This window comes from Oncorhynchus mykiss, chromosome 9 (assembly GCF_013265735.2).
Source record: "Oncorhynchus mykiss isolate Arlee chromosome 9, USDA_OmykA_1.1, whole genome shotgun sequence".
Classification (NCBI taxonomy): domain Eukaryota; kingdom Metazoa; phylum Chordata; class Actinopteri; order Salmoniformes; family Salmonidae; genus Oncorhynchus; species Oncorhynchus mykiss.
The window spans coordinates 29236016-29524373 of NC_048573.1; the positions used below are offsets into that span (position 1 = coordinate 29236016).

The following is a 288358-nucleotide window of genomic DNA, read 5'->3' on the forward strand; positions in this document are numbered from 1 at the left end:
CTTTTTATGCCTGTTTGTGTCCATCTGAAGGTCTGTCTGAAAGTCTCTGTCTGAAAGTCAGAAATCTTCACCTCCTCTCTTTCTCTGTATGATTCTCTATCTGACTGTCTGTCCAGCTGTTTCAGGAGGTTTCAACACAACATATTCCACACAAATCCCTGGGATGTTAGCCGAGATGCACTCCAAGAATCTGCTGAATAACCTAGTCCACTTTTACTTGTTTGATCGTCTTGTTTCTTTCCTCACATTCAGTCTCCCAAAGCTCCAACCACAGATAAAATACTCTCTCATAATGATTCATCATGTCTTAGAACATAACATAATTCCCCCTCCTCATTAATAGGGCTATTTCAGCTTGGCAATCCAAATTATTTCGAGATGATTCCACTCTTCCAAAAGTCTCACATTCTCCTCAGTGCTCCCTTCAAACGAGCCAGTCCTGTCTTTGAGTGACAAATATATGAACATATCAAAGTGATATGAGCTGACAAACCCGTTATGCAGTAGTTCATGATCACATGTCACAGCCCATCTTGTTGTGATCACAACATGACAAAGTCCGGTCTGGTCGGGAGCAAGACGGAGGTTGGCGAACATACACCAATCTGTCTCTTGGCAGTAGACGCTCAGGCAGTCAAGTGAGGCGATTTCTAGATGAGGCGCTCATGAGTCCTAATTGCTTGAATTGGTGGCTTACGTTCCCTTTATTAAGCTCGAGAGACGGTCTCTGTCCATTGAAAATGATAATTTTATACCTGACGAGAGCGAGAGAGAGAGGGAGAGAGAGAGGGGCGAGGAAAGACAGAGAGAGAGAGATTGTGTCGACAGAGAAAGTCTGCTAAATGATTGATGTCGCTTGATTTAAAATCAAATATGCTGATTTGCTTTGTTAGCGTTTCATTTGAATTTTTATCACATTGCTTCGGTTGTGAGCTCACACAGATGAATTTTCCAAAGCTCTCGGAATGATGATGTGGATGTCGAAATGCAACGGACAGAGACATGAGGATTACAAGGTAGGCCCTGAAAGGAAACGTTATGTCTGAAAGTATTCATAAGAATACGAATACAGTGAGAGGTTAGAGGTCAACTTGTTAAACAAAAGTGAACATGTCAACAAGCATCGATAGCAATAGCTTGATTCCATCGCTTTTTTTCTATCTCTCTCTCTCTCACTCTTTTTTTTCTCTCCCTCGTAACGTACTTGCACTTGTGTATTATTTTTTACTGTGTTCAGCTGTAAAGCATTCTGGGAAACATTACGCTTCCTATATTCAATGCTGGACTAGCTGGAGGTCCTCGGCTGATCATTAAAATAAAGAAAGAACGGAAAAACTGATGGGGGGGCTGGTCCTCGTCTCTGTGTCTTCATAGTGTGGGCGTTGAGCCAGTCACACTCTCATGCTAAATCTCAGCTGCGTCAATTCTCTCTCTTTATCTCTCTCTCTATTTTCCTCACACTCTCACACTCTGACTCCCTTGTCTTTCTTGCTCTCTCTTTCTCGTTTCCTCTCTCTCCCTATCTCTGACACCCCCCTCTTTCTCACTCTCTCTTGCCCTCCTTCACTGACTCCCTTTTCGTTCTATCTTCCTCTCTCACTATCTCTCTCTCTCCTCCCCCACTCTCTCTCTAGCAGACCTGCAAAGGGCCAATAAAAATGATTTATGCTGCTGAAGGATATGAACGTGTGGATTCATATGGTGTGCGCTAGGATAGATAGCATCTGGTGCACTATAGAGAAGAAGTAGGTATATGGATTAAGGTTGTGGGATCACGTTCCCGCTGTGAGCCGGTTGAGATAAATCGTAGCCAGAGTTATTTAGTCAGTGTATCAAGGTGTCTGACACCAATGTCACATAGAATTTGAGTTAAAAAAAAAACAAACACAGTATCTGTATACCAGTTGAGGCTGCTGAGAGGAGGACGGCTCATGATAATGGCTAGAACGGAGTAAATGGAGTGGCATCAAACACGTGGAAACCATGTGTTTGATGTATATGGTTCCACTCATTCCGCTCCAGTCATTACCACAAGCCCCAATTAAGGTGCCACCAACCTCCTGTGCTGTATACAGATACAAAATGTTCACCTAAAACAAATTCCATGTGAAAACAATAAAAGCAACACACACAGGGGCAAGGCAGGCTGTTGTCAGCCCCACCTATTAAGCATCCTTCAGTCTTTGAAGTTGAATTTAAGTACAAAAAGACCTAACCTTGGAGAGGACAAAAAGCCCGAAGACATTCAAACAGCACAACTGGTGTAGAGACCTACATGAAGGTGCTTATGGCCTGCTGCCCCATTAGATATGCAGGAATGTGCTGACATTTTTGGGAAACTCTGTAACAACCTCTTTTTAGTGCTTTAGAGATGTTCACAAACATGACAAAAACCCACTCCTACATGTCAGAGAGAGAGAGAGAGAGAGAGAGAGAGAGAGAGAGACAGAGAGTGAGAGAGAGAGAGAGAGAGAGAGAGAGAGAGAGAGAGAGAGGGAGAGAGAGAGAGAGAGAGAGACAGAGAGAGAGAGAGAGAGAGAGAGAGAGAGAGAGAGAGAGAGAGAGAGGGAGAGAGAGGGAGAGAGAGAGACCAGAGCACCAGGACAGCAACACAATTAGAGCTAACCAAATAATGAGAAAACAAAATGAGGTGGAAACTGAGCTAACCTCCTGCCAAATGTATGACCATATTAGAGACACATAGTTCCCTCAGATTACACAGACCCACAAAGAATTGGCAACAAATCAAATTTTGATAAACTCTCTTCTCTTTGTACTTCAGCTATTTGCACCTTGTTAAAACACTGTACATAGCCATAATATGACATTTGAAATGTCTATATTCTTTTGCAACTTTTGTGAGAAATGTTCACTGTTTATTTATGATTGTTTATTTCACATTTGTTGCTTTAGGCAATATAGACATACATTATGCCTCCCATTCCAATAGAGAGAGAGAGAGAGAGAGAGAATGCCCTCACAAGCTCATCTCATTTCAGAGTTTGATAGATAATGTGCTTTTTAAGCCAGACCCAGATCTACTGTATTGGGGCAGCCTGGTCTCATAGGCTAAATGTAACATAGTAAATGTAAATTCGGGACAAATAAGTATGATATGTTACGTTTGGTATGGTTATATAAGGAGGATGGTTACTTAAGGCAAAAAGTAGAGTGGTTGGTACCTAAAATCACAAATTCCTACAAATTACTGTGTCAAATAACACTAATATGTGAGAACCATATTTTTTTGTCGTTATAATAAGGTTGGTAGCAATATGGGAAAATCGTTGTGGAAAACTGTTGCAGCTCAAGTCACCAACAAAACCCACAACCGAATATTATTTTATGGGCTGGATGGCTAGCTAGCTAACTAGCAAACACCAAAAAAAAACAATATCAGCATGTGACTTAGCTAGTTAGCTGTAAAATCACCTAAACCAACTGCAGTATCAATTTAGTAGTCTACAATCTCACCATGTTCAACCTGCAGATCTATGTGCCTCGCAGAGTGGATTCTGACATTCGCAACGGCACCCTGGACTGAAAAGCCAGACAAATAGGAGAAATGTGCAAGACCCTCTGTTAAATTACAAATTTCTCGAGGTAGGAACATTGCAAAAATATGATGAATGGCTAATTCGGGAGAAGGCAACCTTTGGCGTTATGACATTGGCCAGTATTGAAATCTGACATGTGTGACAGACGTTTTCGCAACCTATTAACTTCCAGTGTAGTGAGAGCGGCTTTATGGCAATGCTACGTCATACCTGCCGAATCTCTGCCTGCTTGAATGGCAATAGCTCAGATACACATGGAAACATGAAACTACCACCAGAATCAATAGAACATCGATCAGAGATGCACAAAAACAATAATGGGTGAATCTTTACCTTAACAACTGATTTATTACACTCAGGGGCGACCCGTCATTCAGGGCAAGTGGGCAGAACATTTTTTAGCAAAAATAATAATAATTTAAAAATATATATATATATATTATAATTTTTTTGGGGGGGGGGGCTTGCCTGTTTTGCATGTTATTTTGGCATTAATACGTGTCACATATCAGTTTACAAACAGTGTAAAAACATAGATAATTTAGTTAATAAAGCTACACACGTACATTGTTTTCTTGATTAAGGCAGCTCCAAAATGCAGGTGTTTCAGCCTAGCGCAATGCTTTCTGTGGTGGTGGGGCGAGCCAGCAGAAAATAGGAGCATTGCACCGTGATTGGCTCAGAGTTCTGTCACTCATGGGGACAGTACGTCATCGCCAAGTTTAAGTCCTTAGTAATGGTAGACAGCCAAAATTCCAGCCCTTTAGGTGCTGCCGTAGAGTTATATTGCAAGTGCGTATCCAAGAAAGCTCAATGTCATTGGCCACAGCTAAAAAAACATCAAATCACATTAGATTTATTTATTTCACCTTTATTTCCCAGGTAGGCTAGTTGAGAACAAGTTCTCATTTACAACTGCGGCCTGGCCAAGATAACGCAAAGCAGTGCGACACAAACAACAAGACAGAGTTACACAATGAATAAACAAACATACCGTCAATAATACAATAGAAAAAAGTATATATACAGTGTGTACAAATTAAGTAAGATTAGGGAGGTAAGGCAATAAATAGGCCATAGTGGCGAAATAATTACAATGTAGCAATTAAACACTGGAGTGATAAGATGTGCAGAAGATGAGTGTGCAAGTAGAGATAATGGGGTGCAAAGGAGCAAAATAACAGTATGGGGATGAGGTAGTTGGATGGGCTGTTTACAGATGGGTTCTGTACAGGTGCAGTGATCTGTGAGCTGCTCTGACAGCTGGTGCTTGAAGCTAGTGAGGGAGATATGAGTTTCCAGCTTCAGCGATTTTTGAAGTTCGTTCCAGTCATTGACAGCAGAGAACTGGAAGGAAAGGTGGCCAAAACAGGAATTGGCTATGGGTGTGACTAGTGAAATATACCTTCTGGAGTGCGTGCTATGGGTGGGTGCTGCTATGGTGACCAGTGAGCTGAGATAAGTCGGGGCTTTACCTAGTAAAGACTTATAGATGACCTGGAGCCAGTGGGTTTGGCAACGAATATGAAGCAAGGGCCAGCCAACGAGAGCATACAGGTCGCAGTGGTGGGTAGTATATGAGGCTTTGGTGACAAAACGGGTGGCACTGTGATAGACTGCATCCAATTTGTTGAGTAGAGTGTTGGAGGCTATTTTATAAATGACATCGCCAAAGTCAAGGATCGGTAGGATAGTCAGTTTTACGAGGGTATGTTTGGTAGCATGGGTGAAGGATGCTTTGTTGCAAAATAGGAAGCCGATTCTAGATTTAATTTTGAATTGGAGATGCTTAACGTGAGTCTGGAAGGAGAGTTTACAGTCTAACCAGGCACCTAGGTATTTGTAGTTGTCCACATATTCTAAGTCAGAACCGTCCAGAGTAGTGATGCTGGACGGGCTGGCAGGTGTTTGCAGCAATCGGTTGAAGAGCATGCATTTAGTTTTACTTGCATTTAAGAGCAGTTGGAGGCCATGGAAGGAGAGTTGTATGGCATTGAAGCTCGTTTGGAGGTTAGTTAACACAGTGTCCAAAGAAGGGCCAGAAGTATACAGAATGGTGTCGTCTGCGTAGAGGTGGATCAGAGAGTCACCAGCAGCAAGAGCGACATCATTGATGTATACAGAGAAAAGAGTCGGCCCGAGAATTGAACCCTGTGACGCCCCCATAGACAGCCAGAGGTCCGTACAACAGGCCCTCTGATTTGACACATTGATCTCTATCTGAGAAGTAGTTGGTGAACCAGGCGAGGCAGTCATTTGAGAAACCAAGGCTGTTGAGTCTGCCGATAAGAATGTGGTGATTGACAGAGTCGAAAGCCTTGGACAGGTCGATGAATACTGCTACACAGTATTGTCTCTTATCGATGGCAGTTATGATATAATTTAGGGCATTGAGCGTGGCTGAGGTGCAACCATGACCAGCTCGGAAATCAGATTGCATAGCGGAGAAGGTACGGTGGTATTCGAAATGGTCGGTGATCTGTTTGTTAACTTGGCTTTCGAAGACCTTAGAAAGGCAGGGTAGGATAGATATAGGTCTGTAGCAGTTTGGGACTAGAGTGTCTCCCCCTTTGAAGAGGGCGATGACCACAGCAGTTTTCCAATCCTTGGGGATCTCAGACGACACGAAAGAGAGGTTGAACAGGCTAGTAATAGGGGTTGCAACAATTTTGGCAGATAATTTTAGGAAGATAGGGTCCAAATTGTCGAGCCCGGCTGATTTGTAGGGGTCCCGATTTTGCAGCTCTTTCAGAACATCAGCTATCTGGATTTGGGTGAAGGAGAAATGGGGAGGCTTGTGCAAGTTGCTGTGGGGGGTGCAGGGCTGTTGACCAGGGTAGGGGTAGCCAGGTGGAAAGCATGGCCAGCAGTAGAATAATGCTTATTCAAATTCTCATTATCGTGGATTTATCGGTGGTGACAGTGTTTCCTAGCCTCATTGCAGTGGGCAGCTGGGAGGAAGTGCTATTTTTCTCCATGGACTTTACAGTGTCCCAAGACATTTTGGAGTTTGTGCTACAGGATGCAAATTTCTATTTGAAAAAGTTAGTCTTTGCTTTCCTAACTGCCTGTGTATATCGGTTCCTAACTTCCCTGAAAAGTTGCATATCGTTCCTATTCGATGCTAATGCAGTACGCCACAGGATGTTTTTGTGCTGGTCAAGGGCAGTCAGGTCTGGAGTGAACCAAGGGCTGTATCTGTTCCTGGCTCTACATTTTTTGAATGGGACCTGCTTATTTAAGATGGTGAGGAAAGCACTTTCAAAGAATAACCAGGCATCCTCTACTGACGGAATGAGATCAATATCCTTCCAGGATACCCGTGCCAGGACGATTAGAAAGGCTTGCTCGCTATAATGTTTCAGGGAGCGTTTGACAGTGATGAGGGGTAGTCGTTTAACCGCAGACCCATTACGGACACAGGCAATGAGGCAGTGATTGCTGAGATCCTGGTTAAAGACAGCAGAGGTGTATTTGGAGGGCAAGCTGGTTAGGATGATATCTTTGAAGGTGCCCGTGTTGACGGATTTGGGGTTGTACCTGGTAGGTTCATTGATAAATTTGTGTGAGATTGAGGGCATCAAGCTTAGATTGTAGGATGGCCGGGGTGTTAAGCATGTCCCAGTTTAGGTCACCTAACAGCAAGAGCTTTGAAGATAGATGGGGGGCAATCAATTCACATATGGTGTCCAGGGCACAGATGTGCCGTGGTGTCACGGTGATCTTCGTGGGCTATACTCGGCCGTTTCTCAGGATGGTAAGTAGGTGGTTGAAAAAATCCCTCTAGTGGTGTTGGGGCTGTGCTTAAGGCAAAGTTTGGCCCTGTCCGGGGATATTGTCAGACGGGGCCACAGTGTCTCCTGACCCCTCCTGTCTCAGCCTCCAGTATTTATGCTGCAGTAGTTTATTTGTCGGGGGGCTAGGGTCAGTCTGTTATATCTGGAGTATTTCTCCTGTCTTATCCGGTGTTCTGTGTGAATTTAAGTATGCTCTCTCTAATTCTCTCTTTCTTTCTCTCTCTCGGAGGACCTGAGCCCTAGGACCATGCCTCAGGACCACCTGGCCTGATGACTCCTTGCTGTCCCCAGTCCACCTGGCCGTGCTGCTGATCCAGTTTCAACTGTTCTGCCTGCGGCTATGGAAGTCTGACCTGTTCACCGGACGTGCTACCTGTCCCAGACCTGCTGTTTTCAACTCTCTAGAGACAGCAGGAGTGGTAGAGTTACTCTGAGTGATCGGCTATGAAAAGCCAACTGACATTTACTCCTGAGATGCTGACCTGTTGCACCCTCGACAACCACTGTGATTATTAATATTTGACACTGGTGGTCATCTATGAACAATTGAACATCTTGGCCATGTTCTGTTTTTATCTCCACCCGGCACAGCCAGAAAAGGACTGGCCACCCCTCATAGCCTTGTTCCTCTGTAGGTTTCTTCCTAGGTTCTGGCCTTTCTAGGGAGTTTTTCCTAGCCACTGTGCTTCTACACCTGCATTGTTTGCTGTTTGGGGTTTTAGGCTGGGTTTCTGTACAGCACTTTGTGACATCAGCTGATGTAAGAAGGGCTTGTAATGAAGTGAAATAAGGAAGAGAAATTATAGATAAAACGTATCGGTGCTCATCGGCCATTGGACATAAAGATTACAACAAGTTGGAAATCGGAAATTCAACAATGAGTCGTTTGGAAGGAATCAGTGGCTAACTGCAAGCATTGCAAAGTAACCACTAACATTAGCCTGCTATTCAATGGAGTGGATGAGTCTTTTTTTCTCTGAGTTCCCACCATAAATCTAGAGAATGCCAGATTTTGATGACAAAATTTGCCCACAAAGGACCGCCGCGCCACTTTCACAAGGAGAGTCCAAGAATACCCTAGCTAAGAAAGTAATACTAAGTGTATGTTGTGTAGTAAACTGTTAGTAGCCCATGTGCCTCACCCTAATAATTTGGTCTATTTTCACCAACGCGGTATTTGTACAGCTTTGACAGTGCTACTGATAGTAGTGGTGGCGCTTGTCTTGCACGTGCAAATTCAGCACACACAACATTCTATAATAGAATTGTGTTATTTGATGTGTTAAATGAAAAGCTTTTTTAACGCATCAAATAGTGTTATATGAAGTGTATCTTTTTGACACACAAAGACCCTAACGGCATTCAATGTGCCTCACCCTTTCACCTCATAATTTCGCCTACTGTTCTAACTTGGTGGTGCACATGTAGCCTATAACCTGTTTTAGAGAAATGCAATTATTGAAGATTGTAAGAGCTTTCATTGTCTGTTTATATTCCCCCTTTATTTATCCTATGGTTCTGACGTGGTGTACAGGGAGAACACTGTAAGAATGGCCCATGTTCTGAATTCTGTCGTTGTACATTTCAAAAGTGCTGAACAAATAGTTATTTTCAGTTGAAGTAGGAAGTTTACATACTCTTAGGTTGGAGTTATTAAAACTTGTTTTTCAACCACTCCACAAATGTCTTGTTAACAAACTATTATTTTGGCAAGTCGGTTAGGACATCTACTTTGTGCATGAAAGTAATTTTTCCAACACTTGTTTACAGACAGATTATTTAACTTATAATTCACTGTATCACAATTCCTGTGGGTCAGAAGTTTACGTACACTGAGTTGACTGTGCCTTTAAACAGCTTGGAAAAGTCCAGAAAATTATGTCATGGCTTTAGAAGCTTCTGATAGGTTAATTGACATAATTTGAGTCAATTGAAGGTGTACCTGTGAATGTATTTCAAGGCCTACCTTCAAACTCAGTGCCTCTTTGCTTGACATCATGGGAAAAAAATCAAAAGAAATCAAAAGTCTGATTCATCCTTGGGAGCAATTTACAAACGCCTGAAGGTGCCACGTTCATCTGTACAAACAATTGTACGCAAGTATAAACACCATGGGACCACGCAGCCGTCATACCGCTCAGGAAGGAGATGTGTTCTGTCTCTTCGAGATGGATGTAGTTTGGTGCAAAAAGTGCAAATCAACCCCAGAACAACAGTTGGAGGAAACAGATACAAACGTATCTATATCCACAGTAAAACAAGTCCGATATCGACATAACCTGAAAGGCCGCTCAGCAAGGAAGAAGCCACTGCTCCAAAACCGCCATTAAAAAATGCCAGACTACGGATTGCAACTGCTGTCGTGGCAGAATCAGAATTAATTAGGTAACATTTATAAATAAAATGTTTTATTTATTTTATTTCATGCTTATGTGAGATGTCATTAGAATGTCTAATTTTGGATAATACTGTTGGCTGGTTGCAGTTATCTGTTCTCTGTCAGGGTTCAGTTACTTGGGCTGCAGAGAGGGGAGAGGTCAAGCTTGTCTTCATATGTAAACATATCTTTTAAACCATGTGAATGGATCGATTGAGGGGGAACCAATTATCTCTTGGCTCCACAATGTCTGTGTGCCAGTCACTGTGTCTCTGTGAGCTTGTCCAGAATGGGAGTGTCTAAAATGACAATTGATAAATATCCTAATGTCTTGGTACTATGTGCCAAGAACGAGAAGTAGAACCTTGTTTTAGGAGAGCAAACTGAACGATAATTTATAGCTAATGCTGTCTGGCTATGGAATACTCCTCTCTCAAGTAAAGTCTTCTTTTGTAATGTTCCTAAGATCTGTTATTCGTCATGTGAGTTGAGATGGGTGTGTCTTGGCTATAAATGATACTAAGAACTGTTTTGTAAGGACTCTCAGAGAATTATTTTATAGACACTGAATTGATCTGAGAGTCACAGGGTTGTGATGGAGCTCATAATTAAAGATGTACTTTATGATAACTCTGACTTGTGTGTGTGGTTTGCTCTCATGATTTGGTAAATACAGGACATTTCCACTACACTGCACATGGGGACAAAGATCATACTTTTTTCTGGTCTGATGAAACAAAAATCGAACTGTTTGGCCATAATGACCATCGTTATTTATCATTGGTTAAAGGGGGAGGCTTGCAAGCCGAATAACATCATCCCAACCGTGAAGCACGGGCTGCCAGCATCATGTTGTGGGGGTGCTTTGCTGCAGGAGGGACTGGTGCGCTTCACAAAATAGATAGCATCATGAGGTGGGACAATTATGTGGATATATTGAAGCAACATCTCAAGACATCAGTTAGGAAGTTAAAGCATGGTCGCAAATGGGTCTTCCAAATGGACAATGACCCCAAGCATACTTCCAAAGTTGTGGCAAAATGCCTTGGGCCACAAAGTCAAGGTATTGGAGTGGCCATCACAAAGCACTGACCTCAATCCCATAAATTTGTGGGCAGAAATGAAAAAGCGTGTGCGAGCAAGGAGGCCTACAAACCTGACTCAGTTACACCAGCTTTGTCAGGAGGAATGGGCTACCTGAAATGTTCCACCCAAGTTAAACAATTTAAAGGCAATACTACCAAATACTAATTGAGTGTATGTAAACTTCTGACCCACTGGGAATGTGATGAAAGAAATAAAAGCTGAAATAAATCTCTTATTCTGACATTTCACATTCTTAAAATAAAGTGGTGAACCTAACTGACCTAAGACAGAGCATTTTTTACAAGGATTAAATGTCAGTAATTGTGAAACTGAGTTTAAATGTATTTGGCTACGGTGTATGTAAACTTCCGACTTCAACTGTATCGTTGCTTGCTCACTAATGTCTTAATCAAAATTACGGATTGCCTCTTACCTGCTTGTTGTCCCCTTATGCCATAGTTTTGTACATCTCAATCATCAGAAATCAGTAGAAACCATATTTGTTTAAGCAAGGTAGCAATTTTTCAGGTTTTTTTAAAAGGCAGTAAATGAGGCTGAATGTACTGTTTCAATGTCAGACAAGGCTCTGCTGAAAGCCAGGTGTAGCAGTGGTTGGGCGTTGGAACGACTGTTGGAACAGCTTTATGTAGGTCCTAACAGTTTGTGGGCACCGTTTGTCACCGTTATAGTATAATTAATGTATTGTTTAGTGTTGTGTAGTGGCTTTGCTGGCATGCATCCCATATTTTTGTTGTTGCCCCACCAAGATTTACATGCTAAAATCGCCACTGATTTGACCATGACATCTGATCTTTAGGACCTATTTTAGTGGCATATAGTACCTTACCTAACCTTGCTTTAGAGAAAGGAATCTCTGCACAGTCAGACTATGCACAGCCAGTTTTGTCTGAAATCTTTCAGCTGGTTGAAATGAATGTTTCAGACATCCAAGAGACACAGAGACTCAATACATTCGAAATAATCTTGTGTGGGCCTGGGAAAATGCAGGCTTCCTCACAACATTGTGCAGAATTCCGTGCCAAACTATGTTCAGATCAGTGCTGTAATTTATCACCCGGTAAACACGTGGGAATACTATTTCAGCCCATAAAATAAGCAACTCTACTCCGCGCACATCTCGCGATAGGACGATGCTGCCTCCATGCTTGTCTATGGTGAGAGTTTTCCTGGTATCGCGTGATGTCTAAAGTTTCCCACGCCTGTTGTTGTGGCGTCTGCCCTTTTCTCTCACTCTCTCTAGCAACCTGCCGCCTCCCCCTCTTTTCTGTACTCCTCTCCCGCCCCGTTTCTCTCCGTCTCCCTAGCCCCTCCACGCCAGTCTGCTTCTGTTGTCTCGGCGGATTGTTGGTCTGGGGAGAAAGGATATCGCGAGTGTTGGAGTTTTGGTGAGAGTTTGTGGAAGATGGCGCCTGTTGTGACAGGGTAAGTCTGAGATTCAGGGCTGGTGGTTGTAGCTATTGGAGTTAAAGTGAATTTAAGTTTTTTTGAAAGATAATTGGTCGCTTCTGTTCGAGCATATATAGCCGAGCAAATGTGGATGTTTGTGGCCATTTGTTTTCAGTCTGGGAAAGCATTTTCTTTGTCTGAATGTATTGTGTGTTTTCCTTTGACTACTTCACTGTACTGACTGTTGCTGCACTGCCGTGCAGTGTTCTGGGGGTCGAGCTAGCTCGCTACTGCTAGCTTTCAGAGGTCCTTTTTCAACACCAGACAACGATACGAGTACAATCAGTATGGGCTGGGAAAAAATTAAACTATCGTTTTTTTTTGTCTATGTTTAGGTCATATTATTCAACTATATATATCCCACGATATGTATGTGTTCGCCTTATAACCATGTTGCAATGTAATCTACAGTTCCACAGTCTGAAACACGTTGTGGCTTCGCCTTTGTCAAGCAAGGCATCGTTCGATTACGTTCGACTCGTCTCTGTGGTGTTAGCTGGCTAACGTTAACTGATTGGATATTTCTCGATCGATTGTTGGTTAATACACTTGCAGACGTCTGAGAACTGTAAGCATATATTTTGCCATGCGTAAATGTACTCATATAAAGTGGTGTTGACGAAACAGCCCCGAGCTCCTCCGTCCGTGTTGCAGACACATTATACTAAGGACATGTAATTTATCTAATTCTACCTGCTATAACCCTCTAAAAACGAACTCAAATCTATAAAAAAAAGCATGACGTTGTGAGGATTCGTATACATGTCATTTTTGCTATATTTTATGTCTAAGCGTCAGATAAACGTCAGATAGCCAGCGCGAGCCACTGAAATCCAAAACGCTACAAAAATATACGTGAAATGAGATGCCTCTGTCCAAGGTTGATAAGCTACTTGATGAAATAGAGATTGTTTAGCAAGTTACTGTTGATAATTCACTAGGTTGAAGCTACTCACATTAATGAAAGGCAATCCTAAAAAAGGCAGCCAACTAATCTGTTTAAATACCCTTTATTTTGCTGCTGGAGGCAACGAGCTAAATTATCCCTCAGACTTTCTATCTTCCTAAATATTCGTCAGTTCCATGGGCTTAGCCCAATTTCTTTGATTGTAGCTAATTGTGCAATTGGGAGATAAGAGACGTGTGGTAATTATTTGAAATATAGGCTAAATGAAGCCCATTTAATTTATCTGTCACTAGACTTTAGAATTGCCTGGGAAGTAGTAACGTCATCAAAGCTTGCCTAATGCCTACTATTCTATAGCCACATTTTCCAAGTTTTCAATGCTCTTATGATGCAGTAAGTAGTATTGTTACTTTTATGTATTGTAAACTAGTAGCAGCATAGCATTTGCATTATCTATCCGGTCTATGGATATTTCTCCAATTCCCAAAACAGTCCTATAATTTCGATGGTGTGCGTGCACATTAGCCAAACAAGTTTTTTGGGGGGGTAATCTGGAGTTAGTAGTCCCCACAGATAGCTCAGTGGGGGACAGACATTAGCTGGTCTTTTTGGAGGAGAAGTGCGTGTGGAGGGAGGGTGGCTGTCGAGGGTAGGTAATGTGTGTGCTCATTTGGGGCTTTCCAGCAGACCTGAGCTGATTTCTGTTTGGAGAGAGAGAGAGAGAGAGGGCAGGTGGGTCGGGTCTGGGTGGCTGGCCACCTGTCCAGATGATATCTACCCGAGCTGTGTGCTTTTTCTTCTGCCAGGATAGAGGGAGGAGGGGGAGTGAGACTAGCGGTTTAAACAGAATTAGAGTGCCATAAGGGATCTTTATTAGCATGTGGCCGGGCACGACCGCGTCAATGGCTGGAGGCTAGGGAGAGAGATAGAGGGAGCCCACATCCCACCCGGCCTGTCCACAGCCCAGTGCCCCCACAACCCCACTCAGGGTCAGGTCTGACAGCCATGGCCCCCTCTGAGAGTTGGCTGGGAGTTGTGGTTGAGGCAGGGCGCACTGGTGCAGAGCTGAGAGGGCAGTACTCTGAACTCGGTAGTAGGGCACACCGTAGCATAACGTTTTGCAATGAGAAAGAAAAAAATCTGTGTTCCTATAGGACAAATTCAAGCAGTATCTGTTTGAGTTTGTGAGCAATTATAAATGTGTAAAACATGAGCACATTCTAGAGGTTTGCTGAAAATGCTTGATAAGATTGACCGTCTGTTTCTGGCTTAAGTATGTTAAGATGGTTTGTATGTCTGAGCTCTTTCTTGCCCTTTCAGCTTAGTTTAGCCTAAATAGTGTAATGTGGCATTTTACGTGATCTCTTGTTTTTGTAAGAGAAATAGTGGAGCATTTACTCAATGGATGTCTCTTCAGTGCAAAAAAAAAAATCCCAAGGAAAAGGACCATAGTTTTGTCTAACATAATAAATATAAAAAACAGCTGGAATTCATATTTGAGCTGTGTCACAGAGCAGTGATAAGACTAGCCAACCTGCAGCCTACCATATCTCCTCAACACAGCTCTCTGAATGTTAGAAAAACAGGAATGAGATAGTGTTGCTGTATAATCTTTCTTTCCCCCTCAGAAAGTGTGCCTGATACCAGTGAGCCTAGCAGCCCTAGCTGAAAGAAAACTACTGTTCACGGGTAGACAATCTGGGCATCACCTGGGATGATAAAAGCATGAATCACTTATTTCAACACAATGCTGCCTCTACATGGCCCCTGGGTAAAGCTATTGGATATAACAAAAAAAATAAAAAATGTTATGCCCTCCCACTTTTACCCAAAGGTGTACAGCGGGACGACTCAGTCGAGACAGAGCCGGGCCTCTTTTCGTCCGTGTAATTACACCATTAAGCCTGCTTGTGAGGGACAGAGGCGTGTGAGCCACTGTGTGTGTGTGTGTGTACCCTTGAGCACTTAACCATAATTGCGCCTGTAAGTTGCTCTGGATAAGAGTGTCTTCCAAATGCACATACATTTACATTTTAGTCATTTGGTGTGTGTGAGTTCCCTGGAAACACGAGTGTGTCAGGGCCAGGACGATACCAGTTTGGCGATACTCATTAGTATCGTGGCAAGGAAACAAAACATGAAGCGGATTTAACTTCTTTAGGCAAACAGCCTTAATGTTGGAAAAAAACATGTTTTTAGTGCTGCATGATTAACCAAAATGTTCGGTTCAATTATTTGAAGTGCATTTTGTTAGTTTTTCTTCTTCTGTGAATGCAGTTTCGGTAGAGATAAATCAGATCAAGCCTGAACTGTGTGATGTCGTAGGGAGTTGTAGTTTCCAACAGGTGCAGAAAATGTGTTAATTAACTACAATGACCATAATCCATTTTGCACCTGTTTAAACTTGTGTGGAGCAAACACGGAGACTGAGAGATGAGAGAATGCATGATCGAGAGGGATAGAAAGCAGTTGCTTCGCGAGCCTGAAAATACATGAGCTAAGTGATTGATGGTTGATATTCAGCAGTTGTAAAAGTATGCCTTTTTTTACTTTTGAAGAACTACTAAAATTGTGATTTTTGTCAGACAACATAGGCAGCAGCTCTATAGAGATGAGCTGATGGCTTGGAATGAAATAATAGTCATCAAATAAAACATATTTTTTAAAGTAATGTGAATAAATGATAAGCTGTAATGGGCACACTCTACCATCATTAGACTTGATTTTAGTCTGTGTTACAGCGTTCAACCCGCGTAGTGCATTTAATGTATAAAAAAACGTATCTAAGAAAAAAAAACTTTTTTTTTATCTAACTGAAACCAAACCGACCTCAAAATTGCATTAGTCACATGCGCTGAATACAACAGGTGTAGTAGACCTTACAGTGAAATGCTTTTTTACGGGCCCCTAACCGACAGTGCAGTTTTGCTCAGCACTATTATGTTATCATTCAACCCAGAGTCACATGCATTTATTTTCCAAGCTATAGCACACAATATTTTACATACAGCAGGTTTTTAAAGGACCAAATAGTTTGGTCTGCTTCGAATTTTCATTTTTGCCATGATACCGATACCACAATATTTTTTCCATCACAGCCCTAGAGTGTGTGTGTTTTCTGTGTGTAGAGGGGAAGCAGTCCCCAGGGTCCTCTTCTCCCTTCCCCCATTATGAGAGAGAGAGGAGCAGATGTGGAAGCAGTGACCTTTTTGGTGGCAGAGGGCTGGGGTAGAGTTAAAAGGGTCTGCCGATTTCATTCCCCCCGACACACACACACACACACACACACACACACTCCCCGCCTCACCTCCTCCTTGTACCTGAGCCGGGGCATTGACAGATAGGTTAATGAGGGAGGAGATACAAGCTCGTAAAACCCAGATCTGTGTGTCACCTCAGGACCTGAGAGCTATTGTGTTACTGAAGAGACGTGCCCCACATTCAGACACAGTAAAACATCTTCAAAGTTGGGGTAAGATTATTGAATATGGAAGCCAATGTAGAACGTGCAGTTTGCTTCACTTGTAGGGTTCACGCCGTCAAAGTTGATAGGTTGATTTGAAAAGGGGCTGTGACTTAATTTCAGTGCGATGTTCCCTGAAGCCTATTTGCCACCATGGACCACTTGTTGGATGGCGTTGTGACATGCTTTCCTACTACGCTACCTATTTAAAAAAAAAAAATCTTTATCTGACTGTCTCAACCTCTCTCCCGCTCTCAACTTCCCTCTCTGAACTACAGCGGATGAAAAGGCCATTTTTTTTGTAATTTGGCTTGGCACTCCCCAGATTTGGTCCTCCGCCACATGCTAGTGGAAGAGGAAAGCCACGGAATATCACAATTTTACATAAGGGGTTTTCTTTATTGGTCATGTATTTTAATAAACTTTTCTAGTTGGCGGTGCATTTCCTAATTCCCAAAAGCCTGAGGGGGCCAGAGTTACAATGTTATTCCCTCACCGTCACCAGGCAATGATTGGATTCTTTATACGAAAGAGCCCCGTCTCTAAACCCAAGTGAGAACGCATTATTTGCTTCATGAGCTTGGAATGTATTCCAAATAACCTTTCACTTTATCTGTAGGGCTAAGACGTGTTATTATTGTTTCAAGAAGGATGAGACAGAAGAATTCTCGATGCAAATAAGCCAGTGTGGTTTTGAAAACACCATCATATCGAAGCCCAAGTTCCCTGTGTTGTTGTTGGCCTTGGCATTCAACTTTTCTTCTGGATCAGAAAAAGGGCTTAGGTGGTGAGCGTGGCAGGGGACGTGGTAATGGGCACGGTCGGCCCGTCACCACGGCTGAATTTTAGAGACATTTTAAGAGGCCCCCATCTGGGTGGTGTAGAGACATTAAAAAAAATATTTAAGCAAAGTTTTAACTCAAAATTCCTGCAATTCTACACATTTTGCCATTTCCTGCGATTCTACATATTCTGCCATGGAGTTGAGAGAACATTTTTCTGTTTTAAAGTACATTTCCTGCAATTCTATGCTTTTTTTTTGACATTGCTAATGCTGTGCTCTTTTGCTCAAACATAATAACAAAGTCAATACTGCTAAATTCATTGGGTCCATCTTGCGAACATAAGCAACCATTTATATTTAAACAGGTTCTCCGGCACAAAATGCGTGTCTGCCAACTTCCACGTGCCAGAACTCTAAATTGTAGTTTGTCCCATCAGATAACATGGCATATGTTAGCCCCATGCTAACCTCAACAGGTGGCACTGATTTATATTCTGGCACATTCTTCCACAGCCTATCAAAGATCTTAGACTATATATATCCACCAACCATTGGCATTTCTAATGTTAGATAAAATTTTCATGTTTTTGCATATAACAATCAATTTTTTTGTTGATCTGTTTTACATACATCCATATGCTTTTATAGAAAAAAATAAGAACTTGGGATAAAAAAGAAAATAAATGGATTTGTCAAACAGCAGTCAGGTAGGCTATCATCGCTTCAAGGTGGCACACACTGCTGAAGCGGTTGACTCAAAATTGATGGTGCACTTTAACCGTGAGTTCGAGCCCCCCTCGCATCAAGCTTTTTTGTTGAGGAAAAAACTGTTCATTGCCTGTCCTTGATACTTGATTCAAAACGCATGTCACGAAGTGGATGATTATAATAATGCATAGCCTATTAAACGTTGTAAGCCTGCATGTAAGTGTAGGCCTTCATAAGAACATACTAATAGAGTACCACAGTCATTAATATCCATAAATCCTAGTAGTCAAAAAGGGAAATTTATTTTTAATGGTTAATCCAAACCTCATTCCAGGGTAAGCCTACACGAAACACAGCCCTTATTTTAAGTGTTTCTAAAATCCCCTATGGGAGAAATTAATGGTGGAAAAACGATTGGAACCATTTCCCTGTTTGACCGCTAGGTTTTATGGGTATTATGAGACCCACTGTGGAGCTCTGTGACAGCCAAGTGTCTTCCTACAATAAGACTGTCGATTCCAGTCCTCCATACTTGCAATTAAACTTCTTTAAAATAACTGCAATTCTGTCATCTGTAGGGTGATAACGAGAGTGCAAACTATAATCCTACTCTACACTTTAATGCTCGTCCTTCTCAAGAAAAAATAAAGGGAAAAGGGGATACCTTGTCAGTTGTACCACTGAATGCATTCAACTGAAATGTGTCTTCCGCATTTAACCCAATCCCTCTGAATCAGAGAGGTGTGGGGGCTGCCTTAATCGACATCCAAGTCATCGGTGAACAGTGGAAATAACACGCATGACTAAGCAGATGGTTATAAAAAAGTCTTAACTCTGTAGGCCTATGTTTATGTGTACACGTCTATGTAATATAGCCTATGCAATATGATTAATAGGCAATAGTAGTGAGTTTTGTTTGCAAGGCTGAAGAAAGTGGTAACTCCTTATTCATTTAATTCATAATCTTCATTTTCAAGATGTTGGCTGAAGGCGTCCCTTTTCAACACACTAACACAATACATGTAATTTCACTTTTCAAAGGGGGGACTCTTGAGATTCGAACCCTTGCCACAATCTGCAACAATTATGTGCACTAGGCATTTGCACAGAGCACAATTTGACCAGTCAGTGAAATACATGTAATTGGCTGATATGCATTTTGTGTAGGAGAACCTGTTTTTAAATTTAAATGGTTGCTTATGTTCGCAAGTATGGACCAACTGTCTAGCTTTTATTTTGGTGATATGTTAGTTCTCAAAGATGATATTATAAAAAGATAAGTAAAGTTGAAGTCGGAAGTTTACATACACTCCACAAATTTCTTGTTAACAAACTATCATTTTTGCAAGTCGATTACTACATATACTTTGTGCATGACACAAGTCATTTTCCAACAATTGTTTACAGACAGATTATTTATCTTATTATTCACTGTATTACAATTCCAGTGGGTCAAAAGTTTACATACATTAAGTTGACTCGCTTTAAACAGCTTGGAAAATTGCAGAAAAGTATGTCATGGCTTTAGAAGCTTCTGATAGGCTAATTGACATCATTTGAGTCAATTAAAGGTGTACCTGTGAATGTATTTCAAGGCCTACCTTCAAACTCAGTACCTCCTTGCTTGACATCATGGGAAAATCAAAAGAAATCAGCCAAGACCTCAGAAAAAAAATTATAGACCTCCACAAGTCCACAATTTCCAAACACCTGAAGGTACCACGTTCATCTGTACGCAAGTATAAACACCATAAGACCACGCAGCCGTCATACCGCTCAGGAAGGAGACACGTTCTGTCTCCTAGAGATGAACGTACTTTGGTGCGAAAAGTGCAAAACAATCCCAGAATAACAGCAAAGGACCTTGTGAAGATGCTGGAGGAAACAGGTACAAACGTATCTATATCCACAGTAAAACGAGTCCTATATCGACTTAACCTGAAAGGTCGCTCAGCAAGGAAGAAAACTGCCAAAACCGCCATAAAAAAGCCAGACTACAGTTTGCAACTGCACATGGGGACAAAGATTTTGGAGAAATGTCCTCTGGTCTGATGAAACGAAAATAGAACGGTTTGGCCATAATGACCATTGCTATGTTTTGGAGGAAAAAGGGGGAGGCTTGCAAGCCGAAGAATACCAACTCAACCGTGAAGCACAAGGGCTGCCAGCATCATGTTGTGGCGGTGCTTTGGTGAAGGAGGGACTAGTGCACTTCACAAAATAGATGGTGTCATGAGGAGGGAAATTTATGTGGATATATTGAAGCAACATCTCAAGACATCAGTCAGGAAGTTAAAGCTTGGCCGCGAATGGGTCTTCCAAATGGACAATGACTCCAAGCATGCTTCCAAAGTTGTGGCAAAATGGCTTAAGGACAACAAAGTCAAGGTATTGGAGTGGCCATCACAAAGCCCTGACCTCAATCCTATAGGAAATGTGTGGGCAGAACTGAAAAAGCGTGTGTGAGCAAGGAGGCCTACAAACCTGACTCAGTTACACCAGCTCTGTCAGGAGGATTGGGCCAAAATTCACCTAACTTATTGTGGGAATCTTGTGGAAGGCTACTTGAAACATTTGACCCAAGTTAACCAATTTAAGGCAATGCTACTAAATACTAATTGAGTGTATGTAAACTTCTGCCATCTGGAATGTGATGAAATAAATAAAAACTGAAAGAAATCATTCTCTACCATTATTCTGACATTTCACGTTCTTAAAATAGTGGTGATCCTAACTGACCTAAGACAGGGATTTTTTTACTAAGATTAAATGTCCGGAATTGTGAAACTGAGTTTAAATGTACTTGGCTAAGGTGTATGTAAACTTCCGAATTCAACTGTAGGTCAATTATCTTTTCTTCATACTTTTTATGTCTGGTTTTAGTCGTTTTTAAGTTTACACTAAACGCATTTTTACAACCCCAAAAATGGCCTACCAAGGAGTTCAATGGCAGACAAATCCCTTGCATTGATAATCTACTCTCCGAGAGCGAGGGAAAGAGAGAGCACAGAAAGTACTGTTTTGCAGTGCCCTCTCTCTCTCCTCTTAGCCTAGCGAGTTTCCTCCACCCTCCCCTCCTGGTCCTGTTGCTGTTGGTAGCAATTACAGCATTGCCAAGGGAACCAGACGTGTTTCTACCGGCGTCAGCGTTTTCCGACCCACCGTCACGTTTCAGGATGTTTCATTCAGAAAACACGTAGTGATCCCCTGTCTGTCTGCATGCTTGGTTTAATTTAACCTCTTCTCCAACCATCCCAGAATCATGCCATGTTTTGCAATCTTTTACAGCACACAGCGAGAGAAAAACCGGGTTGAATTCAACTTGAATGATATTGACTGTTTTTGGTATTTTGTTGTGCTCTTTGCTCCAGTGTGTTTCTTGTGAAATGAGTGGGGGCAGGAATCCCCAGGATGAGAAAAGTGGATTTGTTTTTTGGACAAATATTATTTTAATAGGGGGGAAATAGTTCTGCCATGTGCTGGTTTATGAGACATTAATAATTGCTTGAAGCTACCAAGAGACCCTAGCAGGAGAGTGTCTGTTTAGAAAGAAATGCTTCGTTCTCTGATGCTTTTGGCCTCGGATAAAAGGCTTCTTGTTTTTGTTTGTATGTGTTCTTTTTGGACCTCAAAGGATTTTAGATTGTGATTGATAGTTTACTAACCACCAGTTTGTCAAAAGTCTGCGTCTTCTCGGACTGGTGTTTTTGAATCTGAAGAGATAGCCTTTGGGAGTTGGTTTCCTTTCCTAGGTGTTAGAGTTCACATTAGGGTTGGTTTGGATAGGAGTGTTGCATACCAGCCTGCATCCCACTGCTGGCTTGCCTCTGAAGCTAAGCAGGGTTGGTCATGGTCGGTCCCTCGATGGGAGACCAGATGCTGCTAGAATTGGTTTTGGAGGGCCAGTAGGAGGCACTCTTTCCTCTGGACTAATTATACTTTTTTTGAATGCCCCAGGGCAGTGAATGGGACAATTTCCCTGTGTAGGGTGACGTCTTTCGGATGGGAAGTTAAACGGGTTTCCTGACTCTGTGGTCACTAAAAAGGGGGAAAGCCCCATCACCGTCATCATCCCCAACTGCCATGCTCGCCCATCTGAAGAACAAGGAGTGGCAATTGGCAAGAAACCACCTCCTAGTGACAGATGAACCATATCAGAGACACATTGGTATAGCCTACACCATGCCATTATTATACAAACCATGATATGATGCTAGTACTGCCACAAAATTAGCAAGACAATTTTGATGTCTGCAACACAACCGTGGCTAGGAGGAGATTGAGAACCTGCTACTACAGCCACCTAGTTAACGATTCTCTTTCACTAGTCCTGCTTTTCACATTCACTGCTCCCTCTGTCACCCTTTTCTGTCTGAGAAGCTAATATTAGACTGTGGCATCATGGCGAGTGGCAAGGGCCAGACACACGCACAGACAGACACACACACACATTGTGTTACCCCAAGGGCTCGTGTGTGTGTGTGTGTGTGAGAGAGAGAGAGTAGTTGAAGCCCCTTGGAGTCAGAGATGGCACCAGCAACATACAGAGTTGATCTTTAGAAAGCAGGGTCCCTCACCTTATTTTCCAGTTAACAACACCACATCAGTCCAGACTAAAGAGGAAAGACAGAGACTTGATAAAGGGGAACTGGGTAGCAAGAACGAAACCTTATTATTTTTCCTCCTACCATGACAATAACAACAATGAAACCAGACAGTGGGCCGGAGGTGACAAACTCAGTGCCAGGCGCCGCATCGCTAACATACACACAGCAGCCTGCAGATAAACACACATGTGGGCTAAAGGTTGCTAAGGTTTCTCATCATTTCTGACTTCTCTCTCTTGTACTTCTGTTTCTGTCACACAGACACACACACAGACTTGTACAGCTAACCTTGTGGGGGAACAGAATTCAGTGCCATTCAAAATCCTATTTTTCCTATCCCCTAACCTGTACTTTAACCCTAACCTTAACCAAAGAACCTAACCCTCCCTACCTCTTAATGTAATTCTAACCTTAACCCTAAACCCCCTAGAAATAGCATCTGACCTCGTGGGGACTAATAAAATGTCCCCAGTTGGTAAAATGTTTGTTTAATATTCTTGTGGGGACTTCTGGTCGTACTCATTCTAGGGTTTTTGATGATAGCTTTGTACACTCTTGGCATTCTCTCAACCAGCTTCATGAGGTAGTGCCCTGGAATTAATTTAAATTAACAGGTGTGTCTTTTTAAAAGTTCATTTGTGGAATTTCTTTCCTTCTTATTGTGTTTTAGCCAATCAGTTGTGTTGTGACAAGGTAGTGGTGCTACACAGAAGATGGCCCTATTTGGTAGAATGCCAAGTCCATATTATGGCAAGAACAGCTCAAATAAGCAAAGAGACTTTGGCTTCTGGGTTAAGTGGGCAGTGTGGCTTGGCTGGGTCGTGTTTCGTGGGGACGCACAGCTCTCGACCTTCTCCTCTCCCGAGTCCTTACGGGAGTTGCAGTGACGGGGCAAGACTGTAACTACCAATTGGATACCATGAAATTGGGGAGAAAAAGGGGTAAAAAAATATATATATATATATATATATATTTTTATTTATTTATACAGTGCCTTGCGAAAGTATTCGGCCCCCTTGAACTTTGCGACCTTTTGCCACATTTCAGGCTTCAAACATAAAGATATAAAACTGTATTGTTTTGTGAAGAATCAACAACAAGTGGGACACAATCATGAAGTGGAACGACATTTCTTGGATATTTCAACCTTTTTAACAAATCGAAAACTGAAAAATTGGGCGTGCAAAATGATTCAGCCCCCTTAAGTTAATACTTTGTAGCGCCACCTTTTGCTGCGATTACAGCTGTAAGTCGCTTGGGGTATGTCTCTATCAGTTTTGCACATCGAGAGACTGACATTTTTTCCCATTCCTCCTTGCAAAACAGCTCGAGCTCAGTGAGGTTGGATGGAGAGCATTTGTGAACAGCAGTTTTCAGTTCTTTCCACAGATTCTCGATTGGATTCAGGTCTGGACTTTGATTTGGCCATTCTAACACCTGGATATGTTTATTTTTGAACCATTCCATTGTAGATTTTGCTTTATGTTTTGGATCATTGTCTTGTTGGAAGACAAATCTCCGTCCCAGTCTCAGGTCTTTTGCAGACTCCATCGGGTTCTTTTCCAGAATGGTCCTGTATTTGGCTCCATCCATCTTCCCATCAATTTTAACCATCTTCCCTGTCCCTGCTGAAGTAAAGCAGGCCCAAACCATGATGTTGCCACCACCATGTTTGACAGTGGGGATGGTGTGTTCAGGGTGATGAGCTGTGTTGCTTTTACGCCAAACATAACGTTTTGCATTGTTGCCAAAAAGTTCAATTTTGGTTTGATCTGACCAGAGCACCTTCTTCCACATGTTTGGTGTGTCTCCCAGGTAGCTTGTGGCAAACTTTAAACAACACTTATCTTTAAACGACACATATCTTTAAGAAATGTCTTTCTTCTTGCCACTCTTCCATAAAGGCCAGATTTGTGCAATATACGACTGATTGTTGTCCTATGGACAGAGTCTCCCACCTCAGCTGTAGATCTCTGCAGTTCATCCAGAGTGATCATGGGCCTCTTGGCTGCATCTCTGATCAGTCTTCTCGTTGTATGAGCTGAAAGTTTAGAGGGACGGCCAGGTCTTGGTAGATTTGCAGTGGTCTGATACTCCTTCCATTTCAATATTATCGCTTGCACAGTGCTCCTTGGGATGTTTAAAGCTTGGGAAATCTTTTTGTATCCAAATCCGGCTTTAAACTTCTTCACAACAGTATCTCGGACCTGCCTGGTGTGTTCCTTGTTCTTCATGATGCTCTCTGCGCTTTTAACGGACCTCTGAGACTATCACAGTGCAGGTGCATTCATACTGAGACTTGATTACACACAGGTGGATTGGATTTATCATCATTAGTCATTTAGGTCAACATTGGATCATTCAGAGATCCTCACTGAACTTCTGGAGAGAGTTTGCTGCACTGAAAGTAAAGGGGCTGAATAATTTTGCACGCCCAATTTTTCAGTTTTTGATTTGTTAAAAAAGTTTGAAATATCCAATAAATGTCGTTCCACTTCATGATTGTGTCCCACTTGTTGTTGATTCTTCACAAAAAAATACAGTTTTATATCTTCATGTTTGAAGCCTGAAATGTGGCAAAAGGTCGCAAAGTTCAAGGGGGCCGAATACTTTCGCAAGGCACTGTACATATGAAATGAGTAAAACCGTATGGAAAACTAAATGTTTTCAACTGAAATGTGTCTTCCGCATTTAACCCAACCCCTTTGAATCAGAGAGGTGCTTGGGGGCTGCCTTAATCAACATCCACGTCTTCGGCGCCCGGTAATCTTCTGGTTACTGGCCCAACGCTCTAACCACTAGGCACCTGCCGCCCACTGTAAATATTATTAAAGTGACCAGTGTTCCATTATTAAAGTGACTTGTGATTCCATGTCTATGTACATAGGGCAGCAGCCTCTAAGGTGCAGGGTTGAGTAACCGGATGGTAGCCGGCTAGTGACAGTGACTAAGTTCAATGGTGCATCTGTACAAATTTGTGAGGGTCTCCTGAGGTTGAAGAGACGCTGTTGCGCATTCTTCACCACAATGTCTGAGTGGGTAAACTATTTCAGGTTGGCAGTGATGTGTACGCCGATATGGATTGGGGCATTAATTCAGGAGACAGCAGAGGGAGCCTGCTGTCTCCTGAAGTCCACGATCAGCAGTGGTTAGTTGAGGTTATTAATGACCAGAGGGTTGCTCTTTTCTGGTCTGGTTCAGACCATAGCTTTCAATTGGTTCACTGAATACTTGACTATCTTTTACATAGGAACATAGCTGATTTAATTATGATGATTCACAACAGTCCCACAATCTAAAACAGTCACAGCCAGGGTCCTAAAGGGGTTGGTTGGGATTGTAGTGTTGTTCTATACACTCTGACCCCCGTTTCCCTTTATACCCCCGTTTCTCTCCTTTTGTCATTGAGTCATCAGAGAAGGGGAGAGATGGAGAGCAAAAGAGAGGGGAATGGCGATAGAAAGAGAGAAGGTCATTGAGTTTGCAGGGAAAAGCAGAACATCAACTATTTGCTCTATGGATGGCCCCATCCTCTCTTTCTCTCTTCCTGACAGCTACCACTGAGCAGAGCACTTCTGTCACACAACCCAAACTGTTAAAGAGGCCCATTTTAGTTGTGTGTATGTGTGTGCGCGCGCGGGTTGAGTTTGTCATTGCACGTACGTCCCAGAAAGGGAAGTGACTCAAGTGAAGGCGGTGGACAATGATGGTAGACAATGATGGACAGGGTGAGTGAGATGGCGAGAGAGAGAAAAAGTCTCTCTTTGAGAAATGACATGCATACTCTGCTACTCTGTTTATTGTAGCCCTGTAACCTACATTTGTATACATTTCACAAGGACAACTTCCAAGTATTCTGTGGTTCTCATCCTACTAGCTGGTAGGCCCTAGTATTCTGTGGTTCTCATCATACTAGCTAGTTGGACCTATTATTGTTTAGGGTTGTGCACAGCTACTAGAGCTAGTTGAAGTGTTAGAATATAAACCCTGTGAGGAGTCCACTCATGAGGATGAGTCACACATGGCCTTAACACAAATACACAGGCCGCAGCACTGATTCGGACCAGTGGCCGACATATGGGACAGAAAACATATGGGAAAAATCCTCTCTCCATTTTCCTAACCAAGAGCCCCTATAGTCCACCCATGGACACTGACTTGGCGGCAGAAAAAACTGCCGCAGTTCAGGATAAAATATTATCAGTGAATCCTCCTCAGAGACCTTGCCACTTCACTCTGAATAGATTGTCTAAACTTTCCTACTTTATACTCTCAGACATCAGACTCCAGCCCACTCTGTCTGGGAGGTTGTCTGCAAGGATGATGCATTTTATAAAAAGAAAGAATATAAAAAGGGGAGAATCAAAGCGATGTGATTCAGAGATGGGACCCCAGTAGAGTAGGGAGCATCGCAGCGTGGTGAGGCTGTGCTTGCAGCTCAAGCGTGACTGAGAGTGTCTCCACTTCCAGAGAAACACACATGCAGAGATTCAGACATATACACAACAGGGTTTCCGTTAAGAAAATGTGGCGTCGGACGGCAGCGTTTTAATAAGAAATTTCCGGACCCATGTGCATTGGGTGCGTAACCTAATTAGGGCTTCCACCCAGGGTGCTCAGAATGACAGAAATCACATTTTAGATTATGGTAATTCATGTTAACAGAACAATGCAGTGGCGTGAGTCCTTCTTACCGAATTCTTATGCACACTTTGAAGATGGTAAAATAACCGTCCACATATACTTTTCCTCAGCCGACAAGACGAGTAACAAACAGCAAAATCACTCGATCGTGTCAGTCAACTTTCCCCCATAGTAGAAAAGTTATATTGGTCAGCTTGTCGTTCTGTGCGAGAAATAAATAACCTATTCCAAACAGACTCTGTGACAGTTGTGGGAAGATGGATCTCAAATTCATATAACCAGTAGGGCTACATCAAAATATCCTTTAAAAAGCATTGAGATAAGAATGTTTAGCTTAAAATGTTGAAAAACGATTATTTCTTCATTTATAAGCGCAAAAATGCACACACGACAATATTATGCGCAAATGTTCCATCCATAATGCAATTAGCGGGGAAAAACTGTTGTCAAAAGCGCACAGTGCATGGGAGTGGTTTCATGTGACAGAAATGAAAATAGATCAGGATGTAAACGCGGCTGAAATGTAGTCATGAAGCTGCGAGAAAGTCTAGCATTTTTTAACCTCCCTCTCTAGGGACGCTAACGTCCCACCTGACCAACATCCAGTGAAATTGCAGGGCGCCAAATTCAAAACAGAAATCTCATAATTAAAATTTCTCAAACATACATGTATTATACACCATTTTAAAGATAAACTTGTTTATCCCACCACAGTGTCCGATTTCAAAAAGGCTTTACGACGAAAGCACACCATGCGATTATGTTAGGTCAGTACAAAGTCACAAAAAAACAGCCATTTTCCAGCCAAAGAGAGGAGTCGCAGAAATAGAGAGAAAATGAATCACTAACTTTTTGTTGATCTTCTTCAGATGGCACTCATAGTACTTCATGTTACACAATACATGTATGTTTTGTTCGATAAAGTTAAAAAACACGCCAATGTAAACAAAGATTATGTTTTGCCTCCAAAACATCTGGTCAAAGTGCAGAGAGCTACTAAAATTTACAGAAATACTCATCATAAATGTTGATGAAAATACAACTGTTATGCATGGAATTAAAGATATACTTCTCCTTAACTTCTCTAGGGTAGGGGGCAGCATTCGGAATTTTGGATGAAAAGCATGCCCAAATTAAACGGCCTGCTACTCGGGCCCAGAAGATATGATATGCATAGAACTGGTAGATTTGGATAGAAAACACTCTAAAGTTTCCAAAACTGTTAAAATAGTGTCTGTGAGTATAAGAGGCGAAAACCTGAGAAAAATCCATTCAGGAAGTATTATTATTATTTTTTTTGTAATTATCCATTCAATGCCATTACAGTATCCATTGACTTAGGACTCAATTTGCAGTTCCTATGCCTTCCACTAGATGTCAACAGTCTTTAGAAATTGTTTCAGGCTTGTATTCTGATAAATGAGTCACAGAGCTTTTTCATGTGCAATCCCGAGAGAGTGCATTTCTTCTTTACCTTTTATATTGACAACGTTATTGTCCGGTTGAAATATTATGGATCATTTAGGCTAAAAACAACCTGAGGATTGAATATAAACATTGTTTGACATGTTTCTATGAACTTTACGGATACAATTAGGATTTTTTTTGTCTGCCTGTTTTGACTGCGTTTGAGCCTGTGGATTCCTGAAGAAAAGGTGTGAACAAAACTGAGGTTTTTGGATATAAAGAGACTTCATCGAACAAAAGGAACATTTATTGAGTAAATGAATGTCTTCCGAGTGCACCCATATGAAGATCATCAAACGTAAAGGATTAATTTGATCTCTATTTCTGAGTTTTGTAACTCTTCTGCTTGGCTGGTTACTGTTTGTAATGATTTGTCTACTGGGCTATGTTCTTAAAGCGTTAAAAAAAATCTGCCACCGTGGTTGGATTCACAAGAAGTTAATCTTTAAGCCTATATCCTGTTTGGATTTTTTTCTCAGGTCTTTGCCTGCCATATGAGTTCTGTTATACTCACAGACATCATTCAAACAGTTTTAGAAACTTCAGAGTGTTTTCTACCCAAATATTCTACCCAAATATTCTACCCAAATAATATGCATATCCTAGCATCTGGGCCTGAGTAGCAGGCAGTTTACTCTGGGCACGCTTTTTATCCGGACGTGAAAATGCCACCCCCTTCCACAAAGAAGTTAGAGCCACAATCAGCAGTGGAAACAATAACAAAGCATCTCTGGTTTGGTAAAAGGCTGAGAGATGGGCCGGAGAAATGCAACCACTCTCAAATTCATAGACCGAGCTATGGATGCAAGGACTGACCATCCATGATATAAACATTATAGTTTTAACCATGTTTTGAGGTTATAGTATATGGTGTTTGTTTACATTTTCTTTGTTTTACTCCAACACTTGTAAACAAAGTTATATTTTGGTTTCTGATGGGTTTGAACAGTTGAACTAAGCTCATGAGGCATTTCTAAGTTATATTCTTAAAGAATCAACGGGTACATATCATTAATTTATAAGTCCCCAAAATTATGTAGAATCTGTTGGTTGCCCCTCCCTGATTGTCTAGCTTTTGTTTTTGTGATTGTTAGTTCTCAAAGATTATACACTGCTCAAAAAAATAAAGGGAACACTTAAACAACACAATGTAACTCAAAGTCAATCACACTTCTGTGAAATCAAACTGTCCACTTAGGAAGCAACACTGATTGACAATAAATTTCACATGCTGTTGTGCAAATGGAATAGACAACAGGTGAAAATTATAGGCAATTACCAAGACACCCCCAATAAAGGAGTGGTTCTGCAGGTGGTGACCACAGACCACTTCTCAGTTCCTATGCTTCCTGGCTGATGTTTTGGTCACTTTTGAATGCTGGCGGTGCTTTCACTCTAGTGGTATCTTGAGTCGGAGTCTACAACCCACACAAGTGGCTCAGGTAGTGCAGCTCATCCAGGATGGCACATCAATGCGAGCTGTGGCAAGAAGGTTTTCTGTGTCTGTCAGCGTAGTGTCCAAAGCATGGAGGAGCTACCAGGAGACAGGCCAGTACATCAGGAGACGTGGAGGAGGCCGTAGGAGGGCAACAACCCAGCAGCAGGACCGCTACCTCCGCCTTTGTGCAAGGAGGAGCAGGAGGAGCACTGCCAGAGCCCTGCAAAATGACCTCCTGCAGGCCACAAATGTGCATGTGTCTGCTCAAACGGTCAGAAACAGATTCCATGAGGGTGGTATGAGGGCCCGATGTCCACAGGTGGGGGTTGTGCTTACAGCCCAACACCGTGCAGGACGTTTGGCATTTGCCAGAGAACACCAAGATAGGCAAATTCGCCACTGGTGCCCTGTGCTCTTCACAGATGAAAGCAGGTTCACACCGAGCACATGTGACAGACGTGACAGAGTCTGGAGACGCCGTGGAGAACGTTCTGCTGCCTGCAACATCCTCCGGCATGACCGGTTTGGCGGTGGGTCAGTCCTCCATGTGCACAGCCCTCCATGTGCTCGCCAGAGGTAGCCTGACTGCCATTAGGTACCGAGAATAGATCCTCAGACCCCTTGTGAGACCATATGCTGGTGCGGTTGGCCCTGGGTTCCTCCTAATGCAAGACAATGCTAGACCTCATGTGGCTGGAGTGTGTCAGCAGTTCCTGCAAGAGGAAGGCATTGATGCTATGGACTGGCCCGCCCGTTCCCCAGACCTGAATACAATTGAGCACATCTGGGACATCATGTCTCGCTCCATCCACCAACGCCACGTTGCACCACAGACTGTCCAGGAGTTGGCGGATGCTTTAGTCCAGGTCTGGGAGGAGATCCCTTAGGAGACCATCCGCCACCTCATCAGGAGCATGTCCAGGCGTTGTAGGGAGGTCATACAGGCACGTGGAGGCCACACACACTACTGAGCCTCATTTTGACTTGTTTTAAGGACATTACATCAAAGTTGGATCAGCCTGTAGTGTGGTTTTCCACTTTAATTTTGAGTGTGACTCCAAATCCAGACCTCAATTGGTTGATAAATTTGATTTCCATTGATCATTTTTGTGTGATTTTGTTGTCAGCACATTCAACTATGTAAAGAAAAAAGTATTTAATAAAATTGTTTCATTATTTTAGTGTTCCCTTTATTTTTTTGAGCAGTGTATTTTTCAATTCATCTTTTCTGCATACTTTGTCTTGTTTTAGTCTTGTTTAATCTGGAAGCGTTTTTCCATCCCGATTTTTATTATTTTCATTAAAAAAATAAAATACTAAAAATATACAGTTTGGCCTTCAGCGACCCCAAAAAACGCTTAGGTGGCCCGCCCAAGGATTTCATTGGCTGAAAAATCCCTGAAGTCCCTCAGTAGAGCAGTGCATTTCAAACACAGATTCAACCACAAAGACCCTCAAGATTTTCCAATGCCTCGCAAAGAAGGGATCCTATTGGTATATGAGTAAAAATAAAAAGCAGACATTGACTATCTCTTTGAACATGGTTAAGTTATTAAATACACTTTGGATGGTATATCAATACACCAAGAAATATACTTTTTGTTCTGAATAGAAAGTGTTACTGAGTACTACGCTCCATATTTTCAAGCATAGTGGTAGCTGCATCATGTAATGGGTATGCTTGTAATCGTTAAGGACTGGGGAGTTTTCAGGTTAACAAAAATAAACGGAATGGAGTTTAATACAGACAAAATCCTAGAGGAAACCCTGGTTCAGTCTGCTTTCCAACAGACACTGGGAGATGAGTTGCTTTCCAAGAAGACAGTGAATGTTCCTGAGTGGACGAGTTACAGTTTTGACTTAAATCTGCTTGAAAATCTATTGCAAGACCTGAAAATGGTTCTCTAGCAATGATCATCAACCAATTTGATATAACGTGTTGTACAATTAATGTGTGGAAAGCTCTTAGAGACTTACCCAGAAAGACTGACAGCTGTAATCGCTGCTGAAGGTGATTCTAGCGTGTATTGAACATATTACATTTTCAATACGTTTGCAACAATGTCAAAAACATGTTTTCACTTCATTATGAGGTATTGTGTGTGGATTATGGCTGAGCGAGAACCTCCTATTTTAATAAATTTTGAATTCAGGATGTGACACAACAAAGTGTGGAATAAGTCGAGCGGTATACAGTGCCTTGCGAAAGTATTCGGCCCCCTTGAACTTTGCGACCTTTTGCCACATTTCAGGCTTCAAACATAAAGATATAAAACTGTATTTTTTTGTGAAGAATCAACAACAAGTGGGACACAATCATGATGTGGAACGACATTTATTGGATATTTCAAACTTTTTTAACAAATCAAAAACTGAAAAATTGGGCGTGCAAAATTATTCAGCCCCTTTACTTTCAGTGCAGCAAACTCTCTCCAGAAGTTCAGTGAGGATCTCTGAATGATCCAATGTTGACCTGAATGACTAATGATGATAAATACAATCCACCTGTGTGTAATCAAGTCTCCGTATAAATGCACCTGCACTGTGATAGTCTCAGAGGTCAGTTAAAAGCGCAGAGAGCATCATGAAGAACAAGGAACACACCAGGCAGGTCCGAGATACTGTTGTGAAGAAGTTTAAAGCCGGATTTGGATTCAAAAAGATTTCCCAAGCTTTAAACATCCCAAGGAGCACTGTGCAAGCGATAATATTGAAATGGAAGGAGTATCAGACCACTGCAAATCTACCAAGACCTGGCCATCCCTCTAAACTTTCAGCTCATACAAGGAGAATACTGATCAGAGATGCAGCCAAGAGACCCATGATCACTCTGGATGAACTGCAGAGATCTACAGCTGAGGTGGGAGACTCTGTCCATAGGACAACAATCAGTCGTATATTGCACAAATCTGGCCTTTATGGAAGAGTGGCAAGAAGAAAGCCATTTCCTAAAGATATCCATAAGTGTTGTTTAAAGTTTGCCACAAGCCACCTGGGAGACACACCAAACATGTGGAAGAAGGTGCTCTGGTCAGATGAAACAAAAATTGAACTTTTTGGCAACAATGCAAAACGTTATGTTTGGCGTAAAAGCAACACAGCTGAACACACCATCCCCACTGTCAAACATGGTGGTGGCAGCATCATGGTTTGGGCCTGCTTTTCTTCAGCAGGGACAGGGAAGATGGTTAAAATTGATGGGAAGATGGATGGAGCCAAATACAGGACCATTCTGGAAAAGAACCTGATGGAGTCTGCAAAAGACCTGAGACTGGGACGGAGATTTGTCTTCCAACAAGACAAAGATCCAAAACATAAAGCAAAATCTACAATGGAATGGTTCAAAAATAAACATATCCAGGTGTTAGAATGGCCAAGTCAAAGTCCAGACCTGAATCCAATCGAGAATCTGTGGAAAGAACTGAAAACTGCTATTCACAAATGCTCTCCATCCAACCTCACTGAGCTCGAGCTGTTTTGCAAGGAGGAATGGGAAAAAATTTCAGTCTCTCGATGTGCAAAACTGATAGAGACATACCCCAAGCGACTTACAGCTGTAATCGCAGCAAAAGGTGGCGCTACAAAGTATTAACTTAAGGGGGCTGAATAATTTTGCACGCCCAATTTTTCAGTTTTGATTTGTTAAAAAAGTTTGAAATATCCAATAAATGTCGTTCCACTTCATGATTGTGTCCCACTTGTTGTTGATTCTTCACAAAAAATACAGTTTTATATCTTTATGTTTGAAGCCTGAAATGTGGCAAAAGGTCGCAAAGGTCGCAAAGTTCAAGGGGGCCAAATACTTTCGCAAGGCACTGTAAATACTTTCTGAAGACAGTTTACACACCACTTCACTGGTGGTGGAGGAATGCTCTTCTGTACTTTCTGTTTGGGGAGATGGTTCTTTTCAAAGCTGCTCTGTAGACTGTGCTGCTTTGAACTGATGCTTTTTTTTTACCGCATGGATTTTAACTGGCTTCTTGGTTTTAGGCAGTGTGTGTGCGCTTGCTTGAGTGTGTGTCTCTGTGCTTGTGTGCTTTCAGTGACCGTGTGTGTGCATGTCTGTGTGTGTTTTGGCTGATTATTCTGGCATGAGGCCAACAGTTAAAGGTCTCTCGAGAGCTCCACATGGAGCAGTGACGGCCCTGCTTGATGTTTGAAGCGGTCAGAGTGGAAGAAGGGAACGAAATAAAGAGAGAGAAGTAAAGAGCGAGGGGGAGAGCGAGTGATGGAGACTTTTTTTCCCCCTCAGGTTTCCTCTCTCTGTCATTAAACTCTCCCATGTCAAAGACTGATCTGGTGCTGTCTGGACCCAGCCAGAGCCGACCGTGTGTGTGTGCTCGCAGTGCCTCTTCTCATGGTACCCAACTGAGCCCAACCAGAACCACACACACCTCTCTGCCTAACCCTGTCTGTTATACCTAGAGGGGCAGCCACCAGCCATCTGGGCCCAGTCAGACAGTGAGGACCAAGTTCAACTCTCCTACCCTGCCTCTTTTAAGCAAAAGGCAAAAGTTCCCCCTTCTTTTGTTCTAACCTCATCCCCAGGTTAATGTGCATTTGGGCACAAGATTGATTTTCAGGCTTGTCTGCACAATAGTAATCTCCCTTTCTCTCTCTTTCTACCAATCAATCAATCAACCAAGTAACATATTTGTATTTAACAAGAAATACAATTGTATTTTGTATAGTGCTTTAGGGGATTCCTCTCAAAGCACACCAACATTTATTTTTCTTTGCCTCCTTTTATCTCTCTCTTTATCCTCCTTTCCTCAGTCTCTCTCTCCCCTGTGGTAGTGTTTAATCCAGATTTCCTTAGGGATTGTGGCTAACAGGAAAGGTTTTGGGAATGTTTGTGTTGAGTCTGCCCTGAGCTTGCTCCTCGGGCAGTGAGGCCCTAGAGCTGTGTGCCCATGGCAGCCCGAGGAAATGGGTTTCAGTTTAACTTCACACACAGTTTTCTCAATTATGAAATGTGTGTTAGAAAGATGAGTTCATATATTACCCCGAGCCCAGATGACACACTTGCATCAAGTTGTTGATTTTGGGATAGTGGTGTGTGTGTGTGTGTGCACGCACACTCATGTTTGAGTTCGGTGTGAAATCAGGATGCTGGTATTTCTCAATAGGCTGCAGGGGTATATGTAGCCATTGCGGTCAGCTTCTTCTAAATCTCTGCTCTCTCCCCCCGCTGCCTTTGTGGGCAACACACGCACACAAGCTGCACACACATACTTGTGGTTACTCATGCTTACTCATACACTTGCTCAATTAGACAAATTACTAGCACTCAAAGATTTTCCATCTCTCCCTCTCTTATGCATGACATGACGAACCACTCACACAAGAAGCATTGTTATCCAGAGCGACTTTACAATTAAGTGCATTATACATCTTAAAATGATAAAATAACCACGTTACAACCATCCTTTAGGAAAACCTAGTTTCCTAGAAGTCCCTAAGCCGTCTCTCACAAGAGTCCATAATAGGTCTAGCTGTAGATTTCCCCTACCACCCTGGCCTACACAAAGGTTTGAGTGAGAGCTATGAGTGAGCGTTAGGGTAATTACAGGGTTGTATGTCGAGAGAGGGACAGAGCAAGAAAGATCTGTGATATCTCCTATCAGCCCTCAGGCATTGAAATCAGACACCTTCTCTAATCCCCCTCTGTGGTTCTCCCCTGTACCACCCCTCCAGGCCTCACCCACCCACACCCACACAAACACACAGAGGGGCCCCGGAGAGAGCAATGTGTCCCACCCTGTTGTGTAACACAGTGCCACAGTGAGTTCATGGAAAAATAAGAATTGGCCATCTCTGCTCTGCACTGGGGCCCAGGTTAACCCCTCTGCCCTTCACTACATTCATCTCTCTGCTTTGTCAAACGTCATTGTGTGTGTGTGCATATTCAGTAGAGCAAGATGTGTCTTTCAGCCAGCTGTCAAAGTCATGCATATCATTGAATGATGATCAGTCATCTTCTAGCTTCAATTTCAGCTATACACAAGCTGTTCGCCCCCATCACACACACTTAAGTTGACCTCCGAGGTCACACTTTGACTCTTGACCCTGAGCATATGAATTACCATGTCAGACTCAGTCCTCTGTGGATTTGGTATTGTTCGTCTAAGCGGGAGAGGGCCTTTGGGGAACAGAGAACAGAGCGTGTAAGCAGACGTGTGTGTATTTAATGTGCGGATGGCGTGTGTATAAAGGGGTGGTTGGGGGGGGGGGGCGTCATCTTGGGGTGTGTATTAGGGACAGGACTGACCCCATTTAGTCGACTGGTCGATAGGCTGTTGGTCTCTTGTACAAATAGCCTACAGCTTTATCTGTCCCAAGCTCGTAATCGTATCTGTAAATTGACAGTTGATAGTCAGATCGGATGATACTCACGATCAGAAAAAAGTTGTTTTAATATGCTTAAGTAGATGACAAAATACTTCCGTGCACATTCTCACTGCAAAAAAGCTGCACATTAGGAGCAGTGCACGGAGGGGTGTGTGTCTCTGTGTCAACTTGCAGCGGGCAGCCAAGTTTGCTTTCACTCAGTCAGAATGGCATCAGCGTTTACATTTCAATTTTTCTACTCTACTCCCTTTTGTTAGATACATGTAATATCCACATTGATAGCTTGATAGCAAACGTCCTCTCCGTATGATTTATCATAGTATCAGGCAGCAGCAATCTAAATGTTTAGACTGAAAACATGCGACGGAAAACTGATGTGGTGAAATTATGAAGCGATTGGGTGGGGAAATGCAGCTTCACTCTATCCAATCAGAGCAGCAGGATCAACTTACAGCCTGCCATTCTCTTTACGGACAACCAGTTGAGTTATTTAGACCATGTAGAAGCTCTCATATGACTGACTGACATGAGAAAGATGCATGCTGGCACCTGGAAATGTCATTTTTTCCCGATCACGGATAATTACAAAAAATACTCTGATCATAATCGGATCCAGGAAATTGCTCATACCTGTTACCATACTTGTTTTGTCCGACTACTCGGCACACTCCTACTCTGAGGGCCCAGAGTATTTTACCAGGTTGCAAGTTTGCTAGCGTGAGCTTCGGGCCGGACATAGGTGTTAGTTGGTTGATGCAATGTTTCAAGTTTGTTGTGGACAGGCCATGCATAGCCAATGTGATTTATAGGATACTTATTTTTATCAGGATATTTTTTGCCTGCAGGCTGCAATGTGTTTATTTGTTGGCTTTATGTAGGCAATTTATTACTTACATGGCAATATAAGTTACTTTAATATTTGTATAATTTTAATTTAGAATTAGATTAACCAGATGACAGCGCTTTTGAGATACAAAGACTATTATAAATTAAATTAAACTGTTCCACGAAAAATGTGCACATGAAAATCATAACTGGCAAGCAGATCGGTAGAAATTGTAAGATAAATTGGCATTCCAAATGGGAAAGGTTATCGACACCTAGTGTAACCTATTATTGGCAACTTCAGGAGCATAATGGTAGAACCTGCAAAGGCCAGCTGCAGCGGGAGGAGGAGGGTCGGAAACAGTTTTTTTTCTTCTGATTAGACTATCTTGATCTCTGGCTCCCTCTTGAGTCATTTGTATGTGTTAATTATTTAATCAAACAGTGTGCTTAAAGCATCAGCCGAGCAGTACATATAGTAGATTTTATTAAAACACATAGTGTGTGACTATGTATGGGAAAATAGAATCAATCGATTGGTCCAAGGTTTTTTTTTTTTGTCGGGGATAGCACTAGGGATGTTAATCGGTTAGCCGGCAAATATACTTTTAACCTGTCATACTCATTGGTCTATAGGTACATTTTTATAGTTTATTGGAATTAAATTCACATGTTAGTTGTCATGTATCTTCTTTATCACACGCGCACAATTTACAGAGCCTAGTTTGAGGAGCGGAATGGCCTATCACCTGTCAGGCAGCGTGAGAGCAGCTTCTCAAAAATCTGATACTGGAGTGAAATGTTATTTTATAAGCCCAGTCATTTCGTAAAAAAATAACAATTCTAAATGCAATCGCGTGTTAAATTGTTTTGACAATTTAAAAATCATATTTTTTTTCATTCTCAATCTCAACTCGTAATTAAAGCACGCCTCCCATTCGGTAGCATAGGCTATAGTTTGTAAAGCAGGTTATTAGTGCGTCACCCATCACTTTCCAATATAAGATTGAGGCAGTATAATTGTTTGAAACCTGACAATTTTACTTTACTTCAGATAATGAGGAATGTCTTCAAAGTAGCCTAGCCAAAATCCAACCATAGAACTGCGGAGGAATTGTATTTTTTTTATAACGATTTCCTCATGCCATTAACCAGCATTTCTCTCCTGTTCTATTTGTTTTTATATCATCTTTCTTTCGTTGTCCAGAAGCCAAAGGCACAATCCTAGTCATATTAGCAGCCCATCCCAGTTGTTGCTATTAGATTCCCCCTCTTTCTAAGTTTCTAACAGCTATTTTCATCTCTGTCACATGTGGAACCGCTCACGTAAGGTGCACTGAACGGTGTTTTCCCGCGAATTGCATTTTGGCAAATGTTTTTACACTTACGTTTTATTAGCTGCTTCATGACAGCAGTTACATGTTCAATATTAGGCTATAGCCTTTTGACTGTACAATAGGCTTGCTATTGTTGCATGTTTTCATTAAGCTCTTAATGAGAAATGTTTGTCCCTTGTATGCACGCATAGTATTTTTCTTTTGGTCTTGTCATTTTACTGTTTGGGAAAAATGTAACCGTTTGTTGACCGGTTAATGAGGGTAGGTTAGTCAGCACCAAAATGTATCTTAATTAGCATCTTGGTGTGTATTCTGGTCTCTCTTGAACCCCTAACTGTTGTGTTTTTTTTCCAGTTTGGCTGTTAGAGCCGTCTGTCAGAGCTGTCAAACACGCCCTGGTATGAATGGCAGGCTGGGTTCACACTAACTCATCTCCATCTGTCTGTCTGCCTTGCCAGCCTGTGTGGTTTTCAGTTACTGCTGCTCTATACATAAATGCTGGCTGTGTCGAAAAAGGCACCCTTATGCGCTACTTTTGAGCAGGGCCCTTTGAGTGAATAGGGTGCCATTTTGGACTCAGCCACTGTCACCTCTCTCATCGACCACCAATACATTATATGTCATATCACCTTTCAAACACCGTGCCTAAAGTTTCCCCTAGTTATTAGTGTGACAAGGCAGGCCTCCTAGTTGAGGCATTTGGCTTCAGTGGGTTTCAATTGAACACTTATGTCATCCTACCGGTGCCACCAAATGTAGCAAACAGTTGCTTTGGGAGGTTTTTCTGTGCAACAAATGAAATTGGTAATTAAATTGGTAGACAGTGACCCTCCCCAGCCGTCACGACCCCTGGCTGGCTGACAGACTTCACCTCTGACCCTGGGGGGCCTGGCTGGTCTATATGAAGCCCTTGTCTATCACCAGAGTCTACCACAACCTCACGCACCCTGGCGGTTTGGGGGTATGTCTGGGGGTGTGTGAGGGTTGAGGAGAAGGGGGTGCGGAGGAGAGGACGTCAGGGTCGCTGACGAGGTCAGAGGTGAGAGGCCAGGGCTCGGGCTGTTTTTAACGATGAGACGGCTACACAATTAGGACGGCCTTTGATTGGGAGTTTTCAGCCTTAGACCGAGTCCTTGGGATGTAGACTAGGCCAACGCAGTTGCTCTGTAAACTGTATTTCATCTGATGTGTTATACAATACAATACCAGCAGTAGTAATACATTTGGTGTGTACATGTGCTGGAAATAACTGAGGGAGTGTTTTTTTTTCTCTTCAACATCTGATTATTTTCCTAAGAGATTGGCAGGTACTGTCATCAGAGCTGGTTAGGACTTGGATAGAGTAGAGGCTTCATTGTCACATATATAAAGCAATGTTGTTGAATTATATTTTTACTCTTATGGTCACCCCACCATTCTACCAGTCACAGAAAATAGCCTATTTCTGTCTCAGCTAGATACCTGCTGGAGATGGGACTTGATGTTCAATTATCTGGGCAAAGTGTTGCTCTGAAGAGGCCTTAAGCAGGATTCCATACAGTGTGTGTACACTTCTCTCAACTTTCTCCTACTCTGTCTGATGGCTCTGTGTGTGTGTGTGTGTGTGTGTGTGTGTGTGTTGTCTGTTTTTAATGAGGACCGTAGCTTGTCTTTTCAGTGTCTGTCTGCTCCCCATTCAACCCCTAAAAGCATGAGGAAGTTCTCATACTAAACCCAGCGTTGACCTTGTGTGTGAGCATTTCATGTGTGTGCCTGCGAGTTGTTTTTCAGAAGAAATGTGTATTTATTTATTTTGTGTGCATGTATGGTTTATCAGGTGCATGCCTGGCTGCCAGTGTTTATGCATACAGTCGTATGAAAAAGTTTGGGCACCCCTGAGGCTGCATAATAATTTAATCTGTCGTCAACAGAAAATGATCACAGTGGCATGCCATTCATTTTCTAATAAAAGCTGAGTACTGGGGTATTGTCCAGACAAATATTTTTTATGTAGCAATATTAAGTTGTATGTAAAATAGGCTATGCAAAAATGTGGGCACCCTTGTCATTCTGTTGATTTGAATACCTGTAACTACTTAGCACTGATTAATTGGAACACACAATTGGTTTGGTGAGCTCATTAAGACTTGAACTTCATAGACAAGTGCATCCAATCATGAGAAAAGGTATTTAAGGTGGCCAATTGCAAGTTGTTGTTCTCTTTGACTCTCCTCTGAAGAGTGGCAACATGGGGGCCTCAAAACAACTCTCAAAGGACCTGAAAACAAAGATTGTTCAACGTTATGGTTTATAAGAAGGCTACAAAAAGCTATCGCAGAGATTTAAGCTGTCAGTGTCCACTGTGAGGAACATAGTGAGGAAATGGAAGACCACAGTTCTTGTTGAGGCCAGAAGTGGCAGGCCAAGTAAAATATCGGAGAGGCAAAGGATGGTGAGAACGGTCAAAAACAGCCCACAGACCACCTCCAAAGACCTACAACATCATCTTGCTGCAGATGGTGTCACTGTGCATCGTTCAACAATTCAGCGCACTTTGCACAAGGAGAAGCTGTATGGGAGATTGATGCGGAAAAGAAGCCTTTTCTGCACACACAGAGTCGCGTGAGGCATGCAAATGCACATTTGGACAAGCCAGCTTCATTTTGGAATAAGGTGCTGTGTACTGATGAAACAAAGATTGAGTTATTTGGTCATAACAAGGGACGTTATGCATGGTGGCAAAGAGCACAGTTTTCCAAGAAAAACACTTGCGTCCCGCAGTAAAATTGGGTGGTGGGGATTCCATCATGCTGTGTGGCCAGTGCCGGTACTGGGAATCTTGTTAAAGTTGAGGGTCGCATGGATTCCACTCAATATCAGCAGATTCTTGGGAATAATGTTGAAGAATCAGTCACAAAGTTGAAGTTACGCCGGGGCCGTATATTTCAAAAAGACAACAACCCAAAACCCTGCTCAAAATCTACCCAAGCATTTATGCAGAGGAACAAGTACAATGTTCTGGAATGGCCATCCCAGTCCCCAGACCTGAATATCATTGAGAATCTGTGGGATGATTTGAAGCGGGCTGTCCATGCTCGGCAAACATCAAACTTAACTGAACTGAAAATGTTTTGTAAGGAGGAATTGTCCAAAATACCCTCATCCAGAATCCAGGCACGCTTTAGAGGCTATGGGAAGCATCTAGAGGCTCTTATTTTAGCAAAAGGAGGCTCTACTAAATATTGATGTGATTTTTCTATTGGGGTGCCCACAATTTATGCACCTGTCTAATTTTGTTTTGATGCATATTGAACATTTTCTGTTAATCCAATAAACCTCATTTCACTACTGAAATATTACTGTGTCCATTAGTTATTTGATCGATCAAAATGAAATCATGGAAATTGTCAGGGGTGCCCAAACCTTTTCATACGACTGTATGTGTTTTTTCATTCAGCCTGTCATGCACTCTTAGAGGCGGGGGAAGTACAGCCATACCAGTCATAACACAGTGACACTAGTGACTTATTGACCTTCTTTACATAAATTAATGTCATCTTCCTCATCCGGCAACCTTAGGGCTGCTTGGCGGACAGAAAAGATCATCCATACACTCCCTAGTACAGTAGAAAGCAATATTCATTAATATCCTTACTAGGTTCAGGTGGAATTTTGGCCGGCAAAACGGTGGTGACTTCACTCTCACTTCCCGTTGGAGGAGAAAGTCAGGATTTCCTCTTATAGGCCTAAATATTTTTATATGGAACTACTGTTTGACTTGGGCAGTAGTGTTAAAATGGCAGCATATAGGCCTAGTGACCACAATGGGCTGAGTCTATTGGTGGTCCACTCACTCAATGTCATTACATTTTAAGGATATATAAAGTATGAAACACACTGAGAATCTCACTGTCGATAGACTGCCGAAAGGGACTTATCACAGTGGGAGGCCGTTCCTTCTTTTGAATTTTTGTTTTAAATAAAGGTAAAAGGTTAACTAGGCTAATCAGTAAAGCACAAATTCTTATTTTCAATGACAGCCTCAGCACATGTACAAGCCAAATGTATTACATACTGCTGGTGGTATTGTATTGTATTGTATTGTATTGTATAACACATCAGATACCAGTTTACAGAGCAACTGTAAACTGGTATCTCAAGGACTCGGTCTAACTAGGTTAACTGCCTTGCTCAGGGGCAGAATGACAGATTTTTACCTTGTCAGCTCTGGGATTCGAGCTAGCTAGCTAGTGGATATGCTAAAATTCGCTAGCAAAGATTTGACTATGGGCTGGCACTGGCAGTATGGGATTATGGAGAGTGGATTCACTATTTTTTTTTCATCTTGTTAGGTAGTTATCTAGCTGTGGCCATCTGGCTAGTGTAAACAATGTCTTTCTAGCAACATTAGCGCAGCTAGCTAGCGAACATTGGAATCTAGACCATAAACTAACACTAAGCAACACACACGGACCTGCATTGCCAAGCAATGCTACTGCCACCTTCCGGTTTGGAGTATTTTAACAAGGCTGAGTGGCTGATGACTTTTTAAGGACTTTGCTGTGTGAAAACAAAAGATATTGACTGCCGACAATCTGTTCAGAGGTGCTAGCTAATTTCCCCCCAACATTGGACACCCCCTCGTTAGCTAACATTTTTACGACACCAATAATCATAAAGCATTGATGTCTTGATCAGACACTCTAGCGTTTGGAGGATTAAATCACCTCGAGCTCAACATTTAAATGGCCTGGAAAATAACAGTACGTTTTGCAACTAAAGACACCTTTCTAGCTAGCTGACCACCGATTTTCATTGCGGTTTATTTAAGCTAAGTTAGGTTTTGAGAGTTTTCAAAAAAGTTATACACATTTTGTGGGACACGCTGTATATTGTAAAATTCGGCTGAGCGACAAACCACGTCATGTAATATCACATTTTTACCTAAATTATTCATACTAATTTATAAGTTAGTATTAAACCATTATCTACTTTCTCAAAAACAAAATAATAATCTTTAAATGAAATAATGAGACATTTGGTTATGACACTGAAGATGTTGGTGAAGAATCATTTCTAAGAGTCTACAGGAGGGTGCACCGGGCTACGCAATGAAAAGTTGACAGGCAATTCATTTTTTTTTTTTTTACTGGAAGGCTAGCCTACTTCCTAGTAAACACTTTGGATACAAGGTTGGTGTCTCTTTTTTGAACAAAATAGAAAGGTTGCCAATAACTGGGGACCGTATGCCGATAATATTGGCCGTATTTTTTTGCTAAACCGCTTATCAAAAAGCTGATAGTAGTATTTCCACTGAAATGTCAAACATGCTAATTGCTAACCCTTTAGCTAACATTTTTACAACACCAATAATCATAAAACATTGATGGCTTGATCACAAGATAACACTTGAAGGTAATCTATTTCTTAAACGCTGTTGAACATGCTGATTTATTACAGGGTGCTACGCTAAGTACTGTCGAACAAGCATATGCTTGACAATCATACCTGGCTGGGCGGCATGGACAAAATATATTTTTCACATTTTTGGCGGAATGATGGTATTTGACAGTGTATTGGGTTTTTGAATAATGAAGGTTCTAAATATGCTTTCTGAGTATTCATGACCCTAGGGTGTCAACACGTACAGTTGAAGTCGGAAGCTTACATACACTTAGGTTGGAGTCATTAAATCCCGTTTTCAACCACTCCACAAATTTCTTGTTAACAAACTACAATTTTGGCTAGTCGGTTAGGACATCTACTTTGTGCATGGCAAGTAATATTTCCAACAATTGTTTACCGGCAGATTATTTCACTTATAATTCACTGTATCACAATTCCAGTGGGCCAGATGTTTACATACACTAAGTTGACTGTGCCTTTTTAAACAGCTTGGAAAATTCCAGAAAATTATGTCATGGCTTTAGAAGCTTCTGATTGACTCACATGATGTCAATTAGCCTATTGGAGGTGTACCTGTGGATGTATTTCAAGGCCTACCTTCAAACTCAGTGCCTGTTTGCTTGACATCATGGGAAAATCAAAAGAAATCAGCCAAGACTTCAGAAAATAAATTGTAGACCTATGCAAGTCTGGTTCATCCTTGGGAGCAATTTACAAATGCCTGAAGGTACCGCGTTCATCTGTACAAACAATAATACGCAAGTATAAACACCATGGGACCACGCAGCCATCATACCTCTCAGGAATGAGACGCGTTCTGTCTCCTAGAGATGAACGTACTTTGGTGCGAAAAGCGCAAATCAATCCCAGAACAACAGCAAAGGACCTTGTGAAGATGCTGGAGGAAACAGGTATAAAGTATTTATATCCACATTAAAACGAATCCTATATCGACATAACCTGAAAGGCCGCTCAGGAAGGAAGAAGCCACTGCACCAAAACCTCCATAAAAAAGCCAGACTGCGGTTTGCAACTGCACATGGGGACAAAGATTGTACTTTTTGGAGAAATGTAATCTGGTCTGATGAAACAAAAATGGAACTGTTTGGCCGTAATGACCATCGTTATGTTTGGTGGAAAAAGGGGGAGGCTTGCAAGCCGAAGAACCCCATCCCAACCGTGAAGCATGGGGGTGGCAGCATCATGTTGTGGGGGTGCTTTGCTGCAGGAGGGACTGGTGCACTTCACAAAATAAATGGTATCATGATTGAGGAAAATTATGTGGATATATTGAAGAAACATCTCAAGACATCAGTTAAAGTTAAAGCTTGGTCGCAAATGGGTCTTCCAAATGGACAATGGCCCCAAGCATACTTCCAAAGTTGTGGCAAAATGGCTTAAGGACAACAAAGTCAAGGTATTGGAGTGGCCATCACAAAGCCCTGAAATCAATCCTATAGAAAATGTGTGGGCAGAAAAAGCGTGTGCGAGCAAGGAGGCCTACAACCTGACTCAGTTACACCAGCTCTGTCAGGAGGAATGGGCCAAAATTCACCCAACTTATTGTGGGAAGCTTGTGGATGGCTACCCGGAATGTTTGACCCAAGTTAAACAATTTAAGGCAATGCTTCCAAATACTAATTGAGTGTATGTAAACTTCTGACCCACTGGGAATGTGCTGAATGAAATAAAAGCTGAAATAAATAATTATCTCTTCTATTATTCTGACATTCCATATTGTTAAAATAAAGTGGTGATCCTAACTGACCTAAGACACGGTAGTTTTACTAGGATTAAATTTCAGGAATTGTGAAAAACTGAGTTTAAATGTATTTGGCTAAGGTGTATGTAAACTTCAGACTTCAACTGTTAATTACAAGTCATTTCAAAGGGGCTTTCTCCATTTATACGTTTCAATCCAACTCCAAACTCATTGTGTTCATCCATTCCTGCACTTTTATTTTAATTTCCACTAGGGATGCACAGTATATCGGGAAGCATATGGGAATCGGCCGATATTGGCTAAAATTCCAACATCGTCATCGGCCAGATGTCTAGTTTAACGCCGATGTGCAAAACTGATGTCAAAGCTGACGTGCATACCTATATAACGTAGGTAGATGACATAATGACGCCACGAAAAATACTGCGCAACACGTGCAACACAGCATTCCTAACCTAGCCCACAATGTCTGCTGTGTGGATATATTTTGAAGTTTCATAGGAAGATAACAAAAAGGCCATATGCAACGTTTGTGCTGCTATTATTTCCCGAGGAGTGGAGAAAGTGAAATCTTTCAATACCACAAAACTAACGACTCATTTGAAAGTGCATCACCTCTAGACATTCAGCGACTAGCTAGCTAGCTAACATATTCATGCTTTGCCAATTCCTCTTTAATAAGACACCATTGCACAAACATGCTTATCTAGGCCTACACCAGCACTGGTACAGGCGGAATTAGCTAACTAGCTACATTTGCTCAGCCTCTTAGTACATTTAACAAGCTAACTAACTAATGATTAGCATTAGCGGCAAACACAAATAATTTTAGTAATAACTTGCTAAGAATAGACAAACTAGCAGACAGTAAGATACATAAATAAGTAAATAATAAATAAGTAATTATATAATACTTGTGGAAAGAAATATGTTACCAGCATTGTTGCATCCATCTGACCATGCGGAGTGAAGGTCAAGAAAGTGCTCGTGACTCTGGACGAGCAACTGTTCTCTCCTTGAGTGACACGGAGATTGCTTGGAGTGGTTAGCAGCATTTAGGAAAGGGAGAAAGATGACTCAAGGAGCAAACTATAAAAACTGACATTATACGCGCCGGAGTTGAGTATCACATTTAATAAACCAAACATTGAAATACCGTTACAGCGGTTAAGTAAAAACTCAAACCGGTCCGTACATCAATACCGGTGTATATAGTCAAATACGGTATACTGCCCAGTCCTATATGCCAGTGTGTCCGAGTTTAACACACTCACTAGGGCTTTGAATTGCCAGGGACCCCACAATACAATAGTATTGTGATACAGTGCCTTGCGAAAGTATTCGGCCCCCTTGAACTTTGCGACCTTTTGCCACATTTCAGGCTTCAAACATAAAGATATAAAACTGTATTTTTTTGTGAAGAATCAACAGCAAGTGGGACACAATCATGAAGTGGAACGACAATTATTGGATATTTCAAACTTTTTTAACAAATCAAAAACTGAAAAATTGGGCGTGCAAAATTAAATATTTTTTATCCATTTTGAATTCAAGCTGTAACAACAAAATGTGGAATACTATAAGTCAAAGGGTATGAATACTTTCTGAAGCCACTGTACCAACCTCAATTACCTCGTACCCCGGCACATCGACTCAGTACTGGTTGCCCTTTGTATATAGCCAAGTTGTGCATCTGTTATTACTTTTATGCATTTTTCTTTCTTTCTCTCTGCATTGTTGGGAAGAGCCCGTAAGGAAACTTTCCACTGTTAGTCACACATGTTGTTTCTGAAGCACGTGACGAATAAAATGTGATTTGATTTAGAGTGGAGTCTACAGCATTTGACACACATTTTAACTGACTTGATGGAGAGGCTTCTTGGAGTTTCCAGAACACCCCTTGCCTGGTTCCACTCTTACATATCTGACAGACTACAGTTTGTCTCCCTTGGCAAATGCAGGTCTGCCCCTGCATCACAAGCTGTCCCACAAGGTGCAGTGTTAGGACCATTATTGTTAAGTATTTACATGCTACCTCTTGTTCAGATCACCCATTAATTTGGACTCAGATTCCACACAAAACCCAACTACACCTCTGTTGACTGTCTCCGTGAAGTGGAAACGTGGATGAGCAATAACTTTGTAAAACTAAACGACGATAAAACAGAGATAATGCTTATGGGTCCCAACTCCCTTATCAACTGGTTCAACTCAACATGACAATCGACGGCTGCACCATCCACTCCAACTGTGTTTTCCACTAGTGCCGGCTGTCGGCTATACAGCACACTCATGTTCAGGTAATTTTTTCACTTAAAATAACTACGCTACTTTTTTAATAATTTGCGAGTCAGAAAAAAGTCAGCCGAGCCCTGTCCCGTTAAAATGAACGATATGCATCTTCTAGTGATCTATTTATAGGACAGGCACGTCAGTCAAAGTGAAAACTGACAGGGAAACACTGCTGGTTTGAACTACTGCTGTCTGTCCCGCCTCCCGGTACCTGGGTGTGTGTGTTGTTTACATGGAGGGAGAAAGCATGATGCTACTTCATCGTTTATGTGAGTCAATTTGTACATCCCATATCCTCACATCCCACATCCTCACTACAGTGCCTTGCGATAGTATTCGGCCCCCTTGAACTTTGCGACCTTTTGCCACATTTCAGGCTTCAAACATAAAGATATAAAACTGTATTTTTTGTGAAGAATCAACAACAAGTGGGACACAATCATGAAGTGGAACGACATTTATTGGATATTTCAAACTTTTTTAACAAATCAAAAACTGAAAAATTGGGCGTGCAAAATTATTCAGCCCCCTTAAGTTAATACTTTGTAGCGCCACCTTTTGCTGCGATTACAGCTGTAAGTCGCTTGGGGTATGTCTCTATCAGTTTTGCACATCGAGAGACTGACATTTTTTTCCCATTCCTCCTTGCAAAACAGCTCGAGCTCGGTGAGGTTGGATGGAGAGCATTTGTGAACAGCAGTTTTCAGTTCTTTCCACAGATTCTCGATTGGATTCAGGTCTGGACTTTGACTTGGCCATTCTAACACCTGGATATGTTTATTTTTGAACCATTCCATTGTAGATTTTGCTTTATGTTTTGGATCATTGTCTTGTTGGAAGACAAATCTCCGTCCCAGTCTCAGGTCTTTTGCAGACTCCATCAGGTTTTCTTCCAAAATGGTCCTGTATTTGGCTACATCCATCTTCCCATCAATTTTAATCATCTTCCCTGTCCCTGCTGAAGAAAAGCAGGCCCAAACCATGATGCTGCCACCACCATGTTTGACAGTGGGGATGGTGTGTTCAGCTGTGTTGCTTTTACGCAAAACATAACGTTTTGCATTGTTGCCAAAAAGTTCAATTTTGGTTTCATCTGACCAGAGCACCTTCTTCCACATGTTTGGTGTGTCTCCCAGGTGGCTTGTGGCAAACTTTAAACGACACTTTTTATGGATATCTTTAAGAAATGGCTTTCTTCTTGCCACTCTTCCATAGAAGGCCAGATTTGTGCAATATACGACTGATTGTTGTCCTATGGACAGAGTCTCCCACCTCAGCTGTAGATCTCTGCAGTTCATCCAGAGTGATCATGGGCCTCTTGGCTGCATCTCTGATCAGTCTTCTCCTTGTATGAGCTGAAAGTTTAGAGGGACGGCCAGGTCTTGGTAGATTTGCAGTGGTCTGATACTCCTTCCATTTCAGTGTTATCGCTTGCACAGTGCTCCTTGGGATGTTTAAAGCTTGGGAAATCTTTTTGTATCCAAATCCGGCTTTAAACTTCTTCACAACAGTATCTCGGACCTGCCTGGTGTGTTCCTTGTTCTTCATGATGCTCTCTGCGCTTTTAACGGACCTCTGAGACTATCACAGTGCAGGTGCATTTATACGGAGACTTGATTACACGCAGGTGGATTGTAATTTATCATCATTAGTCATTTAGGTCAACATTGGATCATTCAGAGATCCTCACTGAACTTCTGGAGAGAGTTTGCTGCACTGAAAGTAAAGGGGCTGAATAATTTTGCACGCCCAATTTTTCAGTTTTTGATTTGTTAAAAAAGTTTGAAATATCCAATAAATGTCGTTCCACTTCATGATTGTGTCCCACTTGTTGTTGATTCTTCACAAAAAAATACAGTTTTATATCTTTATGTTTGAAGCCTGAAATGTGGCAAAAGGTCGCAAAGTTCAAGGGGGCCGAATACTTTCGCAAGGCACTGTACTTAAGTGCTGATACGCTATCACAATTCTATATATATTGCGATTCAATACTGCAAATTTATTTCGATTTGATGTTCCAAGCATATTGCTCACTATGTCTGCTGCAGAGAGATGCAAGAGAAAATGCAAGAGCATGAGAAAATTAATTTTTAACAGTCATTAAAACATGTTGGCTCACTATTTAAAAAGATGACAGAACAATATATTATTTTGTAATAATCTTTTATCAATACTTGGAGTCAAAGTATCGATATAATATTGTCCTGAATAATATTGCGATATGTAACTATCTTTAAAAAAATATATATATATATTATTTTATTTCTCCTCCTTGCTGACACGTACACATACACACGCACACAGTCAGAATCTTTTGGTTCTTCTATGAGAAGTTACATTGATTGCTGCATCCCCAGCGAAGACCATATACTTTATACGGCTGTACTTTATACAATATGCATTGTCTCGAGCTGTATATATTGTAACACTTCAGTGTTGTATTTCTCTGTCTTAATTAACTCTAGCTGTTGTCTAGACTAAAGAACATCAACACTGTCTAGCTGTGCATTATCGGTGTAAATTAACTCCCAAAAGCAGAATGTACTGCAGACTGAACCAGTTGTAGTGATACTGCAGAGGAGGAGGAAGAGTTGGAGCGAGAAACAGATTAAAGCCCAGTTCTGACAGAGCTTCCTTTTCAGAGAGGCCAATAGAGGAAGAGGGGGAAATGTCACCAACGGACCACACATATTTTCTCCCTCGCTTCCTGTCTTCCCTCTCTATTCCTCCCTCCATTCAGCGTCCACCATCCGGGATTAGCCCATTTTGCTGCCCTCATCCAGACAGAAAAAATAAATGACATTTTCTGTCTGGTTTCATCTATTTACCAAAACCACAAAGTCAAAATTGGCTATCGTAAAAATTAATGAGAACTTTTAGTTGAGTCTTATTTTAAGGTTAGGGTTGGGCATAAGGTTAGCAGTGTGGTTAGGGTTAAAATCAGATTTTAAGAAAATAAATTGTAGAAATAGGTGGAGTTTGACTTTGTAGCTGTGGTAACAGCTGGCTGAAGGAAGGACAGACAGACTTTGCTCTCTTTGTGAATGAGATATGAATTAGACCTAAAGGCCTCAGCATGCTTCAGTTTTGCTGGTGCCTAGCTTGGCGAACTGAACGAGTATGCTCGCATACTACCTTAAAAGACCTTCGCTTGAAAAGCAAGAAAAAAGCGGCAGTAGTATTGTTTGTCCATTTTGAGACTCTAGCCAGTATAAACTTCCTCAAAATAGTCACAATTAATTTAAGTAACTCAAAAAATCTGTCATTAATTTTGACGAGGACGTCTTAGTCGCTCAATTTTTTACATCTAAAGTAAGATGTTTTGTGCAGTATTTCTCAATGGAAAAATGTTCATGATAACGAGTTGAATGACAGACTTTATTGAAGAATCCCTACTCAAATAAAATAACATTTTGTTGGTGCGTATACATATTTATCAGATGTTATTGCGGGTGTAGCGAAATGCTTGTTCCCAGATCCAACAGTAGTATCTAACAATTCACAACAATACATACATCTAAAAGAATGGAATTAAGAAATATAGACATATTAGGACGAGCAATGTCAGTGGCATTGCCTAGACTACAGTCTGAACATATGAAATGAGTAAAATGGTATGTAAACATTATGAAAGTGACCAGTGATAGCATGTCTACGTACATAGAGCAGCATCCTCTACTGTTGACCCTTCACCAACAAAGGGGCTACTGACTTCGGCTACCGACTTTGGCTTGCCTCCAGAAAAAAAGTTATGTGCCCGAACAGCTGAAAAACCCCTCAAACTAACAACAGAATGTCATCATAATATATGCACAAACTCTTCCTAACTGTTTCGGCTGGGAAGCATGTAGACCCCTTAACGCAGTGGTATTCAAAGTCTAGTTCAGGACCCCCAATAGGGTCACGGGGAACTGCAGTGGGGTTATTGTATTATACAATATACAAACATTTTTTGAGAAAGATGCTTTGAAAAATACAATTTTCTTGATTTAAATGTAGTTACTGGTTTCTTTTCATCTCTCTTCAAAATGATGATGCAATGAATTCAATGTTATTTGTTGATGTAAAGATCTAATAAAAAAGATTAAGGTTGTGCCATTAGATTTTGGGTGGGGGTTCACTAGAAATTCCCAGAAATTATAGTGGGAAAAATGGGGTACCCGCTGAAAGAGAATTAATACCTCTGGTCCAAACGACTGTCAGAAGAGAGAGGGAATGATACCTCTGCTCCACTGGCCTAAATTGGGTTTGGACCCCTCATTTGCAGATGGTGTGGTCCCCTTCCTTGTTCTATTCTCTCGCTCCCTTGGCTTGTGTTTGCTGAGATTCACTCGGCATATGTGAAGATTGAGACAAAAAATACAACAACAAATGTTGTCGGACTATGTGTGTGCCAGACCTGGGATAACTATAGTTTTAACTATGTTTTGTGGAAAGCAACTCATTTTTTCCCCAGGGGAACAAATAATTACTTTGGAGGTGACTTCAACTATTTGAATACAGATCCCAAAAAATGGCTACTTTTCAAATCTATTTGAATACAGATCTCTGGAAGTGACTACTTTTCCGAAACTATTGCATTGGCTACCTTCAACTAATTGCAGGGCTGTATCTGGAACTAGATGTGGAAGATAGATATGAATAGAGCACATATCCAACCAAATATATTTTACCAACAAATTCCAAGAATCCTTAAATAATAGAAAGTCAACTTGGAAAATGATCAATATACTGTTGAATAAGAAAAATATATCTACAACTATTCCATTGCAATTTATTGTTGGAAATAAGACCTGTAGTGATCTTGATGTTATTTCATGTGAATTTAATAACTTTTTTGTGAATGTGGGTTCCCCTCTGTCAAAGAACATGTAGAAAACTGATGGAAATCCCTTGGATTACATGAAGGGACATTTCCCTTCTCTGCTTCAGTTGCCTCTTTGGTGAAATCAGTGTCTTCCTTGATTACTGAGCCTCTAATGTATATCTCGACCAAATCTATGCAAACTGGTAAATCTGTGGATCCAAGATATTTCACAAATTATTGCCCAATATCTCTACTACCATGTTTTCCTAAAATCCTGGAAAAAAAGGTCTATAAAAGAATGTTGGAACATTTTAAATCAACACAGTATTCTACATGATGACCAATATGGTTTTTGTAAAACCTACTTCTCAGATGGCTCTTTTGCATCTTGTAGATAAAATCTTTACAGCCCATAACAACAATGAATACGCTCTTGGCGTCTTTTTAGATTTACCCAAAGCGTTTGACACAGTTTATCATTAAATATTACTTTCTAAATTGCTTTATCACAGTTTTCATAATCATACATATAGTTGGTTATATAGTTATGTTTATGATATAGAATAATTTCTTTATGCAAACGGCTGTGCATCTACCAGGGCCAAGATATCTTGTGGTGTGCCACAGGGTTTGATAATTGGACCTTTGTTATTCGTAAACTTTATCAATGACCTTGCGGCTGTGAATGCTACCGTACTTCCCATTGTCTTTGCTGATGATACCAATTTGATTTTATCACAGAAACGTTTTGATTCACTAATTAATGAAGCCAACTCGGGTATGGCCAAATTTTCTGAACGCTTCCAGATAAACAAATTCAATTTAAATGTTTAAAAATATCCTACTTTATTGTATTCACTTGTAAGAATAAGAAATATACAGAACCAGTCAAAAGTTTGGACACACCTAGTAATTTGAGGGGTTTTCTTTATTTTGACAATTTTCTTCATTGTAGAATAATAGTGAAGATATCAAAACTATGAAATAACACATATGGAATCATGTAGTAACCAAAAAAGTGTTAAACAAATCAAAATATATTTTATATTTGAGATTCTTCAAAGTAGCCACCCTTTGCCTTGATGACATCTTTGCATGCTCTTGGCATTCTCTCAACCAGCTTCATTAGGAATGCACTCACACATCTGAGCTATCTGTGTTACAGGTGCATGGTAACAATGAAATAACATTAAAGAAAATAGAAACCCACACGCTGCATTTGCTAATTCACTGTTCTTTATTAAGCTTTACGTAGCTACCTTGAGGAAGATATGTAAAGAATAGTGATACTAGCAAGAGCAGTGTGCAGGTTTCTCTTTTTCTTTCATGTTATTTCATTGTTACATTGGAAATTGCTTTATAATTGCATAACAATGGAGTTATTAGGTAAGTGGAATAAGGAACAGTTACTGTTCCTCGTGTACAGTAGTTATTCAGCTCAGTATTATATAACAATGTGATAATAAAATGTTGCTCTAAAGGTAATTTGTTTAATTACAGTTACTGTATTACCTTGTCTCATTATGAAAATATATTTGTTAGTAATTTTGAAGCTATAAAAGTGCTCTACTCCAATGTTGAGGAGATTCCATTTCCCTCATGTATTTCATTATAGGCTATAGGCCCCTCAAACTCAACTCGAGGCCTCGAAGCCAGTTCCACTGCTTTTTTTTCTTCATTGTTCCCTCTAATCACCGACTGATTTTGACCTGAGACACCAGGTGGGTGTAATTAAGGATCATCTAGAACAGGAAACCAGCAGGATCTGGACCTCGTAGGGTAAAAGTTGAATAACCCTGCTGTAGGCTATATTAAGATTAATATCTAAGAGACCTCTCAGACCATGTGCTTGTGATCATATACACTGCATGACCAAAAGTATGTGGACACCTGCTTGTCAAACATCTCATTCCAAAATCATGACCGTCAATATGGAGTTGGTCCCCACTCTTCTGCAAAGGATTTCCACTAGATGTTGGAACATTGCAGCAGGGACTTGCTTCCATTTAGCCACAAGCATTAGTGAGGTCTGGCACTGATGTTTGGCAATTGCAGTCGGCGTTCCAATTCATCCAAAAGGTGTTTGATGGGGTTGAGGTCAGGGCTCTGTGCAGGCCAGTCAAGTTCTTCCACACCAATCTCGACAAACCATATCTGTATGGACCTCACTTTGTGCACAGGGGCATTGTCATGCTGAAACAGGAAAGGGCCTTCCCCATACTGTTGCCACAAAGTTGGAAGCACAGAGTCGTCCAGAATGTCATTGTTTGCTGTAGCGTTACGATTTCCCTTCAGTGGAACTAAGGGGCCTCCCCCGAACCATGAAAAACAGCCCCAGACCATTATTCCTACTCCACAAAACTTTACAGTTGCCACTATGCATTCGGACAGGTAGCATTCTCCTTCCATCCGCCAAACTCAGCTTTGTCCATCGGACTGCCATATGGTGAAGAGTGATTCATCACTCCAGAGAACCCATTTTCACTGCTCCAGAGTCCAGTGGCGGCGAGCTTTACACCACTCCAGCCGACGCTTGACATTGTGCATGGTGATTTTAGGCTTGTGTGCGTGTGGCTGCTCGGCCATGAAAACCCATTTCATAAAGCTCCCGACGAACAGTTCTCTTGCTGACGTTGCTTACAGTGGCAGTTTGGAACTCAGTAGTGATTAGGATTGCAAAGGGTTGTAAACTTTCCAGTAAACTTTAATAATTTTTCTGGAAATTTTCCATGGGAAGTTAAGCCCCGGAATGTTGCTTAAATTCATCAAAAAAGTTATCTGATGACAGTGAACCTGTTTTGTGGGATACACAAGGCAATTCTAGGTCTTGTGGCATATTTTTGTTAAACTGTCCCCAATTCAATGGAATTGCAACCCTCTGCATGCACAGTGCACTCTTTCATCACATGTACAGCTGATTCTCAAGATCTTGCCCACTAATGAGATCCTATTGAGTTCTCACAACTACACTGTCTGAGCCAAGGACTACATGTTTCTGGTAAGTTTTGATTACAATACTGGGTGGGGTTAATATATTTTATGACACAATGCTTTTTTTGTTAACTAATAAATAGTAGCCTACAGCAAAGTGTGTTTAACCTGTTGCGACGAGCAATCCCGTATCCGGGAGCGTAATTATAGCCTCAAGCTCATTACCATAACGCAACGTTAACTATTCATGAAAATCGCAAATGAAATTAAATAAATATATTGGCTCACAAGCTTAGCCTTTTGTTAACAACACTGTCATCTCATATTTTCAAAAAATGCTTTTCAACCATAGCTACACAAGCATTTGTGTAAGAGTATTGATAGCTAGCATAGCATTAAGCCTAGCATTCAGCAGGCAACATTTTCACAAAAACAAGAAAAACATTCAAATAAAATAATTTACCTTTGAAGAACTTTGGATGTTTTCAATGAGGAGACTCTCAGTTAGATAGCAAATGCTCAGTTTTTCCAAAAATATTATTTGTGTAGGAGAAATTGCTCCGTTTTGTTCATCACGTTTGGCTAAGAAAAAACCCTGAAAATTCAGTCATTATAACGCCAAACTTTTTTCCAAATTAACTCCATAATATCGACAGAAACATGGCAAACGTTGTTTAGAATCAATCCTCAAGGTGTTTTTCACATATCTATTCGATGATAAATCACTCGTGGTAGTTTGGTTTCTCCTCTGAACAAAATGGAAAAATGCACGCACCTGGAGATTACGCAATAGTTTCGACGGAGGACACCGAGCGGACACCTGGTAAATGTAGTCTCTTATGGTCAATTTTCCAATGATATGCCTACAAATACGTCACAATGCTGCAGACACCTTGGGGAAACGACAGAAAGTGTAGGCTCATTCCTTGCGCATTCACAGCCATATAAGGAGACATTGGAACACAGCAAAATCTGGCTCACTTCCTGTATGAAATTTCATCTTGGTTTCGCCTGTAGCATTAGTTCTGTGGCACTCACAGACAATATCTTTGCAGTTTTGGAAACATCAGTGTTTTCTTTCCAAAGCTGTCAATTATATGCACAGTCGAGCATCTTTTCGTTACAAAATATCTTGTTTAAAACGGGAATGTTTTTCATCCAAAAATGAAATACTGCCCCCAGAGGTTCAAGAGGTTAAATCATTTTTAACTTGTTAACAATTTCGGCTAGTTATTTTTTGCCACCATGTGGGTTTGTAGCTTGCTTTAGCATGCTAACTGAGTGTTAATTCACCTGTTTCCATACATGTTTCATTTTAAAACATTTGTCTTACAAAGGAGTTGTTTAAGCTAACTGCTTAACTATTTATCTGTATATGGAATTGTATTTGCTTTTTTAATGTTTTTTTCTTCTAATCTTTACAGGAAATTGCCACGGGCACTATCTGATGTGTGGAGACATTTCACTTTAGCTAATGTAGAAGGAAAAGCTGTGTACATTTTCAAATTACTGTGCCAAATCATATGTAAAGAAAGCAACAAAGATACAGAATCATCTGGCCAAGTGCATAAAGTTCCCTCAGCGCTGACAACAAGCAACCTCTCACAAAAGTCCCTCTACTTCTATTCGAGGTGAAAATTATGAATCAGACGCCTTATCGAAAGCAACAGCTCATGGTCCTACTGGAATAAGAAGTTTTGTTGACTCAATGCTGATGAATGTCTTGCTCGAGCTGTGTTTGCAACTGGTTCACCTCTGATGCTCACAGGCAATGTGTATTGGAAGAGATTTCTGAACGTTCTTTGCCCAGCATACACCCCTCCAACCAGACATGCTTTATCTACTCATTTGCTGGATACAGAGTTAAAATGTGGTCAAACAAATCATAAAGAAAGCAGACTGTATTGCTATCATCTCTGATGGGTGGTCGAATGTTCGTGGGCAAGGAATAATGAACTACATCTCCACCCCCAACCGGTTTTCTACAGACACAAGGGACAACAGACACACCGGTCTCTACATTGCAGATGAGCTGAAGGCAGTCATCAATGATCTTGGACCACAGAAGTTATTTGCACTGGCGACAGACAATGCTGCGAACATGAAGGCTGCTTGGTCTAAAGTGGAGGAGTCCTACCCTCACATCACACCCCTTGGCTGTGCTGCTCATGCATTAAATCTGCTCATCAAGGACATCATGGCACTGAAAACAATGGACACACTCTACAAGAGAACCAAAGAAATGGTTAGGTATGCAAAGGATCATGAAGTTATAGCAGCAATCTAAGTGAGAAGAATAAGAGCACCACATTGAAGCTGCACAGCAACACACGTTGGGGTGGTGTTGTCATCATCGAGTCTCTCCAAGAAATGGCCATATCACAGTATGCCGATATGGACAGCCAATCAAGAGGATCCTCCTGTATGATGTATTTTGGGAGAGAGTGGTAAGCAGCCTGAAACTGCTGAAACCTATAGCAGTAGCCATTGCACGGATTGAGGGAGACAATGCCATCCTGTCTGATGTTCAGACTCTGCTTGCAGATGTAAGAAGTTGGGCTTTTTGAGCCTCTCAACAAGGCTGGAAAGTGACATTGAAGATGAGGCCTCAGAGTTTGATGTTCAAGAGGTGTACATTGAGGAGGTCCAGGGAGATGACATGGAAGTCTGAGAGGAAGACAACCAAAGTTTTAGTTTCTAGTCTATCATTTTACAGATGTACTGTATGTTGAAAATGTTTTTGGGAGATGTGATGGATCAGTGGGGATCATTCAATATTCCCTTTCTTTTGTTGTTCAGTGAAACCATCCCATGTGAAGAGTAAACTAATTTAATTAAAGTTCAATTCGTAACTAAATTAAATGTTTTTTATTTCAATTGGAAGGATTTAATCATTTGCAATTATGTCTACTTATGATAAGGTAAAATGTTTATGTTTCTGTCTCTATTTGATATAGTAAATATATCCAAATACATTTAAATGGTATTTATATTAATTTGCATATATTCCCATTAATTCCCACGGAAAGTTTCCACCTCTGAGTATTCCCCAAAATGTACAACCCTAGTTAGCAGTGAGTGTTCTAATCAAGGACAAACGACCCCATTCTGTGAGATCGTCTGTCCTTCAACACTCAGCGGTCCTGTTCTGTGAGCTTGTGTAGCCTACCACTTCGCAGCTGAGACGTTGTTACTCCTAAACATTTCCACTTCACAATAACAGCTGTTATTCATCAAATATTTCGCAGCTATCATATATATATATATATATATATATATATATATATATATATATATATATATATATATATATATATATATATATATATATATATATATATATATATATATATATATATATATATATATATATATATATATATATATATATTTTGTGCATATTTTCAAATGCCTTCAAATATTCTTTGGTTTTCTGAGAGGTATTCAAAATACTTTCTGATACCTGTATTTGGATATAAAAGAAAATAGTTGCCTTCTAGTTAACTCGATATAAACTATATCCGATTACCTCAAGGAATTAATAAGTTGGTCTTTTATTTATTTATTTTTACAAAATGCAGCTATTTCTGCCCAGTTCTGGTGTGTGAATGTGTGCACCTGTATTCTTGTGTGTGTTTGCACTTTGGAGTCAGCACATAGATGTGTGACACGACGCCAGTGGAAGTCGGTTTTCACACTTAGCACTCAAGTGTGACGTCCAAAGACACCATCTCTAATAGTACCTTCTGCTACACTTATTCTGCAATGTTATCTTGAAATCAAATTTTATTTGTCATATACACATGGTTAGCAGATGTTAATGCCTGTGTAGCGAAATGCTTGTGCTTCTTGTTCCGACAGTGCAGTAATATCTAACAAGTAATCTAACAGTTCCACAAAAACTACCTTGTATACACAAATGTAAAGGGATGGAATAGGAGGAATATGTACTAATAAATAAATGGATGAGCGATGGCCGAGCGGCATAGGCAAGATGGAATAAAATACATTACTCATCTCATATACTGTAAGATATGTAAACATGATTAAAGTGCCATTATTTAAAGTGACGTCACGTCGCCCACGGAGAGGGAAAGGGGGGGCCCGCAGTCCTTGGTACTGTATTATCCTCAAAGGGTGCAAAGAAGGTGCTTAGTTTCTCTGGAAGCAAGATGTCGGTGTCCGTGACATGGCTGGTTTTCTTTTTGTAGTCCGTAATTGCCTGTAGACCTTGCCACATATGCCTCGTGTCTGAGCCATTGAATTACGACTCTACTTTCTCCCTATTCTGACATTTCACTTGTTTGATTGCCTTGCGGAGGGAATAACTACACTGTTTATATTCGGCCATATTTCCAGACATCTTTCCATAGTTGAATGTGGTGGTTCGCGCTTTCAGTTTTGCGCGAATGCCGCCAACTATCCACGGTTTCTGGTTAGGTAGGTTTTAATAGGCACAGTGGGTACAACATCTCCAATGCACTTCCTTATAAACTTACTCACCGTGTTATTCTTTGAGGCTTCCCGGAACATATCCCAGTCCGTGTGATCGAAACAATCTTGAAGTCGGCATTTGATAGTGAGGAATTCTAGGTCGGGTGAGTAGAAGGACTTGAGTTCCTGTATGTTGGTATGATTACACCATGAGTCGTTAATCATGAAGCATACACCCCCACCCATCTTCTTACAAGAGAGATGTACCAACTCCGACAACATATCCCAAGAGAGCCATGTTTCCGTGAAACAGAGAATGTTACAATCTCTGATGTCTCTCTGAAAGGCAACTCATGGCCTAATTTTGCCCACCTTGTCTGGAGACTGGACATTGGCGAGTAGTGTTCTCGGAAGAGGTGGGTGGTGTGCACGCCTACGAAGTCTGACCAGGAGACCGCTCCGTCTAACTCTCCTGGGTCTGCCTTTGGGATTAGATCCAATGTCCTTGGTGGTGGTCCGAACAAATCATCCGCTTCGGGAAAGTCATATTCCTCATCGTTATGTTGGCAAGTTGACGTCGCTCTTATATCCAATAGTTCTTCACTTCAGATTTTCTGGGCTAACATTGTGAGAAATAATACATAAAAAAACTAATTACTGCATATTTCCTAAGGACTCTAAGCGAGACGACCATCTTTGCCGGCGCCAAAAGGGGACCTTTGTCACGTCTCGACCGCTACCTCCGGAGGTCGTAGATGACACTCGCCCGACAGTTGCCCCCATCTAAGCAGGGCAGTGTAAACAGAATTGTCTCGTTGAGCCAACACTCTTACAGTAAATGTTTTAATAGCATAGCAATGTTTTTGTAATGTACAGATATTTTCCTTATTTTGTCCCACTTGTTTTTTTAAATTGTTGCCTAAAATTGTAGTAACAGCCTGTTACATTATGAAATTGTCACCGTAGCTTTAAAATCAAGAGTACATATATTTTTTTTGCTTGACAGCACTGAACCATCGAGGTCCAGGCAAGTTTTCAGTCACAATTTGCTTTTACCTCGTATTATGACTTTCATGATATTTATAAATATTAATCCTGGTTTATTAGAAGGTCACTTTAATATGGTAGCTAGTGTAAGCGTATGAGCTCCTATCTAGCTGTGGTTCAGCTAAGCGTCAGCATTCAGCTACAGCCAGCACGTTTATTTAGTTTAGTTAGCTCTGTAGCCTATTTTATAATATGAATGACACTGTATGGTAATGTTACTGTGCTTTTATGGGAGGTGTAAACATTCATTATTGATCTGTTTATTAACAATACTTGATCATGAAGCATGTTCTTAGCTAGCTAGCTAGCAAGTAGGAGTTAGCTGTGTATTGTCAGCTAATTGAATGAATGAAAATGAATCCTTTAATTGTCTGCAATGCTGGTGGATTGTTGCATTATTCAAGAGTGTAACATGTTTTAGAAGAAAGGTTGCTTGGATTGTTAAATCGTTTGTACTTACTGCTTTGTGGCTACTGTGATATTTACAGTCAATTTTAGCTGCAGACCAATAGTGTCGCGTTGCCAGCTACAACGGGCAGGGATGTAATGTGAATTGAAAAGTAGATATCTCTTTTGCCACTCCACTCCTTAGACACACCTTTTTATGTTTTATTTAACCTTTATTTAACTAGGAAAGTCAGTTAAGAACAAATTCTTATTTTACAATGATGACCAACCCCGGCCAAACTCTCCCCTAACCTGGACAATGCTGGGCCAATTGTGTGCCACCCTTTGGGACTCCCGGTCATGGCCGGTTGTGAAACAGCCCGGAATCGAACCAGGGTCTGTAATGATGCCTCTAAAACAAATCTGAAATCTCTTCCACGTTTGATATTCACTTTTTCTGTGCCTTTTTGACTAAGTGTTTCCCTTGTGTTTTTCAAATCAATTTTGTACTTCAGAAGTTGATAATAGATTCATACTCTCAAAATTATGCTAGCACTTTATTATGAAGTTATATAATCTCATTGCCTGATATTGACTTACCCTTGTTGGAAAGTGTGTGTGTGTGATATCTACAGTGCTAACACCAGTAGCTGGCCTGAGCATATGGTGATATGTAGTGTTTTTGTGTTGATGATTGTAGCACAGTCTGGCCTTAGTGTTTTGACCATGTTATTAACCAAGCCAGCAGTGGGTCTTTGCCAGGTTCTTTCTCCTTTTCTATCCTTCTCCTGCTTGTTTTCTGTCTATCTAACTCCTTTCTTCTCTCTTCTTTCAAATACCTATCTTGCAAATATCTCCTCCCTTTTATACACTGAGTGTACAAAACATTGGGAACAACTTCCAAATATTGAGTTGCACCACCTTTTGCCCTCAGAACAGCCTTAATTTGTAGGGGCATGGACTCTACAAGGTGTTGAAAGTGTTCCACAGTGATGCTGGCACATGTTGACTCCAATCCTTCCCACAGTTGTGTCAAGTTGGCTGGATATTCTTTGTGTTGTGGACCATTCTTGATGAACAAGGGAAACTGTTGCGTGTGAAAAACCCAGCAGCGTTGCAGTTCTTGACGCACTCAAACCGGTGCGCCTGGCACCTACTACCTTACACCGTTCAAAGGCACTTCATTTTTTTCTCTTGTCCATTCACTCTCTGAATGACACACATGCACAATCAATGTCTCAGTTGTCTCAAGGTTTTAAAATCCTTCTTTAGCCTGTCTCCTTCCTTCTACAGTGAATGAAGTGGATTTAACAGGTGACATCAATAAGGGATCATAGCTTTCACCTGGTCAGTCTGTCATGGAAAAAAGCATGTTTTGTACACTCAGTGTATATAGTCTGTATAGAATGTGTTCCCCCCCTCCCTCTCTTACCTCCCTTCTCTTTCGGATGGTAAGACAGTGTGATCCCAGGACTGAGGGGAGGAGAAAGGAAAGAAGGAGAGGATTGAGGAGGGGAAGAGAGAGCTGACTGCCTGGAATCCATTACCCAGTGAGGCCTCAGCGTTTCACTGTGGGAACCTTATTGATCTGCCTCCTCTATAATTATTCCACTTACACAATCCCCCCTCTCTCGCTTCATCTCTCTTTCTCGTGTCACTCCCTCCCTTTATCCGCCTCCTCCTTTAGCTACTTTCACTGGATCCCTTTCTCCCTCCAGCTTTCTTTACTTTTTATCTGTCTTGTTTTCACTCTTCACTCCCTATTTTTCTCCTCTCTTAAAATGAAAAAGTTGTTTTACTCTTTCTGTATGCATGTAGCAGCCAGAAACTGGCGTTGGTGCACTGATGTGCTAAGGTTGAGCCTTGCATAACACAGAGCCTATGATATCAAACAACCAAGTACCAAAATTGACACCTCTCACTGTGTGTGTCTGAGAGAGCAAGTGAGCAAATATTGTGTTTGAGGTGAAAGCTGTGTATATGTCAAATCAAATACTCCACCCAAAGCATGACTGTGACATCCTCTCACACCTCAGGAAGCCCAACACACACACTCACACAGCGTGAGTGTGTTTCTCAAGCAGCCAGTGTGTTAAGACCAGCCCCAGAGCAGGGTCTTACAGTATGCGGAGGAGAGAGAGATGGAAGGGGGAGCTCTGTAAGCATTGATTTTTCTATTTTAGCCTCCTCACTGCTCCCATCCCAACTCCCCCTTGGCCTGCCTCTGTGTGTGTGTGTGTGTACACGTTTGTGCACGCGCTTCTCCATGCTTCAAGGTTGCCTGTCTGTCTGTCTGTGGGGTGTGTTTAGCTCTGGGGAACAAGTTGTCCTTGGAGTGCAGGTTAGAGCATCACACCACTAACACTTCTTTTTACTGCAAGTTTCCCCCCTGTGACGCCCAGTAGCCTGACAAGAAAAAAGGGGTCTTGGTGGGAATTTGATGTTGTGTTTTCCGTGATGTCATTTGTTGTGAAGGAAATGGGTCTCTTTTGCTGGTATGACTATAGCTGTGCCGTCACTCATAAAAGGTGGTTTTCAGAGATGACTTACGTCAAATGTTTTGCGTCTCATGTTTTCAGATATGACTAGGCCCATGTGCTGGCACGAGGATACTGTTTTCATGACAAAGAACAGGTTTTGTTTGTAGCTAGGCTACGTGGCGGATGGGGAGTTGTATGAATAGGCCTTGGTGTGAGCTGTGAATGAGTTGAAACGCCTGATTTAGCGACGCTCTCTTTCTCTCTCTGGTGATAAGGCGTCCCTCCTCGCCACCTGCCTGTGTTTGGACACTGTGTCACATGGTCTCACACTGCCAAGGCCACTAGGACAGCAGCTGCCTCAAACACTCAGCCTCTCTGTGTGTGTGTGTGTGTGTGTGTGTGTGTGTGTGTGTGTGTGTGTGTGTGTGTGTGTGAGTAACCAGGTGTTCTTTCTCGTCTCCTACCTGAGACATGTGTCTCTTTGTTTATGTGTAGACTGTGTATTGTTGCACGGTATACCGGTTTCCCCGGTAATATCCCGGTACCAAAACTTGATACCTATGATACCAACATTTTAGAAAACCGTAGTATTGTTTCATATGATGCTACCAACATTTTCAGTCCTACTGATGTAAAGATCCTGCTGGCTCATACCAAATAAAGGCCAGTTTGGTTCATAATTTCAGTTGAATTTAAGCAACAGCAATCCTGTATGTGCAGGTCCTTTAAAATCCACTTCACGTTCATGCGCATATGCATATCACATGTGGCAGCTGTAATCAGCCAGCAGCATCCCTTACCAGGCCTCACTCACCTGCTTCTTTCCGTCCGCTCTTCATGCGCAACTATTCCTCCATCAGTTAAAAAAAATATTGAATTTAGCAATGATGGCGAGCGGGGGGTGCAGACCCTGATGAGTCTTCTGTTAGATTTATACATTTGTTCCATTGGAGCCTGTTATAACCAAGAGCACAGGCCAGTTTGAGAATACTTTTTTTCAAGTTCACTGTCATACAGCCTCTGAGTGTCAGAAAGAGAAAATAGACATGCATGCTTTACAGCAAAGAAAGCATCTCGCCTCTAGCCTAAACAGTTAAGAAAATATGTCCCATATTACCAGAGATGCCTTTTTATATAATTTCACAAACCATGTTGAGGGCCATTATAAAGTAATCCTGGATAATTATTAGTTTGATAACAGACAACGTCGTTCCAGGGGTGGGCCTGGGTGGACACAGCCCACCAACTTGGGAGCCAGGCACTACCAGGCCCACCCAATCAGATAAAAACAAACAAAAATGACAACCAAAATACTCCTCTCTAGTGTTCTATGACAGTAAACACTGAACAGTGTGAAGTAAAATTCAATGTGTTGTATTGAGTAGAAGTGTGTATTTCAGTGAGAGGTTTTTTGCGTAGCACAGAAAACAGGAACAAGCATCCGGGGAACCGGACGAACAGGACACCAGGCCACAGATTTTTTTTTCCCCCCTCCCCGCCGTGGCATCGTGAAACTACTCGTTATCATGAGACAGTACTTGGCCTGGTATTGTATCGTTAGTAACATTTTGGTATTGTGACAACACTAAAACTGTGTGTTTGTGTGCGAATGTTTTATGCTGTGTGTGTTTAGCGGTTGATAAGTGGCTTACTTAGTTCTCTCTTTTCTCTGCTTGCAGGAAGTTTGAGGAGCGCCCTCAACCACAGCGCTTAACAAGGTGAGTGAGCGCACCTACTCATACACACACTTCACACACACTCCCCACCTCCATTTCCCGTCTTCAGATAATTCATTACTATGAGCTTGGCCTATGAGCTATGGATCATTTCCATGTAAAAGGACCCTTGAGCACAAACATGAAGTTCATAGGAGCATATCGAATTGGGTGTCAAATGAAAGGTAATATGAAGTCTATATGAAGGCATATATACATTTTTCAACCATTTTCCATCTTAGAAATTAGGCATGATTTCCGTTCAAACAGGTGGGAAAGGGATCTTAGAAAACATCTACCAGAAAAAAGTCTTACGGTATTAGAAATGCATCAAAACACAATCATTTTGAAGTAAAGACCCGTGCCAATATCACCACTTATATTTCGTTTTCGAGAAAGGATTTGGCTTCTGTGAGTTAAAAAACCCCATTGCCTTGTAATTCTGTTACCAAAAACCAACATGTCTTGTAAGATATTTTCTAATTTCTCTTCCTCATGAAGAGAAAGGATAATGAAAGTTCACAGAAGTAACAACTAAAGGTAGACCTACCAATTCTGTTACCAAATCGGTAGCGGAATTACCAAAACATCAGTAACAGAATTACTGTAATTGAATTGGTTACAATGGAAAATCATAGTAGTCACACACCACAGTTAGGTCACCTGCTACTGTCCTCCCTTCTACTGGCATACTGTTGTATTATTTAATTTCTCATGTCTAGTGGTCAAAGTGAGAGTGTGTAAACAGTCTGAACATCCTCTCTCTGTCTCTCTGTCTCTCTGTCTCTCTGTCTCTCTGTCTCTCTGTCTCTCTGTCTCTCTCTGTCTCACTGTCTCTCTGTCTCTCTGTCTCTCTGTCTCTCTGTCTCTCTGTCTCTCTCTCTCTCTCTGTCTCTCTCTCTCTCTCTGTCTCTCTCTCTCTGTCTCTCTGTCTCTCTCTGTCTCTCTCTGTCTCTCTCTGTCTCTCTCTGTCTCTGTCTCTCTCACTGACAGCTACCCATTTAGCCCCCTCTCTTTCCATTTACTGTAATCAGCATCCTCGCACCACTGAGCACCGACTTACACCGGACGTTGAAAAGTAGTTGAAATTTGGGCAGTCCGCCCTAGCCTAGATTTCAACGTCCACAGATATAGATCTTTGGTCCGGACCGGCCTTGAATTGGTCAAAACATAGACGTTCACGATTGGTGACCGGACCAAATCTGAACCAATAATAGACGTCTATGTTTTACAAGTTTGGACAGAACAGAACAGTGAAGCACTGTAGGGATGTGTTATTCAAATATCCGAACGGACATTAGTATTCAAATAAAAATATAGGTTCAAAAATAAACATATCCAGGTGTTAGAATGGCCAAGTCAAAGTCCAGACCTGAATCCAATCGAGAATCTGTGGAAAGAACTGAAAACTGCTGTTCACAAATGCTCTCCATCCAACCTCACTGAGCTCGAGCTGTTTTGCAAGGAGGAATGGGAAAAAAATTCAGTCTCTCGATGTGCAAAACTGATAGAGACATACCCCAAGCGACTTACAGCTGTAATCGCAGCAAAAGGTGGCGCTACAAAGTATTAACTTAAGGGGGCTGAATAATTTTGCATGCCCAATTTTTCAGTTTTTGATTTGTTAAAAAAGTTTGAAATATCCAATAAATGTTGTTCCACTTCATGATTGTGCACCACTTGTTGTTGATTCTTAACAAAAAAATACAGTTTTATATCTTTATGTTTGAAGTCTGAAATGTGGCAAAATGTCGCAAAGTTCAAGGGGGCCGAATACTTTCGCAAGGCACTGTATATTAAGTTTGTATGTGAAAACTATAAGATGGATACTTATCACTTGCACATGAGGGAAGCTTATGCTAACCGATTAAGCTGTTTACATGTTCTAATAATTTGAAAGATTATTCAGAAAAGCAGATGTTTTAATTGGCATATGCATTATTCAATAATGGCCTTACACCAATTAAGATAAGCAGAGTAAGATGTTTACATGACTAATGCTATACTCAGCCTTCTGCCATAATGTTATATATCAAATCTAATTATTAGTGTGCATATAAACATAATCATTGTGGGCTACTACAAGTTAGCTACTTTTGGCTGTAGCCTAGTTGCCTTGGCATCTCTGTCTCTCACTCGGTCTGCTTGCTCCCAACACTGCCTCCTCTGCAGCGGCAGCAATAGAGCGCCAGGCCCTCCCTCACGCAGCAGTGCTCAGGTTAAAAACATAAGTACAAAATTAAATGTATTTCAATTATCTTGATAGCTGACACGTATTATTTCAAACCCCCTTCCCTAAAACACAGTAAAGTACAATAAAGTAAAAAATTATAATTGCATTGTAAAGTAGACTACTGTATTGTACTCTTTACTCTCTCTCTACTCTTGTACCGAACTCTGATAGTTGGGATACATTTTTTAATGTAACAGAACAGATGCTCAATTAAGTTCTGTGTCCATACGTGTTAAGAGAAGAGTTGGCAACTCGCTTTGTGAATTGCAGTATGTCATAAAAATACATTTAAAAAAACATGTTTATCATGAAAGAGATCATTGACTTTCAACATGACATCGTCATAGCATGCCACTTTTCCAACAAGTCAGTTCATCAAATTTCTGTCCTGCTAGAACTGCCCTGGTCAACTGTAAGTGCTGTTATTGTGAAGTGGAAACGTCTAGGAACAACAACAGCTCAGCTGCGAACAGCTGAGGACTGAAGCACGTAGCGCGTAAAAATCATCTGTCCTTCGTTGTAAAACTCACTACCGAGTTCCAAATTGCCTCTGGAAGCAACGTCAGCACATTAACTGTTCGTCTGGAGCTTTGTGAAATGGGTTTTCATGGCCGAGCAGCCACACACAAGTCTAAGATAACCATGTGCAATGCCAAGCGTCGGCTGAAGTGGTGTAAAGTTCGCAGCCATTGGACTCTGGAGCAGTGGATATGCGTTCTCTGGAGTGATGAATCATGCTTCACCATCTGGCAGTCCGACGGACAAAGTTGGGTTTGGCGGATTCCAGGAGAAAGCTACCTGCCCAAGTGCATTGTGCCAACTGTGAAGTTTGGTGGAGGAGGGATAATGGTGTGGGGCTGTTTTTCATGGTTCGGGCTAGGCCTCTTAGATCAAGTGAAGGCAGATCGTAACGCTACAGCATCAATGAAATTCTAGACGATTCTGTGCATCCAACATTGTGGCTACAGTTTGGGGAAGGCCCTTTACAAAGCAAGATCCATACAGAAATGGTTTGTCGAGATCAGTGTGGAAGAACTTGTCTGTCCTGCACAGAGGCCTGACCTCAACCCCATCGAACCATTTTGGGATGAATTGGAACACCGACTGCGAGCCAGGCCTACTCGCCCAACATCAGAGCCCGACCTCACTAATGCTCTTGTGGCTGAATGGAAACAAGTCCCGGCAGCAATGTTCCATCATCTAGTGGAAAGCCTTCCCAGAAGAATGGTGCTTGTTGTTGCAGCAAACGATGGACCAACTTCTTTTTAATGCCCATGATTTTGGAATGAGATGTACCGCGAGCAGGTGTCCACATACTTGTGTTCATGTAGTGTAAATATCATTAGCTTCTATAACTTTTCTGTTTTCTTTTGTCATATTTTGGACCAGAGAGAGGCTATCGCTCTACTAGCCAACATATTTTTCCTGCAGTGAGGAGGATTCACCATCTTCGTTGAATGTTTTCATATTTTATCTGCAGTAATTGCCAATAAGCCTACCAGTATGCACATTAGTTAGCCAAATGAACAGGTCTCTTACTGATCTGATTCAGTAGGCTACTGATGAGTCACTCACTTTAATGTCGCTGTCTGCCAAGACCTGATGTACTTTTTATCGGAAATACAAACAAGATCTTTAGTTTACTTGTCCCGATGCGATACCATGGACATATAACTATGTTTTATGATTTATGAATGGCAAGGATGTATGAGATCGACTTTATTCAGTCAGTTTGACACCATTTATAAACTAGTCCAGCTCGCTGTTCATCAATCAAATCACAGTAATCCAATGTGCCAGCACTTTGTGGCTTCATATGAAACATGCAAAAGAAAATATATATATGGGATGTACAAATTGACTCACATAAACGATGAAGTAGCATCATGCTTTCTCCCTCCATGTAAACAACACACACACCCAGGTACCGGGAGGCGGGACAGACGGCAGTAGTTCAAACCAGCAGTGTTTCCCTGTCAGTTTTCACTTTGACTGACGTGCCTGTCCTATAAATAGATCACTAGAAGATGCATATCCTTCATTTTAACGGGACAGGGCTCGGCTGACTTTTTTCTGACTCGCAAATTATTAAAAAAGTAGCGTAGTTATTTTAAGTGAAAAAATTACCTGAACATGAGTGTGCTGTATAGCCGACAGCCGGCACTAGTGGAAAACACAGTTGGAGTGGATGTTGCAGCCGTCGATTGTCATGTTGAGTTGACCCAGTTGATGAGGGAGTTGGGACCCATAAGCATTATCTCTGTTTTATCGTCGTTTAGTTTTACAAAGTTATTGCTCATCCACGTTTCCACTTCACGGAGACAGTCAACAGAGGTGTAGTTGGGTTTTGTGTGGAATCTGAGTCCAAATTAATGGGTGATCTGAACAAGAGGTAGCATGTAAATACTTAACAATAATGGTCCTAACACTGCACCTTGTGGGACAGCTTGTGATGCAGGGGCAGACCTGCATTTGCCAAGGGAGACAAACTGTAGTCTGTCAGATATGTAAGAGTGGAACCAGGCAAGGGGTGTTCTGGAAACTCCAAGAAGCCTCTCCATGAAGTCAGTTAAAATGTGTGTCAAATGCTGTAGACTCCACTCTAAATCAAATCACATTTTATTCGTCACGTGCTTCAGAAACAACATGTGTGACTAACAGTGGAAAGTTTCCTTACGGGCTCTTCCCAACAATGCAGAGAGAAAGAAAGAAAAATGCATAAAAGTAATAACAGATGCACGACTTGGCTATATACAAAGGGCAACCAGTACTGAGTCGATGTACAGGGGTACGAGGTAATTGAGGTTGGTACAGTGGCTTCAGAAAGTATTCATACCCTTTGACTTATAGTATTCCACATTTTGTTGTTACAGCCTGAATTCAAAATGGATAAAAAATATTTAAAAAGGCTCACCCATCTACACACAATGACAAAATGTGTTTTTGGACATTTTTGCACATTCATTGAAAATAAAATACAGAAATATAAAATTTACATAGGTATTCACACCCCTGAGTCAGTACTTTGTAGAAGCACGTTTTACAGCTGTGAGTTTTTCTGGGTAAGTCTCTAAAAGCTTTCACACCTGGATTATACAACAATTGCCCAACAATTTGCCTTGTGTTTTGGGTTATTGTCCTGCTGAAAGGCGAGTTCATGTCCCAGTGTCTAGTGGGATGTTTTTGCCTATGCTTAGCTCCATTTCTGTTTATTTTTTTATCCTGAAAACGGTCCGTAACAATTACAAGCATAACCATAACATGATACAGCCACCACTATGCTTAAAAATATAGAGAGTAATTTGCCACAAACATAAACTATGTATTCAGGACAAAAATGTAATTGCTTTGCCACATGTTTTACAGTATTACTTTAGTGCCTTGTTGCAAACAGGATGCATGTTTTAGATTTTTTTAAATTCCGTATAGGCTGCCTTCTTTTCACTCTGTCAATTAGGTTAGTATTGTGGATTGTTGAACTGTTGTTGATCCAATGTCAGTTTTCTCCTATCACAGCCAAACAACTTTATAACGGTTTTAAGGTAACCATTGACATGGTTAAATCCCTGAGCGGTTTCCTTCCACTCTGGCAACTGCGTTAGGAAGTACGCATGTATCTTTGTAGTAACTGGGTGTATTGATACACCATCCAAAGTGTACTTAATAACTTCACCATGCTCAAAGGGATATTTAATGTCTGATTTTTAAGTGTTTAACTATTGACGAATAGGTGCCCTTCTTTGCGAGGCATTAGAAAACATCTGTGGTCTTTGTGGTTGAATCTGTTTGAAATTCACTTCTCAACTGAGGGACCTTACAGAAAGTTGTATGTGTACAGTGCAGAGATGAGGTTGTCATTCAAAAATCAGGTTGAACACTATTATCGCACACAGTGATTCCATGCACCTTTATTATGTGCAAGTGTTTACTCCTGAACATATTTAAGCTTGCCATACATAACCAAGGAGTTGAATACTTATTGACTCAATACATTTCAGCTTTTGATTTTTAATTCATTTGTAAAGATTTAGAAAAAACGTAATTCCACTTTGACATTATGGGGTGTGAGTAAGTATTAGCTAGGTAGCCACTTGTTGTTCACCTATTGAAATTGAACTTCAGTTCATGAAAATAAATGACTAGCCAGTTACTTAACTCTGTTGCCCAAAGTTAACGTGATAAGCCGCAAGCTAGCTTCATCTGGCTAGTAAGGCTGGGTTATGGACCGGGTTATGTGTTGTGAAGCTAGCCACAAAAAGGATTCGGCACAATAGTGGAATTTGCAGTGTTCCTTCAAAATAAAGGACCAATTTGACAGTTATGCAGAAGGTTACAATTGATGGAATCATGCCATGTTTAGACTAGATAATGTTAAACAAGGTTGGAATGTGAAGCAATGAAATGGGGTATCAGTCTACTCGGTGACACCCACAGAACACATTTGTGTAGCTCTTTATCACGGGACTGTTGTGTATTGACATTCACATTGCAGTGTACAGCTTTACCAGGATTGGGGATCAATGAAATGGGGTAACAGTCTACTCAATCCCCCATGATATTTTTTCGCAACGTCCTCCTCAGAGTTATCAGACTCAAACATCCACGCAGTGTTGTTTTTCCTCTGGAATAGTGTTCAATACACATCGTTTGACATTAAATGTGGCTCAATTCACAGTTGTTTCAGAGTCCCGCAATAAGAGCTACAATGCTAATGTTCTCTGGGTGTCACTGAGTAGACTGATACTCCATGTCATTGATCCACAATCCATAGGTAATGCTGTGCAGTGAAATAAGTATGCCCCCAATGCAATTCTAAAGTATAATACATCCAGTGTGATTTCAAAAGATTTGTCAAATTAACAAATTGTCTTTTGTTGATTTTTATATAACATTCCAACCTCGTTTAGCATGATTATGGCATAATTCTACTATTTGCATAGGTTTGCATCACTGTCACTGACATACTTTTATTTTGAAGGCTAACCGCCAAGTCCACTATTGTGGCTAATCCTTATTTTGGCTAGCTTCACATAGATTGGTCCGACCACCATTAATCAAATAAGAACTGTCTTATAAATTAGGGTTATTTTATATGATGACACCTAGCTATATAGTTTGCTAGCTAACTATAGTTACTGAAACCGATTGGCGTTTTGCTATGTTTCTGGGGAAGAACATTGTTTGCATCCATGAGCTAGCTAGCTTTTTTTATGACCAGCACTGTAGGTGCGCGAGACAACTTTACTAGCATTATGGCATACGTATCGATGAATCTTTGTGACATATGAAATACGAGTGATTGTGTAATAACTATGTAAAAAATGTATGAACGTGTTAAATTATTATGTGGCGTGCAGTCATATTCCGGTCCTGATTGTTCAACAAGCTTATTTGACTCTTCAAATAGTGTTATTTGGCCTCCCAGGTGGCGCAGTGGGGTAAGGCACTGCAATGTAAAAAAATATTCTTAGTCTAATTGATAAATAACACACATGCTGTCAATAAATCTCCCCTGAAACTTGAATATTTTAGCCTTACAAGGTTATAGATAAACATGTTGTTAGTTACCTTCCTTTGAAGTAGCCTACTTTATCAGTTTGATCCCTGATTAATTGAATTAAGGAATTATTTTATAAAGACAAAGGTTTTGGTTGTAATTGTAGTGTTGCACTATTTTAAAGTCTACGAAGGGTGGCCAACCATCCCCCAGGAGAACTTGTGTTTCAAGACAGGCTTGATTATGCAATGAAGCTAATAGGCAGAGTGTAGCCATGTTGGTCTGATTCTCTTCCTCTCTTATCATCACCCAGTGCCTGGGCTTACCTCCGTTGTACCCGCACCCCACCATACCCCTGTCTGCGCATTATGCCCTGAATATATTCTACCATGCCCAGAAATCTGCTCCTGTCATTCTTTGTCCCCAACGCTCTAGGCGACCAGTTTTGATAGCCTTTAGCCGCACCCTCACACTACTCCTCCTCTGTTCCGCGGGTGATGTGGAGGTAAACCCAGGCCCTGCATGTCCCCAGGCACCCTCATTTGTTGACTTCTGTGATCGAAAAAGCCTTGGTTTCATACATGTCAACATCAGAAGCCTCCTCCCTAAGTTTGTTTTACTCACTGCTTTAGCACACTCTGCTAACCCCGATGTCCTTGCCGTGTCTGTATCCTGGCTCAGGAAGGCCACCAAAAATTCTGAGATTTACATCCCCAACTATAACATTTTCCGTCAAGATAGAACTGCCAAAGGGGGAGGAGTTGCAGTCTACTGCAGAGAGCGCCTGCAAAGTAATGTCATACTTTCCAGGTCCATACCCAAACAGTTCGAACTACTAATTTTAAAAATTACTCTCTCCAGAAATAAGTCTCTCATTGTTGCCGCCTGCTACCGACCCCCCTCAGCTCCCAGCTGTGCCCTGGACACCATTTGTGAATTGATCGCCCCACATCTAGCTTCAGAGTTTGTTCTGTTAGGTGACCTAAACTGGGATATGCTTAACACCCCGGCAGTCCTACAATCTAAGCTAGATGCCCTCAATCTCACACAAATCATCAAGGAACCCACCAGGTACAACCCTAAATCTGTAAACAAGGGCACCCTCATAGACGTCATCCTGACCAACTGGCCCTCCAAATACACCTCTGCTGTCTTCAACCAGGATCTCAGCGATCACTGCCTCATTGCCTGTATCCGCTACGGATCCGCAGTCAAACGACCACCCCTCATCACTGTCAAACGCTCCCTAAAACACTTCTGTGAGCAGGCCTTTCTAATCGACCTGGCCCGGGTATCCTGGAAGGATATTGACCTCATCCCGTCAGTTGAGGATGCCTGGTCATTCTTTAAAAGTAACTTCCTCACCATTTTAGATAAGCATGCTCCGTTCAAAAAATGCAGAACTAAGAACAGATATAGCACTTGGTTCACTCCAGACCTGACTGCCCTCGACCAGCACAAAAACATCCTGTGGCGGACTGCAATAGCATCGAATAGTCCCCGCGATATGCAACTGTTCAGGGAAGTCAGGAACCAGTCAGGAAAGCAAAGGCCAGCTTCTTCAGGCAGAAATTTGCATCCTGTAGCTCTAACTCCAAAAAGTTCTGGGACACTGTAAAGTCCATGGAGAACAAGAGCACCTCCTCCCAGCTGCCCACTTCACTGAGGCTAGGTAACACGGTCACCACCGATAAATCCATGATTATCGAAAACTTCAACAAGCATTTCTCAACGGCTGGCCATGCCTTCCTCCTGGCTACTCCAACCTCGGCCAACAGCTCCGCCCCCTGCGCAGCTACTCGCCCAAGCCTCTCCAGGTTCTCCTTTACCCAAATCCATATAGCAGATGTTCTGAAAGAGCTGCAAAACCTGGACCCGTACAAATCAGCTGGGCTTGACAATCTGGACCCTCTATTTCTGAAACTATCCGCCGCCATTGTCGCTATTACCAGCCTGTTCAACCTCTTTCATATCATCTGAGATACCCAAGGATTGGAAAACTGCCGCAGTCATCCCCCTCTTCAAAGGGGGAGACACCCTGGACCCAAACTGTTACAGACCTATATCCATCCTGCCCTGCCTATCTAAGGTCTTCGAAAGCCAAGTCAACAAACAGGTCACTGACCATCTCGAATCCCACCGTACCTTCTCCGCTGTGCAATCTGGTTTCCGATCCGGTCACGGGTGCACCTCAGCCACGCTCAAGGTACTAAACGATATCATAACCGCCATTGATAAAAGACAGTACTGTGCAGCCGTCTTCATCGACCTTGCCAAGGCTTTCGACTCTGTCAATCACCATATTCTTATCGGCAGACTCAGTAGCCTCGGTTTTTCTGATGACAGTCTTGCCTGGTTCACCAACTACTTTGCAGACAGAGTTCATTGTGTCAAATCTGAGGGCATGCTGTCCGGTCCTCTGGCAGTCTCTGTGGGGGTGCCACAGGGTTAAATTCTCGGGCCGACTCTTTTCTCTGTATATATCAATAATGTTGCTCTTGCTGCGGGCGATTCCCTGATCCACCTCTACCATTCTGTATACTTCCGGCCCGTCCTTGGACACTGTGCTATCTAACCTCCAAACGAGCTTCAATGCCATACAACACTCCTTCCGTGGCCTCCAACTGCTCTTAAATGCTAGTAAAACCAAATGCATGCTTTTCAACCATTCGCTGCCTGCACCCGCACGCCCGACTAGCATCACCACCCTGGATGGTTCCGACCTAGAATATGTGGACATCTATAAGTACCTAGGTGTCTGGCTAGACTGTAAACTCTCCTTCCAGACTCATATCAAACATCTCAAATCTAAAATCAAATATTTCGCAACAAAGCCTCCTTCACTCACGCCGCCAAACCTACCCTTGTAAAACTGACTATCCTAACGATCCTCGACTTCGGCGATGTCATCTACAAAATAGCTTCCAATACTCTACTCAGCAAACTGGATGCAGTTTATCACAGTGCCATCCGTTTTGTTATATTTGTCACCTTATACCACCCACCACTGCGACCTGTATGCTCTAGTTGGCTGGCCCTCGCTACATATTCGTCGCCAAACCCACTGGCTCCAGGTCATCTACAAGTCCATGCTAGATAAAGCTCCGCCTTATCTCAGTTCACTGGTCACGATGGCAACACCCACCCGTAGCACGCGCTCCAGCAGGTGTATCTCACTGATCATCCCTAAAGCCAACACCTCATTTGTCTGCCTTTCGTTCCAGTTCTCTGCTGCCTGTGACTGGAACGAATTGCAAAAATCGCTGAAGTTGGAGACTTTTATCTCCCTCACGAACTTCAAACATCTGCTATCTGAGTAGCTAACTGATCGCTGCAGCTGTACATAGTCTATCGGTAAATAGCCCACCCTATTTTACCTACCTCATCCCCATACTGTTTATATTTATTTAGTTTTCTGCTCTTTTGCACACCAATATCTCTACCTGTACATGACCATCTGATCATTTATCACTCCAGTGTTAATCTGCAACATTGTAATTATCCGCCTACCTCCTCATGCCTTTTGCACTCAATGTATATAGACTCTATTTTTTTCTACTGTGTTATTGACTTGTTAATTGTTTACTCCATGTGTAACTCTGTGTTGTCTGTTCACACTGCTACGCTTTATCTTGGCCAGGTCGCAGTTGCAAATGAGAACTTGTTCTCAACTAGCCTACCTGGTTAAATAAAGGTGAAATAAAAATATTTAAAAAATATGGGGGGACGGGACAAGTGACTTGAGCTTTCGGTCCTACTTGCTCTGAGGATGCATCACCATGAAGAAAATTACATATCAGGTACCCATGATGTAATTTTGTTGGTTCAATACAATAACCAAAATAGATTTTTTGTTTCAAACTCAAGGTGTCGTGATAGCTGACACCGAATTTGACACCCAAAGTTTTTTGGAAAACGTGGTCGCATAATTTTTGAAAAATATATTTGACTCTAATTCTGTTTCCAAAACTTTGTATCTTCAGTTCTTCCAGTAGATGTGTTTTTGTGAAATTTTCAGTGTAAAGTTGACTTGTTAAACTTTGAAAAACAAATGGTATTTGTTTGGCATACATTTTAAAGTAAGCAATCTGAGTCTCAGCGTAATGCCGTTGCTGTGGAATTGCCACTATAATACTAACTATCATAATAGTAATGAGAACCATCTAAGCTTATCATTTCTTCACTGAGATAAAAGTAACAAGTCTTGAATGAAATCAAAGATTCGATGTTTAAAAGAAGATATCAGACACATTTCAGTGTAATTGTTTTTATTGACTGCATAGACTGCTCACAGTTCAACAGGGGTTGTCATGCATGGTAATGATTAGGGATGGGATGTTGTTAAAGTGAGCTGTTTTCCATCCCTCTCTTGGATGTCTGTAGCGGTCAGGCTAGTTAGTGTGTATGAAAATAAAATAAAGGGTTGAGGACAGGATACTGAGGTCACAGCAGGGGTTTAGTCCAATGGTCCTTTTGCTCTGTTGGTCAGCCAGCCTGCAGAGAGAGTGGAGGATTGCCTGACCATGACCGCCCTCTCCAGTCCATGGTTTTAGGGAGGGGTGTGTGTGTGTGTGTGTGTGTGCACCTTGCCATTCCTGACTGTCTCTATTGCTGAGCCTTTGGAGCTCCCTGAAGAGCACGTGAGTGTTTTTTAAAAATGTTTGTTTACGCGTGCCGCTCCAAGGGGGAAATGAGGGGTTGTGCATTCACTGGAACACACAAGCGTCGTATTGGAGAGGACCTTTTTGATCTCTTTCCCTCTCCATTCATGTGCTGCCAGTCCCCTGGATTTCATTGGCCTCTCCATTTGTCCAGGCCTTATGAGTGCCCAGATAAAAATGACATGCACAAAACACATGTTACTGACGATCGGGAACACGCAGAAAGACGCTGGTTATTTCAGAGTGTGTGTGTGTGTGTTTGTGTAGCCGAGGTTGTGTTGCAGTTAACCCCGAGTGTGGCCCTGTTGATTTTTAGTTTGGCAGTGACGAGGACAGCTAAAAGCCCGGGTCCTCCACGAGCTGCTAAAGACAGCTACGTTTTGGGTCCTTTAGGGCCCCACTGTCAGCCAGGCTGTCCTGCTGTTCAGATGGAAAATACAAGGCAGTACACAGCTGGAAAAGCTGCCTGGTTTAGTTGCTTTGGAGAAGGCTTATGTTTCGGGGGAAATGCCTTCGACAATTGGGCTCATTCTGAAAATCAGAAGCTGTGATATAAATGCTGTAAGATATGAATCCATCTTAGACTTACAAGTAGGCTATATGAATGTAGGGATCATTTATTATATTTGACATTTTAGCAGACACTCTTATCCAGGGGCAATTAGGGTTTAGTGCCTTGATCAAGGGCAAATCAATAGATTTTTCACCTAGCCTGCTCGGGGGATTTCTGAACATTTATTTGTTGTTGTGATTTTAATTGACATCATCACAAATGAAGTTCACATCGGGGGGGAAATTAAAATTCTTTAACAGCCTATTCTCAGCACACAGTGTCTTAAAATCAATAGAAGGGGATATGCAGACTGAAGTGAGAAACTGTCAATGTTTTCATTTAACCCAAGCTCCTGGGTTGAGAACGCGCGTAATGTCCCCTTTGTGATCCAAAGGGTTGCGCACTAATGGGGGTCTAATACTCTAAATTGAGCTGTGTGTGTGTGTGTGTGTGTGTAAGCGTGCCTCTCCCCTAGCTGCAGATCCACAGGGGGTCTGGGTGAGACGCTGTGACAGATGTACTGGACAGATGCCTGTCTGCTCTACTTTGCCCTGCTGCAGCTGTAGCCCGGCTTAACCTAACACACACACAATTACTGACCCCCACTTTGCCCTTTGTGTTATCTGTATAGCTCCCTCGCTCTCTCCATCAGTGGTACACAAAGTAATATCCCTATTGCTTGTTGGTTTTCCTGTCATATAGCTCACTGTTGCTTGATGAGTCTGTGACTGTTGGATTGTTTAAACACCATGCCTTGTTTTCATTGCGTGCCTAGTTTTGCTGTCCAGTATTCTCCTATTCAGTTCTCCTTTTGACGTGCTATCTAGTGTAGTTGTGTGCCTCACGTCTTGTTGCATGCCTCTTTTGTTTGTGTGTTGTTGTGCTGCGTGTCTTGGTCATCTCTCATCGCGTGTGTGTTTTTGCGTTTGTTTTATAGAGTAGCCTGTGTGAGAAGCCTGTGTGTACTGTGTCTCACTGGGGCACATATCTGTCACTTCCTCTCTCAAATCAGATGACTCAGGTCATGTAGTCCCCCCACCCCTCTCGTTCTTCCTCTGTGTGTGTGTGTGTGTGTGTGTGTGTGTGTCCATCACACAGTTTTTTTAAATAGCGTGTTTGTGTGTGTGACCTTGTGCGTGTGTATAGGAAGTTTAGTTGGAGCTGTACCCTGGCCAGTGTGGCCGCTCTGTATTCGGGATACTCTCATTTCTCCTTACAACTGTTAGCTGCTCTTCTCAGGAAACATGGCCCAGACAGACAGAGGCTGATGTGTAATTAACTACTCAACAGTTCTCCAATAAAGGGGAGCAGGGAAATACACAAAGTGTGTGTGTGAGAGAGAGAGAGAGAGGGTGAACATTGTGTGTGTGTGAACGCTGGGTGAACTTGGCCCTGTGCCGCCTGGCCCCCTTCAGGAGTGTGAGAGATGAATGGTGCCTACCCCACACACAGAGTACTGAACGCCCTACGACGGCAACCACATCTCAACCATCACCCCTCATCCAGGACGGCTGCTGCGAACTTGGACCACTTCTGAACCAAGAACATTTTTAAACATGGGACAGCTTTCTATCTATAGGACCAGCCATTTGTAACCAGGTTTGAAATGCATTCAAACAGTTCATTGGTTTTTGACCAATGCTACTCCCAAGCAAAGAGACTTCGAAATGAATAAGGATCTCTCTGTGAAGATCTGTTTTTGGAATAACCCAGGGCCTTTTCTTGCTTTAACTTTAACTCTCTCTCTGTCTCTCTGTCTCTCTGTCTCTGTGTGTGTTAGAAAATAGCCTGTTTTTAACGTTTGGATGCAGGGATGTGTTAGTGGTTTTCTGTCAGCATACATGCTGCAGCAATCTCTATCTTTTCCTTTTTCTTCTCTGTCTCTCTCTCTGTCTCTGTGTGTCACATGAGTTTCACAGGGCAGCAGCCATATTGGTGAGGTGGCAACAACATACTCCATGACCCACACACCTCATGAAAATTCCAATTTAACCCACACACTTCCTCAAAAGTGAAATCTGAAACATTCATTTCCTCCTTGCCCCGGCAAGTCAAGGTACTAGGTACAAACACATCCGACCAACAAGCAAAACTGGCTTCACCGATATGGCCGCTCAAGTCTTTATACCTCTATTCTCCTAGAATTTGTCGCTTAGGCACAGATCCAGGATCAGCCTACCCTCCACATATCCTAACCGGGACCATTAAGTGGAGAAGTGTGAAACTGACCTCTACATTTAAAGTATGCTCATGAGCTGGCCCTCTCTGAGCTGGATTTGTCTGAGCTGACTTGAGTGGGTGGTGTATGTAGGCATCTGTCCTAAGCCATAAGGGAAAGTGGTATCTACCATCCCACTATCAGATAAGAGGGGCAATGTTTGCTTTTTGTCCCCCCCTCACTTTTGATTTGAAATCACTATCGCCCACTAATGCGTTTGTACTTTTAGCAGATTCAATGTGTTTGAGCTAGTAATGTATCAATATTTATTTAAAAATAATTGCTATGACATAGCCAGTGAATATATGTATGTATGTATGTACAGTGCCTTGCGAAAGTATTCGGCCCCCTTGAACTTTGCGACCTTTTGCCACATTTCAGGCTTCAAACATAAAGATATATAACTGTATTTTTTTGTGAAGAATCAACAACAAGTGGGACACAATCATGAAGTGGAACGACATTTATTGGATATTTCAATTTTTTTAACAAATCAAAGACTGAAAAATTGGGCGTGCAAAATTATTCAGCCCCCTTAAGTTAATACTTTGTAGCGCCACCTTTTGCTGCGATTACAGCTGTAAGTCGCTTGGGGTATGTCTCTATCAGTTTTGCACATCGAGAGACTGAATTTTTTTCCCATTCCTCCTTGCAAAACAGCTCGAGCTCAGTGAGGTTGGATGGAGAGCATTTGTGAACAGCAGTTTTCAGTTCTTTCCACAGATTCTCGATTGGATTCAGGTCTGGACTTTGACTTGGCCATTCTAACACCTGGATATGTTTATGTTTGAACCATTCCATTGTAGATTTTGCTTTATGTTTTGGATCATTGTCTTGTTGGAAGACAAATCTCCGTCCCAGTCTCAGGTCTTTTGCAGACTCCATCAGGTTTTCTTCCAGAATGGTCCTGTATTTGGCTCCATCCATCTTCCCATCAATTTTAACCATCTTCCCTGTCCCTGCTGAAGAAAAGCAGGCCCAAACCATGATGCTGCCACCACCATGTTTGACAGTGGGGATGGTGTGTTCAAGGTGATGAGCTGTGTTGCTTTTACGCCAAACATAACGTTTTGCAATGTTGCCAAAAAGTTCAATTTTGGTTTCATCTGACCAGAGCACCTTCTTCCACATGTTTGGTGTCTCCCAGGTGGCTTGTGGCAAACTTTAAACGACACTTTTTATGAATATCTTTAAGAAATGGCTTTCTTCTTGCCACTCCTCCATAAAGGCCAGATTTGTGCAATATACGACTGATTGTTGTCCTATGGACAGAGTCTCCCACCTCAGCTGTAGATCTCTGCAGTTCATCCAGAGTGATCATGGGCCTCTTGGCTGCATCTCTGATCAGTCTTCTCCTTGTATGAGCTGAAAGTTTAGAGGGACGGCCAGGTCTTGATAGATTTGCAGTGGTCTGATACTCCTTCCATTTCAATATTATCGCTTTCACAGTGCTCCTTGGGATGTTTAAAGCTTGGGAAATCTTTTTGTATCCAAATCCGGCTTTAAACTTCTTCACAACAGTATCTCGGACCTGCCTGGTGTGTTCCTTGTTCTTCATGATGCTCTCTGCGCTTTTAACGGACCTCTGAGACTATCGCAGTGCAGGTGCATTTATACGGAGACTTGATTACACACAGGTGGATTGTATTTATCATCATTAGTCATTTAGGTCAACATTGGATCATTCAGAGATCCTCACTGAACTTCTTCTGGAGAGAGTTTGCTGCACTGAAAGTAAAGGGGCTGAATAATTTTGCACGCCCAATTTTTCAGTTTTTGATTTGTTAAACATTTTTGAAATATCCAATAAATGTCATTCCACTTCATGATTGTGTCCCACTTGTTGTTGATTCTTCACAAAAAAATAGTTTTATATCTTTATGTTTGAAGCCTGAAATGTGGCAAAAGGTCGCAAAGTTCAAGGGGGCCGAATACTTTCGCAAGGCACTGTACATATAAGAAGTAAGAAAATTTCAGCGAGACAACTCAAAGGTGAAATCCATTAATGCCAAGGTAATGGAATTCATTGCCTTTGGCAATCAACTGTTCTCTGTCGTGGATGATGTTGGCTTTCGCCGACTGGTCGAGCACCCCGAGCCCCGGTACACACCAAGTAAGCTCTATTTTTAAGACGTTGCCCTACCGGAGTTACACAGTATTGTTGAAACGCACATCCATGAGCTTCTTGCTAGGGGCATCACTGCTATTAGCTTCACGACTGACAATTGGACCAGCAGTGTCAGCTCCATGAGCATGCTGAGTCTGACAGCGGAAGTCGTACTGAGGAAAGCCGTATAGCATGCTCAAGAATGTGCTGGTTCTCATACCGTTGCTGCCATTTCAATAGCATTTGAGAACATGTTTGAAACTTGGACACACTCCTAGCTCCATTTGAACAACTGACTTGAGAAATACGCTCATCAACTGCGTCTGCAGCAGAAGTGATACCCTGTGTCATGGCATTGAAACACCTGCTCAACAAAACTGCCAACACAGACCGTGGGGTTAAAACTCACAAAAGTACTCTACTCGAGGCTGTGAACAAGTGATTCGGTGGCATTCTCTCTGAGCCTCTTTACTGTGTTGCGACCATGCTCGACGCTAGGTAGAAGGACCGCTACTTCGATGCAGACAGGGTTTACGTGAAATGTTGACAGTTGGATAAGATGGAAACGGACACAGTGAACAGTGCACACTGATGAAGAGGACCCACGACAGAGGAGGCCACGGACAGACAGCTGAAACTTCACTGCTTGCCGTGTATGATGAAATCCTGGTTGAGAATGAAATGACTGAAGAAATGAACAACGAAACAGCACAGCGAGTAAGTGAAAGAAATAGGTTTTGATATTACTTAACTGTTTTACTGGTAATGGAGACATACATATATGCCAACAAAATGACTTTTTTTGCGTGTGTGTGTTTCAACTATTTAACTTTACTAGAATGCTTAAAAGGCCGCTAAAATGTTTCGTATCGGGTTTTTTTTGGCAAGGAAAATTCCTGAGTATCGGCCAAAAATATCATATCGATGCATCCCTAATTTAGACCGTTTGGAAGTTTTATTTTCCTCTGCTTCGAAGTGCAGTGTGGGTAGAAAAAGTGATTGTTGTCCTCATGAAATTATCAACTTTTCTCTGTATATCTTACAATGGCCATACACACTAATTGTTTAGAGCAAAACTAGTGCTGATTGTGAACCTGAACAATCAAAATAAAATCTAGCCTAAGCCCTGATCAGCTGGTAGGTATAGCCAGATGAGTCCTGTCTCAGGCAGTTGCTTAGGTGACTTTATTTTGGTAATAAACAAATCAAATCTAATATTGGCCAGCCATTTTACAAACATTTGAATGCTGACGCTGAACACGGCCTGCGGTGGTCAGCGTGCGAAGCAACACAGTGTTTGACTAGGCTGCTGATATCGACTGGGTTGTTAAGCATGCAAAATGACTTGTTGATCAGTGAAACGGTGACATGCTTAGTTCGACACTGAAGGAGAGGACGCAGCAGTTGTCACAAAATATATAAGTCTTTTCGGGAAAGTAGATTGAAAGTAATATTTGCAAAACATTTGAGTGAACCGGTGATTCGTAATATTTTAGTCGTTTTTAATAACCGATCATGCATGCTACGTTTGGATTGGTTTGGGGTCCCACGGACCGACGCATTCGCGTCCAAAACAGGGACCGATGTGTATCGGTGAATCGCTCCATCCCTACTGTAAGCATGACATCATCATGTGAGGCACTGAGCGAGCGTGTTCCTCTGTAATCAGTCAGGGCTGTGGGCTCCAGGGTGGGCCAGGGGTCAGGAAGTGTGTGTATGTGCGTGTGTGTGAGGGCACGCCCAATGCCCAGTCTAGAAATATCAGTGAAGGGGATCACCATAGCATCAGATGATTATAGGCGCTGCTGAGTAGTATCCATTTTGAACTCATTAAAAGAAAGGAAAATAATTTGAATCAAATGCTGCTGGATTTAGACTTGGCTTTGCTTTGGACTATGTTCTCTCTCTGAACTTCTTTCTCTCCTTTCTATCCCTCTCTCTCTCTCTCTCTCTGGCCTAGCCCTTTCCACTATGGTTTCGTGAAGTGCAGTAACCTGTGGTTCCACCCCCTTGTTCTCGCTCTCTCGCTCCCTCCCTCCTTCGCTCCCTCCCTCTCTCGTGTCTCAATGGGGCCCTTTGCTTTCCATAACAAAGGCTTCATTCTGTAGCTAGAGGACTCCTGATATCTCCAGTAGTGATAAGTATATTTTTTGTCCTAATCTGTTGTGGTCTAGTACTGTCTTTTTGTTAGCGAGGGTCATCTACTTTAAGTGCTGCCTGTTTTCCCAGTAGCCTACTTGGTGTGTGAACTGCTGACTGCTCATAACTTGCAGATGATCGCTCCATCCCTACTAAGCGTTGACACATCAACCGGGATTAAGGGACAGGGCAATTTAATACTCGCTATGGACTTTCTTCCCTCCTTACTAGCACTGACTTTGTTGGGAAAGAATGTACTTACTGTGATATGTGGTTGTCCCAACTAGCTATCTTTAGATGAATGCACTAACTGTAAGTTGCTCTGGATAAGAGTCTTCTAAATGTCCAAAAAATGTAAATGGGAAGGCCTGTCCAACCCATGCGTGTGGCAGAGTGGAGCAGAATGTAGAAGTGTGTGTGTGTGTGTGTGTGTTCCACGGAGCACCCGGGCATGTCAGGTGTCACTGACATCTGTGCAAATGGGTCCGTTCTTTAGCTGTGTGCTTCTCAGCTAGTACACACACACCCACTCTTGTCACAAAATGTTGCCACTATGTTGAGCAAGCTCTCACACACAGGGGGTGGATTATTGCGATTGCGGGGTTAACGTAAGGACTTAACATTCCAAAAATATTGAACTTTTTTTTTTTTTTGTGTGTGTGGGGGGCCGGCATGAGAATGTTTTTGCTTAGTTGACAAAAGTAATTGGAGCACGGACCTTGCAACATTTTGACACAAGATGTGGATTCTTTGGTGGTGAGCTCAGGGCTTTAGTGTTTTTTCTTTTTCCCTCTCCTCTCCTCTCTTTCTTTCCTCTCTCTCTCCTCTCCTTCCCCCTCATTAAGCACTATCCCTCTGTGCCTCCCCCCTCCCGCCCCCAACTCAGCCCAGCTGGAGAGAACATAGCTTGTTGCCCAAAGTGTGCGTGTGTGCGCGTGTGTGTGTGTGTGTGTGTGTGTGTGTAAGCAACATATCCTTCAGCACACCAGAGAATTGGCTAGTCAAAGTGGAACTTGTACGCTTTTCTTCCTCATCCCATGTTCCTACCTCTCTATGTTTCAGGTGTTAGTTTTAGTGACCCCAAGTTTTCATATGTTCCAGTTTTTTAGTCTCATCTATTTTATCTTTGTCGCGTCTGTCATTAACTTTTTATGTGAATGGATGAATAACAAACCTCTTTCTCTCGCTCTTCTCTCCTTCTTTCCGTCTCTCTCTTTCTCTCTCCTCCCCTCTCTTTCTCTCGCTTCTCCTCTCAGGGAAGCGATGCGGAATTACCTGAAGGAGCGAGGCGACCAAACTGTCCTGATCCTGCATGCAAAAGTTGCACAGAAATCTTATGGCAATGAAAAAAGGTAACCAACCACCACTTAGCCTACACACCGCTTTCCATACTCTCCCGATTTCCCACATACCTCACACATTCCATACCTAGAAAGGCATGTTGAAGAGTTCCCGGTTTCAATTTAATTTGTGGGTTAATAGTATGGACTAAAAGGCAGTAGAGAAAAAAGCAAAGCCACATTCCAATGTGTCTGTGTGTGACGTTAGTGTTTTGGCCTCTCAGGCTTTCCATTTCCCGCCGCGGGTCAGACGGGGAAGTGAGCATTTAAGTTCTCTGCAGGGCACATTCAGGTGAAGGCCATAGAGACACAGGGGTTAGGGGTGTAGGGCATAGGGAATAAGAGGTTAAAGTGTAGATGGCAAGGGGATGGTAAGGTTAGGCAGGTAGGGCACATTCTTGCCCCCCAGACATGTAGGGTTAAAGGGTTGGGGAGCACACTGAGGTAAGTAAAGGGTAATGAATTGAGAGAAGTGGGTAAGATGTTGCCTAGTCGTTGTAGGTTGGGTTAGAATGGTGGAGTGTGTGTGTGTGTGTGTGTAGAGAGTAATTCAGCTGTACTTAATATGGTCATCCTGGGTGAAGTAAATAAATAGATATAGGGAGTTAGACAGACTGAAAGGGTTTGAGCTCTGGTTGCCATTACACCAGGACTATCTCTTAGTAAATCAGGAGCTCTCAGCCAACACTGAGACACCTCCGAGGTTTGGAGCACGAGAGAGGAGGAGCAGGTGTGTGTGTGTGTGTATTAAATAGAGGAATTCCTCCACTCTCCGTGCTCCTCTCTGGTTAAAGTTGCACTGACTGGGGCCCCGGGGTCGAGATGTGAGCGAGGCCCATTTTGGGGTCTGACCCGTTGTAGCAATGCACCCAGGGATACATCAGACCTCCAGTCATTCCAGTTTTCATAATCGGTCACAAAGCCTAATATACAGGACATTTTACCACTTATTCATGAACTATTGGAGTTATTTACTTAGTCTCTACAGTTTGACTCAACTGTAATGCATCTGTTTAGTCCCTGTGGTTCACTCACTGGAACAGGTCCAACTTCCAACATGAGAAGTGTATGCTGGTGTTGCGTGGATGATCACTGTTACACAATCATATAGTCACACACACACATTTGTGAGTTAGGGTTTGATTCTCAACAGACCAAACCGATTTTTGGGGTCAGCTCACTGGGTGTGTGTGTGTCCCTCTGTATAAGGAAGACCTGTCCAATACATGGCATAGCTGTGTGTGTTCACAGTGTGTGTGTTGATACACAAAGGAGCTCTGAGCATGAAGGAGTTGCGTGTGTGTATTTTGCCTGCGTGCTTGTATTCACAGGGGTTTTCCTCCGAAAGCTCCATCTCCTTTTTTCTCTTCTCTGTTGTAGGAGTTGAAAGTAGACATCACTCTCACACAGACTTGTGTTATGTGTCACTCACCTCATCAGACGAGACACACAGTCTCATTTGACAAAGTCATATCGAGAGCAACATAGGCTGCCGACTTTCCTCTTTTCCTCACAAGCTCCTACAAATAAAGCACTTTGGTTTGGTTGAAGAGTCATCTAAACTAAGTATGGGGGATTTCTTTAAAATAAAATAGGGGAATTTATTATAATTTTTTTCTGAAGTGACATGACTTTATAAGATGCCGCCGAGGACCACTTTGAAAACGAGCGTTGTAATTAATACTTTCAAGTGATATCCTCTGGGTCCACATTGTACATTTTGTTTTATATGTCTGTTACCCAAAATAAATTAAATTCAATAGCAAACTAGTAAAAGTGTTGTTTTTGGCATCTCTATTTTTCTCCTGACCTGTCTTGCTGATAGGCTGAGGTACTGGCTAAAATGCAAGTTCTTGTCAGATTACAGCTCGCCAAATGGGTTATTGTAATAACATTTCACCTCCCCCCCCCCCCCCCCCCCCCCCTTGAATTAAACAAAGTTTTACAGGATTTAAGTAGATGTTTTGCCAAGTTGTCTGTCACGCAAAGAAATCGACTGACACTTTATTCCCAGTGCAATGCACTGTATTTTGATACCACAGCGCCATCTAGTGGCAGAAAGTGAAACATGGAAAAAAATGTCTAGGCTGTTCCGTTATGTCTGCGTAAAGTCATCATATTAATAATTTGGTGTGTGTGTGAAGCCTGGGCAGTGGTGTGTAGTTCAATTATACTGATGGTTTTGTGTGCGTGCAGGTTCTTCTGTCCTCCCCCGTGTGTGTACCTGATGGGCTCTGGCTGGAAGAAAAAGAAGGAGCAAATGGAGAGAGACGGCTGCTCGGAGCAGGAGTCTCAGCCCTGTGCATTCATAGGTATAGGAAACTCTGACCAAGAGATGCAGCAACTCAACCTAGAGGGAAAGGTAGGGTGCAGCACACACAATTCTTTCCTTCACTTTTACTCTCTCACTTCCTTCCTCTCAACCTCTCACCCCCCCTCTCTCGTTCACATGCTCACACACATGACACTATTACTCTTTGTTTCTCACCTTCTGTCTATAATTATTTCATAATAATAACAAATAGTATCTATGTCACACACACACTCAAATAGACACACGCTCAAAACAGTGCCTCGCACTATCTGACAACCGTTGCTTAATCTCACACACACACACACACACACACACACACACACACACACACACACACACACCAAAGCAAATACTAACCGGTGCCTGCCATTCCTAAATAAGCCCATCTTTCTACTCCCTCTCCATCCCTCCCCCTCAGAACTATTGCACAGCCAAAACCTTGTACATATCAGACTCCGACAAGAGAAAGCACTTCATGCTGTCCGTCAAGATGTTTTACGGCAACAGCACAGACATTGGCGTCTTCCTCAGCAAGAGAATCAAAGTAATCTCCAAGCCCTCCAAAAAGAAGCAGTCCCTGAAGAATGCAGATCGTGAGTCACACACAACACACAGGCGGACGCACACACACACTACACTTTACGAACCAGGGCTGGGTTCAAATACTATTTAGAGTATTTAAATGACTTTCAAAGACATTTCTTTGGAAACATGTATATTAGAACGTATTTGGAAATACACTTGGAAAGTATTGGCATTTATTTGAAAATAATCAAAAACACAGACAAGTGTATTATCAAATACACATATTGAAATACTCCCATGCATTTGAACCCAGGTCTGTTTGGAATTTGAAATAGTGCATTTTAGGAATAAGTATTTGAAAATATACTGAACAAAAATATAAATGCAACAATTTCAAAGATTTTACTGAGTTACAGTTCATATAATGAATTTAGTCAACTGAGATAAATAAATTAGGCCCTAATCTATGGATTTCACATGACTGGGCAGGGGTACAGCCATGGGTGGGCCTGGGAGGGAATAGGCCCACCTACTTGGCAGCCAGTACCACCCACTGGGGAGGCAGGCCCAGCCAATCAGAATTATTTTCTCCCCACAAAAGTGCTTTATTACAGACAGAAATACTCCTCAGCACTTGCATTTATATTTCTGTTCACTGTACAGTCGTGGCCAAAACTTTTGAAAATGACACAAATATAAATTATCACAAAGTCTGCTGCCTCAGTTTGTATGATGGCAATTTGCATATACTCCAGAATGTAATGAAGAGGGATCAGATTAATTGCAAATCAGTCCCTCTTTGCCATGCAAATGAACTGAATCCCCCAAAAACATATCCACTGCATTTCAGCCCTGCCACAAAAGGACCAGCTGACATCATGTCAGTGATTCTCTCGTTAACACAGATCACTCTGTCATGCTGATTGAGTTTGAATAACAGACTGGAAGCTTCAAAGTGAGGGTGGTGCTTGGAATCATTGTTCTTCCTCTGTCAACCATGGTTACCTGCAAGGAAACACGTGCCGTCATCATTGCTTTGCACAAAAAGGGCTTCACAGGCAAGGATATTGCTGCCAGTAAGATTGCACCTAAATCAACCATTTATCGGATCATCAAGAACTGCAAGGAGAGCAGTTCAATTGTTGTGAAGAAGGCTTCAGGGCGCCCAAGAATGTCCAGCAAGCGCCAGGACCGTCTCCTAAAGTTGATTCAGCTGCGGGATCGGGGCACCACCAGTACAGAGCTCGCTCAGGAATGGCAGCAGGCAGGTGTGAGTGCATCTGCACGCACAGTGAGGCAAAGACTTTTGTAGGATGGCCTGGTGTCATGAAGGGCATCAAAGAAGCCACTTCTCTCCAGGAAAAGCGCTACCATCAGTCCTGTGTCATGCCAACAGTAAAGCATCCTGAGACCATTCATGTGTAGAGTTGCTTCTCAGCCAAGGGAGTGGGCTCACTCACAATTTTACACATCCTCCGAGAGCAACTTCTCCCAACCATCCAGGAACAGTTTGGTGATGATCAATGCCTTTTCCAGCGTGATGGAGCACCTTGTCATAAGGCAAAAGTGACAACTAAGTGGCTCGGGGAACAAAACATTGATATTTTGGGTACATGGCCAGGAAACTCCCCAGACCTTAATCCCATTGAGAACTTGTGGTCAATCCTCAAGAGGCAGGTGGACAAACAAAAACCCACAAATTCTGCAAGAATGGGCTGCCATCAGTCAGGATGTGGCCCAGAAGTTAATTGACAGCATGCCAGGGTGGATTGCAGAGGTCTTGAAAAAGAAGGGTCAGCACTGCAAATATTGACTCTTTGTATCAACTTCATGTAATTGTCAATAAAAGCCTTTGATACTTATGAAATGCTTGTAATTATACTTCAGTATTCCATAGTAACATTTGACAAAAATATCTAAAGACACTGAAGCAGCAAACTTTGGAAATTAATATTTGTCATTCTCAAAACGTTTGGCCACGACTGTAGTTTTAAATAGCAGGCTATATATAGGAAATTATTAGGAAATACTTTCATATAAAATTTGGGAAACATTTGAAAATACTCATATGCCGGTAATACTTATTTAAATAACAAAAAATCAAATACGCAGGTCTGCTATACAAACACAATCTACATGTCAATATCACTCATAAGGCCCTGCTCAAATGCTTTGAAAAGGCATCCTTCCCTCCTCCCCTCATTGAGGTTACCATTAATCTAACATGACTCTGTTAGGTGAAATTGAGGGTTCCAATATACATCGTTCACTATCTTATCATTGTACATTAGTGATTACGTCAAGGGAGGAAGGAAGGAGGCATCTTTTGAAGTACTCTAACAAATGCTGATCTCTACCCTTCACAATGCCGTTATTGCTCTTCAGAGGGCGCAACAGAAAAAGGAGAAAAAAAAAACAGATGACAACCGAGGCATGAAAATGACCCAATGTTCAATATTGTCAAATACCTGTAGTGTTTGTTTTGCGGCCGTTTTCTGCCCTCTAATCACACTTCTTATCGCCCAGTCATTTCGTCTTGCGGTGATGGGGACATGTTTTGGGGTTGTTCCATTTTAGTGTGGTCTCTTTATCTCTCTCTCTGTGTGTCTCTCCTACTGCAGTGTGTATTGCATCGGGGACCAAGGTGGCCCTGTTCAACCGGTTGCGGTCCCAGACGGTCAGCACGCGCTACCTACATGTGGAGGGGGGAAACTTTCATGCCAGCTCCCAGCAATGGGGTGCCTTCTACATCCACCTGTGTGAGTCTCATACACACACGCGCAAGCACGCGCCCATACCTGTATTCTCACATTTCTCACACACACACCCACTCAATTCTTAATCAATCCTATACGCTCTCTCATATACACACATACATTTACCGTAGCCTGAATGAAATGTTGTGTGACCTTATCTCATGGGTTGTGTTTCCCAGTGGATGACGAGGAGTCTGAAGGAGAGGAGTTCACTGTGAGAGATGGCTATATCCACTACGGACAGACGGTCAAACTGGTCTGCTCTGTCACCGGGATGGCCCTGCCACGACTGGTACTACACACCACTTTTTTACTTTGGTTTCTCGCCCCCCCCCCCCCCACCTCTTTCAATTCATGTCACATAACTCTTTTTTGTTGTTGTTGTATTTTATATATTTTGTCTTTATGCATGTCAAATTATCTCTCTTTCTGTCGTTATTACTGACAAACACACACACACCCGCACATGAACTAAAGTTGCCAGTTAATGTCTTGATGTGATTTGTACGCTTCTGCCTCGACAACTAAACACCATCCTCTCTGTGTGGGTCAGATCATCCGTAAAGTGGACAAGCAGACGGCCCTGCTGGATGCAGACGACCCCGTCTCCCAGCTCCACAAGTGTGCCTTCTACCTGAAGGACACAGAGCGCATGTACCTGTGCCTTTCCCAAGAGAGGATCATCCAGTTTCAAGTGAGTGAGACACTTCCTCCCAATACCTTCTACTCAAACTACATATCTACCATTCGCCATAATTTTGACCACATACTTGCTGTTAAACAATCAGAATTACCTTTTTAGGAAACGTCTTCCTGGATAGTGACCATTTAGTTAATTTCTATGATAATGACAGATTTGCAATCTTCAAATTGAACATTTGTTAGTCAGATCCCACCTAGAAATGGAGGACAAAGCTTGTCGGTGCTCTGTGCTGGTTCCCGTTGCTTGAATAGGTCACAGCCTTGGTTTTTCTACGATTTTTATTGCCTTGTGATTCCATCTTGGGGAGATGACCGATTTAGAGTGATCCTCATCCTCTAACTGAGTTAATATAATGTTAAGGTGACACGTAATATGTCCCTCGCTTAGGTGTTCTCTCTCAATCTAACTCTACATCAGAGATCACCATAGAGACAACAACTTACCCAGGATACAGCGACAGTCATAACAAACACATCTATATTCATCTACTTATCTACATCTTACGATCAAGCGCTACTGGCTCCCTTTGACGTGTATGTGTGTGTGTGTGTCTGCCTCCCCCCAGGCCACTCCATGCCCAAAGGAACCAAACAAAGAGATGATCAACGACGGAGCGTCCTGGACAATCATCAGCACGGACAAGGCTGAGTACACCTTCTACGAGGGCATGGGCCCCGTCCACTCGCCTGTCACCCCCGTGCCTGTGGTCGAGAGTTTACAGGTTAGAAAGGGACACACACACACATAGACAGACAGACACACACACGGTTGCACACACACTCCATTCCTATCATAAACAACTATTCGTTCCTCTCGCAGTGCTCCAAAAATATTTGTACACACACGTCCTTTAGACCCTTTACGCCATTCCATCTCCATCTCTTCCTCCGCCAACAAGACATAAACATTTAGACTTGTTGTATTTGTGTGTTTGTGAAGCTAAACGGTGGTGGGGACGTGGCCATGCTGGAGCTGACGGGACAGAACTTCACTCCAAACCTGAGGGTCTGGTTTGGAGACGTCGAGGCAGAGACCATGTACAGGTACCGACACACCTCCCTGCTCCTTTCAAGTTTGGGCTATCTCAATACTAGGGTTGCAAAATTCCGGTAACTTTCTCCAAATGTCCAGCTTTTCCAGCCAACCGGGATTTCAGAAACACTTCAAATGAAGTCCAACTGAAGATGCTAAGGATGGCGCCGACAAAGATGGTCGCCTCGCTTCGAGTCCTTAGGAAACTATGCAGTATATACATTTGAGACAAGGCTACCTAAATTATATCAGCATATTGATTGCACTATGTGTGGGGTAATACACTCGACCACTGCTACTCTAACTTCTGCGATGCATACAAAGCCCTCCCCCACCCCCCCTTTGGCAAATCCGACCACGACGCCATCTTGCACAAACCGTCTTCTAGGTAGAAACTCAAACAGGATGTACCAGTGACTAGAACCATTCAACGCTGGTCTGACCATTTGGAATCCACGCTTCAAGATTGTTTTGATCACATGGACTGGGAAATGTTCCAGGCAGCCTAAGAGAATAACATCGACCTATACGCTGACTTGGTGAGTGAATTTATAAGGAAGTGCATTGGAGATGTACCCACTGTGACTATTAAAACCTACTCTAACCAGAAACCATGGATGGAAGGCGGCATTCTGAACTGAAAGCGCAAACCACTGCATTTAACCATGGAAAGATGTCTGGGAACGCGGCTGAATATGAACAGTGTAGTTATTCCCTCCGCAAGGCAATCAAACAAGCAAAATGCCGGTACAGGGACAAAGCGGAGTCGCAATTCAACGGCTCAGACACGAGACATATGTGGCAGGGTCTACAGGAAATCACAGACTACAAAAAGAAAACCAGCCACGTCACGGACACCGACGTCTTGCTTCCAGACAAACTAAACACCTTCTTTGCACCCTTTGAAGATAATAGAGTGCCACTGTCGTGGCCCGCTAACAAGAACTGCGCCTTCTCCATGGCCGACGTGAGTAAAACATTTAAACGTGTTAACCCTCGCAAGGCTGCTGGCCCAGACGGCATCCCTAGCCACGTCCTCAGAGCATGCGCATACCAGCTGGTTGGTGTGCATACGGACATATTCAATCGCTCCCTATCCCAGTTTGCTGTCCCCACTGTTAAGTTCTTGTTTTATGTATCCCTATATTTATGTTATTACGGGGCTATCGCTCAGTCAAGAGTGCGCATGCGCAGGAAGTCTAGTCGTTGATGGACCTGGCCTTGAGTGTAATGGCTACCTTTGTGGGTGTTCATACGGTATAGTGAACTTTGTTAAACTGGAACCTTGTCGTTGTGTCATTTCGAGTTAACATTGGTAGCAGAGGATGGATAATAACTACAATGTGCCACCTCGCTTCGACGAGAAGAGGTTGTACGAAAGTTTGAAAAATGAACTTGGAATCTGGACACGCGTTTCTAATCTGGACGCGAAAAAGCAAGCACTTGCAGTGGTTTTGTCGCTGGAGGGAAGAGCGAGAGATACAGCACTGGATATAGCCGTTGAGGATTTGAACAAGGATGATGGAATGGGAACTTTGATCAGAGCACTGGATTCTGTATTTCTTAAAGAAGAGAAAGGCCGTGCCTACGGGGCATATTCAAACTTTGACAGTGTTACGAGAAATATTTTGGTTGCAATGGCGGACTACATCATTGATTTCGAACAGAGGTACAATAAGATGCGCAAGTACGACATGGTTCTCCCGGATGCAGTGTTAGCTTTCAAGTTGCTAGATACTGTCTGTCTGGATGGTAGAGACATGGTTCTCCCGGATGCAGTGTTAGCCTTCAAGTTGCTAGATACTGTCTGTCTGGATGGTAGAGACATGGTTCTCCCGGATGCAGTGTTAGCCTTCAAGTTGCTAGATACTGTCTGTCTGGATGGTAGAGACATGGTTCTCCCGGATGCAGTGTTAGCCTTCAAGTTGCTAGATACTGCGTGTCTAGATGGTAGGGAGAAACAGTTGGCTTTGACTGCTTGTACTGTGCTGACTTTTGCATCTAAGTCGGCGCTAAAAATAATATTTGGTGAAAAGACGTCTGTCGCACCAATAACATATGGAATGCAAGTGAGTGACGCAGCATATTACACTGAGCAGCAGAGAAAAGGTGCCAACAATTCACATTCTCAAGACAACCAGAAGAGGGCGCCATTTCCCGGCACAAATCCACTGGACAAATATGAAAGGAGATCAAAATGTGCTATTTGTCAAAGCACTTACCATTGGGTTAAAGACTGTCCTCATAAAAATGAACAAGTTAAACTAACAGAGGAAAATGCAAACACGGAGATAAAGCAGTGTAATATTACACTGTTTTAAAATGAATCTGCTTCTGATACTGAGATGTTTATAGTTGAATCCTTAGGATCTGCTGTGATTGATACTGCATGCACACGGACAGTGTGTGGTGCAAAATGGCTTGATAGCTATGTCAGTGAACTAAATATGAAAGAAGTACACAATATGATTGACACACCAAGCAACAGAGCTTTCACATTTGGAGATGGGAGAATTGTCCATTCTACCAAGAGATAAGATACCAGCAAACATTGGTCAGACTGTCACATTGAAACAGAGGTGGTCCCTACAGATATCCCCTTACTATTAAGCGAAGCTTCCCTCAAGAAGGCAGGGGCTGTACTAGACATACAAAATGACAAGGCAGTGATGTTTAAACAACCAGTGACTCTTGAACTTACTACCTCAGGCCACTATTGTGTAAACATTTTGGACAAAGACATCAGAGTCCATGCAAAAATGAGATTCTGACTGACACGGAGCACGGAGATTCTGACAGTCACCGAGAACATGAACACAAAAGAAAAACACAAAGTATTGTTAAAGCTTCACAAACAGTTCGGACATGCTACAGTTGACAGACTTCAGAAGTTACTCAGCAGTTCAGGGAATAATGATGATGAGAACTACGAAACTGGAAGCGATGTGTACTACAAACGAGTTGACTATCAAGAGTGGAAAGGACCGGGAGTAGTCATTGGTCAAAATGGTGTGGTGATATTTGTGAGGCACGGAGGCATCATTGTCAGGGTGCATCACTCAAGATTGCAAGAAAAACAGAATGCCATTCAAAATGATGATGTACTTGTAGCCTAGTGGTTAGAGCGTTGGACTAGTAACCGGGAGGTTGCAAGTTCAAATCCCCAAGGTACAAGGTACAAATCTGTCGTTCTGCCCCTGTTCCTAGGCCGTCATTGAAAATAAGAATTTGTTCTTAACTGACTTGCCTAGTTAAATAAAGGTCAAATAAATAAAATCAATTTGACTCAGCTAAACTAGATGAGCTCATTAATTGGAGGAAAAATGGAGTGTTTGAGGAAGTCAAAGACATTGGTCAAAAATGTGTCTCAACAAGGTGGGTGTGTACCCTTAAAGAATCCTTAACTGGAATAGTGCCTAAAGCACGTCTAGTGGCTAGAGGTTTTGAGGAGCTGTCTGCTAAAGAACTCCCAAAAGACTCACCGACATGCGCCTCAGAGTCATTGATCTGCCAGAAAAAAATGGAAACTTAATTCCATAGACATCAAATCTGCATTTTTGCAGGGAACAGAGCTGTCAAGGGACATCCACATCTGACCTCCGTGTGTGTATGGACTGGCAGATGCATCACTCTACTGGTACAACAAAGTCAAGGTTACAATTCTGAATACAGGTGGAAAAATATCACAAGTGGATCCTGCAGTCTTCTATTGGCTTGATCAAGACTGCAATGTGACTGGAGTACGTGCCTGTCATGTTACTGACTATCTGGGGTGGCTCACAGACCTTTGCTACAACTGTGATTCCACACCTCAAAACTGTTTTCTAGGTCGGCCGAGAGGAGCATGATCATTTTTGTTATGTTGGCATAGAGTTAATTACAGTTGCTGGAACAGTACTGATGCAACAGGAGAGCTATATCAAGACTCTTCAACCCATCCACATGGATCCTTCAAGAGCCGTACAAAGGAATTCCCCTCTCTGTGGAATTGAAGCTGATCAATTGATGTCAAAGATCGGACACATTTTATGGGTTGATAGACAGAGTAGACCTGATGTAATGTTTGATGGTTGCAACTTGGCATCTAACACAAAACACGGCACTGTAAAAAACATCCATGAGGCGAACAAAGTTGTTCGTAAACTGAAATGACAAGTGACTTTAAAGTTTCAGCATGTTGGAAAAGATGACTCTTTGAAACTAGTTGTCTTCAGTGATGCTTCGCTAGGGAACCTTACAGATGGAGGCACACAAGGTGGACATCTAATTGTGTTAATGGGTGAAGGAGGAAGATTCTCACCTATCTGTTGGCAGTCAAAAAGGATCAGAAGGGTTGTCCGAAGCGGACTTGCTGGAGAAACCCTTATTCTTGGGGATGGAATTGACAATGCCAACTTTCTTGCAACTCTGTTCTCAGAGCTTACCACTGGTGAGACAAAACGACACGTTCTACCTGTAGTTTGTGTCACTTACAACTACTTATTAGTTGATGCTGTGAAGTCAACCAAGTCTGTCACAGAGAAAAGACTCTGCATCAAGGAACTTATTCAAGCACAGAGAATCCAGCGAATTCTGTGGTCAACCACAAAGGAACAGCTTGCTTGACTGTCTGACTTAAAATGAGCATCCAGTGCCCCTACAGGCTCTCGGTAATGGAAAATGGCAGCTTGAGTAATACAAATAAAAACTGACACACAACCCATTTGTAGTAAGGAATTTGATTAATACTTGGACATTTAAATATGTTGTTGATGTTTTATTTGTCTTTAAAGAAAAGGGGGAGACTGTTAAGTTCTTGTTTTATGTATCCCTATATTTCTGTTATTATGGGGCTATCGCTCAGTCAAGGAAGCAGGAAGTCTAGTCTTTGATGGACCTGGCCTTGAGTGTAATGGCTACCTTTGTGGGTGTTCATACGGTATAGTAAACTTTGTTAAACTGGAACCTTGTCTTTGTGTCATTTTGAGTTAACACCCACATGCTTCAAGATGGCTACCATGGTTCCTATGCCCAAAAAGGCAAAGATAACTGAACTGAATGACTATCACCCCATTCTGTCATCATGAAGTGCTTTGAGAGACTAGTCAAGGATCATATCACCTCCACCTTACCTGTCACCCTAGACCCACTTCAGTTTGCATTCCGCCCTAACAGGTCCACAGACGATGCAATCGCCATCACATTGCACACTGCCCTATCCCATCTGGACAAGAAGAATACCTATGTAAGAATGCTGTTCATTGAGTACAGCTCAGCATTCAACACCATAGTGCCCTCCAAGCTCATCATCAAAGTGGAGGCCTCAACCCCGCCTGTGCAATTTGGTCCTGGACTTTCTGACGGGCTGCCCCCAGGTGGTGAAGGTAGGAAACAACATCTCCACCTCTGACCCCCAACACTGGGGCCCCACAAGGGTGCATGCTCAGCCCCCTCCTGTACTCCCTTTTCACCCATGACTGAGTGGCCATGCACGCCTCCAACTCAATCATCAAGTTTTCAGATGACAACAGTCGTTGGCTTGATTACCAACAACGATGAGACAGGCTGCAATGAGGAGGTGAGGGCACTCGGAGTGTGGTTTCAGGAAAACAACCTCTCACTCAACGTCAATAAAACAAAGGAGATGATCTTGGACTATCGCACCTCCCTATTCACATCAAAGGGACAGCAGTGGAGAAAATGGAAATAGGCTGTATCACCGCCTGGTACGGCAACTGCTCCGCCCTCAACCGCAAGGCTCTCAAGAGGGTGGTGCGGTCTGGACAGCGCATCACCGGGGGCAAACTACCTGCCCTCCATGACACCTATAGCACTCGATGTCACAGGAAGGAAAAAAAGGTAACCAAAGACAACAACCACCCGAGCCACTGCCTGTTCACACCGCTACCATCCAGAAGGCGAGGTCAGAACAGGTGCATCAAAGCTGGGACCGAAAGACTGAAGAACAGCTTCTATCTCAAGGCCATCAGACTGCTAACAGCAATCACAAACTCAGAGGCTGCTGCCTACATGGAAACCCAATCACTGGCAACTTTAACAAATGGATCACGAGTCACTAAACAATGCCACTTTATATAATGCCACTTGAATAATGTTTACATGTCCGACATTACTCATATCATATGTATATACTGTATTTTATACCATCTTATGCACCTTGCCTATGCCACTCTGCAATCGCTCATCCATATATTTATATCTTCATATTCTCATTCACCCTTTTAGATTTGTGTGCATTAGGTAGTTGTTGGGGAATTGTTAGATCACTTGTTAGATATTACTGCACTGTCAGAACCAGAAGCACAAGCATTTCGCTACTCTTGCATTAACATCTGCTAACCATGTGACCAATACAATTTGAACTGAAACTGCTACAAACGTTTAATGAGCCTTATCCATGAGATATATGTTTCTGAAAAGGGAACGAGGATGTCCCGATTCAGTCTGACCTCATTAGCCATTATAAACTGTAAAAGACTACCGCTTTGACAAACCAGGGGACAGCTTACATAGTAATTGGCTAGTTTATACAATAATGCCATCTTACATTGGTGTGCTTTGATCCAAGTCAAAGCAATGTTCTGAGCCAATTTGTACTAACAGAACAAAATTGAATTTAATTTAGGCTCAGATATTGGCAGTTTCAAAGTACACCCTTCCCGCGATGCCAAACATCCCCGAAGGTACTTTTTCCTTTTCGTGTAGAATTTTATAGATTAATTGGCGACCCAGTGCTTATGGCTGCTCCCATGAAGGAAGAGTCTTTAGAACAGATGAAAGAGCTCTATGGTTACCCTGTGATAAACAATGACTATCAGTGTGCCATTCATCCTGGTTGTAAAACGCTACTGGGAGATGCTGTGAGTGAAATGTTGAGGTGGCTGTCGGCTGCAGGGTGGTGTGTAAGTGGTCCCAATGTACACTGAGAACGCCACGGTCTCCATTTGACCCATTTGTGTGTGATGTGTGTATCATGGGAGGTTTTACAGGGCTGTTTTTGTACAGGATCTAAGGCACAGCACAGACACTGTGTAAGGTATGAGGGAATATATGGGCCTCCCATAGTGCTTGATGGAAGCATGTTAACCATTGGTATACTTAAGTCGTTTTGTTCTAATCCGTCCCGAAGGACCATGAAAGATAATACTCAACCGACATGTTAATTGTCAACTGACATGTGGTCATTGCGTTACCTACCTTTTGCCTTTGGTCTACACTGAGGGTATCACAGAGTGAGGGAGTCAACCCAAATAAATATAATTAAATCTAGAGAGCTGAAACCCTCTCTGACTCTTTCTCTCTCTACCTCCGCCCGCAGGTGTGCAGAGAGCATGCTGTGCGTGGTGCCCGACATCTCTGCCTTCCGTGAGGGCTGGCGCTGGGTGCGGCAGCCGGTGCAGGTGCCCGTCACGCTGGTGCGAAATGACGGGATCATCTACTCCACCACACTCACCTTCACCTACACGCCGGAGCCTGGGCCGCGGCCGCACTGCAACGCCGCCGGAGCCATCCTGCGGGCGGGCAGCGACCGCCTGCTCACGGCTAGCAGCAACATCGCTAACAACAGCGACGCTAACAACACCTACGGCCCCAACGGCTCCAACGCAGGAGTCACGTCCTCTTCCACGGCCGCCACCGTGGTGTCCTAACACACACACACACACACACACACTTATACACACAATATGCCTTGAGAGCAAAACGTACCACATGGTAAGAAAAGACTACAAAGTAAACGGACTCTCTAAAAGTGCTGCATATTGATTTTGGATACAAGAAAAGAAGCTGAAATAGGAAATTGGTCGGACAAAAGGGAGGAAGAGGAGGAATTCGAAGGAAAGAACGATGTCAAAAGTTGTCAACCAACGGAAATAAGAGAAACTGTGCGGAACTCCTCACCGCTACCATCTTGTCTCTGGTGTTGGAGCTGTGGAATAAGTTCCTATTGGCTCAGAGTACCAGCGCCTTTGTCGGCCGTGAGAAAATCGATACCACAACAGCGATGCATCTGCCACATGTATAAAATGTTAACATAAAAGGATAGTTTTTGTGCTCCCCTCCCTCCGATCATTTTTTTCCTCCTTTGTTTTTATATGTTGCGTTAGTTTGTGTATGTTTCTGTAAAGGGGGCGAGATGTATCGTTGTTGGAGGGAGAGCGAGGATTGGGTATAGAGGGACACATATAAAAACGTGATGATGATAACAGTTTTTATGGACCAAGGATCTCGTATAAGCTTTAGTAAAGGTACATTTTCTCCATACCTTTTTTTGTATGAAATATATAGTACACTTTTGTTACCAAATAGTTTCTATTCTCACCCTCCTAGCTTTGGCCTTTTTTTGGGGGGGGGGGGGGCAAATCCCGACCTGGCTTGTGTATTATAGCTACCCTTATCTCCGTCAAACGCCTGCTCCTCCCCCCCCCCGGTCTTTTGGACGGAACGTTAAATTTTTGATACTTTGCTCTTAAAAAAAAATGACTAAAGTCTGGGGATTTCTTTTTGTTTTGTTTACCTAACCGAAGGTTCGGTTTGTGTTATGAAGTGACCTCAGAAGGCCTAATTTTGGATTCTCCATTGGTTTTTATGAAGTCTTTAAAAAGAAAAGCTTTAAGCAATGCCTCTGCCTTGTCTGCAATACTCTCTGTGTGCTACTCGCTACGTTTCCTTCGGAAATTACATGTCTGTACATCACACAAGGAGCCATAACGAAGTCTGCAGAATTCTTCCATTGTATTTCAAACTTTAAAAAACTCGACTTCCACTACCAGTTACAAAATAGTTTCTCATTTCCACATACATTTTATGATTCTAGTCATCAAATTGAAAAGGTAGCCTTAGAACTGTATATTATTACTGTGCACACAGTCAGAAGATATCGTGTCATATATCCCATGTTGAGATCATGCCGATGTATTGGTCGCCACAGAAGTATCTGACGACGTCTTGAAATCTGTCAGTCCGTATACTGTCTCACCAGGCCTTGGTGTCTTCCTGTGTATAGTTCTCGTGGTATTTAAAACTTCCATTGTTTTGAGAAAACAGAAAAGACAGACCAATTTGATGTGGCCTTACCGCTAACTTAAATGTCAAAGAGAACCGATACCCTTCCAACGACCTGCCCTTTCCATTTACGTAACTTCCAAGAACCTGTGTGATGCAAAAACAGTCTGTCTGTCTTATCACCACTTGTTAAGTTGTTTCATTGGACTATATTACCCATAATGCAATCCATCTGCCACTGCTCCAAAACCACATTGTCAGCCTTCTGGAAGATTTGTGGACCTTTTTAAGAATAATATTAACTCTGTTCAGTGTACAAGTACAATACTTATATAAATGATGTACTTTATTATCACAGTGCCCTGCTTTCTCCATTTTGGCATGGATACATTGTCTTGTGAGGGCTTTGAGCTCCTCTGTTTGGCCTCCTGAAAGCCTTTTAACTAACGTCCTGTGGTTTTTGACCTTACACAACAATTACATGTACATTGTAAAACTCGCTTTCTGAAAGTAGCCACACTCACCGGCTGTATTTATGGTGATCAAGTCTCCTGTTAGAATTAATAAGGCCTTCTAGATGTGTGTCTGTGTAATTGAATATGTGTATTTGGAAAAACGTACAGCAATATTGTACAGGTCATGTCGTCGTGTCTCTTGGGGTTTGTCTGCCTGACCACTAGTTCACCAGCCTGTGTGTGTGTGTGTGTGTGTGTGTGTGTGTGTGGTGGTGGGGGGGGTTGTGTGTGTGTGAGAGTGAGTGTGTGTGTGAGAGCGAGTGTGTGTTTGGCTCCTCTGTGTAGTCTAACAATGGAACAGTGAGTGAGACTCGCTCCATTTCAAAATGTGGTTGGGTGGGTGGGTGCGTGGATGCGTACACCGTTTTATGTTCCAAACAATCAATGCTCTTGTAAAGATGGACTTTGAAGATTGTTTGGGTCCCGCGCCGTCTTCCGACTTGATCCAAATATAAAACAAGTGATTGTTTCTCTCTCATTGTTGGAAATAATATGTGGATCAACACAATTAAAAAAAGAAAAAGGCAATACTTTGATCATAGTATTACAGTGGAACTGTATATACTTCCGGGAAGAACTATGATGCTTTAACTTGAATGTCTGCTTATTAATTAAGAAGTATTTCTGGCCAATGTCATTCATGTACCCATTTAACAGTCATATCCCTTTAATAATGGGGAACAAAAAAGTGCTCTATTTCTCCCCCCCCCCCCCCCCCAAAAAAAATGCAAACTTAAGGGATGCTTTTTTTCCCCCTCCCTATTTAGATTATTACCCCCCCCCCCCCCCCCCCCCCCCTCTATTTTTCCAGCCATTGATGTTAATGTAAACAGTGTAATATTGATATTATTTTAAATTATTGGTATAAAGTTTCCCCCCTTGTCTTATTTTATGTCAAAGAAATAAGTGCATTATTGCCCTTGCTGCCTAGTTTGGCCTGGGTTGTCAATTTACAAAAGGTCGGTCCAGCAACAGTTGTACTTTTTCTAATGAATTAAAGCATGGGTGTATCAACCTAAATTGAACATTTTGTAGCATCAAACCAACATGAGCTTTGTCACTAATCACCTTAATATGGACTCTTTTTTTTTTTACACAACAAAGAGAAATGCTACTGGCCTTTCTTAACCCTTTACTCTATTGTGATATGTCAATAAGGTGGTCACCAAATATGTTTGGGTTTTGCGCAGTGTTTTCATTGTGCCCGTTTCAGCTGGTAGAGGCGAGCTTATCTCTTAGATATCAAAGTGAGTTTGGGAACGCCTCTCTAATGCCTAAGGCGTCCTCCAGTCAGTCGATCTGTCATTCTGCTTGTGTTATTATATTTCTGTTTCGATACTTTCTGTTGTCTCTCTGGGCTCCACCCTGCCTGCTCCTTACGTTTCTCACTGATGCCCGGGTGAGTTTGGAAGGAAGTGGCATTGCGCTGCATCTCTTAAACAGTGGAAGGGTCGTGCGTATTCTCATATCTCTCTTTGATCCTCTTTGCTGGGTCATGTTCAGTAGGCGGGAAATGGAATGAAACGTTTGCAACGGTGTGCCCTAATGAACATGACACTGGTTGAACGGTTTACATGTGCTCTATAGAACAGTGGAGGCATGGAGGATTGGAGCAGGAGGAGAGGGTGGGTCCAGAGAACCAACTATTATGGTCAAGAAGCGCATCAGTGCTCCCCTTCCTCAGGTTTCACTCAACAAGGGGAAGGCAGCTCTCCCCCCTACAGGGGGTGGAATGTTGTTACGTGGCTTTTTATTATCTGAGCAAACTTTAGCAACATGGTAACAAAAGGTCACCCAGCAAAATACAAAATATTCTCCAACTTGTGTGATGCTTTTTGAAAATACTGTATACACACCGGTTTTCATTTTTCGGTCAGTCCATATGGTTTGTTTTGTTCTTCCAAAAGCAGCTGTTGTTTTTTGTTGTTGTAACGAGCTCTGAACAATGTATGTATGTATGTATCCTCTAATATACCAAATGTCTTTTTATAACGTAGATTTCTCATGCACTGCTAAACGAAACAGGACAGACCGAGAGGCAGCTGTAAATAAATGAAAAGGCGTGTTGGAGCAGCCTTTCCTCTGTTGCACTCGGCCTGACATTCTCCCCAAGACTATTGGCTGGCTGCACTATGAAGTGCTTTACGCTTCTCTCTTTCTTTCCGTCTCTCCTCTGTCTGTGTACGTACATTTTGACTTACCCTCTCATCCCTTTACACTCTTAGCTCTGTACGCTTGGCTTTGCTGCAGTCTCTTTCCCCCCTCACACGTCCATTCTCACACACTCTCTCTCCTTTCTCACACTCTCTCTCTCTCTCTGTGTAATGTTGTAGTAATGTTAAGCAGAGTGTCAGTCTGTCAGTGTGGTAGTATACTCAGTGCTTAAAGGGTTGCCGATGGTAGAAACCTGTGCAGTTTGTAACATTTTAGCAATAACGTGAAAACAAGGGGACTGTTTGTTTCAGTTTTTTGTACATATTTCAGTTCCAGTTCATGCTCAAATCCATATGTCATTAAAAAAAAATGTTACTTGCAATATTGGCATAAAAAAAAATCAAGAAATAAAAAGTGACAGAATTATGTGTGAAATTAAATGTGTCGTTAACTATATGTATTTTTATGTTCGAGGACCTCAAGTATGCAAAAAAAAAAAAACCATGGTAATATCCTCAAAGGGCTGACTTAAACAGGCAGTTTGAACAGTAACTAAGCAGACACACCGCCACTGATTTGGTAAACATCTCAGGGATGGGAAATGTAACCATGCTTTTGAGGCCATAGTGTTTTTTTAATTATATTTTTTACAGTTGCATTGTTTACAAACAAAGGAGCAAAACAAGTTTATATTTTGGGTTCTGATGGCGTACGACAGTTGAACTCAGCTCGTGAGGCATCTACAAGTTATATTCTTCAAGAATCAATGGGTGTATCATTCATTTAAATGTCTAAAACTGGATGGAGCAACTGCAGATTGTCCCCTTTTAAGCACAGCAAATAGTCCGTCTGTGAAGTAACACCACTCTGCATTTGTTTGTACAACCTGTGCCTCTGAACCAGCTCAGAGGTGAGTGTTTGTTTATGCTTCTCATGAGCTGCGTCTCCAAGAACCGCTGGCCCTTGCAGTGTAAGTAAGTGCAATCCATCGGCACCTTCTTACTCAGGGATTTGAAAGGGCCTCACCAGACGCTATATACTTTTAATATTCTATTTCCTTTTTCGGGTTATGTATTCCAATGCAAGTCTGATAGCAATTTACCTTAGAGAGCAATGCTAAAACTATACAATTAAAATGGACTTAATGCTACAAGACAACAAGGTAAAAAAAAACAACAACGACACAGTATGTTACATTTGCGCTGCAGTATATTTTACAACCCAAGTCAACAGAGACCAGGTGGGGTGTGATTGACAGGTAGCGCCGGGAAACATCTCTTTGATGTAGGGGGACAGACAGGTGCACAGTCCCACACCTCGATAAGGCGACGAGTCATGTCACCCACAGTACTACATGTGGCACAACGATGAAAAAGCACGCTGACTGGGTCAAGAAAGAGAAAACACGACTGTTTTGTACGCTAATGACTTGTTTTAGAGCGTGGCACTGTGCTACAAGGCTAGGACGCAAAATAATGCGCAACTGCCTGGAATGGCAGTGATTTAAGTCAGGAAGTGTTTACACATTTGTTGCACTGCCTGTAAAAGGAGGTCACAGAGGTATGGGAAGTTTTAAATGTCTTGGGGGAACGTGGTGTCATCATTGGGCTGTGGTTTGAAGTCCTTGACAAGAATGTATCCGAAGACAATTTTATGCAGAGTGGAGCAGAACACACACACGGGGTTATGAAGTACATCCAAGGGCATTCCGCTTTGAATGCACATGGGGGAGATGGAGAGGTTCTGTAAAGGGGGACTGTGACGATTGTACTCATTGGGTGGGGGGGGTGGGGGGGGGCAGTACTGAACGTAATCCTCTTTGCCGTAGACATGACCTAGCCATGTTCTCTCACGGTCCCTGTGAATGCAGCATGTAGGGTGGTACTGTATACGTCAGAGTTTTAATCAGGTGCCACCGTTCCTCAGTCTTTTATAGTTTGTTTACCGTTAGTTCTTTTAAAGTCGTATGATCATCTCCTTGTTAAAAACTCTGGCTGATTTTCTCGGTCTCATGAAGTCAACATGCTTATGGTTAGATGATCCTGTCTTCGCAATGGCGCCAATATTATCATCGACTCTTTCACTGGGATCCTCTCAGTACATACACGGGGTGTAAAAAAAAAGATGAGGATAACCTTCCTAATATTGGGTTGCACCCACATCTCCACTCAGGACAGCCTCAATTTGTCGGGGCATGGACTCTACAAGGTGTCGAAAGCGTTCCCAAGGGATGCTTCCCACAGTTGTGTGAAGTTGGCTGGATGTCCTTTTGGTGGTGGACCAGTCTTTATACACAAGGGAAACTGTTGAACATGAAACTACCATGCCCCATTCAAAGGACTGTAACCTTTTATTTAACTAGTCAAGTCAGTTAAGAACAAATTCTTATTTACAATGACGGCCTAACCCTTCCAAACTCGGAGGACGCTCGGCCAATTATGCGCCGCCCTATGGACTCCGGATGTGATACTGCCACAATCCATGTCTCAAGGCTTAAAAATGATTCTTTAACCTGCCTTGTCCTCTTCATCTACACTGATTGGAGTAGATTTAACAGGTGACATTGAATAAGGGATCATAGCTTTCACCTGGGTCATGGAATGGTTTGTATACTCAGTGTACATGTCCACTCTCACAGGCACGGGGACTTTGAAGTGGAAAGAAGGCATGACCTTAACAGAGACCAAAATATCATGGTACAGTGGGTGGGAGGGGGCACACTTTGGACAGGCCACCCCGTCTTCATGACCACTACCTACTTCTGACTGGTCGATGATGGCAAAGGAAGCTAAGCCTGAGCGGAGCCACGGATACTACTGTATGTGAAGCGCGTGCTATTACCACTGGATGGCGTGTGCCCGTTCTCTCCGCTCCTCATCCCTCCTCTTCCTCCCCCTCTCCCCGTTCCCGTCCCGATCCTACTCCCAGCCCCCCTCCTGACCCCACCGCCCTTGGGGCAGCTACAGCAGGTGAAGGTGGACAGAATCCCTTGGCGGAAACGGTTATTCATGAAACAGTATATAATGGGGTTGACACAAGCCGAGGTGTACGACAACAGGTGGATGAAGGATATCGGCGCCCCCGAGAGGAGCTTGTCGGCAGAGCGGCGGTCAAAGGCCCTCCAGGCATTAGCGGCAAACACGGGTGTCCAGCAGAGCAAGAAGAGACAGACGATGACCAGGAGCATGCGGATCACGCGCTTCTTAGCCATCAGGTTAGAGGTGGAGCTGTTGCTGCACACACGGCTCAGCGTGGACTTAGTGCTGCCCGTGCTGTCTCTGATTTTGATGGTCACGTTAGGGCTGTGGGTCGACAGAGGGCTCTGGAGGTGGGCAAGCTCGCCCTTCTTGGCAGGCTGGAGGTAGCAGCCGTCGTTGTCGCTGGGTTTGATGCTGCCCGTGCTGCACTGTCTGTCTGTGATGGATCATAACAGCAGATATGAATACAAATGAACATGAACGAAAATGGTATTTCCCTAAATAACAATTACAAATGATAAAGCTGGATATAATAATGATAAGGAAATCATCTCTGCGAGAGATATTAAACATAGACATGAATAATGTCCCTGTACAAATTGGATTTACCAAAAATTAGCCAATTGTACATGATTGCCAATAAGGTTGCCACAAAATGTAGATGACATGATGGCCAGAGTTGCATGTTTTCAAGAGGCCAGTTGAGGTAAACGTACCTCTGCTGGACTTCCTGTTGGTCATCTCAAACTTAATGCCCCTGTAGAGCTCAAGGGAGATGAGCCCGTAGGCTGTCATCATCACGATCCCAGGGACCAGGAAGAGGAGCAGCAGCAGGGACACGTACCTGGGAGGAACAACAGGTCCATGGGGTCACCAGATTGGTCAAAAGCAGGTAAGTGTGCGTTCAGTATATCAAAGTGTTCCGACCTGACAGAGAACAGCTTTCTGAGCTCAACAATGACCTACCTCCTCATTGCTAAGTATATATCTAACAGATCAACAACATCACTGAATTAGATACTTCAACCCCCAAAAAGTAATAGACATGAATTTAATTTAATCTTTTGAGCAGACTTCTCCATTATTTACAGAGAAAATCACCTAACGGCTGAAACCTCTCTTTGTGATGGTGGGCAGACGAAAAAAGTATCTCATCTCTAAAGTATCTCTCCTCTCACCAGGACTGCTGGATGACATCACTGGGCCAGACCAGGCGGCACATGTTGCCTGTGCTGTTGTTAACCCGGGTGAAGGGCACCAGAGTGCTGGAGATGGGGTAGGGCAGCATGAGCAGGAAGCTCACCACCCAGGTGGCAGAGATGACCTTGGCAGCGTGGGACTTGGTTTGCCAGGTACGGGAGGTCAAGGGGTTGCAGATTGCACTGTAGCGCTCCAGAGAAATGGCCACCAGGTTGAAGGTAGAGACACTCACCGAGATACCTGGAGGGATGACAACGAATAACGGTCCTTGATACCACGCGAGTATAGATTCTGATTAATAGATCGATTACAAACAAGCATGTAGCCTACATTAGCATGTTGTACTGCAATTATTTTGTACAACTAAATATTTTACAGTGTACAGTGTAGTAAATATGTATGTAAAATGTTAGTTATTAATATAGAAATATGTAACAGTGTCGTAGATATGTAGAATCTCAATGTAGCCTCGTGTGATTGTGATTTGGAGGCTTGCCAGACCAGGTTAAGGTCACAATTCAAGGGATAATCTGTAGTTCAAACAACAGCAAGGCAGACACCCTGCCGCTGTTTCGGTAAACAGCTGAGGAATAGGGCTGGAGAAATGTAACCAATCTCAAATTCATAGACAGAGTTATGGATGACCATCCATGATAGCCACATAATAATGTAAACTGTGTTTTAAGGCTATAAAGTGTTTGTTTACAATTACATTGTTTACAAACAATGGAATTAAACAAGTTTATATTTTGGGTTATGTTGGAATCCGACAGAACTAAGCTAATGAGGAATTTCTAAATTATATTCTTCAAGTATCAGGGTAGAAACAGTACCCTCCATAATTATTGGGATGGGCAAGTTTTTTTTTCTTATTTTGTCTCTATACTCCAAAAGTTTGGATTTTAAATCAAATAATGAGTATGAGGTTAAGTGCAAACTGCCAGCTTTAATTTGAGGGTATTTTCATCCATATTGGATGAACCATTTAGAAATGACAGCACTTTTTGTACATAGTCCCCCTATTTTAGGGGAGGAAAGGTATTGGGACAAATTCACTTATGTATATTAAAGTAGTAAAAAGTTAAGTATTTGGTCCCATATTCATAACATGCAATGACTACATCAAGCTTGTGACTACAAATTTGTTTGATGCATTAGCTCTTTGTTTTGGTTGTTTTTCAGACTATTTTCTGCCCAATAGAAATGAATGGTAAACAATGTACTGTGTCATTTTGGAGTCACTTTTATTGTAAATAAGATTAGAATATGTTTCTAAACATTTCTACAATGTGGATGCTGCCTAGATTATAGATAATCCTGAATGAATTGTGAATAATGACCGCAGACGTGGAAGGTCGACATAGGCGGATATAATGGTTTGAGACGCAGCCCGTGCCAAAACAATCGTACATTTATGGATTTTCATGGGGATTTTTTACATTTATTGTTACTTAGATTGACGCACGAGTGCATCAATAGACTCTTCAGGATTAACCAGTGGAAGTTAACAAACTTACAGAGTAATAGTAACAACGGCACATCTAAATAAATGCACATTACCGTGGATGTACCGGTGTATTTCACGTTAAACTCTGTGACAGATGAGTTATTCATCTCTACTGACGTGGCCGTGATCTCACCGCACACGGATCCCCGAACAAACAGTGTGAACTATCTAACTACTAACAAATACCACGATAGAAAATGTTCCCGAAAGGCAATAACGAAAAATAAATCCAGCTACTACAAATGCATATACCTAGGATTTATCCATACAATATCTAGGCAGGAAATATTGTTGAAAAACATTGGAACTACAAGAGCACTTGAAGATACAGCTATGCATCGAGCTACTGTATCTGGAACCTATATATCCATACAACATCCAGACATAAAGTTAAATGGAATGTTTTCAACAAGATATGAACCATGAGAACAGTACAGCCTCGACTTTAAATGCCTCTAGAGAATGGATCCTCAACTATATATCTTTATTGATATTTCTATGCCTGAGTGTCTAAAGTTATTGTTTTTTGACAAGTGTCTCAAACATCACTCTTCTCCCATGTTATTTTTCTTCCTCTTATTGCCTTGTGACCTGGACCTTTTCTGCTCAGAATAAATGGCTCCTTAAATCAGGAGGCAGGGCCAGTACGTTCACAGCCTGGGTGGCGGTAAGGCAACGCAGCCGCGGCTATAGCCATCAAATTACTTTATTTGGTGTCTCTTCACACCAGGCACCAGGTCAGAGCCTAAATGGAGGTGGTATTGGCTCAATGGATTCTGGCATCTGCTTCGTTGTTGATTCTCCATTATTAGCCTTCAGCCCACTCCAGTGTGTTCATGGTAGGTCGGTGAGTGAGTGGCTGAAGCTGAAAGGAATCTTCTGTATGTGGCTATGTGGACAGAACCTACTGTACTCACTCCCCTTACTTGACCCTTTGAAATGAGTGACAGCAGTGTAGTAGACAATAACAAGATAAGACCACGATTAACTATTTAGCACAGAAGATGACAAGCGTATGTAAACACATCCTATTGCAATAACACAGAAATCCCTAACAGACAAACACACTACATGGTCATGGAGACCTGGGCCCGTATCCACAAAGCATCTCAGAGTAGGAGTGCTGATCTAGGATCTATCCATAGAATCGTATTCTTTATGATCTATTAGGTAAAACTGTTCCTAGGTCAGCACTCCTACTCTGAGACGCTTTGTGGATACGGGCCCAGGTCAGGACCTGTGTACAGTACACCGACAGGACTCACCCATGAAGTACATGGCCACCTTGCAGATGCCTGAGCCGAACACAAAGTCCCTCATGAGGTTGGGGATGAGGGTGAAGGGCATGCAGAAGAGGCAGAGCATCAGGTCGCTGGCGGCCAGGGAGAGCAGGAACAGGTTGGTGACTGTGCGCATGTGGCGGTTCCTCACCAGCACAGCGATGATCAGGCTGTTACCCAGCACGCTGACTAGGAAGATGAGGCAGTAGAGGAAGATGCGCACCGTCTGGTTCAAATCTATAGGGAGGAGAGAAAGACAGTCAGCATCATTGTTCTTATAATTGCCATTATCATCAGACGTCATCATCAACCAAGACCATCAGCTTCATCATTGTTTTCATTGTCATTGTCAATGTTATCGTTATTATCAACATCTTCTTAATCATTATCATCAATATTATCAGACAATAATTATCATAAACATTATCATTATTATTAAGATCATCATCACCATCATTATCCATATTATCATTACCTTCAAATAATCAATTTGTTAGGTCAATCTGTTTTCAATGACATGGCCCTAGTTGTGTAAAGAGGGTGAAATTAATTTATCCTAATTCGATTATAAAATATTCTATTATACAGTTGAAGTCAGAAGTTTACATACACCTTAGCCAAATACATTTAAACTGTTTTTCACCATTCCTGACATTTAATCCTAGTAAAAATTCCATGTCTCAGGTCAGTTAGGATCACCACTTTATTTTAAGAATGTGAAATATCAGAATAGTAGTAGAGATTATGATTTTTTTCAGCTTTTATTTCTTTCATCACATTCCCAGTGGGTCAGAAGTTCACATACACTCAATTAGTATTTGGTAGCATTGCCTTTAAATTGTTTAACTTGGGTCAAACATTTTGGGTAGCCTTCCACAAGCTTCCCACAATAAGTTGGGTGAATTTTGACCCATTCCTCCTGACAGAGCTGGTGTAACTGAGTCAGGTTTGTAGGCCTCCTTGCTTGCACATGTTTTTTAGTTCTCTCCACAAATGTCCTATATGATTGAGGTCAGGGCTTTGTGATGGCCACTGCAATACCTTGACTTTGTTGTCCAACTTTGGAAGCCACAACTTTGGAAGCATGCTTGGGGTCATTGTCCATTTGGAAGACCCATTTGCAACCAAGCTTTAACTTCCTGACTGATGTCTTGAGATGTTGCTTCAATATATCCACATCATTTTCTTGCCTCATGTTGCCATCTATTTTGTGAAGTGCACCAGTCCCTCCCGCAGCAAAGCACCCCAAAAACATGATGCTGCCACCCCCGTGCTTCACGGTTGGGATGGTGTTCTTCAGCTTGCAGTCCTCCTCCTTTTTCCTACAAACATAACGATGGTCATTATGGCCAAACAGTTCTATTTTTGTTTCATCCGACCAGATGACATTTCTCCAAAAAGTACAATCTTTGTCCCCATGTGCAGTTGCAAACCGTTATGGCGGTTTTGGAGCAGTGGCTTCTTCCTTGCTGAGCGGCCTTTCAGGCTATGTCGATATAAGACTCGTTTTACTGTGGATATAGATACTTTTGTACCTGCTTCCTCCGGCATCTCCAAAAGGTCCTTTGCTGTTGTTCTGGGATTGATTTGCACTTTTCGCACCAAAGTACGTTAATCTCTAGGAGACCGAACGCGTCTCCTTCCTGAGCGGCATGATGGCTGTGTGGTCCCATGGTGTTTATACTTGCGTACTATTGCTTGTACAGATGAACGTGGTACCTTCAGGAGTTTGGAAATTGCTCCCAAGGATGAACCAGACTTGTGGAGGTCTACAATTGGTTTCTGAGGTCTTAGCTGATTTCTTTTGATTTTCCCATGATGTCAAGCAAAGAGGCACTGAGTTTGAAGGTAGGCCTTGAAATACATCCACAGATACACCTCCAATTGACTCAAATGATGTCAATTAGCCTATCAGAAGCTTCTAAAGCCATGACATAATTTTCAGGAATTTTCCAAGCTGTTTAAAGGCACAGTCAACTTAGTGTATGTAAACCTCTGACCCACTGGAATTGTGATACAGTGAATTCTAAGTGAAATAATCTGTCTGTAAACAGTGGTTGGAAAAATTACTTGTGTCATGCACACAGTAGATGTCCTAACCGACTTTCCACACATTTCTTGTTAACAAACTATAGTTTTGGCGTGGTTGAAAAAACGAGTTTTACTGACTACAACCTAAGTGTATGTAAACTTCCGACTTCAACTGTACATTTTTTCTCAATCATGTACAATCATTTTTTTGAATAATGTTGCTGATTTTCAAAACAGAGTCCACAAGACACAGAACTCTGTGGCCTTTTGCAACAAAGTAAATGGCTTCTCAAAACATAAATACAATCATCAAAACTATAGTTTACTGTCAAAATGGCAAATACATTCATCAAAAGAACACAAGTGTCTGCAAATAGATTAATGCAATCATACTTATCTCTTGAATCCAAGCAGACAAAACAAAATGTTTTCTTTGCTGTCAATAAATCATGATGATCAAAATTGGAAGTACAACTATCCAAAGGTACAGAGTTATGGGCAATTACTCTCCTTTCATGCACATTTCACCAAACAATTTCATACACATCAAATCAAATATTACTGATAAAATAAATTACCTGAAAAATAAGCACATTGTGTGCATGATTCATTAATCGGTCCAATCACAATTGCATGTATTCAATACGTAGGCTCGTTTGCTCATAGTTTTTGTTGACTTTCCATTGGCACACAGAAACACAATACACAGTAGAAATAAGGCAAGGCGAATACAATGGAGGAAAGACACAACTGATATGAATATATAGGCCTCAATGCACACTAAAGCAAAGCTCTAAGGTGGAAGGGCACAATGTCGGAGATGATGACTTCGGAGTATAGCAAAGTTTCTTAGAAGTAACCCAACTTCATTCTCTGCATACCTGCAATATTGTGAAATAAAATAATTAGACAGCCCCACTGCCTAGATCTTTCCCTATATTGTACATGGTATGACACTGATGAGATGATTGTAAGCATGTTGTGCAGTAGCATTTACTGATGAACACTATTGAACACATTCTCTTGTGATGAAAACAATGTGTTAATATTCTGTGACCTAAACACAGGCTTAAAAGTGAGTTTTTAAAAATGTAAATCCACTGATGACATTTGTATTTAAAGTTCTGCAGAATGTGGTCTAAGATATGCAAGTCAGGTACAAAGGAAAGAAAATTACCAGAAGTTCTGTAAATGTAGGCTATTAGCATTTGGTCATTGCTGTACTACAGGCCAATATATAGATAGGTTACGTTTCAACACAGATCCCAAAATAGCTTTTACACAATTGAGAAAAACTTTAAATATAAATGCTTGTTCCTTACTCATCCAGGATTATTTTAGAACTACCGTTAGTAGGCTAAAGGCAATTAATATGTAATTCAGTTGGAGTCCGTTCTGGTTGGCTGCATTACTCAGGGGAAGAATGTGTGCAAATGTGGGGTTTGAATTAGCAAAATATTGGATTCATAGTATAGCCTATCAGCTCCGCCTAATTTCAATGAGAATTCAGAGATCATTTCAGTCAATGTAACACTAAGACCTACTGTAGCCTATCAGACAACTACGTGTTGACCTGATACTAAGTTGTAATCGTGTGTTAATTAATTAATGTCAAAAATTAAATAATGATATTCACTCCATCCAAGCAGAAGAGCCGAAAGAACGCATGCTATTTCAACCGCGCGTAAATGCATAATTTGGGGTGTCCAAAGGGTCGCTCTCAATGCGCAGGTTCGCATAATAATAACAATAAAAAGATTACTAACATTTTGTCATATGGATGATTTGGGACAAAATGCATTTTCGCAGGTTTGTGTAACAGACGGGGGGGAGTGTTATGACTTTAAAATAAAACGGTTTCATGACTTAAAAATAAAACATGCTACATTTTTAACACTTTGCATCAATATCTCCACTAAAAACATGTTTATTTTGATTTAAAATATATACATAATATACATATACAATTAGACAATGACTTTTTGTCAATTTAACTTCCCCCACATGCATGATTATCATTTGGATTTGGTTACCTTTCGGTTCCGGCCGCGTCTGGCTTTCATCGTCGCACTCCGACACATTCTTGATTCCAAAGTCACATAATATCTTATAAAGATTAGTGGAGTTTTTGAGCATATCATGCAATGTAAATGTCTCCATTTCAGCTTTTCTATGTTATTTTGTCTGATGCATAAACTGAAATGAGGTTATGCAAAGGAACCCATTCCGTACAAACTTGATATTATGTCTGCAAATCACTCCCCAAATGTCATGTTCATATTCTCCAGAAGTTTGCATGACCCCATTTGTTTGATGCAAAATTATTATCCAGCTTTCAACGAAATTGACGGGTATCAGTCAGTGAGCAAAAATTATTGACTTCAAGCGTCTGCTGCATGCACATTTTGTTGTGCTCCAGCACTTCAATGTTGGATATGAGAAATATAACAGTATGGATGGGTGGATAGAGAACTCCGGTCTAAGAGAGCCCGCCTCTCGAGCCCATGGTCATGCAAGTGAAACAGCAGCCGCAACAATTTTAAAGGGTTTTTGTAGGCTTACAGTGATTTTGTTTTAGTCTGTTGTATAGACTATTTAAGTGACATATTTTAAGAATACCACGTCTAGGTTTTCACCAAAAATAAAATAGTTTTAGATTTGTTATGAACAAAAAAAAATCTGTGAGATGTGATTTATTGCTCACATGTGAGAGATAATAGGCTGTCATTATGGTACTGGACAGAGGCTCACCTGATGATGGTGATCCATCACAACATGACAACTCCACATGCATGTTTTGCTTAAAAACCTATGTTCTGCTCTCGGGAATTGTATCACTTTGACTAGATCGACCTAAGATGCTAGCCTGGTCCCAGATCTGTTTGTGCTTTTGCCTACTCCATTGTCATTGTCAAGCCAAACACAGGCCTATCATATTCCAAAAATGCCCCTCCCAAATTTAACCCTCAGCCATGGTAGCCTATATAGGCACCAATAACCTTTTAAACTGTTTTCTTTACCTTTGAATGCAGGTGACAAAGTCCTAGCAAAGTCATAGCAAGCAAGTCTTATTACAGGCCTGGCTTACTCAAATGACCTTTCTGACTTTTATAGGCTATGTAATGCGATTGATGATCCGATGTTGTTGGATACAGCACTACAAATACATAGATAATCTAGACAATCTGACTCCAAACAATATCTTATATTTGTTTATGCAAAGAACATAGCCTATATTATGGATTTTTCATCAAGAAAGAGAGATAGAGCTTGCAGGCTATTCACAATGAGCACACTGAAAATGCAATAAATAACTATCAAGCTAGGAACTAATTTTGCGTATTTTTTGTTTCCTCTACATCCATAGTCCGTAGTTGCTAAGTAACCACTGCAGAGGCCAAAGGCTGCATCACCGGATACCAAATGGATTCTAAAAGTCTAATTGCCTTATCGTAGTGTAGATAAACCAAAACGAGCATTGAAAATGATGGATGAGGGAACGGAGTTATCACTGACAATTGCGCAAATTGTCCAGCGACTGAAAGCAACCCATTTACACTCTCAAATAGAGAGACAGGCCAAAGTGAGTAGCTAGCTAGCTGCTCTGCAGAACCGAAGGCATTGACCGAAAGGCTTGTGCAACAACGAATGTTGTCCTCCCTGTCTGCTGCTGTGAGATTTTACAGCTGCCAAGGCTATACAAATAGTTGCCTTATCTAGCAATACTATTGATTTTACGACCAGTAACTAACTGCTTGACATACCAACATATCTAGCTACTTAGAGAATATGCTTAACTATTTTCTTATTCTATTTAGGAGTGTTTGCATAGACCCGAGATACAATTAGAATCTCTAAAAGAGGACGTTCGTAATTTTCTCAAAGCATCAGGTAAGCAGCGCCTGATGCAGAACAAATATTTGTGTGGGTAATAGCTAGCTAGATGTCATGGACTGGACCTACATTGAATATCATGCATGTCATGTTGCAAATTAATACCTTTTATTTTGTGTTGCAGGTTGGGAGAGAAAGCTACAGAATGCAGTATACAGAGAGTTGCACGTGTAAGTGTTTTTTTTTTCAAGAAACAAAATGTATTTTGTATAAGCATATCAAATGCATAACATGTACATGGGCACACAGATAGACAGAGAGAGAGATTGAGAGAGACCAGGCGGGGGGGGGGGGGGGGGGGGGGGGGGGGGGGTGTCTAATGGTGTGTTCCCTTACTGAAGTTTGGTTCTAACTGTTTTTATATAACATTTATGAGAGTGAATCACCTGAAATGTTCAGCCAATGCTCGTTTAAAACAGACTCCAGTAAAAGTGATTTGGGGCTTTAGTCTTGGCCAAGAACCACACTCCAGACCAGATCCCAAAACTGGCACCAACGCTCCAACCATCATCCAATGCCAGGAGGTCTCAGGCTTTTATTCTTCTGTTTTGTTTGTCTGTCTAGACCTACTGTGTTTGTATTAGATATGGACAGACAGACGCATGTTCCTTGCATTGCTAACATTTTATTTTTAAACAGACAGCACTTTTTCAGCTTCTCTGTTTGTATGATCAAATCGTGAGTTGTTATTCAGTTTGAGCAAATGTAAGCCCGAGTCACCTTAAGTCACTTAAGAGTACCATGGTGTCTTACTGCCGTGAGATGAAAACAAAATTCACGATCCAGCTGCCTGAACTTGAGGCTGTCCAGTTTCGCACTACAACGTAAAGAGTTGAATTATGCCTTCCTCTCTTGAACATGAATCATCTGTGTATGTCCTCGTTGAGGTGACGTGTTTAGATAAAGATGAGTGTTTTACAGTGCCTTGCAAAAGTATTCATCCCCCATGGCGTTTTTTTTACTATTTTGTTGCATTACAACTTATCATTTAAGTTGATTTTTATTTGGATTTCATGTAATGGACTTACACAAAATAGTCCAAATTGGTGAAGTGAAATGAAAAAAATAACATGTTTCTAAAAAATTAACGGAAAAGTGGTGTGCGCATATGTATTCACCCCCTTTGCTATGAAGCACCTAAATAAGATCTGGTGCATCCAATTACCTCCAGAAGTCACATAATTAGTTAGTTAATTAGTTGCACCCAGGTGGACTATATTTAAGTGTCACATGATCTGTCACATGATCTCAGTATATATACACACCTGTTCTGGAAGGCCCCAGGGTTTGCAACACCACTAAGTAAGTGGCACCATGAAGACCAAGGAGCTCTCCAAACAGGTCAGGGACAAAGTTGTGGAGAAGTACAGATCGGGTTTGGGTTAAAAAACATATACAAAACTTTGAACATCCCACAGAGCACCATTAAATCCATTATTAAAAAATGGAAAGAATATGGCACCACAACAAACCTGACAAGAGAGGAACGCCCACCAAAACTCACAGACCAGGCAAGTAGGGCATTAATCAGAGGCAACAAAGAGACCAAAGATAACCCTGAAGGAGCTGCAAAGCTCCACAGCGGATATTGGAGTATCTGTCCATAGGACTTCTTTAAGCCGTACAGTCCACAGAGCTGGGCTTTATAGAAGAGTGGCCACAAAAAAATCCATTGCTTAAAGAAAAAAATAAGCAAACACGTTTGGTGTTTACCAAAAGGCATGTGGGAGACTCTCCAAACATATGGAAGAAGGTACTCTGGTTAGATGAGACTAAAATGTTGCTTTTTTGTTTTTCATCGGCAGGGACTGGGACACTGGTCAGAATTGAAGGAATGATGGATGGTGCTAAATACAGGGAAATTCTTGAGGGAAACCTGTTTGTCTTCCAGAGATTTGAGACTGGGACGGAGGTTCACCTTCCAGCAGGACAATGACCCTAAGCATACTTCTAAAGAAACACTTGAGTGGTTAAGGGGAAACATTTAAATGTCTTGGAATGGCCTTGTCAAAGCCCAGACCTCAATCCAATTGAGAATCTGTGATATGACTTAAATATTTCTGTACACCAGCAGAACCCATCCAACTTGAAGGAGCTGGAGCAGTTTTGCCTTGAAGATTGGGAAAAAAATCCCAGTGGCTAGATGTGCTAAATTTAAGTAAGGCAACCAAATAAAAATAATGCCAAGGGGGGTGAATGCTTTCGCAAGCCATTGTATAACACAAGGGCTGTCTGAAATGGGCTCGATCCTGTTTTTGTCCTCCAGACGGCCAGAGTCATTTGTTTAGGTTGAATGATGGACAAAGGCAGGAGGTGGATCTGGTGGCGGAACCTAGACCTTCTCCTTCAACTAGAGCGATAGCCTTCAGTTTGTCTTAGTCGATTGTTCTTTTCCCCCCAGTTTGATTGCATAAATAAAAAATAAAATATGTTGCTTATAGTAGAGGATCCTACTGCCTTTACGGGTTGTTTGTCATGCATTTTTTTGAAGAAATTAGTCTTATTCATTCTCACTTTCTCTTTCCTTTTTCCCCCTCTCTCTTTTCCCTCCCCCCCCCCCCCTCTCTCTCTCTTTCACTTTCTATCTCTCCTACTCACTCTTTCTCTCTCTAGTCAGCCGCTCCCCAGCCACCCTGCAGCTCCCCCAGAGCACGCCAAGGAGCCTCTGGCGTACATGCGCAAGGCCCAGGTGGGTCTGTTGCTTCCTCTCGCCATCCATCTCTCCTTCTCTTCCTTTCTTCATCACTCCATTTCATCATCTCTTTTGTGGTTCTGTCTCTCAGATTTGTCTGGTGACTTACTGTAGAAGATATGCTTTAGTTAAGCAGATATGTTTTAGTGAAGAAGGGATTCTTACAATTCTTGGGTGGGCTGCCTAACAGTGTAAAAAAAAAAAAAATGTCCTCTCAGCTGCATGGCAAAAATGTGTAGAATTGCAGGGAATTAGCTTTAATATTCCAAAGAATTCTCTCAGCTCCATGGAAACATTCGTAAATTTGCAGGAAATTGGCTTTGAAATGCACAAATATATCTACATCGCCAAGATGGGGACCTATAAAATGCCCACCACGCCCCCTGCCACGCCCCTGCCACGCCCACTGCCGCGCCCACCACCGAAGCTTCAGGAAAAACTATGCTCAGAGTTGTCTTTGTAATGTCGTTAAGTTAACTGTTTGTGTGTGTGTGCGCGCACTTATGTGTGTGTGCGTGTGTCTAAGCTTGTGTGTGTCTTCCCCCACAGGTAAACTGGGAGAAGCGTATCCTCAAAAGCCTGAACAGCATGTGCACAGAGCTGGGTGTACCCTTGGCTCGTAAGGTAAACCGTGTAAAGTAGTTTATGACAGCATGTAAAAGGGTACTCAACCTAAGATGAGGTCTTCAAGAATATTCGCAGAGGGCCCTGTGTGTCAGTATATATTTGTGTTAATGTCTTCAGTCTATTAACAAACTACTTTATTGACAATTCTTAATTTTCCGTTTTGTAGAGGCCAGCTGTGGAACAGAAGGAGTTGACCAACAAGTGGAACGAGATGGGGACAGACGAACCAGGTCTTTACCTTCAAACTCCATGTTGATGATACTGTTTATAAGTGTGGATTAACTGGGGTTATTTTAACATTGCAGGAGGATGTAACCCATGCCATTGTAATTAAGGCTGTGTGTGTGTGTGTTTGTGCGTGCGCGTGTGCATGTGCCATTTATACTTATATACCTCTTGCATTACCTTAAGTTAACTCTGCTTGTGCACAGTACTCCGTGTAACAACAGTCTCCTAACAATGCTATCTGAGAATGGGGTATGGTAACATTTACAAGTGTGTGCCGGGCCTTGGCATAAACAGCAGGCCTTGTGAATCCAGAGGATAACCAGACTCCTGGGCCTTGCCTCGCTCCGATAGCGAGTGGAACTCCCCTTCCAACCTTAACATGCTCTCTTTATTGACTGACCATGCATTTGACTTAGACTGACGATGAAAACTTCTAACTGCCTGACTTTGCTGGGAATTCTCTTTCCAGCGAAGACATTATACCATTTTTCTCCATTGGAGATGACCAAAAATGAATGTCTAATTTGCCAACACTTACTATGGATGGTTGCATCATCAGGTTAACTTTAATGACCATTGAATGGATATTATCCACCCAGCATCTGTGCTATGTTGTAATCACATTGTTATATCTATGTTATAACTACAATATTTTTATTAGCAACTTAAACTTTAATGCTCCTTTGACTTTGTCCTTTTGTACAGATCTAAGTCGTTTCAGGCCTGTCTATGCTCCCAAAGACTTTCTGGAGGTAAATGGACTTCATCTCAATCAATATGTTCTGATCGACGACTTAATACTCCAAGTTACTCCATTTCCCATGATTCCCAGGTGCTGATCAGCCTACGGAACCCAAACCATGACAGCAGTGAGGAGGCCAGCGCAAAGAGTCACTGGGGCCTCATCCAGGTGCCCCTCCACGACAGAGACATACCTCAGATGGTAGGGGAAATACTGTGTGTTTGTCTGTGGTGTGCGTGCGTGTCTGTCTGTGTCTGTGTGTCGCTCCACAGGTGGTAGGAGAAACACTTGACCTGACCCATCTGTGTGTGTCGAAACACTGGGTGTGTGTTTACACATTTATACTTCAGGGCACGTGTCAAACACATTCCACGGAGGGCAGTGTGTCTGCGGGTTTTCGCTCCTCCCTTGTACTTGATGGATGACATTAGTTCACTAATTAGTAAGGAACTCCCCTCCCCTGGTTGTCTATGTCTTAATTGAAAGGTAAACCCAAAAACCGGTCAGATACTTGGCCCTCCATGGAATGAGTTTGACAGCTCTTTAGGAGAACAGGAACTGTTTGTCTGCGTGTGTGTAACCTACTCATAGTAAATCCCAGATGATTTGTGTTTATTGACGATTCAACGGTGTTTACTGCGGTTTGTATGTTTTGTCCCCTCAGAGAGAGGCCTATTCAGAGTTGAGCCTGACCACGGGGCAGCTGGGTATTGACGACCATACACACGTACCCCCAGGTAAAACTCGATTAATATGCACTGAGCTTGCGTTCTGTGTCCTGATAAAAATACTCATACTTTCCGGCCTATAAACAAAGCTTTGAAATGGAGAATAATGGATCATTTAGCGGTAATTCCTCTTCCACATCAAGTTGGAAGAACTTCTAGGTCTACAGTAAAATCATTCAGAATCATCAGAGAAAAACATGTTTACCTAGCAAATACAGAAATAAATCGGGATGAATAAAGAACATTTCAGTTGATATCTTATCAGTTTGTGTAAATGTTTCTCATGCCATTCGGCCGTCTGGCATCTCTCAGACAATATCTGTGTGTCTAAGAAGGATGTAAATATCATTGTTTTCATAGCCTTTTGTTTGTAAATCCAACTGATACAGTAGTCCGTTCTGGAAACGGATCCACTTCAGGCTGACAACTGATATATTTTTGTTGTCCCTCTTTTTCATATCGCCGGGCAGATTTGTTTGAAAGCGAGCATACTCGCATCGGGAAGAAAGGTAAGATAATAGATAGATGGCTGGTTCATTTGAGATCCTATTTATTTAATAGTGTGTATCTCTCTTTTTGTATCATAGCCAGTTGGTCCTCTCTGGAATATGTCTTCCTGACATTAAAGTGGGACATTTGGTACTGCATGCACTCATGCGCACACACACACACACACACTAGGGCTGGGCGATATGGCCCAAATATATCACAATATTTTTCAATTTTATGTTTTGGAATAATATAAAAGTTCTAAATATGAGTTGTGCATGACCGTAGGGCGGCAAAACATACTGTACATTTTAAGTGATTTCAGTGCGTCCAACCAGCCTCACAACCGCAGACCACGTATATGGCGTCATATGGGCAAGCGGTTTGCTGATGTCAACGTTGTGAACAGAGTGCCCCATGGTGACGGTGGGGTTATTGTATGAGCAGGCATAAGCTACGGACAATGAACACTATTGCATTTTATCAATGGCAATTTTAATGCATAGATATACTGTGAAGAGATCCAGAGGCCCGTTGTGAGGCCCATTTCTTTTAAGGTATCTGTGACCAACAGATGCATATCTGTATTCCCGGTCAGGTGAAATAGATTAGGGCCTAATTAATTCATTTCAATTGACTGATTTCCTCATATGAACTGTAACTCAGTAAAATATTAGAAATTGTTGCAAGCTGTATTTATATTTTTCTTCAGTATAGATAGAATCATGGGAAAATAATAATAATAATAATATTATTCTATAGTTAGAATGTAATCGTGGACACTTTGAATACAGTGTTGTTTGACATGACAACGAATGAAAAAGCCAGGGAGGCGTTCATAGAATTAGGAATTAGAATCTCTATGGAGGTGTTATTGTGACAGGGTAGAAACCAAAGTTTTGGTCAGTGTTTCTCAGGGGAGTGGGACCCTATACTCTTTGGTTACATTAAATGTTTTCTCTCAATAAAGGTTACATATATATTTTTTTTTTATTAGCTGGCCAGCTAACTAGCAATTAGCATTAGCGGCTAACACAATTTAGTTTAGCCACATCTTGGTAAGAAAATACAAACTTGCTGTTTGCAGACAGTAAGATACACAGACTAATATTGCAATTATCGAATGCTTTTGGCTTTATATTAAGAAGCAAAGTGGAAATCGTAATCGTTGTCATCAACATATTGTATCTGCTGCATTGTCCATGAAGATTGAAGTCAAGAGTGAACGGTTGGCAAATGATAGTGGTCGAGCAACAACAACTGCGCTCCTTGAGTGACAAGAAGGGGTGGGGAGAGAGATGACTCAAGTAGCGGAGTAAACTATAAAAACGGAGTGGTGTACCACATTTAAAAAGCCAAACGTTGTAATAGTGTTATACTGCCCGCGCATCAATACCAGTATATAGTCACATACGGTTTACCGCCCAGCCCTAACACACACACACACACACACTTGTTGTTCTATGGATTTCCATTCAAAATCTTACTTTCCCTAACCCTTACCTTAACCCTAACCTTCACTCAAGATTTAAATATAATTTTCCTTGTTATACTATCCTTTGGGGACTTTGGGAGATTTCAGGTCTCGACGAGGATAGAAGAACAAGACCACACACGCACCTCTCACCCCCTCCCATAGGAAACCCCTATAGGTAGCTCCTGTCATAACTAATCCTCTCCTTCACCCTCTCAAGTGGCCTAGTCTCCCTTACACTTTTGCACTCTACCCTGTCCCTGTATGCTGAGCCTAATGTAAACATTAGCGGGGACGCCTCTTATAGGGCTGAATCAGAGTCCAGGCCTGGCCCGGGGGACACACACAATAATACAAGGACTAATTTTGTGTACGTCTCCTTAGTGCCCTCACAATGTGTTCTACATGGGTAGGAATGTGTTTTAACACCCCGATGGCCAAGGGGACAGTGGACCAAGTGAGGATAGCACTCTAAATGCCGATTTAAAGAGGAACAAGAGGGCAGAATGTTTATGTTGGAGTGTGTTATTGGCTCTCCGACACCTGGAGTAAGTGGAGTCAAGGGCCATGTGTGTTTGGGACCTGTCGGAGTGGAAGGAGCAAGATGGAAGGTTCAGATTCAGATAGGGTCTGGTCTGATCGTTTGCAGTCTGTTTGTTTTAATTGTGTGTTCAACAGAAGGGGAAAGTCGTGTTGCTATAATGACAGTGAGACATTTCGCTATGGTCCTGGTATGTTTACTGTGGTGTGAGTCAGTGGCGTGTGATATATTTATTTTCATTGTAAATTCAAGTATTTAAATGTACACAAAGGAGATCTCTCTCGGTTGTGCTACAATGTAACCACTGCTATTATATTGTTGTGTTATGAGTGTGTCCTCTGTGTGTCGTTCCAGTGGTAAATGAGCAAGACAGTGCAGCAGCCCAGCAGTACAGTAGACAGGGCTGTCCCACTGGCCTACGAGCTGACCTCTGGGCCCTCATCCTCAACTCCACCAATGAGCCTGAGGTAATGCACACACAGACACACACTACGCTGCCTGGTTAAGTGGTTACCGATCTTTTGTAGATGAATGTATCATTAGGTTAATGTTAAAGACCATGGTGTTGAACCTGCTACTCTGGGTTTTCTGCCTGTGTTTGTTATGAAACTGCCAGGCACACACAGCCGTTGCGGTTCCCAAGGCCCATTTATTTTTTTCTAGGGCTTGAAGTTGCTCACCTCTTCCTGAACCTTTTCTTTCCCTCTCTGAACCCTCTCCAGTGTTAATGGTTGACATGACCTATCTCCATCATTCACACTGGAAGAGAGGAACTGTTAAGGAGTCTTTTTGTTAGAAAGGAAACTCGGGTCATATTTACCTGTGTTGACTATCATATTTACCTACGTTGGCTGTATGTTAGTGTGGGGGCACGTATGTTTATCCTAATTTATATTTATGAGTATCTATGGGTGTTACCACCTGCGTAGCTTCAAATAAGTTTTCCAATAAAGAGAGGTTGAATGCGATTAGATTTAGCAAGCATTACAGTTGATTGAACCGTCAAATCTAGCAAAAAATATCATCTTTCCATAGGCATTAGACATTGTCCTCAAGGAATTCACTTATTTTACATGTAGATACGTATTTTATAGACTGAATGCCTGGTTCTTAGTACAGGTTCATGCAGCTGGAGACGATCCTCGGGCTATAAATTAGTGGCGCTCGTGTTTATGCCATCCTGCCGTAACTCATCCCAGGGCACTGTGACCGCCAACGTAATCAAACTGGTTGCGATTTAGCAAAGTTAGCTCAAACAAGAGGGCCTGCTCCCTGTGTGGCAAATGGCCGTGCCTCTCCGCATTTGTATAACCCAGGGAACGGACCCCCGCCTCGTCGCGGGCCGATTAAACAATGCCCCTGCCGTGGGAAGATTGATCCCCCTAGGAGAGTTACAGGGATCCAGCGGAGGTCTGTAGAGCATTACCTTCACCAGGTTCGACTGTAGGACAAACAGAGTTGCGTTCAGGACAGGAGAGAGGACTGTCCACTATCCGTAATCTGTGTGCCACTAGCTCTAGCGTATATGACATGGTGGTATTGTATGACATATCAGGACACTCAGGATATTGTGTAAATGCACAGAGATTTATGTTATTGCAGTATAACCTAAACATCTTCAAGGATGACCTCCAGGTTGTATTAACCAATCACCACCATCCTTTTAAACAGAACATGTCCACTATGTCCCAGATAACCACCGTCACCCACCACCCATCAACTCTCCTATGACGTAGCCCGCATCCCACAATCCCTCATGTTAATAAGGGTAAGGGCTCTCCAGCGCAGACAGGCTAATAGATGGGCGGAGGCCTTTAAGGGCCTCACCCAGGAGACAGGGCTTCCCCCGGGGAGATGAACAGAGGTGGTGGGCGGCCATTCCTCACCCACTATGTATGGCATAGACTCCTTATGTACAGCCACTTACAGCTGCCCTGTGGCACAGAAGCAGTTGTGTACACAATGCCCTCAAGGTACTGTAAGTCAAAGCACGGCAAAGCAGTTAAGTTGAATTCTCAAGGGTTGAAACGTCAATCCGAAAGTATTGTTGTGGAGATACAGTACTCGCCTTCTCATCCATAGGACAGGGAGGAAAGTTCATGTGAATGACAAGTTTAAGTTCGATATTCATTCAAATCTTATTTTCGTTTGTGATTGAGAGCCTCAGTCAACACAAACACTGCTTGGGGCTGTTTTCAAATAAAAGGGTCTGATTCATTTAAACAATACATGGATTTGGGTATCCCTTATACGTCCTGTGTCGTCTTCTAGTTCTATAAAATGTATGACATCTTACCCTGATCACTTGTTACTGTGGTAATATTTGATACATATGATATTATAACTACCTCACAAGCGACCCATAATAAGACTAAGCGATTATCCCATTAAAGGAAATGTCCGACTCCAGATAAATATCAATGTGCAAGAGACTATAGTTAAACCAAGTGCAATCAAGTATTATGCATTTAGCTGACTGAGATCAAGGAATGGTCACGCGGAGCGAATATCAAAGCAAGTATTATTTAATAACTTATTAATGGAGTCATGAAGCATTAACAAGCACTACAAGGCACTGCTCAAGGCATGGCCCATAGCTAATGAGAGAGAGATCTACTTCCCTTGCTTTGGCAATGTGAACACATGTTTCCCATGCCAATAAAGCCCCTTGAATTGAATTGAATTGAGAGAGTTTATCATCTATTTCACTTGCTTTGGCAATGTGAACACATGTTTCCCATGCCAATACAGCACATTGAATTGAGAGAGAGAGAGATTCTCACCACGGGAGGGAGGGAGGGAGAGAGGGAGAAAGAAAGAAAGAAAGAGAGAGATATAATCTAAGACCCTTTTATATCATCTGAGTTGTTTGGATTCAAAATCTGAGTTTGTGACTAATCGCATTACTGTAAAATTAACAAATCAGTTATCAGACCTACATGATCACAACATAACCTCTGCTTCTCAGAGGTGGGACAATGGGGGTTGGCAAGGGCAACACAGATAGTGCTTACATGCAGTTCATAAGAAGAGCTGTTGATGCAAGTACTGACCATCCATGATATCAAAATTATCAATGTCTTGAGGCTATACAGTTTTTGTTTACAATTACATTGTTTTACAAACATTGTAATAAAACCAGCTTATATTTTAGGTTCTGGTGGGTTACGACAGTTGAACTAAGCTAAGGAGGCTTTTATAAGTTATATTCTTCAAGAATCAATGAGTGTATGTCATTAAGTTAAAAGTCAAAACATTTGAAGTGTCTTCGGAAAGTATTTAGACCCCTTGACTTTTTCCACATTTTGTTACGTTACAGCCTTGTTATAAAATGTAGTAAAGTGGATTTTTTCCTCATCCATCTACACACAATACCCCATAATGACAAAGCACAAACAGGTTTTTAGAAATGTTTGCTCATTTATCAAATACAAAAAAATATATATATATCACATTTACATAAGTATTCAGACCCTTTTATTCAGTACTTTGTTAAAGCACCGTTGGCAGCGATTACAGCATTGAGTCTTCTTGGGTGTGATGCTACAAGCTTAGGAAACCTGTATTTGGGGAGTTTCTCCCATTCTTCTCTGCAGATCCACTCAAGCTCTGTCAGCTTGGATGAGGAACGTTGCTGCACAGCTATTTTCAGGTCTCTCCAGAGATGTTCGATCGGGTTCAAGTCCGGGCTCTGGCTGGGTCACTCAAGGACATTCAGAGACTTGTCCCAAAGCGTTGTCTTGGCTGTGTGCTTAGGGTTGTTGTCCTGTTGAAAGGTGAACCTTCGCCCCAGTCTGAGGTCTTGAACGCTCTGTAGCAGGTTTTCATCAAGGAACTCTCTGTGCTTTGCTCTGTTCATCTTTCCCTCAATCCTGACTAGTCTCTTAGTACCTGCTCCTGAAAAACATCCCCACAGCATGATGCTGCCACCACCATGCTTCACCGAAGAGATGGTGCCAGGTTTCTTCTAGACGTGACGCTTGGCATTCAGGCCAAAGAGTTCAATATTGGTTACATCAGACCAGAGAATCTTGTTTCTCATGGTCTGAGAGTCTTTAGGTGCCAAACTGCAAGTGGGCTGTCATGTGCTTTTTACTGAGGAGTGGCCTCCGTCTGGCCACTCTACCATAATGACCTGATTGGTGAAGTGCTGCAGAGATGGTTGTCCTTCTGGAAGGTTCTCCCATCTCCATAGAGGAACTCTAGAGCTCTGTCAGAGTGGTACCCTTCCCCAGACCTGTGCCTCGACACAATCCTGCCTCGGAGCTCAACGGACAATTCCTTCGACCTCGGCTTGGTTTTTGCTCTGACATGCACTGTCAACTGTGGGACCTAATAAAGACAAGATTGTGTGTGCTTTTCCAAATAATGTCCAATCAATTGAATTTGCAACAGGTGGACTCCAATCAAGTTGTAGAAACTTCTCAAGGATGATCAATGGAAACAGAATGCACCGGAGCTCAATTTCGAGTCTCGTAGCAAAAGATCTGAATGCTTATGTAAATAAGGTATTTCTGTTTTTTTATTTTTAAAACATTTGAAAAAATGTGTAAACTGTTTTCGCTTCGTCATTATGGGGTATTGTGTGTAGATTGCTGAGGGAAAAATATTTGTATACATTTTAGAATAAGGCTGTAACGTAACAAAATGTGGAAAACGTCCAGGGGTCTGAATACTTTCCGAAGGCACTGTATGGAGCAATCGTAGATTGCCCCTTTAACGTTTTAAAGGGAATTTTAATGTCTCAAATTGACGATATCCATTTTGGGTGTTTTGAATATGTCTGGGAAGCCCTACCTCTTGACATGGACAAGCAGCTTGAACTTCATCTCTCTTTTTCTCCCCACCAGTCTCTGATTGCCAAAGTGCTTGAAGTCTGTCAGAGTTTTGGTTTTATTCCTCTTTTCCTCCCTGTCCTCTGTAACTTTGTTCTTTTATGATAGGTTTTATCAGACCGGAGACATTCTGATGTTAACTATGTGGTGTGAAGTGTTGAAGTACTTCCCATAACATTAACCTTGCCTCTTCGTCTGACTAAATCATGGTCATGTCAATGTCAACGAGCACATAAATTTGACAAAATACACAAGGTGGTTTAAGGACATCAGATAGTAGTAGTACTTCAATTCAAATAGATTACTGTAGTAGAAGGAGGGCAAACCGAATGAATGCTGCGGTCTTTAGTTTCTTTAGTTTAGGCCCACTTTCTGGATTGGATTGAATGGTCAATCATTTGAATAAATGATTGTCCCATATTATTTGTACGTACTGTGGAGGTTGTATCTTTTAGCTTGATGTTATTTGTAATTGACTGACTGATGTTTTGTTGGACAGGATGTGATGCATTATGAGCAGCTGAAGGCTGGAGTCATACACCATGACCTGCTGGTGGATAACCTCATCTACAAGGTAGGCTTTGGCGTGCCAATACAAGCAGGGAAACACTAACACCACAGCACATGCAAACACGTGTGGTTGTTGAGAACCTTGGTTTTGGTTTATTTTCCCGCCTGCTATGTTCTTTACAAACTAGTAGTGATGTGTCAGGTATTTATTTCTTATATCTTTGTTTTGCTGTCAATTATCCCCACTTTGTTTTCTCCAGGATGTGAAACTGACTGCGAGTAATGATGACTACTACTTTGTGTTTGAAGATTTCCTGTATCAGGTGAGTGTGACTCATTTTCCCCTCATCCATTTCTCTCTTTCCATCTCCATCTCTCTTTCACTCTCTTTCTTTCTCTCTGCCTCTCTCTCTCTCTCTCTCTCTCTCTCTCTCTCACTCTCTCTCTCACTCTCTCTCTCACTCTCTCTCTCACTCAAGCATCTACTCAGCAGTCTCCTTCCGTTCTATTAGCCTGTCCTTTTAACACTAGACATTAATGCATACATATATACAGAAGACTGAGTGTTATCTATGTAGGTTGTGTTAGGTTAGAGCGTGTACACAGAGGGGAGATAATGGTGGTCAAAATGACACGGACCCCAGACTGTATAGAATACCACTAGACTAAACTACTCTCACTCCTACATACACAATATTCCATTCTAACAGATATAGTTACACACACAATTATACGCTCTTTAAAAAAAAAAAGGGTTCCACAACGGTTATTTGCAGAGGGATAGGGTTCTACCAAGAACCGTTTTGATCAGAAGAACCCTTTTTGGAAGACGAGGGTTCTTTGTAAGTCAAAGTGTTCTACCTAGAACCTTTAACAACCTAAGAACCATTTTTGGAAGGAAGGGTTCTTTACTGATTCTTTGGGAGGCAAGAAGGATTCTTTGGAAGGCAAGAACGGTTCTACATAGAACCATATATGATGTTTCTCAGCATGCTCTATTGCAGGGAGATTTTCAGAATTGTTTGTTTTACTTTAACATCTGTGTTTTTGCATGTACATTGATTGGTTGAGAAAGGTTATGCTACACAAAGATAAATAGCATACATTTTTCTAAACTAATCCAATCTGTTAGTAATTGGATTTATTGCACCCGTTACTGAGATGGTTGTTCCAGTTTAGATGATTGAGGTAGTCTCTATTCAATCTTTTCTACCCTGGCAGTCGTTCTGCATGCAGGTTGTGGGTGATTAACAGTTCCACTTGTTGGATATTCTAACTCTGGCTGGACTCCAATAGGAATTACATATCACTTTGCAAGCAAGCATATTGTGACTTGTAGGCCTGATATAAGATTCCTAACTCCTCTGTTAGGGTATAACTAGGTCCTCAAAGAAAGGCATAATATATGTAATGTATTGTCATAAATAAATACATTTTAAAGGCTAATAAGGCTGGTGGATTCTACCCGTTCATAGAGGGTTCTTGGAAGAACCTTTAGATGATAAAATGGTTATTGGTAGAACCCTTCATAGAGGGTTCTAGGCATACACCTTCATAGAGGGTCCTAGGTAGAACCATATACAGGGAGTTCTTTGAAGAACCCAACGTAGAGGGTTCTTTATAGAACCCTCTGCTAAGGGTTCCACCCAGCACTAAAAAGGGTTCTCCTATGTGTACAAACTGAAGAACCCTGTATGGTTCTACTTAGTACCCTTTTTCCCTAAGAGTGTATATAATATAGAGGCTCCCCTATCATGGTTTTGAATACCCCTTTCAACCAAAATACTTGGAGCAAGTGCTCATTCAAGTGCTCATTCAAGTGCTCATTCATATGTCCACCAATACTTGCATCAGACAACACTATAGTGACAGATGAATTTCTCCAGTCTGGCTTTGCCGGTTTATTTGTTTACGTGTTTAAGTGAAAGATAGTAACTATTTAGCTGAATGCTGGGAGCGGTTTAGTGAATGGTGGTGGCACAACAGGTGGCTTACCCGCTTGGCACTGACAAATCATCAATATGGACTGTTCCTGAACTCGCTATGCAGTCGTAGAATTCTCTCAATATACGGCTCAGGTTTAGGTTGAGAGAGACTAATCTATAATCGCAAATATAAAAAAGAGAGAGTGCATCAGAGACTGGGCTCAGTTCCATTGTAAAGAGATTCTCTGGTAATTCTGAATACTTTTTAGCCACTAGTTCTGAATATTGTGCTAACAAGCCAAAAGGGGTCCCCAAAAATTGCCTAGTACGTTACATATTGTATGTGCAGACACAGTCGCTAGTGAAAGTCAACACACCCCTTGCACATTCAGTCATTCTGAAAACAGCCATTCTGAAAATACTTTTTCTCTCATGGCTAACTACCATGAAGTTTGAAAAGACAGGCTGATTGGGTGGGGAAATTATATTAATGAGCTCGCCTTGACTGACAGCTCTTTGAAACATCTTTGTCAAGCAACTTGGATGCAGTGTTGCAGGCTCCCCTATCATGGTTTTGAATACCCCTTTCAACCAAAATACTTGGAGCAAGTGCTCATTCAAGTGCTCATTCAAGTGCTCATTCATATGTCCACCAATACTTGCATCAGACAACACTATAGTGACAGATGACCAAGCAAAGTTGGTGGTACACAAGGAAACTCAAACAACATTGAAATTGCATGAATGATATACAGTATATAGGGTACCAGTCAAAAGTTTGGACACACCAACTCATTCAAGGGTTTTTCTTTATTTTGACATTTTTCTACATTGTAGAATAATAGCGAAGACATCAAAACTATGAAATAACACATATGGAATCATGTAGTAACTAAAAAAGTGTTAAACAAATCAAAACATATTTTACATTTGAGATTCTTCAAAGGAGCCACTCTTTTGCCTTGATGATTCCAGATTCCAGCTTCACCTGGAATACTTTTCCAACAGTCTTGAAGGAGTTCCCACATATGCTGAGCACTTGTTGGCTGCTTTTCTTTCACTCTGCGGTCCAACTCAACCCAAACCATCTCAAGTTGGTTGAGGTCGGGTGATTTGTGGAGGCCAGGTCATCTGAAGCAGCACTCCATCACTCTCCTTCTTGGTCAAATAGCCCTTACACAGCCTGAAGGTGTGTTGAGTCATTGTCCTGTTGAAAAACAAATGATAGTGGGACTAAGTGCAAACCATATGGGATGACGTATCTCTGAAAAATGCTGTGGTAGCCATGCTGGTTAAGTGTGCCTTGAATTCAAAATAAATCACAGACGGTGTCACCAGCAAAGCACCATCACACCACCACATCCATGCTTCACGGTGGTAACCACACATGTGGAGATCATCCGTTCACCAACTCTGCATCTTACAAAGACACGGCAGTTGGATCCAAAAATCTCACATTTTGATTCATCAGACCAAAGGACCAATTTCCACCGGTCTAATGTCCATTGCTTATGTTTCCTGGCCCAAGCAAGCACCCATTACTGAGGTGGTTGTTCCAGTTTAGATGGTTTAGGTAGTCTTGTTTGTCAAGTCCTTCACCATAGCAGTCATTCTGAATGTAGGTTTTGGGTGATAAAATATTACAATTGTTGGATTTCCTCCCTCTAGCTCTGATTGGAATCACTAATCACTTCACAAACCAGCTTATTGTGAATTGCAGGTCTGATGTGGCCCACCAGACAAGATTTTCAGACCACAATGTAGAGGATAACTAAAGTCCTTATTAAATGTATAATATAAGGTCTTAAAGGGTTTACTTTGAATTCAAACATATGCACTTGGCAGTCACTTGGTGAAGGCTTCAAGACCAGGAGTTATTGCATGCAACACACATGTCTATCACTAACAAACACAGTCATGGGTGGGTATCTCTCGCATTCACTTGAAAGGCATGGTGGGAAATATGCAAATAAGGCTTTACAACCTACAATGTTAAAACCCCTAAAATACTGTTACACTACATGTGTTATTCCTAACACAAAAAGGATAACAGCATCAACTCTAATAAAGTGTTAATTTAAGTTGGAATTTGCCACACACATGGTGTTAGGGACCAACACTCTAGGGGTGTTAGTTTGTGAACACTTTGAAAAGTGTTAGTTTAATACTATTTCAGTGGGTCACATATCATTTCCAAGAAAGTGTTACATTTAACATTGTGGGTGTTAAAATACTGATATCAAATTTACTTACAATTTGTGTAATTGCCTCGTGGAAAAATAATTCAGTTTTCAGAAGACTGAGTCGGGTTTTCCTTTAACATTTTACCTGGGCTATTTCTTTTGATCCTAACAAACTCCCTCAGACCCTGCCGATGACAAGCTTATCCATAACATGATGCTGCCACCACAATATTTGAAAATACAAAAGGATCAACAACATTGCATTCACTCCACATTACTGGCCTGTATGACAAAGTGAAAAGAAGGATGCCTGTATAAAAAAGAATCTACTCCAAATCAGTAAGTAATAAGTAATACTCCAAATTACCTAAATTAAACCACAGATTTGGGTCAAATCCAATATTACACAGAACAGACGGAAAACCTCTGTACTTTCCAGTATTGTGGTGGCAGCATAATGTTATGTGTCTGCTTGTCATTGGCAGAGACTTGGGAGTTTGTCAGGATCAAAAGAAATATGAAAGGAGCAAAGCCCAGGTAAAAAGTTAAAGGAAAACCTAACCCTGGGATAGTTTTGTTTTTCAACAAGACAATTAAAACAATTTTATGCCAAAGACACACCAGAATTGATTTCCAAGAAGTGTTTAGTGTTCCTGAGTGGTGTAGTCTCAGTCCTGACTTAAATTTGCTTGATAATCAGAGACGAGGTTTGAATATTGCTGTCGATCAATGATTCCCAACTAAATATACTGAGCTTGAGCCATTTTGACAAAAACAATGGACATTTGTGGCCCTAAGTGTTGTGCAAAGTTGGTAGAATATAATTCAAAATCATTCACAGATGTAATGGCTGCCAAAGCTGCTTCTACCAACTATTATCTTCGGGGGAAAAAATAATATTTGGAAAATGTTCTATAACTTTTTCAAAAATTGAATTGAATTCCTCTTTAGATTTGAGGCAACAAAATATGAAGACTGTGCAAGGGTGTGTAGACTTCCACTAGGCACTTTGTTCCCCACGTCATTGCTCTCTCTCTCTCGCTCTGCTGTGTGTGCATGTTGGTACCTGTCATTCAAGTGGCGAGGGGCTGAAGCTCATTGGATGGAACCCAAATTACTAGGGGGCTGGCCCATGTGGGGGAAAATGTAGGGCAAATGGCACAGCACAACTTCCAGAAAAAGTTGTTTTCCAACTAGGGATTTCGTGGCTAATTGAGGTAAACCAGTAATTCTGCTTATAGATTATGCATGTATGAACTACACATTGACACATCCAGCCCAAAGCGAGAGGTTTAAAAAATACTTAGTAGTCAAAGTTCTGGAGCATGTCTTTAAGTCCAATCCGTTCAAGAGTTAAACTGCACTCCTCTGGGGAAAATCCCATGCCCGATTCACCCCACTGGGCAAAAACGGGTCAAATCAGCATTGTTTGCACGTCATTTCAACCAAACAAATCAATGTGATGACGTTGCACCAACGTGGAAAACTGATTGGATTTGCACAAAGTAATCAGCGTAAAGGCATTGTTTTTTCACCCAACTTTTACCCTAAATCCAATCACATGGTGATATTTTTAGTTGATTTCACCTTGAATTCACATTAGTTGAAAACTCAACCAAATGTAAATCAAAACTAGACATTGAACTGACGTCTGTGGAATTGACCCCAGCTCTGCACTTCAATACACAGTCCCCATCTGCTGTGACGCAATGACCTTAACCAATGAAATCAGTTGATTAAAACATAATTCAGTTGATTGAGGGGCCATATCATTTCCTGAAGATAATGCCACACAAGTGGGGCAGAGTCATTGAAATGTATTCCCAATCAGAAGAGAAGATGAGATTACCATCACATTTTGGGGGTCTTTGTCTGACACCACCTGGTATATTTTTATTTCACCTTTATTTAACCAAGTTGAGAACAAGTTCTCATTTACAATTGCGACTTGGCCAAGACAAAGCAAAGCAGTTTGACACATACAACAACACAGTTACACATGGAGTAAAACAAACATACAGTCAATAATACAGTAGGAAAATAAGTCTATATACAATGTGAGCAAATGAGGTGAGATAAGGGAGGTAAAGGCAAAAAAAAGGCCATGGTGGCGAAGTAAATACAATATAGCAAGTAAAACACTAGAATGGTAGATTTGCAGTGGAAGAATGTACAAAGTAGAGATAGAAATAATGGGGTGCAAAGGAGCTAAATAAATAATTAAATACAGTAGGGGGACAGGTAGTTGTTTGGGCTAAATTATAGATGGGCTATGTACAGGTGCAGTAATCTGTGCGCTGCTCTGACAGCTGGTGCTTAAAGCTAGTGAGGTCCTGGATGTCAGGAAGCTTGGCCCCAGTGATGTACTGGGCCGTATGCACTACCCTCTTTAGCGCCTTACGGTCAGATGTCGAGCAGTTGCCATACCAACCGGTGATGCAACTGGTCATGATGCTCTCGATGGTGAAGTTGTAGAACTTATTGAGGATCTGTGGACCCATGCCAAATCTATTCAGTCTCCGAAGGGGGAAAAGGTGTTGCCCTCTTCATAACTGTCTTGGTGTGGTTGGACTATGATAGTTCATTGGTGATGTGGACACCAAGGAACTTGAAACTCTAGTCCACGATCAGCTCCTTTATCTTGCTCACATTGATGGAGAGGTTGTTGTCCTGGCGTCTCTGACCTCGCTATAGGCCGTCTCATCATTGTCGGTGATCAGGCCTACCACTGTTGTCTCGTCAGCAAACTCAATGATGGTGTTGGAGTCGTGCTTGGTCATGCAGTCGTGGGTGAACAGGGAGTACAGGAGGGGACTAAGCACTCACCCCTGAGGGGCTCCTGTGTTGAGGATCAGCGTGGCAGATGTGTTGTTGCCTACCCTTACCACCTGGGGGCGGCCCTCAGGAAGTCTAGGATCCAGTTGCAGAGGGAGGTGTTTAGTCCCTGGGTCCTTAGTTTAGTGATGAGCTTTGGGGGTACTATGCTGTTGAACGCTGAGCTGCATTCTCACATAAGTGTTCCTTTTGTCCAGGTGGGTAAGGGCAGTGTGGAGTGAGATTGAGCGTAATTTAAGCACAGATTAATTTGCCCGTGTGTGTGTGTGTGTGTGTGTGTGTGTGTGTGTGCGTGCATGCACTTGTGTGTGTCTGTTGTCATAGGTCCTGCTATGTTTCTCTCGAGACACTGCGGTCTTGGAGCACTTCAGCTACAACAGTGCCACTCCTCCCAAATCCTACATTCAAGGTGAGCCATTCTACCCTTATCTAATCTAATTGACAATCATCACACGTGTTCTTTAAGGGAAATACCATACAAGGTGTTGATGTCATGGTTGGTTACCTGCAGGCAAGGTGGGAGTTGAGGAGTTTGCTGTGGTGTATCCTCCAAATGGTGAGAATAGTCCTTAACCCCAAATTCACTTACTAACACACACACAAGCATTTCGCTACACTCGCATTAACATCTGCTAACCATGTGTATGTGACAAATAAAATTTGATTTGATTTGATATAAGTAGCCCTTTATGCTTGTGCGCAATCATTGATGGACTATTCTCAATTTCTCTTCCGTATAGGTGTCATCCCATTCCATGGTTTTTCAATGTATGGTAAGTACGGTTTCTACCTTCTGTATCATAGTACCAGCTAAAATTGTGATCATGAAATAGACCCTTTAAAAAAAAATCTGGACACCCATTGTATGGGCTCCTGAGTGGCGCAACAGTCTAAAGTACTGCATCTCAGTGCTAGAGGCGTCACTACAGAACCTGGTTCGATTCCAGGCTGTATCTCAACTGGCCGTAATTGGGAGTCCCATAGGGCGGCGCAATTGGCCTAGTGTCGTCCGGATTAGGGTTTGGCTGGGGTAGGCCATCATTGTAAGTAAGAATTTGTTCTTAACTGACTTGCCTCGTTAAATATATATTTTTTAAATAAAATATTGAATTCTGAGGTGTTACTGTGTGTCTGTGTCCTCCAGTGGCCCCTCTGTGCTTCCTGTACAACGAGCCCTCCAAGCTGTACAGTGTGTTTAGGGAGATGTACGTACGCTACTTCTTCAGGCTGCACTCTGTCTCTTCCTCCACCTCTGTAAGTTTAACACAGAGAGAGAATAAGGAGAGGGAGCGAGAGAGGGGAGAGAGTGTGTTTTCTGTCTGTTCTCTGCTCATATTTGTGTTTCTATGTATAGCTATGTATTTTCATGTGTGTTTGTGTTCATAAAAGTATTTTGCATTGATATGAGTGTGTGTGTGTGTTCAATATGTGTGTGTACTGTATGTGTGTGTATTCACATTACGTATGTTATTCCATAGGGTATAGTGTCTCTGTGCCTACAGTTTGAGAGGCTGCTACAGACCCATCTCCCCCAGCTATTCTACCATCTACGGGAGATAGGCGCTCAGCCGTGAGTACACACACACACACACACACACACACACAGTCTTGTACAGCTAACCTTGTGGGGGGGTGGGGGGGGGGCAATTGAGTCCCATTCAAGTCCTATTTTCCCTTAACCCCTAAGCCTAAACCTAAACCTAACCCTAACCCATGCTCTTACCCTTACCCAAAAACCTAACCCTAAACCTAACCCTAGCTACTAACACTAACCCTTAACGTAATTCTAACACTAATTCTAACCTTAACACTAAACCCCCTAGAAATAGACTTCTGGTCCCCACAAGAATAGTTAAACACGTCTATACACACACACCATATGTTTTCCTATCGTTGTGGGGACCTAAAATTGATTTCCATTCAAAATCCTATTTTCCCTAACTCCTAATTCTAACCATAACCCTAATTCTAACCATAACCTTAAACCTAACCGCTAAGCTTAAAATATTCTTTATCCACCTGGGTATGTGGGAAATGTCCCCACGAGGGAGAATTTTCCTTGTTTTATCCTTGCGGGGACTTTTGGGAATTTACAATACCCAAAAGGATAGTAATACAAGCACACACACACACACACGTTTGTTTTACTATCCTTGTGGGGACCAAACTATTGATTCCCATTCTAAATCCTGTTTTCCTTAACGCCTAACATAACCCTAATTATAACCCTTGACCCTAAAATAGCCTTTTTCCTTATGGAGTACGTCAAAATGTTCCCACTTGTCCAAATTTTACTTGTTTTACTATCCTTGTGAGGACTTCTGGTCACCTAAAATCACACACACACACACACACGTTTGTTTTACTATCCTTGTGGGGACCAAACTATTGATTCCCATTCAAAATCCTGTTTTCCTTAACCCCTAACATACAGTGCCTTGCGAAAGTATTCGGCCCCCTTGAACTTTGCGACCTTTTGCCACATTTCAGGCTTCAAACATAAAGATATAAAACTGTATTTTTTTGTGAAGAATCAACAACAAGTGGGACACAATCATGAAGTGGAACGACATTTATTGGATATTTCAAACTTTTTTAACAAATCAAAAACTGAAAAATTGGGCGTGCAAAATTATTCAGCCCCCTTAAGTTAATACTTTGTAGCGCAACCTTTTGCTGCGATTACAGCTGTAAGTCGCTTGGGGTATGTCTCTATCAGTTTTGCACATCGAGAGACTGAAATTTTTTCCCATTCCTCCTTGCAAAACAGCTCGAGCTCAGTGAGGTTGGATGGAGAGCATTTGTGAACAGCAGTTTTCAGTTCTTTCCACAGATTCTCGATTGGATTCAGGTCTGGACTTTGACTTGGCCATTCTAACACCTGGATATGTTTATTTTTGAACCATTCCATTGTAGATTTTGTTTTATGTTTTGGATCATTGTCTTGTTGGAAGACAAATCTCTGTCCCAGTCTCAGGTCTTTTGCAGACTCCATCAGGTTTTCTTCCAGAATGGTCCTGTATTTGGCTCCATCCATCTTCCCATCAATTTTAACCATCTTCCCTGTCCCTGCTGAAGAAAAGCAGGCCCAAACCATGATGCTGCCACCACCATGTTTGACAGTGGGGATGGTGTTCAGTGTGATGAGCTGTGTTGCTTTTACGCCAAACATAACGTTTTGCATTGTTGCCAAAAAGTTCAATTTTGGTTTCATCTGACCAGAGCACCTTCTTCCACATGTTTGGTGTGTCTCCCAGGTGGCTTGTGGCAAACTTTAAACGACACTTTTTATGGATATCTTTAAGAAATGGCTTTCTTCTTGCCACTCTTCCATAAAGGCCAGATTTGTGCAATATACGACTGATTGTTGTCCTATGGACAGAGTCTCCCACCTCAGCTGTAGATCTCTGCAGTTCATCCAGAGTGATCATGGGCCTCTTGGCTGCATCTCTGATCAGTCTTCTCCTTGTATGAGCTGAAAGTTTAGAGGGACGGCCAGGTCTTGGTAGATTTGCAGTGGTCTGATACTCCTTCCATTTCAATATTATCGCTTGCACAGTGCTCCTTGGGATGTTTAAAGCTTGGGAAATCTTTTTGTATCCAAATCCGGCTTTAAACTTCTTCACAACAGTATCTCGGACCTGCCTGGTGTGTTCCTTGTTCTTCATGATGCTCTCTGCGCTTTTAACGGACCTCTGAGACTACCACAGTGCAGGTGCATTTATACGGAGACTTGATTACACACAGGTGGATTGTATTTATCATCATTAGTCATTTAGGTCAACATTGGATCATTCAGAGATCCTCACTGAACTTCTGGAGAGAGTTTGCTGCACTGAAAGTAAAGGGGCTGAATAATTTTGCACGCCCAATTTTTCAGTTTTTGATTTGTTAAAAAAGTTTGAAATATCCAATAAATGTCGTTCCACTTCATGATTGTGTCCCACTTGTTGTTGATTCTTCACAAAAAAATACAGTTTTATATTTTTATGTTTGAAGCCTGAAATGTGGCAAAAGGTCGCAAAGTTCAAGGGGGCCGAATACTTTCGCAAGGCACTGTAACCCTAATTATTACCCCTGACCCTAAAATAGCCTTTTTCCTTGTGGAGTACGTCAAAATGTTCCCACTTGTCTAAATTTTACTTGTTTTACTATCCTTGTGAGGACTTCTGGTCACCTAAAATCACACACACACACACACACACACACACACACGGCATTAGTTCAAGCATATACCACCATCTAGTGGAAAAATATTGCAAATACATTACTTTTGAAATTGATATGGCGTTGAATATGTATGAATAGAATATGTATGATTATCTTTCATGCAGGTATAAAAAGGAAAATGTATGTTGTACATTTGGGCTCCAATGATGATACATGAAAGAATGATGTGACACTATTCAACTGTTGAACATACCCTCAGCTTGCGTATTGCCTTTAAGTGGATGGTGAGAGCGTTTTCTGGGTACCTTTCTACTGACCAGCTCCTCCTTCTGTGGGACCGAATCCTGGGTTACGACTCACTGGAGATTGTAGCAGGTATAGCAGCACTCACGTGAAACTATTCCTCAATGTAAAAAAAAACAAAAATTGTTAACAATACAATCAACTTTGTGACCGTGCATTCTAGTATTAACTAATTCACTAATATTTAGAGGTGTGTTATGGTGTTACGGCTGCATTGATGCTAAACTGTATAGTGGGTATTGACCCCACTTTCCCTTCTCTCTCCCCCTAGTCCTAGCAGCGGCCGTCTTTGCCTTCCGGGCTGAGAACCTGATGGAGGTGACATCACTGACCTCAGCTGAAGTGAGTGTGCCTTTCACCGAGGCCACAGGCAGGTCGTCTTTCTCCCACACACACACACACACACTGGCTTCCACTCTGGCCCTTGGTTACTGAAATAGCCCCTTACTCTCATTTCAAGCCCTCTGCCCCTCCTACCCTCCACTAGCCCCCACTTCCCCCGAAACGCTCACACCCGAAATGTGCAAGGGTCATTATTGTGGTGTACACAGGGTGTCTGTGTGTGTTGTTAAATGTCAAACAATCTGGAAAGGTACAGATTACACGAAAACATACAAAGGACACCTAGGTAGAGCATTGCACCATGAACTTTGGCATTGGATGCCATCCATTTTCCCTCTTAATGCAATTATTCCAAATGCCTTTGACATGAGTCCCAGCCTCGTGTCCATGTACCCACTTAAGAAAGCCTTTATACTGTCTCCCCCAGAGCATTTGACTGACAGCCATAGTAAACCTCCCCTAGCCGTCTCTGCCCCCCCCCCCCTCCTAGAGAGTTAATCCAGTGTGACGCACGGGCGTCAGGTTGACCTGATGCTAAGATGCTGGGCCACAGTATTTGCTTGCTCATTCACCACCTGGTCCACTGGAGAAGGTATCATAACATGGCTCCTTATTTTTAGAGCCTGTGCCGAGGGCCTGAAATATTAGACCCTTTCTGTAAACATGATAGGGCCCCTAAATGTAATCCCAAAAGGCCAGGCTGGGGGAATGGCATATACCCTATATGAAGCCTACAAGGGGAATCTGCAGCTCAATAGTGTTTCAGAAAAATTGTCACTAAAAAGAGTTTCTGTAAAAACGTCATCATGTGGAACTTTATTACATCCACTGGTTGGTTGGTGTGAGTCTGCTGTTGGTAATGAACGTGTGTTCTCTTTGACGACCTCCCTTACTGCAGGCCGTCCTCGCCGACCTTTCAACTCTGAAGGTCATGCCCCTCATTCAGATCTTCCTGTTCGCCACTGTCATCTGAGGACCTGCGTGTTGTGTGTGTGTGACACGTGTGTGCGCGCGCACCGGAGGAGACTTGAGCAATTGCCTGTGCTGTCAAGCTGTTCCCATGCCAACGCCAGTGATCGTCTGTCAGAGTCAGAGATGCCAACCACACCTTATATGGAATATGAAAAGGCAAAAAAAAAGACCCCTGAAACCTTGTATATCCATCCCACCATATTCCTTTCACTGTGTCAAAGCTGCATGTCCCTCTGCATGCACGCTACAGAAATAGTTATCACCATGTATCATATTATTAGATATATTATACAGTATGTAAGTATAGCCCTCAGATAAGCTAAGCAAATCTTACCTCCTTAAGCTATGCCCTCTAAGTAAGATGATATATATGCCAATGCTTGGGACCAGCTTGATGAGTCTATTGGAAGCTGGATTGCATGGAACAGTATTGTATTGGGTTGACAGTGTGAGAGAGGGAACCCACTGGCTAAAAACTGGTTGAATCAATGTTGTTTCCACGTCATTTTAACAAAAACAATTCAATGTGATGACATTGAATCAAAGTGGTAAACTGATTGGATTAGCAAAAAGTCATCAACCTAAGGGAGTCGTATTTTTTTCACCCATTTTGTAACCTAAATCCAATGACATTTTTGTTGATTTCACGTTAGTTGACAACTCAACCAAATGTAAATCAAAACTAGGCATTGAGATTACGTCTGTGCCCAGTGGGAAGTAGTTGTAGCTGTCTACAGTGTGACCATTGATGTGTTAAGGAAACTCTGATAAGTGTTCAGTGGGGTCTTAACATTTTATATTTTCATGAAGCGCTCCTTGCAATAATAATCCTGTATTAGACGCTAATCAGAAGCTGCTCTGTGTCGGGTTCCTCAAGAAAATGATCTCAGTTAATTCATTATCTAAGTCATAATTAATAAGGCTTAAACTAATATTCTAATGTTCATTTTTTAATATGCAAGATATTATCATAAGATATGACTTGTGTATAAGATATGCCATTACAACACTGTTTTTGTCTCAGTATTGTTTTTATTGTTTTTGTTTTTAATTGTGAAAATGATCATTGAAGAACCTTTGTTTGAATTGTTCTTTTATGTAATTAGTGTACATTTTTTATGGATTTAATTAATTATTGCGTTCACATGCTATATTTTGTATTTGTCTCGCCCTGTTATTTGATACCTGACCCAATTTTGTTCCATTTTGTGCCCATTGTCAAATGTATGTGCCCAGATTACATATTTTTTATTTACAGTTTAATTTCAGGATTTTCTTACATTTCACCCTACCCAATGCGGTCAATGTCTCTGAGATCAGGGGACATTAATCAATCATAGCATCATAGCATAGTTTTGTTTTTCAATGCTCATTACATTAAAATAAAGTAATGAAACCTATATCTACTAGTTTGTATTTTCAATTTTGACTTCACCTCTGTAGTATTGTATTCAGACTCATTAACAGACTCATTATTCCTTAGACCTTCACTAAGAAGTAACATATGTAGGCAACATATGGCCCCTAGATCTCTGTTTGACAGCCTACATCCATTCTGCAACAGAGGTAGAAATGTGGTCATGCAATCTGCATCGTCCAACATAATTAAATTACACTTTTTTTTGGATAGGGTAAATATTTGGATGTGGCGTACTGTACTTTGGCAGCTCATCAGAGCAATGAGCCTGAGGAGTCAGTAGGCAGAATCAGTAATTGACAGGTAGCAACTAAACATTATCTGCCCCCCACAGCCCACCCTAGCATCTGCTCTGCCTTTGCTTTGGCTGCCTTCCCCCTATCCATTCTGTGTGCTCGTATCAAATTATGCTGTTCCTCGTTTTGCTGCCCTCCTTCTTTCCCTCTCATGCTAGTCCCCGCGGCTTAGTCATGCCTGGTACAACTGCCACCTGTTTACCCGGACTCCCAGAGCCTTTCCTGCTCATTGCTCCACCGGTGGCCAGTGACTTCTTATCAGCCACCCTTTGTTCTCCCTGGCCTGAAGTAGCCACCACTGTTGGCTCCCTTGATGTTGAAACGATGCTCTACAGGAGCAATGTGCCGTCATCAGCCCATGACTGCCATCCCATTCGTCATCACTCTGGCGCTGGCCGTTGTTGAAAGATTTCATGTAGATGGCACTATCAGGTTGCCCGTCTCATTGGGTGGCACTCTTCGGTATTAATATAACATTTGTAAACGTGGTCCAGCTGATAGTAATGATACAGTTACTGGAATAGTGGACAAAATGTATTAATTTCAATGTCAAAGAAGAAGCCAAGAAAGCATCTATTTAAGTGTTTGAGGCTATAACATGAACATCCAGTCTGTCATTTGCCATTACTTCAATTTAGAGAAACATATGCATGAGTCTATTAAAATGTATAGCCTAAATGGGGACACATTGAGATACCATAATTGCATAATGTAGCCTGGTTACAGATGTTCTTAAAACCATGAATGCAGATGTCTTGGAAATAACCCAGAAAGTGAAGGTCAGAGCCATATGAGGCTCTGGTTAGCAGAGGCGGCCAATATGCTGTTTGAAATATGCTGTCATCTGACTAAATCTAAATATTCTGTTGCATATAGCCTAGCCTGCAAATGCATGCCACTTTCCTTATCAATAAAGGCTTGGGACACTTTTCCCCGCGACACGCATGTTCAAAAGTGACAAAGGGGTGCCTCGAGCAACCAATCACACTCTGCCATGTTGGGACAATCTGGCCAATGGCAGTGCTCAGCAAAGAGGAAACGTTGGATGATTCGGTAGTTGTCAAGCCATGGGGACTCTGGGGAGCAATACAAAAAGGGAAGTGGAAAACAATCAACCGATCTGAGCATCCGCGTCAACGTGACGTGCGAACTACCCCCGAAATGTTTGAGGAGAATTCCTCTGCTTTTTGGATGCAGTTCAGCAAAGCGACAGGCCCCTGGGGAAACCGAAATGTTTCAATCCAAATGCCAGTTTCTGCGGCGTGGACTTCTTCACAGTGTTCAACTACAACAAAACACATTGTATCCGCTACAGACCCACTCCCGAGAAACAGAAGATAAATTGTTACAATGCATCAACCCAGCGTACATGTCCCCAACACATCAGGGAGATAATAATGTGCAGTGGCTGATGTCAAGTGATTTGCATACCGACTTCCGCTCCATAGTTTTAGTATCTGCATCAGCCGGTATGTAATTGAGACGCCAGGGGAAGCAGACAAAGGAAGGCATGAATACCTGACATGAACTTTTAATCTAAGTTAAAAAGTCGGTGAACGTTGTGGACGCGGTGGAGGAACTGAAGGGCGATAGAGAGAAGCTGTTGATTTCCTTCTTCTTTTTTTTTTTTCAGAGTGGATTTGCTACATTCATATGAGGAGGCGGACCTCTGACTGCCGTGCTCAATATGCTGAAAGCAAGCCCGATGTGTGCATACTGTATGTGGGAGTACAGAGACGATTTTGTCTTAATTCAATCATCAGGATCGGGATACATTGCACTTTAAACCGCGTTGGATGCACAGTTTATTTTTCTTGGCAGCAAGCTATAGCCTATTTATTTGGTCGTGTTGTTGTTTTGTTTTTTTACCAGACAGAAGATTTTATACTATCCATTTGCACTTTTCTTTTCTTTTGAAGTTGACTTTAACAAAGTAGACTACCGGTTTGCCTCAGAGCTAGCTACCTTTTTTTTTAAATCGTAAAAAAAAAATTATAATCTGATATTGATCCTTAAGGAACACATGAGGGGAATCTATTGACGTCTAACGTTACTTCGTGGCATGTCACACAATGGTGTCATTTTCGGATGGAGTTTTGAGGTTCCTAATATCTTCATTTTGAAGTTCTTGAACACTTGAATTAGGCTAGATCATTCTTTCTGTAGACAGGCCTAGAATTCATTATAGATGCCAATAGTGGAGCATTTCTTTGTTACACCAACAGATCCTATATACTATTTTTGCTGTTATAGACCACACCATATGAGTATATCTAAACACTGCTGTTTTTTTTTTTTTTTGTTTTAAGTTTGGTGCATTTTATCTAACAACTGTTGTGTCTGACGTTCCATTCTTGTGACTCGACACATTCGAATATTTCTGCCCAAAACGTAATTCTCTACGTAGTCTTGGCACCCGGCTGAATCGTTGGAGAAAGCTTTCCATTTTGGCATAGCCATCGTTTGATTGATCGTCCCTTCACACCGAGAACAATTAGTGGCTTCCCTCACGATGAGTTACTTCTTCTACCAAGCAGTGATTGTATTGCTACGTGGACTCGTCATCTCTGCGGTACTGGGATTGGAAAGCAGCTACTCAAACGATATGTTGAACCGTGCGTCTGATGCCGCAATTGTAGCCACTACAGGTAAGCGTGCTATTCCAACACACACCGTTGCCTAAAATTCACGCATGTTTACCGCTTCGTTTTCTCAGAGGAATGCCACGCACAGTCCTGCTGGAAAACTGACTGCGCCGGGAGTCGCCAGTCACGTTTTTTTTTTCTTTTTTCTTGTGCATTGCCAAGGAATGCCGGCACGGCAGGAATGCACGATTTCTTCATAGGGAACGACCGACCGACCAACCGATGGAGCGCATCCTTTACTGTAATTTTGCTTGTGTGTAACCTTAAACTTCACACCTCCAGGGTCCGATGATCTTAGAGTGTGCGGCCTGAAGCAACTATTTCTGACTGACTAATGTAAGATGGGAGTAGGCTACCTAGCCACTGTTCACACGGGCTGGCTTGTGTGAGGCACAGTACAGTACAGCTCAATCTCTTAATTCAAGCTGCTGTCCAGATCAGGTCACCCCTATACAAAACATTGGGAACACTGACCAGGTGAAAGCTATGAACCCTTATTTAACTAGGCAAGTCAGTTAAGAACAAATTCTTATTTTCAATGACAGCCAGTGGCAGAACAACAGACAGTACCTTGGCTGCTCAGGGATTTGAACTTGCAACCTTCTGGTTACTAGTCCAACACCCTAACCACTAGGCTACCCTGCTGCCTTATTGAGGTCACTTGTCAAATCCACTTCAATTAGTGTAAATGAAGGGGAGGAGAAAGGTTAAATATGATGAATTGAGACAATTGAGACATGCATTGTGTATGTGTGCTATTCAGAGGGTGAATGGGCAACACAAAATATTTAAGTTCCTTTTGAACAGGGTACGGTAGTAGCTGCCAGGTGCACTGTTTTGTGTCAAGAACTGCAACGCTGCTGTTTTTTTACCACTCAACACTTTCCCTTGTGTATCAAGAATGGTCCACCACCCAAAGGACATCCAGCCAACTTTGCACAACTTTGTGGAAAGCATTGGAGTCAACATGGACCAGCATTATGGAATGCTTTCGACACCTTGTAGAGTCCATGCCCTGAAGAATTGAGGCTGTTCCGAGGGCAAAAGAGGGTACAACTAAATATTAGGAAGGTGTATATTAGATATTAGATCACCTTCATTATGATCTAACTGGCAAAACTGATCCTAGATCAGCAATCCTAATACGCTTTGGGAACAGGCTACTGGCACAGGTCTCAGTCAAGGTTACCCATCACCCGAGCTGAGTGTAGTTTGGCGAACCACCACTTCCTCCTCACGGCTCCAAATTCAACAGCTGTTAATCTAATATCAGGTCAGGATGGTGTTTTACAGTATTGTGTCGCTGTCATCTCTGATTATGTTGGTCTGGTTCATGCACTCACGGGACAGGAGCCTATAGGATCAGTGAGGAACAAGCAGCCTGCTGAACAAAAGGCCTTGTTACTGGGGTGGACCCCGTAATCCCCATGCCAGGGTTAATATAACGACTCCTAAACAGTCACTTTCACAGAAATCCTGATATGAGTGGCAAGGCAGTCACTTTCACACACATGCTGATATGAGTGGCAAGTCAGATTAAGTAGTAACAGCTTTATATGAAAGAAGAACATGATTATTGGGTAACCAAGAGCACAGATAAGTGGGGTCGTCATAAGTGAGGTCTGGAATGAGGCAAGCTACAGTAGCTGCATGGCTTTTCACACATTTGGAGCCATGTCAGAATAAAGACATCAAGTGCTCTTCTCCACTGAATGGTATGAAGGCGGTCAAGTGCACATGCTCCCAAAAATGTTACGGCCCCTGTGAAATATCTGAGGTTGGTATAAGCAGGGGAATCATCCATAATGGTTGACAACCTACAACACAGAAATCGACCAGTGGAGCTTGTTGACTTTTAAAACTTCTAAACGATTGGTGGGCCCCCTGCGGGATGGTTGAGCTAACGTAGGCTAATGCGATTAGCATGAGGTTGTAAGTAACAATAACATTTCCCAGGACATAGGCATATCTGATGTTGTCAGAAAGCTTAAATTATTGTTAATCTAACTGCACTGTCCAATTTACAGTAGCTATCACAATGAAAGAATACCATGCTATAGTTTGAGGAGAGTGCACAGTTTTGAACATGAAAAGTTATAAATAAACAAGTTAGGCGCATTTAGGCAGTCTTGATAACATTTTGAACAGAAATACAGTGGTTCATTGGACTTTGCACATACACTGTTGCCATCTAGTGGCCAAAATCTAAAGTGCACCTGGGCTGGAATAATACATTATGGCCTTTCTCTTGCATTTCAAAGATTATGGTACAAAAATAAAATTGTATGTGTTATATTCTCCTACATTCCTTTCACATTTCCACAAACTTCAAAGTGTTTCCTTTCAGTGGTACAAAGAATATGCGGATCCTTGCTACAGGGCCTAAGCTACAGGCAGTTAGATTTGGGTATATCATTTTAGGCGAAAATTGGGGAAAAAAGGGGCCGATCCTTAAGAGATTTTAATTAAGATAATGGAGGTTGATTATTTGTTATGAGCATGGCCTTATTTCTATTACAGCATATTGGATGACTGTCATTCATTTTCCATTCACCCAGCTCAATGTAACATTGATAGGTCTAAGCTAATCCATGAGACTCTAATTTCCCCTATACTCATCATGAGGTTGCTACAACCTAGTCTAGGAATGACATTTTACAATGTAGGTGCACAGGTTGAGAGAGAAATGAAGAGTAATCAAGGTGACAGACAGTGAAACATTCAATACCGTTTTGCACACTCTTCACTTTCATAGCAGTCACATATAAACATCTTGTTTGTTGTATAATTCCTTCTCTCATCTATGCGCTCTCCTCCTCTCACCTTTTCCCTTCGTTTGTGGACTTCAGTGCACAACACATCTGCTGTCTGTGACTAGGCCAAAAAACTTTTCCTTGCCAAACCATATCAAAACCGCTAAATGCAGCACACAGCCTACATCGTTGTCACCATATTAGCTAACATCATAGTCAACATAGCTACTAGAACTAATGCATTAGTAAACATTCTTCAGTTTAGCAGTTACACTGGCGGGCCTTGGTGGCAATAAATTAATAACACCAAACCCTTACTTTGACTTGGAAGAGTTTCAGTGTTGGATAGCCATAGCCAGCTAGCTAACATAGCATCTCTCTCTGTTTGAGCCAAGTGTTTCAGTAGGCTAATCTAGCTGCATTCACTAGCAAAGTGAGAAAAAAAAGAAATAAAACAAAATAAAACTAGTTCTCTCTCTTGCTTCTCTATTTTTAAAGAAATGAATTTGTTCAACATTTTTCAACTATTGTCTTTCTCTCTCTTTGAGTCAACTACTCACTGCAGTGCTAGCTAGCTGTAGCTTTCATTACTAGATTAATTCTCTGATCCAATGATTGGGTGGACAATGTGTCACTTCATGCTGCAAGAGCTGATACTGTAGGTTGGAAGATGTCCTCTGGAAGTCGTCATCATTACTGTGCAAGTCTATGGAGGGGGAGGGGAGGGGGGGGGGGGTAGAACCATGAGTCTCATAGGTTCTGTTATGAAGTCCGTGTACCCATAGGAGAAAGGAAATGAGCTGTCCTCCGGCTATACCGTGGTGCTACTCTACTGAGTGCTGTTGAGGCTACTGACCTTTATTGCAAAACAGTGTGTTTTGGTGACGTGAATATATTTGGTATAATTTTATCTAAAAAGGATAACTGTAAAAAAAAAGATTTACTATTTATATTTTTCTGACATTCACTGAGGAGTATTGTCCTCCCTTTCCTCTGATGAGCCTCCACTGAAATAGACCCAGTTAAATGAATTATGGTTATCAGTTCAACAATTGTCATTGGAAGCCTGCTTCTTCTCAGGAGTCAGCCATCCTCATCCAGAGCAAATAGATAAGGCCTCCATAGACATTACTTTAGGTGAATTCCATTAGATCCTGTTAGTTGATAAGGATCAGTGATGACATGTGAGATGAAAGAGGCTTGTTTCTGCAGAACGTACACTTGTCGCAGTTGAAATATTACTGGATAAGAATGGTCAAAACATTCAACTAGGCCATGAAATGCATGTTAAATCTGTTTGTTTTTTTCTCGCACATGCAAGATGAGCCTTGAAACCCAGTCTGAAAGTTTTCAATACATCTATCTCTTTGACATCTGAAGCTATTTGTGAAAGCAATAAATACTTCATTTAGACAGCGCTTATACATTTACAGCATGCCTGTCCATTTTAAAATGACAAAACCGGGGCCTCAAAAATAAAGTGAGATATCAATTGATCAATAACGTGAAAGCATTTCCACAACATCAACTGTGGAGCCTGATGACTGATTGGAACTCTGTTGGGGTTTCCTCCCAGTGGACCTTGTACCTTTTGTAGGGCTAGTGTGTGTGAGTGTGTAAAGGGAGCTGTTTTGTAGCTTTGAGATAATAGCCTCAGTGAAAGTGATGGAATATTCAATTTTCCATCTGGCCCATTTGAGAATATCACCTGGCCTTTTGCACTGCGGTCCTCTGAAAAATTGTGTGTGTGTGTGTCTGACTGGTTGTATTTATGTCAAGTTATTTTGTGTGAGTACGCATAACTGGGGTACTGTATTTTGTACTGTGTGTTTGTTAGTCGTTGTGAGTGTATGTGTACATGAGTGAAAATGTGGTTGTGTGTACATCTTCAGGCAATGACTGTGAGCTATAGGTTATTGAGTGTAGTGTGTGTGTGTGTCTGTAAGTATGTACACGTTTACTTATGTATGGACTTTTCCTTAAGGCATTGGCATGCGTGTGGGCCACTATATAACAGCATGCCCTTGGCCTGAAATGGCCTCTGGCTGTAAACAAAAAAAAATGAAGGAATTTCCTGTGGTCCAGCAGATGGGTATCGTGTCCCTGCTGTAAGGGAAAGGTTGTGGGTTTGAGCCGCCCCCTTCTGGGTTGTTAGGGGTCATATGGTGAGGGTGCAGGGTTTTCGATTTGGCGCCTAAACCTTCTGCAGACCTTACCCAAGGTTGTGTGACTGGTTTGATGTAGCCTCTTTTCAGAGGAAAGGGGGAAGTGGAGAGAGGATTTTGAGGGGAACTGGTCACATAGGGCCTACATAGTTTTTCACAATTCCTGACATTTTATCCTAGTAAAAATTCCCTGTCTTAGGTCAGTTAGGATCACCACTTTATTTTAAGAATGTGAAATGTCACAATAATAGTACAGAATTATTTATTTCAGCTTTTATTTATTTCATCACATTCCCAGTGGGTCAGAAGTTTACATACAGTCAATTAGTATTTGGTAGCATTGCCTTTAAATTGTTTAACTTGGGTCAAATGTTTCGGGTAGCCTTCCACAAGCTTCCCACGGTAAGTTGGGTGAATTTTGTCCCATTCCTCCTGACAGAGCTGGTGTAACTGAGTCAGGTTTGTAGACCTCCTAGCTCACACATGCTTTTTCAGTTCTGCCCACACATTTTCTATGGGATTGAGGTCAGGGCTTTGCGATGGCCACTCCAATACCTTGACTTTGTTGTCCTTAGGCCATTTTGCCACAACTTCGGAAGTATGCTTGGAGTCATTGTCCATTTGGAAGCCCCATTTGCGACCAAGCTTTAACTTCCTGACTGATGTCTTCAGATGTTGCTTCAATATATCCACCAAATGTAGCTTCCTCATGATGCCATCTATTTTGTGAAGTACACCGGCCCCTCCTGCCGCAAAGCACCCTCACAACATGATGCTTCCACCCCTGTGCTTCACGGTTGGGATGGTGTTCTTCAGCTTGTAAGCCTCCCCATTTATCCTCCAAATTATGGCCAAACAGTTGTATTTTTGTTTCATCAGACCAGAGGACATTTCTCCAAAAAGTACGATCTTTGTCCCCATGTGCAGATGCAAACCGTAGTCTGGCTTTTTTTATGGTGGTTTTGGAGCAGTGGCTTCTTCATTGCTGAGCGGCCTTTCAGGTTATGTCGATGTGGAAATAGATTATTTATACCTGTTTCCTCCAGCATCTTCACAAGGTCCTTTGCTATTGTTCTGGGATTGATTTGCGCTTTTCGCCCCAAAGTACGTTCATCTCTAGGAGACAGAACGTGTCTCCTTCCTGAGTGGTATGACGGCTGCATTGTCCCATGGTGCTTATACTTGCGTTCTATTGTTTGTACAGATGAACATGGTACCTTCAGGGATTTGGAAATTGCTCCAAAAAATGAACCAGCCTTGTGGAGGTCTACAATTTGTTTTCTGAGGTCTTGGCTGATTTCTTTTGATTTCCCCATGATGTCAAACAAAGAGGCACTGAGTGTCATGCCCAAAGTAGATGTCCTGACCGACTTGCCAGAAGTATAGTTTGTTAACAAGACATGTGTGGAGTGGTTGAAACACATAGGTTGGAGTCATTAAAACTAGTTCATGTCAACTTCAGAATTCAACTGTAACTGTATCAAAGTCATGTTTGGCCCAGTCACCTTGGTTGCATTAGTAGGGATCATTACCTCTGACCTCAGACATGGGCCTTCATCACTGCGTCAATGGCGGAAACAAATGATGTTTCGCAGTTCAAGGAAACTAAGATGAGAATTGAAGAATGGTATGGTTATGGTTAGGGTTAGAGCGGTTCTTGAACAGTTCTTGAACTAATGATTGCACGGACCGCCACACCAAGCGTGGTTAGATGAAATGTCATGGGGCGAGCTCATGAGATTTTAAACATGGTGGACTGACTGAGATGTCTTACCACTTGGTCGTTTTATGGTTGACCAGTGTGGTTATGGTTGTTTGTGGTTAGTGATTTAAAAAAGCCTTTCTGGGATGAGAAGTGCTTTATTTCGGGACAGTTGGTGGATTGCTCACATCTGCTGAACTTCTATAACTGAACAACTTATTATGCAGTACATTCGGAAAGTATTCAGACCCCTTCACTATTTCCACATTTTGTTACGTTACAGCCTTATTCTAAAATGGATTGTGTTCTTGGGGACCTTCAATGCTGCAGAAATGTTTTGGTAATCTTCCCTATATCTGTTCCTCTACACAATCCTGTCTCGGCGGTCTACAGACAATTCATTGTACCTTTTTTTTTGGTTTTTGCTCTGACCTGCACTGTTAACTGTGGGACCTTTATATAGAGAGGTGTGTGGCTTTCCAAATCATGTCCAATCAATTGAATTTACCACAGGTGGACTCCAATCAAGTTGAGGAAACATCTCAAGGATGATCAATGGAAACACAATGCCCATGAGCTCAATTTCAAGGCTCATAGCAAAGGGTCTGAATACTTATGTAAATGTGAAATTTCAGTATTTATTTTTTATGTTATACCTTTGCAAAATATTCTATAAAACAGTTTTTGCTTTGTCATTATGGGGTATTGTGTGTAGATTGATGAGAGTACTTTTTTTTAAATGAGGCTGTAACCAAACTCAATTTCTAAAAAGGGAAGTGGTCTGAATACTTTTCGAATGCATTGTATGTGAAAGCTTGAATCTCAGTACAAGTCTGCAAATGTTTGACGTTTATGCTGGTGAAACTATGGGACTTACCAAAGATGCAGAACAACATATCAATGTTTGTCCTTTTTAAAACGTGCTAATGAACATATAGAGTACAATACATCCCCTTATGTTTGGGTAGAGGGAAGGGGGGTGTAAGTGAGTTTCTCTGGTTGGTTGATGGCTGGGGCTTGCTTGAGTGACAATGTGTACGTGGACTTCCTCACTTTTAAATGCCACTGTGTATTTAGCTTGTTTAGCGTTTCAACAAACAAAGCCCTTCCTTCTGTCTCCCAGAAAGGAACACAGAGTTCTGAAATGATGCGTTGGGAATATGACAGTCCTCAAGAGAGAGAGAAACTGTACCATCATCATCTTCTTTTACATAAGCTTTCATTGGACTCTTTGAAACCCTTGTCTTTACTGGAGCGGGTTTTGTGAGTGGGTTCCTCAAAGATGGAAATTTGCAACATTTTGAAGAGGCTGAAATATTTTCAAGGCTATTTTTAGTGTTTGTCCCTCAAAATTGTTAGTAAAAGCCCACTAAAAGCCTGTGAGTTTGGAGAAAACCCACTTAGTGCACGGTGGCCACCTCAGCATTGATATGTCTATCTTTCTGAACAGAGTGGCCGCATTAATAAGGTGATTTGTTTGAAAAGGAAGGTAAACATTTGCCTGTCCCCTAGGGCTTGTTGACTGTCACTCTGAAGTGCGCCAAAAAGGAGTTGGGAACTCAGCATTTGCATTTTCAAGATGCTTATTTTCTTTGACGATTCTTTAGCTTCCCTTTTTTCTTTTCTACCCAAATAGAGACACTACACTTAAGGAAAACCTGGCATTATCTGCTGCAGCAACGACTGGGCTACAGAGTGAGTTCCCAGGTTCAGTTTTGGGTTCCAAGTGACGGCATGACGGTGCGAACATGGACTGCCTCACAATTCCGTGGCTTTCTGTGTATTTAGCTCCTTTTTAGTGTTAAAATAAACAAACCCAATCTGTCTCTAAAGAGAGGAATATGCTATTTTTTTAAAGTGACCCATCCGGGAAGAAACTAACACTTGAAACAGAATTAAAACATTCTGTTCCACCACACAATGGTATCAAATCGAACTCTGCTTCCGTCTACTTCCATCAATGCAATACCTTTTGAGACGTTAACTCAGAGACACCCTCTCAAACTAGTGTCTAGAACAACCCCTTGTCTCAATTTCCATACTGAACTTAATTATTGAAAGTCACTCAGGATTAGGGCATCTGCTAAATGACAAAATGACATATGCTGTAAGTTACCCTCTCCCTGACTCGAGAGTCCGTTCATTGAGACGGCCTGGAGTTTCACGTCCTTCCATCAGACTGTCTGCTCTGCTTACCATAGACAGCTGCTTCCGATCTTGATCAGGGGCTGCGTGGTTGTGAGCCACCCCTATTAGGGCCAGAGTCCAGGCCCGAATGGAACCAGGGCGTATTTATAAAGACCGCAGTCGTTTTTTTTTCCAACGAGAGAGCCGCCTGGCGTTTTCCTTTCCGTGGTCCGTTAATAAGCATGTCAGAACCCCGTGATGTCGGTCGGAATCCGGGTCGGGGCGCATGGCTGACCCGACGGTGACACGGACACAGGCTCCGAGTGTTCCTCATAGCTGGGCTCTGGCGTCACGGCGCCGAATCGGCTTTCAACCGTGCTCGCTGGCTGGAGAGATAATTGGACTTTAATGGCTTACTTTGGCCCCGTCTGTATCTAATCACTCAACACGCTGCCATCAGGACAGCTTTAGATGAGCCATAAGTATGTGCATAAACATTTAATTAACATGTACTTAAACATGTAAATATTAACCATTGATTAAATTCATATGACCTGATTTAAGGATGTTGACTTTCAGATATAGTATGTAATTGATCACTGCAATGAATAACAGTGAACACATGAATAGAGGACATCCTCTATACTTCAAGCCAGCACCCATAATAGAAGTCTGTGTTCATCTCTCACTTCCCAGCAGTCACCCAGTGTAAGTCAGCACCCATAATAGAAGTCACATGTAAATTCACTGTGATCATCTCTCACGTCCCAACAGTCACCTGGCTCTGTGTGTCTTGGTTTCCCTTACCATGAAGTCTCTATCGGCAAGTTTACTCAAAATGTTAAAAAAAAGAAATATATTTTACATAAGTATTCAAACCCTTTGCTATGAGACTCGAAATTGAGCTCTGGTGCATCCGTTTTCCAGTGATCATCCTTGAGAGGTTTCTACAACTTGGAGTCCAATTCAATTGTTTGGACATGATTTGGGAGGGCACACACCTGTCTATATAAGGTTCCATAGTTGACAGTGCATTTCAGAGCAAAAACCAAGCCATGAGGTTGAAGGAATTGTCCGTAGAGTGCCGAGACAGGATTGTGTCAAGGCACAGATCTGGGGAAGGGTACCAAACATGTCTGCATCATTGAAGGTCTCCAAGAACACATTCTTAAATGGAAGAAGTTTGGAAGATTCTTCCAAGAGCTAGCTGCCCGGCCAAACTGAGAAATCGGGGACAAGGGCCTTGGTCAGGGAGGTGACCAAGAACCCGATGGTCACTCTGACAGAGCTCCAGAGTTCCTCTGTGGAGATGGGAGAACCTTCCAGAAGAACAACCATCTCTGCAGCACTCCACCAATCAGGCTCTACGGTCAAGCATGGTGGTGGCAGCATCATGTTGTGAGGATGTTTTTCAGCGACAGGGACTGGGAGACTAGTCAGGATCAAGGGAAAGATTAAGAGAGCAAAGTACAGATAGATCCTTGACGAAAACCTGCTCTAGAGCGCACAGGATGTCTTACTGGGGCGAAGGTTCACCTTCCAACTGGACAACAACCCTGAGAATACCACCAAGACAACACAGGAGTGGCTTCGGTACAAGTCTCTGAATATCATTGAGTGGTCCAGCCCGAGCTCAGACTTGAATCTGATTTGAATATCTCTGGAGAGACGCTCCCCATCCAACCTGACAGAGCGTGAGAGCATTTGCAGAGAAGAATGGGAGAAACTCCCCAAATACAGGTGTGCCAAGGTTGTAGTGTCATACCCAAGAAGATTGGAGACTGTAATCACTGCCAAAAGGTGCATCAACAAAGACCTAAGTTTTTGCTTTGTCATTATGGGGTATTTGTGTGTAGATTGAGAAACAAATATGTAATCAATTTTAGAATAAGGCTGTAACATAACAAAATGTAGAAAAAGTCAAGTGGTCTAAATAGTTTCCGAATGCACTGTAGGTCACCAGCTGTGCTCTACTTTTTTTTGTGATGCGGGTACGCTCCCTGAAGGACACACACTATTGACAAACATGTAAACACACTAACACACACACACACATTCCTTATACTTCTTATACACACACTCGTACATGCTGGCATTTAAAAACAATTTTTTTAGATGGTGTGGCACAGGTCATGCATATGTTAAGACATATCTTTGAAAAACAAAAAAAAAAAATATATATATATATATATCTATATCATTGTTTATCAACCCTACAAGCAATACAAGACTCTTATTATGGTGGGAGATTATAATGTGGTTTTAAATACCTTAAACGGTCTATGGACCGTAAAGGAAATCACACTACAAACTATCACCCTCATGCACTTAAGGAAATCACGAATGTCATGGATATATTAGAACTAGTGGATATATTCAGGCTTAAATATCCTGACCTAGTGAGATATACATGGCGGAGGCTCAATCAAGCTAGTCGTCTTGATTAATTTCTTATGTCATTCTCTCTGGCACCAACAGTTTAAAATGTGTTGATAGGGGACAGAAGGCTGTCAGATCATCACATAATTTTCATATATATTACTCTTACAGAATTTACATGTTGCTGAGGATATTGGAAATGTAATCAAACCTATTGGATGATAACTTGTTTTTAACTAGGACAGAATCATTTTAACTGACTTTTTCCGACATAACATAGAGTTGAAGTCGGAAGTTTACATACACCTTAGCCAAATACATTTAAGCTCAGTTTTTCACAATTCCTGACATTTAATCCTAGTAAAAATGTCTTAGGCCAGTTAGGATCACCACTTTATTTTAAGAATGTGAAATGTCAGAATAATAGTAGAGAGAGATTTATTTCAGCTTTTATTTCTTTCATCACATTCCCAGTGGGTCAGACGTTTACATGCACTGAATTAGTATTTGGTAGCATTGCCTTTAAATTGTTTAACTTGGGTCAAACATTTTGGGTAGCCTTCCACAAGCTTCCCACAATAAGTTGGGTGAATTTTGACCCATTCCTCCTGACAGAACTGGTGTAAGTAACTGAGTCAGGTTTGTAGGCCTCCTTGCTCGCACACGCTTTTTCATTTCTGCCCACACATTTTCTATGGGATTGAGGTCAGGGCTTTGTGATGGCCACTCCAATACCTTGACTTTGCTGTCCTTCAGCCATTTTGCCACAACTTTGGAAGTATGCTTGGCTTCATTGTCCATTTGGATGACCCATTTGCAACCAAACTTTAACTGACTGATGTCTTGATGTTGCTTCAATATATCCACATAATTTTCCTCCCTCATGAAGCCATCTATTTTGTGAAGTGCACCAGTTCCTCCTGCAGCAATGCACCCCCACAACATGATGCTGCCACCCCCGTGCTTCATGGTTGGGATGGTGTTCTTTGGCTTGCAAGCCTCCCTCTTTTTCCTCCAAACATAATGATGGTCATCATGGCCAAACAGTTCTATTTTTGTTTCATCAGACCAGAGGACATTTTTCCAAAAAGTACGATCTTGGTCCCCATGTGCAGTTGCAAACCATATTCTGGCTTTTTTATGGCGGTTTTGAAGCAGTGGCTTCTTCCTTGCTGAGTGGCCTTTCAGGTTGTCGATATAGGACTCGTTTTACTGTGGCTATAGATACCTTTTTACCTATTTCCTCCAGCATCTTCACAAGGCCCTTTGCTGTTGTGGGATTGATATGCGCTTTTCGCACCAAAGTACGTTAATCTCTAGGAGATAGAACGCATCTCCTTCCTGAGCAGTATGACGGCTGCGTGGTCCCATGGTGTTTATACTTGCGTACTATTGTTTGTACAGATGAATGTGGTACCTTCAGGTGTTTGGAAATTGCTCCCAAGGATGAATCAGACTCGTAGAAGTCTACAATTTGTTTTCTTAGGTCTTGGCTGATTGTTTTTGATTTCCCCATGATGTCAAGCAGAGGGGCGCTGAGTTTGAAGGTAGGCCTTGAAATACATCCACAGGTACACCTCCAATTGACTCAGGCTAATTGACATCATTTATCAGAAGCTTCTAAAGCCATATTTTTCTGGAATTTTCCAAGCTGTTTAAAAGGCACAGTCAACTGAGTGTATGTAAACTTCTAACCCACTGGAAATGTGTTTTAGTGAATAAATGAAATAATCTGTCTGTAAACAATTGTTGGAAAAGTTACTTGTGTCATGCACAAAGTAGATGTCCTAACCGACTTGCCAAAACTATAGTTAACAAGAAATTTGTGGAGTGGTTGAAAAACAATGTTTAATGACTCAAAAAATGGTAGTAAAGGACTTTGAGCATATGTTTTCATTTGTCTCCATCTCCACTAATTGTATGGATTTTTTGTTGTTGTCTATTAATAATGTGAAATTAACAGCTCTACAGAATGATTTATGTGAAAGCCAATTTACAGAGGAGGAACTTCTTGATGCAATTAAAGCCTTTAAGTCCGGGAAAACTCCAGGGCTTGATGGCATGGCAGTTGTGGTATACCAAACTTTTTTTGATATATTCAGAGGACCGTTATTAGTTGTTTTAACCACTCCTATATAAAATGGTAGATATCAGACATTCAACAAGAAGTTCTGATTTCATTATTACTGAAACATGAGCCAAGTGGTACATTTAAAGATCCAGTCCGTTTAAAAATTTGAGGCCCCTTACAAAATGCTTAGTGTTTAGAATTTAAAAGGCATTGTCGGATATTATTAATCAGACAGTTTTTTTTTACATGGATGATACATTGGAGATAATATAAGACAAGTACTGGAAACAATAGAATACTATGAAATATCGGGGACACCAGGCATGGTTTTCATAGCTGATTTTGAAAAGGCCTTTGATAAAGTATGACTGGAGTTTCTATATAAATGCTGGGAATTTTTCCATTTTGGAGAATTTTGGTTCAAGTTATGTATAGTAACCCTATGTGTAAAATAGTACAGAAAGTTTTAAACTGTCAGGAGGGGTAAAGCCAGTTTCTCCACTATCGGCATATCTATTTATTCAAAATGTTAGCTGTTAAAATCAGATCTGACAAATACAATTAAGTGGTTAAAAATTCAGGGCTTAAAAGCAAAGGTGTCATTGTATGCTGATAATTCATGTTTTCTTTTAAATCCACAATTTGTGTCATGTATTGTCATGTTGTGTCTTTCTGTCCTTTCCTTTCACCCTGTCTCCCTCTGCTGGTCGTATTAGGTTACCTTTTCTCCCCCGCTTTCCCCCAGCTGTTCCTTGTCTCCTCTTGACTACCTCGTCACCCCTTCTCCCACCTGTTCCCCTTTTCCCTCTGATTAGTCCCCTATATCTCTCTCTGTTTTTGTTCCTGTCCTTGTCGGATTCTTGTTTGTTGTGTTTCATGCCTGAACCAGACTGTCGTCATGTTTGCTGTAACCTTGTCCTGTCCTGTCGGAATCTGCCGGTCTATCTGAGCCTACCTATGTTTGGTTATTAAAGAAGCTCTGTTTAAGTTAGTTCGCTTTTGGGTCCTCATTCACTCACCGTAACAGAAGAATCCGACCAAGAATGGACCCAGCGACTCCGGATCCTCTCCACTCAGCCGTCGAGATCCAGGGAGCGATGCTAGGCAGACACGAGCAGGAATTGTCTGCTGCTCGACATGCCGTTGAGACCCTGGCCACCCAAGTCTCCAACCTCACAGAACAGGTTCACCATCTCCGCCTCGTTCCACCGGCCACTTCCAGGGCTTTCGAATCTCCGGAGCCCAGAATCAATAACCCGCCGTGTTACTCTGGGGAGCCCACTGAATGCCGCTCGTTCCTCACCCAGTGTGATATTGTGTTTTCTCTCCAGCCCAACACTTACTCCAGGAGCACTGCTCGTGTCGCCTACGTCATATCTCTCCTTATTGGACGGGCTCGTGAGTGGGGCACGGCAATCTGGGAGGCAAGGGCTGAGTGTACTAACCAGTATCAGGACTTTAAGGAGGAGATGATACGGGTTTTTGATCGATCTGTTTTTGGGGAGGAGGCTTCCAGGGCCCTGTCTTCCCTATGTCAAGGTAATCGATCCATAACAGACTACTCTATTGAGTTTCGCACTCTTGCTGCCTCCAGTGGCTGGAACGAGCCGGCTTTGCTCGCTCGTTTTCTGGAGGGTCTCCGCGCAGAGGTAAAGGATGAGATTCTCTCCCGGGAGGTCCCTTCCAGCGTGGATTCCCTGATTGAACTCGCTATTCGCATTTGAGCGACGGGTTGATCTTCGTCACCGAGCTCGTGGAAAGGAGCTCGCGTTCTCCGTTGCCCCCCTCTCCGCATCACTACCATCTTCCTCTGCCGGCTCGGGAGCTGAGCCTATGCAGCTGGGAGGTATCCGCATCTCGACTAAGGAGAGGGAACGGAGAATCACCAACCGCCTCTGTCTCTATTGCGGTTCTGCTGGTCATTTTGTCACTTCATGTCCAGTAAAAGCCAGAGCTCATCAGTAAGCGGAGGGCTACTGGTGAGCGCTACTACTCCTGTCTCTCCTTCAAGATCCTGCACTACCTTGTCGGTCCATCTACGCTGGACCGGTTCGTCAGCTTCCTGCAGTGCCTTAATAGACTCTGGGGCGGAGGGCTGTTTTATGGACGAGACCTGGGCTCGGGAACATGACATTCCTCTCAGACAGTTAAAGGAGTCCACGGCCTTGTTCGCCCTGGATGGTAGTCCTCTCCCCAGGATTCAGCGTGAGACGCTACCTTTAACCCTCACTGTTTCTGGTAATCATAGCGAAACCATTTCTTTTTTGATTTTTCGTTCACCTTTTACACCTGTTGTTTTGGGCCATCCCTGGCTAGTTTGTCATAATCCTTCCATTAATTGGTCTAGTAATTCTATCCTCTCCTGGAACGTCTCTTGTCATGTGAAATGTTTAATGTCTGCTATCCCTCCTGTTTCCTCTGTCTCTTCTTCACAGGAGGAGCCTGGTGATTTGACAGGGGTGCCGGAGGAATATCACGATCTGCGCACGGTGTTCAGTCGGTCCAGGGCCACCTCTCTTCCTCCACACCGGTCGTATGATTGTAGTATTGATCTCCTTCCGGGAACCACTCCCCCCCCGGGGTAGACTATACTCTCTGTCGGCTCCCGAACGTAAGGCTCTCGAGGATTATTTGTCTGTAGCTCTTGACGCCGGTACCATAGTCCCCTCCTCCTCTCCCGCCGGAGCGGGGTTTTTTTTTGTCAAGAAGAAGGACGGGTCTCTGCGCCCCTGCATAGATTATCGAGGGCTGAATGACATAACAGTTAAGAATCGTTATCCGCTTCCTCTTATGTCTTCAGCCTTCGAGATCCTGCAGGGAGCCAGGTTTTTCACTAAGTTGGACCTTCGTAACGCTTACCATCTCGTGCGCATCAGGGAGGGGGACGAGTGGAAGACGGCGTTTAACACTCCGTTAGGGCACTTTGAATACCGGGTTCTTCCTTTCGGCCTCGCTAACGCTCCAGCTGTCTTTCAGGCATTAGTCAATGATGTCCTGAGAGACATGCTGAACATCTTTGTTTTCGTTTACCTTGACGATATCCTGATTTTTTCACCGTCTCTCCAGATTCATCTTCAGCACGTTCGACGTGTCCTCCAGCGCCTTTTAGAGAATTGTCTTTTTGTGAAGGCTGAGAAGTGCACTTTTCATGCCTCCTCCGTTACATTTCTCGGTTCTGTTATTTCCGCTGAAGGCATTAAGATGGATCCCGCTAAGGTCCAAGCTGTCATTGATTGGCCCGCCCCTAAGTCACGCGTCGAGCTGCAGCGCTTTCTCGGCTTCGCGAACTTCTATCGTCGTTTCATCCGTAATTTCGGTCAGGTGGCAGCTCCTCTCACAGCCCTTACTTCTGTCAAGACGTGCTTTAAGTGGTCCGTTTCCGCCCAGGGAGCTTTTGATCTCCTCAAGAATCGTTTTACATCCGCTCCTATCCTTGTTACACCTGACGTCTCTAGACAGTTCGTTGTCGAGGTTGACGCGTCAGAGGTGGGCGTGGGAGCCATTCTTTCTCAGCGCTCCCTCTCTGACGACAAGGTCCACCCATGCGCGTATTTTTCTCATCGCCTGTCGCCGTCGGAACGTAACTATGATGTGGGAAACCGCGAACTGCTCGCCATCCGGTTAGCCCTAGGCGAATGGCGACAGTGGTTGGAGGGGGCGACCGTTCCTTTTGTCGTTTGGACTGACCATAGGAACCTTGAGTACATCCGTTCTGCCAAACGACTTAATGCGCGTCAGGCGCGTTGGGCGCTGTTTTTCGCTCGTTTCGAGTTCGTGATTTCTTATCGTCCGGGCTCTAAGAACACCAAGCCTGATGCTTTATCTCGTCTCTTCAGTTCTTCAGTAGCCTCCACTGACCCCGAGGGGATTCTCCCTGAGGGGCGTGTTGTCGGGTTGACTGTCTGGGGAATTGAGAGGCAGGTAAAGTAAGCGCTCACTCACACTCCGTCGCCGCGCGCTTGTCCTAGGAACCTTCTTTTCGTTCCCGTTCCTACTCGTCTGGCCGTTCTTCAGTGGGCTCACTCTGCCAAGTTAGCCGGCCACCCTGGCGTTCGGGGTACGCTTGCTTCCATTCGCCAGCGTTTTTGGTGGCCCACCCGGGAGCATGACACGCGTCGTTTCGTGGCTGCTTGTTCGGTCTGCGCGCAGACTAAGTCCGGTAACTCCCCTCCTGCCGGCCGTCTCAGGCCGCTTCCCATTCCCTCTCGACCGTGGTCTCACATCGCCTTAGATTTTGTCACCGGACTGCCTTCGTCAGCGGGGAAGACTGTTATTCTTACGGTTGTCGATAGGTTCTCTAAGGCGGCTCATTTCATTCCCCTTGCTAAGCTTCCTTCTGCTAAAGAGACGGCACAAATCATCATCGAGAATGTTTTCAGAATTCATGGCCTTCCGTCAGACGTCGTTTCGGACAGAGGTCCGCAATTCACGTCTCAATTTTGGAGGGAGTTTTGCCGTTTGATTGGGGCTTCCGTCAGTCTCTCTTCCGGCTTTCACCCCCAGTCTAACGGTCAAGCAGAACGGGCCAATCAGACTATTGGTCGCATCTTACGCAGTCTTTCTTTTCGCAACCCTGCGTCTTGGTCAGAACAGCTCCCCTGGGCAGAATACGGCCACAACTCGCTTCCTTCGTCTGCGACCGGGCTATCTCCTTTTCAGAGTAGCCTCGGGTACCAGCCTCCGCTGTTCTCATCTCAGTTCGCCGAGTCCAGCGTCCCCTCCGCTCAGGCTTTTGTCCAACGTTGCGAGCGCACCTGGAAGAGGGTCAGGTCTGCACTTTGCCATTATAGGACGCAGACTGTGAGGGCTGCTAATAAGCGTAGAACTAAGAGTCCTAGATATTGTCGCGGTCAGAGAGTTTGGCTCTCCACTCAGAACCTTCCCCTTAAGACGGCTTCTCGCAAGTTGACCCCGCGGTTCATTGGTCCGTTCCGTATTTCTCGGGTCATTAATCCTGTCGCAGTTCGACTTCTTCTTCCGCGATACCTTCGTCGTGTCCACCCGGTCTTCCATGTCTCCTGTATTAAGCCCGTTCTTCGCGCCCCCGCTCGTCTTCCCCCCCCCCCCCCCCCATCCTTGTCGAGGGCGCACCCATCTACAGGGTCCGCAGGATCTTGGACATGCGTCCTCGGGGCCGTGGTCACCAGTACCTCGTTGATTGGGAGGGGTACGGTCCTGAGGAGAGGAGTTGGGTTCCCTCTCGGGACGTGCTGGACCGTGCGCTGATCGAGGATTTCCTCCGTTGCCGCCAGGTTTCCTCCTCGAGTGCGCCAGGAGGCGCTCGGTGAGTGGGGGGGTACTGTCATGTATTGTCATGTTGTGTCTTTCTGTCCTTTCCTTTCACCCTGTCTCCCTCTGCTGGTCGTATTAGGTTACCTTTTCTCCCCCGCTTTCCCCCAGCTGTTCCTTGTCTCCTCTTGACTACCTCGTCACCCCTTCTCCCACCTGTTCCCCTTTTCCCTCTGATTAGTCCCCTATATCTCTCTCTGTTTTTGTTCCTGTCCTTGTCGGATTCTTGTTTGTTGTGTTTCATGCCTGAACCAGACTGTCGTCATGTTTGCTGTAACCTTGTCCTGTCCTGTCGGAATCTGCCGGTCTATCTGAGCCTACCTATGTTTGGTTATTAAAGAAGCTCTGTTTAAGTTAGTTCGCTTTTGGGTCCTCATTCACTCACCGTAACAATTTGGATCCCTCCACAGCCTCGTAGAGGATCTAGATAGCTTTTTCTAACCTCTTTGGATAACAACCAAATTATGTGTACTATATTACATATTGAATCACAAAAAAAAAAAAAAACTTTTACATTACCATCTAGTTTACAAATAAAATGGTCTGACGGGAATGTAGACATACTCAGTATAACAGTACCAGTCAAAAGTTTGGACATCTGCTCATTCAAGGGTTTTTGTTTTATTTTTTTACGATTTTCTACATTGTAGAATAAAACTAAACCTGTAAAAAAATGAAATGAAATAACACATATGGAATCATCAAGTGTTAAACAAATCAAAATATATTTTTGATATTTCAAACTAGCCATGTTTTGTCTTCATGGCAGTTTTGGACACTTTTGGCATTCTCTCAACCAGCTTCATGAAGTAGTCACCTGGAATGGATTTCAATTAACAGGTGTGCCCTGTTAAAAGTTAATTTGTGGAATTTCTTTCCTTTTTAATGCATTTGATAAGTTTTGTGACACGGTAGGGTAGGTGTGGAATACAGAAGTTAACCCTATTTGGTAAAAGACCAAGTCCATATTATGGCAAGAACAGCTTAATTAAGCAAAGAGAAATGACAGTCCATCTTTACTTTAAGAAATGAAGGTCAGTCAATCCAGAGAATGTCAAGAACTTTGAAAGTTCAGTCGCAAAAACCATCAAGCGCTATGATAAAATTGGCTCTCATGAGGACCGCCACAGGAAAGGAAGACCCAGAGTTACCTCTGCTGCAGAGGACAAGTTCATTAGAGTTACCAGCCTCAGAAATTGCAGCCCAAATAAATGCTTCACAGAGTAGAAGTAACAGACATCTCAACATCAACTGTTCAGAGGAGACTGCGTGAATCAGGCCTTCATGGTCAAATTGCTGCAAAAAAAACACTACTAAAGGACACCAATGAGAAGAAGAGACTTGCTAGGGCCAAGAAACATGAGCAATGGACATTAGACCAATGGAAATCTGGCCTTTGGTCTGATGAGTCCAAATGTGAGATTTATTTTGTTCCAACTGCTGTGTCTTTGTGAGATGCAGAGTAGGTGAACGGATTAGTTTTTGCTCTATCATTGTGGGGTATTGTGTGTAGATTCGTTTTTTTTTCCCTCATCAATGTAATCCCTTTTAGATTAAGGCTGTAACACAAAGTGTGGAAAAAGTCAAGAGGTCTGAATACTTAATGCTGACTACAGTAGCGGGTCTGAAAAGAGACACTACACTCTATAACCCTACAATGACCGTCAATGATATTGCACAAAGTGAACTCACTTCAACCCAACAAGGGCAAAATGTTTTGACTTCCACCAGATCCCTATGCAAATTAGTCAAATGACGACGGCTGTGGATGTCTGGATGGAGCGTCGGATCGGAAGAAGAGTGGTGCTGGGTATCTGGGCTAGGCCATGCCTGTTAAGGGTGTTAGGTGGATTTTTGGATGGGGATAGCGGTGCCCTCTAATATCAGGGACTTTCCCTTGGCAGGGGTGGGCACATGATGTGGTGTAGTCAGCAGCGAGGGGAGGTGGGGGATGGGGACAGTGTGGATTTCTTAGGCATGCTCTCTGCCCCGTCTCCACTGTTGCTTGTACAGCGCAGCTATGCACATACACACTCACTCACTTTTCACGACTGAGCATACTCTCCCACGGGGAGAAAGAGAGGTTGAGTGGAGGGATGTTTTAATGTGTTTGTCACTGTCATACATGCATGTGCTGCACGTTAAGGTTTATATATGTTTTCTCAGGACTGCTGTCTCACTCGATGACGAGAGGAGTGTGGAAAAAGAGAGGTTGTTCACTCAAGGCCCACATTTACATCCAGACTATAGTGGTTTAGAAACCATGCTTTAAAACTGCTGTGTGCACTGATTCCTTTGTGTCACTGGTTCACCACATAAGAAATCCACTTTACAATGCAGCAATAGCAATTATCTGTTGGAAGTAGTACAGTAGCTGTCTATCAAGTACACGTAACCTACTTAGGGCTGTAACGTTGAGTCATTGCCACAATCAAATGCCATGTGACCGTTATGTCACTGTCACTAGGCACCAGTGGTGGAAAAAGTACCCAAATTTCATACTTGAGTAAAAGTAAAGATACCTTAATAGAACACGACTCAAGTGAAAGTCACCCAGTAAAATACTACTTGAGTAAAAGTCTAAAGGTATTTGGTTTTAAATATACTTAAGTATCAAAAGTAAATGTAATTGCTACTATATACTTAAGTATTAAAAATAAAAGTACAAGACATTTCACATTCCTTATATTTAGCAAACCAGACAGCATAATAGCCAGGGGCACACTCCAACAGTCAGACATAATTTACAAACGTAACATTTGTGTTTAGTGAGTCCGCCAGATCAGAGGCAATAGGGATGACCACGGATGTTCTCTTGATAAGTGCACGAATTTGACAATTTTCCTGTCCTGCTAAGCATTCAACATGTAATGGGTAAAATGTATGGAGTAAAAATTACATTATTTGCTTTAGGAATGTAGTGAAGTTAAAGTTGACAAAAATATAAATAGTAAAGTACAGATACCCCAAAAAAACTACTTAAGTAGTACTTTAAAGTATTTTTACTTAAGTACTTTACACCACTGCTAGGCATTCCAAAACAGCACTCTGTTAATGATTGGTGCTGGTGGTCTACCAAACTTGCTAATGGCCTCGTACTCAGCGCTCTATTGTCCCTTTTAATCACACTTCAATGAAAAATTAAATAAAAAAATAAAATCAAACACTTAATGATTTGTATTTGAATAATCTGAATGATGAGGATTAATGACGATGGGAGTTAAAGGTCCCGTTCTGAAATGGATCCAGTGCTTTCCCAGCCGCACCTGATATGCATAATATATATTTTTGTAACATTCCATGATTATTGTGGATCTTGTTTCAAACTCAAAGCCAAAAACAGCGGCAGCCATTTGGATGCATTTTGGATATGAAGCTGGTTGATAAACTGAATCAGGTTAGTAATATCTGAGGTTGCAGCGATAACCTTTTAGGAGGGTATCTCTCCAGGAATAGGGTTGGAGAGCCTTGGCATAGAGTTTGAGAGCAATAGGCTATCACCTGTCACGCAGCGAGAGACAGCTCCTCAAACAGCTGGTTGATGTGTGGAATGAAATAAGGGTTCTTATAAACCCAGTCATTGCGCAGCATTTGTATTTAAAAGAGAAGGATCCCAGCTTTCTATTGCTAGGCCATATTTGTTTCTCCACTTTCCAAATATTAAGTACAGTGCTTTGCTTCACAACTGGAGTAGCCTACGTGGCTGGCATAAAAATGAACTCTGCGTTTGCTATTCAAGTGCATACAGATATGTATTTTTTTTTTGCCTCTGCCTCTGTTCCGACAGGTGCATGATAATGGCCCATTCGAAATCAAAACTAATTTGACACATTATTTAGTTTAAGTAAAGACGAGATTTAAATTGAGAATAGTCTGATGGGTGAGAATAGTATCACTTTTAAATGAAGGGAGAGGCCATACCTAATCATTTGCACAACTGAATGCATTCAACTGAAATGAGAGACTGATGCCCAGTATGTGAAGTCTACTAAGGCAAGAAACATTAAACATTTTTCGTGACTTTTACAAACACAACACAACACTTAAACAACACAATGTAACTCCAAGTCAATCACACTTCTGTGAAATCAAATTGTCCACTTAGGAAGCAACACTGATTGACAATACATTTCACATGCTGTTGTGCAAATGGAATAGACAACAGGTGGAAATTATAGGCAATTAGCAAGACACCCCCAATAAAGGAGTGGTTCTGCAGGTGGGGACCACAGACCACTTCTCAGTTCCTATGCTTCCTGGCTAATGTTTTGGTCACTTTTGAATGCTGGCGGTGCTTTCACTCTAGTGGTAGCATCAGACGGAGTCTACAACCCACACAAGTGGCTCAGGTAGTGCAGCTCATCCAGGATGGCACATCAATGCGAGCTGTGGCAAGAAGGTTTGCTGTGTCTGTCAGCGTAGTGTCCAGAGCATGGAGGCGCTACCAGGAGACAGGCCAGTACATCAGGAGACGTGGAGGAGGCCGTAGGAGGGCAACAACCCAGCAGCAGGACCGCTACCTCCGCCTTTGTGCAAGGAGGAGCAGGAGGAGCACTGCCAGAGCCCTGCAAAATGACCTCCAGCAGGCCACAAATGTGCATGTGTCTGCTCAAACGGTCAGAAACAGACTCCATGAGGGTGGTATGAGGGCCCGGCGTCCACAGGTGGGGGTTGTGCTTACAGCCCAACACCGTGCAGGACGTTTGGCATTTGCCAGAGAACACCAAGATTGGCAAATTCGCCACTGGCGCCCTGTGCTCTTCACAGATGAAAGCAGGTTCACACAGCACGTGACAGAGTCTGGAGATGCCGTGGAGAACGTTCTGCTGCCTGCAGCATCCTCCAGCATGACCGGTTTGGCGGTGGGTCAGTCATGTTGTGGGGTGGCATTTCTTTGGGGTGCCGCACAGCCCTTCATGTGCTCGCCAGAGGTAGCCTGACTGCCATTAGGTACCGAGATGAGATCCTCAGACCCCTTGTGAGACCATATGCTGGTGCGGTTGGCCCTGGGTTCCTCCTAATGCAAGACAATGCTAGACCTCATGTGACTGGAGTGTGTCAGCAGTTCCTGCAAGAGGAAGGCATTGATGCTATGGACTGGCCCGCCCGTTCCCCAGACCTGAATCCAATTGAGCACATCTGGGACATCATGTCTCCCTCCCTCCACCAACGCCACGTTGCACCACAGACTGTCCAGGAGTTGGTGGATGCTTTAGTCCAGGTCTGGGAGGAGATCCCTCAGGAGACCATCCGACACCTCATCAGGAGCATGCCCAGGCGTTGTAGGGAGGTCATACAGGCACGTGGAGGCCACACACACTACTGAGCCTCATTTTGACTTGTTTTAAGGACATTACATCAAAGTTGGATCAGCCTGTAGTGTGGTTTTCCACTTTAATTTTGAGTGTGACTCCAAATCCAGACCTCCATGGGTTGATAAATTTGATTTCCATTGATATTTTTTGTGTGATTTTGTTGTCAGCACATTCAACTACAGTGCCTTGCGAAAGTATTCGGCCCCCTTGAACTTTGCGACCTTTTGCCACATTTCAGGCTTCAAACATAAAGATATAAAACTGTACTTTTTTGTGAAGAATCAACAACAAGTGGGACACAATCATGAAGTGGAACGACATTTATTGGATATTTCAAACTTTTTTAACAAATCAAAAACTGAAAAATTGGGCGTGCAAAATGATTCAGCCCCCTTAAGTTAATACTTTGTAGCGCCACCTTTTGCTGCGATTACAGCTGTAAGTCGCTTGGGGTATGTCTCTATCAGTTTTGCACATCGAGAGACTGACATTTTTTCCCATTCCTCCTTGCAAAACAGCTCGAGCTCAGTGAGGTTGGATGGAGAGCATTTGTGAACAGCAGTTTTCAGTTCTTTCCACAGATTCTCGATTGGATTCAGGTCCGGACTTTGACTTGGCCATTCTAACACCTGGATATGTTTATTTTTGAACCATTCCATTGTTGATTTTGCTTTATGTTTTGGATCATTGTCTTGTTGGAAGACAAATCTCCGTCCCAGTCTCAGGTCTTTTGCAGACTCCATCAGGTTTTCTTCCAGAATGGTCCTATATTTGGCTCCATCCATCTTCCCATCAATTTTAACCATCTTCCCTGTCCCTGCTGAAGAAAAGCAGGCCCAAACCATGATGCTGCCACCACCATGTTTGACAGTGGGGATGGTGTGTTCAGCTGTGTTGCTTTTACGCCAAACATAACGTTTTGCATTGTTGCCAAAAAGTTCAATTTTGGTTTCATCTGACCAGAGCACCTTCTTCCACATGTTTGGTGTGTCTCCCAGGTGGCTTGTGGCAAACTTTAAAAGACACTTTTTATGGATATCTTTAAGAAATGGCTTTCTTCTTGCCACTCTTCCATAAAGGCCAGATTTGTGCAATATACGACTGATTGTTGTCCTATGGACAGAGTCTCCCACCTCAGCTGTAGATCTCTGCAGTTCATCCAGAGTGATCATGGGCCTCTTGGCTGCATCTCTGAGCAGTCTTCTCCTTGTATGAGCTGAAAGTTTAGAGGGACGGCCAGATCTTGGTAGATTTGCAGTGGTCTGATACTCCTTCCATTTCAATATTATCGCTTGCACAGTGCTCCTTGGGATGTTTAAAGCTTGGGAAATCTTTTTGTATCCAAATCCGGCTTTAAACTTCTTCACAACAGTATCTCGGACCTGCCTGGTGTGTTCCTTGTTCTTCATGATGCTCTCTGCGCTTTTGACGGACCTCTGAGACTATCACAGTGCAGGTGCATTTATACGGAGACTTGATTACACACAGGTGGATTGCATTTATCCTCATTAGTCATTTAGGTCAACATTGGATCATTCAGAGATCCTCACTGAACTTCTGGAGAGAGTTTGCTGCACTGTAAGTAAAGGGGCTGAATAATTTTGCACGCCCAATTTTTCAGTTCTTGATTTGTTAAAAAAGTTTGAAATATCCAATAAATGTCGTTCCACTTCATGATTGTGTCCCACTTGTTGTTGATTCTTCACAAAAAAATACAGTTTTATATCTTTATGTTTGAAGCCTGAAATGTGGCAAAGGGTCGCACAGTTCAAGGGGGCCGAATACTTTCGCAAGGCACTGTATGTAAAGAAAAAAGTATTTAATAAGAATATTTCATTCATTCAGATCTAGGATGTGTTATTTTAGTGTTTTTTTGAGCAGTGTATATATATCGCTGCAACCTCAGATATTACTAACCTGATTCAGTTTATCAACCAGCTTCATATCCAAAATGCATCCAAATGGCTGCCGCTGTTTTTGGCTTTGAGTTTGAAACAAGATCCACAATAATCATGGAATGTTACAAAATATATATTATGCATATCAGGTGCGGCTGGGAAAGCACTGGATCCATTTCAGAACGGGACCTTTAACTCCCATCATCATTTATCCTCATCATTCAGATTATTCAAATACAAATCATTAAGTGTTTGATTTAATTTTTTATTTAATATAGGAGGGGCAGGGTAGCCTAGTGGTTAGAGCGTTGGACTAGTAACCGGAAGGTTGATTTAGAATTGGCCACAAAAAAATACATCAGTTGTATATATATATATATATGACAACTGATGTATTTTTTTGTGTCCCATTCTAAATCAAATGTCATTTCACACGTATTAGTACGCAATATGTAAAGACCAGATTAAATTGAGAATAGTCTGATGAGTGAAAATATTATCAATTGCTTTTCAAATTGTGAAAGAGACTGATGAAGTGTGTGCAGCCTGCACAAGAAACAGAGCGTGTGCCTTTTTGCAACTATCAAATTATAATTAGTCGCATCATACAGCCATAGGCTGTATGGTTTAAGACATTCTTAAGGTTTGTATCTCAGCTAAAGTTGCCAATTAACTTTATATAAAGCGTAGGCTATAGAACCTGTTTCAAATTCTCACTCTTTTTTTTTACCGCACAACACATGCACCCTCGCTCGGTAATCGTTTTGGAGAAATATTCTTTCTATTTTATTTAGCTATGCTCAATTGTATTCGTCTTACTATCACATAATATAATATAAAATAATGCCACGGAATTATAAGCAAATCACAGCCTAGGCTATGGGCATGGCATAGCCAGATCAGTAACATAAGGCCATTGGAATATGCCATTCAGTTCTTCTGAAATACATTTTCTTCATAATATATTAATGGTGATGGTGTAGATTAAATAGACGTATTACTTTTTCAAATATAGATGTTCCAAAGGCGGCTTGTATGCGTGGAAGCACAGATATGCTAAACGTGTTTATGGTAATAACAGTTACCGGCTGACAAAATGTCATGACCGCCACAGCCCTAGTCATATACTCTTAGGGGGAAAAAAGTTATATCTAGAACCTAAACGGATTCTTTGGCTGTCCCCATAGGAGAACCATTTGAAGAACCCTTTTGGGTACCAGGTAGAACCCTTTCCACAGAGGAAAGGGGGTGTCTTGCTAATTGCCTGGTTGTACTGGCTACTTACTGTAGATGCTACTTGTCTTTTTGACAACTTCTTCTTAGCTGCAGTTGTATTGTCACCTAGGAAGCGGGAGGAGCAGAGTGACCAGTTTCAAGGCAATTGAAAGGTCACTCAATCCCGTTTCAGAACTGAGCATTGTGGATGAAAGGGGCGGCTGTGGGGCCGAGAGTGGTAATCCATTTCAGCACTGCTAACAGTGGTGTGTGTCCGGGGCAAACAGGTGTTCTCAAGAGCTACTTAGCCATCCCCTTGATCACGGTACACAACGGACCATGGCTTGTATTACACAGCGAAGGCGAACCTGTACCACCCCCAAAAATGATGACCTTTCTTTTGCTTTCTCTTCCTCTCTCGACTCGTTCAAAAGGCAATGGGGTCGCGCAGGCCTATGTACGTTACAGCTTTAGTGTTTCCCGCCGGTGCCTCATTTGTGAGGTCTACGTTTTGACTTGTAGTAGCTGCTACCCTTCACTCGGCGCCCTCACCACTGTCTGTTCCAGTTATTTAGAGATAGGCCTGGTAACCTTCAGAAGTGTGGGGACGCTAATAACCAGTGTTTCGTGTCTCTCAGATTTCGTCTGTGGCGATGGAGGCGTCTCTTTCATGTTTGTCCTTGGCCTGGGTATCGAATGGATGAGCGAGATGTAGGTCTTCATACATCACATGCTTAAAGACGAGACCTCAAATTTTGTCTGTGAAGCTTTTCAAATGATACAGGAGCAATTATAGAATGGTGTACAGTAGAAAAAGCCGACAGTACTTGTACCAAAACCATGTGCTAGTTGTAGTGGTTTAGTTTTTAGTCGTAAATGGACATTCTTTGATACTCTTGGGAGTTTGCAACCCTCTGAATTCATTTCCAGAAAGATCTTGGCTTTGGGTATGGTGATATCTGTTTCGATCTGTCACATCACCATGATATACAATACCAAGCTATCACATTTGGTTCCTTGGAAGTTGTGGCAACGTATGGTGTTGGTTTCACATTGGTTGTGAGAACAAAGCCATATGTTTCCTGACTGGTAAAACGTAACATTTTTTTAAAGTTCTGTGAACAGAAGTAAACATTTTTGCCTGTTCTGGGAATGTTTATTTTTTAGGTTGCAGGGGAGGTTCTGAGAAGGTTTTACTCTGGTTCATTTAAGTTTTTGTTAACGCTGTGAGAAAGGAAATTATAGATTATTTTGATGTATAAAAAAAAAGTCCTTAAAATTGCCATTGAATGTTTCAATAAGACTTTTTAATAACACTGCTAGCTTATTTTGGGTTAACGTTTTGGAACTCCACGCACAGATGGGACACATGGAAATTCATTTCCTTAGGCACTAATTAAGCATTTATTTTTTATGCATACAAAGCTGTTCATTTTTGTCTATTTAAACAAAACCCATTTCAAAGGAAATAAGCACTAATTTAGATCAGGTGTGGCCAGTTAGTGGACGTGGCCAACACACCTGAACACACTTAAACAGATAGAAGTTTGAGTTTTGTTGATGCTGAGAACAAAATGTATATGTTTTTAAATAGCATTCTTAGAACATTCTCTGAACTTGACTAAAGTTTTCTTGTGGTTTTTATAGAAAGTGTTCATAAAGTTCTTAGAACAATTTGAGAACAAGACTTTAAATAGAACCATGAAGAAACCCGTAGGAGACATTATGCTGAAGTAATGAAATTCCCACAGAAGAACATTGTTTCTTAATGTTCTTGGAACAATTTGAGATCATGTCTTTAAATAGCACCATGAGGAAACCTGTAGGGAACATTATGCTGAAGCATTGAAATTCCCACAGAAGACAGTTGTTCCTTAACATTCTCTGAACAATTTGAGAACATTACTTTAAATAGAACCATGAGGAAACCTGTAGGAAACGTTATGCTGAAGTACTGAAATTTCGGCAGAAGAATGTTGTTTCATAATGTTCTTTGAACTATTTGACAGCATTCCTAATATCAAACCAGTTGGAGAATGTTCATAGAACGTTACCAAAATTGAAATGAAATGTAACCATGTTTAAACTTTTAGGAAGCATTCTGTTAAAGCAATGAAATAGAGAGAATTTCCATTAAAGTTCATTAAAAGTGCTGAGAATGTTCCAAAGACAAGAAACTATCCTGCACCAATCCCAGAAATTTGTGGGAAGGCTGGATGCAAAATAAGCATAAGACAACCACGCTCTCAGCAGGCTCTAAGAAACATATGGTTCTCAGAATGTTATGTGCTGTCTGGGTAGGTACTGTACATCAGATTTTTCACTTTGGTGTGGTTGTCTTGATAAAACGTCACTAACAGAGCAATGAGGATATCATATGGACCATTGGTGGGGAACACGTCCCAGCTAGCACATAATGTTCTGAGAACTATATGTTTCTTAGAGCTAGGTGCAGGATAGTTACTTGGCTTTGGAACATTCTCAGCACATTTAAGGAACTTGACAGAAAAATACAATTTCTTGCTATATCATTACTTTAACAGAATGTTTCCTAAAAATTCAAACATGGTTACATTTCATTTAAATGTTGATAATGTTCTAGGAACATTCTCCAACTGGTTTGACATCAATGTTGTAAAATATACTAAACAAAAATATAAAAGCAACATGCAACAATTTCAAAGATTTTACAGAGTTACAGTTCATATAAAGAAATCAGTAAATTGAAATAAATAAATTAGGCCCTAATCAATGGATTTCACATGACTGGGCAGGGGCGCACCCACTTGGGGAGCCAGGCCCAGCCAATCGGAATGAGTTTTTCCCCACAAAAGGGCTTTATTACAGACAGAAATACTCCTCAGTTTCATCAGCTGTCCGGGTGGCTTGTCTCAAATGATCCCACAGGTAAAGAAGCCGGATGTGGGGGTCCTGAGCTGGTGTGGTTATGCATGGTCTGAGGTTGTGAGTCCGGTTGGATGTACTGCCAAATTCTCTAAAAAGACATTGGAGGTGGCTTATGGTAGAGAAATGAACATGACATTTTCTGGCAACAGTTATGGTGGACATTCCTGCAGTCAGCATGCCAATTGCACTCTCCCTCAACTTGAGACATCTTTGGCATTGTGTTCTGTGACAAAATGGCACACTTTTATTGTCCCCAGCACAAGGTGCACCTGTGTAATGATCATCTGGTTTAATCTGTTTCTTGATATGCCACACCTGTCAGGGGGATGGATTAATAACAGGGATGTAAACCAAATTGAGCACAACATTTGAGAGAAACAAGCTTTTTGTGCATATTCAACATTTCTGGGATCTTTTATTTCAGCTCATGAAACATGGAACCAACCCTTTACATGTTGCGTTTATATTTTTGTTCAGTAGAGTTCAGAGAACGTTAAGAAACAACATTCTTCTGTGAGAATTTCAGTACTTCAGCATAACTTTTCCTACAGGTTTCCTCGTGGTTCTATTTAAAGTCATGTTCTCACAATTGTTTCTTAATGTTCACTGAACAATATTCTTCCGTACTTCAGCATAATGTTTCCCCGTGGTTCTATTTAGTCATGTTCTCAAATTGTTCCGAAAACGTTCCATGTAAACCACAAGAAAACTTGAGTAACAGTCAGAGAACTTTCTAAGAATGCTATTTAAAAACATATACATAACATTCTCAGCATCAACAAAACTTTCTCTATCCTCTATCTTTTGTTAAGTGTGTTCAGGTGTGTTCATTGCTTGTTTCCTTTGAAATGGGATCTGTTTGAATAGACTAAAATGAACTGCTTAATGAGTAAAACAAGCATGACATACATGCTCCTTGTGGACTAATTCCATGGATAGAGAACAGAAGAGCGTAGGTTTTAATCTCACTGACGCTGTGCCACAATAAAAAATAAAAAAATGTTTGCATGATTAATGCCATGTTTAAGCAAATTAATTTCCATGTGTCCTATTTGTGCTTGGAGTTCAAAACAGTTAACCCAAACTAATCTAGCAGTGTTATTAAAAGTCTTAAACATGTTCTCAGAACATTTAATTACCTTTTTAAATAATCTAATTTTCATTCTCATAACATTAATTAAACCTCCCAGAAGAAATGTCAGGGAACCATAGTAAAACATTCCCAGAACCTCCCTGCAACCTAAAAAATGTATGTTCCCAGAACAGGCAAAATGTTCACTTCATTGAAAACTGTTTTAATGGACCAGAAACGTATGACGTCATTCCGAGAATCAATGGGAAACCAAAAACTAACGTTCCCACAACTTCCAAGGAACCAAATGTAGTAGCTGGGATGCCATTGCTGTGGGCTCATGGGTACCATTGTGTGAGGGGCTACAGAAGAGGAGCATTACAGTGGCCTGGTTCCATATCTGATGTGCTGTCTTGCTAATGCCTATATGACTTGACAGTGATCATAGAAGTTAGCAAAGCAACGCAAACGGATATCATGACCCCTATGCTGCTTCACAAAGCTCCTACTCCCTCAGGCCATGACACGCATGAGGAAATTGTTAAGCCCAGTGCTTAGAGTACTCTCTCTGTGTGTACTCTGTGTACCATAATTGGACATGCGAGACAAGAGACCCTGTTTGTCTCTCTGCATACCTGTTCAATGTAACATAATTTGAGGCACCACTAGAAACTATTTCAATGTGATTGTGGTGTTTGTACTTATGTTTGGGTTTTTCGACTACATATATGCTAGTACATTATTATGTACTCACGGTCATTTTTGGTCATTTTTCCAGTGTTTCATTTCCTTTGAAGGGAAAGGCACTCACTTTTGTACATCTTCTAATCCTCTCTTCACCCGCCCTCTCTCTCTCTCTCTTTCTTCCTTACTAATCTCTAGGGTCACAGGTTCACCTGTAACTCCAGTCATAGAGATGACCTCTAATTAGGTGTTGCTAATTAGAAGAGTCCCTCTTCTCTTTTCCTCTTTCCCCCCTCTTTCTCTCGTTCTTTCTGCCTTCTGACCGACTGGCTGCACACATCACATCTCCTGTTCCGGCATTGATCTAAGCATTCCTGGGACTTCAGGCCATGATGAGTCTCCTTTTCTGGAAGTTTTTGCATCAGTAGGCTTTGTGTGCTGCCTCGTTGCGATTTGCTTAATTCCCCCTCTCTCTCTTCTTTGTTTTTGCCCATCTAAGCAGAGGATTAGGGGCGCCCTTTATGATGGTTCTGTGATGGACTGGGGTTGTGTTTGGTGGTGGGCGGTTGATAGGCGGTCTGGGTGGGATTGGGGTAAATAGACTACTATATTACATTGTGTTCTGTATTACATAAGTAACGCACTGGAATCCAAATAAGAGGGATTACCCCAGCTCCCGCTCTTGTACCTAAACTTGAAGACTCACTCGCAGTCTAGTAAACTTGTAGGTTAACCTCAGGACAGGATATCCCAGTTTATTTCTGAGGCCTGAGGTGACCTAAAAGTTATTTAAATGCCGAAGTCAACAGAGCGTGTGTGCGTGAGCCAGGCAGGTCTTGTGTTTTACAGGACAAACGCGTGTATTTCGAAGAAGTGTTGAACCCTGTTTGGGAAAGCAATGGGGGTTGTGTATCATGGCTCAGGCTAAGACCCAGATGCAGACACAGGAGGCTGATAGTACGAGTATCAGAGTTGATTAAAGTAGGGGCAGGCAATTGGTAGGTTAAGGCAGGCAAAGAGTCGTAATCCAAATCAGAGTCAGGCAGGTACAGGACGGCAGGCAGGGTCAGGACAGGCTGGAAACAGGATACAAAGAGCTGTAAGACAGGGGTTTAATTCTAGATACATGGAAAGTGGGATGTAGGCGGAGGGTGCGGGGCAACAGAAGGCTGATAAAACAGAGGGAAAGTTTGCGGGACTCCCGAGTGGAAAGCCATACCCTCTGCCCAAGACTGTAGCGGGGAGCAGGGGTTCGGTGGCGGTCCGCCTGTCGTCGATACCTGGAGGTGGTCTTGAGAAGAGTGGCCCAGGCTCTCTTCCAGGTAGCGGGACAGCGACGTACTAACATCTGGGCAGAAGGTATGCTGACCTCTTGCTCTGGGAAGAGTGGGGGCTGATATCCCAGGGAACACTCAAAAGGCGAGAGACCAGTAGCAGAAAAGGGAAGGGTGTTGCTGGCATATTCCACCCACACTAGTTGCTGGCTCCAGGTTGTGGGATTGGTGGAGATAAGGCAAGAGTTGTCTCCAAGTCGTGATTGGCTCGCTCCAACCAGCCATTAGACTGGGGATGAAAACCAAAGGACAGGCTAGCCGATGACCCAATGAGGGTGCAGAACGCCTTCCAGAACCGGGATGAGAACTGAGGACCGCGATCGGAGACCATGTTGACTGGAAGGCCATGGATCCAGAAGACGTCTCCTTCTCTGAGGAAGGGGGATATAATGGGCGGTTTTGGAAAACCTATCCACCACCGTAAGGATGGTGGTGTTGCCATCTGACGGAAGGAGGTCCGTGACAAAGTCCAGTATATTGGACCAGGGGTGATGAGGAACAGGGAGTGGTTGGAGGCCAGCTGGAGCTTGCCGCGGAGTCTTGTTCCGCGCACACACAGTGCAGGCTGCAACAAATGCAGAGATGTCAGGAACCATTGGGTGTAAGACGAAAGCCAAGGTCCGACAGGAGCCAGGATGACAGGTGAGTCTCGGGGAATGTGCCCATACCAGACCACGGGCAGAGTCCAGGAGTAACATCCGGTTAGCTGGGCCCCCTCCCCAGGGTCCGGCTGGGAACACTGTGCCTTGCGGACCAGACTCTCTATTACCCAGATGATAGCAGCCACTAGACAGGAAGTAGGGAGGATGATGTCAAGGTCCGATGGTTTAGTAACGGGGCTGTACAGATGTGAGGGTGCACCAGGCTTCACATTCTTGGACCCTGGGCGGCAGGAGATAGGAAATGAGTAAATAACAGGGCCCATTATGGTCCAGCCACACACCAAGAATGGATGTTCTGCCCCTTCTAACCAGTGCCTGCACACCTCCAACACCATCTTAACTGTGAGTAATTCTCGGTTTTCCACATCATAGTGCCTCTCAATGGGGTTAATACGATGGGAAAGGAAGGCACAGGGATGTAGCTTCTGGTCCTGGGCAGAACATTGGGAAAGGAAAGCCCCCACTCTGACATCCAAGGTGTTGATGGATTCAGATGGATTAAGATGGGAGCTGTATTGAATCGCTGCTTGAGGTCTGAACGCCCGGTCAGCTGCCGGAGACTGTATGAACGAAACCTTGGGCGAGGTGAGTGCAGAGAGGGGGGAAGCAAGGGTGCTGTAACCCTGGACAAAATGACAGTAGAAATTAGCAAACCCCAGGAAACATTGCAGCTGCACTCTGGATGTGGGTTGAGGCCAATCCACCACTGCTGTCACCTTGTCAGGGTCCATCTGAATATTTCCTGCAGGGATGATGTATCCTAGGAAGGAGATGGTGGAGCGATGGAATTCTCATTTCTCCACCTTCACGAAAAGCTGGTTCTACAGGAGACGCTGTCGGACATGGAGGACATGCTCTTGAGCTGACCGGGAATAAATTAGGATGTCTTCGAAGTAGACAAACACAAATCGGTTCAACATGTCACAGAGCACATCATTGACCAGGGCCTGGAACACTGCAGGAGCGTCGGCATCACCAGGGACTCGTAGTGCCCGCTAGCCGTGTTAAAGTCTGTCTTCCACTCATCTCCTTCCCGTACCCGAACCAGATGGTGGGCATTCCGAAGGTCCAACTTGGATGAGACGACCTCCCCCGGAGAGGCTCGAAAGCCGAGGAGATGAGTGGTTGCGGGTAATGGTTTTTAACCGTAATGTCATTAAGACCCTGGTAGTCATTACACGGACGCAGAGTCTTGCCTTCTTCTCCACAAAGAAGAACCCTGCGCCAGTGCGGGAATCAGATGGACGCGTAATACCTGCAGCAAGAGAGTCCTCAATGTACCCTTCCATCGCTTTGGTGACCGGACAAGGAATAAAATCAACCCGAGGCGGTGCAGTGCCCGGGAGAAGGTCGATAGCACAGTCGTAGGACCGATGCAGAGGAAGAGGCAGAGTTGAAAACCTCCCGTAAGTTCTGGTACTCCGCGGGAACGGCAGAGAGATCTTAGGCTTTACACAAGCCCACAAGGAGACGTCCCGGGGCAGGCTGGGCTGACTTCAGACAATGTGCATGGCAAAACAGACTCCCAGTCAATTAGGGGGTTGTGCCTCTGGAGCCATTAAAACCCCAAAACCATGGGTACATGAGGAAACTCCAGGAGCAGAAACTGCATCGACTCACTGTGGTTGCCTGACACTCGGTTGATAGGAACCGTATTGTGGGTGACTCTGCCAATAGAACGCCCATCCAGGGCTCTGACATCCATTGGGATGGAAAGGGGTTGAGTGGAGATACCCAGCTTTGACACCATGGTAGTGTCCATAAAGCTTTCGTCAGCCCCAGTCAAAGAGCACCCGGATGGATTTGGACTGGTATCCCCACAACAGGGTAGCATAGAGTGGGTTACGAGAATTGAGAGATTGGTAAACTCCCCGTTCGGCTCACCAGTGGACTCGCACCTACTGATGAGCCTGGTATTTTAATGGGCAGGTAGATAAGAAATGTCCCTTAGCTCCACAATACAGACAGCTCTTGGTGTTCAGTCTGCATAAACACTCAGCAGGAGACAATCTATCCCTGCCCAGTTGCATGGGCTCCGGAGGAGAAGAGTAGACAGCCCTCTGTGATTTCTGAGGGAAATCGGGTGACACCGGATTCTCTCGGAAATGTAGACTTTGGGGATTTTCCGGATTCCTCGGAGGCGAGGGAGTCGAGGTCAATGGGCAGGTCCTGAACTGTGAGCGCGTATTTAATCACCTCCGATAATCCGGGTTCCAGGCACTCTCAGCCGCCAATGTGCAAAAATCTACTGCGTCGTCTGCCACACTACCGGAGTCTTGACGTTGCTGGAGCAGCTTACGAGCAGCCTCTCTCCAGGACAATGAAGAATCAAACACTTTTCGTACCTCCGCCACAAACTCCTCTAGACTGAGGCAAATGGTGGCCTGTTGTTCCCACAACGCCGTAGCCCAGGCGAGTGCCCTCCCGGACATCAGCGTTATCAGGTACGCTATCTTTGAGCAGTCCAAGGGGAATGAAGAAGGCTGCAGCTCGAAGATGAGGGAGCACTGGGAGAGAAACGGCTGGCAGGTTCCATAATCTCCAGCGTGGCGCTCCGGAGGAGATGAGCAAGGTTTTCAGGACACCGGTGTATGCTGGGAAGAAGCGCCGCTGGTGGCCGGTTGCTAAGAGTCTGGGGGATTACTATTGTGACTTGTTGCGTAGTTGGGAATCTGTGAAATGGCTCCAGTAATGTATTGAACGCATGGTCATGGCCAGGGTATGAAGTACTTAATGGGACGAGACGAACAGACAAACAGAAAATGCAGGTATAAATACACTTGAGGTAATGGGGGACACCTGGTGGGGGTTGGAGACAATCCCAAGACAGGGGAAACAGATCTCTCTCTGTGTGTGTGTGTGTGTGTGTGTGTGTGTGCTGTGTCACCACAACTCCAGCTGCTTTTGTATCAGCTCATTGTTGATTCTGCTGTAACACCAAGTCTGACACATGCTTTTGCCTTGCCCCATGGCACCGTGCGTAGTAGAGTGTCCAGTTGTCGCCGTAGCCACGCCGGCTCACTAACTCAAATTTAGGCTCCCGTCAAACAGGAAAATAAATGTTGACGGCAGTTCAATCATAACAGAAACTGTAAGCCAGGCGAATAAACTGCAGCTCTATTTAGGCAGGGCATCAAGATAGATTTTCTTCACTGTCATTTGATTTGTTAACACAAAGGAACATTGACATCTTGAACATGTGTTTTTCTCAATAGGATATTCAACAATGTGTTTTTTGTTTTATCTTTCAACTTCTCAAATATCGAGAAGTCCAACTTCAGTTTTATAGTCTCTGGATGTGTCTGAATTTCTTTGGAAAATATTTCAGTTCCTTCTAATATGAAACATTGAAACTGTACCTCAGAAGTGTTGAGAGGAAGACGAGGGTCAATTTGACACATGCACCTCAGGATTTTAAGAGCTTGTGCAAGTTCAGAGTGACTGGCATACGTTTGTGTAATTTTATTTTCTCTCCCCCTCACTCTCATTATTTCTCTCTCTTCCTCTCGCTCTCTCCCTCACCTCTCGGGTCCCAGCTAGCCGGTGGCTAGCGACTAGCTGGCTAATGATATTTGAATCTCAATAGCTGTGCTGATGAACTGAAATAGTAGTAGTAATCTTTATTTACTCGTCTTTAAGAGTGGCTGTCCTGTTCAGTTGAGTTATGACACCGCCATATGGTTACGGTTGACAGGGAACTAGTGTGTCGCACGTTGACGTCACGCCCCTTGTATCCATACGCACACATGCTATCGTTGCCTTGACATCTGTTGTTAACCTGATCATCTATTTGATTTAGACCCAGGGCTCCAACTCTCCAGGGATTGCTAACAGATGATCCAGGGGTTGAGTTAAGGGATTAGGATATGATAACATAAGGCAGGCATGTATACGAATGTGTTTACCCAATAAAGTAAGCTAATGGAGTTTCTTTGGGGAATAGTGAAATGTCTGGTCATGGTACATTGGGGGAAGATTTGGTGTGAAAGGTTAACTTTCTTTTGGTATCAATTACAGTCGGCCTATGTGTCTGTTGTATTGGAGCAATGACTCGTGTCATTTTAGAACAGCGTGGCATTTGTTTTCTAGACGGTAAATGAGATGCGTGTGTGTGTGTGTGTCTCTCTCCTGGAGAGTAGAAGGTCTGTCTTCTATTGAATGGGAGGTAATATTCGTCTGTTTCAACCATATGCTGTTTAACAGCGTTTCTCTCTTATCCCCTCTCGCCCCCCGCATCTCCCCACCACTTAATCCACACCAGCCACCGAAACCCATAACCACACGCAGATCCAGTTACCCTGCTCATAGGCACCAAATGCAGTCCCTCCGGTGTCTGTGTGTGCATGCATGCCTGTGTTAATAAGTGAGTGCATGTGTGAGATCACGTGTGTGTGTGCGCGTGTGCGTGTGTGTGTGCGTGCGTGGGTATCACCACACTCTCACCACAGTTTCAAATCATCAGAGGCTAGCTCCCGTCAGTCTCATGCAAAAGTCTTTATATCATACCATCTTTACTCTGTGTTGTCTTTCTTCTTCCCCCCCGTCTCTCTTAGTCTGACCAGATAGTATAGCCTTACACTGGGTCTGCTCATGTATTCTGAGACAACTCCGGAGGTTTCGCAGGGGAGCTCTCTCCCTGGGCTTTGTTGTGCTGCCACTTGGCTTCTCTCTGGAGCTGACTGGGCGGTCAGTGGGGACCCATGGGAAAACAGCTCATCACTCACAAGATTCTCTGACCGGTCACTTTCTCTCCCACTAGGCTATAGGCTCCATCTGTACAGCTGATAATTACAGTAGGATCAATATGCCCTCTAGCCACTGTTCTATAGTCATATGCCCTCTAGCCACTGTTCTATAGTCATATGCCCTCTAGCCACTGTTCTACAGTTTTACATTTTATCCAACAATGGTTAAATGAGGACTGGAGGAGTGGAAGCTGATCCAAGATATTTTCCTAAGGGCAACTTCTACACTGAGACAGAATTACAGGGTCTTCTCTATTAGCTCGCCAGTCAATTACAAAATAAAATAAAATGTTATTTGTCATATGCTTTGTAAACATGACTAAAAGTGAATGCTTATTTACTTGTCCTTTTCTAACAATACAAAGTTAAAGATAAATAGAAATGGTGACATGAGGAATAAATACACAGTGAATAACGAGTACAAATAACATGGCTATATACAGGGAGTACCAGTACTGAGTTTATGTGCAGGGCTATGAGGTAATTGAGGTAGCTATGGACGTATAGGTAAGGGTAAAGTGACTCGGCAACAGGACAGATAATAGACTGAGCAGTAGCAGCGGTGCATGTGGAGCAGTAGCAGCAGTGTATGTGGTTAGTGTGAAAGTGTGTGTGGCGTCAGTATGCATGTGTGCGCATGGTATGTGTGTGGGCGTCTAGTGTGAGTATGTGTGTGTTGGGGTGTCAGTGTAAGTACTGTATATGTGAGTGTGTGGGTAGAGTCAGCGCAAGATAATTAGTTAAAACAATTGTCAATGCAGGTATGCCGGGTAGCCATTTGATTAGGTATTTAGCAGCCTTGTTTAGCAGTCTCATGGCTTGGGGTAAAGCTGTTCAGGGTCCTGTTGGTTCCAGACTTGCTGTATGGTAGTAGAGTGAACAGTCTGTGGCTTGGCCCAGTACATGGCCAGTGATGTACTGGGCCGTACTCAACACCCTCTGTAGCGTCTTGTCGTCGGGTGCCTTGCAGTTGCCATACCAGGCGGTGATGCAGCCAGTCAAGATGCTCTCAATGGGGCAGCGGTAGAAATATTTGCGGATCTGAGGGCCCATGCCAAATCTTTTCAAGTCTCCTGAAGGGGAGGAGGTGCTGTCGTGCCCTCTTCACAATTGTGTGGGTGTGTGTGGACCATGTTAATTCGTTAGTGATGTGGACACAGAGGACCTTGAAGCTCTCGACCCGTTCCACTCCAGCCCCAACGTTGAGGATGGGGGCGTGCTTTTCCTTTAGTCCACAATCAGCTCCTTTGTCTTGCTGACATTGAGGGAGAGGTTGTTGTCTTGGCACCACACTGCCAGGTCTCTGACCTCCTCCCTATAGATTGCTTCATCATCATCGGTGATCAGTCCTACAATGTTGTGTTGTCAGCAAACTTGATGATGGGGTTGGAGTCGTGCGGGGCCATGCAGTCGTGGGTTAACAGGGAGTACAGCAGAGGACTAAGCATACACACCTATGGGGCCTCGTGTTGATGGTCAGCGTGGTGGATGTGTTGTAGCCTATCCTCACCACCTGGAGGCAGCCCGTCAGGCACTTACGGTTGACTGGGGCAGCACTAGCAGGGCACAAATTTGATGAACTGACTTGTTGGAAAGGTGGCATACTATGACAGTGCCACGTTGAAAGTCACTGAGCTCTCCAGTAAAGGCCGTTCTACTGCCAATGTTTGTCTATGGAGATTGCGTGCGTGTGTGCTTTATTTTATAAACCTGTCAGCAACGGGTATGGCTGAAATAGCCTAATCCACAAATTTGAAGGGGTGGCCACATAAAGGCCGTTCTACTGCCAATGTTTCTCTATGGAGATTGCGTGCTTGTGTGCTCGATTTTATAAACCTGTCAGCAACGGGTATGGCTGAAATAGCCTAATCCACAAAAATACTTTTGGCCATGTGGTGTATAAACAAATGAACCTTTACCAGTTGAATGTAGATATGAGTATAAGATGTTTTTGTATTACAATATTTCTGAAATATTGTAACAAAATATGCAAACGAGACAGTATACATGTGCAAATACTGCCAATCCACTTTTCTAGAGACTGAATGAAGTTGGGATATTTTGGGGGGGGCTTTCATTTGGAGAAAAAAAAAACCCAAGACTATTCACAGATTGTTGATAAACACCCTCCTCATCTTTATATCTAAACATCTGTACTGCCGTGTATGAGAGATGCATTTCAGCATATATCTTCTAAGAGACTCTTAGAAACACATCATTTTCAAGATATTGACAATTGCTTCAGAAAATTCCGATGAATACTTCTCAGAACAAGCTCACAAACAAATGGTGGATGCGCAAGATTTTGATGCTAAGATATGATCAATCAATATCCGAGACATCCTCAACCGTTATGGATGTTACAGATATCGATGTAGTTGTCACGGCGCTCCAGTAGCGGTCTAAGCAAAGTGCTCCTTTAAACATGTAAATGTTTTGTTATTTTTAAGTGTTTTTAATTGTGTTATCAGGTGGTTTTTGTTTTTGATTTTTTGTTGACAGGTGAACTCTTTTTGGCATGGCTAGCTACTGTATCTTGGCTTGGCTAGCTGTTCGAATGATGCTACTGGACACTGTACCAGATTGTTTTTGTTTCACCTGACTGCTGGTCCCTGATCTTTTGAAAACACAAATTGAAGAGTCACCTGAAGCTTGAGAGGAATGGGAGATGCAGGAGAGGAATGCAGTGGTTAGGCAGAGAGCTCGTAGTGAGGACGACTGGCTACTATTCTGAACTGTGTGCGGTGAGCTTTCTGGCACATGGTAAAGGAGGAGAAGTCCAGTAGCTACATGACTCAGGCTGGAAAACAGAGTAGCCCTCTACAAGATTGTCACCGGACTCTTCATCAATCAATCTCCCTGACCAGCTTCCTCTGATCAAGCCACGGTTAACTGATGCATGCACTCAGACTTGGCCTGTACTGGTTGACCTAGCTAGGCTACTCATGATAATGGATTGCTTATTTGTTTTGTTTTATTGTTGCTTTTAAGCACTTGGAGATTGTTATGAAAACCGCTTTCGAAATTGAATACATTATTATAAGGCCGAAAAAGGGTACTGATTATGGAAATAGAGAAACCAGTTATGGACCATCTACCATCTTGTTGAAAGTTGGCTTTACGGAGAATGTTTCAAAATGATCCGATGTAAGGTTCATGTTTTACAGAAACGTTTCCTCAAAAACATTATGGATGTTACATTGTCTGTCCCAGTCAACCCCCTTATCTTTACAAGATCGTAGAACATGCAAACAACACTCAAGACACTTCAATTTGCAAGCAACCAACATTCACTCTCTAAATAGACCTCTTTCCTTCCATTCACCCTGTCGCCCCATCGCCCAGAATGATTTGGGTGTCTGCGAGAACGTATTGATTTTCCTGTGAAGTCAGAGACTGCGTGCCAACAGGCGACCTCTACACACAGGAAGTTTTCCTCGTAAACAACATGTCCTCATAAACCCACTAACAGACCATCTTATTTTACTCCGCGTTTAACACCTTTCCCAACCAGCACCCCAGAACGGGACTTATCCGGTTTTTGTCTGCTTTGTCTGAAGGACTTAATACATTCAGATGTTTTCATATGCAGAAGATTCTTTTCAGAAGTGCAGGTGTTTTGCATAGTTTCATATTCTCAGCAAATCTGCTTTTGTATTAACAAAGTGACAGGACTTCAGAGGAATAGAAATGACACGTTTTGTTGATGGTTGACTTTGAAACAAGCTGGTGCCTTCATGGTTGTGCGTGTGTGTGTGCGTGCATGCATGCATATGTGAGTGTGTGTGTGTGTGTGTGTGTGTGTGTGAGAGAGTGAGCGGGAGACCTCTGCCATTGTTGAGGTTTTACAATGTAAGCCACATCCTGACAACTGGTTTCCAGGGTCTATTTTTAGCTCACAGTGCTCTAATTTTACCCCCTTTTGGGTCGTATTCTGACGGGTGTTCTTATTTAGAGTGTGTTCCCCGGAACGCAGTGTCACCATGGGTCACTTCATTTCCTGTCACATGTCCCCATTGTAGCATTAAAACAGTCACACACACACACACACACACACACACACATTGAGAATGATGCAAGACACACAAGCTGAGAAAATGACAACTGAGAGGAAGGGAATGGGATTTTGTGTTTTTGTTTTTCTGAAATCACAGCAGGTGGCCAACCCAGAGAGATGTCAGAGTCTGAAAGTTCCATTGTTCTATTCAGAACACTTTTCAAAAATGTTGCTCAACTAAAACAAAATAGTAGTGTAAAACTAATTATACGGCGGGCTTTGTAATACTTTCCACAGTGACAACTTCCCTCTGGTTGACAACATGGCATGTCTTTGTGGAAATGGAAGTGCTGTGAGGAGAAGTAGTGATGGGGGGGAAAGAAATCAATACAGTTACATATCGCACAATTTGCTTTGCTACTGTTGGTAGCATTAGCTAGCGCTAGTCAGATGTCGTGACCCAACATTTTTTCAGCACTTTCATTTCCCTGAATGATCAAAACTTGTTTTGTCATGCTCTCTCTCGTCTCTTTACAGTAGGCATATAGTGAGCAATATGTTTGGTAGGGGTGGGACGATACCAGTATTGCGATATTCAACAGTATCATGGCAAGTAAAGAAAACACAAAGTGGATTTAATGGGATACTTCGGGATCTTTACAATGAGGCCCTTTTATCTACTTCCCCAGAGTCAGATGAACTCATGGATACCATTTATATGTCTCTGTGTTCAGTAGGGAGGAAGTTATACATAATTTCACGAGCCAATGCTATGCTAGCAAATGCTATGCTAGCAAATACCCATAGACTTCCAGTCATTACCAAGTTGTTTGTGTCGCCAAGTCATGTGTGTTACTTGGTCATTTTTCAAGTCATCACAAGTAATTTCTGTTTTTTATTACATTTTTATTTAACCGTTATTTGACTAGGCAAGTAAATAAGGTATTTCTGTTTTTCATTTGTAATAAATTTGCCAACATTTCTTTAAACCTGTTGTAAAGAAGAACAAATTCTTATTTACAATGACGGCCTACCAAAAGGCGAAAGGCCTCCTGCGGGGACCGGGGCTTTAAAAATAAATTAAAAATAGAAAAATAAAATAAAAATATAGGACAAAACACACATCACGACAAGAGAGACACCACAACACTACATAAAGTCTGTTACCTGGTCATTTCCGTTATCAAGTTATTTCTGTTTCTGATAGTATTCCTTCGTGTAGGCATTCTTAAGGTGGGAATGCTTTGTGGCTTTTAGGTTGAGTTGAACTGGTCCTTAACCTCATAAACAACCCCATAAACTCATGGTAAAATGTTTGCAAGCCATTAATCATTTAAGGAAGCTAGTGGGGAGAAAAAAAAGAGTGAGAGAATGAGAATATGGTAGGCCTTTCTCAGTGTTTGACAGTAAGACCTGCTCTGCTCTGCCCTGTGAGTGTGTGTGTGTGTGTGTGATTTTTTTGTTGTATTGCTTTGTTGTATTTCTCTCTCGTAATCAATAGTTTAATGGCCTGATGCACCCATTTTTTTGTTACGGTTAAGTACCTTACTAGCTTGGTTTCCATCCAATTGGCGACAGATTTTCATGCGAATATTCCCACCAGTGCGTGATGACGTAGAGCACACAAAATGCACTTTTTCGCACATGTTGTCACGTACAGAATTAAAAATCAAAAGTTCAATGATAATATACATTTCAATGCGTTTCCATCACATTTTCAACTGTACAGATAGTTTTGTCACTAAAAATGTTGCGTTAAATAACAAATGTGCCTAATCTGGTTTTGGCACGGCCTCTAGCCAACAGTTTGTTGATGGAGTGCGGCTAGGCTGTGTTGGTAGGCTACTCTACATAATGAGATTATTAAGAGTGAGAATAATTGTATTTGTCAAACGGCAGTCAAGCATCAATCATCATGTCACCAGAATATGACCCTCGATATATTATTGGAAAGGAGCATCAAGATCACTGTGCTCTTTCACCACTCTGTGAAGTTCATCGTAAATTATTTCATCTGTAGCCTAATAAACTGAATGGTTTCCCGCGTCGTAGTGGGAGGAACACACATCATATCATTGCGTGACTCCATGTTAACTTCGATATGATGGTTATTATATCAATATTTGACCGTTAATAAGGCGTTTCCACTGGATTTCTCGCATAATACATTTTGTGACACAAAAAGATCTCAACATGTCGAAAAACAATAATCTGTTGGCATTTATAAAATTGTACAGAACCACTGTCGTGATTTTTTTGTTGTATTGAATGACTTTACTCACAACTGTGGGTGGAAACTTAGCTTTTTAGCAACAAAAAAATATATTTCTCAAGCAATAATTTTGCTAGGACTATCTATCTGGGAGTCTGATTGGGGATGGGAAAACTGAAAATTAGAGGTTTTTGGCAGAGAGGTTTGGAACTCTATGTTATTGGTCTATTAACCAATTTACCGCCTGGTGATGTCACCAAGCAAGCTGAAACCATGCAAACCTGTTGATTAGAAAGTCCTGTGTAAATTGTATTTTCATCCAGCAACAATCAGGAAATAACACTGATCAAAGGTTTTCACACTTTTACCTAGTGGTGAGGGAGTTGGATTTGAGACCAGAGCAATGGTTGTTGTCACACTGGCACATAGATGGTATGTAAATGTGGAAATATGTAAATTGCTGTGAGGGAGGATGTCTGCTAAGCAAATAGATTGTATAACCTTTGTAAAAACACAATTTAGTTAGGCTTATCCTTAAATGTTTTTGTCTGCATGACAAGTTGCATGGAAAGTTGCATTTGGTTAATTCTGTGATTTTGGATACATTATTTTGATGATAATGTCAATGATTTACTGAAATTATTACTTATATATCCTAGGTGTATTCATGACGTACAGTGTATATGGTATGGAACACTCAACAGAAGTTTTGTCCAATCAAGTCTCTTTTCCAGTTAAGAAGTTTCTGTCCAATCAAACACACTTGCCAATAATAGTTTTGCCAAGTAATGTGGGCTTTCTCCCCAGTGGACTCAGCCTGGGCTGTGGTCCAATTAAAAGTCTCCATTAGCTGCCACATTGCCAAGCAGCAACACTATAGCTAACTAAGGTGGCAAGTCTAGTTTCAGTAACAAGATCCTACATCAAAAACAGAAAACCCCTTTCCCTACGCAGGCCAGTCTGTTACTAATGATTTGACTGAGAGTGACTGGTAGATATTGTTTGACGTCTTGGCTGGATAGATGGATGAACCTATTTCTTTTGTTGATTCAGTGTTTTATTAACATAATCCATCTGGATTGTTTGATGCTTACCATAGTGGTTTGGTCAGTTGGGCACCGTTTCAAACCCTTGTGTGTGTGTGTGTGTGTGTGTGTGTGTGTGTGTGTGTGTGTGTGTGTGTGTGTGTGTGTGTGTGTGTGTGTTGTTTGTTCAAAAGCTTATGCCTTACTCATTGTATAGAGTCGAATGCGGTTCTAAGAAAGATTGTCTTATTCTCTCCATCCCAGCTGGTTTATCACTCTCTCCTGAGTGTAGGGGCTGTGAACATAGAGTCGAGTCCATGTGTACACTACATTGTCAGCTGTATGTATGTTTTCAGCCGTGCATGTCTACAGTCGTGGCCAAAAGTTTTGAGAATGACATAAATATATTTTCACAAAGTCTGCTGCCTCAGTTTGTATGATGGCAATTTGCATATACTCCAGAATGTTATGAAGAGTGATCAGATGAATTGCAATTAATTGCAAAGTCCCTCTTTGCCATGCAAATGAACTGAATCCCCCAAAAACATTTCCACTGCATTTCAGCCCTGCCACAAAAGGACCAGCTGACATCATGTCAGTGATTCTCTCTTTAACACAGGTGTGAGTGTTGACGAGGACAAAGCTGGAGATCACTCTGTTATGCTGTTGGAGTTTGAATAACAGACTGGAAGCTTCAAAAGGAGGGTGGTGCTTGGAGTCATTGTTCTTCCTCTGTCAACCATGGTTAGTTTTGTCCAATCAAGTCTCAGTTTTGTCCAATCAAGTCTCTTTTCCAGTTAAAAAGTTTCTGTCCAATCACACACACTTGCCAATAATAGTTTTGCCAAGTAATGTGGGCTTTGTCCCCAGTGGACTCAGCCTGGGCTGTGGTCCAATTAAAAGTCTCCATTAGCTGCCACATTGCCAAGCAATAACACTATAGCTAACTAAGGTGGCAAGTCTAGTCTCCACTACCTGCAAGGAAACACGTGCCGTCATCATTGCTTTGCACAAGGAGGGCTTCACAGGCAAGGATATTGCTGCCAGTAAGATTGCACCTAAATCAACCATTTATCGGATCATCAAGAACTTCAAGGAGAGCAGTTCAATTGTTGTGAAGAAGGCTTCAGGGCGCCCAAGAAAGTCCAGCAAGCGCCAGGGCCGTCTCCTAAAGTTGATTCAGCTGCGGGATCGGGCTACCACCAGTACAGAGCTTGCTCAGGAATGTCAGCAGGTAGGTGTGAGTGCATCTGCACGCACAGTGAGGCAAAGACTTTTGTAGGATGGCCTGGTGTCATGAAGGGCAGCAAAGAAGCCACTTCTCTCCAGGAAAAACATCAGGGACAGACTGATATTCTGCAAGAGGTACAGGGATTGGACTGCTGAGGACAAGGGTAAAGTCATTTTCTCTGATGAATCCCCTTTCCGATTGTTTGGGGCATCCGGAAAAAAGCTTGTCCGGAGAAGACAAGGTGAGCACTACCATCAGTCCTGTGTCATGCCAACAGTAAAGCATCCTGAGACCATTCATGTGTGGGGTTGCTTCTCAGCCAAAGGAGTGGCCTCACTCACAATTTTACCTAAGAACACAGCCATGAATAAAGAATGGTACCAACACATCCTCCGAGAGCAACTTCTCCCAACCATCCAGGAACAGTTTGGTGACGAACAATGCCTTCTCCAGCATGATGGAGCACCTTGCTATAAGGCAAAAGTGATAGCTAAGTGGCTCGGGGAACAAAGCATCGATATTTTGGGTCCATGGCCAGGAAACTCCCCAGACCTTAATCCCATTGAGAACTTGTGGTCAATCCTCAAGAGGCGGGTAGACAAACAAAAACCCACAAATTCTGACAAACTCATGCAAGAATGGGCTGCCATCAGTGTGTGGCAGAAATTAATTGACAGCATGCCAGGGCAGATTGCAGAGGTCTTGAAAAAAAAGTGTAAACTCTGCAAATATTGAGTCTTCATTTAACTTCATGTAATTGTCAATAAAAGCCTTTGACACTCATGAAATGCTTGTAATTATACTTCAGTATTCCATAGTAACATCTGACAAAAATATCTAAAGACACTAAAGCAGCAAACTTTGTGGAAATTAATATTTGTCATTCTCAAAACTTTTGGCCACGACTGTACTCACAGTCTTGCATAGTGTGTGTGTGCACGTTTTTGTGTGTTTATAGCCTATGCGTAGGCATGCTTTCTTGAGTATGTGTGTTCCATTAGAGTGTATGCAGAGTGTGTCGCTCGCACAGACAGATTGGCACGGACCTAGCCTCACACTGTCCTTTTGAAAGGGAAACACGATTCTGATAGACTCATTTGCTGGGGGATTCTCTGGCGCAGAAATGAAAACAGTGTGGCATCTTGGCACGTGAGTGGAATAGCAATGGCATACCAGACAGTAAAATGGTGACACCATTAAGGGATTATAGATTTCACCTGGATTCACCTGATCAGTCTGTCATGGAAAGAGCATGTCATGTTTTGTTCACATCATTCACAGTGTACACCTGTCAATGTCTTGCCAAATGGATGTTCATAAATGTGATTAATACACACGGCTCCACGCCAGCGACCTTTTAACTTGAGTTTTACCTTTTTAATATTTGACCTTTGAACTCTCTCTCTTCCTTCAGACCCCTGTCTGACGGTGATGCCGCCATGCATGGGCGACGCAGACCGTTTCAGCCTGGAGGCCCTCCGGGTCATCCACAAACAGCTGGACGACGACAATGACGGGGGGATTGAGGTCAACGAGAGTGTAGAGGTGCGTGATACTAATACAGCATTAGTCTATGTATGTGTAATGATCTGGTCATGTCTGTTACCTGTTCATTTCTGTCACTAAGTTGTTTGTGTCACCAAATCATGTGTGTTACTTGGTCATTTTTCAAGTCATCACTGTTAGCTGGTCATCACTGTTAGCTGGTCATCACTGTTAGCTGGTCATCACTGTTAGCTGGTCATCACTGTTAGCTGTTCATTTCTATTACCTGGTCATTTCCGTTACAAAGTTATTTCTGTTTCTGATAGTTTTCTTTCGAGTGGGCATTCTTAAGGTGGAATGCTTTGTGGCTTTTGGGTTGAATTGCACTGGGCCTTAGCCTCATAAACAACCCCATAAATTCATGGTAAAATGTTTGCAAGCCAATAATCAGCTTAGGAAGCTAGTGGGGAGATAGTGGAGAGAAGGGAATTTTAAAAAAAGAGAGAGAATGAGAATATGGTAGGCCTTTCTCAGTGTGTTTGACAGTAATACCCGACCTGCTCTGACCTGTGCCCTCTCATAATCAATTTAGTTTAAACGCCCAATGTAACCATTTTAAATCAGTAAAAATAATGTATTGATTACAATTAAGTACCTCACTAGCTAGATTTCCATCCAATTGGCGACAGATTGTCATGTGAATATTCCGACTTTTATGGTGTTAGTTTCATCAGATGGGCCTTTAATAAAAAACACTAAGGGCTTTGGTCAGATTCTATGTGTGTGTGGGTGGGTGTGTGTGTGTGTGTGTGTGTGTGTGTCAAATCAAATTTATTTGTCACATACACATGGTTAGCAAATGTTAATGCAAGTGTAGCGAAATGTGTGTGTGTGTGTGTGTGTGTGTGTGTGTGTGTGTGTGTCAAATCAAATTTATTTGTCACATACACATGGTTAGCAGATGTTAATGCAAGTGTAGCGAAATGCTTGTGTGTGTGTGTGTGTGTGTGTGTTTGTGTGTCAGGAGTAATTTTGAACTCGCAGTGGTGTGAGAAACTGTTATACCGTCGCCCTTGGCCCGGGGGGCATCTCAGAAGAGCAGGGGGGCGGCCATTTATGGATCCTTTTAAGGCCCCTAAGAGCAGAGATGTTGGAGCTGGCCCCCGTCCGAGGAGGTGTGTGTGTGTGTGTGTGTGTGTGTGTGTGTGTGTGTGTGTGTGTGTGTGTGTGTGTGTGTGTGTGTGTGTGTGTGTGTGTGTGTGTGTGTGTGTGTGTGTGTGTGAGTGAGAGCGAATCAGAGTATGCGTGTACATTTGTGTGTGCTTGCGTGTATATGTACACATATATTTATTGTGTGTGTGTGTACACATTTGTGTTTGTGTGTCCATGCATGTGTGTGATGGGGGATGACGGAGCAAGGTTTTGACCTTCGACTTTATAAGGGCAAAGAGGAGCCCCCCTTGTTTTTGGCGGCGGGGGTCACCAGAATGATTTAGGAGCTCTTCTCTTCTGGAGTGCAAGAAGGCAAAGCGTTGGTCATTTTTCCAAGCCTTGAGCTGTCCTTAGATCAGATTTGAAGCCCGTAAGAGGACTGTTGTAGCTGATCCTAGATCGGAACCTAGGAGAAACTGGACCCTGGAGTATGTGACTATTCCCTGGGACATTGTTGCATGCATATTGGATTTACATGCTCTGGCCCACGTGACTGTCCCTGCTCTTTTCTCTTCTATCATGCTGTATCAAGAGCATAACACTCTTTGAAAGTTCATGCAATTATATAGACCTTTCCCAGAACTTGTTTGCTTCTTTCGTTATTGAAGAAATTAAATGATCAAATGCCTTAATCATTATTTAATAATGCCTTTTGGGGATTTTGTCAGGAAAGTGTTCAATTTACTTACATTTTTTTAATGGAACAAGTTTGTTTTTGATTAAATTGAGTCTGTTTTTAATTAAGTGTGACGAGAGTAGTCCATGTGTGACCTCAGAGTTAAACCTCTTTATGACTCATTGGTTACTGTCATGACTGTAATCTCCATCCCTCTTCCTGGCAGTGGTGAGGTAACAGGGGTGACAGTGACGGGGGTGAGGATGGTGGCAGGTGAGATGATGAGGGTTGGGAAAAGGAGGTCCATTTTGGGATGTCCTCACCCCCTAAAACCCACATCTGGCCCAGGATACCTTACAACCCCCCCCTCCCCTCCCCCCCTAGTAGGGCTACTGTCTACAAATGCCTGTTTGACTGAGGAAGAGTTGGGCCTCAGTCAGCAAAGTTATATTCCGGTAGATTCACTATTTTATTGACTTGGATTATATTTGTAATTTTGCACGCATTCTCTGACACAAACACACACATGCGCAAGCACACAAGTGCACACACACGGGGGAATAATTTATTGAAGGAAGGACAGCTTGGCGAGAAGCTGACTTGTAGCATTGATCACAACTAGAGGATCCGTGGCTAGACATTCAGACCTCCTAAAAAAACACACACACACACACAGCTAACACACTGCCCCCACCCCACCCTCTCCCCCCTGCCTCACCCAGTTCTTCAACACACACTCAGACGGGGTCTAAAACCCCCCCCCCCCTCTTCTTTGCCTTCAAGGTTTTTTGGAAAGTAACTCACTCATTTCATCTTGGTACTATACAATAAGAACAGAGTTGCTAAGCTGTGGTCTGTGTGTGTAAAACCTTAATAAACAGACGAGGTCTTAAGAATAGAGTATAACATAACAATATAAAGCAGAAAATACAGTTTTAATGATCATCATATACACGGGCTTTGATTACCACAGCATGTCTTCAGTGGGGTTTACACCTTCTCACCCACAACTCCCTTTGCATATGGTGGATTAGAATATGGAGAGAAGGAGGGGAGGCGGAGGTGTTTAGTAGTATGCTGAGGCCTGTTGCAGAGGTGAGGTCGTTCGGTCGCCAGGGACGGCAGCTGCAAAAACAGAATTCACGTCACACTGGAAGGGGGGTTGCGTGTGCAAGTGTGTGCATGCGTGCCTTGAAAGGTTCTAGGAGATAGTATTTAAGACAGTATTTAAGTGTCCCAGTAGATTGGCTACTTGTGAAGTGAGGGAAGCGCTCCCCGATCCAAAGACAGCCCAAGCATTTTACCCCCGTCAGTTGGAATCGGATCCGAAGGTCCAGGCGATGTCTTCTTTGAGACCACTGCAGATCTCTGTGTATGTGCGCTCGCATGTGTATGCAATGCGTGCTAGTGTGTGTGTAAGCCCATATCCCTTTGAAGATATGTCTCATTATCTGGAGATGTCTGAACACAAGTAGTTGAACACAAGACACAGATAGTCAGTGACCCTATATATATATATATATAGTACCAATCAAAAGGACACACCTACTCATTCAAGGGTTTTTCTTTATTTTGACTATTTTCTACATTGCATAATAATAGTGAAGACATCAAAACTATAACACATATGGAAACATGTAGTAATCAAAAAGTGTTAAACAAATCAATATATTTTAAATTATTCAAAGTAGCCACCCTTTGCCTTGCTGACAGCTTTGCACACTCTTAGCATTCTCTTAACCAGCTTCATGAGGTAGTCACCTGGAACGCTTTTCCTTCACTCTGCGCGGTCCAACTCATCCCAAACCATCTCAATTGGGTTGAGGTCAGGTGATTGTGGAGGCCAGGTCATCTGATGCAGCACCCCATCACTCTCCTTCTTGGTCAAATAGCCCTTACACAGCCTGGAGGTGTGATTTGGTTAATCGTCCTGTTGAAAAACAAATGATAGTCCCACTAAGTGCAAACCAGATGGGATGGCGTATTGCTGCAGAATGCTGTGGTAGCCATGCTGGTGAAGTGTGCCTTGAATTCTAAATGAATAACTGTCAGTGTCACCAGGAAAGCACCATCACACCTCCTCCTCCATGCTTCACTGTGGAAACCACACATGCGAATATCATCCGTTCACCTACTCTACTCTGCGATCAGACCAAAGGACTGATCTCCACTGTTCTAATGTCCATTGCCCGTTTTTCTTGGCCCAAGCAAGTCTCTTCTTCTTATTGGTGTCCTTTAGTAGTGGTTTCTTTGCAGCAATTTGACCATGAAGGCCGGATTCCCAGAGTCTCCTCTGAACATTTGATGCTGAGATGTGTCTGTTACTTGAACTCTGTGAAGAATTTATTTTGGCTGCAATTTCTGAGTCTGGTAACTCTAATGAATTTATCCTCTGCAGCAGAGGTAACTCTGGGTTATTCTTTCCTGTGGCGGTCCTCATGAGAGACAGTTTCATCATAGAGCTTGATGGTTTTTGCGACTGCACTTGAAGGAACTTTCAAAGTTCCCGAATGACTGACCTTCATGTCTTAAAGTAATGATGGACTGTCATTTCTCTTTGCTTATTTGATATTTTCTTGCCATAATATGGACTTGGTATTTCACCAAATAGGGCTATCTTCTGTATACCACCACTACCTTGTCATAACCCAACTGATTGACTCAAACGCATTAATTTGTGGAATTTCTTTCCTTCTTAACTTTTAACAAGGCACATCGATTTATTGAAATGCATTCCAGGTGACTACCTCATGAAGCTGATTGAGAGAATGCCAGAGTGTGCAAAGCTGTCATCAAGGCAAAGGGTGGCTCCTTTGAAGAATCTCACATTTCAATTATATTTTGATTTGTTTAACACTTTTGGGGGGGTTATTACATGATTCCATGTGTGTTATTTCATAGTTTTGATGTCTTCATTATCATTATACAATGTAGAAAATAGTACAAATAAAGAAAAACCCTTGAATGAGTAGGTGTGTTCAAACCTTTGCATTGTGTGCATTTTTTTTCTTCACAATTTTTTAAAATCAGATCCTAATGAATGAATCTATTATTTCAAAACCCATTTAGTACTCTAAGGTGTTATAGTGTAAAAAGGGGGTTTCAGTTATAATTCTGAATGACTTGGTGAAGAGAAATATTACGATATTGGCAAACTTTTCAATTTCAAGACATGATTGAGTTTATGATAATTGGTTGTCTTCTGTCATGGTGACTGACAGACTGAACGACATGGACTGAGTCAAAAACAGAGCGAGACAGAGAGAGGGGGGGGGGGGGGGATCTGCGATCGTAAAACAGATGGAGTATGATGGAGCGAGGGAAAGAGATGAGGAGAGATGGATGGATAGAGAGAAGAAGAGTGTGCGATGGATGGAGTGAGAAATGGATAGAGACAGACAGTTGTATAACAAGATTCAGTAGAAACTGTATCAGTAGTGAGTTACAGTAAGTTGTTAGAAAGGGCAGGAGAGGCTCAGGGGAAGACTCTTTCGACCAATCTGGAATCTACCTCTGAAAACAAGCTCGTGTGTGTGTGTGTGTGTATGTGTGTATTTACCTTTCTGTCCATGTGAGATGATAATTTCCTGGTCATAAGTCAGGTGACTTAGCTACCAAATTACCTATAATTTTTTTTTTTTAAGTAAATTGAATAACATCAATAGCAAACAAATGGAAGTTGTGCAATTGATCAATGTGTTCGTTAACAAATAAGCGTCCACTTATGACATTTATCAATGTGTTTGCGAGGAAAAACACTTCAACTGAACTGGGTCAACAGTATTGTTTGTTGTAGCTCAGACACACCGATAGGATTGTCAAACGTTTGCCTGCCGACAGTACTTATCACTTCTGAACACAGTTGTTGAGTCATTCTATGTTCCGTTCACACAGCAAAGACCTTGAAGTCGTCCGCCAGTCAGCCTTGTTAAAATACTCCAAACCAGGAGTTGTCAGTAGCTTTGTTATCCAATGCATGTCCGTGTATCTGTTGTATCTTGTAGTAAAAATGTTTCCCCAGTTTTATTGAATTATCATGTTGATTTGTTAATTGTTTGTTCTCATCCCAACATTTGCTAGCTAGCTAACTAATAAGCTAGAGCACATTTTCAAAACGACTGGAGAAAAAAAATCCTTTTAGCACAAAACTCCTTAGCTGGATGTAAAAGATGCAGCTTTATTGTTTTAGTTACAACAATTATAATGTAAATGGTGTATTAGACTGGAAAGATGTGCTCTATTTTTTTTTGCCTTTTTCTTGTCACTCCCACATGTGGATGTTCGTGATCTCTGATTGGGTCAAAGTCATGTTGTTGGCCACTGCCAAACATTGTGATTCTACTAGTAGAAACAGCAGGTTTTTCGGTACCAGGTCGGTACACAGCATCTATGTATTTTGTTCTAGCAAGAGAAGCAAGAGAACGACTTCCTACTGTGATAACTACCTATAGGCAGTCAGATTCTCTGTGTGTTTCATGATTTAGCAAACACACGTTCAGTTATGAACTTTGTCAATGTGTTTGTTTGCAAACAAACTCCCAACATTGTTAATATGTTTGTATATGAATAGTCTCATGCATGCAAACAGGCACTTCTTAACCAACAGCCTGTGGTTAACAAGGTTAGAAAATGAGACACTGCATCACAGTGGTAAAGGCGTCACCACAGACCTAGGTTCGATCCCAGGCTGTATCGCAACTGCTCATATTCGGGAGTCCCATAGGACGGCACACAATTGGCCCAGCGTCATCCGGGTTAGGGGAGGGTTTGGCCTGGGGGGCTTTACTTGGCTCATTACTCTCTAGCGAGTCCTTGTGGTGGGCTGGGCACCTGCAAGCTGACCTCGATTGTCAGTTGAATGGTGTTTCCTCCTAAACATTGTGGCTGGCTTCCGGGCAGGTGTTAAGAAGCGTGGTTTGGCGGGTAATGTTTCGGAGGATACATGACTCGACCTTTGCCTCCCGAGCCCGTTGGGGAGTTTCATTGATGAGACAAGATCGAAATTGGGGATAAAAAAATAAATGTATTATGGGCAAAAAAATCTAATTGCGATTTTTATATCTATATACAGTGCCTTGTGAAAGTATTCGGCCCCCTTGAACTTTGCGACCTTTTGCCACATTTCAGGCTTCAAACATAAAGATATAAAACTGTATTTTTTTGTGAAGAATCAACAACAAGTGGGACACAATCATGAAGTGGAACGACATTTATTGGATATTTCAAACTTTTTTAACAAATCAAAAACTGAAAAATTGGGCGTGCAAAATGATTCAGCCCCTTTACTTTCAGTGCAGCAAACTCTCTCCAGAAGTTCAGTGAGGATCTCTGAATGATCCAATGTTGACCTAAATGACTAATGATGATAAATACAATCCACCTGTGTGTAATCAAGTCTCCGTATAAATGCACCTGCACTGTGATAGTCTCAGAGGTCCGTCAAAAGCGCAGAGAGCATCATGAAGAACAAGGAACACACCAGGCAGGTCCGAGATACTGTTGTGAAGAAGTTTAAAGCCGGATTTGGATACAAAAAGATTTCCCAAGCTTTAAACATCCCAAGGAGCACTGTGCAAGCGATAATATTGAAATGGAAGGAGTATCAGACCACTGCAAATCTACCAAGACCTGGCCGTCCCTCTAAACTTTCAGCTCATACAAGGAGAAGACTGATCAGAGATGCAGCCAAGAGGCCCATGATCACTCTGGATGAACTGCAGAGATCTACAGCTGAGGTGGGAGACTCTGTACATAGGACAACAATCAGTCGTATATTGCACAAATCTGGCCTTTATGGAAGAGTGGCAAGAAGAAAGCCATTTCTTAAAGATATCCATAAAAAGTGTCGTTTAAAGTTTGCCACAAGCCACCTGGGAGACACACCAAACATGTGGAAGAAGGTGCTCTGGTCAGATGAAACCAAAATTGAACTTTTTGGCAACAATGCAAAACGTTATGTTTGGCGTAAAAGCAACACAGCTGAACACACCATCCCCACTGTCAAACATGGTGGTGGCAGCATCATGGTTTGGGCCTGCTTTTCTTCAGCAGGGACAGGGAAGATGGTTAAAATTGATGGGAAGATGGATGGAGCCAAATACAGGACCATTCTGGAAAATAACCTGATGGAGTCTGCAAAAGACCTGAGACTGGGACGGAGATTTGTCTTCCAACAAACAATGATCCAAAACATAAAGCAAAATCTACAATGTAATGGTTCAAAAATAAACATATCCAGGTGTTAGAATGGCCAAGTCAAAGTCCAGACCTGAATCCAATCGAGAATCTGTGGAAAGAACTGAAAACTGCTGTTCACAAATGCTCTCCATCCAACCTCATTGAGCTCGAGCTGTTTTGCAAGGAGGAATGGGAAAAAATGTCAGTCTCTCGATGTGCAAAACTGATAGAGACATACCCCAAGCGACTTACAGCTGTAATCGCAGCAAAAGGTGGCGCTACAAAGTATTAACTTAAGGGGGCTGAATAATTTCGCACGCCCATTTTTTCAGTTTTTGATTTGTTAAAAAAGTTTGAAATATCCAATAAATGTCGTTCCACTTCATGATTGTGTCCCACTTGTTGATTCTTCACAAAAAAATACAGTTATATATCTTTATGTTTGAAGCCTGAAATGTGGCAAAAGGTCGCAAAGTTCAAGGGGGTCGAATACTGTCGCTTTTTTTCCAAATATTGTGATTTTACTTACGATTATATATCAAAACTGTTGGAATCATAAAATTAGAATGATCATTATATTTCTATGGTTGGAATACAGTGGGCATTTGGAATGTTTTGTTTGGCATGACAACGAATTAAAAAGTAATGGAGGAGATGGTTGTGACAGAGTAGGAACCAAAGTTTGTAGAACCCTTTTGGATTCCATGTAGAACCCTCTGTGGAAACATGAATGTGTTCTTTCTTCCTAGCACATTAAATATTGCCAGTATATTCCAGTAACTTATCTCAACACACAGCAAGACCACAAGATATAACAGCAATTAATTACATAGACAGTCCAACCCACAAAACCCACACAGAGAACCACATTGAGCTATTCCTCCAAGATAACATTTATGGTTAATAACCACATTATGTGGCCTATATCTAGCCTTTTTGTTATGGTTGATTGGCCTATAACTGGCCAATGCAAAAGCGTATGTCCACATTTGTTTATTTTGTATGTGTGTTTCATGTGTTCTGTTGGTGGTGATTATCACTATATGCAATTCCCCACTGCCTTACTGCATTCAATTAGTTTCATAGTTGCTACTAATACTCAATATTGCTTTGATCACTTGTAGCAGGCCTGTCTCTAATCATTCATATCAGACCGGTCTCTCTGTGAACTGATTCTAGATCAGCTGTCTCTTGCAGCAATAGAACTGTCTTAAGTCATTCAAACCATATCTCTCTGCCTCTGCTCCATCTCTCTCTCTGCCTCTCTGCTCCATCTCTCTCTCTCTCTGACTCTCCCCCTCTGCCTCCCCCTCTCTCTCTGTGTGTGTATGTACAAAACCCCTAAAAAATAAGAAAAGAGTGAATGAATGTGTGCTGTGGAGCTTGCCCTGTGGGCTGAGCAGGGGCTCCGTACTGTATGGGGGGGGGGGGGGGGTTAGGACGATTCTAAGGGCCTGTGACTAAGAAAGTATTAGAATGTTAGGTACATTAAAAAATATATATTGAATGATTAACCTACAACCATTCATATAATATTTTATTTACAATGTACTAATAAAACTAACGGTTTATTTTCTTGTTTTTTTTAAACATCCAGAGAGCCCCCCCCCCCCCTATTTCCATTAAATGGTTTGGTCCTGCCCCCTAACCAGGCGGGAACGGTACTAGCTAACAGTGAAATGCGAGTGAGGAGTGCCGGTGGAGCAGCATGCCTCAGCTTCCTAAAGAAAAATCTGGCTTCCAAAAACGGAAAGAAAGAAAAGAATGACAGGAGAGGGAAAAGAATACTGTCACCCAATTTATCACAAAGGAAGGTGGGCGTAGTTCGTGAGAGGTGGCAATGAACCTGTTAGCCTACAGTGAAATAGGCTACTTTTGCTCGCCCAACATTAGTTACTTAATATCTTCACAGAAAATTGAGTGTTTACATTTCGCTTCTCTTTTAGCAAACATTTAATCAATGCAGGCAAACTTTTAGCAAGCTATTCATACTAAATCAGTTGTCCCTGCCCCTGCCTGATGCCAGGCCCAACAGATACAGCTTCAGCCTCAGCAGCCCGGTCTCCCCATAACCCTAAACCAGCCCTACTCCCAACTGAAGGACATGAGAAGCATTGTCCTGAATGACATGTCAGTTGGCATAATTGCAGTTACTGCAATGCATTGAGGACAGGAATGTGATTCTCCAGTCATGAAAAATCTCACTCGACACAGAAGGCAGCCAATATCAGAGCCTTGAAGGAAGAGATGCAGGCTGTTAGAGATGGATGGGAGTCTCTCCTGTCTGAGGCAACACTGATTGCTACGCAAATGGATGTTGCACCTCAATTTAACAAGGAACACAGCCGCCAGAGGAAAAGGAAGAGATCCCATGATGAGATCTCTCAAGACGAGACGGCTCAGGACAGTGCAGCAACGGTGTTTTGGAACACAGTGTTTTTTTTTTACTTCTATGGACATCATCATAAGTGACTTGGCCACTAGGTTCCACACCACTGCAAAAAAATGTAGAATCAGTTTCTGCTGTTCTGAAAGTTGGGCAGATTAGTGAGGATGAAGTCCCTTCTGTGTGCCAATCACTGATCATGAAGTATTCCAGAGATCTGACACTTGAGTTTCAAAATGAAGTAGGACACCTGAACACTGTATATGCTCCCCCCCCCCTCTAACTTGTCCCCTCTTGGTCTTCTGAATACAACTTGTAAAATGCAGCTGCAAAGCATTTTTGGAGAAGTGTGCGTTGCTTTACGTATATTTTGCACACTGCCTGTGACTGATGCTGGTGGCGAGAGAGCTTCCAGTAAGCTAAAACTGATTTTAAAATAAAAACGATATTGAGGTCCACCATGTCCCAGGACAGGCTTTGCAGTCTTGCCATGCTGTCCATTGAAAGTCAGTTAGCTGGAAAGCTGGACTTCAAAGACTTGATCAGTGACTTTCTAGCAAGAAGGCTGGGCGCTGGGCTCTTGGTGAGTAAGGCTGAGCAAGGGCCAGTGATGACTGTTAAAAGGCATGGCTATGGATACTGGATCACTACACACATGATGCCCACAGGCTGAGAACAAGATATATCTGGCTGGATTGTGGCACAACAAATGTTATGGCAATCAAGACCCCGAGTGGAAGAAACCTGTTGATTTGGTGACCTCTTGACCTTTCCTCTAGCGCCACCATCAGGCCTTTTCATTTCCATTTTGTTTTCAATTTTCCATTTCCACTTTTTTTATACAGCTGCTTATTTTCTAGTTGGTATGTATACTTAGTTCAAAAATCTGCTGCTGATTTGACTATTTTGTTTGTTATATCATTCTACCGATGATAATGTTACTTTATTTTCATTGAAGATGTTAATGTATATTTCAGTTCTATTTATTTTATGTTAACATTTAATGAATAAGAGAATTTTCCATTCGAGAATTGTACCATTTAAAATGACATTTAGACTGTAAAAGATGGCCTTTAGCACATTTCTAATAGAGGGTATCAAACGGTCTTGCATCAAATAGTGAATTTCACTGTTTGCGTGCATGTCTGCGCAGTGTTATATTATCACAGCTCTCACACACACAGCTCACTATCGTACAGTAAATGTTGGACTACAAGAGAGTTGCAAGCCTGCTTTGAATGGGTCAATTGGGTTCTAGAGGTGTGTGGTTACAGCAATTGCGCAGGGTTGGTGTGGCCTGTGGTGGTGGGGCCCAATGTGATATCTTTTCATGGGGCCCAAAATCCCCTGGCGGCTCCCCTGGGGCTGAGACTGGATCTCTGGGTCCAGACTTCTCAAACATCATTGTCACAACAACACCCGTAGCCTGACCATAGAAAGACAACGACTAGATCTCACATCACATTGAAAGTCATGTCTGGTTTTGTTCAGGGTTCTCTGCAATGTCATAACTTCCATCCTGTATTTAGTTCATGTTAACTGCTTCAATTTGATTGAAGTCTATAACGACACAATGCTATATATATATATACTGCATGGGATAACCAGTAATAATACTGAAATGTGTTTTTCTTCTTGCAGTTTATTAGAGAAGACATGAAGCAACAGCAAACCAACAAACACAGTAACCTGCACAGGGAAGACCAACACATCACTGTAGAGGAGCTGTGGAAGGGCTGGAAAACCTCTGAAGGTAGGAGATAGATGGAACGGAGAGAAGGATGGAGGGCGGGTGAGAAAGAGGAAGGGAGAGAGCAAGAAATGGAGGGAAGTACTGTAGGGATTGGGAATACTGGAGGGAGGTAGGGAAGAGAAATGTGTAAATGAAAGGACATTGTGTAACTAACATTTTCTCCCTGTCTCTCAATTCAATTTGCTTTATTGGCTTGACTTAACAATGTACATATTGCCAAAGCGTACTTGAGATTTACAATATCAACATACAGTGCCAGTCAAAAAAGTTTGGACACACCTACTCATTCAACGTTTTTTCTATATTTTTTTAAAACAAATTTCTACATTGCAGATTTAAAAAATATCTTCAGTATTACTCTACAATGTAGAAAATAGTTAAAAATAAAGAAAAACCCTGGATGAGTATGTGTCCAAACTTTTGACTGGTACCGTAATTAAAATATTAATAATTAATATTGTCAAAGGGACAACCATAACAACAATAACCCAAGGGCCAAAATAACCATTGAACAACAACAATGGCATAGAGCACGTGTGCAGGTTTGTTGGTCTGTAAGACACTGTCCCTCGTTTTATGGAAGGCAGAAACATAGTGCCTTGCCAACCGACAGCTCTCTGCGTCCTCCCCCAACAGGACGGGTAGCCTACTCTCAGCAGAGAGGTCTTTGAAACTTTGAATAAGGGTTTCAAATTTGGGGAAATGACACTCTTTGTTTTTTTAAAAACATCTTGCTCTTTCTGTAGTTCACAACTGGACGACGGATGACACAGTCCAGTGGCTTAAGGAGTCGGTGGAGCTGCCTCAGTATGAGAGGAACTTCAGAGACTTCCGGTTCAACGGAAACACTCTGCCTCGGTGAGTACATTATCACACCACATCTCAGTACACCCTCCAAATTGAGTTGTGGTACGAGGACAACACTAACATTTTTCCAAGGCAGTGACAAGTGGCCCAGATCGAGGTACAGCGGTGGACGCATCAATTCAGGCTACACATTCTACTGAGCCATTTACTTTATGTTCATATTCTTATATTTTATTATTTCTTATTGTTGTTGCATTGTCGAGAAGGAACCCGCAAGTAAGCGTTTAGTTGGCCGATGTATACCATGTGTATGTCTCCCTTACATACGACTAATAAAATGTGAAACGTGTAGAGTAGTGGTCCTAATGACAATCGCAGAATGTCATAACCCTTTTAGCATCTTTAACAGATGTCTCTCTACGTTAATCAAGTTGTGTGTGCACTGTTATTTTGTGAGTGGACAAATGTGAGTGGGTAGCCAACAGGATCGCCTTTTCAAAGTGATTTTTTTTTGACAATCCGTTGAAAACATCGACTGGTTGTGTTTGTCATATGAAAAGGTAATACATGATAAAAGTTATATGACAAATATTTACTATGTTTACTAGGCCCATGGAGATCATACTAAATTAATAGGAATTCTATGATTAGAACCACCCAAAGAAATTGCGTGCACAATGCTACTCAGACCAATGCTGCCCACTGCTGGATATGTGAGGTAGTGCAGGTGGAATGGGAAAGAAACTACCCAAACGTGACACAGAGACACACACATGCACAAAGGTACACACACACATGCACAAAGGTATGCACACACACCCACCATGTATCCACTTCGACCGACACAAAACCTCCCTTACCATGTAGTTACATTAGTGCAATTTAGTGAACTTACCCCAGTTTTTATCATGACCCCGATATCAGCAGGCAATTATGTTAGTCAATAGGTGACAACTTGATATAACTTTAGATGTCATCAATAAGAGTTAGAGCAGTTATATTAGAAGCTCTTTAGGTTTGTGATTCACTGAATACCGGACGTACACTGCCTTTCAAATGTTTGGGGTCACTTAGAAATGTCCTTGTTTTCCATGAGAACATACATAAAATGAAAAGGAAATATAGTCAAGACGTTGAGGTTATAAATAATTGTGTTCTTCAAACTTTTGCTTTCGTCAAAGAACCCTCCATTTGCAGCAATTACAGCCTTGCAGACCTTTGGTATTCTAGTTGTCAATTTGTTGAGGTACTCTGAAGAGATTTCACCCCATGCTTCCTGAAGCACCTTCCACAAGTTGGATTGTCTTGATGGGCGCTTCTTACGTCAAGCTGCTCCCACAACAGCTCAATAGGGTTGAGATCCGGTGACTGTGCTGGCCACTCCATTATAGACAGAATACCAGCTGACTGATTCTTCCCTAAATAGTTATTGCATAGTTTGGAGCTGTGCTTTGGGTCATTGTCCTGTTGTAGGAGGAAATTAGCTCCAATTAAGCACCGTCCACAGGGTATGGCCTTCCTTCTTCAAGATCCCTTTTACCCTGTACAAATCTCCCACTTTACCACCAAAGCACCCCCGGACCGTCACATTGCCTCCACTATGCTTGACAGATGGCATCAAGCACTCCTCCAGCATTTTTTCATTTCATTTTTTCTGTCTCTCACAAATGTTCTTCTTTGTAATCCGAACACCTCAAACTTAGATTTGTCTGTCCATAACACTTTTTTTCCAATCTTCCTCTAGCCAGTGTCTGTGTTCTTTTGCCCATATTAATCTTTTAGTTTTATTGGCCAGTCTGAGATATGGCTTTTTCTTTGTAACTCTGCCTAGAAGGCCAGCATCCCGGAGTCGCCTCTTCACTGTTGACGTTGAGACTGGTGTTTTGCAGGTACTATTTAATGCAGCTGCCAGTTGAGGACTTGAGGCATCTGTTTCTCAAACGAGACACTAATGTACTTGTCCTCTTGCTCAATTGTGCACCGGGGCCTCCCACTCCTCTTTCTATTCTGGTTAGAGACAGTTTGTGCTGTTCTGTGAAGGGAGTAGTACACAGTGTTGTGCGAGATCTTCAGTTTCTTGGCAATTTCTCGCATGGAATAGCCTTCATTTCTCAGAACAAGAATAGACTGACGAGTTTCAGAAGAAAGTTCTTTGTTTCTGGCCATTTTGAGCCTGTAATCAAACCCACAAATGCTGATGCTCCAGATACTCAACTGGTCTAAAGTAGGCCAGTTTTATTGTTTCTTTAATCAGAACAACAGTTTTCAGCTGTGCTAACATAATTGCAAAAGGGTTTTCTAATGATCAATTAGCCTTTTTAAAATGATAAACTTGGATTAGCTAACGCAACGCGTGCCATTGGAACACAGGAGAGATGGTTGCTGATAATGGGTCTCTGTACGCCTATGTAGTTATTTCATAATAAAATCTGCCATTTCCAGCTACAATGCTCATTTACAACATTAACAATGTCTACACTTTATTTCTGATCAATTTGATGTTATTTTAATGGACAAAAACAAGGACATTTCTAAGTGACCCCAAACTTTTGAACGGTAGTGTATGTGTGGAATGAGTACATGGAAGGAATTAGAGTGGGAAGGGGGATAGAGGAGGGTGGAAGGGAGTTGAGGGGGATGGAGGGATCTCTAGGGTGTCAGGGGTGTTGTTTCCCCCCCTTACCCACGGGCGCTGACTCATGAAACGATGTCACAGCAGTGGATCAGGTGTCGCTGGCTGCCATGTTGTCTGATCCAGTTTAAGATGGTGGTGGTGGCACGAGTACACAGGCACATTCAGACACACACACACACACACAGTATACCCACTTCAACTGACACAAAATCTCCCTACCCATGTAGTCACATTACTGCAATTTAGTGTACTTACACCCCAGTTTTTATCATGACCCTGAAGTCAGCAGGAGATTTTGTTATATAAGGTGTCGTCTATTGACTTTAACTTGAAACCACCTGTTTAGTTGTCATCAATAAGAGTTAGAGCGGTTATATTAGAAGCTCTTTAGGATTGAGATTTACTGCTAGTGGGACGTATGTATAGAATGAGTACATGGAAAGAATAGAGTGGGAGGGGGATAGATGAGGTTGGAAGGGAGTTGAGGGGGATGGTGGGGGTGTATAGGGGGTCAGGGGTGTTGTGTTTCTCCCCCACCCACCCGTACCCGTGGGCACGGACTCATGAAACGATGTCACAGCAGTGGATCAGGTGTTGCTGACTGCCATGTTGTCTGATCCAGTTTAAGATGGTGGTGGCACGAGGTACACAGGCACGTTCAGACACACACACACACACACACACACACACACGCAGGCCCACCAACGCCCATTTAACACATGAGACGAGATACAGAAACACACACACACGTTTGCTTACTTGGCCATGTATGCATGGTTGAACAAGTTCTTAAACAAAGAGTATAGTTATTGTGAAAATATTTCCAACCCTTTACCAATCCATTCTTTCTCTCTCTATTTCAGATTAGCGGCAAACGAACCGTCGTTTATGTCTGGTCAGCTAAAGATATTAGACCAGCGGCACAAACAGAAACTAAATCTAAAAGCACTAGATGCTGTGCTCTTCGGCCCTCCCTTACGTAAGTATTTGTGTTTATTCTGGATCCCCATTTAGCCGCTGCCAAAGCAGCAGCTACTCTCCCTGGGGTCCGGCAAAATTAAGGCCGTTTATACAATTTTAAAACGTTACAATACATTCACAGATTTCACAACACAGGCCCCTCCTCCACCACTATCACATATCTACAGTACTAAGTGTGATTGTGTGTGCATGTGTGTGTGTGTGTGCCAATGTTTTTGTTGCTTCACAGTCCCCGCTGTTCTATAAGGTGTTTTTATTTATTTATTTATTTTTTAATCAAATTTTACTGCTTGAGATGTTATAACCATGTATTGCTACCACTGTATCAGCAAAGGTATTATCTAAGTGAGTTTCAGAGATAGTCAGAATAATGTTGTCATCTGTTACAAGCAAGTTATTGACTTCATGGACCTTGTTGCTTAGGCTACATATGTTAATATGGGCTATTTTTAGCACTTTTCTGGGTTGCTTGATTGTTTTTAATGCTTTACTGGGAAGCTTATCCGAGGTAGACTTACTCATTTTATTTACATTGGAGCTGATAGTGCAGGGTGAGCTGCATAAAGTGGTCTTCCTACTATTGCACACCGCCTCAGTGCTAACAGTGGAACTCTGGTTTTTAGGCTCATGATTAATGCTTACAATAGCTGTAGGATAAACCGATGTATTTGGTGCAATTAGGGGTACATCAATTAAATGACTTGCATTGTATTTGCCACGGCCCCTAAGATCATGCACATCTGATGCAGCATTATGACGACACATTGTCACAATGGTAGGGATTAACTGAGCTGGTCTTGGATCATTTACCAGTCATTGTTTCAACGCAGCCTTGAAATGCGTGGACAAGAGTCCAGGGGCCATGATGATTTGGATGGACTCCGTCATTCCTGTGGAGTATCTTCTATTTCCAGAAGTTGTCAATAAAAGTGACTCCAGCAGAGCTACAGTAGTCTTTTAGCCAGATGTACACTGGCCAAAAAAATAAAGGGAACACTCAAATAACACATCCTAGATCTGAATGAATGAAATATTCTTATTAAATACTTTTTTCTTTACATAGTTGAATGTGCCGACAACAAAATCACACAAAAACGATCAATGGAAATCAAATTTATCAACCCATGGAGGTCTGGATTTGGAGTCACACTCAAAATGAAAGTGGAAAACCACACTACAGGCTGATCCAACTTTGATGTAATGTCCTTAAAACAAGTCAAAATGTGGCTCAGTAGTGTGTGAGGCCTCCACGTGCCTGTATGACCTCCCTGCAACGCCTGGGCATGCTCCTGATGAGGTGGTGGATGGTCTCCTGAGGGATCTCCTCCCAGACCTGGACTAAAGCATCCGCCAACTCCTGGACAGTCTGTGGTGCAACGTGGCGTTGGTGGATGGAGCGAGACATGATGTCCCAGATGTGCTTAATTGGATTCAGGTCTGGGGAATGGGCGGGCCAGTCCATAGCATCAATGCCTTCCTCTTGCAGGAACTGCTGACACACTCCAGCCACATGAGGTCTAGCATTGTCTTGCATTAGGAAGAAACCAGGGCCAACCGCATCAGCATATGGTCTCACAAGGGGTCTGAGGATCTCATCTCGGTACCTAATGGCAGTCAGGCTACCTCTGGCGAGCACATGGAGGGCTGTGCGGCTCCCCAAAGAAATGCCACCCCACACCATGACTGACCCACCGCCAAACCGGTCATGCTGGAGGATGTTGCAGGCAGCAGAACGTTCTCCACGGCGTCTCCAGACTGTTACATGTGCTCAGTGTGAACCTGCTTTCATCTGTGAAGAGCACAGGGCGCCAGTGGCGAATTTGCCAATCTTAGTGTTCTCTGGCAAATGCCAAACGTCCTGCACGGTGTTGGGCTGTAAGCACAACCCCCACCAGTGGACGTCGGGCCCTCATACCACCCTCATGGAGTCTGTTTCTGACCGTTTGAGCAGACACATGCACATTTGTGGCCTGCTGGAGGTCATTTTACAGGGCTCTGGCAGTGCTCCTCCTGCTCCTCCTTGCACAAAGGCGGAGGTAGCGGTACTGCTGCTGGGTTGTTGCCCTCCTACGGCCTCCTCCACGTCTCCTGATGTACTGGCCTGTCTCCTGGTAGCGCCTCCATGCTCTGAACACTACGCTGACAGACATAGCAAACCTTCTTGCCACAGCTCGCATTGATGTGCCGTCATGGATGAGCTGCACTACCTGAGCCACTTGTGTGGGTTGTAGACTCCGTCTCATGCTACCACTAGAGTGAAAGCACCGCCAGCATTCAAAAATGACCAAAATATCAGCCAGGAAGCATAGGAACTGAGAAGTGGTCTGTGGTTATCACCTGCAGAACCACTCTGGGGGTGTCTTGCTAATTGCCTATAATTTCCACCTGTTGTCTATTCCATTTGCACAACAGCATGTGAAATTTATTGTCAATCAGTGTTGCTTCCTAAGTTGACAGTTTGATTTCACAGAAGTGTGATTGACTTGGCGTTACATTGTGTTGTTCAGTGTTCCCTTTATTTTTTTTGAGCAGTGTATAATGCCAGCAGTCTGCTTAATCTTTCACACCCGCGCCCTAATGATGCTACTGGACCTGAAATTATTGGCCGTTTTTCTTTAGTCTTTTTATGCTAAAATCAGTTCTTTTAAAATCAATTTTCAAATGTTCTGAGCTGGTCCTCCTGATGTCGTTTGACCCCACATGGACTACGACAGTGTCAGCTCCCGGCATCTGTGGTAGAACAGTCGGAAGCAGCCTTGTTATGTCCTGTACTCTGGGTGGAACAGGGTTTTTGTCTTGGAGACTGAGATGTTTCTCACGATAGAGCTGCCTATGATGACAGCTGGTGATGTTGAATGTGCCGGTCTTTCAGGCAGCCTCGCGGTCTGGTGAGCTCCGATGAGCTGAACCCGAGGTAGAAGCCACCCGAGAGAGCGAGACAGAGCCAAGGACGAAGACGCAGGTTCCTCCGGATCCGATTTGGATTGAGAAGCCACCACGGACGAAGACGCCGGAACCTCTGGATCCAGGGCGGCAAAGCTGTTTCTGGTCTGTCAGTCCCGGCTCAACATCTCCATGGAGACCCCCATTGCCAGAGGAGACCGGCTGGTTGGTTGGGTCGAGACCAGCTCCGTTCTCCAGGGAAGGGGGAGACCCCTTCGGGGATGGAACCCTGCCTAGCACCTGCCAGTCAGCTGTGGAGTGCCGACACAGCGGCAAAACTTCCACTACACCAGAGCGGCATCCGGCTACTGGGGTGTAAGAAAACTAAAAAGTAGGTGGGCGTGAGTTCCCCAGTAGGTTAGCTACTTGCTTGCTAAGAGTAGCTACTTCGCCACTGTAGTCCTCCGCAAGCAAGCAGTTGCTACATTGAAAGTCAACGCGGTCCACATTGTCGCGGAACAAAGCAAAGTAAACGCTGCTCCTGCAACAATGGAAACATTCAATAGCGGCCTCCATTTGAGAACTCCAGGCCAGCTAGGCTAGCTGGGCTTTCTCTCCCCCTATACGGAATCTGTCAGGATGCTGGGACAGATAGCAGCGCTCACAGCAATTTAGCCCAACAGAGCCGCAGGATTCAAAATAAAAGTATATAAAAACACTGTCAGCTTTTAAACCAAGATCTTTAGTTGAGGTTTCAGCGTTCACCAACAACAAACGCACGTCGCGCTCTGAGGTATGTGTGACTGTTTGGTGCCAGTATTTATCAAACATCAAGGAAATTATGAAAAAGTGAATAGAATTCTCAGATTTTTTATTCATAGAAAATATATATTTTTCGATTGCAATGAACAGGCAGAACAGAACACAGTGGGCTCCATCATTCTTGAATGGAAGACGTTTGGAACCACCAAGTCAATTCTTAGAGCTGGCCGCCCGGCCAAACTGAGCAATCGGGAGAAGGGCCTTGGTCAGGGAGGTAACCAAGACCCCAATGGTCACTCTGACAGAGTGAAGGTCTCCAAGAACACTGCTCCAGAGATTCTCTGTGGATATGGGAGAACCTTCCAGAAGGACAACCATCTCTAAAGTACTCCACCAATCAGGCCTTTATGGTAGAGTGGCCAGATGGAAGCCACTCTTCAGTAAAAGGCACATGACAGCCCGCTTGGAGTTTGACAAAAGGTACCTGAAGATTCTCTGGTCTGATGAAACCAAGATTGAACTTTTTGGCATGAATGCCAAGCGCCACTTCTGGAGGTGACCTGGCACCGTACCTACAGTGAAGCATGGTGGTTGCAGCATCATGCTGTGGGGATGTTTTTCAGAGGCAGGGACTGGGAGCCTAGTCACGATCGGAGCAAAGTACAGAGAGATCCTTGATGAAAACCTGCTCAGGATGTCCGACTGGGGCGAAGGTTCACCTTCCAACAGGACAACAACCCTAAGCACACAGCCAAGACACCGGAGGAGTGGCTTCGGGATAAGTCTCTGAATGTTATTGAGTGGCCCAGCCAGAGCCTGGACTTGAACCTGATTGAACATCTCTGGAGAGACCTGAAAATAGCTGTGCAGCGATGCTCCCCATCCAACCTGACAGAGCTTGAGAGGATCTGCAGAGAAGAATGGTAGAAACGCTATAAATACAGGCGTGCCAAGCTAGTAGTGTTGTTGTCATTATGGGGTATTGTGTGTAGATTGATGAGGAGAAAAAACAATTCAATCAATGTTAGAATATGGCTGTAACGTAACAAAATGTGCAACAGTCGAGGGGTCTGAATACTTTCTGAATGCGTCTTAAAGCAAGAATCCTTAATTGAAACTATAACAAAGCGGGCACCCAACCTGTTTTTTATTTATCGTATGAGCAAAAAATATTTCATTTTATTTGGACCGCTAAGCCAGGCAAAATGAAACGTGCATATTTATAAAATGAATATGAGTTTGGGGGCTGTAATGATTAAATATTAAAGCATTAAACCTCTCACTAAAAGCTTCACTCATACATACATTTGACTTAAATCTGAACTGGTTCTCTAGTGGGTTATTAAGAAAGACCCATCCTTTGTTCAAAAATTGCCTTCGTACAGATTACAACTTCTCATTTCCGATTAATTGAAAATTTAACTTTTTTTGTTCAAAGTATTGCCCTTTCTTATACAAGCCATACAAAGCTGGTTACCCTAGAAAATAGTAAATATAAGGAAACGCCAGGAATGAGTGTGTGTCCAAATTGTTGACTGGTACTGTACACACACAAATACCCAGTGAATGTATGTGTATGTGTGTATATACATAGTTGAAGTCGGAAGTTAACATGCACTTAGGTTGGGGTCATTACATTTTAGAACCACTCCACTAATTTCTTGTTAACAAACTATAGTTTTGGCACGTTGGTTAGGACATCTACTTTGTGCATGACACAAGTAATTTTTCCAACAATTGTTCACAGACAGATTATTTCACTTATAATTCACTGTGTCACAATTCCAGTGGGTCAGAAGTTTACAAACACTAAGTTAACTGTGCCTTTTTAAACAGCTTCCAGAAAATATTATGGCTTTAGAAGCTTCTGATTGACATAATTTGAGTCAATTGGAGGTGTACCTGTGGATGTATTTCAAGGCCTACCTTCAAACTCAGTGCCTCTTTGCTTGACATCATGGGAAAATCTAAAGAAATCAGCCAAGACCTCAGAAAACAAATTGTAGACCTCCAAGTCTGGTTCATCCTTGGGAGCAATTTCCAAACGCCTGAAGGTACCACGGTCATCTGTACAAACAATAGTACGCAAGTATAAACACCATTGGACCACGCAGCCGTCATACCGCTCAGGAAGGAGACGCGTTCTGTCTCCTAGAGATGAACGTACTTTGGTGCGAAAAGTGCCACTCAATCCCAGAACAACAGCAAAGGACCTTGTGAAGATGCTGAAGGAAACATGTACAAAAGTATCTATATCCACAGTAAAACGAGTCCTATATTGACAACCTGAAAGGCCGCTCTGCATGGAAGAAGCCACTGCTAAAACAACACTATAAAAAAAGCCAGACTACGGTTTGCTACTGGGGACAAAGATGGTACTTTTTGGAGAAATATCCTCTGGTCTGATGAAACAAAAATAGAACTGTTTGGCCATAATAACTATAGTTATGTTAGCAGGAGAAAGGGGGAGGCTGGCAAGCCAAAGAACACCATCCCAACTGTGAAGCACGGGGGACGCAGCATCATGTTGTGGGGGTGCTTTGCTGCAGGAGGGACTGGTGCACATCACAAAATAGATGGCATCATGAGGAGGGACAATTGTGTGGATATATTGAAGCAACATCTCAAGACATTAGTCAGGAAGTTAAAGCATGGTCGCAAATGGGTCTTCCATATGGACAATGACCCCAAGCATACTTCCAAAGTTGTGGCAAAATGGCATAAGGACAACAAAGTCAAGGTATTGGAGTGGCCATCACAAAGCCCTGACCTCAATCCTATAGAAAATGTGTGGGCAGAACTGAAAAAGCGTGTGCGAGCTAGGAGGCCTACAAACCTGACTCAGTTACACCAGCTCTGTCAGGAGGAATGGGCCAAAATTCACCCAACTTATTGTGGGAAGCTTGTGGAAGGCTACCCAAAATGTTTGACCCAAGTTGAACAATTTAAAGGTAATGCTACCAAATACTAATTGAGTGTATGTAAACTTCTGACCTACTGGGAATGTGGTGAACAAATATGTGTGTGTGTGTCATAAATATATATAGATATGGGAAACAGTGTTAAAACCCTTTACAATGTAGATCTGTGAAGTTATTTGGATTTTTACGAAATATCCCGAATTTCTGGACCCTGTCTTTCAAAGACAATTCGTAAAAAATCCAAATAACTTCACAGATCTACACTGTAAAGGGTTTTAACACTGTTTCCCAAGCTTGTTCAATGAACCATAAACAATTAATGAACATGCACCTGTGGAACGGTCGCTAAGACAGTAACAGCTTATAGACGGTAAGCAAATAAGGTCACACTTTTGAAAACTTAGGACACTAAAGTGGCCTTTCTACTGACTCTGAAAAACACCAAAAGAAAGATCCCCAGGGTCCCTGCTCATCTGTGTGAATGTGCCTTATGCATGCTGCAAGCAGGCATGAGGACTGCAGATGTGGCCAGGGCAATAAATTGCGATGTCCGTACTGTGAGACGCCTAAGACAGCGCTACAGGGAGACAGGATGGACAGCTGATCGTCCTCGCTGTGGCAGACCATGTGTAACAAAACTTGCACGGAATCGGTACATCCGAACATCACTCCTGCGGGATGGTTACAGAATGGCAACAACAACTGCCCGAGTTACACCAGGAACTCACAATCCCTCCATCAGTGCACAGACTACCGCCCACCACTGCGACCTGTATGCTCTAGTCGGCTACTCACTACATATTTGTCGCCAGACCCACTGGCTCCAGGTCATCGATAAGTCTATGCTAGGTAAAGCTCCGCCTTATCGCAGCTCACTGGTCACGATAACAACACCCGCGCGTAGCACGCGCTCCAGCAGGTATATCTCGCTGGTCATCCTCATAGCCAATACCTCCTTTGGCCGCCTTTCCATCCAGTTCTCTGCTGCCAGTGACTGGAACAAATTGCAAAAATCGCCGAAGCTGGAGACTTACATTTCCCTCACTAACTTTAAACATCAGCTATCTGAGCAGCTAACCAATTGCTGCAGCTGTACATAGTCCATCTGGTAATAACCCACCCAATCTACCTACCTCATCCCCATATTGTTTTTATTTACTTTGCTGCTCTTTTGCACACCAGTATTTCAGCTTGCACATCATCATCTGCTCAACATCATCTGCTCATCTATCACTCCAGTGTTAATCTGCTAAATTGTAATTACTTTGCTACTATGGCCTATTTATTGCCTTACTTCCTCATGCCATTTGCACACACTGTATATAGACTTTCTTTTTTTTTCTATTGTGTTATTGACTGTACGCTTGTTTATTCCATGTGTAACTCTGTGTTGTTGTTTCTGTCAAGTCACAGTTGTAAATGAGAACTTGTTCTCAACTAGCTTACCTGGTTAAATAAAGGTGAGAAAAAAAACAACAACAAAAAACTGTCCGCAATAGGCTGAGAGAGGCTGGACTGAGGGCTTGTAGGCCTGTTGTAAAGGCAGGTCTTCACCAGACATCACCGGCAACAACGTCACCTATGGGCACAAACCCACCGTCGCTGGACCAGAGAAGACTGGCAAAAAGTGCTCTTCACTGACGAGTCACAGTTGTGTCTCACCAGGGGTGATGGTCGGATTTGCGTTTATTCTCGAAGGAATGAGCTTTACACCGAGGCCCGTACTCTGGAGCGGGATCGATTTGGAGGTGGAGGGTCCGTCATGGTCTGGGGGCGGTGTGTCACAGCATCATCGGACTGAGTTTGTTGTCATTGCAGGCAATCTCAATGCTGTGTGTTACAGGAAAGACATCCTCCTCCCTCATGTGGTATCCTTCCTGCAAGCTCATCCTTGACCCTCCAGCATGACAATACCACCAGCCATACTGCTCGTTCTGTGCGTGATTTCCTGCAAGACAGGAATGTCAGTGTTCTGCTATGGCCAGCGAAGAGCCCGGATTTCAATCCCATTGAGCACGTCTGGGACCTGTTGGATCAGAGGATGAGGGCTAGGGCTATTTCCCCCCCCCCCAGAAATGTCCGGGAACTTGCAGGTGTCTTGGTGGAAGAGTGGGGTAACATCTCACAGCAAGAACTGGCAAATCTAGTGCAGTCCACGAGGAGGCGATGCACTGCAGTACTTAATGCAGCTAGTGCCCACACCAGATACTGACAGTTACTTTTTATTTTGACCCCCCTCCCCCTTTGTTCATGGACACATTCCATTTCTGTTAGTCACATGTCTGTGGAACTTGTTCAGTTCATGTCTTAGTTGTTGAATCTTGTTATGTTAATGCAAATATTTACACATGTTAAGTTTACTGAAAATAAACGCAGTTGACAGTGAGAGGACGGTTGTGACAAGTAGTTGTGACAAGGTAGGGGTGGGACACAGAAGATAGCCCTATTTGGTGAAAGACCAAGAACATATTATATCAAGCAAAGAGAAATGGCAGTTCATTATTTTAAGACATGAATGTCAGTCAATCGGGAACTTTGAAAGTTTCTTCAAGTGCAGTCGCAAAAACCATCAAGCTCTATGATGAAACTGACTCTCATGAGGACCGCCACAGGAAAGAAAGACCCAGAGTTGTCTCTGCTGTAGAGTATAAGTTACCAGCCTCACAAATTGCAGCCCAAATAAATGCCTCACAGAGTTCAAGTAACATCCCAACGTTAACTGTTCAGAGGAGACTGCGTGAATCAGGCCTTCATTGTTGAATTGCTACAAAGAAACCCCAACTAAAGGACACCAATAAGAAGAAGAGACTTGCTTGGGCTGAGAAATACAAGCAATGGACATTAGACTGGTGGAAATCTGTCCTTTGGTCTGATGAGTCCAAATTTGAGATTTTTGGTTCCAACCACTGTGTTTTTGTGAGACGCAGAGTAGGTGAACGGATGATCTCCGCATGTGTGGTTCCCACAGTGAAACATGGAGGAGGAGGTGTGATGGTGTGGGGGTGCTTTGCTGGTGACATTGTCAGTGATTCATTTAGAATTCAAGGCACACTTAACCAGCATGGCTACCACAGCATTCTGCAGCAATACGCCATCCCGTCTGGTTTGCGCTTAGTGGGACTATCATTTGTTTTTCAACAGGACAATGACCCAAATCGCACCTCCAGGCTGTGTAAGGGCTATTTGACCAAGAAGGAGAGTGATGGAGTGCTGCATCAGATGACCTGGCCTCCACAATCACCTGACCTCAACCCAATTGAGATGGTTTGGGATGAGTTGGACCGTGCGGAGTGAAGAAAAAGCAGCCAAAAAGTGCTCAGCATATGTGGGAACGCCTTCAGGACTGTTGGAAAAGCATTCCAGGTGACTTCCTCGTGAAGCTGGTTGATAGAATGCCAAGAGTGTGCAAAGCTGTCATCAAGGCAAAGGGTGGCTACTTTGAAGAACCTCAAATAATGTATAGTTCGATTTTTTAACACTTTTTTGGGCTGCATGATTCCATACGTGTTATTTCATAGTTTTGACGTCTTCACTATTATTCTACAGTGTAGAATAGTAAAAATAAAGAAAAAACATGACTTCCTCGTGAAGCTGGTTGATAGAATGCCAAGAGTGTGCAAAGCTGTCATCAAGGCAAAGGGTGGCTACTGTCAAGAATCACAAATAACATATATTAGATTTTTTTTAAACACTTTTTTGGTTACTACATGTTTCCATATGTGTTATTTCATAGTTTTGATGTCTTCATTGTTATTCTACAATGTAGAAAATAGTCTAAATAAATAAAAACCCTTGAATGAGTAGGTGTGTGTATATCAAAAAAGCTGCAAAACTAACTATTTGTGTCCTCAGAAGAAGGGTGGTGGTGGATGGGTAAAAAATAAAAAATAAACTGAGGGATGGGTCTGGAGAAATGTAACCTCAAATTCATAGACAGAGCTATGGATGCAAGGACTGACCATCTATGATGTAAAAAAAATACAGTTTCGTCCATGTTTTGAGACTATAGTGTTTGTTTGCATTTACATTGTTTACTAACATTGGAGTGAAACAAGCTTATGTTTTTGGTTCTGATGGGGTATGACAGTTGAACTAACCTCAGTTATATTCTGCAAGAATCATGGATATATATATTATATACACATCATTAGTAAAAAACTAAAATAAAAAAAAGATTTTTAAAAAGATTTTTCAATTTACACGAATTTGATGATAATCTTGAAGTTAATTCAGAAGACCCGGGACATGACCCTGGAAGTATGAAGTAACTTGCCCTAGTTGTTTCCTCACTCACGTACTCTTCACCCTCCCTCTCAGGTCCACAACACAACTGGATGAAGGACTTTGTGTTGATGGTCTCTATAGTGATCGGGTTGGGGGGCTGCTGGTTCGCCTACATCCAGAACAAGTCTTCCAAGGTGCACATGAGTCAGATGATGAAGGACTTGGAGAGCCTGCAGAGTGCTGAGCAGAGCCTCATGGACCTTCAGGGACGGTATGTAGCCTGATGCTGTTTATGAATGGTTTGTAAAAGGTGGTTAAAGGTGGTTTATGGTTGATTTACAAATGGCATACACAGGTTTAGTTGTCTATTGGTTCAAATGGCTCTGACGTTGTATGTTTGGTGTATGGCATGCAGTCTGAAGAATTATTAAATTCAATTAATTTAGCTTGAAGTGATCACGTTTTCTAAAAGGTTCTAACCCTGTCTCTCTCTCTCACTCACTCACTCACTCACTCACTCACTCACTCACTCTCACCGCCCTCCAGCCTCGAAAAGGCCCAGGAGGAGAACCGCACGGTGGCAGTGGAGAAGCAGAACCTGGAGCAGAAGATGAGGGATGAGATCAGCGGGGCCAAGAAGGAGTCGTACCGCCTCCGCGAGCTCCGCCAGGGGGCCGAGTGTGAGCTCAGCCGCCTCAAATATGCTGAGGAGGAGCTGGTGCAGGTAGGAACCGTGGAGAGTGTGTTGCACATAATTAAGGTAGCAAAACTACCAGTAATTCACCAAAGTTACTGGAATTGTCAGCAATTTTGGTAAGTAACATGTAACTTTGGTCATTTATACTTTAATTATTTTAAGTTGATTTTATTTTCATCATATAAAATGTTTTTTTTTCTTTATCATTACATCGGAGTCCATATTTTCCATGAGTTTCTAGTGGATAGACCATATGGTTTAAGAGCAAATAGAATACTTAATGAAAAAAGACTTGAATCAACAATAGCATAATTTGCAATTAACTCTGCAACGCCTCCAACTATTGACTTCTTCACAACTGCCACCAGTTTGGCCACGAAACATTTACAACAAAGACATATTGACATAGTAATTTAAGTAAATGCGTGTACGAATATAAAGTATATCCCATGCTGAAACCCTCACATTAACCGCCAACTGTATTCACCAAGTTGATGGGTTATTTTTAGGCTAATGTTCTATTTTTAAGTTTATAACATCTTATTTTATTATTTGATATTTTACATGTTATGAAAATGACCCAAAATCCTTGAAAGTTCAAAAAATAAATCTGGTCGTTTACTGGTACATTTCGTTACCGGTAACATACCCTCCCATTGCAACCCTACAAAGAATACTGTCCAGTTGTTTAGCATCAAATCCCATCTTCCTGTGTCACATGAAATACTGCCCCCTTGTGTAGCATACAGTACAATGCAGTCTCCATTCACAGTAAGATGAATGCAGTATAGTATTCAGGTCAAATGCATACCACATAGAATACTATTCCTCTGTGTATAACATAATATTCCACAGTGTAGCATTTGTCACTGTTCCCCTGCGCATCGCATAATAACATCTCCTTATGTATGAGTCTCAGAAACCCAGACACTAGGCAACAGCAGTGACTAGGGCCTGGGATTAATGACGGAACCTCTTGGTAACTTTGGGAAAAATACAAAAAAATACTTTCCCCGGGGAGCGTCGTCTTCAAACATATAGCTGTACCAACAAAATCACGAGGCGGACATGCCAGAAGGTCATGATTCGAAAGTTTTTAACAAAGGCAGTTGATGCAAACGAGCCACTTGCAAAATGCACTCATTAAAAAAATAACATCTGTGATCTCCATCTTGCTAGCTACGCGGGCAACAAGCAGATCAGGCAGTGACGTAGTTCCTCTATGCCAAACTAACATTGTTTCTGAACAAACGTGTAAGCTGGAACATTGCTACGTTGTGGGAGGCAACCCCATCTGTCTAGAGAGACTACTTATGTACAGTACAATACACTTTTATGCCAAGATTTCATATTATCCCATGTGTGTGCGACGCCTAAATGTCCCCCCCCCCCCTCCCATCCCCAGGTGCGTATGGCCCTGAAGCGAGCAGAGAAGGAGATGCAGACGGAGTGGTCGGTCCCAGAGGCCCTACAGATGTGGCTACAACTCACCCATGAGGTGGAGGTCCAATACTACAACATCAAGAAACATAGCGCGGAGCTACAGCTCACTGTTGCTAAGGAAGAGGTAACTTCCTGGGAGACCAAATGACATCACTATGACATCACTTCCTAGGAGGCAGTGTCAAGTTTAAGTAGGAGCAGGTTTTAGGGTGATTTTGGGGATGTAAATGGGTTGGTTCATTGGGTTGTGAATTTGTAAGTGAGTTGAGTTAAATTTTGAAGTGCAGTATGGAAAATAAGCATTTTGCACTTGTGTAATTGAAAATGTCTGAAAACATGCACAGACACATGCACACAGACGCATAGAGGCAGACACAGACATACACACACACACACAAAAACACAGCCAAATTACTTTAATTGCATTGTTTGTTTTTGCCTTTTATAACTTGCAGTGAGAATGACTCATAAGGCAATTAACTGTGTAGCTGTGAAAGCACAAACACTGAGACACAGCAATATGGTGCTGTCATTAAAGTCGATGTGGTCACATTTGACATCTTGGCCCAATTTGAGGACTTATTGATAAAACTAGTCTCTGTAGGATACTGTATTGTACAATACATGGCAGAAGGTATGTGGACACCTGCTCGTTGAACATCTCATTCCAAAATCATGGGCATTAATATGGAGTTGGTCCCTCCCCTTTGCTGCTTTGACAGCCTCCACTCTTCTGGGAAGGCTTTCCGCTAGCCGTTGGAACACTGCTACGGGAACTTGCTTCCATTCAGCCAAAAGAGCATTAGTGTGGTCGGGCACTGATATTGGGCGATTAGGTCTGGCTCGCAGTCGGCGTTCCAATTCTTTCCAAAGGTGTTCAGTGGTGTTGAGGTCAGGGCTATGTACATGCTAGTCAAGTTCTTCCACACAGATCTCCACAAATCATTCATTTTTTTATTCATTTTTGGGTTTTTTTAACCTTTTTTTCTCCCCAATTTCGTGGTATCCAATTGGTAGTAGTTACAGTCTTGTCTCATCGCTACAACTCCCGTACGGACTCGGGAGAGGCAAAGGTTGAGAGCCATGCAACCTCCGAAACCCAACCTAGCCGCATTGCTTCTTGACACAACGCACATCCAACCCAGAAGCCAGCCACACCAATGTGTCGGAGGAAACACCGTACACCTGGTGACCTGGTAGCGTGCACTGCGCCCGGCCCGCCACAGGAGTCGTTAGTGCGTGATGAGACGAGGATATCCCTGCCGGCCAAACCTTCACTAACCTGGACGACGATGGGCCAATTGTGCGTCGCCCCATGGACATCCCAGTTGCGGCTGGCTGCGACAGAGCCTGGGCCCAGCCTGCCACCTGGGAGGCCCGACAAATCATTTCTGTATGGACCTTGCATTGTGCACAGGGGCATTGTCATCCTGGAACAGGAAAGGGCCTTCCCCAAACTGTTGCCACAAAGTCGGAAGCACAGAATTGTCTAGAATGTCGTTGAATACTGTAACATTAAGATTTCCCTTCACTGGAACTAAGGAGCCTAGCCCGAACCATGAAAAACAGCCCCAGACCATTATTTCTCCTCCACTAAACTTTACAGTTGGCACTATGCATTCGGGCAGGTAGTGTTCTCCTGGCATCCGCCAAACCCAGATTTGTGCGTTAGATTGCCAGATGGTGAAGCATGATTCATCACTCCAGAGAACGTGTTTTCACTGCTCCAGAATCCAATAACCACAAGCTTTACACAATTCCAACCGATGCTTGGCATTGCGCATGGTAATCTTAGTCTTGTGTGCGACTGCTTGGCCATGGAAAGCCATTTTATGAACTTCCCGACAAACTGTGCTTACATTGCTTACAGAGGCAGTTTGGAACTCGGTAGTGAGTGTTGCAACCGTGGATAGATGGTTTTTACGCGCTATGCACTCAGCGGTCCCATTCTGTGAGCTTGTGTGGCCTACAACTTCGCTGCGGAGCCATTGTTGCTCCTAGACATTTCCACTTCACAATAACAGCGTTTACAGTTGACTGGGTAAGCTCGAGCAGGGCCGAAATTTTACAAACTTGTTGGAAAGGTGGCATCCTATGACGGTGCCACATTGAAAGTCACTGAGCTCTTCAGAAGGGTCATTCTACTGACAATGGTTTTCTATGGATATTACAAGGCTGCATGCTTAATGTTATACACCTCTCAGTAACGGGTGTGGTTGAAATAGCCAAATCCACTCATTTGAAGCGGTGTCCACATACCTTTGGCCATGTAGTGTATATCAGTGCATGTAGAATTGCCTGCATATCAGTCTGTTATTGCTCCAGCCAACAGATTGTGGTCTTGACAAGAGATGTTTCACTGTTTAATTTATTCATGAACAACAGCTAAACTGGGCAGATATTTGACAAGATAAGGCACTGATGTTTTATTGTAGTATAGACAGCAAATATTGCTGAATGCTATGCATTCAGTGATGATTGTGTTCCAATATAGTCATATGTCTGCTAAAGCACTGTTTTTAACTATAGTCATACTACATTTTTTAATTTGAATATGCTCCACCCATTCTCATCCCCAATATCCCAATTTGTGGCACCCATGAGTGAGAAACCTATATGCCAAGTATAGACCACATATTGTATTCCCTACAGGTTATAGATAAGAGCAGAAGCTCTGAACTATCCATTCAATCGCCGGTCTTACAGGTTATGGAACATTTTGTCTTAGTATTTGCCCGGTAGGTTTCATCAAGGAGAAAGCCCCCACTTCTATGTCAAATAAAACAAAAAACACTATATAGTAAATTCTACAGTAATAAAAACACTGCAATAGTTACTATAGTATACACTATCATTTTTACTATAGTAATACTACAGTATTTATACTGTAATAAACTTTACTACAGACATGCCCACAAAAACACTACAGTGAATACTACAGTATTGTCCACAAAATACAGAATACAGTGAATACTATAGTATACTACAGTCATATCCAAAAACACTTTAGTAAATACTACAGTATGCTTATGCAAAAACACTACAGTAAATACTACAGTATGCTTATGCTAAACCAATACAGTAAATACTACAACAACACTGCAGTGAATACTATAGTATACTTCCGCAAGAACACTGCAATGAATACTATAGTATAGAAATCTAGTCATACAACAGTATTTAGAGCAAAGCATATTATAGTAATTTTTCAAATGGGTTACAGGCAGAGAAAATCAAAAAGAAGAGGAGTTCTGTGTTTGGAACACTTCACGTCGCCCACAGTTCATCACTGGATGAAGTGGACCACAAGATCCTAGAGGCCAAGTAGGATAACACACACGCATTCACACAACAGACACACACGCATAGACAAATACGCACACTCACCCGCGTTGGATTTTGTCACCCTCGTCCATATGTCTTTGTCCATGAGCTGAATCGATGTGAAAGACTTGGGTATTTACTAGCTATTGATTACTGATCGAGACAAGTAAATACAATTGTATTGGTCGCAGATGTTATTGCGGGTGTAGCAAAATGCATGTAAATCAGGATCCCCACCTATGTCAGTCTACCTAGGGTGTCAATACCTATTACAATAAGTTGTTGTCCATGCATTAGTGGTATAGGCACAGAAACCAAAGTGTAATATCTGGAAAAAGACAGTTTACCTGGTACAGCGAGAAGAGGATGGGCCTCCCATCTGAGCTGGAGCCCTCTTTAGGTTTCTTCCTTCTAGGGAGTTTTTCCTTACCAATGTGCTTCTTCTTTTGCTTGCTCTTTTGGGTCTAGGTTGTTGGCTGTAAAAGCTCTTTGTGATAACTACTGATATAAAGCGGGTTTTATAAACACATTTGATTTGATTGATTGTTCCAGGAAGTCCCTGTCGGAGGTGACCGCCTGCCTGAGGGAGCGTCTCCACCGCTGGCAGCAGATTGAGAAACTGTGTGGCTTCCCCCTGGTGCACAACTCTGGGCTGCCCAGTCTAACTGCCACCCTGTACTCTGACCACAGCTGGGTGGTCATGCCCCGCGTCTCCGTGCCCCCCTACCCCATCGCCGGTGGAGTGGACGACCTCGATGAGGACACGCCTCCAATCATTCCACAATTCACCTGTACGTATGGAGGTTGTCACAGAAATGCAAATACTCCAGTTAGAGTTGTAAAGTGACTGTGTGTGTGTGTGTGTATGATCACTTGTTACTCCTTACATTGAACAAAAGTAACACGCTACTTTGCAATATTACTTTATGTAGAAAGTAACATGTTATATTAGTAGTTGTATTACTTTACATTACTTTCATGAAAAAAATCTCAATCTCACCATTTGTTCGATTGTCAGAGGGAGCAATACCATCACTAGTTTCTCTTTTCATTTGTGGTGCTGCTTTCCTGTGCTAGTCTTCAAAAGATGCGCTATATATTGGGCTGCTTCATTAGCCATATATACTGTAAACCAAACATCTGTCGAGATTTCCTATCGTTTCATTAAAACTCTTTTCTCGAGCCACCAGTTTTGGTTATCGACCGCAGGCACACGAACCCATAGAGATGTATTGAGGGCACACTTGCAACTCGATGGGAAAGGCCTCAATGGGCTTTGCTATCACAGAAGTGATCAATAGCAAAGATCGGAGTTGTGCTCTCTATACATTTCTATGGACAGCTATCATGACATTTCTCCAGATCAAATTGTATTTGTCACATACACATATTTAGCAGATGTAATTGCGGGTGTAGCGAAATGCTTGTGTTCCTAGCTCCAACAGTGCAGTAATATCTAACAATACACACACACATCTAAAGTAAAAGAATGGAGTTAAGAAATATATCAATATTAGAATGAGCAATGTCAGTGACATTGACTGGAATGTAGTAGAATAGAATACAGTATATACATATGAAATGAGTAACGTAGTATGAAAACATTAAAGTGACAAGTGTTCCATTATTAAAGTAGCCTGTGATTCCATGTCTATGTACAGTTGAAATCGGAAGTTTACATACACCTTAGCCAAATACATTTAAACTCAGTTTTTCACAATTCCTGACATTAAACCCAAGTAAAAATTCCCTGTTTTAGGTCAATTAGGATCACCACTTTATTTTAAGAATGTGAAATGTCAGAATAATAGTAGAGAATTATTTAATTCAGCTTTTATTTCTTTCATCACATTCCAAGTTGGTCAGAAGTTTACATACACTCAATTAGTATTTTGTAGCATTGCATTTAAATTGGTTAACTTGGGGCAAATGTTTTGGGTAGCCTTCCACAAGCTTCCCACAATAAGTTGGGTGAATTTTGTCCCATTCCTCCTGACAGAGCTGGTGTAACTGAGTCAGGTTTGTAAGGCCTCGTTGCTCGCACACACTTTTTAAGTTCTGCCCAGAAATGTTCTATAGGATTGAGGTCAGGGCTTTGTGATGGCCACTCCAATATCTTGACTTTGTTGTCCTTATGACATTTTCCTACAACTTTGGAAGTATGCTTGGGGTCATTGTCCATTTGGAAGACTCATTTGCGACCAAGCTTTAACTTCTTGACTGATGTCTTGAGATGTTGCTTCAATATATCCACATAATTGTCCTCCCTCATGATGCCATCTATTTTGTGAAGTGCACCAGTCCCTCCTGCAGCAAAGCACGCCCACAATATGATGCTGCCTCCCCCGTGCTTCACGGTTGGGATGGCGTTCTTCGGCTTGCAAGCATCCCCCTTTTTCCTCCAAACATAACGATGGTCATTATGGCCAAACAGTTCTATTTTTGTTTCATCAGACCAGAGGACATTTCTCCAAAAAGTACAATCTTTGTCCCCATGTGCAGTTGCAAACCCTAGCTTTTTTGGGCGGTTTTGGAGCAGTGGCTTCTTCCTTGCTGAGTGGCTATGTCGATTTCGGACTTGTTTTACTGTGGCTACTTTTGTACCTGTTTCCTCCAGCATCTTCACAAGGTCCTTTGCTGTTTTGGGATTGATTTGCACTTTTCACACCAAGGTATGTTCATCTTTAGGAGACAGAATGCCTCTCCTTCCTGAGCAGTATGACGGCTGCGTGGTCCTATGGTGTTTATACTTGTGTACTATTGTTTGTACAGAGGAACGTGGTACCTTCAGGCATTTGGCAATTGCTCCCAAGGATGAACCAGACTTGTGGAGGTCTACAATTTTCTTTCTGAGTGCTTGGCTAATTTCTTTTGATTTTCCCATGATGTCAAGCAAAGAGGCGCTGAGTTTGAAGGTAGGCCTTGAAATACATCCACAGGTACACCTCCAATTGACTCAAATTATGTCAATTAGCCTATCAGAAGCTTCTAAAGCCATGACATCATTTTCTGGAATTTTACTGTTTAAAGGCACAGTCAACTTAGTTTATGTAAACTTCTGACCCACTGGAATTGTGATACAGTGAATTATAAGTGAAATAATCTGTCTGTAAACAATTGTTAGAAAAATGACTTGTCATGCACAAATTAGATGTCCTAACCGACTTGCCAAAACTGTAGTTTGCTAGCATCCCACATGGCCAACATCCAGTGAAATTGCAGAGTGCCAAATTCAAAAACAGAAATACTCATCATAAAAATTCATAAAACATACAAGTGTTATACATTGGTTTAAAGATGAACTTCTTGTTAATCCAACCACGGTGTCAGATTTCAAAAACACTTTACGGCGAAAGCATACCATGCAATTATCTGAGAACAGCGCACAGCAGACAAATCATTACAATCAGTTACCAGCCAAGTAGAGGAGTTACACAAGTCAGAAATAGAGAGAAAATTAATCACTTACCTTTGATGATCTTCATATGGTTGCACTTAATAAATGTTTGTTTTGTTCGATAAAGTCCCTGTTTATATTCAAAAAACGTTTTGTTTGCGCGTTTTGTTCAGTAATCCACAGGCTCAAACGCAGTCACAACAGGCAGACGACAAATCCATATAGTATCCGTAAAGTTCGTAGAAACATTTCAAGCGATGTTTATAATCAATCCTCAGGTTGTTTTTAGCCTAAATAATCGATAATATTTAAACCGGACTATAACGTCGTCAATATAAAAGGTAAACAAGAAAGGCGCGCTCTCGGTCGTACGCATGAAAAATCTCTGGGACACTGTAGGGTCCACTCATTCAGAGTGGTCTTACTCTCTCATTTTTCAGAATACAAGCCTGAAACCATTTCTATAGACTGTCTACATGTAGTGGAAGCCATAGGAAGTGCAATTTGAGTCCTAAATTAATGGATACTGTAATGGCATTCAATAGAAAAATACAAATATAAAAAAATCCCACTTCCTGGATGGGTTGTCTCCTGCCAAATCAGTTTTGTTATACTCACAGACATTAGTTTAACAGTTTTGGAAACTTTAGAGTGTTTTCTATCCAAATCTACCAATTATATGCATATCCTAGCTTCTGGGCCTGAGTAGCAGGCAGTTTACTTTGGGCACGCTTTTCATCTGGAAGTGAAAATAGTGCCCCCTACCCTAGTGAAGTTAACAAAAATTTGTGGAGTGGTTGAAAAATTAGTTTTAATGACTCCAACCTAAGTGTATGTAAATGTCTGACTTCAACTCTATATAGAGAAGAAGCCTCTAAGTTGCAGGGTTGTGTAACTGGTTGGTAGCCGGCTAGTGATGACTATTTCACACTCTGATGGCCTTAAGATAGAAGCTGTTTTTCTGTCTCTCGGTCCCAGCTTTGATACACCTAGACTGATCTTGCCTTCTGGATGGTGAGCGGGATGAACAGGCCGTGGCTCGGGTGGTTGATGTCCTTGATGATCTTTTTGGCCTTCCTGTGACATCGGGTGCTGTAGGTGTCCTGGAGGGCAGGCAGTGTGTACCCGGTGATGCGTTGGGAAGACCGCACCACCTTGCCGTTGCGGGCAGTGCAGTTGCCGTACCAGGAGGTAATACAGGATGCTCTCAATGGTGCATCAATAGAAATTTGTAGGTCTTAGGGGCTTAGGGTCCAGCCACACTATCCATGTGGCTGGACCATTTCAAATTGTCTACACTGAGGAACTTGAAGTTTTTCACCTTCTCCACTGTGGTCCCTTCAATGTGGATAGGAGTGTGCTCTCTCTGCTGTTTCCTGAAGTCCACAATCAGCTCCTTCGTTTTGTTGAGGGAGAGGTTATTTTCCTGGCACCACTCCACTAGGGCCCTCACCTCCTCCCTGTAGGCTGTCTCGTCATTGTTGGTAATCAGGCCTACAACTGTTGTGTCGTCTGAAAACTTGATGATTGAGTTGGAGGCATGCGTGGCCACGCAGTCATGGGTAAATGGGGAGTACAGGAGGGGGCTGAGCACGGACCCTTGTGGGGCTACTGTGTTGTGGATCAGCGAAGTGGAGGTGTTTCCTACCTTCACCACCTGGGGGCGGCCCAGGATGTCCAGGACCCAGTTGCACAGGGCAGTCTTGGAGGGTACTATGGTGTTGAAGGCTGAGCTATAGTCAATGAACAGCATTCTTACATAGGTATTCCTCTTGTCCGATGGCGATTGCATCATCTGTGGATCTATTGGGGCGGTATTCAAATTGAAGTTGGTCTAGAGTGTCAGGTAAGGTAGAGGTGATATGTTCCTCAACTAGCCTCTCAAAGCACTTCATGATGACAGAAGTGAGTGCTATGGGGCGATAGTAATTTAGTTCAGTTACCTTTGCTTTCTTGGGTACAGGAACAACGGTGGACATCTTGAGCCGGCCGGCAGCCTTGCGAGGGTTAATGCGTTTTAAATGTCTTACTCACATCGGCCACTGGGAACTAGAGCCCACAGTCCTTGGGAGCGGGCCTCAAAGTGGGGGAAGAAGGTGTTTATCTTGTCCGGGAGCAAGACGTCGGTGTCCCCGATGTGGCTCGTTTTCCCTTTGTAATCCGTGATAGTCTGTAGACCCTGCCACATACATATCGTGTCTGAGCCTTTGAATTGCGACTCCACTTTCTATGTACTGATGTTTTGCCTGTTTGATTGCCTTAACAGGGGGAATAACTACACGGTTTGTATTCAACCATATTCCCAGTCACCTTGCATAGTTAAATGCTGTGATTCACACTTTCAGTTTTGCTCGAATGCGTCCATCTATCCATGGTTTCTGATTTGGGTAGGTTTTAATAGTCACAGTGGGAACAACATCCGCTATACACTTCCTGATGAACTCAGTCACCGTGTCAGTGTATTGGTCACTGTTATTTTCAGAGGCTACCCAGGACATATCCCAGTCCGCGTGACAAAACAATCTTGAAGCATGGATTCCGATTTGGTCAGACCAGTTCTGGTTATAGACACGTCCCTCAAACAGCCTTTTCCCGCTCGCTCGAGAACTAAATTAAGAAACAAGTTGAGATCGGATCATGGAAACACGCGACCGGTAGAGAGATGATTCTGAAAGTATTGCTCATTGTTTGACAAAGTAACTGTAATAAAAAAAGTTGACAAAGTTATGTGTTACTTTACTCTGTTACTCATATACAGTAAGTTATCTGATTACGTAACGCGTTACAAAAGTGATGATGGCCAGTACAACATGTGAGTTTACTTTGTCTGATTTTTACATCAACAACGCTAAAATAGATTTAAAATTTGTGTTTTAGGTTGTGTGTGTGTGTTCAGTCCGAGTACTGTAGTCCAGGCTCAGTCCGACCATCTTTATGACCACATCTGGCTGTGTAACCTACATCCCTACTCTCTCTGGTATTTTCCCAGCAGCCTCTATAATGCGGCCCCCTCTGACGCGCAGCAGCAGCCTGTGTCGGTCCCGCCGGAGTCTCTACAGCACCCCGCAGCCTTCAATGATGTCTGCCGACCCTGATCTGCTCTCTATGTCCAGCCCACCCCTCTCCTACCACCCAGAGGGTGAAGAAGAACACATCCTCTTCATCGAGAGAAAGGGGTATGTTACCTTTCACCACCTCTGCCCTCTTTTATACCGGATCAGTTTAGGGTAATTTATTTAGAATATAAGACATTGAATGTGTGCTGATATTAGTTGCATTGTAATTATTTTTATTTCTCTTACACTCAGTCTCTGTCTGCCCCTGCTCTGTCTGCTTTGTGTGTGTCTCTGCTCTGTGTCTGTCTGCCTCTCATCTCTGCCTGCTTCTCTGTCTCTCTCTGTCACAGGGACACTCAGGATACGTCCTCAGACACAGACTCTCTCAACTCCTCCATGGGACGGAAACAGTCCTATGCCAACCCCTGCACGCCAGGCCCAGAGCTCCCCTACCGCAAGATCTCCCGCGAGGAGCTGATGATGCTGAGCCAGCAGGAACCTCAGACTTACATCCGGGACTCACCCCCTCCTCAAGGGGGAGTTGCGTCCCTCTCGACTTCCTCCTCGGCCAACCCCTCCCCTGCCCTGGAGCACCACTCACACTCCCACACGCACTCGCACAAACACAAGGGCTCACCCGACCTCACCCGTGGCTCCATCCCAGAGTCCCACAGCATGTCCTTCACCACCCCAACGGCGGGCAACAAGGCCGTATTCAACGGCATCCTGGAGAAGTCCTATAGCATGGGCCAGCTGCCCGCGGGCATGACGGGGGCAGGGGGGGTGGTGGTGGTGGGGCGCAACCCATCCCTCACCTCACTGGATAATGAGGGCAAAGCGGGGGGCAAGGAGAAGAAACTACAGAGGACCTCTTCTCAGGACTCCTGTGACAACGGAGACAAGACCAAGAAGTCCTCGTCCAAGATCAAGAGCTTGTTCAAGAAGAAAAAGTAGTAGTACTCAGAGAGCGAGAGAGAGGGGACAGGACAAAAAAGGATCAAGATGAAGTCATTTTAGCCTTAATAAAAAATGTACGTTGTCAACGGAAGCTAAAACATTTTTTTTTGTTCCATTGTTCCTTTTTTTTCTTCAAAGATGGAATGTAAGCTCTGTCTGGGCACCTCAATAATGCCTTTTAATGAATTGTTTTTGCTCACTCATAGCCTCAAAGTTAAGCCTTCAAAGGTCACAGAAAGGTCAAAAGGTAAAGGGTCATGCCAGCTGCCATCACCCAGGTAACCGTGAAAAGCATGAGCCTGCTCACTCAATGTCTTCTGGTTCTTTTTCAGTTAAAGAAACAAAAAATACATTTCACTTGTGTTCTATCTGGGGGTTGAGGGGCTTGTACTTGACACATTTATTTTCAGAAGAAGAAAAAAAATACTACTTAAGTTTGTTGCACTACTGCTTTCCTGTACTCTGGGAAAGGACCGGCGCTGCTCGCCAAGTAAATATTAATGTATACAGTACAGATGAGAATGATGTATGGGGAGAGGCATTGGAGATGCAACACATGGTAGGCTATTGAAGCCAAAATCGCTTGGTGTTTCCAATGTTTTTTTGCAATGGATTTTATTTATACACACACACACACACACACACACACACACTGAGTATACCAAACATTAGAAACACCTTCCTAATTTTGAGTAGCACCCACCCTTTTTGCCCTCAGAACAGCCTCGTTCGTCAGGGCATGGACTCGACAAGGTGTGAAAAGTGTTCCACAGGGATGTTGGCCCCTGTTGACTCCAATGCTTCCCATAGTTGTGTCAAGTTGTCTGGATGTACTTTGGGTGGTGGACCATTCTTGATACACATGGGAAACTGTTCTGTTGAGCGAGAAAAACCTTGTAGTGTTGCAGTTCTTGACACAAACCGGTGCGCCTAGCACCTACTACCGTACCTCGTTCGAAGGCACTTAAATCTTTTGTCTTACCTATTCACCCTCTGAATGGGACACATACACAATCCATGACTCGGTTGTCTCAAGGCTTAGAAATCCTTATTTAACCTGTCTCCTCCCCTTCATCAACACTGATTGAAGTGGATTTTAGAAGTGACATCAATAAGCGATCATAGCTTTCATCTGGATTGACCTGGTCAATCATGGAGCAGGTGTTCTTATTGTTTTGTAACACACTACATATAGAAAAGTATGTGGACACCCCTTCAAATCAGTGGATTCGGCTATTTCAGCATATCCGTTGCTGACGGGTGTATAAAATCGAGCACACAGCCATGCAATATCCATAGACAAACATTGTCAGTAGAATGGCCTTGAAGAGCTTTCAACGTGGCACCGTCATAGGATGCCATCTTTCCAACAAGTCAGTTCGTCAAATTTCTTTCCTGTTAGAGCTGCCCCAGGTCAACTGTAAGTGCTGTTATTGTGAAGTGGCAACGTCTAGGAGCGACAACGGCTCAGTCATGAAGCAGTAGGCGACACAAGCTCACAACGTGACCGCCGAGTGCTGAAGCACAAAACACGTAAAAATTGTCTGTCTGCACTTGCAACACTGACTACAGAGTTCCAAACTGGGAGCAATGCCAAGTGTAGGCTGGAGAGGTGTAAAGCTTGTTGCCATTGTACTCTGGAGCAGTAGATACGCAAGTTTGGTGAAGGAGGAATAATGGTCTGGGGCTGTTTCATGGTTGGAGAAGGCCCTTTCCTGTTTCAACATGACAATGCCCCCATGCACAAAGCGAGGTCCATACAGAAATGGTTTGTCGTTGTGGAAGAACTGGACTGGCCTCTACTGAGCCCTGACCTCAACCCCATCGAACAACTTTGGGATGTATTGGAACGCCGACTGCAAGCCAGGCCTAATCGCCCAACATCATTGCTCGACCTCACTAATGCTCTCCCCGCAGCAGTGTTCCAACATCTAGTGGAAAGCCTTCCTAGAAGAGTGGAGGCTGTTATTGCTGCAAAAGGAGGACCGACTCCATATTAATGCCCATGATTTGAGAATGAGATGTTCGATGAGCAGTGGTTTCACATCCTTTTGGTCATGTAGTGTGTATGTATATATACAGTACCAGTCAAAAGTTTTCACACACACCTACTCATTCAAGGGTTTTTCTTTATTTTGACATCAAACAATGAAATAACACATTGAATCATGTAGTAACCAAAAAAGTGTTAAACAAATCAAAATATATTTGAGATTCTACAAAGTAGCCACCCTTTGCCTTGATGACAGCTTTGCACACTCTTGGCATTCTATCAACCAGCGTCACCTAGGATGCTTTTCCAACAGTCTTGAAGGAGTTTCCACATATGCTGAGCACTTGTTTGCTGCTTTTCCTTCACTCTGCGCGGTCCAACTCATCCCAAACCATCTCAATGGGTTGAGGTCAGGTGATTGTGGAGGCCAGGTCATCTGATGCAGCACTCCATCACTATCCTTCTTTGTCAATTAGCCCTTACACAGCCAGGAGGTGTGTTGGGTCATTGTTCCTTGAAAAACAAATGATAGTCCCACTAAGCGCAAACCAGATGGGATGGTGCATTGCTGCAGAATGCTGTGGTAGCCATGCTGGTTAAGTGTGCCTTAAATTATTTTTAAAAATCAGTGTCACCAGCAAAGCACCCCCACACCATCACACCTCCTCCTCCATGCTTCATGGTGGTAACCACACATGCGGAGATCATCCGTTCACCTACTCTGCGTCTCACAAAGACACAGCGGTTGGAACCAAAAATCTCCAATTTGGACTCATCAGACCAAAGGACAGATTTCCACCGGTCTAATGTCCATTGCTCGTGTTTCTTGGCCCAAGCAAGTCTCTTCTTATTATTGGTGTCCTTTAGTAGTGGTTTCTTTGCAGCAAATTGACCATGAAGGCCTGACTCAGCAGTCTCGTCTGAACAGTTTATGTTGAGATGTGTCTGTTACTTGAACTCTGTGAAACATTTATTTGGGCTGAGGCTGGTAACTATTGAACTTATCCTCTGCAGCAGAGGTAACTCTGTGTCTTTCTTTCCTGTGGCAGTCCTCATGAGAGCCAGTGTCAGTGTAGCGCTTGATGGTTTTTACAACTGCAACTTTAAAAGTTCTTGACATGTTTCGTATTGACTGACCTTCATGTCTTGAAGTAATGATGGACTGTCATTTCTCTTTGCTTATTTGAGCTGTTCTTGCCATGATATTGGATTGGTCTTTTACCAAATAGGGCTATCTTCTGTATACCACCCCTACCTTGTCACAACTGATTGGCTCAAATGCATTAAGAAGGAAAGAAATTCCACAAATTAAGTTTGTGGAATGGCTCACCTGTAAATTGAAATGCATTCCAGGTGACTACCTCATGAAGCTGGTTGATAGAATGCCAAGAGTGTGCAAAGCTGTCATCAAGGCAAAGGGTGGTTACTTTGAAGAACCTCAAATAATGTATAGTTCGATTTTTTAACACTTTTTTGGGCTGCATGATTCCATACATGTTATTTCATAGTTTTGATGTCTTCACTATTATTCTACAGTGTAGAATAGTAAAAATAAAGAAAAAACATGGAATGAGAATGTCCAAACTTTTAACTGGTACACACACACACACACACACACACAAGTGGGAGGTTTACGTACACCTTGGCCAAATACATTTAAACTCAGTTTTTCACAATTCCTGACATTTAATCCTAGTAAAAATTCAATGTCTTAGGTCAGTTAGGAATCACCACTTTTAGTTCAGAATAATAGTAGAGGGAATTATATATTTCAGCTTTTATTTCTTTCATCACATTCCCAGTAGGTCAGAAGTTTACATACACTCAATTAGTATTTTGTAGCATTGCGTTTAAATTGTTTAACTTGGGTCAAACGTTTCAGGTAGTCTTCCACAAGCTTCCCACAATAAGTTGGGTGAATTTTGGCCCATTCCTCCTTACAGAGCTGGTGTAACTGAGTCAGGTTTGTAAGGCCTCCTTGCTCGCACACACTTTTTCAGTTCTGCCCACACATTTTCTATAGGATTGAGGTCAGGGCTTTGTGATGGCCACTCCAATATCTTGACTTTGTTGTCCTTAAGCCATTTTGCAACAACTTTGGAAGTATGCTTTGGGTCATTGTCCATTTGGAAGACCCATTTGCGACCAAGCTTTAACTTCCTGACTGATGTCTTGAGATGTTGCTTCAATTTATCCACATAATTGTCCTCCCCCATGATGCCATCTATTTTGTAAAGTGCACCAGTCCCTCCTGCAGCAAAGCACCCCCACAACATGAGGCTGCCACCCCTGTGCTTCACGGTTGGGATGGTGTTCTTCAGCTTGCAAGCCTCCCCCTTTTTCCTCCAAACATAACGTTGGTCATTATGGCCAATTAGTTATAGTTTTGTTTCATCAGACCAGAGGACATTTCTCCAAAAAGTACAATCTTTGTCCCCATGTGCAGTTGCAAACCGTAATCTGGCTCTTTTATGGCGGTTTCGGAGCAGTGGCTTCTTCCTTGCTGAGCGGCCTTTCAGGTTATGTCGATATAGGACTCGTTTTACTGTGGATATAGATACTTTTGTACCTGTTTCCTCCAGCATCTTCACAATCTTCACTTTTCGCACCAAAGTACGCTCATCTCTAGGAGACAGAACGCGTCTCCTTCCTGAGCGGTATGACGGCTGCGTGGTCCCATGGTGTTTATACTTTCGTACTATTGTTTGTACAGATGAACGTGGTACATTCAGGCATTTGGAACTTGCTCCCAAGGATGAACCAGACTTGTGGAGGTCTACAATTTGTTGGCTGATTTCTTTAGATTTTTTTCCCATGATGTCAAGCAAAGAGGCACTGAGTTTGAAGGTCGGCCTTGAAATACATCCACAGGTATACCTCCAATTGACTCAAATTATGTCATTTAGCCTATCAGAAGCTTCTAAGGCCCTGACATCTTTTTCTGGAATTTTCCAAGCTGTTTAAAGGCACAGTCAACTTAGTGTATGTAAACCTCTGACCCACTGGAATTGTGATAGTGAAATAATCTGTCTGTAAACAGTTGTTGGAAAACTTACTTGTGTCATGCACAAAGTAGATGTCCTAACCGACTTGCCAAAACTAGTTTGTTAACAAGAAATTTGTGGAGTGGTTGAAAAACGAGTTTAAATGACTCCAACCTAAGTGTATGTAAACTTCCGACTTCAACTGTATATAATATCTGGACATTGTTTTTACATTATTTTGTTCTTGTAGACATTTTTTAAATAGAAATGTGATTTCTAGTGGTGGGGGTTCACAAGGACTGACTACGTTTTTTACTGAAGAGTGATAAAGAATATGCAGATTTTACCCATACCCTTAACGTACCTGTCGTTGTAAACATCCCTGAGCTTTTCCTGGACATTTTACCCTTACTCTAACCTGTTACCTCTTTCAACTTCTTTCTCCACTGTTTACTTATCCGCTATGAAAGGGAATGGTCACTAGCAATGTACATCGTAGGAGACAAGCTAAGCTGAAGAGTAAAGTTAATGGGTTCTGTTTTATCATATGCATTTGTAATATCAGAATTCTACAGATTTGACATATGTGACATATTTGCTATCGTAGTGTATTCCTACATCCTACATCCACAAAAAAAATTGTTATAGATGAGCAGGACATAGGAATGTTTACGAGATGTTAGCAGATTTCTTTGAACATTTGGTGTGTGAATATTTGTATACCATAGACAAACGAATAAAGCATAACAATGCTGTCTTCAGTGAGTGACTTTTGCTTTCCCCCCCCCCCCACTATTTGTAACCCAAAGACACAAACGAAAGCGTTTGTGATATTTGCGTTGAGGATATGTATGGTGGGGACTCGTCTTTGACTCATTCGGTGTTCAGAACCAAAGCTTACCCAGCATTGACGACTCACTCCCCACAGGGAAGAAACATTTATGAATCTCTATTTGAATTCCCTTTTTTTCTTTGAAGGAGAGTAGAAACGGATGAGAAAAAAAACAACAACATTTTGACACACCCATTTGTCTTGAGAGAGTGGAGGAACAGTGATACACAGAAAAATGCATGCATGATTGCTTTGTCAATATGAAGTGTATGTGATAAATTCCACTGATGGTTGATCAATTCCACACATAGCAGCAATGGGGCCGGTGACATCTGGCTTGGTGATGAATGTGTTGTTTGGCTGCCACTGTGCAACAACAACAGATCCCAGCCTTCTACACACACACACACACACCCTATTGATTCATCCCTCTCGGGGCGCAGTTCCAAAGATGGCCACTAAGTTGCAGTATTGTATAGGGGAAATGATGCATGGTAATAAACATTCCCTAACCTGGTTCATCATGTTCATGCTGGTCAAGTTATGTGTATGAGACAGATTTTTTTGCCGGAGTATATGAAAGGACTCCTAACGAAATGTACATTAGACCAGAGTATGTGAGGACCATCCACACGTTGAAATGGTTGAACTCTCTACAGATCAGTATACGGATGCTAAGCCGGACGTGTAAAATGGTTAGACATTAGACCAGCGTGACCGACAGCGTGAGCTGGAAGGTACAAAATGGTTAGAAACTCTCTCTAAGAAGACTACACAGGAACATTCATTCTGCAGCTGTTTAAGTACTTTAGTCTAGTAAACTCGACCGAGGACCACTGTGTGGTATTTTGAAGGATCCATTTTTTCTGAACTCTTCCAGAATGAAGTTCCGTTCTAACAGACACTCTGAAACCAAGAAGCTACGACTACAAAGGACATGGTGACTTCTGGTGGACAACCAGAGACTTTCTGATGAACTACTCTCCACAGACTGATCGAGTGATTATGTTGGAGCGAACCATTGAGGAAAGCTCAGCATTGCATGTAGATAGGTTTGGCTGCTAGGCTGAAGTAGCAAGGACATGCACATTAATTATATATTTTTGAAAGAATACATTAACCAAGACCATACGTGCATTCATGACAGCTGAACGTGCTATGGTCAGCAGGATACAGGAAGAAAGATGTAGGCAAGATAACTGATGACTAACACGTAAAACATAAGCATGCAATACATACATTATTTTTAGAACATGGAAAGAGTTCTGCCATCGTTGTAACCAAAAGCAGAGACTAAGGGGGAGTAACTTTATTTACATATGTGATGTACACAAATACTATGTATGTATAAAAGCAGAGCCAGTGCTAAGAAGGGGCGGCTGTTCCGCGGACCAGCACGGCTCTTAATAACTTGTATTAAAGTCTACATTGAATTCACAAAGTTCTTCTGAGAGTATTATATTTCTGAAACAATTCTCCACGACAATTTCAACACAGCGAGACGACAAAGACGTGCAATCGTAAATATGTACATTGCATATCTAAATCCGACTAAAATGGTTGTTGGGGTGATAAATATCTATATTTACGATGAACGTATTATTCAATTGTATGTACGATAGGTGAATTCCTTTGTCTCTTCTTCTCCCGCAATTTTTTACATGCCCCTCCCTTTTCATTGTGTAACAAGCCATCATATCGGTTTTCATTGTGTAACAAGCCATCATATCGGTTTTCATTGTGTAACAAGCCATCATATCGGTTTTCATTGCATTGTGTTAGTAACCAATAACTATACTGTGTATGTGTTTATGCATTTCTGTGTGATTTATTTAGTTAGTAAATAAATATTTAAGCAAATTTGTGTATCGCTGATTCATCCTTTATGCTTGGGTTCGTGCAGATATCCAAGAATTTTGCGACATTCAGAATGAGACTGATAAGGTAACAATTAGCAAATGATTGGATGACGGCTATGATATTTAGATATTCTGATTGATAAGTTAATTCGGGAAACGGTGACTCATTAAATAAACTTTTCCTGTGGTTCCCCAGAATACTACTTAATTAATTGTTATAAGATTACTTTAATCGTGTAATAATTGAACATGATATGTAATTATTCTATGAATAGCTGTCATTGCATTAATAATAGTCATGTCACGACAGTGTGCACAAATATTGGCCCTCACGTAGGCTGCCCACATTGGTCCAATGCGCTTTTGCTCATCGGCTCCACGTTGGCCCCCAAGGCATTGACCTAGTGAGGTCAGCCCCATATCAGGTGAAGGCAGCCCTAACTTTACATGAAATAAGCCCATCTTTTTCCAGCAAACAAGCCCACATTGGCACGATGTGGGCCCAATGCGGGTTAAAAAACTCCTTAAAGTTGGTTGCCAGCCGCCATTTAAAATCCACAGAAGAAGAATGAATGAGGAGAGATTAATCAAAGAAAACGACAAAAAAAAAAAGTTAAAAGGGGAAACCTATTTTTTTAAATTTTGTTTTAATCTGTGAATTAATTGTTGGAGTAGAGAACACATGATTTTGTGTGACTCAAAATGGGTCAAAATTCTACAAAGATCCAGGAAGAATAGGACCATATGCATTTCAGGTAAAAAAAAACACATGCTTATCTGTCAGGACAAATTAGCTAGCTAAATTAATGTCCATAAATGTTTCATAGGTGTATCAACTTGTTCCCAAATTAATATAGTTTGTTCACAGTTGGTTTTGATATTTTAACCTGCGTGTCATGAACGCGTCTGGTAGGGAGAGACTAAATCAACATGCACATGATGGCGCATGCCAACGCACGTGGGGAGCCAGTTTGGTCATCATGTTACAGTGTATCAGAAAAACAAAGTTGTTAGTATCATATAAATATTTTTTTTTACCAGAGAAACTTCAGTTTATCATATGTCACATGCACATATGTGGTGTAGTGGTGCATGAAGGAGTGGGTATAATTTTGCCCCAAAAAATTCTAAATGGCTGCCCTACGAAGGAAAGGCCCCTGTGTGGAAAATTCAATGAGAAACAGTGACACACTGAATGACCTAAAATCATGACTCGCATATTGGTCTTTCACATTCAGGCCAAGCAAAGCTCTACTGTGCAAGTAGTCTAACAATAGGCCTAATATAGAGCCTGTCAGTGGAGGTGTCATAATACCCCAAAAATCTAGCTGTCAAACAGGGAAATGATTCCAATAGTTTTTCTACCATTCTTTTTTTTTTCCCCATCGTGGAAAAAAAACACTTCTAATAAGGGCTGTGTTTTCAGTAGGCTTACTCTGGTGGGATGTTTTGATAACTGTGTCAATCTCTCTCGGACAAAGTGACTTTAACAATATATTTGGTTCTAATTAACTCTTTGCTAACAGGTGTCGTGTCCATTTAGAACTTACACAAGACAGTTCATGGAATTGTCTGTAAACAAATGTAACCTATTCGTACATTTAGCCAACATTAGATAGTTAATCAAGAGATTCTTACCTTTTTTGGAAGAATAAATGGTGGGGAAATTATTGGAACCATTTCCCTGTTTGACCTCTAGGTTTTATGGGTATTATGAGTCCTACTGTGGTACTCTATTGAAACATAAATTAGGCTGTCAATATAGTCCGAAATTCACAGGTTTCAGATTTTCCTTTAAAGTCACACTTTTACAGAAAGCAACACATTTTTGTGTTCTAAGTCCATAACATTGCATGGGCCACACAAGGAGACCACTTTTGAGGTCTGGGAAAAGATATTTAGATATTTGAGTGTAGTTTCCCTTTAATTCAAATGTGCAGGCACCTAGCACTGTTGTTTGGTTAGCAGTATTTCTGTTGCACTTGAGATGGAGTTAGCAAAATAAATGGCCCCTGGATTGATGCAAATAATCATGATATACTTTGTAGCTAATTAACATTTATAAATAACGTTTTTGGGAAAGCTGTTATTTTTATGAAGACTTATTCATATGTGATCTCCTGTTCTATTCTTTCAACTTTCATTCATTGTCTAGGGCTAGCCCATGTCAGGCTGGTGTGGGCTAGCCCATGCTTGGCTAGCCCGTGCTAGGCTGATGTGGGATTGCTGTGGGCTAGCCCGTGTTGGGTTGGTGTGGGTTTGGTGCGGACTAGTCTGTGCCCACCTTGCCCACCGAATACCCACATGGGGCCAATGGGGTCATGTTTGCAGGGATTTGAATTGCGTCTATACCAAACGAGCAGGCAACACAGTTCCTACACAAGCCTTTTGCCTGCAAAATCAATTACATCAGTGAGAGGAAACATGGGTATTTTCATACACTGAAAGGTCATTACATGCGCAATTACCTTGATGTTATCATCATTAACCTTCAGTTTGGGAGGCAGTAGGGGTATATGGTGCTATATGAGGGAACCAGCCGCGAATAGGGAGCTAGCACTCTCGCCTCCCCTGCTCAGGGTGAGGAGCGGTGGGGTTAAATGAACCTGACACCCCCCCCTGACTGACTGGAGCTCCGATGAGATTAATGAGTAGGGCTTCCGCTTCCAGCGAAGCTCGACTTATCCCCCGACACATTTTTTTTCAACGGGTCTGGAGTAAAGTGATATGAAAGGTAAACTGGCAGCGTCGGTTGTTGTTGTAATGTTACGGTGATGACACATGACACAGTTACGGTATTGAGGCCTAATGCTGTGGAGGGAGCGAGGAGTGGTGAACTAGTGTAGTAGGAAGAGGGACGTAGACCAGCTGGCTGGTGTGTTTACGGACATATTCAATCAATCCTTATCCCAGTCTGCTGTTCCCACAGAGGGCCACCATTGTTCCTGTTCCCAAGAAAGCTAAGGTAACTGAGCTAAACGACTACCGCCCTGTAGCACTCACTTCCGTCATCATGAAGTGCTTTGAGAGACTAGTCAAGGACCATATCACCTCCACCCTACCTGACACCCTAGACCCACTCCAATTTGCTTACCGCCCAAATAGGTCCACAGACGATGCAGGGAATACCTATGTGAGAATGCAGTTCATTGACTACAGCTCAGCATTTAACACCATAGTACCCTCCAAACTCGTCATCAAGCTCGAGACCCTGGGTCTCGACCCCGCCCTGTGCAACTGGGTACTAGACTTCCTGACGGACCGCCCCCAGGTGGTGAGGGTAGGTAACAACATCTCCACCCCACTGATCCTCAACACTGGGGCCCCACAAGGGTGCATTCTGAGCCCTCTCCTGTACTCCCTGTTCACCCACGACTGCGTGGCCACGCACGCCTCCAACTCAATCATCAAGTTTGCGGACGACACTACAGTGGTAGGCTTGATTACCAACAACGACGAGACGGCCTACAGGTCGGAGGTGAGGGCCCTCGGAGTGTGGTGTCAGGAAAATAACCTCACACTCAACGTCAACAAAACTAAGGAGATGATTGTGGACTTCAGGAAACAGCAGAGGGAGCACCCCCCTATCCACATCGATGGGACAGTAGTGGAGAGGGTAGTAAGTTTTAAGTTCCTTGTCGTACACATCACAGACAAACTGAATTGGCGCCTCTTCAACCTCAGGAGGCTGAAGAAATTTGGCTTGTCACCAAAAGCACTCACAAACTTCTACAGATGCACAATCGAGAGCATCCTTTCGGGCTGTATCACCGCCTAGTAAGGCAACTGCTCCGCCCACAACCGTAAGGCTCTCCAGAGGGTAGTGAGGTCTGCACAACGCATCACCGGGGGCAAACTACCTGCCCTCCAGGACACCTACACCACCCGATGTCACAGGAAGGCCATAAAGATCATCAAGGACAACAACCACCCGAGCCACTTCCTGTTCACCCCACTATCATCCAGAAGGCGAGGTCAGTACAGGTGCATCAAAGCAGGGACCGAGAGACTGAAAAACAGCTTCTATCTCAAGGCCATCAGACTGGTAAACAACCATCACTTATATTGAGTGGCTGCTGCCAACACACTGACTCAACTCCAGCCACTTTAATAATGGTAATTGATGGAAATTGATGTAAAATATATCACTAGCCACCTTAAACAATGCTACTTAATATAATGTTTACATACCCTACATAATTCATCTCATATGTATATGTATATACTGTACTCTATATCATCTACTGCATCTTTATGTAATACATGTATCACTAGCTACCTTAAACTATGCAACTTTGTTTACATACCCTACATTACTCATCTCATATGTATATACTGTACTCGATACCATCTACTGCATCTTGCCTATGCCATTCTGTACTATCACTCATTCATATCTTTATGTACAAATTCTTTATCCCTTTACACTTGTGTGTATAAGGTAGTAGTTTTGGAATTGTTAGGTTAGATTACTCGTTGGTTATTACTGCATTGTCGGAACTAGAAGCACAAGCATTTCGCTACACTCGCATTAACATCTGCTAACCATGTGTATGTGACAAATACATTTGATTTGATTTGTAATCAGAGCTGCCTCAGTCTGCATTCAAGGCCAGGTGGACTTGTGGTTATTGACTGAGAATAGATGCCTATGTTGGTGTCAAAGAATAGTGATTCTCCAACTCTTTGTCAATAGCTAGGTTTCCAACCAATTGGAAACCTATTGGAAATCCAACCAATCGACAGATTTTCAGGCAAATATTCTAAAATCAGCATTAAGAAAATATGCACATTTTCCCACCAGTGGTGTGTTTCCACCAAACTGACTTGTTGCAGATAAAATGTAGTAAGTGATGACTTAAATTGTCAAGTACTGAATAAATATCTGAAGTTCAATGTGTTTCTATTGCTTTTTCAACTCTACCAATAGTTTTGTCACAAAAAACTGTTGCGTTAAATAGCAGATGTGCCCACTCTGGTCTTGGCACCTGTGCTCCAGCCAACAGCTCACAGATACACTGTGGGTAGGCTGTGCGGGTAGGCTAGCCTACGTGACAAGATTATTATAGATAAGAGCGAGATTTGTGTTTGTCAAACGGCAGCCATGGATCAATCATCATGTCACCAGAATATTGATATTTATTGGAAAGGAGAATCAAATATCACAGTGCACTTTCAGCACCCTGTGGTGATCATCATAACATATTCAATCTGTAGCCCAATAAACTGCATGCTTTCCGGAGTCGTAGTGCCAGGACTATACAAATATCCTCGTGTGACTCCGTTTACTTCGATATGATGGTAATTCTATAAATATTTGCACGTAAAGGCGTTTCCACCGTCATTTCCCGCATTATTAATTTTACAGCCGCAGAAAGATCCCACCTTGTCCAGCAAAATGTTTGGTTGTTGACATTTGTAAAGTTTACCAACAAATTTGCTGTTTCCATCAGGCCTTTCATGAAATATTTTTATCGGACATGTACTTTAGTCGCAGAAAAAGGTTGGATGGAAACCAAAAGTATTGGGACAGTGTGGTTTTGTACTCCAGCACTTTAGATTTGAAATGATACAATGACTATGAGGTTAAAGTCCATATTGGGTGAACCGTTTAGAAATGACAGAACTTTTTGTAGATAGTCCCCCCATTTTAGGTGACCAAAAGTATTGGGACAAATTCAGTTGTGTAAAGTAGTCAAAAGTTTAGTATTTGGTCCCATATTCCCAGTGGTGTAAAGTACTTAAGTAAAAATACTTAAGTACTGCCTACTGTAAGTAGTCCTTTGGGTATCTGTACTATACTATTCATATTTTTGACTTCTTTTACTTCACTACATTCCTAAAGACAATTATGTACTTTTTACACTATACATTTCCCCTGGCACCCAAAAGTACTCATTACATTTTGAATGCTTAACAGGACAGGAAAATGGTCTAATTCACACACTTATCCCAGGTCATCCCTACTGACTCTGATCTGGCGGAACACATGCTTTGTTTGTAAATGATGTCTGAGAGTTGGAGCGTGCCCCTGGCCATGCATAAATAAAAACTAGAAAATGTGGCTGTCTGCTTCGCCTAATATAAGTACATTTTAGCAATTACATGTACTTTTGATACGTAAGTACATTTAAAACCAAATACTTTTAGACTTTCACTCAAGTTGTTTTTTACTGGGTGACTAACTTTTACTTGAGTCATTTTCTATTAAATTATCTTTACTATTACCAAGTATGACAATTGAGTACTTTTTCCACCGCTTCATATTCCAAGCAAACAATGATTGCTTGTGAATCTACAATTTTGTTGGATGCCTTTGCTTTTTGTTTTGGTTGTTTCAGATTATTTTGTGCCCAACAGAAATAAATGGGAAATAATGGATTGTGTCATTTTGAAGTCACTTTTATTATACACTGAACAAAAATATAAACGATACAGGCAATAAACACAATTGCATTTTATGTATGGCAATTTGAATGCACAGAAATACCGTGATGAGATCCTGAGGCCCATTGTTGTGCTTTTTATCCACTGTTATCCTCTCATGTTTCAGCATGGCTCCATGTCGCTGAAAATGTTCCAGTTCTTCCAAGGCCTGCATACTGTGGTTTCTTTACTATCAAATGAGGAGGGACAAACTTATCACACAAGTCAGAGTTATACTTAAACTAAATCTTGAATCACTTATTAATAAGGGAGCAGGTCAATACAACACACACATAGAAAGTGAATCGTTAGAGTGCTCTACGATAATGATGGCTGGTCGACGATTCACGCTCAGATGATTCGCTGAGAGCTCCGAGACAAAAGTATAAAGGTATTTTATAGCCAAGATACACCCCTTTCAACCTACATGACGAACAACAGATAAATAGAATGGGTCACAAGGTTAAGATCTGTATGAAAGATACAGTGCCGTGCGAAAGTATTCGGCCCCCTTGAACTTTGTGAACTTTTGCCACATTTCAGGCTTCAAACATAAAGATATAAAACTGTATTTTTTTGTGAAGAATCAACAACAAGTTGGACACAATCATGAAGTGGAACGACATTTATTGGATATTTCAAACTTTTTTAACAAATCAATAACTGAAAAATTGGGCGTGCAAAATTATTCAGCCCCTTTACTTTCAGTGCAGCAAACTCTCTCCAGAAGTTCAGTGAGGATCTCTGAATTATCCAATGTTGACCTAATTGACTAATGATGATAAATACAATCCACCTGTGTGTAATCAAGTCTCCGTATAAATGCACCTGCACTGTGATAGTCTCAGAGGTCCGTCAAAAGCGCATAGAGCATCATGAAGAACAAGGAACACACTAGGCAGGTCCGAGATACTGTTGTGAAGAAGTTTAAAGCCGGATTTGGATACAAAAAGATTTCCCAAGCTTTAAACATCCCAAGGAGCACTGTGCAAGCGATAATATTGAAATGGAAGGAGTATCAGACCACTGCAAATCTACTAAGACCTGGCCGTCCCTCTAAACTCAGCTCATACAAGGAGAAGACTGATCAGAGATGCAGCCAAGAGGCCCATGATCACTCTGGATGAACTGCAGAGATCTACAGCTGAGGTGGGAGACTCTGTCCATAGGACAACAATCAGTCGTATATTGCACAAATCTGGCCTTTATGGAAGAGTGGCAAGAAGAAAGCCATTTCTTAAAGATATCCATAAAAAGTGTCGTTTAAAGTTTGCCACAAGCCACCTGGGAGACACACCAAACATGTGGAAGAAGGTGCTCTGGTCAGATGAAACCAAAATTGAACTTTTTGGCAACAATGCAAAACGTTATGTTTGGCGTAAAAGCAACACAGCTGAACACACCATCCCCACTGTCAAACATGGTGGTGGCAGCATCATGGTTTGGGCCTGCTTTTCTTCAGCAGGGACAGGGAAGATGGTTAAAATTGATGGGAAGATGGATGGAGCCAAATACAGGACCATTCTGGAAGAAAACCTGATGGAGTCTGCAAAAGACCTGAGACTGGGACGGAGATTTGTCTTCCAACAAGACAATGATCCAAAACATAAAGCAAAATCTACAATGGAATGGTTCAAACATAAACATATCCAGGTGTTAGAATGGCCAAGTCAAAGTCCAGACCTGAATCCAATCGAGAATCTGTGGAATGAACTGAAAACTGCTGTTCACAAATGCTCTCCATCCAACCTCACTGAGCTCGAGCTGTTTTGCAAGGAGGAATGGGAAAAAATTTCAGTCTCTCGATGTGCAAAACTGATAGAGACATACCCCAAGCGACTTACAGCTGTAATCGCAGCAAAAGGTGGCGCTACAAAGTATTAACTTAAGGGAGCTGAATAATTTTGAAACTGCAAGATTATGTTATAATAATATCCAATAAATGTCGTTCCACTTCATGATTGTGTCCCACTTGTTGTTGATTCTTCACAAAAAAATACAGTTCTATATCTTTATGTTTGAAGCCTGAAATGTGACAAAAGGTCGCAAAGTTCAAGGGGGCCGAATACTTTCGCAAGGCACTGTACCTATAATAGATAGCAGACAGTATCTGCTGTGTCAACAGTTTTCATTGTGTAGAGACCAGTGTCTGGCCCTCTGACTGCAAACTGGATCCATCTCTCCCTGGTACCATATAGAACAGAAACATTAACTCATGCTCTGGAATGCTCTTCAGGTTTTATCACCCAAAAGACATGGTAAATCTCCCGTCAGTGTTATCTCCCAGAGACCCATCCTCAGTAGAACACACACACAATAGTTAACAGAATACTCTATTATGTTGCATAAAACAACCATTTGATTCAATAAAAATATTATAACATAATCTTGCAATTTTTCCACCATAATACTCACCAGACATGTCACCCATTGAGCATGTTTGGCATGCTCTGGATCGATGTGTACGACAGCGTGTTCACGTTCCTGCCAATATCAAGCAACATCGCACAGCCATTAGAGAAGGGTAGGACAACATTCCACTGGCCACAATCAACAGCTTGATCAACTCTATGCGAAGGAGATGTCAAGCTGCATGAGGCAAAGGTTGGTCACACCAGATACTGACTGGTTTTCTGATCCACGCCTTTACTTTTTAAAATTTAAGGTATCTGTGATCTATACATATGCATATCTGTATTCCCAGTCATGTGAAATCCATAGATTAGGGCCTAATTAATTTATTTCAATTGACTGATTTCCTTATTATATTTCCTTATAACTCAGTAAAATCTTTGAAATTGTTGCATTTATATTTTTGTTCAGTATAATTAAGAATATAATATGTTTCTCAACACTTATTGTGGGTGCTACCATGATTTCAGATAATCCTGAATGAATCCTGAATAATGATGAAGTTAGAGGCATAAATATGATAACACACAAATGCTAACCTCCCCTGTTATTGTAATGGTAAGAGGTTAGCATGTCTTGGGGGTATGATATTTGTGGGTCTGAGGGAAGGACCTCATCTATACATGGCAGCATTGTTCCTCAGACATACTGTACAGTATACTTCTGACAGTGCTTTTCACATGGATTCATAGAATAGTGGAGTTCCCTCAAAGAAGAGAGAGAGAGAGAGAGAGAGAGAGAGAGAGAGAGAGAGAGTATGAAAAAGAGATCCACAAATATACTATAATAGAAAAAGAGAGCAAGGTCATACGAAACTGAGAGCGGCTGAAAAACCGAGAAGGAGAGAAATAGGGAGAGAGAGGCTAGAGAGAAGTGTGACTAGTATGCAGACAGACTTTTCAATCCAGATCATAAATTCTCCCTCAGCTCACAGGCTTCTCCGCTGCTGCCTACCTTGCATTGCATCTTCTCCCTCCGTAAATTCACACAACACACAACTTTGTCTTTCCTCCCCTCCTTTGATCAAATAAATTCAATCAATTCTATATGTGTCAAACCATGGGCTTGATCTCTCAAAGGCAGGCAAATTTGATTTGAGTGAATTCAAGAGATGTGTGCCAATGAATAATACATGGTTTTCTCCTTGAAGTTACTCTGACTTATTAAGTCCCAGGTTCCCCCTGACCTGAGCTGGCTGGCGTTGGGTGGAGTGTATACGTGCTGCAAGCTGTCGCAGTGGTGGAGCAGCATTGGGCAAAAAAGAGGAAGACTCTCCACTCCCTGCTGGCCCGATGCGCAGTCGCTCCCACATGCACAGACGCGTGTAGGCAGACATACATGTACATGTCACATATGAATTCACTTACATGCCCCTTGAGAGAGCAGGACGCCCTCTCTCTGTCTCAGCACTGACTGTACTGTATTGGGACAAATTCACTAATGTGTATGAAAGTAGTAAAAAGTTAAGTATTTCATCCCATATTCCTAGCATGCAATGACTACAAGCTTGCGACTCTACACATTTGTTGGATGCATTTGCTGTTTGTTCTGGTTGGGTTTCAGATTATTTTGTGCCCAATAGAAATGAATGGTAAATAATGTATTGTGTCATTTTGGAGTCACTTTTATTGTAAATAATATAATTTGTTTCTAAATACTTCTGCATTAATGTTGACTAGCTGCTGGACCCTTGGGGCAAACTCTGTCATATCCAGGATGGAATGTCATGCACTCCACCCCTCCTTCCCCCTGACTGCACCTGTCCATAACCTGTAATACGTTACATAGATGGAAGGGACTTCATCACCCATTGGAGACTTAATGACAGAACCTCTATACACAACTAATTTGTATTTGCTAGGTAAGTGTAGGCATACTGTCTTTAAAAGCACATCAATATGATATTGACAACAGAAAATGTTTTTTTATTTTTTATACAAACGATTTGCAGTTGATAAATGTATCTACACTCAAGCTGGGCGATGTTTGTGCAATGTCCACCTGTAGGGATATTAGTAGTTCTGGGATTTGCCCCCCCGGGAAAGATCTAACAGCGAACATAAGTAGAGACCAGACAAACTAGCCAGTTATAGAATATTGTGGTTTACCTGAGCTGACTCAAGTCCAGCCATTCAAATTGCAGCTGATACTGTTTCCACGGTAACATGTCTTTACATAACATGATGAAACTTTGAAACTCAGCTGCAAGCTACTTTCATAGCAAGGTGTTGTAGAACGAATGTCCAATGGAACGCATTCCAGACACTGGTTCTTGCTCTCTTGCCATAACTGATTTGACAGATAAATATAATCTAGAGAGACACACACATGCCAGCTGCACCCCAAGCTATGCCTGGCTAAACACAAGGTCAGCGCAGGCTTTAGCCTACGCATAGAACTGAATTAGCTGACCGTCTTGAGATGGCGAGTCAGACAGGAGGACGAAGTCCTCAACTTCAAAATGTAGTTCTCTCCATCGCAAAGCTAGCTTAGCTTACCTTGCTTAGTGACAAGATGGTGCCGACGACACGGTCAACCTGCTTCTAGCCAACTCTGCAGTATTTTGCACAAGCATTTCGCTGCGCCTGCTTTAACATCTGTGTACTCGACAAATAACTTTTATTAGTGCCCTTGTTTGTTGTGATTGAAAGGCAAAGATACATCCAAGCAACACCCACATCAAATCACCCCCCCCCCCCAAGACAACTCTTGTTTGTATTCAGTCATGGCCGCTAGCATTTTTTAACAACCAAGCTTTGAGGCCAAATCACACTCTGGGGTGTGAAGACACACACAATGAATACAGTACATCTTCGTTAAATTTAAAAAAAAATATTATTCATTTGGAAAACGTTCTATAATTTTCTTTCACTTTCGAAAATGTGGAGTAGGTTGTGTAAATCTGTAGGAAAACAATCCTTGTAATTTTAAGGCAGCAAAATTGTGGTGTATAGACTTTCACTAGGCACTGTAAGTGTGTTTCATTGTGCGTATTTCTGTGTGTGAATGATTGTGTGTTTGTGATTACGTGTGTTAGAATGTGTGTGTGTGTTGGAATGTGCATGTAAATGAATGGGTTCAAATGTGTGTGTACATGTGTGTACACAATTGTTTGTTCATGTCATCCCCATTCGGCACTCCACCCCTCCTGTCTCTCAGTAGATGGCAGCCTTGCTCCGTGGAGGCCCAGCTGTGCTGCCGTAGTGTGTGATAACACTAGGCCCAGAGAGAGAGAGCGAGACAGCGAGAGATTACAAGACCAAAAACAGGAGAAATGTGCTAAAACATAGTTATATTTTAGAGGAGAGAGGAAGTATTCTGAAGAGGAGGCGAGTGTGCGTGCGTGTGTGTGTGTTGTCACTCTGGTTATGTCTAAGAGACAGGGGACCATGCTTGTACCATACCCAGCCTTTTCCCCTCGAGGACAGAGTGTCTAGGAGAGGAAGAGCAGGGCTACATTGGCATGACATAAAACCGCTCTCATTGGCATGGCATAACCTTGTAGACACGGGGGGATGGCGGAATAGCAGATGCCAGACACAGACACGGCGAGAGACTTTCTGTCTGAACATGATACACAGGGGAACCAAGCGGGTGAGCGGGATGAACGTTTGTCTACACACACCATGCTACAGACACATGCTACACTACTAGAACCTGGGAAAGGGATACACCATTCAACTGACACTGACAAAGGTCATTTCCACTGGTCCCAGACTGAAAGTAGTGTATTTTACAGTAAATGTGGTAGTTTGGTCTTTTATGGAGAATCATTGTTCCAGTTTACACTCTTATTCACCTCCTGTAGCTGCTTACTTCTACTGTTATCTTAGCGATACTACCAGACAACAGTATGCTGTAGATGCTAGTACACCACAAACCCAACTGGTCCACAACACCACACCATAAAATCAAAAATAGCAACGGCATAAACAAAGCTCAACAAAGCACAGAAAGGTAATGCTAAGGTACAGTACGTGCGTCACTAAGCCACAGGTTGCCCGGCCTCCGCCCAGTACCCTGCCCTGAACCTTAGTCACTGTTCTAGCCGGCTATGACCAGGTACTCTATCCTGCACCTTAGAGACTGCTGCCATATGTACCGTACATAGAGTAACACTGAACACTGGTCACTGTAATAATATAAACACTGCTCAAAAAAATAAAGGGAACACTAAAGTAACACATCCTAGATCTGAATGAATGAAATATTATTATTAAATACTTTTTTCTTTACATAGTTGAATGTCCTGACAACAAAAGCACACACAAATTATCAATGGAAATCAAATGTATCAACCCATGGAGGTCTGGATTTGGAGTCAAACTCAAAATTAAAGTGGAAAACCACACTACAGGCTGATCCAACTTTGATGTAATGTCCTTAAAACGAGTCAAAATGAGGCTCAGTAGTGTGTGTGGCCTCCACGTGCCTGTATGACCTCCCTACAACGCCTGGGCATGCTCCTGATGAGGTGGCGGATGGTCTCCTGAGGGATCTCCTCCCAGACCTGGACTAAAGCATCCGCCAACTCCTAGACAGTCTGTGGTGCAACGTGGCGTTGGTGGATGGAGCGAGACATGATGTCCCAGATGTGCTCAATTGGATTCAGGTCTGGGGAACGGGCGGGCCAGTCCATAGCATCAATGCCTTCCTCTTGCAGGAACTGCTGACACACTCCAGCCACATGACGTCTAGCATTGTCTTGCATTAGGAAGAAACCAGGGCCAACCGCACCAGCATATGGTCTCACAAGGGGTCTGAGGATCTCATCTCGGTACCTAATGGCAGTCAGGCTACCTCTGGTGAGCACATGGAGGGCTATGCGACCCCCCAAAGAAATGCCACCCCACACCATGACTGACCCACCGCCAAACCGGTCATGCTGGAGGTTGTTGCAGGCAGCAGAATGTTCTCGTTGGCGTCTCCAGACTGTCACATCTGTCATATGTGCTCAGTGTGAACCTGCTTTCATCTGTGAAGAGCACAGGGCGCCAGTGGCAAATTTGCCAATCTTGGTGTTCTCTGGCAAATGCCAAACGTCCTGCACGGTGTTGGGCTGTGGACGTCGGGCCCTCATACCACCCTCATGGAATCTGTTTCTGACCGTTTGAGCAGACACATGCACATTTGTGGCCTGCTGGAGGTCATTTTGCAGGGCTCTGGCAGTGCTCCTCCTGCTCCTCCTTGCACAAAGGCGGAGGTAGCGGTCCTGCTGCTGGGTTGTTGCCCTCCTACTGCCTCCTCCATGTCTCCTGATGTACTGGCCTGTCTCCTGGTAGCGCCTCCATGCTCTGGACACTACGCTGACAGACAACAGCAAACCTTCTTGCCACAGCTCGCATTGATGTGTCATCCTGAATGAGCTGCACTACCTGAGCCATTTGTGTGGGTTGTCCCACTAGAGTGAAAGCACCGCCAGCATTCAAAAGTGACCAAAACATCAGCCAGGAAGCATAGGAACTGAGAAGTGGTCTTAGGTCACCACCTGCAGAACCACTCCTTTATTGGGAGTGTCTTGCTAATTGCCTATAATTTCCACCTGTTGTCAATACCATTTGCACAACAGCATGTGAAATTTATTGTCAATCAGTGTTGCTTCCTAAGTGGACAGTTTGATTTCACAGAAGTGTGATTGACTTGGAGTTACAATGTGTTGTTTAAGTGTTCCCTTTATTTTTTTGAGCAGTGTACATACTGTTTTTACATTGGTAACCAGTTTAAAATTGCAATTAGGCACCTCGGGGGTTTGTGGTATATGACCAATATACCACTGCTAAGGGCTGTATCCAGGCACTCCGCGTTGCGTTGTGCTTAAGAACAGCCCTTAGCCATGGTATATTGGCCATATCAAATCAAACTTTATTTGTCACATGCGCCGAATACAACAAGTGTACACCTTACTGTGAAATGCTTACTCACAAGCCCTTTAACCAACAGTGCAGTTCAAGAAGAGTTAAGAAAATATTTACCAAATAAACCAAGGTAAAACAAATATAAAAAGTAACACAATAACATAACGATAACGAGGCTATATACAGGGTGTACCGGTACCGAGTCAGTGTGCGGGGGTACAGGTTAGAGGTAATTTAGGTAGGGGTGAAGTGACTATACATAGATAATAAACAGGGGGGTTAATGTAATAGTCCGGTGGCCATTTGATTAATTGTTCAGCAGTCTTATGGCTTGGGGGTAGAAGCTGTTAAGGAGCCTTTTGGTCCTAGACTTGGTACTCCAGTACCGCTTGCCGTGCGGTAGCAGAGAAAACTGTCTCTGAATTGGGTGACTGGAGGCTCTGACAATTTTATGGGCTTTCCTCTGACACCACCTGTTATATAGGTCCTTGATTGCAGGAAGCTTGGCCCCAGTGATGTACTGGGCCGTACGCACTACCCTCTTTAGCGCCTTACAGTCAGATGCCGAGCAGTTGCCGTACCAGGTGGTGATGCTCTCGATGTTGCAGATTTAGAACTTTTTGAGGATCTGGGGACCCATGCAAAATCTTTTCATTCTCCTGAGGGGGAAAAGGTTTCGTCATGCCCTCTTCGCGACTGTCTTGGTGTGTTTGGACCATGATAGATCGTTGGTGATGTGGACACCAAGGAACTTAAAACTCTCGACCTGCTCCAAACACACTAAGACAGTCGTGAAGAGGACATGACAAAGCCTGTTCCCCCTCAGGAGACTGAATGGATTTGGCATGGGTCCTCAGATCCTCAAAAGGTTCTACTGCTGCACCATCGGGAGCATCACCGACTGGTACGGCAACTGCTCGGCATCTGACTGTAAGGCGAGTAATGCCTATGGCCCAGTACATCACTGGAGCAAAGCTTCCTGCCATCCACGATCTCTATACCAGGCGGTGAAGAAAAATAATAATAAGAAGAGGATGATGATGATGACAAAGAGAGAAGTCAAATTATGTAAAATTTTAATTTTAAATAACTATCTGTGATAGTATACAGTGCCTTGCGAAAGTATTCGGCCCCCTTGAACTCTGCGACCTTTTGCCACATTTCAGGCTTCAAACATAAAGATATAAAACTGTATTTTTTTGTGAAGAATCAACAACAAGTGGGACATTATCATGAAGTGGAACGATATTTATTGGATATTTCAAACTTTTTTAACAAATCAAAAACTGAAAAATTGGGCGTGCAAAATTATTCAGCCCCTTTACTTTCAGTGCAGCAAACTCTCTCCAGAAGTTCAGTGAGGATCTCTGAATGATCCAATGTTGACCTAAATGACTAATGATGATAAATACAATCCACCTGTGTGTAATCAAGTCTCCGTATAAATGCACCTGCACTGTGATAGTCTCAGAGGTCTGTTAAAAGCGCAGAGAGCATCATGAAGAACGAGGAACACACCAGGCAGGTCCGAGATAGTGTTGTGAAGAAGTTTAAAGCCGGATTTGGATACAAAAAGATTTCCCAAGCTTTAAACATCCCAAGGAGCACTGTGCAAGCGATAATATTGAAATGGAAGGAGTATCAGACCACTGCAAATCTACCAAGACCTGGCCGTCCCTCTAAACTTTCAGCTCATACAAGGAGAAGACTGATCAGAGATGCAGCCAAGAGGCCCATGACCACTCTGGATGAACTGCAGAGATCTACAGCTGAGGTGGGAGACTCTGTCCATAGGACAACAATCAGTTGTATATTGCACAAATCTGGCCTTTATGGAAGAGTGGCAAGAAGAAAGCCATTTCTTAAAGATATCCATAAAAAGTGTTGTTTAAAGTTTACCACAAGCCACCTGGGAGACACACCAAACATGTGGAAGAAGGTGCTCTGGTCAGATGAAACCAAAATTGAACTTTTTGGCAACAATGCAAAACGTTATGTTTGGCGTAAAAGCAACACAGCTGAACACACCATCCCCACTGTCAAACATGGTGGTGGCAGCATCATGGTTTGGGCCTGCTTTTCTTCAGCAGGGACAGGGAAGATGGTTAAAATTGATGGGAAGATGGATGGAGCCAAATATAGGACCATTCTGGAAGAAAACCTGATGGAGTCTGCAAAAGACCTGAGACTGGGACGGAGATTTGTCTTCCAACAAGACAATGATCCAAAACATAAAGCAAAATCTACAATGGAATGGTTCAAAAATAAACATATCCAGGTGTTAGAATGGCCAAGTCAAAGTCCAGACCTGAATCCAATCGAGAATCTGTGGAAAGAACTGAAAACTGCTGTTCACAAATGCTCTCCATCCAACCTCACTGAGCTCGAGCTGTTTTGCAAGGAGGAATGGGAAAAAATGTCAGTCTCTCGATGTGTAAAACTGATAGAGACATACCCCAAGCAACTTACAGCTGTAATCGCAGCAAAAGGTGGCGCTACAAAGTATTAACTTAAGGGGGCTGAATAATTTTGCACGCCCAATTTTTCAGTTTTTGATTTGTTAAAAAATGTTGAAATATCCAATAAATGTCGTTCCACTTCATGATTGTGTCCCACTTGTTGTTGATTCTTCACAAAAAAATACAGTTATATATCTTTATGTTTGAAGCCTGAAATGTGGCAAAAGGTCGCAAAGTTCAAGGGGGCCGAATACTTTCGCAAGGCACTGTATATTTGATCAACTTAATAGAAACAGTTCTTTATGTGAGTTACAGCAAATAGTTTTACAGTATATACAATGAATAAAAATATAAACACCAAATGCAACAATTTCAAAGATTTTACTGAGTTACAGTTCATATAAGTAAGTCATTCAATTGAAATAAATGCATTAGGCCCTAACCTATGGATTTCACATGACTGGGAATACAGATATGCATATGTTGGTCACAGATACCTTAAATAAAGGTAGGGATGTGGATCAGAAAACCAGTCGGTATCAGGTGTGACCACCATTTGCCTAATGCAGCACAACACACCTCTTTCACTTAGATTTGATCAGGCTGTTGATTTCTGGCCTGTGGAATGTTGTGGCTGTGCGAAGTTGATAGAAATTGGCTGTCGTATATATGTTGATCCAGAGCGTCCCAAAAATGTTCAATGGGTGACTTGTCTGTTGAGTATGCAGGCCATGGAAGAACTGGGACATTTTCAGCTTCCAGGAATTGTGTACAGATCCTTGTGACATGCGGCCGTGCATTATCATGCTGAAACATGAGGTGATGGCGGCGGATGAAAGGCACGACAATGGGCCTCAGAATCTCATCACTGTATGTCTGTGCATTCAAATTGCAGTAGTGTTCATGGTCTGTAGCATATGCCTGCCCATACCATAACCCCACCGCTACCATGGGACACTCTGTTCACAAAGCTGACATTAGCAAACTGCTCGCTCACACAATTCCATGTGCCCGGTACAGTTGAAACTAGGATTCTTCCGTGAAGAGCACATTTCTCCAGTGTGCCAGTGGCCATCGAAGGTGAGCATTTACCCACTGAAGTCAGTTACGACGCCGAACTGCTGTCAGGTCAAAACCTTGATGAGGACGACAAGCATGCAGATGAGCTTCCCAGAGATGGTTTCTGACAGTTTGAAAATAAATGATTTGATTGAGCAAATCTACAATTTCATCAGCTGTCTGGGTGGCTGGTCACAGACGATCCTGCAGGTGAAGAAGCCAGATGTGGAGTCCCTGGGCTGGCACAGTTACATGTGGTCTGTGGTTGTGAGGCCGGTTGGACATACAGTACTGCCAAATTCTCTAAAACAACATTATGGTAGAGACATAAACATTCAATTCTCTGGCAACAGCTCTGATGTAAATTCCTGCAGTCAATATGCCAATTGCATGTTCCCTCAAAACTTGAGAAATCTGTGGTATTGTGTTGTGTGACAAAACATTTTAGAGTGGCCTTTTATTGTCCCCAGCACAAGGTGCACATGTGCAATTATCTAACTGTTTAATCAGCTTCTTTATATGCCACACCTGTCAGGTGGATGGATTGTCTTGGCAAATGAGAAATGCTCATTTACAGGGATATAAACACATTTGTGCACAAAATTGGAGAGAAATAAGCTTTTTGTGCTCATGAAACAAGGGTCCATTATGTACACATGTTGCGTTTATATATGTTTTCAGTACAGTACCATTCAAATGTTTGGACACGCCTTCTGGCAGGTCTTGGTAGTGAGGGCGGAGGTGTAGCTCTTCCCCTTGATGCAGAATGCGGTGTCCTTCCTCTTCCTAAAACTCCTCTCCTGACCCATGATGCACTTCTCTCCCTGATGCGGGCCAAAAGTATACATTAGCTGATTGTAAAAGTGTAGGATAAACGCAAGATATTTACAAAGACATGGGAATGTGTGTGTGTGTGTTGGCATGTACCTTCAGGTCAGTGAGTTTCCAGGAGTCGTAGTCGGCCTCAGTACACTGTCTGGGGAATGACTGTCTGAAGTCCACCTTGACAAGCTCCCAGTCTGACCGGTAACTGATGTGACCAAACACCCTGCAGAGAGATATAAGAGGGAGAGAGATACATTTATATTGTCACATACACAGTGAAGTGCAGTAATCAATATCAAAATAGTATAACAAATAAATATAAATAATAATGATATATAAATAAATATAAATATATATACAGTACCAGTCACAAGTTTGGACACAACTACTCATTCAAGTGTTATTCTTTATTTTACTATTTTCTAAATTGTAGAATGATAGTGAAGACATCAAAACTATGAAATAACACATGTGAAATCATGTAGTCACCAGAAAAGTGTTAAATAAATAAAAATGTATTTTATATTTGAGATTATTCAAAGTAGCCATCCTTTGCCTTGATGACAGCTTTGCATACTCTTGGCATTCTGTCAACCAGCTTCATGAGGTAGTCACCTGGAATGCATTTCACTTAACAGGTGTGCCTTGTTAAAAGTTCATTTGCGGAATTTCTTTCCTTCTTAATGCTTTTGAGCAAATCAGTTGTGTAGTGACAAGGTAGGGTTGGTATACAGTAGATAGCCCTAATACCAAAATACCAACAATTTCATATTATGACAAGAACAGCTGAAATAAGAAAAGAGAAACGACAGTTTGTCAATAACTTTTAAAGTTTCTTCAAGTGCAGTCGCAAAAACCATGAAGCGCTATGATGAAACTGGCTCTCATGAGGACCGCCACAGAAAAGGAAGACCCAGAGTTAACTCTGCTTTAGAGTACAAGTTCATTAGAGTTACCAGCATCAGAAATTGCAGCCCAAATAAATGCCTCACAGAGTTCAAGTAACAGACACATCTCAACATCAACTGTTCAGAGGAGACTGCGTGAATCAAGCCGGTCGAATTGCTCCAAAGAAACCCCAACTAAAGGACACCAATAAGACGAAGAGATTTCCTTGGGCCAAGAAACACAAGCAATGGATATTAGACCAGTGGAAATCTGTCCATTGGTCTGATGAGTCCAAATTTAAGATATTGAGTTCTGACCGCTGTGTCTTTGTGAGATGCAGAGTAGGTGAATAGATTATCTCTGCATGTGTGGTTCCCACCGTGAAGCATGGAAGAGGAGACGTGATGGTGTGGGGGTGCTTTGCTGGTGACATTGTCAGTGATTTATTTAGAATTCAAGGCAAATCATTCTGCAGCAATCAAGACCATCTGGTCATTTGTTTTTCAACAGGACACTGACCCAACACACCTCCAGGCTGTGTAAGGGCTATTTGACCAAGAAGAGAGTGATGGAGTGCTGCAACAGATGACCTGGCCTCCACATTCACCTGTCCTGAACCCAATTGAGATGGTTTGGGATGAGTTGGACCACGCAGACTGAAGGAAAAGCAGGCAACAGGTGCTCAGCATATGTCACTTGTTTCAGGAAACTAGGCTCACGAGAACCCTTTGAACGTCAACTTTTTAAAAAATCAAAATGCCTTTTTTGGAAGAACATGTGAACCTTCATGTGCCTGAATAACAAACTTGTTTGCCATTTGTAAATATGAATAAAATTGTTAAATTATGAGCCTAGTTTGTTTAGCCATAGAAAGAGTAAGCAACCTTCCTGCTAGTCATGATTGGCTAAGATAATGAGTGGGCTGGACTTGCCGAGAGATGAGTTTGGATTGGTCTGCCATATAGCACACTTCTGTCTATTTGAGCTTGTCAGTATGTCTAGGTAGTAAAGCTGCATAGTAAAACTGCATAAGCCTAATGTCAAGTTAAAGCGTACTGTTAGCTAGCTAACGTTAGCTGGCTGGCTTGCTAGCTAACGTTACATGTATGCTCTCCACTTCACATCAGTGAAATTCGAGTAAGATAGCTTAGGAGATGGAAAAAACACCTGTCTCCGGACTCCATCTTCAAACTAAGGACAATAATGGCATCCGACAGGAGAATAGCTAAAGTTAAGTGTATGGTCTTATTATTCCTATCTCAGACCCATTTGCTTGACTAATTATAACCTAATGTTAGCTAGCTAACATTGAACCTGGTTGGTTAGCTACCTCCAGATTCATGCACTGGAGTAAGGTCATGAATTGGGATAATGGTTCATTGTTTAGCCTGCTAGCTACATGTCTAAAGAAAAGACTCCACTATGCAAGTAACTATTTGAATATAATGTTTATGATGTTACTGCGACAACTGACGATAGACGTAGCTGGTAAATTCACTCTGGTTATCTACTCCGATTTGAGACCACGTATAAGATTGTCTAGCTAGCTGCATTTTCAGATATTACACGTTTCTAATTTTGACATAAAGTCTTTTCATTTCAAGTTAAAGTGTACTTTTAGCTAACTAGCTGACATTAGCTGGCTGGCTCGCTAGCTAACGTTACGTGTATGATCTTATTATTTGTATCTCAGACCCATTTGCTTGACTAGTTATAGCCTAATATTAGCTAGCTAACATTGAACCTGGTTGGTTAGCTACCTGCAGATTCATGCAGGTAGTAACATCATGAGTTGTAGTTATGGTTCATTGTCTTAACAAAAGACTCTCATCTGAGTGTGCCAGAGCGCAGAACAACTAATGAATATGGCCGGTGTCAATAAACGTCAACAAAAAAGCGTAATTAAATTGTTGCCAGCAGCACAGTTACAGTCACCATCGCTATGGATAACATGAAAACAGCCTAACCAGCTCTGCTAGGGCAAGTAAAATGGTCAGAGTGGGGTGTTCTCTCATTATGTGTCTGGAAGTAGCTAGCAAGCTAGCCAATGTTAGCCGGTTAGCTTGGGTGCTTGACTGCCGTTGTGAGGTCAGAACACTCGGATCAACCCCATTCCTCCTCCAGAACGTCCAGTGTGCGCTCTGAACGCTCTGGGAGCAGAAGACTCTGAATTTAGGAATGCGCAATCTGACAGCACAGTTGCAGTCATCAACGCTCTGAATAACATAACAGTGTAACCAGCTCTGCTAGGGCGAGTAATGTTCAGTGAGCTGTTCTCTCATTTGTGTATGGAAGTAGTTAGCAAGTTAGCTTGCATGCCTGACAGCTTTTTAATTAAAAAATAATAATATTATGAACAAAACAAATACAAAAACAGAAATATACAAACAAGAGTACATAAACCTAAGATATTACATATCGAGAGAATTTTTCAATTTGTCAAAAAGTTTTATTGTACATATTGCTTTTTTGTTTTTACACTTACTGATCATTTCTAAATAATTAACAATGCAGAGAGGGGTTTGATCTCCGACCACTTCATTTTATGGATAAATAATCTGCAACGAAAAATAAACAAATTAACAATTAAAGTTAAATCAGGGTCCATATAATTTCGATCAAAATAAAACATAAAATCAGAGTCTTTCAAAGTAACATTAATAGTAGTTTCTTTTAAAATAAAATTTCACTCCAAAGTCTTCAGACATAGGAACAGACCCAAAATAAATGGTCAAGAGTCTCTGGGTCACAACCACAAAATACACATTTGTTAACATTAGCTATTTTGAATCTGTGTACAATAATGCTGTTGTTAGTACAGAACGCTTGGATCAACCCTTAAAGAGATGGGTGGGGCTAAAGCTTAGGAGGGTGTGAACGATGCTGAATGGGTGTAGACAAAGAAGGGCTCTCCAGTAGTAATACCCAAACATTCAAAGGCCATTTTCTCAAAAGTGAGTATACAAGTTTATATTTCGAGGCAGAATTACTTTCCCATTGTTCCTCACCTGTAGTGTATGATATACCATTTTGTAGCTCTGAGTCTCTACTTTTATCCAATGTAACATTTTGTTACATAAGACTGATTTGAGCCGGTCGGTCACATATGTGGGAGCTCCTTCAAAACTGTTGGAAAAGCATTCCAGGTGAAGCTTGTTGAGAGAATGCCAAGAGTGTGCAAAGCTATCATCAAGGCAAAGGGTGGCTACTTTTTTGGTTACAACGTGATTCTATATTTGTTATTTCATAGTTTTTATGTCTACAATGTAGAAAACAGTAAAAAATAAAGAAAAACTATTGAATGAGTAGGTGTGTGCAAACTTTTGACTGGTACTGTATATTAATATTGTTTTATTATAAGGAGTGATCTTTAGTCACAAAAGGGGCGATCTGCAGTTCAACAATAAACCCAAACCCTGCCACTGTTTCGGTATAAAAAAAGAGCTATTTATGCAAGGGCTGACCATCCATGATATCAAAAGTATAGTTTTAACCATGTATTGAGGCTATAAAGTGTTTGTTTACTATTAGCATTGTTTAAAAGCAATAGAGCAAACAATCTTATATTTTGGATTTTGATGGGGTACAACAGTTTTGATGGGGTACAACAAACTAAGCTTGAATCAAATCAAAATCAAATCAAATTAGGTGTTTATAAGTTATATTCTTCATGAATCAATGGGTAGGCATAAATATCATTCATGCAAGTCCAAAAATGGATGTAGCAATCGCAGATGGCCCCTTTAACATACATACATTGTCTGAATCTCCTTATTAGATATATTCTACACTGTAGGTGTACTATATGTTCATGTTTATATATGTTATCAACTTAATTGAAAGAGGTCTTTATTTGAGATGCAGTAAACAGTTTTTATAGATTTAATATATATATAAACTAAACAAAAAAAGAAACGTCCCTTTTTCTGGACCCTGTTTTTCAAAGATAATTTGTAAAAAATAAAAACTTCACACATCTTCATTGTAAAGGGTTTAAACATTGTTTCCCATGCTTGTTCAATGAACAATAAACAATTAATGAACATGCACCTGTGGAACGGTCATTAAAACACTAACAGCTTAGAAACTGTAGGCAATTAAGGTCACAGTTATGAAAACTTAGGACACTAAAGAGACCTTTCTACTGACTCTGAAAAACACCAAAAGAAAGATGCCCAGGGTCCCTGCTCATCTGCGTGAACGTGCCTTAGGCATGCTGCAAGTAAGCATGAGGACTGCAGATGTGGCCAGGGCAATAAATTGCAATGTCTGTACTGTGAGACGCCTAAGACAGCGCTACAGGGAGACAGGACGGACAGCTGATCGTCCTCGTATTGGCACACCACATGTAACAACAACTGCACGGGATCGGTACATCCGAATATCACACCTGCGGGACAGGTACAGAATGGCAGCAACAACTGCCTGAGTTACACAAGGAATGCACAATCCCTCCATCAGTGCTCAGACTGTCCGCAATAGGCTGAGAGAGGCTGGACTGAGGGCTTGTAGGCCTGTTGTAAGGCAGGTCCTCACCAGACATCACCTATGGGTTCAACCCACCGTCGCTGAACCAGACAGGACTGGCAAAAAGTGCTCTTCACTGACGAGTCACGGTTTTGTCTCACCAGGGGTGATGGTCGGATTTGTGTTAATCGTTGAAGGAATGAGCCTTACACTGAGGCCTGTACTCTGGAGTGGGATTGATTTGGAGGTGGAGGGTCCGTCATGGCCTGGGGCGGTGTGTCACAGCATCATCGGACCAAGCTTGTTGTCATTGCAGGCAATCTCAACGCTGTGTGTTACAGGGAAGACATCCTCCTCCCTCATGTGGTACCCTTCCTGCAGGCTCATCCTGACATAACCCTCCAGCATGACAATGCCACCAGCCAAAATTCTCGCTCTTTTCCGTAATAATCTCATCATGTCGACTATACCCGCACAGCCTACCCACACTGTATTTGCGAAATGCTGACTAGAGCGCAGGTGCCAAGACCAGAGTGGGCACAATAGCTATTTAACGCAACAGTTTTTGTGACAAAGTTATCTGTGGAGTTAAAAATGCTGGGCCTCCTGAGTAGAGCAGCGGTCTAAGGCACTGCATCACAGTGCTTGAGACGTCAGTATAAATCCCGATTCGATCCCAGTCTGTGTGACAGCCGTCCGTGACCGGGAGACCCATGAGGTGCACAATTGGCCCAGCATCGTCCGGGTGAGGGGAGGGTTTGGCTGGCCGGTTGGGATTTCCTTGTTCCATCGTGCTCTTGCGACTCCTTGTGGCAGGCCGGGTATCCTCAAGCCGACTTCGGTCGCCAGATGGACGGTGTTTCCTCTGATATGTTGGTGCGGCTGGCTTCTGGGTTAAGCGAGCAGTGCGGTTTGGCATGGTTGTGTTTTTGAGGACGTATGGCTCTTGACCTTTGTCTCTCTAGAATCAGTAGACTTGCAGCAATGGGACAAGACTGAAACTACCAATTGGGGAGAAAAAGGGGTAAAAAAAAGCTAAATAAAAAGAGTAGAAGAGTTGCAAAGAAAAAGCCATATCTTGGACTGGCCAATTAAACTGGACAGGACAGAAGAACACTGCCTAGAAGGCCACCATCCTGGAGTCGCCTCTTCGCTGTTGTCGTTGATACTGGTGTTTTGCAGGTACTATTTAATGAAGCTACCAGTTAAGGACTTGTGAGGCGTCTATTTCTCAAACTAGACACTCTAATGTACTTGTCCTCTTGCTCAGTTGTGCACCGGGGCCTCCCACTCCTCTTTCTATTCTGGTTATTACCAGTCTGCGCTGTTCTGTGAAGGGGAGTGGTACACAACGTTGTACGAGATCTTCAATTTCTTGGCAATTTCTCATATGGAATAGCCTTAATTTCTCAGAACAAGAATAGACTGACGAGTTTCAGAAGAAAGTTCTTTGTTTCAAGCCATTTTTAGCCTTTAATTGAACCCACAAATGCTGATGCTCCAGATACTCAACTAGTCTAAAGAAAGCCAGTTTTGTTGCTTCTTTAATCAGAACAGTTTTCAGCTGTGCTAACATAATTATAAAATGGGTTTCTAATGATCAATTAGCCTTTAAAAATTATAAACTTGGATTAATTTACAACGTGTCATTGGAACACAGGAGTGATGGTTGCTGATAATGGGCCTATGTAGATATTCTGTAAAAATCTGCCGTTTCCAGCTACAATGCTCATTTACAACATTAACAATGTATACACTGTATTTGTGATCAATTTGATGCAATTTTTTTGTCCATTAAAATAACTTTTCTTCCAAAATCAAGGACATTCCTAAATGACCCCAAACTTTTGAAAGGTAGTGTAACGTCTCTTGTCGAAAGGAGTAGACCAAAGCACAGCGTGGAAAGTGTTCATGATTTTAATTTTCAAAAAATAAAAATAACCAAAGGGAAAACGAAAGCGCACAGTTCTGTCAGGTACAGACACTAAACAGAAAACAAGATCCCACAAAACCCAAAAGGAAAATGACAACTTATATATGATCCCCAATCAGAGACAACGATAGACAGCTGTCTCTGATTGGGAAACACACACACACACACACACACACACACACACACACACACACATGGTCAAAAACAAAGAAATAGAAAACATAGACTTTCCCACCCGAGCCACACCCTGACCTAACCAAACATAGAGAATAATGAGGGTCTCTAAGGTCAGGGCGTGACAGGTAGTGTATATACTTCAATGCGTCTTTTTAACTGGTACGCGGCTACCTTCAGACTTGTCGGAGTACTAGAGCAAAACAACCGACATGTACAGTACATATGAGATGGGTGATGCAATATTTACAAACCATTAAAGTGACTAAGATACCATAGAATAGTATAGAGTACAGTTTACACATATGAGATGAGTAATGTGGCAGGTAGCCTAGTGGTTAGAGTGTTGAGACAGTAACCAAGAGGTTGCTGGATTGAATCCAACAAGGTAAAAATCTGTCGTTCTGCCCCTGAACAAATACAAATTTGTAGATAAGAATTTGTTCAACTGATTTGCCTAGTTAAATAAAGATTAAATATATATTTTAAAAATGCAAGATACAGAGACATTATTAAAGTGGTTAGGGATTCCTAATTTATGTCTATAGGTAGCAGCCTCTGATGTGCTGGAGATGGCTGTTTAACGTCAGTGGTGCAGTATAGAATACAATACAGTATATATATACGAAATGGGTGATGCAATATGTAAACACAATTGAAAAGAGACTAAGATATCGTGGAATAGTGTGGAGCGCAGTTTATACATATGAGATGAGTAATGAATAAATAAGGAACATTATTAAAGTGGCTAGTGATCTATTTCTAAAAGTGGCCAGCGATTACCAATCTATGTCCATAGGCAGCCGCCTCTGATGTGCTAGTGATGGCTGTTTAGCAGTTTGGTGGCCTTGAGATAGAAGCTGTTTTTTAGTCTCTCGGTCCCATCTTTGATGCACCTGTACTGACCTCGCCTTCTGGATGAAAGCGGGGTGAACAGGCAGTAACTCGGGTGGTTGATATCCTTGATGATCATTTTGGCCTTCCTATGGCATTGGGTGCTGTAGGTGTCCAGAAGGGCGGGAAGTTTGCCCACGGTAATGCGTTGGGCAGACCACACCACCCTCTGGAGAGCTTTGTGGTTTGTGGTGCAGTTGCCGTACCAGGCGGTGATACAGCCTGACATGATACAGCCCGACAGGATGCTCTCAATTTCTTTAGCCTCCTGAGAATGAAGAGGCGCTGTTGCACCTTCAACACACTGTCTGTGTGGGTGGACCATTTCAGTTTGTCAGTGATGTGTATGCCGAGGAACTTGAAGCTTTCCATCTGCTCCACTGTGGTCCCATCGATGTGGATAGGGGGGTGCTCCCTCTGCTGTTTCCTGAAGTCCACAATCATCTCCTTAGTTTTGTTGACGTTGAGTGAGGTTATCTACCTGTCACCGCACTCCAAGAGCTGGTAACCAAGCCTACTACTGTTGTGTCATCTGCAAACTTGATGATTGAGTTGGAGGCGTGCTTGGCCACACAGTTATGGGTGAACAGGGAGTACAGGAGGGGGGTGAGCACGCTCCCTTGTGGGGCCCCAGTGTTGAGGATCAGCGAAGAGGTGTTGTTTCCTACCTTCACCACCTGGGGGCCTGTCAGGAAGTTCAGGACCCAGATGCACAGGGCAGGGTACAGACCCAGGGCCTCGAGCTTGATGATGAGCTTGGATTGTACTACGGTGTTGAATGCTGAGCTATAGTCAATGAACAGCATTCTTACATAGGTATGCCTCTTGTCCAGATGGGACAGGGCAGTGTGCGGTGTGGTGGCGATGGCATCGTCTGTGTATCTATTTGGGCGGTAAGCAAATTGAAGTGGGTCTAGGGTGGCAGGTAAGGTGGAGGTGATATAATCCTTGACTAGTCGTTCAAAGCACTTCATGATGTGCTACAGGGCGATAGTAATTTACTTCAATTACCTTTTGCTTTCTTAGCTACAGGGACAAGTAGTAGTAGTATAGCAATGGTCAAGGGTTTTAGCAGCGCGATTACAACAATCAATATGTTGATGGAATTTCAGGAGCCTTTTCCTCAAATTTGCTTTGTTAAGCCTCAATAAATGCAGCCTCAGGATATGTGTTTTCCAGTTTGCATAAAGTCCAGTGAAGCTCTTTGAGGGCCTTCGTGGTATCCTCTTAGGGGGGATTTAGACCGCTGTGGCTATTATTGAAGAAAATTATCTCGGGAGATAGTACGGTCGGCATTTGATTGTGAGATATTCTAGGTCGGGTGAACAGAAGGACTTGAGTTCCCGTATGTTATCACAGTTACACCATAAGTCGTTAATCATAAAACATATACCTCCACCCTTCTGCTTCCCGGAGAGATGTTTGTTCCTGTCGGCGCGATGTACTGAGAAACCAACTGGATTTACAGAGTCAGACAGTATATCTTGAGAGAGCCATGTTTCCGTGAAGCAGAGTATGTTACAATCTCTGGTGTCTCTCTGAAAAGCAACTCTCGCCTTGAGCTCATCAATTTTATTTTCCAGAGATTGGACATTAGCGAGTAAAATACTCGGGAGCGGTGGGTGGTGTGCACTCTTCCTAAGTCAGACCAGAACACTGCCTCGAATACCTCTTCTCCGCCGGCATTGTTTTGGGTCAGCCTCTGGAATGAGTTAAATTGCACTGGGGAGAGCAAACAAAGGATCCGCTCCAGGGAAGTCGTAATCCTGGTCATGATGCTGGTAGTTCTGGTGAGTTACAGCCGCTCTAATATCCAATAGTTCTTCCCGGCTGTATGTAATGACACAAAACAATTCCTGAGCTAATAATGTAAAAAATAGTACATAAACAAACAAAATACTGCAGAGTTGCTGAAGAGCTAGTCGCGATGCTGCCATCTCCGTCGGCGCCGTCATTCTCTGTATCTGTGATCCATGCATATTGTGTATGAGAGGACCGAAGCTCAGGCCTGTCTAATTCCTATCATATTTAGTCATGTGCAGGCTGTTATTCTACCCAAGGGTTTGTGATGCACATCAATATTCACTGACCTTTATTTAATGTCAAAGGCCAGTGGGCACCTGATTGATTTTGACCCCTATTCAAGAATGTCATAATGTGATTTGTTGCCATATAAAAGCTATTTTCCCGGCCTCTGGAAATACTAACTATTACTTGGAGGGGAAAGGAGATGCGGATAACTCCGGAAATTAAGATTAATGAGCTTTTTAGGAAGTCTGCCATACCCTTTGAAGATATTCTGTGGATATATTTCAAAATGGGGAAATTGGAATGTCACAGAAAGCCATAATTAATCGATTTTAGACCAAACTATGGGGAAAGGGCAAAGCACCATATTCTGTCGGGTGTGTGTGCTCAAGCACATAATTAAATAGAGCTTGTTGCACTAAACAATTAACCCTTTAAATGAATACATCTGTGTTTGAATCCATTCTACCTTATGTTTATGGTTAATATGAGGTATTTTTGTGGAAAAGAGTATGTTCGAGACATTAATAACTTAATGTGTTTCTGACAACATTGTTAGTAGATGTCTTTGTAGGTATTTGGAGTTGTTTAGTAGCAGTGGCTTTAATTTCTTTTTAAATGAGCATGGCCTTATTTCTATTACAGCATATTGGATGACTGTCATTCATATTCCATTCACCCAATTCAATGTAACTTCGATAGGTTTGGGATATCTACATGATACTCAATTTTTCCCTATACCTATTATGAGGTTGCTACAATCTAGCCTATGAATAAAAGTTTACAGCACGTTGAGAGAAGAATTAGAGACATCGAGGTGACAGATAGTGACATTCAATACCACTTGCACACTTTTGCCTGCATCTAGCTGATTTAGGGTGTAATCATTAGTCCAACAATTCAGGTATGTTTATCCCCGTTTCATTCTGTTTGTTTTTAAAACATGTTTTAACATGATTGGCGGAGTGAATACACCCCTGATCACACGCAAAAAGTTTTTTCATAGCAGCCACATACAAACAGCAATATCATTTTGCCCATTGTAGAATTCCTTCTCGCATCTTTCGAGCTCTCCTCTTCTCACCTTTCCCCTTAACTTGTGGACTTCAGTGCACAACACATTAGCTGAATGTGACCAGGTGAAAAAACCTTTCCAAGCCAAACCTTCAATTTATAACCGCTAACCGCTAAACACAGCCTATATCATTGTCACCATATTAGCTAATGTCATAGCTAGTCAACATCGCTACTAGAATTAACACGTTAGTAAACCTGCTACAATCATTCAGTACAGTGCAAAGTCAGCAATCAGTATAGCAGTCACCCCGGCAGGCACCGTTGGCAATACATTTATAAAAAAAGCTTATCTTCACTTGGAAGTTCCAGTGTTGGATAGCCATAGTCAGCTAGCTATCATAGGACCTCTCTCTGTTTGAGTCGGGTGTTTGAGTAGGCTAAACTAGCTAGCTGCATTCTCTAGCTAAAAGAAAGTGAAACAAATAAATACAATGAAATAAATATAGCTCTCTCGCTCTCTTCTCCTTCATTTTAATGAATTTGTTCTAAATTGTTCAACTATTGGCTTTCTCTCTCTTTGAGTCAACTACTCACCACAGTTGATGCACTGCAGTCCTAGCTACACTACATGACCAAAGGTATGTGGACACCTGCTCATCGAACATCTCATTCCAAAGTCATGAGCATTAGTATGGAGTTGTTACCCCTTTGCTGCTATAACAGTCATCTGTGAAGGCTTTCCACTAGAAGTTGGAACATTGCTGCGGGGACGTGATTCCGTTCAGCCGCAACAGCATTAGTAAGGTCGGGGACTGATGTTGGGTGATTAGGCCTGGCTCACAGTTTGCATTCCAATTCATCCCAAGGTGTTTGATGGGGTTGAGGTCAGGGCTCTGTACAAGCCAGTCAAGTTCTTCCTCACCGATCTTGACAAACCATTTCTGTATGGACCTTGCTTTGTGCATGGGGGCATTGTCATGCTGAAACAGGAAAGGGCCTTCCCCAAACTGTTGCCACAAAGTTGGAAGTACATAATTGTCTAGAATGTCATTGAATACTGTAGCTTTAAGAAAATACTGTAGCTTTAAGAAAAAACAGCCCCAGACCATTATTTATCCTCCACCACTTTACAGTTGGCACTATGCATTCGGGCAGGTAGTGTTCTCCTGGCATCCGCCAAACCCAGATTTGTGCATCAGACTGCCAGATGGTGAAGTGTGATTCATCACTCCAGAGAACGTGTTTCCACTGCTCCAGAGTCCAATAATGGTGAGCTTTACACCATTCCTTCTGATGCTTGGCATTGAGCATGGTGATCTTAGGCTTGTGTGCGACTGCTTGGCCATGGAAAACCATTTCATGAAGCTCCCGATGAACAGTTCTTGTGCTGATGTTGCTTACAGAGGCAGTTTGGAACTCGGTAGTGAGTGTTGCAACCAAGGACAGGAAACCAAGGACAGCTTGAGTGTGGCTGAGCCGTTGTCGCTCCTAGATGTTTCCACTTCACAATAACATTACAGTTGACTGGGGCAACTCTAGCAGGGCAGACATTATAGGAACTGACTTGACAGACAAGTTGCATCTAATGATGGTGCCACGTTGAAAGTCTCTGAGCTCATCATCAAGGACATTCTACTGCCAATGTTTGTCTATGGAGTTTAAATGGCTGTGTGCACGATTGTATACACCTGTCAGCAATGGGTATGGCTAAAATAGCCAAATCCACTAATTTGAAGGGGTGTCCACATACTTTTGGATATTTAGTGTATCTGTAGCTTAAGCTTTCAGTACTAGATTCATTGTCTGACCCTCTGATAGGGTGGACCACATGTCAGTTCATGCTTCAAGAGCTCTGATAGGTTGGAGGACGTCCTCCGGAAGTTGTCATAATTTTTGTGTAAGTCTATGGAAGGACCTACATCGCAAAACAGTGTGTTTTAATCAATTATTTGGTGATGTGAATATATTTAGTATAGTTTATTCAAAAAAATATATTTAAAAAAACTATTTCACTACTTTTATTTCATGAAATTCCATGAGGAGGATTGCCCTCCCTTCCTCTGAGGAGCCTCCACTGTTAAGTAGCCGTATCAGCAACTGAAAAGTTAATCATGGAGCCTGTGGTCCATCTATGTTAGACTGCTAAGGCCTCCTGAACATAGACATCTGCTAACCAAGATGGGTATTACCACCAGCCATTAGACCAGACCATCCAGACAGGCCCCAGACTCCCTCTCTTATTATTCCAGGCAGGGGAGGCTTTGCTGGGGGAGGGTAAGTGTAGATCTGGTTAGGTCGAATAGGCTGGAAGCCTGCTCTTCCTGTGTAATAAAACAAACCCTTATACTCTGAAGAGGAGGATGAAAATAGACCTGCAGTAGACAGGAAATCCTTAATCTCTCTCTCTCTCTCTCTCTCTCTCTCTCTCTGGCATGCGGTGGAGTAACGTCTAGGGAGGCTGGTATCGGATTAGAAAACATATAGGTGCTCTCTCTCTGCCTGTGAGACATAACTGGTTTCTGGTGTTCGCTAAAGTCATACATTTTGCATTCTGTCTGAACCCTCTTCATGTCTTCACCCGCTTCCCCTTCCTCCATCTTTCCCAAAGGACCATGGTAAATAAATGGCGGGCCTTTGCTTGGTCATAGTTTACACATGATCGAAGGTGATGTCAACACTTCCGGGCTGTGAAAAATGGTTTTGGGTGGATTAGTGTGCCAAGCCTGCCCCTCTTACTTTATGACCAGCCAGAATTTTTTTAACCTTGTGGCTCCCCTCTTCTCCCACCCACATAAGCCTAGCTTGGATTTATGTCCCAGAGCAAGCACCTGACATTGTAAATTTAGTGGGAAGCTTCAGACTCTCACTCCACAAGGGGAGAGAGGGAAGGAGAGAAATGGAGAGAGAGAGAAGGAGATACAGAGAAAGAGTAAAAGAGAGAGAATGGACCAGTCAGAAAGGATGAAATATGGAGAATGAAGTATAGTTCCTGGGGTAGAATGCGTCAGAACACACAGAGGCTGTGTGTCAATGTACACACTACTGAACTTTAGCACTTAAATTAACCACTGTATCAGTGCATGCAGTCTATGTAGAATGCTAGCATGGATTTGGAAACAGTACTGTACTACTGCTGCTGCATATGAAGCACAGTATGGTCCAGTATGTTGTTGAAGAAAGCATGGTACTCCAGAAATGTGGGTGTTTCAGTGTATGACATAACATCACTCTTGATGATGGGTGGAATCATCTTAAGTATTATTATTTTCCTGTTTGAAGAAGGTTCTGTAATGCTTGCATATACACAACCCAGCAATTACATTAGTGTGTGGGCTAATGAGTGCTTAGCTGGGTGAGGACATTTGCTCTAGCTGCAGAGCTATTTCCTATGACCAGAATATGATGTTGTGCATTACAATAGCAATCAGAGCGCACATTCTCTCTCTTGCTATTTCGCTCTCTCCCGCTCTCTCTCTCGCACACATGTATGCACACATACACACTAGGCTACACACTATACAGGTGCTGATCTCCTGGGTGCCTACAGTGCCGCCCTCTCAGTTTGGAGCAGACACGCTGTGCTCCATTGGTTCTTGTCACGCATAGTGCTCTTCTCTGTCTCAGAGTAAGCCCCACACAGAGTCCCACTCCTCTGGACACGCTAACAGGCTACTGCCCACTCCCTCCCTCCATCCATTCCTGACTCTCTCTACTCTTATCACCTCTCTTTTTCTCTGTCCTCCTCTTTATTCCTATCTTTCTCTCTCCTGTTTCTTTCTTCACTCTAACAAGCAGTCATCTCCAGACATCCTTCCTTCCTTCCTTCCTTCCTGTTTGCTCTTATCTACAATGACACGTGACTTTGTTGTCAAACATCCGCCCCACAAATCCAGCACTGACTCGTATCTCTGGGACAGAACCTGTCACTAACACACACCCAGGAGCCAGGGGACACTGGATGATGAATAGGGGCCCCAGGCATTCTAATTCCTCATCACACATTCAGCAACCCCATAGGATTATGGTCTTCCCCTCACATGTGCTGGCGTAGTGATAGGCTCTGTGTGCCAGAAATGTGATATGCAGCTAGCCTTTACTGGCTGAGTTCACCGCTGTAATATTCATGTAGTGTGACTGTAAAATTCCTCAGAACCTTTCACATCACTACATTAGTCTTAACACCACAGACAAACATGAGCCCCCTTCCCCCCGTGTGATGCATAAAGTGGATTTATCAAATGTATGCAAAACTGTATGCATAGACGGCGTTACGCCTCGATCACAACGACAGTGACTTTGCACAAAGTGGTACGCAGCATCATCTGGATATGTGTGCAACATTCACCTTCTGCTACCATTTCTGTCAAGCTGTCTATACATACAGTTCGACACATATGTTCGATACTTTTTTTTAACCTTTATTTAACTAGGCAAGTCAGTTAAGAACAAATTCTTATTTTCAATGACGGCCTAGGAAGAGTGGGTTGACTGCCTGTTCAGGGGCAGAACGACAGATTTGTACCTTGTCAGCTCGGGGGTTTTGAACTTGCAACCTTCTGGTTACTATGCTCTAACCACTAGGCTACCCTGCCGCCCCAAATCCAATGTATGCACCACACCGAACACACTGTGAACTGCACGCAATGCTGCAAGGCAAATGCAGTGCTCTATTGGAAATGAATGTACTTCTGATGTGACAAAATACAATGAAGCTATTAGTGTGATCGAGGCGTTAGTGATTTCGACGCATGCCTCGGAGCTCCGGTATCAAACCTAACATCACTATCTAAACAAAATACTCTCCAATGTCAAAGTGGAAGGAAAATTAGTTTTTTTAATGACAAACGAAACACTGATACAGTTGAAGTCAAAAGTTTACATACACCTTAGCCAAATACATTTAAACTCTGTTTTTCACAATTCTTGACATTAAATCCTTGTAAAAATTCCCTGTCAAATGAAGGTTTGACAGGTCAGTTAGGATCACCACTTTATTTTAAGAATGTGAACTGTCAGAATAATAGTGGAGAGGATGATTTATTTCAGCTTTTCTTTCATCGCATTCCCAGTGGGTCAGAAGTTTACATACACTCAATTAGTATTTGGTAGCATTGCCTTTAAATTGTTTAACTTGGGTCAAATGTTTCTGGGCAGCGTTCCACAAGCTTCCCACAATAAGTTGGGTGAATTGTGGCTCATTCCTCTTTACAGAGCTGGTGTAACTGAGTCAGGTTTGTAGGCCTCCTTGCTCGCACGCGCTTTTTCAGTTCTGCCCACAAATTATCTATGGGATTGAGGTCAGGGCTTTGTGATGGCCACTCCAATACCTTGACTTTTTTTGCCACGACTTTGGAAGTATGCTTGGGGTCATTGTCCATTTGGAAGACCCATTTGCGACCAAGTTTAACTTCCTCACTGATTTCTTGAGATATTGATTCAATATATCCACATAATTGTCCTCCCTCAAGAAGCCATCTATTTTGTGAAGTGCACCAGTTCCTCCTGCAGCAAAGCACCCCCACAACATGATGCTGCCACCACCGTGCTTCACGGTTGGGATGGCGTTCTTCGGCTTGCAAGCCACCCCCTATTTCCTCCAAACATGACGATGGTCATTATGGCCAAACAGTTCTATTTTTGTTTCATCAGGCCAGAGGACATTTCTCCAAAAAGTACAATCTTTGTCCCCATGTGCAGTTGCAAACCGTAGTCTGGAGTTTTTTATGGCAGTTTCGGAGCAGTGGCTTCTTCCTTGCTGAGCGGCCTTTCAGGTTATTTCGATAGGACTCGTTTTACTGTGTATATAGATACTTTTGTACCTGTTTCCTACAGCATCTTCGCAAGGTTCTTTGCTGTTGTTCTGGGATTGATTTGCACTTTTCGCACCAAAGTACATTCAACTCTAGGAGACAGAACACGTCTCTTTCCTGAACAGTATGACAGCTGCGTGGTCCCATGGTGTTTATACTTGTGTATTATTGTTTGTACAGATGAATGCTGTTCCTTCAGAAGTTTGGAAATTGCTGCCAAGGATGAACCAGACTTGTGGTGGTCTACAATTTGTTTTCTGAGGTCTTGGCTGTTTAAAAAAAAATATTTCCCCATGATGTCAAGCAAAGAGACACTGAGTTTGAAGGTAGGCCTTGAAATACATCCAAAGGTACACCTCCAATTGACTCAAATGATGTCAATTAGCCTATCAGAAGCTTCTAAAGCCATTACATAATTTTCTGGAATTGTGTAAACTTCTGGCCCACTGGAATTGTGACACAATGAGTTATAAGTGAAATAATCTGTCTTTAAACAATTGATAGAAAAATTACTTGTGTCATGCAAAAAGTAGATGTCCTAACCAACTTGCCAAAACTATAGTTTGTTAACAAGAAATTTGTGGAGTGGTTGAAAAATAAGTTTGAATAACTCCAACCTAAGTGTATGTAAACTTCCGACTTCAACTGTATATCGAGCTTACATAATTATTCAATCGCCAGAGTCAATACATTTTAGAATTACATTGGCAGCGATTACAGAGTATTTCTGAGTCAGGGGTCAAGCTAACACAGATGTATTTGTTTTTTATGCAGAATAAAAGATCAAAAGTATAAGAAACATGTTAATGTGCTTTGTAAATGCAGATCTAAAAAGATTTTGATTGTAATTTCTGTTTAGCATCAAACTAATATTGTGCTTCAGTTGTACTTCTCCACTCATAATTCAGGAAAGGACAGTCTATCAGCAGACAGCTCTTTGACTGAGTTACTACTTTTTTAGCCACTTTTCTACCAAACTTTTCTTGGTGTAGCCTCCTTGGTACCCTGGTAAAATGCAAGATTAACTTCAAGCAAAACATTAGGAAATGTAGCTGGCTATATTATTTTTATGATAAACATAAATATGATGGCCATGCATTGTTTTTTTTTGACCTAGAATTCCTCACAGTCAAACTCCAACCATATTATCTACCAAGAGAATTCTCGTCCGTTATTGTCACAGCCGTGTATATCCCACCTCAAGCCGATTGTCACGTTCGTCAGAATAATTATCGGACCAAGCTGCAGCGCGATATGGTTTCCACATTTTTTTTAATAGAAACTCACAAAGCAACAAAGAATAAATTAAACAAACAACAAACCATGACTACAGAGGTGCTACGTGCACTTACTCAAAACAATATCCCATAAAACACAGGTGGAAAAAGGCTACCTAAACATGATCCCCAATTAGAGACAACAATTACCAGCTGACTAATTGGGAATCATACCAGTCACCAACATAGAAAACAAAACTAGAACCCCACATAGAAAATATAAACTAGACTAACCCCCCAGTCACACCCTGACCTACTCCACCATAGATAATAAAGGCTCTCTATGGTCAGGACGTGACACCGTGACCCTCAAGGAACTTCACTGGACTCTATGCAAACTGGAAACCATGTATCCTGAGGCTGCATTTATTGTCTATGGCGATTTTAACAAAGTAAATTTGAGAACAAGGTTACCTAAATTCTATCAGCATATTGATTGTAGCACTCATGCGGGCCATACACTGGATCACTGCTACTCTAACTTCCACAATGCATACAAGGCCTTCCCTCGCCCTATCTTCAGCAAATCTGACCATAACTCCATTTTGCTCCTCCCGTCCTATAGGCAGAAACTGGATGTACCCGTGATGAGAACTTTTCAACGCTGGTCTGACCAATCGGAATCCACGCTTCAAGAATGTTTTGATCATGCGGACTGGGAAATGTTCCGGGCAGCCTAAGAGAATAATATAGATTTATAAGGAAGTGCATTGGAGATGTTATACCCATTGTGACTATTAACACCTACCCTAACCAGAAACCGTGGATAGTTGGTGTGATTCGCGCAAAACTGAAAGTGCGAAATACCGTATTTAACCATGGAAAGATGACTGACAATATGACTGAATACAAACAGTGTAGTTATTCCATTCTGAGGTGCAGATCCCGATTGGAGAGCCATGCCCCCTGCCTGAGACGATAGCGTGGAGCCAGGGTCCGGTGGGGGTCCACCTGTTGCCGATACCTGAAGAGAGGACCATGCTCGCTTCCAGGTACGCCAACAGCGACAGACAAACATCTGGGCTGAGGGTATACTGACCTCTTGCTCTGGGAAGAGCATAGGCCGGTAACCCAGGGAACACCCGAAAGACGAGAGCCCAGTGGCTGAGCAGGGCAGGGTGTTCCGGGGCGTACTCCGCCCACATGAGTTGCTTGCTCCAGGTTGTGGGATTGGCTGTGACGAGGCACAGAAGTGTCGTCTCCAAAAAAAGTTGGCCAACGACACAGTGAGTGTGCAGAAGGCCTTCCAGAATCGGGACAAGAACTGAGGACGATGATCGGAGACCGAGTCGACAGGAAGTCCATGGATTCTGAAGACCTGCTGCACCATGAGCTAGGCCCTCTCCTTAGCTGAAGGTAACTTGGGGAGGCAAATGAAATGGGCGGCTTTAGACAATTGGGGGGGTAAAACGATGCTTGAGATCCAAAAATGCCCTGCCCACAGCTGGGGACCATGTGAACTGCACCTTAGGAGAAGTTAGTGCAGAGAGGGGACAGCCAGGGTGCTGTAGTCCCGAATGAAGAGGCGGGAGAAATGTGCAAATCCCAGAAAACGTTGCAACTGCACTCTAGAGGTGAGTTGGGGCAAATCCACCACCACTCACCTTGTCAGGATCCATTTGAACACTCCCTTCCCGAGAGTGGATCAATGGAATTCACACTTCTCTGCTTTCACATACAACTGGTTCTCCAACAGGAGCTGGAGGATTTGTCGGACATGGAGGACATGCTCTTGAGCAGAACGGGAGAAAACAAGGATGTCGTCAAAGTAGACAAACACAAACCGATTCAACATGTCACGGAGCACATCGTTCCACTCATCTCCTTCCCATATCCGAACTAGGTGGTAGGCGTTTCGAAGGTCCAACTTAGAAAAGATGGTTGCCCCCTGGAGAGGTTAGAAAGCCAACGACAGGAGTAGTAGAGGGTAACCATTCTTTACAGTGATGTCATTGAGGCCCCGGTAGTCGATACATGGACGCAGGGTCTTGTCCTTCTTTTCCACATAGAAGAAACCTTATCCGATAGGGGAGGCAGAATGATGAATTCTCCCAGCAGCCAGAGAGTCCTCAATGTACTCCTCCATGGCCTTGTTCTCAGGGCCAGACAGGGAATATAGTCACCCACGAGGTGGTGTGGTGCCCAGGAGGAGGTCAATGGCACAATCGTATAGACGATGTGGAGGAAGGGAGGTCTGCCATACTAGTAGAAGTAGCTTTCGGGCCACCTCTCTCCTGGACACCGGAGAATTGAACACCTTCCTCACCTCCACCACGAAATCCTCCAGACGAAGGCAAATGGCGGATTGTTGCTCACAAACTGGCGTAGCCCAGGTGAGCGCCCTTCCAGACATCAGTGTTATGAGATACGCTATCTTCGAACGATCTGAAGGAAACAAAGTGGGCTACAGGATCCCCAGCATAGCGCTCCGGAGGAGGTAAGCGGGGTCCTCGGGAAGCCGGGGGAGGTAAGTGGGGTTCTCGGGAAGCCGGGGTAGGCTGAACAAAATCACCACTGGTAGTGGGATTACTGAGCGTCCGGGAGGTCTCCGTTGTGGCATACTACCTGATAGATAGTCCACGGAATTGCTCCAGTAATGATTCAAAGCCCTGGTCATGGCGTTCTGCAAAAGTATGGAGCCCTCCAATAAAGGTTATGGAGTAGCTCCTCATGTCTTCCAATGGTGGCTCCATGCAGGGAGACAGTGATGTGGAGCTGTTCCAAGTTTACTGGGTCAGTCATGGCCAATTCGTACTATAACAACATAGGATGAGACCCAAATGCAGACACAGGAGGCAGATGGTTCGAGTCTCTGATATTTATCAATAGACAAGGGGCAGGCAAGAGGCAGGTCAAGGAAAGGAAGAGGTTCGTAAACCAGGTCTTAGTCACATGGGTACATGACGACAGGCAGGCTCGAGGTCAGGGCTGGCAGAATGGTATGGCAGACGGGCTCAGGGTCAGGGAAGGCAGAAAAAGTCGGAACCGGGAGGACTAGAAAAACGGGAGTAAGGAAAAACACGCTGGTAGGCTTGAGGAGACAAGATGAACTGGCAACAGAAAACAGAAACCACCAGTATAAATGCACAGGGGATAATTGAACAAATGTGAGACACCTGGTAGAGGGTGGAGACAAGCACAAGACAGATGAAACAGATCGGGGTGTGACACATTCACCACAAAAACTAAGATATGATTTCTGTCATGTACATGTTTTGTTAATCATCTGTATAATTACTATTTTTTGGATTCACAGTCTTCACTCTCCCTACACCTCTGATGAATATAACAGAAAACCTGTTCGATCACCTTGCAGTGCAAAATCATTCTGGCTATGGATACAGAGAACAGACCAGAGGATATACCTATTGTACTTGGTGCTCAGCTGGGAGTTTCCCTCTTACTTAGATTTTGCTATTGGCTTTGCCACTAAAATCATAATAAACACTGACAAGTAAATATTGTGTTATTGTTAAAAAAAAACTTTTAAAGGATTCTTCGAAGAACTTACAGTGCCTTTGGAAAGTATTCAAAGTCCTTGACTTTGTCCACATTTTTTTAGGTTACAGTGTTATTCTAAAATGGATTAAATTGTTTTTCCCCCTCATCAAACTACATACAATAATGACAAAGAAAATTTTTTTTTAAAGATATTTTTGCTAATTTATATATATAAAAAACACGTAAATATCACATTTACAGTGCCTTGCGAAAGTATTCGGCCCCCTTGAACTTTGCGACCTTTTGCCACATTTCACGCTTCAAACATAGAGATATAAAACTGTATTTTTTTGTGAAGAATCAACAACAAGTGGGACACAATCATGAAGTGGAACGACATTTATTGGATATTTCAAACTTTTTTAACAAATTAAAAACTGAAAAATTGGGCGTGCAAAATTATTCAGCCCCCTTAAGTTAATACTTTGTAGCGCCACCTTTTGCTGCGATTACAGCTGTAAGTCGCTTGGGGTATGTCTCTATCAGTTTTGCACATCGAGAGACTGAATTTTTTTCCCATTCCTCCTTGCAAAACAGCTCGAGCTCAGTGAGGTTGGATGGAGAGCATTTGTGAACAGCAGTTTTCAGTTCTTTCCACAGATTCTCGATTGGATTCAGGTCTGGACTTTGACTTGGCCATTCTAACACCTGGATATGTTCATTTTTGAACCATTCCATTGTAGATTCTGCTTTATGTTTTGGATCATTGTCTTGTTGGAAGACAAATCTCCGTCCCAGTCTCAGGTCTTTTGCAGACTCCATCAGGTTTTCTTCCAGAATGGTCCTGTATTTGGCTCCATCCATCTTCCCATCAATTTTAACCATCTTCCCTGTCCCTGCTGAAGAAAAGCAGGCCCAAACCATGATGCTGCCACCACCATGTTTGACAGTGGGGATGGTGTGTTCAGGGTGTTGCTTTTACGCCAAACATAACATTTTGCATTGTTGCCAAAAAGTTCAATTTTGGTTTCATCTGACCAGAGCACCTTCTTCCACATGTTTGGTGTGTCTCCCAGGTGGCTTGTGGCAAACTTTAAACAACACTTTTTATGGATATCTTTAAGAAATGGCTTTCTTCTTGCCACTCTTCCATAAAGGCCAGATTTGTGCAATATACGACTGGTTGTTGTCCTATGGACAGAGTCTCCCACCTCAGCTGTAGATCTCTGCAGTTCATCCAGAGTGATCATGGGCCTCTTGGCTGCATTTCTGATCAGTCTTCTCCTTGTATGAGCTGAAAGTTTAGAGGGACTATCACAGTGCAGGTGCATTTATACGGAGACTTAAATACAATCCACCTGTGTGTAATTATCATCATTCGTCATTTAGGTCAACATTGGATCATTCAGAGATCCTCACTGAACTTCTGGAGAGAGTTTGCTGCACTGAAAGTAAAGGGGCTGAATAATTTTGCACGCCCAATTTTTCAGTTTTTGATTTGTTAAAAAAGTTTGAAATATCCAATATATGTCATTCCACTTCATGATTGTGTCCCACTTGTTGTTGATTCTTCACAAAAAAATACAGTTTTATATCTTTATGTTTTAATTCTGAAATGTGGCAAAAGGTCGCAAAGTTCAAGGGGGCCGAATACTTTCGCAAGGCACTGTACATACGTAGGTATTCAGACCCTTTACTCAGTACTTTCTTAAGGACATTTGGCAGTGATAACAGCCTCGATTCTTCATGGGTATGACACTACAAGCTTGGCACACCTGTATTTGGGGAGTTTCTCCCATTCTTCTCTGCAGATCCTCTCAAGCTTGGATGGGGAGCGTCGCTGCACAGCTATTTTCAGGTCTCTCCAGAGATGCTCGATCGAGTTCAAATCCGGGCTCTGACTGGGCCACTCAAGGACGTTCAGAGACTTGTCCTGAAGCCACTCCTGTGTTGAAGCCACTCATTGTTCTGTTGGAAGGTGAACCTTTGCCCCAGTTTGTGGTCCTGAGCGCTCTGGAGCAGGATTTCATCAAGAATCTCTCTGTACTTTTTTCAGTTCATCTTTGCATCAATCCTGACTAGTCTCCCAGTTCCTGCCACTGAAAAACATCCCCACAGCATGATGCTACCACCACCACGCTTCACCATAGGGATGGTGCAAGGTTTCCTCTAGACATGACGCTTGGAATTCAGGCCAAAGATTTGACTTTTGATTTCATCAGATTTCATCATTTTGTTTCTCATGGTCTGAGAGTCTATAGGTGCTTTTTGGCAAACTCCAAGTGAGCTGTCATGTGCCTTTTACTGAGGAGTGGCTTCCGTCTGGCCACTCTACCATGAAGGCCTGATTGGTGGAATGCTGCAGAAATGGTTGTCCTTCTGGAAGGTTCTCCCATCTCTACAGAGGAACTCTAGAGCTCTGTCAGAATGCCCATCGGGTTCTTGGTCACCTCCCTGACCAAGGCCATTCTCCTCCGATTGCTCAGTTTGGCCGCCGGCCAGCTCTAGGAGGAGTTTTGGTGGTTCCAAACTTTTTCCATTAAGAGTGATGGAGGCCACTGTGTTCTTGGGGACCTTCAATGTTGCAGATTTTGTTTTGGTAACCTTCCCCAGATC

The 288358-nt window shown here is 42.5% G+C and overlaps 4 protein-coding genes across 8 annotated transcripts; 3 read left to right on the forward strand and 1 right to left on the reverse strand.

Moving 5' to 3' along the window:
• Nucleotides 1-12111: 12111 nt before the first annotated feature.
• Nucleotides 12112-104338, forward strand: rbpjb (recombination signal binding protein for immunoglobulin kappa J region b). Of its 4 annotated transcripts, none has more exons than XM_036987790.1 (11): nucleotides 12112-12260; nucleotides 65981-66019; nucleotides 86681-86776; nucleotides 88961-89126; nucleotides 89497-89671; nucleotides 92222-92362; nucleotides 92539-92651; nucleotides 92913-93053; nucleotides 93628-93783; nucleotides 94002-94105; nucleotides 101413-104338. In XM_036987790.1, exons 1-11 carry the CDS (start codon nucleotides 12241-12243, stop codon nucleotides 101741-101743), a joined length of 1482 nt encoding a protein of 493 aa, XP_036843685.1. In that variant the 5' UTR covers nucleotides 12112-12240; the 3' UTR covers nucleotides 101744-104338. The 4 variants fall into 4 exon arrangements, with proteins under 4 accessions (XP_036843685.1, XP_036843686.1, XP_036843687.1 ...); XM_036987791.1 differs by having other exon boundaries at nucleotides 12118-12260; nucleotides 92225-92362; nucleotides 101413-101743; XM_036987792.1 differs by lacking the exon at nucleotides 12112-12260 and adding an exon at nucleotides 63860-63979.
• A 4027-nt stretch (nucleotides 104339-108365) lies between these two features.
• Nucleotides 108366-117584, reverse strand: LOC110531887 (cholecystokinin receptor type A-like). The gene is made up of 5 exons (XM_021615366.2): nucleotides 116796-117584; nucleotides 112717-112968; nucleotides 109923-110184; nucleotides 109461-109588; nucleotides 108366-109180 (listed from the first exon to the last, which is right to left on the reverse strand). The coding sequence occupies exons 1-5, from the start codon at nucleotides 116920-116922 to the stop codon at nucleotides 108555-108557; spliced, it is 1395 nt and encodes a 464-aa protein (XP_021471041.2). The 5' UTR covers nucleotides 116923-117584; the 3' UTR covers nucleotides 108366-108554.
• A 516-nt stretch (nucleotides 117585-118100) lies between these two features.
• tbc1d19 (TBC1 domain family, member 19) lies at nucleotides 118101-145654 on the forward strand. Its single transcript, XM_036987795.1, has 21 exons — nucleotides 118101-118345; nucleotides 118581-118653; nucleotides 118781-118826; nucleotides 121270-121345; nucleotides 121898-121972; nucleotides 122142-122205; nucleotides 122909-122955; nucleotides 123036-123146; nucleotides 123610-123682; nucleotides 124144-124182; nucleotides 126532-126644; nucleotides 131512-131586; nucleotides 131783-131845; nucleotides 138790-138874; nucleotides 138977-139021; nucleotides 139206-139238; nucleotides 139610-139719; nucleotides 139944-140035; nucleotides 142895-143010; nucleotides 143210-143280; nucleotides 144179-145654. The coding sequence occupies exons 1-21, from the start codon at nucleotides 118247-118249 to the stop codon at nucleotides 144251-144253; spliced, it is 1581 nt and encodes a 526-aa protein (XP_036843690.1). The 5' UTR covers nucleotides 118101-118246; the 3' UTR covers nucleotides 144254-145654.
• A 1422-nt stretch (nucleotides 145655-147076) lies between these two features.
• stim2b (stromal interaction molecule 2b) lies at nucleotides 147077-237774 on the forward strand. 2 transcript variants are annotated; one of them, XM_021615368.2, is made up of 12 exons: nucleotides 147077-148613; nucleotides 196808-196938; nucleotides 208911-209022; nucleotides 209769-209880; nucleotides 213328-213443; nucleotides 224329-224506; nucleotides 224782-224959; nucleotides 226338-226499; nucleotides 229599-229699; nucleotides 230252-230490; nucleotides 236086-236272; nucleotides 236503-237774. In XM_021615368.2, exons 1-12 carry the CDS (start codon nucleotides 148478-148480, stop codon nucleotides 237104-237106), a joined length of 2256 nt encoding a protein of 751 aa, XP_021471043.2. In that variant the 5' UTR covers nucleotides 147077-148477; the 3' UTR covers nucleotides 237107-237774. The 2 variants fall into 2 exon arrangements, with proteins under 2 accessions (XP_021471043.2, XP_021471045.2); XM_021615370.2 differs by having other exon boundaries at nucleotides 147078-148613; nucleotides 236089-236272.
• Nucleotides 237775-288358: the final 50584 nt, after the last annotated feature.

Coding starts and splice junctions, on each gene's coding strand:
- rbpjb (XM_036987790.1), top strand. CDS start 12,241: ATGGCGCCTGTTGTGACAGG. Junction 92,363..92,538: donor TGCCTTCTACATCCACCTGT/GTGAGTCTCATA, acceptor TGTGTTTCCCAG/TGGATGACGAGGAGTCTGAA. Junction 94,106..101,412: donor GAGGCAGAGACCATGTACAG/GTACCGACACAC, acceptor CTCCGCCCGCAG/GTGTGCAGAGAGCATGCTGT.
- LOC110531887 (XM_021615366.2), bottom strand. CDS start 116,922: ATGGAGACATTTACATTGCATGATATGCTCAAAAACTCCACTAATCTT. Junction 109,589..109,922: donor GATGTCATCCAGCAGTCCTG/GTGAGAGGAGAG, acceptor TGTTCCTCCCAG/GTACGTGTCCCTGCTGCTGC. Junction 109,181..109,460: donor CAACAGGAAGTCCAGCAGAG/GTACGTTTACCT, acceptor GATCCATCACAG/ACAGACAGTGCAGCACGGGC.
- tbc1d19 (XM_036987795.1), top strand. CDS start 118,247: ATGATGGATGAGGGAACGGAGTTATCACTGACAATTGCGCAAATTGTC. Junction 139,022..139,205: donor TGTGGTGTATCCTCCAAATG/GTGAGAATAGTC, acceptor TCTTCCGTATAG/GTGTCATCCCATTCCATGGT. Junction 139,720..139,943: donor CTGTCTCTTCCTCCACCTCT/GTAAGTTTAACA, acceptor GTTATTCCATAG/GGTATAGTGTCTCTGTGCCT.
- stim2b (XM_021615368.2), top strand. CDS start 148,478: ATGAGTTACTTCTTCTACCAAGCAGTGATTGTATTGCTACGTGGACTC. Junction 148,614..196,807: donor CGCAATTGTAGCCACTACAG/GTAAGCGTGCTA, acceptor CTCTTCCTTCAG/ACCCCTGTCTGACGGTGATG. Junction 209,881..213,327: donor AACGGAAACACTCTGCCTCG/GTGAGTACATTA, acceptor TCTCTATTTCAG/ATTAGCGGCAAACGAACCGT.